The sequence below is a fragment of the Siphateles boraxobius genome, unplaced genomic scaffold (genome assembly GCF_051911475.1).
Source record: "Siphateles boraxobius isolate OS27281-9 unplaced genomic scaffold, OSU_SipBor_1 17, whole genome shotgun sequence".
NCBI lineage: Eukaryota > Metazoa > Chordata > Actinopteri > Cypriniformes > Leuciscidae > Siphateles > Siphateles boraxobius.
Window position 1 is genome coordinate 1,302,482 of NW_027508777.1, and position 288,358 is coordinate 1,590,839.

General features: G+C 40.2%; 3 protein-coding genes and 1 long non-coding RNA gene across 10 annotated transcripts; 2 read left to right on the top strand and 2 right to left on the bottom strand.

Annotated features, from left to right (window-relative positions):
- Positions 1-33,625: 33,625 nt before the first annotated feature.
- Positions 33,626-202,007, bottom strand: timmdc1 (translocase of inner mitochondrial membrane domain containing 1). Of its 4 annotated transcripts, none has more exons than XM_077232265.1 (8): positions 201,908-202,007; positions 150,174-150,395; positions 118,602-118,767; positions 118,296-118,384; positions 110,307-110,374; positions 110,114-110,192; positions 35,589-35,699; positions 33,626-35,488 (listed from the first exon to the last, which is right to left on the bottom strand). In XM_077232265.1, the coding sequence occupies exons 1-8, from the start codon at positions 201,937-201,939 to the stop codon at positions 35,368-35,370; spliced, it is 888 nt and encodes a 295-aa protein (XP_077088380.1). In that variant the 5' UTR covers positions 201,940-202,007; the 3' UTR covers positions 33,626-35,367. The 4 variants fall into 4 exon arrangements, with proteins under 4 accessions (XP_077088380.1, XP_077088381.1, XP_077088379.1 ...); XM_077232266.1 differs by lacking the exon at positions 201,908-202,007 and adding an exon at positions 194,482-194,603; XM_077232264.1 differs by lacking the exon at positions 201,908-202,007 and adding an exon at positions 156,267-156,424.
- Positions 66,192-70,661, top strand: LOC143740217 (uncharacterized). Of its 2 annotated transcripts, XR_013204797.1 has the most exons (6): positions 66,192-68,866; positions 69,314-69,374; positions 69,464-69,785; positions 69,863-69,967; positions 70,210-70,434; positions 70,509-70,661. It is a non-coding gene; the product is annotated as an uncharacterized LOC143740217 (long non-coding RNA). The 2 variants fall into 2 exon arrangements; XR_013204796.1 differs by lacking the exon at positions 66,192-68,866 and having other exon boundaries at positions 69,176-69,785.
- Positions 202,008-202,279: 272 nt separating the features above from the next.
- On the bottom strand, positions 202,280-214,130 carry poglut1 (protein O-glucosyltransferase 1). 3 transcript variants are annotated; one of them, XR_013204790.1, is made up of 12 exons: positions 213,793-214,107; positions 213,313-213,403; positions 213,078-213,221; positions 212,855-212,990; positions 206,136-206,257; positions 205,894-205,953; positions 205,717-205,816; positions 205,025-205,083; positions 204,746-204,913; positions 203,900-203,956; positions 203,689-203,760; positions 202,280-203,557 (listed from the first exon to the last, which is right to left on the bottom strand). XR_013204790.1 is itself a non-coding variant. In XM_077232257.1 (11 exons), exons 1-11 carry the CDS (start codon positions 213,866-213,868, stop codon positions 203,401-203,403), a joined length of 1,170 nt encoding a protein of 389 aa, XP_077088372.1. In that variant the 5' UTR covers positions 213,869-214,130; the 3' UTR covers positions 202,280-203,400. The 3 variants fall into 3 exon arrangements, 1 of the variants encoding a protein (XP_077088372.1); XR_013204791.1 differs by lacking the exon at positions 203,689-203,760 and having other exon boundaries at positions 203,900-204,121; XM_077232257.1 differs by lacking the exon at positions 203,689-203,760 and having other exon boundaries at positions 213,793-214,130.
- A 28,481-nt stretch (positions 214,131-242,611) lies between these two features.
- LOC143740124 (calsequestrin-2-like) lies at positions 242,612-253,756 on the top strand. Its single transcript, XM_077232193.1, has 11 exons — positions 242,612-243,037; positions 243,727-243,811; positions 243,960-244,060; positions 244,338-244,449; positions 249,943-250,016; positions 250,191-250,321; positions 250,416-250,461; positions 250,566-250,620; positions 250,740-250,840; positions 250,932-251,006; positions 252,102-253,756. Exons 1-11 carry the CDS (start codon positions 242,801-242,803, stop codon positions 252,300-252,302), a joined length of 1,218 nt encoding a protein of 405 aa, XP_077088308.1. The 5' UTR covers positions 242,612-242,800; the 3' UTR covers positions 252,303-253,756.
- Positions 253,757-288,358: the final 34,602 nt, after the last annotated feature.

The following is a 288,358-nucleotide window of genomic DNA, read 5'->3' on the forward strand; positions in this document are numbered from 1 at the left end:
GACTAAAAATACATTTGATGTTTCTTTTTTAAACAATGTAGAATGTGTAACTTAAAAATAAACAGATTAGTGCTCTGTTTGAGGACAATCCTGTGAGGGGAGGGGAGGGCAGGGGGATTTCTCTGTTGGGTAAGAATTAATTTAAATTATTGTTTTTCAAGGTAGCATTCTTATCAGGTAAAGCAAGTAATATTCTATGTTTCTATAAATATTATATATATATATATATATATATATATAGCCTATAAATATTATATATATATATATATATATATAGCCTATATATATATATGTGTGTGTATATATATATATATATATATATATATATACATAGCCTATATATATAGCCTATATATATATATATATATTTGTTATATACCGTAAAACTTCAAATAAAAAATAAAAGCCGGTCTCAAATAAAGGCCGGGTCTGTTTTTTACTTTCGGGTTGTTAATCTTCTAAAACCGTCAGATCATCCGCAGGAAGTCAGATATTTTGGTTTGAATGTGGATTTTACAAGCATTTTCTCTCCCTCTCTGTCTCTGCCTCTATATCTCTGTGTGTGTGTGTGCGTGAGATTTGCTTTTATTCTGGTTTTTCAAGGTTTCGGGGGCTTTTGGGGCCCTTAACATGTTCGAAAACTCTTGAAACTTTGCACACAGGTCAGAACCCGCAGCCTTCAGTGACGGGCTGAAGCTCCCTGGAACGGGGTTTGAAAACTTAATTAATATGAAACTCGGTACACATATAGATCTCATTGAGCTGAACAACTTTCGTGCTCTAAGTTTTACGCCAGCCAAACAGGAAGTCGGCTATTATGGGTTGTTTGGAAAACGCATGCTTTGGAATTTGAAACACTTCTCCTAGAGATTGCATCCGATCATCAGCAACCTCGGTGTGCATGAAGTCAAGACATTGAGGATACTAAATTGCGGACAGATTTTTGATATCTCAAATGGTTTGGGCGTGGCAAGGAAATGAATTTATGGCGAGAAAAGAGAAACACAAAGTCTTATAACTTCTGCATACATTAACTGATCTTGATGAAACTTCAGCAGTGTGTTCGTTGTAAGAGGCCGATCAGATGGATGTGACTATTGTGATTCAAAGTTATAGCGCCACCAACTGGCAGCAGGAAGTGTGTCACTTTCAAAATGCTTTTAAATCACCCTCTTATTTTTACCCGATTTGCTTAAAACTTTATGTGTATAATGTAAACACACGGCAGATGTAGACATGTGAAAGGATTATTGATATCTTAATACTGTTGCCGTGGTAACGCATCAAACTTTAAGATTATTTTTTGATGCTTTTGAGACTCTTAGCATACTTGAAATTGCATGAAACTCGACAGACACATCACATTTATTAGCCAGTAGACATGTGCAAAGTTTCAGAAACGGGTGTGGTGCAGAGGCTCAGTAGCGCCACCTTTTGACAAAAGAGGGGGAGTTAGGTCTATACTTTTATCTACAATCTTAAAACTCAGTATGTATATTGTTCCTATCGAGCTGGACAACTTTCTAATTTAAAGTTATCAGCTCAGACCAACAGGAAGTCAGATATTTTGGTTTGAATGTGGATGTTTTGGAGAATTTTCTCTTCCTCTCTCTCTGACCCTATGTCTCTCCGTGTGTTTGGGGGGAGGGGGATTTGTCTGCTGAGTGAGAATTTTTTTTATTTTTGTTTTTCAAGGTTTTGGGGCCCTTAACGTGCTCGAAAACTCTTGAAACTTTGCACACAGGTCAACACCCGCGGCCATTAGGGCCGGGCTGAAGCTGGTACCCGGGCGTGGCAGGGGGGCTCGACAGCGCCCCCTGGGATGCGATTCGAACACTTGTCCATATATCAAACATGCTTGCATGTAATAATATGAAACTCGGTACATATTTAGATCTCATCGGGCCGAACAACTTTCGTGCTCTAAGTTTAACGACAGCTCAAGAGGAAGTCAGCTATTATGGGTTGTTTGGAAAATGCATGCTTTTATTTTTTATATACTTCTCCTAGAGAATTAATCCAAACACCACGAAACTTCGTCAGCATAAAGTCAAGACATTGAGGATGATAAATTGCCAGCGGATTTTTGATATCTCGAACGGTTTGGCCGTGGCGAGGAAATGAATTTATGAAAAAAGGACACATAAAGTGTTATATAACTCAGTTAGTTTTACCTACAGTTACAAAACTTGGCGTGTATATTGTTCTCTTCAAGCCGAACAACTTTCTAATTTACAGGTATTAGTTCCGACCAACAGAAAGTCAGATATTGTGGTTTGAATGTGGATTCTGAGAATTTTCTCTCCCTCTTTCTGACAGAGAGAGTGTTCCCTGCTATTCTCTCTTTGTGTGTGTGTGTGTCTGTGTAGGGTGGGTGAGAAGGAAAGGGGGGCGGGGGGTGGGGGGGGGTTTCTTCCAGTGATAGTTTAAAATAGGGCTATACTGCCCTCTTGTGTCCAAAATTATATTTATATATAGATATATTATGTATGTGACTGAGGATGTTGTGTTTTATAGCGAGTGTACACAAATATAAGTAAACAGTTTGCAGTCTGAATGATGTCCTGAATGAAAAAAATGACGGAGTATGTTTCGACTGTTCACACACACACACACAGTTCGATCGCGCCCGCGCCTCTCTCTCACACGCGCGCACACACACACACAGTTCGATCGCGCCCGCGCTTCTCTCTCTCTCTCTCTCTCTCTCTCTCTCTCTCTCTCTCTCTCTCTCTCTCTCTCTCTCTCTCTCTCTCTTTCACACACACACAGTTTGATGGCGCGCGCCTCTCTCTTAAGCTGGAGTGTGTGTGTGCGCGCGAGAGAGGCGCGCTGGCGCGATAGAACTTTGTGTGTGTGTGTGAAAGAGAGAGGGAGAGAGAGAGAGAGAGTGAGAGAGAGAGAGAGAGGCGCGGGAGCGATCGAACTGTGTGTGTGTGTGTGTGTGAGAGAGAGAGAGGAGAGAGAGAGAGAGAGAGAGAGAGAGAGAGAGAGAGGCGCGGAAATCATTTTATACGGAAATCAATTATTTATAATTCAGATGAGAATAAAGTTAGTGTTAATTAAAATTATAAGGAACATTTAGTTTTCTGTTCTGAATAGCATTAAAACAGAAAAGGCAGAGACAACATAAAGATGAATAATCTTAAGATATTATATCGTATGCTATGTGTTGTGAATACACCCATGTTAAACATTCAAATTTACTTCCATTGCATATCATAGGACAAATAAGCGTAAAATATAATTACATTAATAAACCTGTACAAAGACCTCCAGATAAATACTGGGCTTCTATATTTACACATTTAAGTGCTGAAAAACATATTGAGCTATGACATTAAAAATTATTCTATATTTAAATTATCTCATATATGTGGCTTTTGTGGTTCAAGATCATAGGCCCTGTCCCAAATGGCACACTTCATATGAATACTCGGTCTTGTGTACTTATTTCATGTGTCCGTTAAATCCATGAGACCCATGGATGAGGTGTCTCATTTTTCATTTTAGGTTTCAGAAGGTTGCTCACGCATACTTTGGTGTTGATATGTGCCCTCGATGCGCACTTGATGCACCCAAACTGATGCAAGCTCTACAGCAGTGTTTCTCAACCTTTTTGGAGTATTGGACCCCCATAATATCTGAAACCAGCCTCATGGACCCCCCCTACCCCTGTTCTAACCCGCCATCCACTGTTTTATTTCCAATCACAATGATTTTCACAGTTAAACGCTATGAATGCAATATCAGTGAATGCAAGTTTAGTAATTAATATATTTTTTAATGACTTGCAACTAGAATTGCATCTGCCCATTGAATTTGATTGCATTGAAATGGCACAACACATTACACAATCAATCACAACAACATTGTCAATTTCAGAACAATATTCTACTGCATTCTATAAAACATCACATGTCCATTAATGTCCAATTTTAGATTATTTTAACAACGTCCATTTGAATGTTACTTTCTTTTGTAAAATTTACACTTTTTTTAATACTAAAATTTCATTCTACTGCATTAAAATTACACAACAAATGCTTCATATACAACCAATTCTTTGGAACAACATTCTCTTTCAACACATGGAACAGTTTCAACACTGCCATCTATGTAATTTGGCTTTAACTTATTAACATGTCCATCTGAATGTTATTTTACTTGAATCTTTTGTTTAATGTGAAATTTGCACCTGTTTATCACAAATAAGCTTTTGCATACTGGGGTGAAGTGTAGCAACAGCAGCAATAAGGTTCCTCTCCAAGCTGAGTCTGTTTATCTGTTTTGTCTTTATGTGTGCCATGGCTGAAAATGTGACCTCACACAAATAGGTTGATCCAAAAGGCAGCAGTTCATACAGAGCATGTTTCCCAACAGGGTACTCCTTTTCAACATTGCACAAAACTGTGTCAGTGATGTTTCTGAAAACATTATCTTCAAACCCCTATCTGAGGACAAATCAATAAGTCTTTCCTGGAGAGTAACAGGAACGGTCTGGGTGCAGGTAGCCACAAAAGGGTTCCTTATCCAGTCAAGTGCAGAATTATGAACCTCAATGTCAGGAAAATATGATCTGAACTCAGAGGAAAGTTTGTCCAAGTGTGCCTGTACTGTCTGCAGAATGCTCACTTTTTCAGCTCTAGCATTAACAATACACATGTCCAGCTGAGGGAAACTACTGACATCCCCATTCTGGCATTTCCGACACCAGAGCTCAATTTTCTTCATGAACCCTGAAACTCGATCATACAGGTGAAGGACAGTTGTGTCTTTACCTTGCAATTCCAAGTTCAAGTCATTCAGCCTGCTGAAAACATCTGCCAGGTAAGCTAAATATGCCAGCCAGCTGTTGTTCTTCAGCAGTGGTGCAAGTGAATGCAAGTGCTCAGAGAGAAAGTCACTGACTTGATCACGTAACTCAAACAGTCTCTGGAGTGTTTTTCCCCTTGAGAGCCAGCGTATATTAGTGTGAAGCAACAATTGCTGGTGTTCAGAATTTGCTCCATCACATAGTTTTTCAAACTTTTTAAAGCTTTCCTGTGAATTATGCAGTGAACTGTCTTAATGCCAGGGTTTGCCTGTTTTACGCGTGCGAGGAATCCACGGGTGCGCCCCGTCATTGATGCTGCTCCGTCCGTGCAGATATGTGAGCAGCGCTGCCAGTTCAACGAGTGCTCCGTGAAAAAAGAATCCACAACATTAAAAACATCCTCGCCGGTGGTTCTGGCCAGCATTGTCTTGCAGAAAAGAATATGTTCGGTGATATTATCTTTGTCTTTGAAGCGAACAAACGCTACCAGTTGTGATTTGCCACTAACGTCAGTTGACTCGTCTAATTGTAAAGCAAAACAGTCAGGCCGCTTTAATTTTTCCACCACTTGCGCAAGGATATCTGCAAACATATCATCAATCCGACGGCATACAGTGTCGTTGGATAAAGGCACTGTTTTAATTGCATCTGCTGCCTTCTTGTCTAACATTGTCTCTGCTAGGATGGCAGCTGCTGGCACAATTAATTCCTCAGCAACTGAGTATGGTTTTTTCGATTTGTCTACAAAGCAAAGATACCTCATATGAAGCAAGCAGGGAAGAACTGGTCATCTGTGTTGCCTCTTTTAGTGTGTCTTGACTTTTCCGAAATTCAGAAAGTTTTCTGTAGAAAAAGTCTGCAGATTTACCTACATATGAAGCATGTCTCGTTGTCAGATGTAAATGGGATGGTTTCATTGCGTGGTTACACAGGACCTCAGCACACAGAAAAGACAATGGCTGTGGAGGCTCAGTAGTTGTTGTGGTAAACCCAAACATTTTGTAACTGTCTTGATATTGACGTGCTTTTGTTCTGCCCTTTTTAATTCGCTTTTCTGGTGGGCTGGAATTTACTTGTCTTGTGTCAGACCCGCTGGTAGATGGCCCATCATTTTTTTTAAAGCCACCTGTCCATGATTGCTGCTCTCCCCAGCCCATGCGACAGTTCTCTGACTGAAATCAACGCGCTGTAAACGTACTGGATTGAATAAAATGGCGGCAAATCGCGGCAAAAATAAAAACGCACAAGAGGTCATTTAAAATAATTTGTAATTTCAACCTTATTTCTGGTTTTAGTAAGACTAAAGTAAACAATAAAGCTAAAAAATACATTTTAGGATATTTAAAAAAATATTTTTTTTTAATGTTTTTTCGGACCCCCTGCAATTTTGACACGGACCACTAGGTGTCCGCGTACCCCCGGTTGAGATACACTGCTCTACAGCACACTTCTTTTCGACAATCACAGCAGGGTTACGTTTTTGCACGTCGTGCACTATAACCCTAAAGGCACCAGGGTGGCGGTGCCACCGGCTTGGGCCCGTAATCGCTGCTCGCAGCTATATTTCTTTTTATTCTTATTCTTCTTCTTATTATTTTACTACCTTTTGGGCACTTTTGGGGCCCTTAACGTGCTTGAAAACTCTTGAAACTGTGCACACGGGTCAGAACCCGCGGCCATCAGGGCCGGGTGAAGCTGGTACCCGGGCGTGGCAGGGGGGCTCGACAGCGCCCCCTGGAATGGGGTTTGAACACTTGTCCATATATCAAACACGCTTGCATGTAATAATCTGAAACTCGGTACACATATAGATCTCATCGGGCCAAACAACTTTCGTGCTCTAAGTTTTACGTCAGCCCAACAGGAAGTCGGCTATTTAGGGTTGTTTGGAAACTCACTCTCAGGAATTTGAAACACTTCTCCTAGGGAATTCACCCGATCGTCACCAAACTCGGTGTGCATGAAGTCAAGACATTCAGGATGAAAAATTGCTAGGGGATTTTTGATATCTCGAACGGTTTGGCCGTGGCGAGGAAACGAATTTATGGCGAATAATGGAAAACAGGAAGTGTGTTATAACTTCTTTATAGATTAATTGATCTTGATGAAACTTCAGCAGTGTGTTCGTTGTAAGAGGCCGGTCACATGGATGTGACTATTGTGAGTCAAAGTTATAGCGCCACCAACTGGCAGCAGGAAGTGTGTCACTTTCAAAATGCTTTTAAATCACCCTCTTATTTTTACCTGATTTGCTTCAAACTTTATGTGTATAATGTAAACACACGCCACATGTAGACCTGTGAAAGCATTTTTGATATCTTAAATACTGTTGCCATGGCAACGCATCAACCTTTAATATTCTGTTTGGATGCTTTTGAGACTCTTAACATTTTTCAAATTGCATGAAACTCGACAGACACATGGCATTTATTACCTAGAAGACATGTGCAAAGTTTCAGAAACGGGTGTGGTACAGGGGCTCAGTAGCGCCCCCTTTTGACAAAAGTGTGGGGGTTAGTTTAATCTACAGTAACAAAACTCAGTGTGTATATTGTACTCTTCAAGCCGGACAACTTTCTAATTTAAAGTCATTAGCTCCGACCAACAGGAAGTCAGATATTTTGGTTTGAATGTGGATTTTTCAAGCATTTTCTTTCCTTCTCTGTCTCTCTCTGTCTCTGCCTCTGCGCATCTTGGTGTGTGTGCGTGAAATTTGCTTTTATTCTTGTTTTTCAATGTTTCGGGGGCTTTTGGGGCCCTTAACGTGCTCGAAAACTCTTGAAACTTTCCACACAGGTCATAACCCGCGGCCATCAGGGACGGACTGAAGCTGGTACCCGGGCGTGGCAGGGGGGCTCAACAGCGCCCCCTGGAACGGGGTTTCAAAACCTGGTCCATATATCAAACACGCTTGCATGAAATAATATGAAACTCGGTACACATATAGATCTCATCGAGCCGAACAACTTTCGTGCTCTAAGTTTTACGCCAGCCCAACAGGAAGTCGGCTATTATGGGTTGTTTGGAAAACGCATGCTTTGGAATTTGAAACACTTCTCCTAGAGATTGTATCCGATCGTCAGCAAACTCGGTGTGCATGAAGTCAGGACATTGAGAATGCTAAATTGCGGACGGATTTTTGATATCTCGAACGGTTTGGCCGTGGCAAGGAAACGAATGTATGGCGAGAAAAGAGAAACACAAAGTCTTATAACTTCTGCATACATTAACTGATCTTGATGAAACTTCAGCAGTGTGTTCGTGGTAAGAGGCCGATCACATGGATGCGACTATTGTGAGTCAAAGTTATAGCGCCACCAACTGGCAGCAGGAAGTGTGTCACTTTATAAATTCTTTTGACAAAAGTGGGGGGGTTAGTTTTACCCACAGTAACAAAGTTCCCTCCATATATTGTTCTCATCAAGCCGGACAACTTTCTAATTTACAGTCATTAGCTCCGACCAACAAGAAGTCAGATATTTTGGTTTGAATGGGGTCATTTTCTCTCTCTCTGTGTGTCTATGTCTCTGTGTCTGTGTGTGTTTGTGTGTGTGAGGGGGGGCGGGGGCTAGATAAACCATTTGTATATGTATATATATATATATATACAGTATATATATATATAGCTGCGAGCAGCGATGATGGGTCAAAGCCGGCGGTACCGACACCCCAGTGCCTTTAGGTAACTAAGGGCACCGGGGTCGCGGTGCCACCGGCTTTGGCCCGTAATTGCTAGCCTGGCTCCGCCCTCCTACGTACTTCCGCTCAATTTTCATTTTCCTTTAGTACTAGGTCTGGGATTGTGCTGTAGTCTTTGGTTTTCTCCGATAAATTTTTTACCGGGCCAATCAGTGAACAGAGGGAGTGGCTGAGAACGATGACGTTTATGTTGTGCGTTATTTTGAGCTGAAGTTCAGTAATGGCAGCGGAGAAAGATGCAAGCGAAGTCATTCAGTCCGTGGTGGCAACGCTACCGAATATCAAGAAGTTAAAGCCTGAGCAAGAACAGTCTTTGTTTAGTTTTGTTGGTGACAATGACGTTGTATGAGCATCGTATGGGCATGACATATGTCACGACCAAACGTTAGCGATTGGTTATGGCAGATCCAGAGTGACTCTGGGCAGATCCAATAGTTTTAGACTTCAATAGAGTACCCGCCTACAAGGAAGTTAACGCTTGTCAATGGAGCGGTGCCAGACTCTATGTACAAATGAAATGTATGAGAGTCTGGTGGGACCATCGCTGCTTTCAGCTATATTTATTATTATTTTTCTAACGACTATTCGGGCACTTTTGGGGCCCTTAACGTGCTCAAAAACTCTGAAAATTTTGCACAGGGGTCAGAACCCGCGGCCATCAGCTGGTACTGAACCTGGTACCTGGGCGTAGAAGGGGGGCTCGACAGCGCCCCCCTGGAACGGGGTACGAAACCTCTGTCCATAAATCAAAGACGCTTGCATGTAATAATTTGAAACTCGGTACACATATAGATCACATCGGTTCATATATCCTTCATAATCTTACTTTTTACCCCAGCCCAACAGGAAGTTGTCGATTTAGGGTTGTTTGGAAAATGCATGCAATGGAATTTGAAATACTCCTCCTAGAGAATTCATCAAACGCCACGAAACTCGGTCAGCATGAAGTCAAGACATTGAGGATGCTAAATTGCGGACGTATTTTTGATATTTCAAACGGTTTGGCCGTGGCGAGGGAAACAAATTCATGGCGAATAATGGAAACAGGAAGTGTGTTATAACTTCTTTATACATTAAATGATCTTGATGAAACTTCAGCAGTGTGTTCGTTGTAAGAGGTTGATCACATGGATGTGACTATTGTGAGTTATGGCTTTTATAGCTTATAAGTTATGGCACCACCAACTGGCAAAAGGAAGTGTCTCACTTTCAAAATGCTTTGAAATCAACCTCTTATTTTTACCCGATTTGCTTCAAACTTCACTACTTTAATGTAAACACACGGCAGATGTAGACCTGTGAATGGGTTCTTGATATCTTAGATACTGTTGCCATGGCAACACATCAAAGTTTAATATTCCTTTTGGATGCTTTTGAGAGTCTTAGCATGCTTGAAATTGCATGAAACTCAACAGACAGATCACATTTATTAGCCAGTAGACATGTGCAAAGTTTCAGAAACACATATATCAGTACACATATAGATCTCATCGGGCCGAACATCTTTCCCTCCGTCAAGTTTTACACCAGTCCAACAGGAAGTCGGCTATTAAGGGTTGTTTGGAAACGCATGTATCCAGATTTTGATATACTACTCCTAGGAAATTCTTCCGATCGCCACCAAACTCGGTCCGCATGAAGTTAAGACATTGAGGATGCTAATTTGCCAGCGGATTTTTGATATCTCGAATGGTTTGGCCGTGGCGAGGAAACGAATTTATGGCGAGAAAAGGGAAACAAAATGTCTGGACAAATGTGAGGACAAGAAACAAAAAAACAAATTTTTGCGCATGTGAATAGGATGATTTTTTCCGTTGATATTAAAACGTGAGTTTATGACGATATATATATATATATATATATATATATATATACACACACACACTCACACATAGACACACACACATATTGTGACGGAACGTGCAAGGCAAAAAAGGTGTGAGGACTCAAATGCAGGAGAATGGTATTTATTACAAAAACAAATAAACACAAAGCAAAACCCACGAGGGGTAAAAACACAATGAATAAAAATGAAACAACAACTGAACCTTAACATGAAGTGAATCACGGGGAACGGGGGATCACGGGGAACGGGAGACATTAGACAAACGATCCGACAAAGACTGCAAACAAGAGGAGACTTAAGAAGGGAACAAATCAAGAGGGGACAGGTGGAAGAACTCAAACAATAATCAGGTAACGAGGGGGAGGGATCAGACAACGACCAGAGCACATGGCCCAAAATAACAAAACACCCATGTGCAACACAAGACAGGACAGGCATGTGACATTACCCCCTCCCTACAGAGCGGCTACCAGACGCTCCATAAGACCAGGGCGGGACAGGAAGGAAACACCAGAGCAGGACAGGAAGGAAACACCAGGGCAAGACGGAAGGAAACACCAGGGCGGGACGGGAGGGAAGGGAGGGACAGACCAGGGCGGGACGGGAGGGACGGGAGGGACAGACCGGGGCGGGACGGGAGGGACAGACCGGGGCGGGACGGGAGGGACAGACCGGGGCGGGACGGGAGGGACAGACCGGGGCGGGACGGGAGGGACAGACCGGGGCGGGACGGGAGGGACAGACCGGGGCGGGGCGGGACGGGAGGGACAGACCGGGGCGGGGCGGGACGGGAGGGACAGACCGGGGCGGGGCGGGACGGGAGGGACAGACCGGGGCGGGGCGGGACGGGAGGGACAGACCGGGGCGGGGCGGGACGGGAGGGACAGACCGGGGCGGGGCGGGACGGGAGGGACAGACCGGGGCGGGGCGGGACGGGAGGGACAGACCGGGGCGGGGCGGGGCGGGGCGGACAGACCGGGGCGGGGCGGACAGACCGGGGCGGGGCGGGACGGGAGGGACAGGGCGGGGCGGGGCGGGACGGGAGGGACAGACCGGGGCGGGGCGGGACGGGAGGGACAGACCGGGGCGGGACGGGAGGGACAGACCGGGGCGGGGCGGGACGGGAGGGACAGACCGGGGCGGGGCGGGACGGGAGGGACAGACCGGGGCGGGGCGGGACGGGAGGGACAGACCGGGGCGGGGCGGGAGGGACAGACCGCTTACTCCTGGGAGGCCAGGGCGAAGCAGACAGTCCATCGGGCGGCCAGGGCAAAGCAGACAGTCCATCGGGCGGCCAGGGCGAAGCAGACAGTCCACCGGGCGGCCAGGGCGAAGCAGACAGTCCATCGGGCGGCCAGGGCGAAGCAGAAGACCCATCGGGCGTCCAGGGCGAAGCAGAAGACCCATCGGGCGGCCAGGGCGAAGCAGACGACCCATCGGGCGGCCAGGGCGAAGCAGAAGACCCCTCGGGCGACCAGGACGGTGAACACCCCTCGGGCGGCCAGGGCGGTGAAGACCCCTCGGGCGGCCAGGGCGGTGAAGACCCCTCGGGCGGCCAGGGCGGTGAAGACCCCTCGGGGGCCACGACGGTGGCTCAGGCTCAGGTACAGCAGACACCGGCTCAGGAACAACAGACACCGGCTCAGGAACAACAGACACCGGCTCAGGAACAACAGACACCGGCTCTGGAACAGGCCTTGGCTCTGGAACAGGCACTGGCTCTGCCTCCGGCTCTGGAACAGCAGACACTGGCTCCGGCTCTGGAACGGGCACTGGCTCTGCCTCCGGCTCCGGAACGGGCATTGGCTCTGCCTCCGGCTCCGGAACGGGCACTGGCTCTGCCTCCGGCTCCGGAACGGGCACTGGCTCTGCCTCCGGCTCCGGAACGGGCACTGGCTCTGCCTCCGGCTCCGGAACGGGCACTGGCTCTGCCTCCGGCTCCGGAACGGGCACTGGCTCTGCCTCCGGCTCCGGAACGGGCACTGGCTCTGCCTCCGGCTCCGGAACGGGCACTGGCTCTGCCTCCGGCTCCGGAACGGGCACTGGCTCTGCCTCCGGCTCTGGAACGGGCACTGGCTCTGCCTCCGGCTCTGGAACGGGCACTGGCTCTGCCTCTGCCTCCGGCTCTGGAACGGGCACTGGCTCTGCCTCCGGCTCTGGAACAGCAGACACTGGCTCCGGCTCTGAAACAGGAGACACTGGCTCCGGCTCTGGAACTGCAGACACGGGCATGTCCAGGATCCGAGCCAGACGCTCCAGATAGTCCGTAAGTGCCTTGGCGGCCACACAAATGGGCATTTCCGGATCGGTCTCAGACTGGGCAGACTGGACGTGCTCAGTCTCTGACTGGGCAGACTGGACGTGCTCAGTCTCTGACTGGGCAGACAGAGCGTGTACTGTCTCTCGCTGGGCAGACGTGACGTGAACAGTCTCTCGCTGGGCAGACGTGACGTGAACAGTCTCTCGCTGGGTAGACGTGACGTGAACAGTCTCTCGCTGGGCGGACGTGATGTGAACAGTCTCTCGCTGGGCAGACGTGACGTGAACAGTCTCTCGCTGGGCAGACGTGACGTAAACAGTCTTTCCCAAAATAACAAAACACCCATGTGCAACACAAGACAGGATAGGCATGTGACACATATATATATATATATACATAAATATAGCTGCGAGCAGCGATGAAAGGGCCAAACCCCGCGGCACTGCCACCCCAAGGCACCGGGGTTTCGGTGTCACCGGTTTGGGCCCGTCATATTTGGGCCCGGCAGCTATATTTATTTTTGAAACCGGCGCAGATAAGAGCGCGGAAAAAAAGCTGTGCATACCAGCCTCCTACAGTTCTGCAGCAGGCTCAAGACGCAGTAGTCCAGCGCGGTGGCTACACATTTCCATGTTGTAAATTTTAAATAAGACAACATCTCTATTGCAAATGCAAACCCCTCCATCAATGCAACGTCATTGCCATATTGCCAAAGAGTTGCATGAACACACAAATCAGATCTGAACAGTTGCGATACAGTGTGGACATCATTTTATATCAGATTCCAATCGGATACAAAGATAATCGGATTTGGACTGACAGTGTGAATGTAGCCATAGTTAACTACTTTACGTTAAAGTAACACTATGTAGTTTTTCAACCTTCATAATATATTTCGAAGACCCTTGTGATGGTACATCGACTTACAATAGGTTAAATGACACGTCTGCCATAGCCTGACGTGGTCTGTATCGCTTTTACTGGCACTATGTAACTTCGGGTTTTGGGTAGTAACCGGAGCACAAAAAGAACTACAAAATTCGACTGCTTTACGGCATACATAGTTTTTCTTTGTTTGTGATGTCTTTCATAAAATCATGCATCATACTCTACCTTGTCTGTGGCCATTGTTGATTCCAAAGCTGGTGCTGGATAAACAGCGAGCGTGTGCGTGCGACAGTAGGCTGCGGTAGGCTAAATTATTTACGACAGCGGTAATTGACAATTCCGCTTCCAAGCGGGCGACCGCAGAGGGAATGTTCCTTGGTGTTGCTTTAACATTTTAGCCATAGTCAAGGCTTCATTTACACATGTGGCTAATGCCGTGCCTCTCTCAACCACTCTTCTCTTTGACTTTTGGCAGTCTATAGAACTCAAAATGTTTTTTCCTGGTGCGACCGATTAGTACAGACCAAAACACGACCATTTTTCAGCAGCAATAATGAGCCAAATATGCAAGTCTGTTCAGTTCAGTGGCATTTTTTACGTTCAGTGTCTCCAAAATGTCCGACTTCCGGATTGATGACGTGTAGTGAAAACCCTCTATATGATCACGCTATAATTTATTGAAGTGCTATTCAATTATTCAAGCACGATAAGATGCAAAAAGAACATAAATCAATACCGTGCTGTCTGTGAAACGTCTCTCTGTGAACAAACACCCAGAACGCGCGAACAGAATGACACTTCAGATCAGCACGGCAGCGCCGCATTGAGTTCTCTTTTGTGCTTGAATGGACAAAAATACACTGAATTATGCCAAAATTCCTGCTTTGTCGATTATCCTCATAAGCATAGTAAATGAGTTAATATTTACATATTTCTTACCTGATAAACATACTTAAAAAGAAATCTTAAAGCACTGTTTACAAGGTTATATGGGTAACCCCCCCCCCCCCCCCCCGAAAACAATAACCTCTTTTGTGCATTGTAACAGGGCAGATAAAAATCTAAACCATCCCAGCCTAAAAAAAAACCCTTAGTGTAGAACCTGGATATATTAAAGGCACAGCTAAAAGTAACATTTATTACAATGGGTTTATGTGAAGATTCCTCCTTCAACAACAGGAGAATTTCATAATTACAGAGGGCACAAAACTGAATCTGAAATTAAGACAAAAACTATTGGTTGTAAGGTCTCAGCACAAATCGGGGGGACATGTAATCAATAATCAATAATTCACAATTAATAGCTGATCATACGGGTTCTGAGTTATCACCTACAATTTTAAATTGCACAAAAAGGGAATATAGTCCATCTGCATCTACATATGTATAGACAATTAACTACAACAAATTATAATAAATTATGAACACATATAATATACAGATAGGCTATATCAATTTTTAGAATATACTTTAAACAGAACTAACTGCATTTCGTCGGGTTGTCCGTCCACCGAACCTACTGACGATCCTCTGATCAATTTCGCGAAAAGGATTATTCTGGCCACTATCAGGAAAAGCTATCCTTCTGTTTGTGAAGAATAACTTTCTGATAATATTACTAATTAAAGTATTTATCAATATCAAGCTTGTAGCTTAGGATCACACATTTAAGAGGCTTTGTTTGATGATTACCAGTCAGAGACAATAAAGAGTATAATGAGGGTTTAATAAATGAAGCTATAGCACAAATTAGGGCTGTAGTCAAGACCACCTTTGTCGAGTCCAAGACAAGTCCAAGACCAGGACTAGTCGAGTCCAAGACAAGACAGAGTCCAAAAAGGTTCGAGTCCAAGTCAAGACCAAGTCAAGGACAGGGAAAAAAAAGTCTTGTGCAAGACATTATCAAGACAATCATTTTAGGTTATTATTTGTTGATCTAAAAGCAAAAACAGTGTCACAACCCCCAGGATTTTTAAGTATAGATATTCCTCTTGATATCATATAATCTTCTAATCCAAAGAAAACAGAATGATGACATATGGTGGTACCTCATAATTGCAGTGTTTCACTGTGGATCTGAAAGACGCATACTTTCACATTCAGATAGCCCCCCATCACAGGCCATTCTTGAGATACGCCTTTGAGGGGCAAGCTTATCAATACACAGTTCTGCATTTACGAAGTGCATGGATGCGGTGCGTGAGCGTGGCGTTTCTGTTGCGTGTCAGCTGTGTGGCGTCGGTTCTATTTCTAGCATGCACGCGTTTTGTAGGACTCGAGTACTACAGCCCTAGCACAATTACATTTAACAACGAATATATTCAGAACAATGAATAACGGAAGTAAGGAAAGGAAGAGAGAGAAAGCAGATCACAGAAATAGCAAACTTCACAAACAGTTTGACCCTAGAGAGCCAGCAAGGAATCACAACGCCTTAAAACAGGGCAAGCACTTAATACATTTGAATTATGGAACGATACTTGCATATGGATCTTTGTGTCGCTGAATAAGGCTGCTTGGACACGCGTTCGGTCCTCGTTGCGGTTCTTGAACTGGAAGCGCTCTGATGCGCGTTTCACTCGCGGGAAATTCAAAACTGAAAGTAAGTTGTCTTGAAAGCTCTAAGGAAGAGTTCGTTTCCCGTGTAGAACCGGACTTCTACCAAACACGAAAAGCAAGCTAGAGTGAAAATAAAAGACTGAGCTAAACTCAAAACGGAAAATAAAACGAGAGAATAAGAAGACAAGACAAAACGAGAACCACGAAGACACGACAGGAAGAGCGAAGTGAAGATGTTCCGGCCATCACCTTTGTTTTATGGAAGACAGCTCACACCTCCTTTGGAGCAGAATAACCAATCACCTTAGAGATTTTTGAGCGCGAACCCTTCTCTTTGTCTTGTCAAAACGTAGTTTATGACCTTGTAAGAAAATGTGATTTCTACTCCAGAAAGCCGTGCACAGAGTATCATACATTTTACTGTAATCTCCTGTACGTGACTAACTTGGTGAGACGGAGAAGATCACAACGGTATCAAGAAAGATATGGAAAAAGAATGGGAATACAGAGTTATATTCATATACATAATTTAGGCATTTAGGGTTTTACCTAACAAATCTAGAGAAGTCATAACTATACTAAAATGAAAGCAGAACACATAGTTTTATAAGGGAATATATCATGCTCTTTTCAGAATTACCCATTTCTGGTTTTAAACGCGAGGAATGTCTGTATGTGTGTGCGTTTTCATTCGGAGTGCTTTCTTGCCGGAAAGGAGTGTTGAGGGAGTCCAGGAATTCGTTTGAAGCTCACGGATTCTGGTTTATTGGTGTTTACAACCACTGTTACGCCATAAAGGTGTCAAATGGGCAATTAGGACCCATTAGATGGAGACTTTTTGGCACTCACTAGTGGAGTTATAGGCAAAACTCAAAGGGTTAAAAGGTTTTTGGCATGTTGGAATGAGTGAGCCATCCTGACATTGTTCATACACCACATGGTCAAAAAACATTTTCGTAAACTGAAATAAAGTAAATTAAAAAAAGAAAAACTAAAACTAAACGAAATTAACAACTGTAACTGAAAAACTAAAAAATATTTTATTATTAAATAAAATAATAATTAGCAAAAAATTATTTTCATAATTAATAAGCTTTGCCTTTCAGATGAGGCTTGTGTAAATAACAGTTACTTTGGGGGGTGGACTCATTCAAAGTAATGTAATCATCTGGTTTTAGCCAGGTTTCTGTGTAACAAATTAGATCAAAGTGGACATATTAATAATAAATCTTAACTTGTTATGATTAACTATGAATATTTGGATCAGTTAATTTAAGTAACTTGATGTAGCTAAATTAATATTAAAATCAATTAATCAGTTCGCCCAGCAAACACTTTTAATTACTCATTGATTTTAAGAAAAGGGTATTTTTCATGGCCACAGAAAAACAATTCTTTCTTAGCATGTAACAAGTATGTCACAAGATCAGAAATTGGTAAATTGACTTGGTTACAAACAGAGAATCAGAACGTCCTGGTTGCGTATGCAACCCACCGTTCCCTGAAGGAAGGAACTGGACCAGGTTTACACACGCAACTGCATCACAGACAACATTTTGGTGCAACCTCTCCACGTTTCAGATCATTTCCTCATTACTTTCAATCTACATCTCACTATCCACACTCCACCAACTCCCCTACCAGTTACTTTCAGACGAAACCTACGCTCACTTTCTCCCTCTCGTCTTTCCTCTGCTGTGTCATCTTCTCTTCCCTCACCCTCAAAATTCTCATCCCTGGATGTGATAACCGCAATGGATACTTTATGCTCCTCTTTAACTTCTTCTTTAGACATTATCTGCCCTCTCTCCTCCAGGCCAACACGCGCTACTCCCTCTAACCCCTGGTTATCTGAGGTTCTTCGTGAACACCGGACCAAACTCAGGGCAATGGAGAGGAAATGGCGCAAATCAAAAGGTACATCTGACCTGAGTATGTATCAATCTCTGCTCTCTTCCTTTTCTGTCGATGTTCACGCTGCAAAATCTTCATATTTCCACAACAAGATCAAAACTGCCCCTAACACACGAACACTTTTCAAGACATTCAACTCTCTCCTCACCCAGCTCTACCTCTCATTTCAACCAGATGATCCCACAGGAGCTGCACAAATCTCAAGCTGTCTGTCTGTTCATCAGCTTGGATGAAAGGACATCACCTGCAGCTCAACCTGACAAAGACTGAGCTTCTCGTTCTCCCTGCCAATCCGTCTCTACAGCACTACTTCACTATCAAGCTAGATTCTTCCTCAATCACCCCATCAAGGTCGGTCAGAAATCTTGGAGTAATCTTTGATGACCAGCTAACCTTCACAGACCACATTACAAAGACAGCTCGATCATGCAGGTTTGCAATGCACAACATCAGGAAGATCAGGCCTTTCCTAACTGAGCATACAACACAACTTCTTGTCCAGGCCCTGGTTATTTCTAGGCTTGATTACTGCAATGCTATTCTAGCTGGACCTCCATCATGTGCAACTAAACCCTTACAAATGATCCAGAATGCTGCTGCTCGTCTTGTCTTCAACGAGCCCAAAAGGGCCCATGTCACTCCTCTGTTCATCTCCCTGCATTGGCTACCACTCGCTGCTCGCATCAAGTTCAAGGCGCTGACACTTGCTTACAGATTGACCACTGGCTCAGCTCCCTCCTACTTTCACTTGCTCCTACGGGTCTACATCCCTACCAGAAGCCTACGATCGGTCAATGAGCGACGGCTCAAGGTACCATCACAGCGAGGCACAAAATCACTCCCCAGAACATTCTCATTCACGGTTCCATGCTGGTGGAATGATCTACCCACCCTCGTCCGGAATGCAGAATCCCTGACAGCATTCAAAAGACAACTGAAAACTCATCTCTTCCGTGAGCACTTAACATAGAAGAAAAAAAAAAAAAAACATTTTTCTTGAAATCTTCGCTTGTCTGGTTTATGCTACTCTGAGTATTGTTTGAACTTTGTTTTCTGAGCACTTCTTGTGTTGTTTTTGCCTCTCCACGATGACTCGCTTGGTTTAATCCTCAAATGTAAGTCGCTTTGGATAAAAGTGTCTGCTAAATGACTAAATGTCTGCTCAACACCTAATGTGATGATTATCACTGACTTGAGTGGGATAGCCTAGCCTGAGGTGGGGCAGAAAAAGTGGAGAGTGTGGTGTTAGTGTGCTGTGCAACACTTACCTGTCTCCACTAGCAGCAGGGGGCGAGTGAGAAGGCGGAGAAGGTCCTCGAATGCACCAAGCTGCCTGCTGGCAACCAAGGGGGGCTGAGGGGTGTAAGGCTATACAAGGTCACACCCGCCAGACTGGCCCTCTTGGAACCCAGGGACAGATGAAATTGCTCTTTCTTTGAAATGTGGGTACCGCTTGCTCCACTTCATTTTTTATTTTATTTTTTAGGGAGACAGCGGCAGAACAGACACACCGACACACAACAAAGACTCCACCCGGCCCTCACCCGGGGGGAGGGAGTGATCGTTTTTGCCAACTCCAAAAAGCATCCTCATCCAACCCTGGGTGGCCAGCTCCGGAATGCTTTCGCTGTCGCTTGCCACCTGGCTTGGCAGCGCTTGGAGCGGGCTGGACATCTCTCCTATGGCCGGCTCCCTGCTGAGGGCTGGGTGGAGGCTGCTGCGGAGGCCCAGCGGGACCGGCGGGCGGGGAACACCCTCGGAACTGCCACCGGTGGCGGGGTGGAGGCAGCAGCGGGCCGCCGGGGCAGGATGTGCCGGATTACCTCCGTCTGCGCTTGGGCGGCAGAGAACTGTTGGAAGCAGTTCTCCGCCGCGTCGCTGACCAGCCCAACCTAGGAAATTGGGGAGATCAGGAACCAAAACTTGTCCGCATCCACCATATCAACCAGGCTGAGCCAACAATGGCGCTACCGGACCACTAAGGTCTACATCGTCAGACCGATCGCACACGCCATGACACTTGTGCCCTGTAGGGTGAGGTCGGGAGCGGTGTGGTGCTCACCTATGAGCGCATGATCTGGGCTACCCTTGTGCATGCCATGGGTATGCCATGCCATGGGCCATGGTGCTGCTACATGTCTGTAAGGGCCCTTACAGACCAGTAGCAGCACCATGGCACGCAAAAGGAAGCAGCTTGCCCAGAGGCTTTGTAAACTCTGCCCGCCGGAACGGACAAGAATTCACAGGCCCTAGGGGGTCAAGGATCCCCCCAAAAGGCAGCGGCCGCAAAACACAGGTGCACCTGTGTCATGACAGACAGCCCCAATGGAGGGACACCTCGCAACTCTTCACCGTTCCTCCATCAAGGGTAGTGAGGGGGGAAAAGCTATTCAGGCAGTTTCTGGTAGAGAAAGATGCCGTTCACCACCTGATAAGCTCTCCATGCATTTCGGAAAAGGCAAGCACTGGGGCGGCGAACTGAGAACCAGCGCGGCCTGCCCCGAGATACTAATCCTCCAACCGAGACTGAACAGGACACGTCAGAGTTTCCACTCGAGCCCGGCAGCCTCGGCGGCCCGTTTCAGCATAGCTGACATTTCTGAATCTGGCTCGGGCAATGTTACACTCCCAGAGGGAGATAACACAGCCGAGTCGTCATCTCCAGAGGCCAGCTCACCCTCCGATGCTGCTACCGACATCTTATCCTCTGGGGGAACCCCCATTGAAACAGCTGATCGGTCCATTACAGAGGGACCAGCATGCTCAACAGGAATCCCATCGGCTGCGGTGTGATGGAGGAGTGAAGAGCCCACAGGGAATGGTTACCGGGCGAGACATCCACCACTATCCTCCGATCACCCACCCCACACGGCACCCGGGGGTGGGGCATGGTAATGGGGACTCGCGCTTCGCGGACGAAGGCGAGTCTCGATCTCAACACCGTGACAGTCATATTCCTGCAATGAGAACATGAGCTGTCCACAAAAGCTGCCTCAGCATGTTAAACATATAAGCACACATGTATACATATTTATATACATATAAACATACAGCTCAAACACGTGATGCAACAATTGTGACCGTCAGAGAGGAAAAGGGAACGATTGCATCCAGAAACGCACAGGTGGAATGACATCTCGAAAAAGACGCAAACGAACCCGTGTTGCTCTTTCAGAAAATAGGACCGTCACCAGTGCCGGAGAACACAGGGGAATGACCACGGCAACACTGAACAGACAACTGAAACAGTGAAGCACTCACTTTTCCGCCCTCTAAACAGCCGTCAACACACACAAACATTTAGAATTTGTTGCTGTTAAAACAGCAGTTGAGAGCTCAAAGCTCGCGATCACCGCTGCACTCGCGCTGTAGAACACCAGCACTGGGAGAGTCTTCCTGAAGAACACCAACACACTCGTGCGTTGTAAACAACAGCACTCTCAGTGACATCAAACGATCGGCTCCAAAGCGAAAAGCAACTAGTGCGTGCATCCACTTCCGTATTTATACCCGCGCCGTGGGGGCGGAATGTGTGATGCGAATCACGCACACCAATTCCATTGGCTCGTTCAATAGTACTCAAATATGATAAGCTCTCTGATGCGATCCTCATTCAGTCGACGTCGACTACGTCCGACGTTATCGACTGAAAGGGAACCAAATAAGTGTTTTGCACAGGTCCAGGTAATGAAACTATAGAAAATAACTTCTTATTTCAAAGCACCTCATTAAGAGGCATCTACCCCTTATTATTAAATATCTGTTTAAAATGTGTGATACTTGCATCTCCTTTGCAGTGGAAGCAGTGTGTGACATCTTTGAAGAAGATCTCATTGGCTCCAGTCGATGGTTGGAGTTGCGATTGACTTCTTCTGCACTAAATGAAGAAATTGTGATAAACTCCTCATTTTGTCCTTGACTATGTTGTGGTTGAGAGAGTCCACTCTCTCCTGAAGGAGCACATGGCTGGTTGTGAGTCAAGGCCTGATGCCCCGGAGCCTGGTGCGGCCACGCAGGACAGCAACCCGATGATGCTAGGAAGGGCCAAGAGAGGGAAGAGCTTGTGTAGATGCTCTATAAAGCCTGAGAAAAGTCCCACCTCTCTGGGTTGGTCTGACCAATAAGGAAGGTGGAATTTCAAAGTGGGAAAATTCCTTTGTTGGGAGGTTTTATAACTTTGTCTAAAGTGTGGCTAGACATGGGCCTTGCCGTTTGTGTCCATTTATACTCAGATTAATATAATAAACACACTCTGCATTCTATGAGGAGGTGATGCACACTAAAGTGTGAGTTGTTAAATGAGTATTAATTAGATAGAAGACACGATATAGGTGGGGTTATAACTAGTAGTTCTCTCATAAAGCATGCATGAAATATATAGAAATGCAAGAGACACTATACATACTATACATAACGACACAATATAGTCGTTACACTGTAAAACACTGTAATGTGTTCATCTGTAATCATATCATTAACAATAAGTGCTCTTGAAAAAAGTGATCTAATATTAAGCAACCCGAGCTTCATCTGTATTATATCTTTTTTTTTTGTTGAACATCAATTAAGTTCTTACTCTTAAATCGGTTTGGGAATTTTTTGTATTTACTAATTCGGGGAAAAGTCTCTATATGATGATATATAGGTGAAAGAGTCTATATGTGTTGGGATTTATCTGACTTCTGTGACACAAGAGCAGTACTAGCAGATGGTCAGTTTAGCCAGTGAGTCTGCTTTCTGACCTTGACCCCAGGCATTAGCCAGCACTTTTAAATTTGCTTCGATTTCAGGCGCTCTGGCTCCCGGCAAACATGTGACTGTGGTGGCTGGTGTCTCTATTTTCACGTTCCATGTCATAGAATCGCCAATAACTAGGGCACTTTCAACAGGATTCTCAGTGGGTGCATCACTGAGTGGGGAGAACCGTTTTGAAAACAGAGTTATGAGTTGTACAAGTTAACCAGAGTGCATGGTTTTTATGACATATATGCAGATGCATTACTCCAGTATCAACAAAGGCACAGAGAAGATACAGATAAAACATGAAACCAAATAAATGCACTATTATAATAATATATGATTTGTCTAAGTTCTTCAAGCAGTCTCTAGTATTTTCCATAAACGTGTTATTTATTATTGCAACGGTTAGCAAGTAGACTTTAGAATCACATATAAATATATTTATTTCGCAATGAAGTTATTTCAAACACTCGCTGGTGCCTGAAAGTGAGTTTTGAGCTGAAAATTGTTTAAAATTTTTTAAATGTAAAGGTTGGTTGCCCGATATAATAACATGGGAAATGAGCAACGGTATTGACTGTCTCCTGACTCAGGTAAACTCCATCTTTGTTCATGACCACTTCTCAAACCACTTCTTTATATATTCGATATACCGTATTTTCCGCACTATAAGGCGCACCGGATTATAAGGCGCACCTTCAATGAATGACCTATTTTAGAACATTAACTGTATATAGGGCGCACCGGATTATAAGGCGCATAAGATACTGTAGTCAAACGTTTGACTGTGTTTGCGTTATGCATCCACTAGATGTGCTATTTAATGTGCTATTAGTGCTATTAGTAAGTAGTATTAATAAAGATGCGTTTATTAGTAAGCGTGAGCGCGCTGGGGCGGGCACGTAACTTACATTCCCAGCCTGACTCATATGAGTATTCATGTGCGCCGGCTCGCTGACAGCGATGGCATGCTGTTTCATATATGACGCCCCGGTTACCTTGGCTTGAACGGGGAACGTTTTCTGAGAGTTTTGTAGCTAGTGCGCGGTGCCGGAGGCGAGGCGTTTATTAGTATGTGTGAGCGCACTGGGGCGGGCACGTAACTTACATTCGCAGCCTGACTCATATGAGTATTCATGTGTGGCAGCTCGCTGACAGCAACAGCTGGCTGTTTTGAATGAGACGACCCGGTTACTGAGAACGGGGAACGCTTTATGAACATTCTGTGACGCGCGAGCAGCGCCGGGGACAGTGTGTCTGTTTGTATGTCTGTTAGTAAGGCCTGGGACACACTGGCTGCGTGGCGTAAGTGTGGCATTTCTGTTGCGTGTCAGCTGCGTGGCGGCTGCGTGGCGGCTGCGTCGCGTTTTCTGTGTCTTTGCACATCAGAAGCGTGTCTGACGCGGCGCTGCTGACACGCATCACCCTTGTTCGACATATGGGAGAGAGTTGTGCAAGCCCTATACTTCGTGTTAAGCATAAATATAAAGCCTACTGATAAAGACACTGTCAGCACAGCAGTATTGACAGCAAAATAGACTACAGAATATGTCGTTCTGTATTGACAGGTGCAATATTTGAAAATTGATAATAAGGCCTATTTATTTAATTATTTTTAAATTAGGTCTATATTTATATCTAAATTTAAAAAAATGTAATTTATTAATATGTATTTGTGTACAAAATAACATATAAACATCTTTTCCTATTCTATTTTGCCTGGAAACGCTTCCAACACGCTTGCGTGTCGCGTGAAAAATAGGCGTCGGTTCTATTTCTAGCATGCACGCGTTTTCCGTGCGGCTCATGCTGCGCCTGAGACGCGCGTGTCACGCAGGCAGTGTGCAAGCTCTAACCTGTTAACATGGGAGCCGAAATAAAAACGGACACGCCACGCAGCTGAGACGCTTACGCCACGCAGCCAGTGTGTCCCAGGCGACACAGCCGCCACGCAGCTGACAAGCAACAGAAACGCCACGCTTACGCCACGCTGCCAGTGTGTCCCAGGCCTAACCCCTAAAATCCACGGGATCCGTCTACGGCGCGGAACGTCAGCGCCACGTTTTTGATGCGTCCCTAGCTCGGCGTCAAAGTCCACTGGAAGCGGACGCGTTTCAGCAGCGGAGCGTTGGTGACGTATTAATTTTTCCTCAGAATCGGAGCGTTGTTTATTTGTTGTTCATTTGTCACTTTTGGCTCAGGAGCAGACAGTTAATTGTGCTACCTTATTGATTTTTTCTTCTTCAATTTTCCTCTTTGTGCTTCTACAATAGGTAAGTGGGTTACTTAATTAAGTGAATTCTTTCTATTAGTTTTTTCTGTTGTTATTTCCTACTTGGTATCCAATCAGAGGCATTGTTGTCCAAACTGTAGGGATGCGGAGTCTCCACAGGGTGTTTATTTTGAAATTGATTGTGTTTTTTGACTTTTATTTTGTATTCACGGTGCGGCTTGGACGCGGGTCCGTCAAAAATAGACTAGGCGCCTATCTTTAGCGAAGCGGCGCGGAGAGCCGCTTCTGGGACGCTTCTGAGACGCGCTGCGTCCGCAGCTGGTGGACTTTAGAGCATTGACTATAATGGCTGCGATTAGCTGCGGCATCCGCGACGCTGACGTTCCGCGCCGTAGACGGATCCAGTGGATTTTAGGGGTAAGAGTGAGCGCTCGTGAGCGGGCATAACCTGATTTATACGAGGTTGAACTGGCCGCGTGACAGAGCGGGCATAAGATGGACACGAGCGCGAGTTTGCGGGCGAAATTAATAACGTGGAGCGTTATTAACCAATTGATCCAATTAACCAATTGATCCATATATAAGGCGCTGCGGATTATAAGGCGCACTGTCGTTTTTTGAGAAAATTAAAGGCTTTTAAGTGCGCATTATAGTGCGGAAAATACGGTAACTATTGAATGGTTGACAAAGTGTTTCTTGTTTCCTGTCAGTATGATCGTCTGCTCATAACTCAGAAGATGACTTGTATCGCATTCTTATTATAAAAAAAAACTGTCCAAATTGTACTGTACTAGAGCGGGAAAGGTAATACACCATGTGACTCAGTAATTTATGATGAGAGGAGGAGAAACGTTTGCACTCTGGACCAACCTTTTGAGTTTAAAAGTAGGGCTGCACAATTAATCGAATTTCTAATTGCGATTACGATTACGGATGCCACGATTACGTAATCGTTCAAGGCTATACAAAAGAAAATCCACTCTGCGTGTGTGTTTAGAGCATTTATGTTATGAGAGGCGAATCACGACTACTTCAGAAAACCCAGCACAATATGACATACCAGGCAGTGACGTAAGTGTACGCTGAAATAAAAAGTCTTTCACCTCAGAAAAACGGACTTTACTGTCCTGTCAGCCGTTATACTGTGCTCGTAGCGCGCACTCTTCAATTGCACGCGCAAATGCACGGGCGCGCGCTGTGTATCGCTTCACTGTATAAGGTGCAAAAGAAACGACTCGGTTACTAACGTAACCACGGTTCCCTGAGAGGAGGGAACGAGTATTGCGTAAGTAGCTTACGCTAAGGGAAAACTCCTTTTCTCGAGGAATATTGAAGTCTTTATGTAAAACGCATTGCAGCTGCACAGCTGACAGCAATGAACGAAGGAAGCTCGTCATTGGCTGTGCTGCGGCAACTTGCTCGAACCAATGACGGGGCGACTCTGAATGCGCGACCAATGAGCGCGCTTCGCGCCCACGCGCGTCAGAGCCCGCCAAGATGGGCGTGGCCAAGAGCTATTTATTGGGCGCCCCGTCATGAGAGTTCTTTAGGTTAAAACGACTGAAGCGAACTAACCAAGCACAAGCACGGCAGCTTACGCAATACTCGTTCCCTCCTCTCAGGGAACCGAGGTTACGTTAGTAACCGAGTCGTTCCCTTTCGAGAGGTCTCTCCTATTGCGTAAGTAGCTTACGCTATGGGAACACCATGCAAAACTCCGTGCGTGCTGAACTTCGCCTTATGATAGCCAGAGGCAGGTGCCTGAGCTGAAAAGCAAAGTTATCATCCAACTAGCCGGCAGAGGCGAGCTTTATATGTGGGAAAAATACAGAGCGGCTAGAAGGCGTTCAGTGTGACACAAGCACATACATAATCTAGATACGAACTCGTAGTTCAACTAGTATCATGCTGATAGTACATTGGAATGCAATGTCGGGACCTGTAGGTTGTAGAACCTGATAAATGTGGACGGTGAGGCCCAGCCTGCCGCCGCACAAATATCCTCGATCGGTATCCCGCTCGACCATGCCCAGGAAGAAGCCACACTCCTGGTGGAGTGTGCTTTGACTCCCCAGGGGCGTTGAAGTCCCTTAGCTTCATAAGCCAGCGCTATAGCCTCAACTATCCAGTGAGAGATTCTCTGCTTTGAAACGGCGGAACCTTTCGTACGGCCGCCAAAGCATACAAACAGTTGTTCTGTCTGTCTGAATAGGGCAGAACGCTCCAAATACACTCTAAGAGCCCTAACGGGGCAGAGTAGATTAGCGTCGTGTTCGTCTGCTGGAGACGATAGCGCAGTTAGGGAGATAACCTGTGCTCTGAAGGGAGTGGTGAGCACTTTAGGAATATACCCATGTTTCAGTCTAAGGACGACCCTGCAGTCGTTAGGTCCGAATTCTAGGCAGGCAGCGCTTGTCGAAAGCGCGTGCAGGTCGCCCACTCTCTTGACCGAGGCGAGTGCCAGCAAGAGCGCAGTCTTGAGAGAGAGCTGTTTAAGGTGCACGGTTCGGAGTGGTTCGAACGGGGGCCCTTTAAGAGCGTCTAGGACAGTAGCTAGGTCCCAGATCGGCACTGAGGGGGGGCGTGAAGGGTTCATCCTCCTAGCGCCTCTTAGGAAACGAATAATTAGGTTGTTTCTTCCCAATGGACGTTCCATTACAGGGTTGTGTGACGCTGTGATGGCCGCCACATATACTTTGAGCGTGGAGGGGGTGCGGCCTGCCTCCAGAAGCCCTTGTAGAAAAGCGAGTACGTTCGTAATCTCGCATGTCTCAGGGTTCAGGCCCTTGGCATTACACCAGTCACTGAACACTTTCCATTTCTGGGCATATAAGCGTCTCGTGGAGGGCGCCCGTGCCTCAGCGATGGTTTTTAGCGCTCCGCTCGTGAGGTTCCTGGGAACCCGTTGAGGGGCCATGCATGAAGGGCCCACAGATCGGGGCGGGGATGAAATATCATCCCGCTGGCCTGACTGAGGAGGTCTGGCCTCAGTGGAATCGGCCGTGGTGCAGATTGCATTTGCATCAGATCTGGAAACCATGTTTGGTTCTTCCAGAGTGGGGCCATCAGAAGCACTGCGTTTTTCTCCTCTCTGACCCGACTGATGACCTGTGGCAGCATCGCGATCGGGGGAAAGGCATATAAGGGGCGGCTCGGCCAGCTCTGGGCGAGCGCGTCTGTGCTCTTCGTTAAGAAAAGAGAGCAGTGCGCGTTCTCCTTGGAGGCGAAGAGGTCGATCTCCGCTTTGCCAAAGGTTTTCCATAACCATTGAATCGTCAGCGGGTTGAGAGCCCATTCTCCTGGGAGAATCTTGTCTCTGGATAGCATGTCTGCCTGGCACATGCGCTTCTCTCAGCGAGCGCAAGTTGTGCTGGGACCATAAAATGAGTCTCCTGGCCATTGAATGCATGGAGATCGACCTGAGTCCACCCTGGCGATTTATGTACGACACTACCGTCATGTTGTCCGTTCGGACCAGGACGTGTTCGTTTTTTAGATGTGGAAGCAGGGCTCTGAGAGCCAAAGCGACCGCTTTCATCTCCAGAAAGTTTATGTGTAGGCGCTTCTCCGGGTTTGACCAAAAGCCGGAGACAGGCCTGCCCTCGTAAAGGGCCCCCCAACCTATTTTGGAGGCATCTGTCGTTATCATCTTTCTCCTTGTGTTCACACCCAGACTCACGCCTGATTGGTACCAGTCGGCGGCTTTCCAGTGCGTCAGGGCTTTTATACAGCCGTGGTTCGCTCTGATTAAAAAGTGGCCCGAACGCCACGCGTGAGTAGGGACGCGGCTCTTGAGCCAGCGTTGGAGAGGGCGCATATGCAACAATCCTAGCTGGAGTACGGCCGATAATGAGGCCATGAGACCGAGCATCCTCTGAAACCGCTTGACGGGGGCGCGCGCGCCCGCCTTGAATGATGTTGCAAGGCGCCGGATGGTGAGCGCGCGCTCTGATGAGAGACGCGCTGTCATTTGCATCGAGTCTAGAACTATTCCCAGGAAAGAAATCCTCTGGCTGGGAGATAGTATGCTTTTTGCAAAATTGATTCTTAGACCCAGGCATTCTAAATGGCTGATAATCCAAGATCTGTGTGTTATTAACTGACTCTCTGATTGTGCTAGGACCAGCCAATCATCGAGATAATTCAGTATTCGCACTCCCCTTCGTCTCAAGGGGGAAAGTGCTGCGTCCATACATTTCGTGAATGTACGGGGAGCCAGGGACAGGCCGAACAGAAGTACTGTGTACTGGTAAGACTGTCCCTCGAAAGCGAATCTCAGAAACGGCCTGTGATGAGGCGCTATTGGAATGTGAAAGTAAGCATCTTTCAGATCCACTGAGAGAAACCAATCTCCTGGGCGTACTTGCGCGAGGATATGCTTGGTTGTTAACATTCTGAACGAGCGAATCATTAGTGCTTTGTTCAGGTGTCTGAGATCTAGGATGGGGCGGAGACCACCATCCTTTTTCGGGACGAGAAAATAGCGGCTGTAAAAATCTGCCTCGCTCATAGAGGGGGGAACAGTTTCCACAGCGCCCTTTTCTATTAGTTTGCGCACCTCGGTGCGTAGAACCTGTGAACACTCCTTTCTCACTTTCGTCTCGACCACAGTCATAAAACGTGGTGGTCTGCGAGCGAACTGGAGCGAGTATCCGTGCTTTACTATATTCAATACCCATTTCGGCATATCTGGAATGTTTTCCCATGCCGCTGCGTGTACAGATATGGGCTGAATACAGGCTAGGGGCGGGCCGCTGTGACGTAGGGACCCGGCCAGCGAATCGCCTGAGCTCGTAGCTCTCAGAGGCGCGGGCGCGCGCTGAGCAGCTGAGTGAATGGGCGCGTGTGTGCTTACAGCAGCGCGCGCTATGTCTGTAAAACTCGCAGCCTGAGCTGGGGTTGTGTTTGACACTGTAAGGACAGTGTTTATAAGTGGGGGTGCATAAACAGTGGTAGGCACACGCATCACTTTTATAATGTTTCCCGCTTTTACTGGGGATGAATTCATAACTGTGTGAACAGTGCTTGTGTGTAGTGGTGCGTACATGACCGTAGGCACGTGATCTACATTCATGGGGCGCGCAGCCTGAGCTGGGAACGTATTTGGCACTGTTTTGACAGTATCTGGGAATGCACACTTTGTGGACATGTGAACCCTTAGTGACACAGGCAGAAAAAGACTCTTTTTGTGTTTCTGTGCGTCGCCGTAAAAACGGCGTTTGTTTGCAGGTGAGCGAGCTCTGTGACTGGCCCATTGACTGCTGTATGGACATTTCCAGCCGCCTGTAAGGGGACTGGGTAATGTTTGAGCTTTTGCAGAGAGAGTGGTCCGGCTTTTGCGAGACACGCACTCTCTCTTCTCATTCCTGTGGCTAGGACGGCTTTCGAGGCTCAGGGTTCAGCACAATCTTGGGCCGAGGACCCCGTCGCTCAGGAGGCGGCTTGCGGTTGTGGGAGCGCGAGCGGCGTCGAGCGGCAGCATGAGGCGCGGGCTGAGAGGCGGTGGGAGCTGTTCTAGCCCGCTGCGGCTGTGGCGGTCTCTGTCTGCTCTGCGATGAGCTGGAGCGCTTGGGCAGGAAATGGCGCATAGCTTGTGAAGTGTTCTGGGCCTCAGTGAAGCGTTCGGCGAAACCTTTAACCGCCGGTCCAAACAGCCCGCTGGTGGAGATAGGCGCGTCGAGAAACGGCGCCTTATCCGCGTCCTTCATCTCCGTCAGAGTCAGCCACAGATGGCGCTCGAGAACAGTCAAATTAGCCATGGCGCGGCCAATTGACTGGGCGGTGTCCTTCTTGGCTTGCAGAGCTATATCAGTTGCGCTGCGTAGGTCCTTAAAGGCTTCGGGTTCGGGGCCAGACTCGTCCATAGAGCGGAGAAGCTTAGCTTGGAACACTTGAAGTACCGCCATTGAGTGAAGCGCTGATGCAGCTTGGCCGGCGGCGGCGTAGGCGCGACCGGCGAGAGCAGATGTAGTGCGGCAGGGCTTCGACGGGTGGGAAGCTTTGGCTTTCCATCCGGTGGTGGAGGGCGGGCAGAGATGATTGGCCACGGCCTCCTCGAGGGGCGGCGTTCCCTCGTAGCCTCTTTCCTTTGCGCCGTCCACAGAGGAGAGCGACGAAGAAATAGAAGGCTTCAGACGCGCAGAGTGGGGGGCTTTCTATGACTTGGTGAGTTCGTCATGAACCTCCGGGAAGAAGGGAGAAGGCCTTTGCCGAGGGGCCTGCTGGCGCCCCTGCAGAAACCACTCATCCAGTCGGCTTCGGGTTGGTTCTTCGGGAGAAGACCAATCGAGCCCGAGGTCCTCTACGGCCTTCGAGAGGACGGGGATAATCTCCGTATCCATGGTGGAGCCCCCGCTCGTGCTAGCTAGCGTCGACGGGGCGGGGTCGAGAGTGGAGCCCGGCCAGTCGTCCGATGCAGCGTCGATGGACAAGCTGTCATCCATTCCCCCATCGTCCTCGGACGCGCCGAAAGTCACAAGGCCCACCGCTCTGCTAGAGGGGTGTGGGTCCGGCTGGGTGAACTGAACCGGCGGTGGGGAAGGCAAGAGCGGCGGTGAGGCACGCGGAGACTGGCTCGGCGTGACGTCACTGAGCTCCGGTTCAGGAAGCCTCTGTGAGCGGCGCTTTTTCTTAGTGCGCGGCTCAAACAGAGGGGTGGCGGCGATGGGCTCGCTCACGGCGAAAGCGGCGAGGCGAGCCCGCAGTGCGGAGAGACCCAGGTCATCACATTCCGGGCATCCGCCCTTGGTCAAAGCAGCTTCTGCGTGGTCCCGGCCCAGGCAGCGAGCGCAGATGATGTGACGATCCCCGTCCGGGAGAAGGTCTCTGCACGACGCGCAGGAAGGCATTTGAAACAACGCCTCAGAAAATTGCTCTTTTACAAGTGTCGCGGGGCGAACAGATGTAAAGATACTTGCGTGTGTGGCACGCCGGATGGCTCAGTAGGATGGCGTTCGAAGGCGGCTGAAGGTGCCGACGTCCTCGTAGCAATCCCGCTGGTATGCTTTTCGACGGCGGCGAAGGCTTCAATAATCCGGAGGATCCAGCGAAGAAGGTGTTCGCTGAAGGAGATTAAATCTAAAGAACTCTCATGACGGGGCGCCCAATAAATAGCTCTTGGCCACGCCCATCTTGGCGGGCTCTGACGCGCGCGGGCGCGAAGCGCGCTCATTGGTCGCGCATTCAGAGTCGCCCCATCATTGGTTCGAGCAAGTTGCCGCAGCACAGCCAATGACCGAGCTTCCTTCGTTCATTGCTGTCAGCTGTGCAGCTGCAATGGGTTTTACATAAAGACTTCAATATTCTCGAGAAAAGGAGTTTTCCCTTAGCGTAAGCTACTTACGCAATAGGAGAGACCTCTCGAAAGGGAACTACGAGCATGCAACGTCGTTACAATGTAAATTAGTAAGTCACGAAATAAAAGTAAAATACCAATAAATCACGTGTTAGCTGAGAAGGATTTGCATGCAGGTATGATTTTCATTCTATTCACCGGGAGCTGTTTCATTAACAGTTCTTGTTAGTATTGTGTAATGGTGTGAAAAATTTATAATTCATCAAACTTTGTTAAATAGATTAGTTGCTTTTCAATCAGTTGCAGAGAGAGATCGAGCAAGGAATGATCCACATTTCATTAAGGTGGGGGAAGTTGGAACATTAAATCAACACCAGTATTTAATTTAACATACAGCAACCAGCATTTAGTCTTTGTGGTTACCAAACATAGCACTACTGCCCTGTACTGCATGAGTTTGATTGGAAAGATGTGTTGTGTCCTCCCCCCCATTTCTTCAATCAATGGTATATTCCTCGCGTGTTGCACTCTTCAGTTTGCGGGAAGCACTCTGACGAGATGTATGTGTCTCCGTTAATGGACAATTCAAACAAGGTCTTAGAGCATATTAAATAGAAGTCATTATGAAATCAGAACGAAATATGGTGGTAATACTGTTGGTGACCCTGTTGTTTGTTAAATAGATGGTTCTTCATGTTTAATATAGTACATAAACTGTATTGCTTTAAACGTGCGATTGTGTCATATTTCTATGAATGGTTTAACACTTTAAGTATCAGTTAATGTCCTATGTTGGTTTTCATGGGTATGAGGATGCTTGTTAATGTTGATTTGGGTTTCACTTAATTTCATTTTGATGACATGAGTGGTTAATCTGTGCTGTACCGAGTGAAATGCGCGCCAGTAATCAACGGTGCATTCTGGGTGCATTCTGGTTCATGATTTAAAGCATGTTATGTGTGTTAAGAAGAAGCTGAAACTGTGAATTGTTTCTTTAATATTGTAAGTTGCCTGCATATTAGAAATATGGGACAATGTACTAACTGAATGATGTATTTGCAGATTGTCAATCCAGAACAGATGATTGATTGTAACACTGTCCCATTTTATGATTGCAGGTATGAGTTGCATTCTTTTGTTTCATTATTGTTTTATTAATTTTCTGAATTCATAAATCTTATTAGTTCTACATAAAAAATATGCCTTTGGCGTTAAGCATCTTATTAAATGGAACCACTTAAGATACTGTAAAGAAAATACATCTTGTAATAAGAGTTTGCGGGAAGCACTCTGAAGAGAGATTGTCAATCCAGAACAGATGATTGATTGTAACACTGTCCCATTTTATGATTGCAGTAAACACGCAAAAGCGAAAAGACGTTGCTGGTGTTTCTCTTTATTTGGGGCTGACCCTGTGGTGCGTCTACTGATCCGCTACAATTGTGTATTTACCATGGTAACTGTCGTTTCCATAACCCAAAAATGCCACTTTATTTTCACTTTGTGTTATTTTTTATATTATTAAATGACTGTGGTGGCTCATATCAACATTTTATTAACAAAAACTAGTTTGGGACTGCTATTTAATTGCTTTACCATAGTCCTAATGTTTTTCTAGTCTTTACTATGAGTCATACAATTTATGTGACATGTTAAGTAAAGGGGGACAGTACTTGTGTGTGTTAACAATTTTTGTGTAAACATGTATTATAATATGCCTATATATATATATTCAATGTAAATTGTGATAATCGTAATTAATAATCGCAATTACAATTTCAAGGGAATAATCGGCAATTATGATTTTTGTCATAATCGTGCAGCTCTATTTAAAAGCATCAGACAAGTCAGATCAAGATTTGGGAGATGAAAACAGGTTAAGAACGAACACCAGAATTTTTGGCGAACACAGACAGCCCAAATTTTTCCAAACGCGAGCTCCTATCTCTGCACAGCCACTTTAATTTTGCGATAAGAATAATTCCACAAGGCCGCATCTATATATCACACCTTCTCTGCTCGCATCCTCTGTCCACGCTTTAAAGGGGTGGTAAAATGGCATTTTCACAAGATGTAAAATAAATCTCTGATGTCCCCAGAGTGTGTGTGTGAAGTTTTAGCACAAAATACCCCACGGATATTTTTATATAATATGTTAAAGTTGTCACTTTTTTTTAGCAAAAACACACCGTTTTGTGCCTGGCCCTTTAAATGCAAATGAGCTGCTGCAGAGGGCGGGGTTTCAAGAGCTCTTGTGTGTTAGCAGAGCGATTACCTCATGCAGACACACTAAAATGACAGAAACTGTTCTGCCTTTAATGTTAAAATGGAGTCAGACAAAGATGGAGAGACTCGAGAAGAAGTGACAACATGTAGAATGCAACAGGACGTCTCTGAATGGTTAGTTGATGAATTTATGTTGCTGATGTGGAGTTAACTATCTTCAATTAGGATATTCTGTCATGTTAATCTATAAATCGCTCGTATAGGAACTGTTGTGAGATGCACACAGAGTGACTTTCTATTGCATGTGAAAAGAAGGATGCTAAAGTTTGAGCTGACTCACAAATACACTCTTATACAACAACTTTTCCTCTTCTCGTTCTCAACATGGACTGCATGTTCCCGGTTTATGTACATTTTAGGGTTGCTGATGTCACTAAACCCGGCGGAATGTCATGTAGTCCCTACCAGCCGTTTTTTGTAGTCCTTTTCTTTAAAAGCAAATATCTCCCTTTGCTTTGAACTTTGAGCGTTGTAACTTTACAGATTTTGTTTATGCTCAAACAGCAACATTTCACACTAGCTAAAGTTACTAAAGTGAAATCATACTTTACCACCCCTTTAAACAAACCAAAATAGTTCAAACCAAAAAAGGCCATTTAATTTATATCTTCAATCTCCTGTCACCTTATCTATACTTTAGAAGCTCACAGGCTAAATGTATTTACATTTACATTTGAAAATAAGCATCACATTGATAAAATAATAATGGGAGCAGGTACCATGGACACATACAACATCCTAGACAATGTTCAGCAAATGATTAAACATTCTGAGAAAAAACAAAACAAAAAACATTGAGTCTTTTTTCATTAGCACTCTCAAGTCTTTGATGTTAATGCGTTTTCCCCTTTCTCATTCCTTGGTCTATTTGTTGAAGGTCATTATCAGTGTCCTGGTGTTTCTCACTCCTCATTTCTCCAATTAGATCATCTGTAAGCTTTAGACGAGCATTCCTGCAATGGAAATATTAGCTCAATTATCTTTTCAAAGGTTATGCGTCTCTTCATAAAATATGTGCATTTAAAAAGATTCTCTTTTCTTGGTTGAACTAACCATTCAGTGACTCTCAGCTCATATAACTCTTGTCTTTCTCGTCGCCTCTTGTCACGCATAGTCTCGCCCCCCAGCTTCTGCAGACCCATCATTAAAACTCCAGCCGGCAACCTGTAACATCGCATGTTCTTACAATTCAATTAAGCAATATCAAATGAGAAAGAGTACTGCTATATTGAATATCAGCACAGATATAGAAACAAGGGGCACAGGACATGCTGATATTCAGAACAACAGCATTCTGTTCTCAATGATACTGCTACAATACAACAGTTTTATAAACAGTAAGTTATAATAGCATAATTAATATTTCAGACACAATATGGCCAGCTATTTTCTTATTGTTAAATCAATTTGTTGTTTTTATTGTTTAAGCAAACAGTTTGATTGTCCCTGCTACATAGAAAGCCAATGCTTGATCCTGCTTTGACTTATGAAAGTGTGATCAATTAGTTGATGAATTTATGTAGTTGTTGTGGAGTTTTTTCCAACTTGTCGATTAGCATGTTCCGTCATGATCATCTGTCGTTGTTCAATAACCACTCTTAGTACAAGTCTCTTATCTTTACAGAAAACATACACCGTTTAAAATGTCAGTCACCTTACTGTATTGTGCATAATAAATGTGTGTTTATGAATTATGCAGACGGTGAGCGTATTCGGGATAAAACTAATGACATAACTCTGGTCTCTGTGAATATAGTCAAGAGGCAATGGTAACTTTAGCCACATTAGCTGTACAGCATGCTAACAAGCACATTCAGAAATGCGATTTGGAAACAGAACAAGTATGGCACTTCATATTTTGTAAATGTTTATGAAGTTTGAGCACAAACAGTGGGTATCGACCCATCTTTTCAGAATCAACTTTTGTGCAAATCCAGTGTTGAACTGACCCTTGTTTGCAAAGCAGTCCGGAGTAAAATAATTTGATCAAGCATATAAAACTTTACCTAATTTCTTTGTCACATTTCCTTCATAAATAAAATGAATCCACAGTGTCCTCAGTGGCTCAGATGCTGGGAGTCTATGGAGACTCATGTTTATTAGTACATTCAAAAACAAGGATTTGTAATGTTTGTAATTTTCTTGTAATGTCTCGTAAAACTCTGTAATTTGTAAAGAGTGGCCTTTTATTGTTGCCAGCCTAAGGCACACCTGTGCAATAATCATGCTGTTTAATCAGTATCTTGATATGCCACACCTGAGGTGGATGGATTATCTTGGCAAAGGAGAAGTGCTCCTTAACACAGATTTGTGAACAATATTTGAGAGAAATAGGCGTTTTGTGTATAGAAAAAGTGTTCAGCTCATGAAAAATGGAGGCAAAAACAAAAGTGACGCGTGTATAATTTTGTTTTAGTGTATAGTCTATATATATATATATATATATATATATATAAATAAATATATCTCAGACCGCAATGACTCTTTCAGACTGTGAGAAAGAGCCAAATTCCAACTCCACACTCCGGACCCTAAATCAGAAGTTCTGTCATTTAAGACTCCATTCAGTCTGAGCTAACTAACGAAACCCCCAACTAAGTACTGTATGGCAATGCACGCTTGTAAGAGATGATCCTAGATAAAAGGAAGAATGTTGTCAATTTTAGGCAGTTAACCCAAGACTAACGGTCCAAAGGACGAGACATTGTGACTTGCACGAGGAAAAACACAAAGATAATGCCAGAGGTTGTTCGACCCCCAAGACAGATATAACACGGACCATCTTCTCAAAGACCTCGGTTTGACCTGAGCTCTTAAACCTCAAAGGATTGAAATCCAAAAAAAACATAAACTGCATCAAATCATTCCAAAACAATGCAAAAATGTATCAAAAATCATTCAACTGCATAATTCTATATCATGAATTATCATAAAAATTCTGTCATAATCTATTATCACCCGTCATTTTAATTTTCGTATTTTAATGATAATAAGCCATTTATTAGGTGCTGTTTTTGTTCACGAACTTACAAAACAAGCATATATGCTAGATTATGCATTTATTTATTTATGAAGAGAAAGTTGAACATCATTAATATTTGTCCAATAAATCACAATAAGCTTTGTGCTACGTTACTTTTGATATGAAAAAGTCTCAGGTTTCAAATTCTGTCCATATTATCACAAAATTCAAACAATAAATACATTTTGGCGCACTTTATTGTAGAGATCACTGTAGCTGTATCACTCAGTTCAAGCGAAGTGGTGCGCAAGTAAATGCAATCACCCATTCGCTGCTACAGAACGAAATAAACACGAATGAACATCAAAAAATATGTTGAAAGATACGGTCCATCTTACCAAAATACGAATCATGTCTAAATGTAATCCCTTAATCAGTGTTTCAACCACAGAAAGACATCAATAAAACAGCTTAACACATAACTCAGAAAAGCCATTCGTTAAACATTAACTTGAGCACAAGTGGACAGGGACTGATTACAGTTAGGCCTATAATACATCACACTCAGTATAATCTGCCAAAATAACAGACAGCTTTAAAAATTTTCAAAGTCACTGTTAAAAAAAATTCCATCAATGAGGGAAACTTTTCGGGTAAAGCGACCTCTGATATCATGTCTACAACCTATATATGTGATTATTATGCTTAAATCACACACAATTAATGCAATTGTTATAACTATTGAATGCATTCTTATATTAAACAAAAAAAATTGTCCAAATTGTACTCTACTAGAGTACACCATGTGACTCAGATAACGTGTAATTTATGGTGTAGAGGAGGAGAAACGTTTGCACTCTGGACCAACCTTTTGAGTTTAAAGGCACCAGACAAGTCAGATCAAGATTTGGGAGATGAAAACAGGTTAAGAACGAACAGCTTCATTTAAAGCATCTAACTACTCGTCTAATTTTTCTTGTGTTTACTTTGTTTTCTTTTTCTTTCCGCTGTTATAAGTTGAGTTTTACCACAACATTAGTTAACGATTACATAGTCTATCCTACTATATCAACCAAAGCTTCAACTTCAGCCATGAGAGAGACTCCATTCATCCAAACATAACCCTGTCTAAGAAACGATAGAAGATTCGATCACGTCATGTCTTATAAGTGGATATATTGCTAGAAACTTGGGATCCTGTAATTTCACTCATTTGAAACTCATTCTTTCCTCACTTTCTTTCTTTCTGCAACTCATGTGAATGTGTGTGTGCGTGTTTGTGTTAGATATTAGTTTGATGTGTTAGAATAATCAAAGTCTCATTTGTATTTAAAGAGAAGTGTCTTGTGTTATGTGCTTACGAATTTAATATCTTAAACTGCTGATCTAGTTACCATGCTAATAAATAGTGTTTTAACTATAGTTTGGATATAAATATCTGCAACAGAGTTGATAGCTATGACCCGTTTGATTCAACGCTGGACGACTCATTTGTTTGGCCGTAAATTAAGTGATTCCTTCAAAATTCACTACAAATGAATTAATAATTCCCTTTGAGCTAAATTGACCTGTTCCCTTTCAAGGGAACTCGAGCTGCATTGAGACGGGGTGGGAACGCTCTGCGTGATTGCGTCGTGAAGCACGTGTATAATCAGTCCAATGGAAGAGCGAGACGTCATAGGCGGTGACGTCAAAGACCAGGAAGCTATAAAGCACACCAGAAAACAGACCGCGACAGCTTCTGTTGCCTTCAGCAAGCGATCTGTGTATTCTGTCCTTGTCATATTTATTGTTGTCTGTCAAGTGGCAATATATATATATATTATGGCAAAAGAGAGCAAGCAGCTTTTGTGTTGTTCCCTGCCCACGTTATATCACGGGTGGGGACACACATATCAGCTTTTTGTTACTATTTGGGAGTGGAGCATGCCACAGTCAGTTCTCGAGGGGGCTGACTGTGAGCATTGCGAGAAGCTGTCCGTGAGGACACTCCGCTCCCGCCGGGCGTTCTTCGAGGAGGACGGTTCGGTTCGCGCACCCCGCGCGGGTCCCGCTGTTGCCGATGCACGGCGGCGGCTCGCATTTTGGGGTTCGCAAACGGATCTGACAGCGGGGGTTGGGACGGGCCCCGCCCTATCTCAGCTTTCACCTGCCAGATCCAGTGCTGGCGATTTCCAGTTCCGAGGAATTGGTATCGTTAGTGTTTTGTTTAGAAAAAGAGAACAAAACAAATAAAGATATTAAGAAAAGGCAGATGTTTGAGTTTTCAATAAATGAATAAATAAGTCAGCTCATAACTCTGTTGAATAAAGAGGAGCTTTAAAAGGAGGTTTATCTAGTGCTGTTGCTAGTTAAAAATTTTCTGGCCAGCTGAACATTATGAGAGTGAAAATAAAAAGAGTTTATTAGATGAAATAATCTAAAAACAGAAAAACTCTGTATCTCAGCCTCCTCGTCGGGGACTGCCGTTTTTTCCCTATCTCCACACCACACTGAGGTGTCGAGATCGTGGAATAAGTCGGTTTCTATTTTATGTGTTTAATGCCCAACGTCTAACTATAGTAATGCTATGGGTATTAAGTATCATGGAATGACAGTGCCTCGGGTTAAAGAGACACTTGCTAGCTTTCTCTCTCCCGAGTCGGCGTCATCATTTTTAACCCCGACGTTACCCACCAGCCATCTAAATAAAAAATTTTATTAGGCAACGCTGGTGGGTAAATTATAAAGACATGGATGAATGTGAGGTTGTCAGCACTGACGCTATTCGAGAATTGCGTCGTGCAAAAACAGATAAACTATTCTGGGGAGGGACGGTTTCGAGAAATCGTTTCTCCTCTGCGTCCTCTGGGTGGCGACTCTCTGAGGAGGGTCGCAGCACGGCCAGTTCGGTTGTTTTTCCTGCTGGTGGCCACGGAGTGATATATTTATATATATATATATATACGTTTTTCTGATTTAAAAATAAAGAAAAATAAGATAAAATTATGTCTGTTCTTCTGGACGCTCCGCTTTCAAAAACAAAACAAAACTAAGAATAAACCGTTCAGCGGCGTTCCAGAGGTTTCTTCCTCACCAATCTAATGTTCCCGAGACTGCTGGGCGGAGCAGTCTCAGTCTACTAAGCTCCTCGCAGCACAGAGTGCAAGAACGAGCATCGCCATTTGGGCTCCTCCACAATCGAAGGGGACTTGGGTGGCGGTAGCAGTCTAGCCAGTTAGAGATATGCAAGATCTGAGGACTATTTTATCTCTAAAAAAGCTTGGACAATAGGAAGCCCTGATGCCGAGGCTATCAGGCTTCTAAAGGGTGGTCCCTTGTCCACGGGGTAGGGATGGTTTTGAGAAAACCGTTTCTCCTCGGCGCCCTCTGGGCTGCGACTCTCTGAGGAGGGTCGCAGCGCTGCCAGTTCGGTTTTCCTGCCGGTTCGCCGTTCAGGACACCAAGGTGTCAGTGTCCCCAAACGATCCTCCGAGGGGCGGTCGTAGAGCAGTCAGTTCGGTTTCCCTGCCGGTTCGCCGTTTCAGGGTGCCGAGGTGCCTGCTTTTTCCAATGATCCTCCGAGGAGGGTTGTTGGAACTAAGTTATTTAAAGGGAGGCAAGATCTGAGGACTGTCGTCATCTCTAATAAAGCTTCTGAGAGCTCCTCCGGGGCAGGGACGGTTTTGAGAAATCGTTTCTCCTCGGCGCCCTCTGGGGTGCGACTCTCTGAGGAGGGTCGCAGCGCTGCCAGTTCGGTTGTTCCCTGCCGGTTCGCCGTTCAGGGCACCGAGGTGTCAGCGTCCCCATACGATCCTCCGAGGAGGGTCGTAGAACGGTCAGTTCGGTTGTTCCCTGCCGGTTCGCCGCTTCAGGGCACCGTACTGACTGTTCAACCAAATCCAGAGGCCAGTCTTGAGAGACTGGTTCCCCTAGTAGAATTTCTGGCAGCGTGGAAACTACTGCCACATATTTCTCGGTGGGTCCTGCACACTATAGAAAAGGGTTCAGAATTCGGTTCTTGTCCGCCCAGATTTCTAGGGGTCCTCCCCACTGTGGTGGACCCTGAGCAGGCTTTGGTTATGGAGCAGGAAGTACTGACACTTCTGCAAAAGGAGCTGTAGAAGGGGTTCCTCCTCCCGGCAGACAGTCAGGGTTTTACTGCCATTACTTCATTGTTGACGGAATCAGAGGAAAAAAGAATTTTGTTGATAGGCCTTACGGTTCATAAGTTATTAGCATAATAAAAGGAAATTTTGGACGGGTGGTGGCGCTAGAGGGAATGAGCTAGAGATACCAAAATTGGTTCATTCAATGTTGGTACTGTCCTCTATCAGAATGTCAAACCAAAACAACTTTCCCGCAAACGGTTCTATGGGCTGCCATAGACGCCCAGTCGGACGAATAATAATAATAATAATAGTAATAATAATAATGATAAGAACCGGAACAGATACAATAGGTGCCTCCGCACCTTCGGTGCTTGGCCCCTAAATATAGCTGCAAGCAGCCATTACCGGGGCCATGGGCAAGAAGCAGCAACAAATGCTATCAAGGATGGGAGTGGCAGACCAACTGCAGCAAGGAGCAATTAAAAACATTTTAAGAGAATTTTGCCAAAATGCCTGAAAAATCATATATACAGTAACTTTTAAGATGATTTAATGGTTTATCACTTTCGACAAATAGGTGGCGCAGTTACGAAATCAATTTGATGTGCTCAGAGTGAGGTGACAAAGACACATACAACGTTTGGTGTCAAAATGTGAAGGCATTGCAGAGATAAAGACTTAATAGTCATTTTGGCAGCATGCCTCAACTTTGCTGTTGCAGTATACGAAAACGGTTTCGTCGATCGTCACGAAATCCATAACTTTAAGACGGCATGGTATGGAGATGATATGATTCGATTTAGGTGAAAATCGGACGAATGGTCTAGGAGAAGTTCGAAAAAGAAGGTTTTGAAAGTAAATAAAGATGGCGGACAGGAAGTTCGTCCAAATATGTCAAACTTGGTATCTATGTTCTCGGCATGACCCAAGGAATCTATTAAGACCAAAGTCATTACAATAGGCATATTTTTTCAAAACTTATTAGCATATTTAGAAATATAATTTTAACTTTTGACCAACAGGTGGCGCTGTCTCAAAATCTTTTGAGTACCTTCAGGGGATGGTGCTGGTGGCAAATTCTGAGTTTCATAATGAAACAGTAATGCATTTGTTAAGTATAGCATTTTACATCACAAAACTGTATTGAAGTCAATGGGAATTTCATGTTTTGTTCTATTGTAGCGCCACCAAGAGGCAAAATCTCACAATTTTTTTCATGTGTCCTCGGAATGAGCCCATACATGTGTGTGCCAAATTTGGTGAAAATATCTCAATTCGCTTCGGAGTTATAGACATTTATATGAAAAAACGCATCAAAAAAGACTGACACGTGACTTTTATTTAATTTTACTACCCCTTACTATCAGTATTTTGGCATTTGGGCATTTACAAAAAGAGAGAGCTATGGTTTCAAACTTCTGACGGTGGTTTCGTCTCGATCGGACAAACGGTTTAGAAGATATGGCAAATGTTTTTTAAGCGCTAAATCACAACGCTACACAAACCGTGAGACGAAACCTAGCATGTTTACTATCTGTGGATTCGGCAAGGATTCAGAAACCTAAGAAGATGGCTCCCGTGAAAATAAGTCAACCACACCCAAAGTTATAAGCATTTGAAAAATAAATTTTACCACTAGGTGGCGCTGTTTCGAAACTTCTCAGGCTCCTTCAGGGCATCGTACTGATGACCCATACCGAGTTTTGTAACAATTTTTCATGCAATCAGAAAATACAGCATTTTAGAACATAATTCAAAATGTCCGACAGCCAAAATGGCCGATCTGGGAAAATTCGCTATCGCTCGACTTGACGTGAAGCCATGAATCTAACGAGAAGTTAGTTATAAGTAAAAATAGCCATTTTCTGTATCCCCGGACCAGTAGGTGGCGCTGCGCCGAAACGCAGTATGTAGCTTCAGGTCATGCTTGTGATGACATGTACCAAGTGTGGTCTTAATACGATAAAGCGTTGCAAAGATACAGCCTTATCGAAAACGGTTTGACGAATCAACTTAAATTCCATAACTTTTTGTCCCCACTGCCTGAAGATGATCGGGTGCGATTTTGGTGAAAATCGGACAAACCATCTAGGACGAGTTCGAAAAAGTAGGTTCTTTGAACAATTCAAAATGGAGATCATATTTTTATGACGTAAAATGATGTCATAGGGTGCAATCAAATTGTCATGAGCTCAGGAATCAGAGGAAAAAAGAATTTTGTCGATAGGCCTTACGGTTACTAAGTTATTAGCATAATAAAAAATAAATTTTTGACAGGTGGTGGCGCTAGAGGCAATGAGTTAGAGACACCAAAATTGGTGTATTTAATGTAGGGACTGTCCTCTAACAGAATGTCAAATCAAAACAACTTTCCCGCAAACGGTTCTATGGGCTGCCATAGACGCCCAGTCGGAATAATAATAATAATAAATATAGCGGCAAGCAGCCATTACCGGGGCCAAGCGCAAGAAGCGGCAACAGATGCCATCATGGGTGGGAGTGGCAGACCAACAGCAGCAAGGAGCAATTAAAGACATTTTAAGAGAATTTTGGCAAAATGGCTGAAAAATCATATATAAAGTAACTTATAAGATGATTTAATGGTTTATCACTTTCAACAAATAGGTGGCGCAGTTACGAAATTGATTTGATGTGGTCAGAGTGAGGTGACAATGACACATACAAAGTTTGGTGTCAAAATGTCAAGGCATTGCAGAGATAAAGACCTAAAGGTGGGGTGTGTGATTTGGAAAACGACCGGCAGATTTTGAAAATACACAATTCAAATGGTCCTACCTTCTTTTCTCCAACGCTGGCCTTGACTCCACTCATTCGAAGAACATGGACGCGCAATCATGCACGAGCGAAAACTGAGATGCGGCAGAGATTGTAATGACGATTTACTACTAATCATGGAACCGGCTTTACTGACGATGCGCATGCGTCACGAGCTTTGAGTATGCGCACGAAGGGGGTCACACGCGCTGGGGGGAGGGGGTGTGGTACGACCGTTTGATTGACGAACTTACTGTCCAATGATTCTAGGTGGTCTTGGAAATGATTGGCTGGAGTTTTTCGAGTCCTGCCCGTTCCACAGATGATTAAATTGCTTAATTTTCATTTTAGTGCTTCTAACTCAGTGGCTGTAAGTGGGTTAGGAATAGGGTTTCATGTTATTTTGAAAAAATGGACAAAAAAAGAGAATCACATACCCCACCTTTAATAGTCATTTTGGCAGCATGCTTCAACTTTGCTGCTGCGGTATACAAAAACGGTTTCGTCTATCGTCACGAAATCCATAAGTTTTAGTCGGCATGGTCTGGAGATGATATGATTCGATTTTGGTGAAAATCGGACGAATGGTCTAGGAGAAGTTCGAAAAAGAAGGTTTTGAAAGTAAATAAAGATGGCGGACAGGAAGTTCGTCCAAATACGTCAAACTTGGTATCTATGTTCTCGGCATGACCCAAGGAATCTAGTAAGACCAGTGTCATTACAATAGGCATATTTTTTCAAAACTTATTAGCATTTTTGGAAATATAATTTTAACTTTTGACCAAAAGGAGGCGCTGTCTCAAAATCTTTTGAGTACCTTCAGGAGATGGTGCTGGTGGCAAATTCTGAGTTTCATAATGTTGCAGCAATGCATTTGTTAAGTATAGCATTTTACATCACAAAACTGTATTGAAGTCAATGGGAATTTCATGTTTTGTTCTATTATAGCGCCACCAAGAGGCAAAATCTCAAAAAAAATTTCATGTGTCCTTGGAATGAGCCCATACATGTGTGTGCCAAATTTGGTGAAAATATCTCAATTCGCTTTGGAGTTATAGACATTTATATGAAAAAACGCATCAAAAATGACTGACACGTGACTTTGATTTGATTTTACTACCCCTTACCATCAATATTTTGGCATTTGAGTTTTAAGCAGTGGTTAACAAGCTATGGTTCCAAACTTCTGACGGTGGTTTCGTCTCGATCGGACTAACGATTTCGAAGATATCGGCAAATGTTTTTTAAGCGCTAAATCACAACGCTACACAAACCGTAATGCAAAACCTAGCATGTTTGGTATCTGTGGACTCGGCAAGGATTCAGGAACCTAACGAGATGACTCCCGTGAAAATAAGTCAACCACACCCAGAGTTATAAGCATTTGAAAAATAAAATTTACCACTAGGTGGCGCTGTTTGAAAACTTCTCAGGCTCCTTCAGGGCACCGTACTGATGACCCATACCGAGTTTTGTAACAATTCGTTCATGCGTTCAGAAAATACAGCATTTTAGCACATAATTCAAAATGGCCGACAGCCAAAATGGCCGATCTGGGAAAATTGGATATCGCTCGACTCGTCGTGATGCCCTGAATCTAACGAGACCCCTTTTATGATTTTTGGACAAACCATTCAGAAGTTATAAGCAAAAATAGCCATTTTCTGTATCTCCGGACCAGTAGGGGGCGCTGCACCGAAACGCAGCATGTTTCCTCAGGTCATGCTTGTGATGACATGTACCAAGTTTGGTCTCAATACGATGAAGCTTTGCGGAGATACAGCCTTACGTCCGTTTTTGCAAGCGCTACATACAATTTTTTCGTGCGTTTATCGAAAACGGTTTGACGAATCAACTTGAATTCCATAACTTTTTCTCCCTACTGCCTGAAGATGATCTGGTGTGATTTTGGTGAAAATCGGACAAACCGTCTAGGACGAGTTCGAAAAAGTAGGTTTTTTGAACAATTCAAAATGGCGGTCATATTTTTATGACGGTAAATTAAGTCATATGATGCAATCGAATCGTCATGAGCTCTGGAATCAGAGGAAAAAAGAATTTTGTCGATAGGCATTACGGTTCAAAAGTTATTAGCATAATAAAAGTGACATTTTGGACAGGTGGTGGCGCTAGAGGCAATGAGTTAGAGACACCAAAATTGGTGTATTTAATGTTGGGACTGTCCTCTATCAGAATGTCAAACCAAAACAACTTTCCCGGAAACGGTTCTATGGGCTGCCATAGACGCCCAGTCGGAAGAAGAAGAATAATAAGAACCGGAACAGATACAATAGGTGCCTCCGCACCTTCGGTGCTTGGCCCCTAATAAGAACCGGAACAGATACAATAGGTGCCCCGCACCTTCGGTGCTTGGCCCCTAAATACACGTTATTTCTGTATCTGAATAAAATGAATATTATAAAAATCACGATTTCATGTGCAGAAGCTGGCTACTTGACAAATGAAAAATCACAAACATGACTTGTTAACAAAATGATTTTATCTAAAACAAATTAGGAAAATAAAGTGGGCCAATTCCAAAAAGCTCTAAACGAATTTTAGAATTTTCAAGACGGCAGATATAGCCCCTAAAAAAATTAAATATAGGTCAACAGACTCAACACAAATAAAATATTTAGGTTACAGCTACCTTGTACCTTCTACTTGAGTACCAAGTGCTGAGCTGAGCTAAAAAGTCAAAGCATGTTTCCAGTATACTTAATACGTTTCTACTGTTTTGGTTAACACATTATAAACATTTACTTTGCACCCTTAAAATCTTGCCAAAAATGTAAGATCAACTTGACTATTTATATCAACTTCCTGAAATAATGCATTATTGATACATTTTTTATTTATTTTGACAGTTTTACAATCCATTCATTGTTTCCAATCTTTAAAACAATACAATGATAAGACAAGTAATTGTGTGATAAACATGTTTCAAACATGTTTTATATTGTAACACTTTCTGATGTTGAACAAAATACTTAAGAGACATTCATTTCATTCCTCTGAAATTACAAGAATATGCTCAGTAACATCAGCTCATCGGTTCTCAGTATGTCGAACATGTCCAAAAGAAAATTTGCAGTTAGAAATCTTTTTTGAACTCTCAGTTCAGTGTACTGGTGATTCGATAACGGTTGACTCAAGAAACGCTGTAGCAGTATTTGTACGTTCGGTAGTACACGCATGGTCAGTATCAGCTGCTCATGTTCATCAGTTCTCTCAGCACAGCATGTCTTATTTCAATGAACTGTTTGAGTTACTGGAGTGACATGTTCTGGGATATTGGTTTATTTTGAGTCTGGGGACTGTCAGGCACGTCCAAAAGTGATTAACTGAAAATAACCAGTTCAAAAGAACAGTGTATTACTGTACCAAACTTTTTTATGGATACTAAAATTTTCGATACAGAAAAAATTAGCTGCCCTGTGTCCAAACTCATGGCCTTTGTGCTTCGTCACATAAAGGCAGTTAACATGCAGTCCTGTCAGACAAGCTGTTCCAGTTTGCCATAAAAAGTAAACAGGTGAATTTCAATTACTCTCTGAATTTTACTAATATTTGGGATCCGAAAGATACAATATAATGTACAATATACTCTAAATTATGTATGGAAACGGTTTGAGGGCAGATTTTTTTAGCGATACAACAAAACGTATGCGACAATGCATTTTTTTTAAGGAATGACATCATTTCACACCATTTCATCTGTAAAATGCCAAATGAATGGAAACAGGCAATTTCTCAATCTGTTTTTTAAGCATATTCACAAAAAGTGGATGGAAACCTGGCTCATCCGGCTCACTCAGGACGGGATCTATGTGATTAGGGCAGATTGTCACCTGTAATGGGCGGGGCTTGCACCTACTGTGACATCCCAGTAGAGGAACATCTTGAACAGCGTATTTTCAGACACTGCTTCTGATTTATGGGGATTATGAAAAAAAAATAGTATTGGGATTTTTAACATTATAGGCTGGTTGTTTACACACACTGTGGACATACATCAGTGCTCAAGCACCATGTAAAAGCTAATTTTGCATAATAGGTCCCCTTTAAAATAAACTATACCAAGAAAGGAGTTTAACGAAAGATACTAGGTCTAGTCTTACAAGGGTTTTTATAGTTTTTCTTTATTTTAATTTAGTTATTCCTATTTTGTATTTTCAAGCTATGCTTTCATTACCTTTTTTCTCTTCAGTTTTCTAGTTTCTGTTCATTTAGTTTTAATTTTGATTTTAGTATTTAAGGGATGTTGGTTATTGTGCAGCCCTTTGTGTACAAGTTATTGTGATAACTGGTATTATTTAAACATTTAACATCATTAATTGTCTGCACAGAGTCTAGTGTTATTTAGTGTTTTTTCATGTTTAATTCAGGTGGGTTGTAAAGCTTTTTAGGTTTTATAATACACCAAGATCCAAAAAAAAAAAAAAAGAGCATGTCTGGCCATTCATTTAGTTTTTTCATTTACATTTCCAAGTCCAATAACAGTGAGCATGTTAGTGTCTTCAGCTCTGCAGCATATTTTGAATTTTTTAGAGAATTAGGCATATGTGAATTTAAAAGAGCGTCCTGCCCACATACATTGGAGTAAATGGATAAAAATGGTCTCATTTTACAGAAAACACTCTAAATTTTAACACAGTGGTGGAATATTGCATATATTTTATTGTATTTATTCACAATGTTTTGATAAACACATATAAAATCTCATATTTTTATATATTTTTTAATTAATTTTTTTTTTGAAAATCTGTAATTTTGGACCTGTTTTGTCTATGTCTCTTTTGAAAGTTTCTTTTGATTCCACTAGGTGGCAGTAAACAGGGGAAAAAAGAATTTTCTTGATAACTCCTTCTAAAATAAAGTTATTGATATTTATCTGAAAGGAGTCACAAGTGTACTTTTACAGTCTCCATTTTTGATTGCTAAAAGAATTGTGCATACCTGACTTTAAAATGGTGTCCTACCCACATACATTGGAGTAAATTGATAAAAATGGTCTCATTTTACAGAAAACACTCTAGATTTTGACACAGTGGAGGAATATTGCATATATCTTATTGAATTTATTCACAAGTTTATGATAAATAAGGATAAAAAGTCAGATTTAGATTTATTTTTAAATCAAGTTTTATTTTTAATTAAATTAAGAGTCTGTAATTTAGGATCTGTTTGGTGTATTTCCCTTCAGAAAGTTTCTTTTGATTCCACTAGGTGGCAGTAAACAGGGGCAAAAAGAATTTTTTTGATAACTCATTCTAAAAAAAAGTTATTGAGATTTATCTGAAAGGAGTCACAAGTGTACTTTTACAGTCTCCATTTTTGATTGCTAAAAGAATTGTGCATACCTGACTTTAAAATGGTGTCCTACCCACATACTTTGGAGTAAATGGATGAAAATGGTCTCATTTTATAAAAAAACACTCTAAATTTTAACACAGTGGTGGATGATTGATTTTTAATTTATGTTTTTAGTTGAGAGTCTGTAATTTAGGATCTGTTTGGTCTATTTCCCTTCAGAAAGTTTCTTTTGATTCCACTAGGTGGCAGTAAACAGGGGCAAAAATAATTTTTTTGATAACACATTCTAAAAAAAAGTTATTGAGATTTATCTGAAAGGAGTCATGAACTCAACTCCTACTCGTCTGCGATGACCAATGGCACCCGCTGATATCAAGATGAAGTCCCGCCTCCTCGACTTTGTCATAGGAGATCTCGGTCCCTGAATGGGCTAGAAGCATGATCGACGTGTCTATGGATTGCTGAGAGTCTCAGCTTTTTGACGTATGGCGCAATATTTGATGACGTCATCAAAAATCGCGGCTAACGAAGACAATCAAACCTAAGATTAATACGGGTATTTGGTCTTATCCTGCATCGCATGTTTTGATCTGGACATCGGTGACATATTACAGTGTCATTTAGTCATGCATGCTCGATGACATGTGAAAATGGTCTCATTTTGAAGAAAACAACCTAAGGAACGAGCTGATATAGCGTTTGAGGCTAGTAGCTCCACACGGAGGAAGTGATCCGAACAGGAATATGACTCATGTGTTTGCTTGTTCAAAAAAACTCGATTCCGTTTTCGTGATTCTTTGGATAATAATGTTACTGTAAAGTGTTGGATCGGTAAAATAAACTGCACAGTGATATTCTTGAGAGTGAGAGCTTTCATTTGATGTATGACTTGTCTATTTCTGGTGAGTTTGTGTGATATAAATATGAAATTTAATATCATAAATATGATTTTCTCAAGGGGGGGTCGTTGCGGGGGGGTCGAATTTAGACCATATTATCTTATTCTATGTAACATAAATACAACAGTGATGGGATTGTCATGAAAGCTGAGGTTCTAAGCTTTCAAACAATACTATATATGTCTAGTTTTGTGCTGTACAACTTAGAGATTTTTTTAAATGATTATGATGATGCAATATTGGACCCACCGGTGGGTCCGGGGGGAGGGGCAGAGTTCTGCAGAGCTGAAGTGGTTTTAACTTAAAGGGTTAGTTCACTCAAAAATGAAAATTAAGTCATTAACTGCTCACCCCCATGCTGTACCAACCCCGTAAGACCTTCGTTCATCTTCGGAACACAAATTAAGATATTTTTGATTAAATCTGAGAGGTGGATCACTGCTACATAGGCTGCCTAAGGGAATGAAACTTGACGGCCCAGAAAGTCATTAAAGAAAATGTTTAAATATTCCTTGTGCCTACAGTGGCTCAACTATAAGTTTATCAAGCGACGAGACTACTTTTTTTTCCGAAGAAAACCCCATAAATAACTACTTTATTCGACTATTCCTTTTCTTCCTTGTGGGCCTTAGACGAGAGTTCAAGAGATTTCCACGACGGATGCGCGAGAACTGAACAAGAAGTATTAGAAGAAGAACGTCCTCTTCTCAGTTCTCGCGCATGCGTCGTGGAAATCTTTTGAACTCTCGTCTCAGGCCCACAAGGAAGAAAAGGAATAGTCGAATAAAGTCGTTATTTTAGTTTTTTTCTCCGTAAAAAAAAGTATTCTCGTGGCTTGATAAACTTATAGTTGAGCCACTGTAGTCACATGGAATATTTAAACATTTTCTTCAATGACTTTCTGGGCCGTCAAGTTTCATTCCCTTAGGCAGCCTATGTAGCAGTGATCCACCTCTCAGATTTAATCGAACATATCTTCATTTGTGTTCCGAAGATGAACGAAGGTTTTACGGGGTTGGTACAGCATGGGGGTGAGTAATTAATGACTTAATTTTCATTTTTGGGTGAACTAACCCTTTAACACTATGTAGAGCATGCTGAACTATGTATAGGCCTTTTTCAGTTTGCTGCCCATTTTGTTGCACCTGACTGAGGGGTTAAAGTCTGCCTGCAGGCTCACTGTGCACCAGGTGTATGTGTACTAAGCAGCTGTGTGAAACTCTCCTAACTTAAGAATATCTAGGTTAATAAAGGGAAACAGGGAACAAGAAAGAGTGAAATAGAACTAATGAACTTAAAACAAATAAATACATAAAAATGCAGCCCAGCTTGATAGTCCTTCAGATCACAGACCTCTGTTTAGCATATGGGTACCTCTGTAAATGCAAAATGAAGAGTGAAAAGAGGAGGACTGGAGGAGAAGAGCAAAAGGGGGGAAGGGAGTTATTTTGGCTGGGGATGCAGATGCAAGACAGAGGATTACAGGGGAGGCCACAGCTGACTGATGGCAGAGAGAGCAGTGTTGCTGCAGGGCAGACATATCTCCCCAGAGAGAGCGAAAGCACTGATACTGCCTGACTGAGACAGAGACACCCACACGCACACGCGCACACACACACATTGGGTTTTCATGTTTTATGGAGACATACCATAGACATTTATTTTTATACTGAACAAACTGTATAATCTATCCCCTAACCCTAAACCTACCCACCACATAAAATATTATGCATTTAAAAAAATAAAAAAAATAATCATCACATGACTTTGTATAATTTATATGCCATTTTTCTTATTGAGCCTAAAAAATGTCCCCACAAGGACAAGGATTTCAGATATTGCCATCTTAGGCCACATCTACACGAAGCCAGAGCTTTCCCCATCCGATTTTGCTTTTTTTCCTTTCCTTTCCTTTTTTTTTCATAAACACGCCATTGTCTCAAGAAATATATGCGTACACACAAAACCACTGAAACCGACTTAAAACGATGTGGTATACATGCCAGACCAGTATGTGGCGCTGTAATTCTGCCATAGAGATACACTAAACAAGGAGAAGAAGATTTGGAGCATGCGCATAACCTTGCGCGCTCTATACGAACCCAACACAACAGCAAGGTGAAGACAAAGATTACTCACCATAGTAGCATAGGAGCAGAAGATTTTGCTTTAGTAAAGCTAATAGGCTCAGTAGCTTCTGCAGCATGATCACAAGCATATAGTCCGCCATTGTTGTTGCTGTTATGTGTGACGTAGTGGTGTGTGACTAATTCTGACACGTGGTGTGATGACATCATTGTTTCACAAAATGTACTGATTGGCCATACACACGAAAATGCAAGGGTGTTGGTTTCAGATTTATCCACTCTGGGACCCGGTTTCAAAAAATAGCGGTTTCAGTGTCCCAAAACGCCGGATCTGTCTGGACGAAATGCCAATACGATACAATTTTTGTACGTATACAGCTACATGCGTCTCTGTGTGGACAGGGCCTTAGTGGGGACGTAGGAAATACTTGAACTAGTGTTGGGCGATATGCTATGTAATCATATTGTCCTATCGTCAGCCTGCGAGATTGGTGATACACACTATTATCGTGCGGGGGGAGGATCTTATTTGATCATTAAAGGTGCTCTAAGCGATGTCACGCACTTTTTAGGCCAAAACATTTTTTGTCACATACAGCTGTCCCCTGAACACACTGTAAAAAAACGCGGTCTCTGCAGACACCCCAGGCTCCACAAACGGCAACAAAAACAAACTGGGCTAACCCGCACCACGAAGCATAACAAACTGTTCCAGCCAATAACCGACAAGAAGGATTTGGGGGTGGGGTTTGGGGGGTTAGTGCGCGGATGAGGAGGAGGGAGGGTCTACCTAGCCTCCGTTTTGTTTGACAATACTTTAAACGTCAACAAGAAGTGACGTCACCCGTCATCACTAAGAGCACCTTTAACTTGCTTATTTAGGGGTTCAAGCACGAATTGCTGAAACCCTATTGTAATTGTAAGGGGTTTTATTATTATTTTTCTTCTGCCGTAAAACGCATTGGGCTGCCCAAACCGTAAGTGCTGGAGACTTGAAACTTTGCCAAATGGTAGTACAAAAATTGAGGAGAGGTTGAGAGTGTATGACCCCGATTGGCCTATAGGTGGAGCTACAGCAATCAATTGCGCGAAACTGCTCATAACTCCTAGACCGTATGTCATAGAAAGCTGCCGGAAGAAAATAACGTATATCTCCAAATTCATTTCCGCAATGCAAATTTTTCCGCCAATTTGAATTTTGTCAAAAACCCTGCTTTTGCGAACTAGTCCTAGGTTTTTCGCCCGATCGGAACCAAACCAGTGCAGAAATGTTCTCTGGAGACTGAATATTAATAATTATTGAAAAAAGTTGAAATTTCGATTCATGTTTGCTAGGGGGCGCAAAATTAACGTTGTGGGAGGAGCCTATTTTACTAAAATGGCTATAACGCGATAAGTAAATGAGATGGCTTCACCAAACTCGGTACACATATGTATGAGTTCCATCTGAGGTCACGGTAAAAAATCTCCATGATCGAACACTAGGTGGCGCTATAACGTTAAAAAAACATAAAAAGGGCTATGACTACCTGACCGTTTGTCCATTTGACTTATGGCTCGTTTCCACTGAGCAGTACGGTACGGTACAGTACGGTTCGGGTCGGGTCGGGTCAGTAAACCATGATCCAGCTAGCGTTTCCACCGCCAACAGTACCCTACTTGATAGGCGTGGTGTTTGCCGGAAAGAAGCGATCAACGTGATTTTCGCGCGAAGGAAGAAAGCGACAAAGTAAACACCAATGGATGGCATACAGCAGATCTTGTCCTTGCTTCTCGTCATGTTTGTCACAAGAAGACAAGCGCCGACATTAGGCATTTCTCAATACCAAGTATGTAAAGTTCTCAGCAGAGGGACTCCCGAGGACGCGAGTCCGGTAATTCACCACATGGAACAGCGCGTTCTGCATGTACATTTTAGGCAACAATAAAACGAAATATGTTATAAAACACCACTCTGCCTCTTTTCGGTTTCATTTAAATAAATTTTAAACATTATAGGCACACAAATGTGGTTCAGGCAATGTATAGACCTGATTATATACATGTTTAACGTTAGCCTATTTATAACAAAACGAAATATAAAACACAACCCTGCATCTTTTCGTTTAAATGTAAAAAAATATTAAACATATTCCAGGCAATATGTGCATTTGTACAAATGTTGCAATAAACAACATTACAGTGATAATCTTGTAATAAAAAATGACAAAACTCAACCCTATCTCTTTTTGTTAAATTTCAGTTCTATCAATAATAGCCATTATAAAAGTATAAGTAAAAGGTAACGTTACAAGAAGCTATACAATAAGAAATAAAGCAAACAATTCAGACAAATTCAGCGCTAGTCTAACGTTAACTTTACAACGGAAAAGTTATAGCCTAAATATATGAAACTTCACTTAGCCCTCAGCCAAAACGATTGGCCAGGGAACGAATTATCGATTCACGAGACCAAAGATCACCCGTTAGATATACACAAGACGAATTACCACTAGCTGCTACAGAGTCAGCGGCAAACGTCAGAACGACTAGCCGAGGAAAGGCTGTTCCAGGTGGGGAACATGAGCGCCGAGCGCCCGGTGATCGCCTAGAATGGATCAAATTATCATAAATCATTATAAATAAACCGCAGATTTGAGCTTTAAACAACTACATTCTCGCCTCAAAAACTCTTAAAACTACATTTCGTGAAAGAATAACCGTAGTATTATATTCCAACTGTATATTAAAAAATGGCGCTTCTTTTGTTGCCATTCCCCTCGCGCAAGTGACGATCTCTGTCAACCAATCAGCGTTTTGCTAGCTCCACCCTTTAGTACCGTACCACTGTGCTAGGTACCCCAACGGAAGGGTACCCAAAAAGTGGTACGGTACGGTTCGGCTTTTTGGTACCATTCACAACTTTTGACAGTGGAAACGCAAATAATTGCGTACCGTACCGAACTGTACCGTACCGTACCGCTCAGTGGAAACGAGCCATTAAACATTGGTATGCAGTGTCTTGGTCCAGGGTGCCATGTATGTCTATGAGGACATTGGCGTATCTCAAAAAACATGGCTGCCATCGCCCATCGATTTGAGCACCTATTAGACAAGGTTAACGGAGGCCGATAGGAACGAAACTTGGTGGGCATGTTCGACTCATGGCCCTAGAGGTCTGTAAGAATTCTGAAAGAAATCGGCCACTAGTTAGTGCTAACGAGTTTTAGGGCTCTGTAATCACATGGTGTTGCACACATCCACACAATATGCATATCATTTGATAGATCTCCTCATACTGAACAACTTTGCCTCAAGAACCACTGCTGTCAATCAAATTGTTCATTAAATATTCGCAATTATGTTAAAACCTACTTTTGCGAACTAGTCCTAGGTTTTTCGCCCGATCGGAACCAGACCAGTCTAGGACAATTCTCTGGACTCTGTGGATTAATAGTTATCAAAAAAAGTTGAACTTTTGCATTTTTCGTATGGCTATAACAGGGTAATTTCAAAATGTGGCCATCACCAAATTTCTTTGAAAGTCAAAATTTGAAGCAAACCTCCACCAATCCTGACAGCACAGGGCTTGTTCGAACTGTCGAGATGCAATCTATCAACGATATGAATTTCAGGCATTTTTGTTGATATTTCGCCGAGTTATTAGCAAAAAACCACTGGGCACGATTCAAAATGGCGGCCGCCATTAGCGGTCACGCCCCCTTGTACAAATTCGCTCATAACTCGATAACTAAAACTCCCTGCACGCTCAAATTTGGATGGTAAGGACCTCTATGGGCCCTTGATCGAAATATATAGTCACTGGCCTCGAGAGCGCACCCCCCCAACCAGACCCGGGAATCGCTAATCCCCGAGACCCCCGACTTTTAACGGCTGTAACTCCCGACCTAAACCACCCTGATCCTTGTGGTAGAGCTCGTTGGAAAGGGCCCTTCCTCACATAGCTTCGATTCGAGTTTGATGTGATTTAGCAATACCACTGTTGTTCACTAGAGGGAGCAGCAGGATTAGACATTTTAATCTTTTTATCAGCTTTTAGCATTGGCTAACAAACAAATGCTTAAAGCAATATTTTTACTATGATGGACTGGTAATATGGTTTTATATTATTAGATCACAAAGAAATATGTGAATAGAGCATTACAAGATCTTTTCACAATAACATATCCCAAAGACACTGAAAACGACTCGGTTACTAACGTAACCTCGGTTCCCTGAGAGGAGGGAACGAGTATTGCGTAAGTAGCTTACGCTATGGGAAAACTCCTTTTCTCGAGAATATTGAAGTCTTTATGTAAAACGCATTGCAGCTGCACAGCTGACAGCAATGAACGAAGGCATTTCGGTCATTGGCTGTGCTGCGGCAACTTGCTCGAACCAATGACGGGGCGACTCTGAATGCGCGACCAATGAGCGCGCTTCGCGCCCGCGCGCGTCAGAGCCCGCCAAGATGGGCGTGGCCAAGAGCTATATATTGGGCGCCCCGTCATGAGAGTTCTTTAGGTTAAAACGACTGAAGCGAACTAACCAAGCACAAGCACGGCAGCTTACGCAATACTCGTTCCCTCCTCTCAGGGAACCGAGGTTACGTTAGTAACCGAGTCGTTCCCTTTCGAGAGGTCTCTCCTATTGCGTAAGTAGCTTACGCTATGGGAACACCATGCAAAACGCCGTGCGTGCTGAACTTCGCCTTATGATAGCCAGAGGCAGGTGCCTGAGCTAAAAAAGCAAAGTTATCATCCAACTAGCTGGCAGAGGCAAGCTTTATATGTGGGAAAGAATACAGAGCGGCTAGAAGGCGCTCAGTGTGACACAAGCACATACATAATCTAGATACGAACTCGTAGTTCAACTAGCATCATGCTGATAGTACATTGGAATGCAGTGTCGGGACCTGTAGGTTGTAGAACCTGATAAATGTGGACGGTGAGGCCCAGCCTGCCGCCGCACAAATATCCTCGATCGGTATCCCGCTCGACCATGCCCAGGAAGAAGCCACACTCCTAGTGGAGTGTGCTTTGACTCCCCAGGGGCATTGAAGTCCCTTAGCTTCATAAGCCAGCGCTATAGCTTCAACTATCCAGTGAGAGATTGTCTGCTTTGAAACGGCGGAACCTTTCGTACGGCCGCCAAAGCATACAAACAGTTGTTCTGTCTGTCTGAATAGGGCAGAACGCTCCAAATACACTCTGAGAGCCCTAACGGGGCAGAGTAGATTAGCGTCGTGTTCGTCTGCTGGGGACGATAGCGCAGTTAGGGAGATAACCTGTGCTCTGAAGGGAGTGGTGAGCACTTTAGGAATATACCCATGTTTCGGTCTAAGGACGACCCTGCAGTCGTTAGGTCCGAATTCTAGGCAGGCAGCGCTTGTCGAAAGCGCGTGCAGGTCGCCCACTCTCTTGACCGAGGCGAGTGCCAGCAAGAGCGCAGTCTTGAGCGAGAGCTGTTTAAGGTGCACGGTTCGGAGTGGTTCGAACGGAGGCCCTTTAAGAGCGTCTAGGACAGTAGCTAGGTCCCAGATCGGCACTGAGGGGGGGCGTGAAGGGTTCATCCTCCTAGCGCCCCTTAGGAAACGAATAATTAGGTCGTTTCTTCCCAATGGACGTTCCATTACAGGGTCGTGTGATGCTGTGATGGCCGCCACATATACTTTGAGCGTGGAGGGGGCGCGGCCCGCCTCCAGAAGCCCTTGTAGAAAAGCGAGTACGTTCGTAATCTCGCATGTTTCAGGGTTCAGGCCCTTGGCATTACACCAGACACTGAAAACTTTCCATTTCTGGGCATATAAGCGTCTCGTGGAGGGCGCCCGCGCCTCAGCGATGGTTTTTAGTGCTCCGCTCGTGAGGTTCCTGGGAACCCGTTGAGGGGCCATGCATGAAGGGCCCACAGATCGGGGCGGGGATGAAATATCATCCCGTTGGCCTGACTGAGGAGGTCTGGCCTCAGTGGAATCGGCTGTGGTGCAGATTGCATTTGCATCAGATCTGGAAACCATGTTTGGTTCTTCCAGAGTGGGGCTATCAGCAGCACTGCGTTTTTCTCCTCTCTGACCCGACTGATGACCTGCGGTAGCATCGCGATCGGGGGAAAGGCATATAAGGGACGGCTCGGCCAGCTCTGGGCGAGCGCATCCATGCTTTTCGTGAAGAAAAGAGGGCATTGCGCGTTCTCCTTGGAGGCGAAGAGGTCGATCTCCGCTTTGCCAAAGGTTTTCCATAACCAGTGAATCGTCAGCGGGTTGAGAGCCCATTCTCCTGGGAGAATTTTGTCTCTGGATAGCATGTCCGCCCCCTGGTTCAGGGCACCTGGCACATGCGCTGCTCTCAGCGAGCGCAAGTTGTGCTGGGACCATAAAATGAGTCTCCTGGCCATTGAATGCATGGAGCTCGACCTGAGTCCACCCTGGCGATTTATGTACGATACTACCGTCATGTTGTCCGTTCGGACCAAGACGTGTTCGTTTCTCAGCTGTGGGAGCAGGGCTCTGAGAGCCAAAGCGACCGCTTTCATTTCCAGACAGTTTATGTGTAGGCGCTTCTCCGGGTTTGACCAAAAGCCGGAGACAGGCCTGCCCTCGTAAAGGGCCCCCCAACCTATTTTGGAGGCATCTGTCGTTATCATCTTTCTCCTTGTGTTCACACCCAGACTCACGCCTGACTGGTACCAGTCGGCGGCTTTCCAGTGCGTCAGGGCTTTTATACAGCCGTGGTTCGCTCTGATTAAAAGGTGGCCCGAACGCCACGCGTGAGTAGGGACGCGGCTCTTGAGCCAGCGTTGGAGAGGGCGCATATGCAACAATCCTAGCTGGAGTACGGCCGATGCTGAGGCCATGAGACCGAGCATCCTCTGAAACCGCTTGACGGGGGCGAGCGCGCCCGCCCTGAATGATGTTGCAAGGCGCCGGATGGTGAGCGCGCGCTCTGATGAGAGACGCGCTGTCATTTGCATCGAGTCTAGAACTATTCCCAGGAAAGAAATCCTCTGGCTGGGAGATAGTATGCTTTTTGCAAAATTGATTCTTAGACCCAGGCATTCTAAATGGCTGATAATCCAAGATCTGTGTGTTATTAACTGACTCTCTGATTGTGCTAGAATCAGCCAATCGTCGAGATAATTCAGTATTCGCACTCTCCTTCGCCTTAGGGGGGAAAGTGCTGCATCCATACATTTCGTGAATGTACGGGGAGCCAGGGACAGGCCGAACGGAAGTACTGTGTACTGGTACGACTGTCCCTCGAAAGCGAATCTCAGAAACGGCCTGTGATGAGGCGCTATTGGAATGTGAAAGTAAGCATCTTTCAGATCCACTGAGAGAAACCAATCTCCTGGGCGTACTTGCGCGAGGATATGCTTGGTTGTTAACATTCTGAACGAGCGAATCATTAGTGCTTTGTTCAGGTGTCTGAGATCTAGGATGGGGCGGAGACCGCCATCCTTTTTCGGGACGAGAAAATAGTGGCTGTAAAAACCTGACTCGCTCAGAGAGGGGGGAACAGTTTCCACAGCGCCCTTTTCTATTAGTTTGCGCACCTCGGTGCATAGAACATGTGAGCACTCTTTTCTCACTATCGTCTCGACCACAGTCGTAAAACGTGGTGGTCTGCGAGCGAACTGGAGCGAGTATCCGTGCTTTACTATATTCAATACCCCTTTCGGCATATCTGGAATATTTTCCCATGCCGCTGCGTGTACAGATATGGGCTGAATACAGGCTAGGGGCGGGCCGCTGTGACCCGGCCAGCGAATCGCCTGAGCTCATAGCTCTCAGAGGCGCGGGCGCGCGCTGAGCAGCTGAGTGAATGGGCGCGTGTGTGATTACAGCAGCGCGCGCTGTGTCTGTAAAACTCGCAGCCTGGGCTGGGGTTGTGTTTGACACTGTAAGGACAGTGTTTATAAGTGGGGGTGCATAAACAGTGGTAGGCACACGCGTCACTTTTATAATGTTTCCCGCTTTTACTGGGGATGAATTTATAACTGTGTGAACAGTGCTTGTGTGTAGTGGTGCGTACATGACCGTAGGCACGTGATCTACATTCATGGGGTGCGCAGCTTGACCTGGGAATGAATTTGGCACTGTTTTGACAGTATCTGGGAATGCACACTTTGTGGACATGTGAACCCTTAGTGACACAGACAGAAAAAGACTCTTTTTGTGTTTTCTGTGCGTCGCCGTAAAAACGGCGTTTGTTTGCAGGTGAGCGAGCTCTGTGACTGGCCCATTGACTGCTGTATGAACATATCCAGCCGCCTGTAAGGGGACTGGGTAATGCTTGAGCTTTTGCAGAGAGAGTGGTCCGGCTTTTGCGAGACACGCACTCTCTCTTTTCATTCTTGTGGCTAGGACGGCTTTCGAGGCTCGGGGTTCAGCACAATCTTGGGCCGAGGACCCCGTCGCTCAGAAGGCGGCTTGCGGTTGTGAGAGCGCGAGCGGCGTCGAGCGTCAGCCTGAGGCGCGGGCTGAGAGGCGGTGGGGGCTGTTCTAGCCCGTTGCGGCTGCGGCGGCCTCTGTCTGCTCTGCGATGAGCTGGAGCGCTTGGGCAGGAAATGCCGCATAGCTTGTGAAGCATTCTGGGCCTCAGTGAAGCGTTCGGCGAAACCCTTAACCGCCGGTCCAAACAGCCCGCTGGTGGAGATAGGCGCGTCGAGAAATGGCGCCTTATCCGCGTCCTTCATCTCAGTCAGAGTCAACCACAGATGGCGCTCGAGAACAGTCAAATTAGCCATGGCACGGCCGATAGACTGGGCGGTGGCCTTCGTGGCTCGCAGGGCTATGTCAGTCGCGCTGCGTAGGTCCTTAAAGGCTTCGGGTTCGGGGCCAGACTCGTCCATAGAGCGGAGAAGCTTGGCTTGGAACACTTGAAGTACCGCCATAGAGTGAAGCGCTGATGCAGCTTGGCCGGCGGCGGCGTAGGCGCGACCGGCGAGAGCTGAAGTAGTGCGGCAGGGCTTCGAGGGGTGGGAAGCTTTGGCTTTCCATCCGGTGGTGGAGGGCGGGCAGAGATGATTGGCCACGGCCTCCTCGAGGGGCGGTGTTCCCTCGTAGCCTCTTTCCTTCGCGCCGTCCACAGAGGAGAGCGAGGAAGAAAAAGAAGGCTTTAGGCGCGCAGAGTGGGGGGCTTTCCACGACTTGGTGAGTTCGTCGTGAACTTCCGGGAAGAAGGGAGAAGGCCTTTGCCGAGGGGCCTGCTGGCGCCCCTGCAGAAACCACTCATCCAGTCGGCTCCGGGTTGGTTCTTCGGGAGAAGACCAATCGAGCCCGAGGTCTTCCACGGCCTTAGAGAGAACACGGATAATCTCGCTATCCATGGTGGAGCCCCCGCTCGCGCTAGCTAGCGTCGACGGGGCGGGGTCGAGAGTGGAGCCCGGCCAGTCGTCCGATGCAGCGTCGATTGACAAGCTGTCATCCATTCCCCCGTCGTCCTCGGACGCGCCGAAAGTCACAAGGCCCACCGCTCTGCTAGAGGGGTGTGGGTCCGGCTGGGTGAACTGAACCGGCGGTGGGGAAGGCAAGAGCGGCGGTGAAGCACGCGGAGACTGGCTCGGCGTGACGTCACTGAGCTCAGGTTCAGGAAGCCTCTGTGAGCGGCGCTTTTTCTTAGTGCGCGGCTCGAACAGAGGGATGGCGGCGATGGGCTCGCTCACGGCGAAAGCGGCGAGGCGAGCCCGCAGTGCGGAGAGACCCAGGTCGTCACATTCGGGGCATCCGCCCTTGGTCAAAGCAGCTTCTGCGTGGTCCCGGCCCAGGCAGCGAGCGCAGATGATGTGACGATCCCCGTCCGGGAGAAGGTCTCTGCACGACGCGCAGGAAGGCATTTGAAACAACGCCTTGGAAAATTTGCTCTTTTACAAGTGTCGCAGAGCGAACAGATGTAAATACTTGCGTGAGCAGTACGCCGGATGGCTCAGTAGGATCGCGTTAGAAGGCGGCTGAAGGTGCCGACGTCCTCGTAGCAAATCCCGCTGGTATGCTTTTCGACGGCGAAGCTTCAATAATCCGGAGGATCCAGCGAAGAAGGTGTTCGCTGAAGGAGATTAAATCTAAAGAACTCTCATGACGGGGCGCCCAATATATAGCTCTTGGCCACGCCCATCTTGGCGGGCTCTGACGCGCGCGGGCGCGAAGCGCGCTCATTGGTCGCGCATTCAGAGTCGCCCCGTCATTGGTTCGAGCAAGTTGCCGCAGCACAGCCAATGACCGAGCTGCCTTCGTTCATTGCTGTCAGCTGTGCAGCTGCAATGCGTTTTACATAAAGACGTCAATATTCTCGAGAAAAGGAGTTTTCCCATAGCGTAAGCTACTTACGCAATAGGAGAGACCTCTCGAAAGGGAACATATTTGTCTTTGTGTGTGAGAACATGTGAAATCATGCTAGAACATGTTAAATCATGCTAGAACATGATAAATCAAGGTAAACTGTGGTAAATCATGGTAAACTGTTGTCAATCATAGTAAACAATGGTAAATCATGGTAAACTATGGTAAATAATGCTAGAATCACAGTGCTTTATGGTAAATCATCCTAGAACATGGTAAATCATACTAGAATGTGGTGAATCGTGGAAAACCATGCTGAAACATTGTAAATCATGGTAAATCATACTAGAACATGGTATATCATAGTAAACTACGGTACATCATGTCAGATGCATGGTAAATCATACTATAGTGTGGTAAATCGTGGTAAACTATGGTAAATCATACTAGAACAGGGTAAATCATGCAAAGCATACTAGAACATGGAATATCATGGTAAACTATGGTAAATCATGCTAGATTCATGGTAAATCATACTAGAACATGGTAAATCATGCTAGATGCATGGTACATCATACTAGAACTTAGTAAATCATGGTAAACTATGGTAAATCATGTTAGAATAATGGTAAATCACTCTGGAACATGGCAAATCATGGTAAACTATGGAAAATAACTCTAGAACATGGTAAATAATTGGTAAACCATGCTACGCATATTTGCTTACATTTTGTTACTTATTTATTTAAAACAATTATTGAAAATGGAGATCAGACCATAGGTAGCACTTTAACTGTTAAACCTTTAATAAACATATTTGCTATGGTAAATTGCCTGTATTGGCTGTAAATGGTCTTTTCCATCTATTATGTCAGTGGGTAAATGCTTGCTAAATAAAACTTAATGTCTTTGATGCAATGTTGTGCTTAAAGTCATTAAATGCTTGAACCCCGCTAAATGCTGCTTGCAGCTTTAATTATTATCTCATTTCTTTACTCAATAATTTGCTTATTACTTTGTTTTATATATGATCATCTATTTTCTATTTTTGATAGCAATGGTGGAGTGTTTATTAATAAATCAGGTTATTTCCCGTATAGTGAGGTAAAAACATAGCCTAATCATTTGTGTATCTGACTCAGAGTATTCCATTTATTATGTCTGTTGTGATGTAAACAACGCATTAAAAACTGAAGAGTATTTCAACATGTCAGCGGGTAATTGCTGACACATTATCCTCTCATGCCGTTACAGATGCAGCATTTTTATTCTACTTCGGTACGAGATGAGAATAATATCTTGCGTCAAGAAAGAGTCAGAGTTTGCCATATATTTCGGCCTCCCTATAGCTACCGCGAAAAGTTCACTCAGTCTGGATGAGCTTAAAGGAATGTAAGGATACCTTCCTGTCATATAGCCTATTACATGTGTGCACTTTAAGCCCAAAGAATGCAGTGTTTACATGCAGGGAGAAATCAAGGTAAGGGGCAAAAATCTAGTTGATCGGCTTATGCTTAAGGAACATTATGCTTTATTACTCCGATTAAGTAAAACGGGTTAACGCGTTTAGATTGACCACTTGGGCTGTGACTGTGGTAGTTTTTTACCACCACGGTGGACCAACTATCTGCATTGGTGCAGTGTTTGGGGTGTGTGTGTGTGTATCAATTAAAGGCACAAAAATGCTTTTTCACAGATGATTGCTTTGTGCTGTGTTCAGACCTAAAGACTGTTGTTATAATTATAATATAATTTTGTGATATTGTTATTAATTTGTAAATGTATTTTTAGTGTCCTTAAATGTTTTGATAATATAAAAAATGTTCGATATATCGCTCGATATTTTCATTAAAATGCGCGCGCCCGCAGATCTTAGGGATCTAAGCCCGCAGTTCACATATCGCGTCTTTAGTGTGCTCAAGTTCATTTGAAATATATATGGCGGCAATCACGCTCATTATATTTCAAATGTAGGTGCACGGCAATCGCGCTCATGGAAGAGAAACTAGCGCGACCACCTCAACGTTGCCCAACATTAAATAGCAAAAGTAATAAAGGCGGAACGAAACTGCGTTACTCATTATTTTGTGCTTCACAGACCATTTATCAGTTTGGACCAATGTCTGTGCAGCGCGAGCCGATCTTGATCAAGCGACACTGTTACTACACAACACTAAGAGATCCAGTAACTAAGCATTTGAATTCGCCACTGAAGTAATAACATCGCTGCAAGATCTAGTGAGAAGCATTCAAATTTCTCCGTTATTAACGGATCAAACAGTGCTGACGTGGAAACCAGGAGAAACACTGTGCCATGAATGAACTAGTTATTTAAGTCCACAAATCAGCAACATTCACCATGGATTTAATGTAGTAACATGAAATGTAGATATTAAATATTATATCGTGATACATTTTTCTAGGTATATTGCACAGCCGTTTAGACTCGCCTAAACGCGAGTCGCCTTGCTTCATCTCTGTTTGAAAATGAAAAGAAGTTACCCAAGCGGGTCAATTAAAAGAAAAAAGCGAAAAGACACTGATAATTATTTGGCAATGCTGCCAAAGTTGACAAACTTTTTTATGGCTACTGATACAGACAGGAACAACAACGTCCAAATCGTTACAGCAGCTAACGTTAGCTGTGAAGTGGCGCTAGGTGAGGATAACGTCAACCAAGACAATGAAGAGGACATCACGCTGTTGCCGCCCATCGTCATGACAGTGTTATCGAGGTTGACACAGATGAGGAAGAGTTGTCCAGTTATGGCCATTTTGACAGCGATGATGGGGCTTTGGTGAGTTAACCACCTAGTTCTGCTACACTGTTTTAAAAAAAACTGTGAAATTTACGGTAAAAAAACAGCAGCTGTGGTTGCTAGTATTTTAACGTAAAAAAATATGGTGGCAACCTTTTATGTTTGTAAAATTATGTAAACACACAATGTAAAAATAACCCTGTGAAATTTATGGTAAAAGATGCTACTATTTGTAGTAGCCCTATGATTCTACACCATGTGATACATCATATGTTGTGATAATCTGAAGAATTTTTAAAACATAGTACACAATAAAGGTTTGAACTACTGTGTCTTTCAGACACACACAGACATCAAGATTCAGCATATGAATCTCAACAATGGTGATGATATAAGTGCAGTGCATGATGGGAGCCATCAATCAAAACTCATATCTCTCAGCATGCATGCAACATGTATAAATTATGCTGAATTGCCTTTTATTATTATTATTATTATTATTATTATTTTATTATCTGCTTTTATTTTTGCTGTTGTTTTTGTTGCAACTTTTTAGTAGCTTGTTTTGTGATCTTCAGAGTTTTATTATTTTTTATTGTCACAGTTGTTGAGATTCATATGCTGATTCTTGATGTTTGTGTTGGTCTAAATCCTACAGTAGTACAAAACCTTTTTTGTATACCATGTGTTTTTAAAGTTCTTCAGATTACCTGTTTCTCACTGCTAGCTCGCATGCGGTAGGGTCACAGAGCTATAATACTGAAATGTGAAATTAATTAGTATTAAACATTCCTCATACAATGACACGTGATCACATTTTCTCTCTGATTTTCATGCCATAACGAATGTGTTTTATAATCACACAAAAGCAGCCAGAGAAAATCTATTGTAAATCTTACTGTAATTTTTTTTTACAGTGTAGTAATAGCCCTAGCCCTAATTGTGCTAATCCTGCTGCCACCGACCAAAGCACTGTAGGCTTGCTGACAGATGACCCGGCTCTCTGGCCTAAGAAGCTCACGGCCGAGGAGCTATGTGCGATCGTTCGCAGATTAATAGGACGTGGCTTATCTACAGTGAATCAGGGGACTGTGTTATGTGCTTTTGTTGCACAACTTTTTGGAGAGGGGAACACAGATTTAAGTTCAGATGGTTTTAACAATCGGAAGAACCTTCAGAGCTCACCTGAAACAGCATGAGAGGTCTGCTGAACATGTGTCTCATATGGAGTCCTGGCACAGACTTACCCAAAGACTGCAGACAGGCACTGCCATTGATCAGCTGAACCAAAATGAGAATTTTGATCAGCTGAACCAAAATGAGAAAAATTATATGAGCATGGCAATGGAAACTTCCTAGGACAAGTACAGCTGATGGCAAAATTTGACCCTTTCATGAAAGAATATTTAAGAAAAATCCAAGAAAAAGAGCTGTTAGACACTTATTTGAGTAAGCACATCCAGAATGAACTGATATCGCATGTGGCAAAGAGCACCCTTGATGCCATTGTTGAAAAAGTGAAGAGGGCCAAATATTATGCTGTCATAATGGATTGCACACCTGACATCAGCCACAATGAACAGCTGTCTGTGGTCCTGTGTAACGGTGGTAGCCGCCCTAATACAAATAAATGACTTTAAAGAAAATTTCGGGCGCCAGACAGGATAAAACCGGTCAAAATTTAAATAAACCCAGGATAGCCAAAAATAACCACCTGTTACACAACAAAATTATAGTAATAATCCAAAAAGAAAAATCATTTCACAAAGGATATTTATTCCTAATAATACTAATAACACACCACAATAAGTTCCACACTAGCGGTAGTAGATCTCATCTCTGACTTTTTGAAATCCGTGCAGAACCTCGCGCGTCACACATTTGCAGGCAAGAAACAGTTTTTAGTGAGTATCGAGTGTCCTCTTCGACACTAGGATAGGCGGATAAAGCAGCTTTGGCTTGTCTTTAAAACAGCTCCATAATAGTTTGTCTGGGAATGCAACGACTTTCGCAACGCACCAGACTTCAACCACAGGAAACAACAGATAGACAAATGGCCTTCTCTCCCCAACAATCCATCACGATTTCACTACAATCTTCTCAATGCACAATCGGGTGACGCCCTATCCCAGGTACGACACACTTCCTTATATTCAATTTCCTTCCGTGATTAACGTTGATTGACATACTCCACCCATTTGCGCAAACGTGAAAGTGAAAGTAAACAAACAATTATGTGACTCGTGGCACAGATTATCTTCATTGCCACACGCCTCCCTAGAAGAAAACAACACATGGTTGTTTAGAAGAGAGAGAAACCAACAATTAAAATCCTAGAAAATCTTCGTCATCTGAGGCTTCTTGGAATAGATCCAGGATTTTCGCTTTTTCCTGTAATTCAATTTCCGCAGCCATTGGATAACGCATTTTCAAATTCCAAACGTGAGCTGTGCGTATATCTTCACCTGTGTCTTCAAGGGCTACTTGGTAGTTCAAAGGACCCAGCTGCTGGAGAATACGGTAAGGACCTTTCCATTTTTGTGCTAGTTTTGCACTAAATTTACGCTGTGCATTAGACTGTGGAAAGTTGCGCAACCATACTCGGTCCTTGCTTTTGAATATTTCATCTCTCCTATTTTTGTTATAATTTCTCAGTTGTCTCATTCTGTCTTTCTTGCTGTTCTCTTTGGCTTGAGTTTGCAGGTGATGGAGATGATGAACTACATCATAGGAAGCCGTGTCTGGAGTTAGATTAGGCCCACAGAGTATTTTGTCCATTGGACTTTGGAGTTTCCTACCAAGTTGGAGTTCCGCTGGGCTTAGTCCAGTGGTCTCTTGAATGGCTGAGTTAAGGGTGAATATGAACTCTGGTAAGAATTGGTCCCATTTCTGATGGTTGTCGTCCACATAGGCAGCCATCATGTTCTTAAGAGTTTGATTTACTCTTTCCGTCATGTTGGTTTGTGGGTGATACGCTGTAGTTAACTTAGGAGTAACACTCCAGTTCTCACATAACTCTGAAAACAGATTAAACAAACTGAGCGGCTCTATCCGAGAGAATGAAATCCGGTACGCCCCACCGTGTCAGGATGTCTTTTCTGAAGATGGAGGCGACATTCTGGGCTGTGGCACTGCGAATGGGGAACAACTCAACCCATCTGGAATAGTAATCAACAAAAACCAACAGGTATTCATTTTGGTTTGTGCTACGTGGTAATGGACCCATGATGTCGACTCCCAGCATTTGGTTTGGGCGGCTGGTAGTGATTTGCTGTAGCTTTCCAGCAGGTTTTCGGTTATCACTTTTCAGAGTCTGACATTTCACACAGGTTCTCACATGTTGTTTTACAGCTGACCACATGCCAGGCCAAAATGCTACTTCCTGAAGTCACTTATAGGTCTTGTAGATTCCGCCATGGCCACTCATGGGAGTGGAGTGATAGTCCTGGAGAAGGGTGGATCTGAGACTGCTGGGAATGTAGATTCTGTAATGCAGTTGGTTATTTGACAGGTATGTTTTTTGATACAATTTGTCCTCAATAATTTAATACTGGTCAATCAGACTGGCACAATTATCTGCAACTGCTTGCAATAACTTTGAAACTTCAGGGTCTTTATGCTGTTCTTCCCATAGGACAACATCTGACACAGGCAGTGCTGGATCTTTGCTGCTGGTGTACAAGTTACATCTTGAGGTAACAGAGGACCTGGATAAAGCATCCAGAGCTACATTTAGCTTCCCTTTTCTGTACTCAATAACAAAATCGAATTTCTGGAATCGCAGAACCCAACGGATGAGGCGGCTAGTGGTTTTAGTGGAGCTCATGACCCATTGCAGCGCAGAATGGTCGTTGACAACTGTGAAAAGCTTGTGCTCCAAGTAATGTTGCCACTTTTCCAGGGCCCAGAGGACTGCAAGACATTCTTTCTCCGTTGCAGTATAATTGAGTTAGGCCCCAGTTAAGGTTCGGCTTGCATAGGCGATAACCTCCTCTCTGCCAGCATCCCTCCGTTGTGCTAATATGGCACCCAGACCGGTGTCACTGGCATCGGTGTACACAATGAATGGATGCTGAAGATCGGGATGGCCAAGAATAGGTGGTGAGGTGTGGCAAGTCTTTAGTTGGTCAAAAGCTTGTTGACACTGGATTGTCCATTTATAACTATGTTCCTTCTTTTTCAGTGCGTTGAGGGGTTCAGTAATCTTAGAAAAGTTCGGAACAAACCGGTGATACCACCCTGCTAAACCGAGGAAACGCTGAACTTCCTTCAAGTTCGCGGGCACAGGGTAGGCATGAATGGCTTGAGTCTTACATGGGTCTGCTGAAATGCCTTTGACACTTACAACATGTCCTAGGAAGGTGATCTTTTGAAGACAGAATTGACTTTTCTTTAAGTTAATGGTGAGACCAGCAGTTCCTAGTTGCCTAGTCTATGGAAGAGAGTCTGGAGGTCATGGAAATGCTGGGTTATGGAAGGCGAGTACACAATGATGTCATCGATGTACACAAAGCATATTTTTCTCTTTAGTTCTCCCAGAACAGTCTCCATGAGCCTCTGAAAAGTTGCTGAAGCATTTTTGAGCCCAAACGGCATAACATTAAATTGGAAAAGACCTGCAGGAGTGATGAAGGCTGTCTTGGTTTTGCTGTCAGGGTCCATGGTCACCTGCCAATATCCACTGTTGAGATCAATAGTAGAAAAGATGGCTGCCCCAGAGAGTGATTCCAGAATTTCTGTGATATTTGGTAGAGGGTAAGCATCACTTTCTGTTACAGAATTGACTTTTCTGTAATCCACACAGAATCTCAATTTGCCGTCTTTTTTAGGTACTACGACCACCGGTGATGCCCAACCAGAGTGGGAGGGTTCAACTATTCCTTGCCTCAACATTTCGTCAAGTTGCTCATCCAGTGCAAGTTGCTTAATGGGAGACAAACGGTATGGTCGTTGTTTGATGGGTACTTGGCTGGTGGCATAGATGCGGTGTTGGAGAACCTCTGTACGTCCAGGGGTATTTGCCATGAGTGTTTGAGTGTAAGAATGGTGGGTGTGAAAAAAAAATATCAGTAAATGAGATGTGTCAGTTTGTTTGTCCCCCCAAAGATTTTTATAAAACAACAAAATACAACTTTTCACAAATGTTCAATCAATATTTTCCACACACACAAAAAAACATTAAGTCAAAAACAAAAAGCATTCAAGGCAAGTCACCTTCAATTATCTCAATTACTGTGACACCTAAGAGATAACACTTAGCGTTCACACAGTTTACACAACAACAACAAAATAATATATTTTATTTCCCAAGAAAAACTTTACAAGGTTAATTTCATTGTTTCACCAATATTTAATCAAATATTAAGTTTACAGTCACAGGGTCTCAGAGTGTTTATATCTTCTTCTTTTTTTTCAAGTAAAAACTTGCGCCACTCTGTAACGGTGGTAGCCGCCCTAATACAAATAAATGACTTTAAAGAAAATTCCGGGCGCCAGACAGGATAAAACCTGTCAAAATTTAAATAAACCCAGGATAGCCAAAAAATAACCACCTGTTACACAACAAAATTATAGTAATAATCCAAAAAGAAAAATCATTTCACAAAGGATATTTATTCCTAATAATACTAATAAACACACAATAAGTTCCACACTAGCGGTAGTAGATCTCATCTCTGACTTTTTGAAATCCGTGCAGAACCTCGCGCGTCACACATTTGCAGGCAAGAAACAGTTTTTAGTGAGTATCGAGTGTCCTCTTCGACATTAGGATAGGCGGATAAAGCAGCTTTGGCTTGTCTTTAAAACAGCTCCATAATATTTTGTCTGGGAATGCAACGACTTTCGCGACGCACCAGACTTCAACCACAGGAAACAACAGATCGACAAGCGGCCGTCTCTCCCCAACAATCCATCACGATTTCACTACAATCTTCTCAATGCACAAACGGGTGACGCCCTTTCCCAGGTACGACACACTTCCTTATATTCAATTTCCTTCCGTGATTAACGTTGATTGACATACTCCACCCATTTGCGCAAACGTGAAAGTGAAAGTAAACAAACAATTATGTGACTCGTGGCACAGATTCTTTTCATTGCCACACCTGCGCATGTGAGCTCCACAAAGGAGTGTCCATCCACGAGCATTTTATAGGCTTTCTTTTGGCAGAGGACACAACTGGCAAAGTCCTACTCGAACTTTTCCTTGGACATCTGGAAACACTGCTCCTGGATATCTCTGACTGCCGTGGTCAATCTTATGACAACGGCAGTAATATGCAGGGAAAGAAGAAGGGGGTACAAAAGAGGGTCCTTGACCTAAACCCCAAAGTCCTCCATGTCCCATGTGGAAGTCACACACTAAACCTGGTCATTGGGGATGCTGGCAAATCCTCCACAATATCCCTTAACTTCTATGGTGTCTTACAGAGACCCTACAATCTTTTTAGTGGCTCTGTTCAACGGTGGGCCATTCTCCAGGTGAATGTGAAGGATTTTACCATCAAGGCCTTGTCAACCACCAGATGGGAATGCCGTGTGGAGGTTGTAAAAGCTGTACGGTATCAGCCTCCAGACATTCCGAATGCCCTGGAGGCTTTACATGACTTCGCCATAGAAAGAGTGATTCAGAGTGTGCATCCAGTGCTTCAAGCCTCTGCCGGGAACTGAAGAAATGGCCATTTATGGTAAGTTGTGTGGTTACTAGGGTTCTAAGGGTACAGGAAACATCGTCTTTTACAAATAAACATGCTTCCTATAGTTGCTGAGATTGAACAGTACTTTGCCAACTGTTTGGCCCCTGTTTTAGAAATCCCCCAAAACAAAGTCCACGGACCGCCAGCCTAGACCTAGACTACCAAAGACTAGCACAATAAGTTGGCATCTGTATCCAAAGTTCTCAATGGTCGATATCAATGACTGATATTTTAGAATCTTAGAGCAGTAAGAGTTCTCCATAAACAAGTCAAATGCACATGACACCTCAAATAGTGTAACTTTTTGCCATTCTGAGAGATTTTAACAATATCGGGTGTATTAGCAATTCCTAAAAAAGTGTTTGCAGGTGAGTTAAACCATTCGGACTGTACAGTAATGTGTTTAAAGATCTGCTCCTCAGCCACGCAGGTAATCTGAGCAGTAATGAGGTCCACAAGTCTGTCATGTCTGGCAATATATAGTCCTTTAAGTGATGAGCAACTGTTCATAATGTGGGCTGATAGAGGGGCGAATGGGTGGAGGGAAACCACAGTGATGGTTTGTATTTTGTAGGAAGAACCTGCAGACGTGCTTTCACACAGAAGGTGAGGATCTCCTCACTGATGGTGGCATTGCTGTAGATAATGTGTGATACGGAGTGGTCCGCACAGGGCAGTTTTGCCAACTTTCCCTGGAGTTTCAGACTGGACCAATACTCCATATTTTGGGTTCTGTGAATAAACAAGAGAGTCTGCCTTGATGTTCTAGGCTGGAGCAGGTGAACAGTGTTGTTATGGTGCAGCCTGGCTTTCATGATGACAGATGGGTCCTCTACGACTGCATCAGACTGCTTCCTCACCGCATGCGTGTAGCACCTTCCGTCTTTTAAAATCCAGCAATTAGGATGATCTGGCCATTTGCCTCACGATGATGTCTTCACAGTTCAGCATGTAGTGTGGAACTCCAAGCCCCCCATCCTGTCTTTTCTGAAAGATAAAACATCTTGTGGAATGTGTGATGAGACAAAGCCATTTCCTAACCACGCTTACGGTTTTGTTGTTCATTTCACGCAATACTTTTTGCGGAATATGGACATTTGCAAAAAGAAAACGCTATGTCTCTCATTGCTTGCAGTTTTAGAGTAACAGGAAGTGGTGATGCATCAATGAGATCCAGTCTGGTCATAAACTGATGTGCCATGTCAGTAACTTGCAGACTCCATTCTCCGGTGATGTTAAACTTGTGACCCAGATAGTTGTAGGTCTCGATGGTAAAATCGGGGGGTTGGTTGGCCTTGGATCTATACCAACAGTTGCCACCGCTCCTCCTCTCATAGAAAACTGCACATTTACTGTGCTTAACTTGTAGGCCAGACCATGTCAGGAATCTGTCAGTGCATGACAGCATGTTTTTAATCATGCCTTCATCTCGGGATGCGACGGACACATTATTAGCATAGCCTTGGACTGGGTTCCGTGACAGGACGGTGACCGGACAGGGCATGTGCACAGAGCCATTTTAGCCATTGATTTATTGCAATAGACTTTAGACTTTATTTGTCCCCATAGGGCAAATGGTTTTGCAGCAAGATAAACACAGGACAGTCACAGATGCACAAATACAAGACAAAACAGGCCCTGGATATAAAACAGAGTATTGAGAAAAATAAATGTGCCCAATAAAACCATTGTTAAAATAACATCAGACAATTCATAATAAGGCAACATTTCCATAACCATCCTTATTTCAGCAGCAACATCATCAAAAACAAGCAATACTATACATATCATAATAGTAATAACCCCATCACTATTTAATAGTTATAGTCTGTCTACTCTGGGCTGAATTAATGAACAAGATGGCTGTCGGGACAAATGAATGCTTGTATCTGTTATTCTTGTATCAAATTAATGAGAATGTTAAAACAGACTCAATGTATGATTTATAAAAAAGGGTAATGAGAGTCTTATCTACACGAAATTTGAGAGTTTGCGAAGACAAAACAGTCTTTGTTGGCCTCTTTTGCAAAGCATTTCAGTGTTCGAATTAAAATGTAACTTATTGTCAATCAAACTGCCTAGATACTTATATGTTTCTACAAATTCCACCATCTTCCCATTTATAATAGTGGTCTGAGGAGTTGATGACTTACGCCTAAAATCAATCTGCATATCCTTTGTCTTTTCAACATTTAGTTGAAGGAATGCCCTATCACACCAGAGTGCAAAATCATCCACAATAGGACCATGATCACTTCCCTCATTGGAGAGGAGACTGACAATAGCAGAATCATCTGCAAATTTTAAAATGTGTCTATTTTCATGCTGGCTGCGGCAGTCGTCAGAATAAAGAATATATAGGAGAGGTGAAGGGACACACCCCTGAGTGGACCCAGTGGATGATGACATCTCCCCAGACAAGCAACCATTCACCCTCACTCTCTGAGTCCTGTCGGTTAAAAAATCACGAATCCATCCCACAATATTAAAATCAAGGTCAAAGTTCTTTAAGAGCTTATCAACTAAAATGTGTGGTTGGATTGTATTAAAAGCGGATGAAAAATCAACAAATAAAATCCTTGCGTGTGTTTTGCTACCTTTCAGGATGTTTGAATAATAAGTTTAACAAGGTAGTGGTGGCATCATCTACCCCTCGCTTAACCCTATAAGCGAACTGTAGTGGATCTAGGAGATTCTCTGTTTTTGTGAGTATGACTTTTTTAACCAGTTTTTTCAAAACTCTTCATGACTAAGGAGGTCAGAGCTACTGGCCTAAAGTCATTCAATAATTTTGGATGATTTAGTTTGGCCACTGGAATAACTGTTGACTGTTTCCATATCTTCGGCACTCTCTGTTGCTCTAGGGACATTTGGAAAATATAATGAAAAATTGGGCCTAACTGCTGTGCACAAGAGATGAGCAGGCGACTGCTTATATTGTCAGGCCCAGTGCTTAAACATATTGACCACAGCTTGTTCGTCAAAGAAGGGGACAACACCATTTCCAGTCAAATGTGATTTCTGCTCTGAAATAACATTACTAAAATTAGTGGTATCAACCCTCAAATAAAATTTGTTTAGCTCTGTTGCAAGCAAACTATCACAACTAAAACCTTCTAACGCAACCTTGACATTCTTTTCCCTCCTGGTGCCGATAACAGTTCTCATACCATCCCAGGCTGAACGTAAATTCCTACCACCAAAGTCTTTCTCTATTTTTTCTTTGTAACCCTGCTTTGCCCTCCTTATTTCACTTCTTATTTCCTGTTCCAACTTATTCAAGTCTAAAAAGTTTCCCTTGCCTAAATGCCTGCCTCTTTTTGTTTAGTAACAGCTTAAGTGATTTCCTTACCCATGGCTTGTTATTTGGATATATCCAGGACTTGAATTTCGTTTTTTTTTAAACTGGGGGGGAATTCCCCCCTTACATGGGGGGGGGGGGGATCTAAAGATTATGGGGTTGGGGGGGTAACTTTTGATGCATCGGTCTAATTTAATCATCTTCATTTATTAATAATTAAATGTGTTTCAGTTCAGTTCAATTCTTTGCTTTTTTTTAAAAACATCATACAAAATACGCCATGCTCTCCTTCCTTTCCACAAGCGCTTGCTCTCATTAAAATGACAATTTGGAAGCGGATAATTTCTTCAAAAACAGCTCATTGTGACTCAATGTTAGCATGCTGCACCTACACTCGATAGTGTGAATAAGATAAGCGCAACGCAGACCACTGCATTGACAGCGTGAAACATGATCTGTCTACAGCCAGAACTCAGCGGAAGACAGAGAATGCCGACATAAAGACATAAAGCAAATATATTTGTGCGGGAATTTCTCGCACTATAAAAGCTAACCTTGCGGGAATGGTTTAAATTATGCGCAATCCCCGCATTACCACACCGAAATTCAAGCCCTTATGTCCACATAGATCTTAGGGAGCTGTATCTCTTCCAATGCTTCAATCATGACTCTGTGAGGCAATGTGCCAAAGGCATCTCTAAAGTCAAGAAAGACAACTTAGCAGATTCGTGCTTAAAATTGTCAATGGCAGTTTTTAAGCAAAAACATGCTCTTTCATGCCTTATCGCTCAATGTAGGCTTTTTTGACTGGCATTTTTAGGGCCCAAGCCTTGAAAAGGCGAAGGCCCTATTGTTTTCCTAAAGATTATTAGGGCCCAGGCCCTGAAAGGGCGCAGAAACCTATTGTTTTCCTTAGGATTTTTTTCTTTTCTTTTATTAGGGCCCAAGCCTTGAAAAGGCGAAGGCCCTATTGTTTTCCTTAGGATTATTTATTAGGGCCCAAGCCCTGAAAGGGCGAAGGCCCTATTGTTTTCCTAAGGATTATTAGGGCCCAAGCCCTGAAAGGGCGAAGGCCCTATTGTTTTCCTAAGGATTATTAGTAGGGATGCACCGATATGAACATTTTGGCCGATACCGATAACCGATAATTCTTTACATTTGAAAGCCGATAACCGATATATTGGCCGATAAATCTAAATTAAAATTTTTATATACTTTGATAGCCTGTATACATAAACAAAAGGCTCACCATTAAAAGCCTTGTCTCAAACACTTTTAACATAAATCAAACATATACAATACAGTATAGCCTAGTTTGAACCAGTGTAAGATTCCTTAACGTTTAAAATTAATTTTACACTCCTATGGGCAACTTTCTTTATTAAAAAAATGGTAACACTTTATAATAAGGTTTAATTTTGTTAGCATTAGTTAGCATGAACCAACAATTTTATAAGACATTTTTAAGAAAGTTGTTCCTGTTAACATTAGTCAATGCACTGTGAACTAACATGAACACACATATTTTATTAACTACTATAACAAAGGCTATTGCTCTCTGTTAGTTAATGCATTAACAAATGAGACCTTATTGTAAAGTGTTATCAAAAAATCTATTGCCTAACAAAAAATAAAATACCTAAATAATGCAAACAAGTCATTGGATAACATTGGGCTGCATATAAAGAAACAAAATGGATCAATAAAATGGAATCGCCTCTGCACGGACAATAAGGAAATTATTTTTATCAAACCATATCATTGATGAAAATAATACGAGAACAAAATAATGGTAGTTATTAATTATAACACAATATTTTTGAAAAAAAATAGACATTTTTAATATTACAGTGATAGTAAACATCTTTAATAGCTTAGTTACTTTTTCAAATGACATTGCTGTGTGAGCTGCGCGCGCTGAAGCTGAAGAGAACGAACGTTAAACCGAATCGCTTTGCTAGAAGGTTTATCAACTCAACGGTTGCTGAAGAATGCAAACCCAAAGAATTTACAAATTTATTACAATAGTGAATACAATTATAATTATATGACAGTCCCAGTCATAGCTTTTAATGTTTTGCATTGTTGTTTAATCTGATGCTGAAGAGAACGAGCACCGGGAAACTGAAGAACTTTTCTAGCAGGTTGTTTAAATCCACGAAACGCATCATATGTGAGATTAATCAGATATTTATTTTACATCAACTTTATATTACGACTTATCTGCACAAAATGACGTGAATGCCTAATCGAACTTGTGCTGGTCATAATGTTGTAGTAGGCTAATCCCTGTTCTGGACGCGCTATTCCCACAACAACGCGCTGAAACGGCAACTAAACCCAGAGAATTCACAACGTTTTATTACAATAGTGTTCTCATTATAATGGCATGTATATGACAGTCCCAATTATAGTTATAAAAGTGCATTGCTGTTTGAGCTGCGCGCACGCTAAATAGGCTATAAAGATGATCACCGGTAGCCTACAATGAAGCGCTACAGCATCGTTCATTAACTCAACCAAACGCATCCTATATTAGATTAATCATATATATATATATACACAAAATAAACATATTACAACTTACAATGGCACAGAATGCTGCGAATGCTCAAGAGAACTCGACTGTGCTTGTCATGAAGGCTTAACTCCATAGATGCGCTCTTTCCACCACAACGCGCTCGTCGCGCTGAAACACTGGCGAACAAGAATTCACAACATTCTTTTACAGGCGTGTTTTTATTATAATGTTATGAGGCCTATGTGACAGATTTGTGCTGCACATGTTGCACGGAACTGTATCTTCCTTTTCGAAGTGAATCCAATCATTCAGAACCATCATGGCGAACAGCGGCATCTCTCAACTGAAGTAAATAATCTATTATCTATCGGCTTTGATATATCGGCCCAATTTTCTTATCGGATCGATAACGATAACATCAAAAAAGACCATTTATCGGCCGATATCGATATGTGGTCGATATATCGTGCATCCCTAATTATTAGGGCCCAAGCCTTGAAAAGGCGAAGGCCCTATTGTTTTCCTAAGGATTATTATTATTATTAGGGCCCAAGCCTTGAAAAGGCGAAGGCCCTATTGTTTTCCTAAGGATTATTAGGGCCCAAGCCTTGAAAAGGCGAAGGCCCTATTGTTTTCCTAAGGATTATTAGGGCCCAAGCCTTGAAAAGGCGAAGGCCCTATTGTTTTCCTAAGGATTATTATTAGGGCCCAAGCCTTGAAAAGGCGAAGGCCCTATTGTTTTCCTAAGGATTATTATTATTATTATTATTATTATTATTATTATTATTCTAACGACTATTCGGGCACTTTTGGGGCTCTTAACGTGCACGAATACTCTTGAAACTTTGCACACGGGTCAGAACCCGCGGCCATCAGGGCCGGGCTGAAGGTGGTACCCGGGCGTGGCAGGGGGGCTCGACAGCGCCCCCTGGAACGGGGTCCGAAAACTTGGTCCATAAATCAAACACGCTTGCATGTAATAATATGAAACTCGGTACACATATAGATCTCATCGGTTCATATATACTTCATGCTCTTACTTTTTACCCCAGCCCAACAGGAAGTCGGCTATTTAGGGTTGTTTGTAAAACGCATGCAATGGAATTTAAAGTACTTCTCCTAGAGAATTCAAAGAAATGCCACGAAACTCGGTCAGCATGAAGTCAAGACATTGAGGATGAAAAATTGCCAGGGGATTTTTGATATCTCGAACGGTTTGGCCGTGGCGAGGAAACGAATTTATGGCGAGAAACGTGAAACAGGAAGTGTGCTATAACTTCAGCATACATTAGCTGATCTTAATGAAACTTCAGCATTGTAGAGCATGGATGTGACTATTGTGAGTCAAAGTTATAGCGCCACCAACTGGCAGCAGGAAGTGTGTCACTTTCAAAATGCTTTGAAATCACCCTCTTATTTTAACCCGATTTGCTTCAAACTTCATCTGTATAATGTAAATACACGGCAGATTTAGACCTGTGAAAGGATTATTGATATCTTTGATAATGTTGCCGTGGCAACGCATCAAACTTTAAAATTCTTTTTGGATGCTTTTGAGACTCTTAGCATGCCTGAAATTGCTTGAAATTGCATGAAACTCGACAGACAGATCACATTTATTAGCCAGTAGACATGTGCAAAGTTTCAGAAACGGGCGTGGTGCAGGGACTCAGTAGCGCCACCTTTTGACAAAAGTGGGGGGTTAGTTTTATAGTTTTACCTACAATCATAAAACTCGGTACGCATATTGTTCAGATCAAGCCGGACAACTTTCTAATTAACTGTCATTAGCTCAGACCAAGAGGAAGTCAGATATTTTGGTTTGAATATGGTAATTTTCTCTCTCTTTCTCTCTGAGCCAATATGGCAAGCCGTTTTAAAATTTAATCATTTTAACCTACTAGTCTCTATTTTCATGCTTCTAGTACTTATTTTTTAGATACTAGTATCTATTCCATTAAGTACTAGTACTTATTCATTAGCGACTAGTGCTTATTCTTTAGTACTAGTGCCTATTCTTTAGATACTAGTGCTTATTCTTTAGATATTCTTTTGAATACGTATTAGTAGCTAATGAATAAGTACTGGTATCTATTTAATAGGTACTAGTATCTAATGACTTAGTACTAGTATTTATTGAATAAATACTAGTATCTATTAATAGGTACTAGTATCTAAAAGGTCATTTTCTCTCTCTCTCTCTCTGAGCCAATATGGCAAGCCGTTTTAACATTTTATCATTTTAACCTACTAGTCTCTATTTTCATGCTACTAGTACTTATTTTTTAGATACTAGTATCTATTCCATTAAGTACTAGTACTTATTCATTAGCAACTAGTGCTTATTCTGTTTAGAATATTAAAAGTGCTTATTCAATTTTTATGCTTATTTATATTTTCAGAGCAGAAAATCCGAATTTTCTGCTTATTCAGTATTGCATCTAAAATGGAAGTGACTTGACGTGTGTGTGTGTGTGTGTGTGTGTGTGAGAGAGAGACAGAGATTGTGTCTGTTACAGTGACAAGAGTTTAACCCTTTAAGGCCTTGTTTTTTGGATATATATCTTTTTTTATTAAAAAAAAAGTGCATACAACCCATATCTTTTAAATGTATTGTTTGCTTTAAATTAAATTACGATTGTATGTTTGGTAATTGAATCTAAATAAATTTAAAATTAATGTGCTATATTTCAGATCAATATATTTGTTTTCCTTCATTTTAATCAACACTAACTTTATTCTCATCTGAATTATAAATAACTTATTTCTGTATAAAATAAAAAATCCCGAATAATCCAGACCAACCAGAGCGCACTATTTCTTCAACATCATCAGTGCTGAAGCGGAACTGCCAGAGCCGTTCGGCAGATAGCCAGCAGATATTTTGTGTCACGTCGTGCACAATAACCCTAAAGGCACCAGGGTGGCGGTGCCACCGGCTTTTTATATATGTATATATATATATATATAAATATAGCTGCGAGCAGCGATGAAGGGCCAAAGCCGGCGGTACCGCCACCCCGGTGCCTTTAGGTAACTAAAGGCACCGGGGTTGCGGTGCCACCGGCTTGGGCCCGTAATCGCTGCTCGCAGCTATATTTATTATTATTATTATTAGGGCCCAAGCCTTGAAAAGGCGAAGGCCCTATTGTTTTCCTAAGGATTATTATTATTATTATTATTATTATTATTATTATTCTAACGACTATTCGGGCACTTTTGGGGCTCTTAACGTGCACGAAAACTCTTGAAACTTTGCACACAGGTCAGAACCCGCGGCCATCAGGGCCGGGCTGAAGGTGGTACCCGGGCGTGGCAGGGGGGCTCGACAGCGCCCCCTGAAACGGGGTCCGAAAACTTGGTCCATAAATCAAACACGCTTGCATGTAATAATATGAAACTCGGTACACTTATAGATCTCATCGGTTCATATATCCTTCGTGCATTTACTTTTTACCCCAGCCCAACAGGAAGTCGGCTATTTAGGGTTGTTTGGAAACACATGCAATGGAATTCGAAACACTTCTCCTAGGAAATTCGTCCAATCACTACCAAACTCGGTGTGCATGAAGTCAAGCAATTGAGGATGAAAAATTGCCAGCGGATTTTTGATATCTCGAACGGTTTGGCCGTGGCGAGGAAACGAAATTATGGCGAATAATGGAAACAGGAAGTGTGTTATAACTTCTTCATACATTAACTGATCTTGATGAAACTTCAGTAGTGTGTTCGTTGTAAGAGGCCGATCACATGGATGTGACTCTTGTGAGTCAAAGTTATAGTGCCACCAACTGGCAGAAGGAAGTGTGTCACTTTCAAAATGCTTTGAAATCACCCTCTTATTTTAACCCGATTTGCTTCAAACTTCACTACTATAATGTAAACACACGGCAGATGTAGACCTGTGAATGGATTCTTGATATCTTAGATACTGTTGTCGTGGCAACGCATCAAACTTTAATATTCTTTTTTATGCTTTTGAGACTCTTAGCATACTTGAAATTGCATGAAACTCGACAGACACATCACATTTATTAGCCAGTAGACATGTGCAAAGTTTCAGAAACGGGCGTGGTGAGGGGCTCAGTAGCGCCACCTTTTGTCAAAAGTGGGGGGATTAATTTTATCTACAGTAATAAAAATCGGTATGTGTATTGTTCTCCTCCAGCCAGACAACTTTCTAATTTACACTCAATAGCTCCAACCAACAGGAAGTCAGATATTTTGGTTTGAAAATTGTCATTTTATGTCTCTCTCTCTCTGAGCCTACGTCTCTGTGTGTGTGTGTGTCTGTGAGTGTGGGGAGGGGGAGGGGGGCTAGATTAACCATTTCACTGCTGTTTGGTCTGGCCTGCATTAAAAAAGAAAATAAATGTCTTACGCCTTGTATTTTTTAAATAAGTTGTATTAATAAGTAAAGGCATATAACCAGTTGAATTGTAGTGCATTGAAAATAGTTTTATATAATTAGTTTATTAATTAAATTAACTTGGTCCATAAACTTGGTCAGAAAATTTGGTCCATAAATTAAACACACTTGCATGTAATATTATGAAACTCGGTACACATATAGATCTCATCGGGCCAAACAACTTTAAGCCAGCCCAACAGGAAGTGGGCTATTTTGGTCTTAATGTGGATTTTTGGCAAAATCAGCCTCTGATTTTTTACCCACTCCTCTTAAGTGGTTTATTCAATTCCCACCAAACTTTTTCAACATGATGAAAATACATTAAAGAAGCTAAATTGTGAATGGCTATTGAATATCTCAAATTGTTTTGCTATGGCGAGGGATTAAAGTCATGTCAAAAAAGTAAACACTAAAAGCCTCATATCTTCTAAAAAAATAATTATACACCATTTATTTCTAGATAAAATTACACAAATATCAGAACTAAACCCATTTTATTCTTGTTTTCAATTTAAGAATAATGTACAAGTTTAAAAACAGCCAGAATGTGCTATTCAGTTAAAAAATAAATACATCAAGTAATACAAAGGGCTATACAGCCCTCTTGTGTCCAAAATGATATCAACTCAGTACATAAAACTTTTTTATCAGGTATGGCTATTGTAATTAAATATAAATATATTAGGTATGTGGCTGTGAGGATCTTTTCCCACCGTTTAATCGACGTTAGACACCAGCGAGGCCTTTTAAATCGCTAATATAAAAGTGAAAGTAAAGTATAAGGACGTCCGCACGGACATTTATAGTGGTGGCGCTCGCAGTGCGCTCGAATGAATTTCTATGGAAGTAGAAATGAAAAAACGTTCGCTCTGTTCTGCTCGCTCGTCGCCATGGACGCGCACCGTTATGAATGCCAGTGCAGCCGCATACTTTTTAGTGTCACTTTAAAATTAGCACCATATCGGGGGCCGATTGTTTCCGGTTTTCAGGTAAAACACAACAACAAATGAGTGAATTACAGATTCGCTTAAATAGGCGCTTTTACACAAAATATTCCGTCATCATTTTTTTCAGTCAGCTCTTCACTCTCGTGATTAATGAATTTTGACTCCTGTTGCTGATCTTTGCTGCAACTTTCGTTCAGCTCACAATTTAGTAAGCAAACACGCTTCAAATGTGTTTTTATTTTATTTTTGTGTATACATGTGTGTATATATATATATATATATATATATAGCTTATGTTTCAAATATGAGTTAATTAACAATCGTTGGAAAGAATGATACTTTTAAACATATCACTAAACAGTCATTAGGTGTCGCCAGGCGACCGTCTTAATGAGCGAGTCATTGATTCATTCGTTCTAACGATTCGTTCGAACGGCTGAGTCATTCATAAATGAGACAGATTATGGATTGGTCGTTGAATCTTTGAGTCAACCGATTCGTTCAAAATGCTGAATCATTCAGTAATGAGAACGCGTTGCTGTGAGATCCTCGATGGTTCTGCTGTGATCTTTGTTTAACTATTTTCGCTGCTGAAACAGAAAAAAAGTCAATATTGCATCTAAAATGTAAGTGATTAGACGTGTGTGTGTGTGTGTGTGTGTGTGTGTGTGTGTGTGTGTGTGTGTGATTGTGTCTGTTACAGTGATTGTTTAACCCTTGTTAAAGTTTAGGCCTTGTCTTTTTGGATATACAGTATATCTTTTTATATAAAAAAAATAGCATACAACCCATATATTTTAAATGTATTGTTTGCTTTAAATTACATTGAGATTTGTATGTTTGGTAATTGAACCTGAATGAATTTTAAATGAATGTGCTATATTTCAGATCATATATTTGTTTTCCTTAAAATTTGAACTAACACTAACTTTATTCTCATCTGAATGATAGATTATTTATTTATGTATAAAATAAAAACACATTTGATTTTTCTTTTTTAATCAATGTAGAATGTGTAACTGAAAAAATAAACAGATTAGAGCTCTGTTCGAGGACAAGAAATGAAAACCAATGCAATATGATGAATGTCCTAAAGATTTTTTTGCTTTTAAACTATGTGTGTGTGTGTGTGTGTGTGTGTAAGAGATTTTGGTTGGGTGACAGTTGTAGTTTATAAGTACAGTTTGACAAAAGCACAATGTTGTGTTTTATTGCGATTGTACACAAATATAAGTAAACACTTTGCAGTTTGAATAATGTCCTGTATGAACAAAAGGACGGAGTATGTTTTTATGTCTACATTGTTCAATCACGCCTCACACACACACACACACAAACTATTTTTCTAATCAGATCAGGCAAATATTCTGTCTTGGCACACTTCATATAACTTTCAAACTTGTGTACTTATTTCATGTGTCCATTAAGTCCATGAGACCGTAGGGTGTCTCATTTTTCATTTTAGGTTTCAGAAGGTTGCTCACGCATACTTTGTGGTTGATATGTGCCCTCAATGCACACTTTTCCAGAGCCCACACCAATGCAAGCTCTACAGCACACATCTTCTCAAAGGTCAAAGCGGGGTTACGTTATTGCCCGTCATGCACAGTAACCCCAAAGGCACCGGGGTGGCGGTGCCACCGGCTTGTTATATATATATATATATATATATATATATATATATATATATATATATATAATATAGCTGCGAGCAGCGATGAAGGGCCAAAGCCGGCGGTACCGCCACTCCGGTGCCTTTAGGTAACTAAAGGCACCGGGGTTGCGGTGCCACCGGCTTGGGCCCGTAATCGCTGCTCGCAGCTATATTTATTATTATTATTATTCTAACGACTATACGGGCACTTTTGGGGCTCTTAACGTGCACGAAAACTCTTGAAACTTTGCACACAGGTCAGAACCCGCGGCCATCAGGGCCGGGCTGAAGGTGGTACCCGGGCGTGGCAGGGGGGCTCGACAGCGCCCCCTGGAACGGGGTCCGAAAACTTGGTCCATAAATCAAACACGCTTGCATGTAATAATATGAAACTCGGTACACATATAGATCTCATCGGTTCATATATACTTCATGCTCTTACTTTTTACCCCAGCCCAACAGGAAGTCGGCTATTTAGGGTTGTTTGTAAAACGCATGCAATGGAATTTAAAGTACTTCTCCTAGAGAATTCAAAGAAATGCCACGAAACTCGGTCAGCATGAAGTCAAGACATTGAGGATGAAAAATTGCCAGGGGATTTTTGATATCTCGAACGGTTTGGCCGTGGCGAGGAAACGAATTTATGGCGAGAAACGTGAAACAGGAAGTGTGTTATAACTTCAGCATACATTAGCTGATCTTAATGAAACTTCAGCAGTGTGTTCGTTGTAAGAGGCCGATCACATGGATGTGACTATTGTGAGTCAAAGTTATAGCGCCACCAACTGGCAGCAGGAAGTGTGTCACTTTCAAAATGCTTTGAAATCACCCTCTTATTTTAACCCGATTTGCTTCAAACTTCATCTGTATAATGTAAATACACGGCAGATGTAGACCTGTGAAAGGATTATTGATATCTTAGATACTGGTGCCATGGCAACGCATCAAACTTTAATATTCTTTTTGGATGCTTTTGAGACTCTTAGCATGCCTGAAATTGCTTAAAATTGCATGAAACTCGACAGACAGATCACATTTATTAGCCTGTAGACATGTGCAAAGTTTCAGAATACTAGTGCAGGGACTCAGTAGCGCCACCTTTTGACAAAAGTGGGGGGGTTAGTTTTATAGTTTTATCTACAATCATAAAACTCGGTACGCATATTGTTCAGATCAAGCCGGACAACTTTCTAATTAACTGTCATTAGCTCAGACCAAGAGGAAGTCAGATATTTTGGTTTGAATATGGTCATTTTCTCTCTCTCTCTCTCTCTGAGCCAATATGGCAAGCCGTTTTAACATTTAATCATTTTAACCTACTAGTCTCTATTTTCATGCTTCTAGTACTTATTTTTTAGATACTAGTATCTATTCCATTAAGTACTAGTACTTATTCATTAGCGACTAGTGCTTATTCTTTAGTACTAGTGCCTATTCTTTAGATACTAGTGCTTATTCTTTAGATATTCTTTTGAATACGTATTAGTAGCTAATGAATAAGTACTGGTATCTATTTAATAGGTACTAGTATCTAATGACTTAGTACTAGTATTTATTGAATAAATACTAGTATCTATTAATAGGTACTAGTATCTAAAAGGTCATTTTCTCTCTCTCTCTCTCTGAGCCAATATGGCAAAGCCGTTTTAACATTTTATCATTTTAACCTACTAGTCTCTATTTTCATGCTACTAGTACTTATTTTTTAGATACTAGTATCTATTCCATTAAGTACTAGTACTTATTCATTAGCGACTAGTGCTTATTCTGTTTAGAATATTAAAAGTGCTTATTCAATTTTTATGCTTATTTATATTTTCAGAGCTGAAAATCCGAATTTTCTGCTTATTCAATATTGCATCTAAAATGGAAGTGACTTGACGTGTGTGTGTGTGTGTGTGTGTGTGTGTGTGTGTGAGAGAGAGAGATTGTGTCTGTTACAGTGACGAGTTTAACCCTTTAAGGCCTTGTTTTTTGGATATATATCTTTTTTTATTAAAAAAAAGTGCATACAACCCATATCTTTTAAATGTATTGTTTGCTTTAAATTAAATTACGATTGTATGTTTGGTAATTGAACCTAAATAAATTTAAAATTAATGTGCTATATTTCAGATCAATATATTTGTTTTCCTTCATTTTAATCAACACTAACTTTATTCTCATCTGAATTATAAATAACTTATTTCTGTATAAAATAAAAAATCCCGAATAATCCAGACCAACCAGAGCGCACTATTTCTACAACATCATCAGTGCTGAAGCGGAACTACCAGAGCCGTTCGGCAGATAGCCAGCAGATATTTTGTGTCACGTCGTGCACAATAACCCTAAAGGCACCAGGGTGGCGGTGCCACCGGCTTTTTATATATGTATATATATAGCTGCGAGCAGCGATGAAGGGCCAAAGCCGGCGGTACCGCCACCCCGGTGCCTTTAGGTAACTAAAGGCACCGGGGTTGCGGTGCCACCGGCTTGGGCCCGTAATCGCTGCTCGCAGCTATATTTATTATTATTATTATTATTATTATTAGGGCCCAAGCCTTGAAAAGGCGAAGGCCCTATTGTTTTCCTAAGGATTATTATTAGGGCCCAAGCCTTGAAAAGGCGAAGGCCCTATTGTTTTCCTAAGGATTATTATTATTATTATTAGGGCCCAAGCCTTGAAAAGGCGAAGGCCCTATTGTCTTCCTAAGGATTATTATTATTATTATTATTATTAGGGCCCAAGCCTTGAAAAGGCGAAGGCCCTATTGTTTTCCTAAGGATTTTTTTTTTTTTTCTCCTCTTTTATTTTTCTTACGACTATTCGGGCACTTTTGGGGCTCTTAACGTGCACGAAAACTCTTGAAACTTTGCACGCGGGTCAGAACCCGCGGCCATCAGGGTCGGGGTGAAGATGGTACCCGGGCGTGGCAGGGGGGCTCGACAGCGCCCCCTGGAACGGGGTCCGAAAACTTGGTCCATAAATCAAACACGCTTGTATGTAAGAATATGAAACTCGGTACACATATAGATCTCATCGGTTCATATATACTTCATGCTCTTACTTTTTACCCCAGCCCAACAGGAAGTCGGCTATTTAGGGTTGTTTGTAAAACGCATGCAATGGAATTTAAAGTACTTCTCCTAGAGAATTCAAAGAAATGCCACGAAACTCGGTCAGCATGAAGTCAAGACATTGAGGATGAAAAATTGCGAGGGGATTTTTGATATCTCGAACGGTTTGGCCGTGGCGAGGAAACGAATTTATGGCGAGAAACGTGAAACAGGAAGTGTGTTATAACTTCAGCATACATTAGCTGATCTTAATGAAACTTCAGCAGTGTGTTCGTTGTAAGAGGCCGATCACATGGATGTGACTATTGTGAGTCAAAGTTATAGCGCCACCAACTGGCAGCAGGAAGTGTGTCACTTTCAAAATGCTTTGAAATCACCCTCTTATTTTAACCCGATTTGCTTCAAACTTCATCTGTATAATGTAAATACACGGCAGATGTAGACCTGTGAAAGGATTATTGATATCTTAGATACTGGTGCCATGGCAACGCATCAAACTTTAATATTCTTTTTGGATGCTTTTGAGACTCTTAGCATGCCTGAAATTGCTTAAAATTGCATGAAACTCGACAGACAGATCACATTTATTAGCCTGTAGACATGTGCAAAGTTTCAGAAACGGGCGTGGTGCAGGGACTCAGTAGCGCCACCTTTTGACAAAAGTGGGAGGGTTAGTTTTATAGTTTTATCTACAATCATAAAACTCGGTACGCATATTGTTCAGATCAAGCCGGGCAACTTTCTAATTAACTGTCATTAGCTCAGACCAAGAGGAAGTCAGATATTTTGGTTTGAATATGGTCATTTTCTCTCTCTCTCTCTCTGAGACAATATGGCAAGCCGTTTTAACATTTAATCATTTTAACCTACAAGTCTCTATTTTCATGCTTCTAGTACTTCTTTTTTAGATACTTGTATCTATTCCATTAAGTACTAGTACTTATTCATTAGCGACTAGTGCTTATTCTTTAGTACTAGTGCCTATTCTTTAGATACTAGTGCTTATTCTTTAGATATTCTTTTGAATACGTATTAGTAGCTAATGAATAAGTACTGGTATCTATTTAATAGGTACTAGTATCTAATGACTTAGTACTAGTATTTATTGAATAAATACTAGTATCTATTAATAGGTACTAGTATCTAAAAGGTCATTTTCTCTCTCTCTCTCTCTGAGCAAATATGGCAAGCCGTTTTAAGATTTTATCATTTTAACCTACTAGTCTCTATTTTCATGCTACTAGTACTTATTTTTTAGATACTAGTATCTATTCCATTAAGTACAAGTACTTATTCATTAGCGACTAGTGCTTATTCTGTTTAGAATATTAAAAGTGCTTATTCAATTTTTATGCTTATTTATATTTTCAGAGCATAAAATCCGAATTTTCTGCTTATTCAATATTGCACCTAAAATGGAAGTGACTTGACGTGTGTGTGTGTGTGTGTGTGTGTGTGTGTGTGTGTGTGTGTGTGTGTGTGTGTGTGTGTGTGAGAGAGAGAGATTGTGTCTGTTACAGTGACAAGAGTTTAACCCTTTAAGTCCTTGTTTTTTGGATATATATCTTTTTTTATTAAAAAAAAGTGCATACATCCCATATCTTTTAAATGTATTGTTTGCTTTAAATTAAATTAAGATTGTATGTTTGGTAATTGAACCTAAATAAATTTAAAATTAATGTGCTATATTTCAGTTCAATATATTTGTTTTCCTTCATTTTAATCAACACTAACTTTATTCTCATCTGAATTATAAATAACTTATTTCTGTATAAAATAAAAAATCCCGAATAATCCAGACCAACCAGAGCGCACTATTTCTACAACATAATCAGTGCTGAAACTACCAGAGCCGTTCGGCAGATAGCCAGCAGATATTTTGTGTCACGTCGTGCACAATAACCCTAAAGGCACCAGGGTGGCGGTGCCACCGGCTTTTTATATATATATATATATATATAAATAAATATAGCTGCGAGCAGCGATGAAGGGCCAAAGCCGGCGGTACCGCCACCCCGGTGCCTTTAGGCCGGGGTTGCGGTGCCACCGGCTTGGGCCCGTAATCGCTGCTCGCAGCTATATTTATTATTATTATTATTATTCTAACGACTATACGGGCACTTTTGGGGCTCTTAACGTGCACGAAAACTCTTGAAACTTTGCACACAGGTCAGAACCCGCGGCCATCAGGGCCGGGCTGAAGGTGGTACCCGGGCGTGGCAGGGGGGCTCGACAGCGCCCCCCTGGAACGGGGTCCGAAAACTTGGTCCATAAATCAAACACGCTTGCATGTAATAATATGAAACTCGGTACACATATAGATCTCATCGGTTCATATATACTTCATGCTCTTACTTTTTACCCCAGCCCAACAGGAAGTCGGCTATTTAGGGTTGTTTGTAAAACGCATGCAATGGAATTTAAAGTACTTCTCCTAGAGAATTCAAAGAAATGCCACGAAACTCGGTCAGCATGAAGTCAAGACATTGAGGATGAAAAATTGCCAGGGGATTTTTGATATCTCGAACGGTTTGGCCGTGGCGAGGAAACGAATTTATGGCGAGAAACGTGAAACAGGAAGTGTGTTATAACTTCAGTATACATTAGCTGATCTTAATGAAACTTCAGCAGTGTGTTCGTTGTAAGAGGCCGATCACATGGTTGTGACTATTGTGAGTCAAAGTTATAGCGCCACCAACTGGCAGCAGGAAGTGTGTCACTTTCAAAATGCTTTGAAATCACCCTCTTATTTTAACCCGATTTGCTTCAAACTTCATCTGTATAATGTAAATACACGGCAGATGTAGACCTGTGAAAGGATTATTGATATCTTAGATACTGGTGCCATGGCAACGCATCAAACTTTAATATTCTTTTTGGATGCTTTTGAGACTCTTAGCATGCCTGAAATTGCTTAAAATTGCATGAAACTCGACAGACAGATCACATTTATTAGCCTGTAGACATGTGCAAAGTTTCAGAAACGGGCGTGGTGCAGGGACTCAGTAGCGCCACCTTTTGACAAAAGTGGGGGGGTTAGTTTTATCTACAATCATAAAACTCGGTACGCATATTGTTCAGATCAAGCCGGACAACTTTCTAATTAACTGTCATTAGCTCAGACCAAGAGGAAGTCAGATATTTTGGTTTGAATATGGTCATTTTCTCTCTCTCTCTCTCTCTGAGCCAATATGGCAAGCCGTTTTCACATTTAATCATTTTAACCTACTAGTCTCTATTTTCATGCTTCTAGTACTTATTTTTTAGATACTAGTATCTATTCCATTAAGTACTAGTACTTATTCATTAGCGACTAGTGCTTATTCTTTAGTACTAGTGCCTATTCTTTAGATACTAGTGCTTATTCTTTAGATATTCTTTTGAATACGTATTAGTAGCTAATGAATAAGTACTGGTATCTATTTAATAGGTACTAGTATCTAATGACTTAGTACTAGTATTTATTGAATAAATACTAGTATCTATAAATAGGTACTAGTATCTAAAAGGTCATTTTCTCTCTCTCTCTCTCTGAGCCAATATGGCAAGCCGTTTTAACATTTTATCATTTTAACCTACTAGTCTCTAATTTCATGCTACTAGTACTTATTTTTTAGATACTAGTATCTATTCCATTAAGTACTAGTACTTATTCATTAGCGACTAGTGCTTATTCTGTTTAGAATATTAAAAGTGCTTATTCAATTTGTATGCTTATTTATATTTTCAGAGCAGAAAATCCGAATTTTCTGCTTATTCAATATTGCATCTAAAATGGAAGTGACTTGACGTGTGTGTGTGTGTGTGTGAGAGAGAGAGATTGTGTCTGTTACAGTGACAAGAGTTTAACCCTTTAAGGCCTTGTTTTTTGGATATATATCTTTTTTTATTAAAAATAACACAATAACCCTAAAGGCACCAGGGTGGCGGTGCCACCGGCTATATATATATATATATATATATATATATATATATATATATATATATATATAAATATAGCTGCGAGCAGCGATGAAGGGCCAAAGACGGCGGTACCGCCACCCCGGTGCCTTTAGGTAACTAAAGGCACCGGGGTTGCGGTGCCACCGGCTTGGGCCCGTAATCGCTGCTCGCAGCTATATTTATTATTATTTTACTACCTTTTGGGCACTTTTGGGGGCCTTAACGTGCTCGAAAAACTCTTGAAACTTTGCACACGGGTCAGAACCCGCGGAAATCAGGGCCGGGCTGAAGCTGGTACCCGGGCGTGGCAGGGGGGCTCGACAGCGCCCCCTGGAACGGGATTCGAAAACATGTCCATATATCAAACACGCTTGCATGTAATAATCTGAAAACTCGGTACACATATAGATCTCATCGGGTCAAACAACTTTTGTGCTCTAAGTTTTACGTCAGCCCAACAGGAAGTCGGCTATTTAGGGTTGTTTGGAAACGCACGCTCAGGAATTTGAAACACTTCTCCTAGGGAATTCACCCAATCATCACCAAACTCGGTGTGCATGAAGTCAAGACATTGAGGATGAAAAATTGCCAGGGGATTTTTGATATCTCGAACGGTTTGGCCGTGGCGAGGAAACAAATTTATGGCGAATAATGGAAACAGGAAGTTGTTATAACTTCTTTATACATTAATTAATCTTGATGAAACTTCAGCATTGTGTTCTTTGTAAGAGGCCGGTCACATGGATGTGACTATTGTGAGTCAAAGTTATAGCGCCACCAACTGGCAGCAGGAAGTGTGTCACTTTCAAAATGCTTTTAAATCACCCTCTTATTTATACCCGATTTGCTTCAAACTTTATGTGTATAATGTAAACACACGCCAGGTATAGACCTGTGAAAGGATTATTGATATCTTAAATACTGTTGCCATGGCAACTCATCAAACTTTAATATTCTTTTTGGATGCTTTTGAGACTCTTAACATACTTGAAATTGCATGAAACTCGACAGACACATCACATTTATTACCCAGTAGACATGTGCAAAGTTTCAGAAACGGGCGTGGTGCAGGGACTCAGTAGTGCCACCTTTTGACAAAAGAGGGGGAGTTAGGTCTATACTTTTATCTACAATCTTATAACTCAGTATGTATATTGTTCATATCGAGCTGGACAACTTTCTAATTTAAAGTTATTAGCTCAGACCAACAGGAAGTCAGATATTTTGGTTTGAATGTGGATGTTTTGGAGAATTTTCTCTTCCTCTCTCTCTAACCCTACGTCTCTCCGTGTGTTTAGGGGAGGGGGATTTGTCTGCTGAGTGAGAATGCTTTTATTTTTGTTTTTCAGGATTTTGGGGCCCTTAACGTGCTCGAAAACTCTTGAAACTTTGCACACAGGTCAGAACCCGCGGCCATCAGGGTCGGGCTGAAGCTGGTACCCGGGCGTGGCAGGGGGGGCTCGACAGCACCCCCTGGAATGTGATTCGAATACTTGTCCATATATCAAACATGCTTGCATGTAATAATATGAAACTCGGTACATATTTAGATCTCATCGGGTCGAACAACTTTCGTGCTCTAAGTTTAACGACAGCTCAACAGGAAGTCAGCTATTATGGGTTGTTTGGAAAATGCATGCTTTTATTTTTTATATACTTCTCCTAGAGAATTAATCCAAACACCACGAAGGTCTCTTCCAGTGATAGTTTAAACACAAAATCATAAATAGGGCTATACTGCCCTCTTGTGTCCAAAATTATATTTATACGCACTTTTATTTATTTATTACATGTATTACGCACACACACACACACAGTTCTATCGCGCCCGCGCCTCTCTCTTTCTCTCTCACACACACACACACACACACACACACACACACACACACAGTTCAATTGCGCCCGCACTTCTCTCTCTCTCACACACGCACACACACACACACACACACACACACACACACACACAGTTCAATCGCGCCCGCGTCTCTCTCTCTCTCTCTCTCTCTCTCTCTCTCACACACACACACACACACACTCTCTCTCTCTCTCACACACACACACACACACACAGTTCGATCGCGCCCGCGCCTCTCTCTCTATCTCACGCACACACACAGTTCGATCGCGCCCGCGCCTCTCTCTCTTTCTCACACACATACACACAGTTCGATCGCGCCCGCGTCTCTCTCTCTCTCTCACACACACACACACACACACACACACACACACACACACACACACACACACACACACACACACACACAGTTCGATCGCGCCCGCGCATCTCTCTCTCTCTCACTCACTCACTCACGCACACACACACACACACAGTTCGATCGCGCCCGCACCTCTCTCTCTCTCACGCACACACACACACACACAGTTCGATCGCGCCCGCACCTATCTCTCTCTCACGCGCACACACACACACACACACACACACACACACAGTTCGATCGTGCCCGCGCCTCCCCCCCCCCCACACACACAGTTCGATCGCGCCCACGCCTCTCTCTCTCCCACACACGCACACACACACACAGTTCGATCGCGCCCGCGCCTCTCTCTCACACACACGCACACACACACACACACACACAGTTCGATCACGCCCGCGCCTCTCTCTTTCTCTCTCACACGCGCACACACACACACACACACACACACACTGGAACGTGAGTGAAGTACATAGCCTATAATAAAGAATAGTTTAGCATCCAAATACATCGCAAATGTTGAAACAGTTTGATTCTAATGAGAGAGTTACGTGAGCCCAACACCACTTACTTTCACTTTCGCTTCACATTATTTCGGTTACTTCTTGTTTATAGTTTTTTAAAATTCTTGTTCTGTTCTGTATATCATTAAATTTAAAGGATTGCTTGTGTAATATTTTGAGTGTATCATCAAATCAGAATAATTCTCTTGGTTTAGTGATTCCCTAATTATTTTTTAATTTATTTTTTCATTGTTCTAATTAGGTAAGGCAGGTAATATTCTCTGTGTCTTTATATATATATATATATATATATCTGAATTATAAATAACTTATTTCTGTATAAAATAAAAATTCTAGAATAATCCAGACCAAACAGAGCGCACTATTCCTACAACATCATCGGTGCTGAAGCGGAACTACCAGAGCCGATCGGCAGATAGCGAGCAGATGCAGCATATGTGTTGTATCGAGGCAGGGTCAGGCCAGGAGAATCCATTTGCAGCTTTTTTATTAAGAATGGTCAAGACAGGCAGGGTGAACAATGGCAAACAGGGCAGAACAGAAAAGGCAGAGACAAACCAGGTTGACAGGCAAAGGACAAAGACCTCCAGATAAATACTGGGCTTCTGGAATTTACACATTTAAGTGCTGCAAAACATATTGACCTAAAAATTACTGTAAATTTAAATGATCTCATATATGTGGCTATTGTGGTTCACGATCTTAGGCCCTGTCCCCAAATGGCACACTTCATATGAATTTTCGGTCTTGTGTACTTATTTCATGTGTCCGTTAAATCCATGAGACCGTAGGGTGTCTCATTTTTCATTTTGGGTTTCAGAAGGTTGCTTACGCATACTTTGTGGTTGATATGTGCCCTCGATGCGCTCTTTTGCAGAGCCCACACTGATGCAACCTCTACAGCACACTTCTTTTCAACAGTCAAAGCGGGGGTTACGTATTTGCACGTCGTGCACAATAACCCTAAAGGCACAGTTTGTGGCGGCTTGTTTTTATATATATATATATATATATATACATAAATATAGCTGCGAGCAGCGATGAAGGGCCAAAGCTGGCGGCACCGCCACCCCGGTGCCTTTAGGTAAAGGCACCGGGGTGGCGGTGCCACCGGCTTGGGCCCGCAATAAGAATATGAAACTCGATACACATATAGATCTCATCGGTTCATATGTACTTCATACTCTTACTTTTTACCCCAGCCCAACAGGAAGTCGGCTATTTAGGGTTGTTTGTAAAATGCATGCAATGGAATTTAAAGTACTTCTCCTAGAGAATTCAAAGAAATGGCACAAAACTCGGTGTGCATGAAGTCAATACATTGAGGATGAAAAATTGCCAGGGGATTTTTGATATCTCGAACGGTTTCGCCGTGGTGAGGAAACGAAATTATGGTGAGAAACGTGAAACAGGAAGTGTGTTATAACTTCATCATACATTAACTGATCTTGATGAAACTTCAGCAGTGTGTTCGCTGTAAGAGGCCAATCACATGCATGTGACTATTGTGAGTCAAAGTTATAGCGCCACCAACTGGCAGCAGGAAGTGTGTCACTTTCAAAATGCTTTTGACAAAAGTGGGGGGGTTAGTTTTATCTACAGTAACAAAACTCGGTATGTATATTGTACTCTTCGAGCCGGACAACTTTCTAATTTACAGTCATTAGCTACGACCAATAGGAAGTCAGATATTTTGGTTTGAATGTGGATTTCAGATTCTGAGTTTTTAGCTACTCCTCCTAAGTAGTTTATTTTATTCACGCCAAACTTTTTCAACATGATGAAAATACATTAAAGATGCTAATTTGTGAACGGATATTGAATATCTCAAATGGTTTTGCTAAGGTGAGGGATTAAATTAATGTCAAAAAAAGAATCAGGAAATGTCTCATATCTTTCTAAAATGTAATTATACACCATTTATTTTTATATAAAATTATACAAAGATTAGAACTAAACCCATTTTATTCATTTTTTTCAATTAAAGAATTATGTTTAAGTTTAAAAACAGCCAGAATGGTTGTTTAGTCAAAAAAAAAAAAAATCCAAATCATACAGTGCTATACTGCCCTCTTGTGTTCAAAATCAGGTAGGCCTATTTTATTTATTCATAATATTAGGGATGTTACTATGGGAATATTTTCCCACCGGTTAATCAACGTGTGACACCGCTGGGAGCTTTAAAATCGCTAACTTGGAAGTGGAAGTAAAATACGCACGTCCGCACAAGACATTAATAATGGTGCAGAGTTAAGCGAGCTTTTTCAATTAATTCCTATGGAAGTAGGAATGAACTAAACAACGTTCACTCTGTTCTGCTCGTTCCTCACCGTGGGCGCGCACAGTTATGAATGCCCGTGCAGCCGTGAGCATTTTAGTTTAATTTTAAAATTAGTGCCATTTCGGGTGGATGTATTAATTTAATTTATTTAACAAAAATACAATGTTGTGTTTTATTGCGAGTGTACACAAATATAAGTAAACACTTTGCAGTTTGAATGATGTCCTATATGAAGAAAATGACGGAGTATGTTTTTATGTGTAACGCGCTGAGCCACCCACACCCACACACATTCCAGTGTTGCAATCTCGACATCGCAAGCCTGTTCATTTATACATATGTGCTAATATATATATATATATATATATATATATAAAAATATATATATATATATATATATATATTAGATCAATATACGTTTTCCTTAAAATTTTTGAAAACCTATGCAATATGATGGATGTCCAAAAGATGGCACTCACAGACTGTTTTTAAATGGGGTTGGATAAATATATTTTTGCTTTTAAACTGTGTGTGTGTGTGTGTGTGTGTGTGTGTGTGTGTGTGTGTGTGTGTGTGTGTGTGTGTGTGTGTGTGATTGTGCCTTGGTGTCTGTTAGTGACAAGAGTTTAACCTTTGTTCAAGCTTAGGTTTAAGGCCTTGTCTTTTTGGATATATATATATATATATATATATATATATATATATATATATATATATATATATATAATATAATTATTTTTTAGAATATATATACATATTATTTTTTCTCCAAAATATTCATATAACCCATATATGTATTTAAATGTATTGTTTGCTTTAAATTAAATTAAGATTGTATATTTGGTAATTGAACCTAAATTTATTTAAAATTAATGTGCTATATTTCAGATCAATACAATTAAAGTTTACCTTCATTTTAATCAACACTAACTTTATTCTCATCTGAATTATAAATAACTTATTTCTGTATAAAATAAAAAATCCCGAATAATCCAGACCAAACAGAGCGCACTATTCCTACAACATCATCAGTGCTGAAGTGGAACTACAAGAGTCTTCGGCAGATAACGAGCAAATGCAGCATATGTGTTGTAACGAGGCAGGGTCAGGCCAGGGGGATCCATTTGCAGCTTTTTATTAAGAATGGTCAAGACAGAAAGGGTGAGCAATGGCAAACAGGGCAGAACAGAAAAGGCAGAGACAAACCAGGTTGACAGGCAAAGGGCCGAGGCAGGCAGCAAGAATCAGAGTCCAATAAACAATCCAGATTGGGCCAGGCAGAATGTAGTCAGCAACGGTAAACAATCGGTCAAATACAGAAATCAAACATGGGAAACGATGGCCGGGCAAAATCAATATAAGTGGCTATTGTGGTTCACGGTCATAGGCCCTGTCCCACATGGCACACTTCATATGAATTTTCAGTCTTGTGTACTTATTTCATGTGTCCGTAAAATCCATGAGATCGTCTGTAGTGTGTCTCATTTGTCATTTTAGGTTTCAGAAGGTTGATATGTGCCCTCGATGCACACTTTTGCAGAGCCCACACTGATGCAAGCTCTACAGCACACTTCTTTTCGACAGGGCTACGTTTTTGTACGTCGTGCACAATAACCCTAAAGGCACCGGGGTTATGGTGCCACCGGCTTGGGCACGTAATCGCTGCTAGCAGCTATATTTATATATTATATATTTATATAATATTATTTAGGGCCCAAGCCTTGAAAAGGCGAATTAAGGCTAATTAAGGAAAACATATATATTGATCTAATATATATATATATTAGCACATATGTATAAACTCTTACTTTTTACCCCAGCCCAACAGGAAGTCGGCAATTTAGGGTTGTTTGTAAAACGCATGCAATGGAATTTAAAGTACTTCTCCTAGAGAAGTCAAAGAATGGCACAAAACTCGGTCAGCATGAAGTCAATACATTGAGGATGAAAAATTGCCAGGGGATTTTTGATATCTCAAACGGTTTGGCCGTGGCGAGGAAACGAAATTATGGCGAGAAACGTGAAACAGGAAGTGTGTTATAACTTCAGCATACATTAACTGATCTTGATGAAACTTCAGCAGTGTGTTCGCTGTAAGAGGCCGATCACATGGATGTGACTATTGTGAGTCAAAGTCATAGCCCCACCAACTGGCAGCAGGAAGTGTGTCACTTTCAAAATGCTTTGAAATCACCCTTTTATTTTTACCCGATTTGCTTCAAACTTCATCTGTATAATGTAAACATACGCCAGATGTAGACCTGTGAAAGGATTATTTAATATCTAAGATAATGTTGCCTTGGCACACGCATCAAACTTTAATATTCTTGTTTAATGCGTTTGAGACTCTTATCATGTTTGAAATTGCATGAAACTCGATAGACACATCACATTTATTAGCCAGTAGACATGTTCAAAGTTTCAGAAACAGGTGTGGTGAGGGGCTCAGTAGCGCCACCTTTAGTAAAAAATGGGGTATTAGTTTTACCTACAGTAACAAAAATCGGTATGTATATTGTTCTCCTTGAGCCGGACAACTTTCTAATTGAAAGTCATTAGCTCCGAACAACACAAAGTCAGATTATTGGATTGAATGTGATTTTCAGGAGAATTTTCTCCCTCCCCCTCCCTCTGTCTCTGTGTGTGGGGTTTGGGGAATTTGACTATTATTTTAATGGTGTTCAAGGTTTCAGGGGCTTTTGGGGCCCTTAACGTGCTTGACAACTCTTGAAACTTTGCACACAGGTCAGAGCCCACGGCCATCAGGGCCGAGCTGAAGCTGGTACCCGGGCGTGGCAGGGGGGCTCAACAGCGCCCCCTTTAATGGGGTCCCCAAAACTTGGTCCATAGATCAAACACGCTTGCATGAATTAATATGAAACTCAGTAAACATATAGATCTCATCGGGCCGAACAACTTTCCCTCGGTCAAGTTTTACGCCAGCCCAACAGGAAGTCGGCTATTATGGGTTGTTTGGAGAACGCTTGCTCTGGAATTTGAAGTACTTCTCCTAGAGATTGCATCCGTTTACTGCCAAACTCGGTCACCTTGAGGTCAACACATTGAGGATGCTAAATTGCGGACGGATTTTTGATATCTCGAACGGTTTGGCCGTGGCGACGAAACGAATTTATGGCGAATAATGGAAACAGGAAGTGTGTTATAACTTCAGCATACATTAACTGATCTTGATGAAACTTCAGCAGTGTGTTCGCTGTAAGAGGCCGATCACATGGATGTGAATATTGTGAGCCAAAGTTATAGCGCCACCAACTGGCAGCAGGAAGTGTGTCACTTTCTAAATGCTTTTGACAAAAGTGGGGGGGTTAGTTTTATCTACAGTAACAAAACTCAGTATGTATATTGTACTCTTAGAGCCGGACAACTTTTTTAATTTACAGTAATTAGCTACGACCAAGAGGAAGTCAGATATTTTGGTTTGAATGTGGATTTCAGATTCTGAGTTTTTAGCTACTCCTCCTAAGTAGTTTATTTATTCACGCCAAACTTTTTCAACATGATGAAAATACATTAAAGATGCTAAATTGTGAACGGATATTGAATATCTCAAACGGTTTTGCTATGGCGAGGGATTAAATTAATGTAAAAAAAAAGAATCAGGAAATGTCTCATATCTTTCAAAAATGTAATTATACACCATTTATTCTTATATAAAATTATATAAATATTAGAACTTAACCCATTTTATTCATTTTTTTTCAATTAAAGAATTATGTTTAAGTTTAAAAACAGCCAGAATGGTTGTTTAGTCAAAAAAAAAAAAAAGAATTCCAAATCATACATAGTGCTATACTGCCCTCTTGTGTTCAAAATCAGGTAGGCCTATTTTATTTATTTATAATATTAGGGATGTTACTATGGGAATATTTTCCCACCGGTTAATCAACGTGTGACACCGCTGGGAGCTTTAAAATCGCTAACTTGGAAGTGGAAGTAAACAAGACATTAATATATTAGATCAATATATATGTTTTCCTTACATTTATTGAAAACTTATGCAATATGAAGGTTGTCCACACACAGACTGTTTTTAAATGGGGTTGGATAAATATCTTCTTGCTTTTAAACTGTGTGTGTGTGTGTGTGATTGTGCCTTGGTGTCTGTTAGTGACAAGAGTTTAACACTTGTTCAAGCATAAGTTTAAGGCCTTGTCTTTTTGGATATATATATATATATATATATAATTTTTAATAATATATATATATATATATATATATTATTTTTAATAATATATATACATATTATATACATATTATTTTTTCTCCAAAATATTCATATAACCCATATATGTATTTAAATGTATTGTTTGCTTTAAATTAAATTAAGATTGTATATTTGGTAATTGAACCTAAATGAATTTAAAATGAATGTGCTATATTTCAGATCAATACAATCAAAGTTTTCCTTCATTTTAATCAACACTAACTTTTTTTCTCATCTGAATTATAAATAACTTATTTCTGTATAAAATAAAAAATCTCAAATAATCCAGACCAAACAGAGCGCACTATTCCTACAACATCATCAGTGCTGAAGCAGAACTACCAGAGCCTTCGGCAGATAGAGAGCAGATGCAGCATATGTGTTGTAACGAGGCAGGGTCAGGCCAGGGGGATCCATTTGCAGCTTTTTATCAAGAATGGTCAAAACAGAAAGGGTGAGCAATGGCAAACAGGGCAGAACAGAAAAGGCAGAGACAAACCAGGTTGACAGGCAAAGGGCCGAGGCAGGCAGCAAGAATCACAGTCCAATAAACAATCCAGATTGGGCCAGGCACAATGTAGTCAGCAACGGTAAACAATCGGTCAAATACAGAAATCAAACATGGGAAATGATGGCCGGGCAAAATCAATATAAGTGGCTATTGTGGTTCACTATCATAGGCCCTATCCCACATGGCACACTTCATATGAATTTTCAGTCTTGTGTACTTATTTCATGTGTCCGTAAAATCCATGAGACCGTCTGTAGGGTGTCTCATTTGTCATTTTAGGTTTCAGAAGGTTGCTCACGCATACTTTCTGGTTGATATGTGCCCTCTATGCGCACTTTTGCAGAGCCCACACTGATGCAAGCTCTACAGCACACTTCTTTTCGACAGTCAAAGCAGGGCTACGTTTTTGTACGTCGTGCACAATAACCCTAAAGGCACCAGGGTGGCGGTGTCACCGGCTTTATATATATATTACAAAGCCGGCGACACCGCCACCCCGGTGTCTTTAGGTAACTAAAGGCACCGGGTTGCGGTGCCACCAGCTTGGGCCTGTAATCGCTGCTCGCAGCTATATTTATTATTATTTTACTATCTTTTGGGCACTTTTGGGGCCCTTAACATGCTCGAAAACTCTTGAAACTTTGCACACGGGTCGGAACCTGCGGCCATCAGGGCGGGGCTGAAGCTGGTACCCGGGCGTGGCAGGGGGGCTCGACTGCGCCCCCTGAAATGGGGTTTGAACACTTGTCCATATATCAAACACGCTTGCATGTAATAATCTGAAACTCGGTACACATAGATCTCATCGGGCCAAACAACTTTCGTGCTCTAAGTTTTACGTCAGCCCAACAGGAAGTCGGCTATTTAGGGTTGTTTGGAAACGCACACTCAGGAATTTGAAACACTTCTCCTAGGGAATTCACCAGATCACACAAACTCGGTGTGCATGAAGTCAAGACATTGAGGATGAAAATTTGGCAGGGGATTTTTGATATCTCGAACGGTTTGGCCGTGGCGAGGAAATGAATTTATGGCGAATAATGGAAGGAGTAAGTGTGTTATAACTTCTTTATACATTAATTGATCTTGATGAAACTTCAGCAGTGTGTTCGTTGTAAGAGGCCGATCACATGGATGTGACTATTGTGAGTCAAAGTTATAGCGCCACCAACTGGCAGCAGGAAGTGTGTCACTTTCAAAATGCTTTTAAATCACCCTCTTATTTTTACCCGATTTGCTTCAAACTTTATGTGTATAATGTAAACACACGCCAGATGTAGACCTATGAAAGGATTATTGATATCTTAAATACTGTTGCCATGGCAACGCATCAAACTTTAATATTCTTTTTGGATGCTTTTGAGACTCTTAACATTCTTCAAATTGCATGAAACTCGACAGACACATCTAATTTATTACCTAGTAGACATGTCCAAAGTTTCAGAAACGGGCGTGGTACAGGGGCTCAGTAGCGCCCCCTTTTGACAAAAGTGGGGGGGTTAGTTTTATCTACAGTAACAAAACTCGGTATGTATATTGTAATCCTACAGTTACTAAACTATATTGTTCTCGTGAATGTGGATTCTGAGCATTTTCTCTCCCTCTCTCTGACAGAGAGAGTGTCCCCTGTCAATCTGTGTGTGTGTGTGTGTGTCTGTGTGATAAGGGGGAGGGGGGGTATCTTCGGGTGACAGTTTAAACACAAAATCATAAATAGGGCTATACTGCCCTCTTGTGTCCAAAATTATATTTATATATAAATATATTGCATATGTGACTGAGGATGTTGTGTTTTATTGGGAGTGTACACATATACAAGTAAACAGTTTGCAATCTGAATGATGTCCTGTATGAAAAAAAATGACGGAGTATGTTTCCACTGTTCACACACACACACACACACAGTTCGATCGCACCCGCGCCTCTCTCTCTCACACACGCACACACACACACACACAGTTCGATCGCGCCCGCGCCTCTCTCTCACACACACACACACACACACACACACAGTTCGATTGCGCGCGCCTCTCTCTCAAGGTGGAGTGTGTGTGTGCATGTGAGAGAGGCGCGCTGGCGCGATCGAACTGTGTGTGTGTGTGTGTGTGAGGGAGAGAGAGAGAGAGAGAGAGAGAGAGAGAGAGAGAGAGAGGGGGGGGGGGCGGAAATCATTTTATACGGAAATCAATTATTTATAATTCAGATAAGAATAAAGTAAGTGTTAATTAAAATTAAGGAACATTTAGTTTTTATGTTCTGAATATCATTCAAATAGAAAAGGCAGAGACAACATAATGATTAATAATCTTAAGATATTATATTGTATGCTATGTGTTGTGAATACACCCATGTTAAACATTAAAATTTACTTCCATTGCATATCATAGGACACATAAGCGTAAAATATAATTACATTAATAAACCTGTACAAAGACCTCCAGATAAATACTGGGCTTCTATATTTACACATTATTCTATATTTAAATTATCTCATATATGTGGCTATTGTGGTTAGAGATCATAGGCCCTGTCCCAAATGGCACGCTTCATTAGAATACTCGGTCTTGTGTACTTATTTCATGTGTCCGTTAAATCCATGAGACCCATGGATGAGGTGTCTCATTTTTCATTTTAGGTTTCAGAAGGTTGCTCACGCATACTTTGAGGTTGATATGTGGACTCGATGCGCAAACTAATGCAAGCTCTACAGCACACTTCTTTTCGACAATCAAAGCAGGGTTACGTTTTTGCACGTCGTGCACAATAACCCTAAAGGCACCAGGGTGGCGGTGCCACCGGCTTCTTTTATATATATATATATATATATATATATATATATAAATATAGCTGCGAGCAGCGATGAAGGGGCAAAGCCGGAGGCACCGCCATCCCGGTGCTTTTAGGTAACTAAAGGAACTGGGGTTGCGGTGCCACCGGCTTGGTCCCGCAATCGCTGCTCGTAGCTATATTTTCAGATAATATTTGTACACTTGCTCAGTGTTACCAGGATCTGACGATGGCGTGGGAAACATGCAGTCATTTAGGATAATGTAAATCGCCTCTGATCTACGATGCTGCCATAGATAGGTTAGTTTGTTTTTTCCTACCTTTTGAGGATTTCTCTTGATGTTGTCGTGTGGAAGACGCAATCGCTGGTTGTATCACCTCCCGTAGGTACCGCAGTTGTTTTTCAATCCAATCAGCCGGATTTGCAACAGGGTTTGATCTAAATTGCGCATTATCATCCAGTGGCAAACTCCTTAAAATCCTCACTACATATGCTACTTGAGTAACGGTAGTCCAAGTTGTCCTCCATCTGTGCGGTTTGTGGAAAATATTACGGTTTTGAAGAAGGCCCCGTTGAGAACTGTAAACAACTTTGACGACTTGAATTTAAGAAAATTCAAGAAATCTCCGGTGAGTACAAAGTTTTGTTTTTCTTCTAATCACTTAGTATCCAGGCCTTTCCTAATTGTCTATGTATCCATTCATTTTCTGTCAATAATTGTTCATAATCCGTGAACTCTGTAGATAGAATATTGCAGGCCGACGGTAGATGTTCTGGGGTAGAGTCCAGGACTTGCCGGCGGTGTTTGTAAATTTTATCGCTTTGTATCGCCTGCTTAAAGGCTACTTTGATGGATGTTATCAGACACATTACAAGGAGTGCTGTGTGTAAAATCATGTCATAAAATTCTCTACATTTACGACGGCAGTTACGACGGGTGCTCTGTTGCGTGTTGCTCGCGTGAGTCACACACACTAGAGCTGAAGATCTTAGCCGGGACCCGACGGGTTCGGTCTGAATTTCGATCATTTTACGCGGGCTCAGGCTTGCGCTCCGGATTGCGCGGTAAATGAATGGTCAGGTGATGCGTTTCGATTAGCGCGAAAATGGATGCTGAGGAGGTGAAACGGAGGTTGGCATCTGGCGATTATGTTTTGGTTGCACAGACAAAGAAAGCAAAGTCTGAGGTGAGGAAAAAATTTGACTTTGTGCATAATGAGAGACAGTGGGATATGTGAAATGCAAAAGATGCGACATTCTGTTAAAGTACGACAGCAAAACAACAGGGAATTAGTCGCTGAAAAGGCATGTTGATCGAAGCTGTTCAACACCTGCCAGTGCCCAGGAACAAACTACAATCATCTCGTTTGTTGCAGCATCAAAACCCATCCCTGCAAAGGTGAAACAAACGGTGACGGAGAAGTGTGTCAGCTTTTGCTGTAAAGACATTAGGCCTTTTAATATCGTAAATGGCAAGGGGTTTGAAGAGCTGGCGCAAGAACTAATTAATGTCTGGGCTGCGTATGGGAGGGTTCCCGTAAATTCTGTTATTCCCAGCCATGTGACTGTTGCGAAGAGGTGCACTGACATGGCAGAAGAAAAGAGGGAAGCTTTAGTACAGAAACTTAAGACTTTTTTTAAATGATGGCACAGTCGCAATGACAACGGACATGTGGACAGAGGATTATCGGAAGATTAGTTATTTGACAATCACATGCCATTTCATAAATGAGGATATGGAACTGGTGAATAAAACCCTGACAACTACAATGTTCCCTTTGGAAGAGGCAAAGGCGGGAGAAAATATCAGATGGGAGATACTGAAAGTACTGTTGACAAAGTTTGGCCTTGACGCTTCCTCTCTCAGCAAAATTGTATGGGTGATCGATGAGGAGGCAAACATTAAATTAGCTCTGCGGCCATACCAGAGATTGGACTGCATTGACCATCTCATCAATACGGTACTGCGCCATGGACTCGACATTGCCGAGTTATCCAAAGCCGACGGTGCTCCGGACATAGGAGATACCATTTCTGCTACTAAATCATTAGTAAGGTACGTTAAAAAGTCGGGGTTGGCTGCAAACTGTCAACAACTTTGCTGCAAATGGGAGACACTCGGTTCAGTACAGTGTACCTCACACTGACTTCTATACAGGCCATTTATCATGAGCTCCATGAAAAGCTGGAGGCGCGAGGAGAGAGCGCGCGCATTGAGAAAATAGCACCAGACACACTGGACTTGTTGATAAACTTTCTGAAGCCGTTCTATGAAGCAAAGCGGGAACTTGAGGGAGACAAGTATCCAACACTTAATAGTGTGTGTCTCTGGAGTGAGAAACTGAAACACCACTGTCAGCCCAATGTCCTGGACTCCCCTCAGCAAGCTGTCCTTCGTAAACGGCACGAAGACTGGCTTGCGCGTAAAGTGATCATACAGGACCTCCACAAGATCGCAACATTCCTCTGGCCAAAATTTAATCAGCTGAGAATGTTATCACATTCAGACAGGAATGCCGTACATGCTCATGTCCGCACTCTTCTGCAAGCCATGGCTGCAGGTGCACCAGATGTGGAGATTCGAGAACCAGAGCTCTCCGGAGTCGAACCCAGTGACAGTCCTCCGGCAAAAAGGGCGAATTTTGCGGAGTGGGAAAATGTAAGGCAAGCTGACTGGGAAGATGACGAGGTCACTCGCTACATTGAAATGGCTGCTGTCATGGGAAATGAAATGGATGTTCTTGGCTGGTGGAAGGCCAACAATCCATCCTACCCAAAACTTGCAAAATTAGCCAGATCAGTACTATGCATCCCGGCCAGTAGCAGCAGCAGTGAAAGGGTGTTCTTTTTCAAATTATAACTAAATATTAATTTAGTCTTAAATGCATAATGTATACATACAGCAGAGTATAGGCTACAGGCTAATGTTGGCATTATTCTTTTATTAAATTTCAGCTGCTGTTCACCGTCACATTTTTTGTGGCCGCGGATCGTGGAGAGAAGTGACAAAGTAAATCCTGCATCTTTATCTTAATTTTGTTATTGCCGAACACGCATCTTAATTTAGAATTGATCTTAACTTAACTTGTAAAGAAAGTCTCCTATAAAGACGCTTTATTGGCGCGTTGGCCTTTTTATATTCGTATTGGTGATTGTGGAGAGAGGCGGCCTCAAGCAAGTCCTGTTTTCGTTTGTCTTAGGCATAATCTCAATTTTATGAAACTTTTCGTTTTATTTCGTTATTGCCAAGTACAAATCTTAGTTTAGAATTTATCTTGATTTAATTTGTTGAGAAAGACTCATTTTTATAGGCACGTAGGCCTATTTATAGGCTATGTGTATGGCTAGGCATATGCTGAGCCTGAGATGTTACAGAGGACTTATTTTATTTCTTTGTTCCTTCCAAATTCCCTATACCTTAGTCATAAATAAATGATGTTAAAAATGTATAAATGAAATGACTCATTCTTGATTTGACAAAAGGCAAAACTGCTGTGTGCGTGTGCACATTTGAATAATGTCGGGCTGTAAACGGGTTTGGGCTTTTAAAAAGCTGTCAATAAAATTGTACTTGGGCTCGGGCCGAATTCCGTCGGGCTCGGGCCTTGTCGGGCCTAACTTTTAAGGCCCGATTAAAGCTCTAACACACACACACACACACACACACACACACACACACACACACACACACACACACACACACACACACACACACACACACACACTATTTGCAAAGTATATGGCTGTTTGTGATGTTTTGCTAATATTGAATCGATCGTAAAAAAATAATAAACAGTGCTGGTTTTCCTGGCATTTTGGCAAAGGCAGGTGTTATCTGAAACCTTATTCTCTGTTGGGTGCCACCTTGACTATTAGTTTGTGTAGTACTACACTTTGTGTGTTCTCTCCATTTTGGAGTAAAGAAGTGTATGCAGGGTTTAAAGGGGAAGGTTTATATTCTCCTCTCCAACCTTTACTTACCCGTAGATTAGCTTTACCTGCCTATCCACCATTCAGTTGGTACATTTTTTTTTTCCGTTCTCTTTTAAAAATCGGATGGGGGTCCCCATACATACCTTCGCCATGGGCCCCCAATTTGCTAAATCCGCCACTGTTGCTGAGTGTTTAATCGAACGCTGCACAAACACTCGGTCACAACTGTATGATGCGTCTCTTTCATAACAAGCACTCTTGCAAATTTAATTTTGATGTGGGATGTATAGTTTTATAGTCAGTTTTAAAAACATTTTCATTGAGGAGTCCATAATCCTCATCGTGCGTGTCGGTGATGTCACAAGTGTGGTTATGTGGTGATGTCGTTATGAAATTAGGGAAGGCAAATTAATTGTAAGTCCTAATATTATTAATAATAGTAACACTAGCCTTATAATAATAATAGTAATTTAATAGCCTAGATTAATGGGAAAAAGAGCCAATTATCATCTTGATAATATCTCCATCTCTCTGACTATACACATACTATTGTCTATCGGCACAATAGGGGTGTGAACCTACACTGGTCTCGCGGTTCGATTACACTTATAATGTCATCGATTCAGTTCAATTTGATATCACGATGCATTGCATCCTCAATTTTCAATTTTACTTCAAAAGTGATGTGTGCGCGCACATCAGAAAAGCGTCAGTACATTATAATCAGTTATGGTCTATTACTGAACCGATACCGAATCGTCCTCGTCTGCATCGCGATGCATCGTAGAAACGATTAATTTCGACACCCCTACAGCACAACCCTAACTGGAACCACACACACACACAGAATATCTCTCTCTTGCTGCGTTCCAGACCACTTTTAGACACGCACTTGCAAACTTCCCTAAGCACTTCCCCCAGGGGAATCCCTGGCGCCATTTTGAAATGCATTCCACTTCGTGAAGTGGACGAGGGAAGTTTATATGGACAGACCCCCGCTCCCTCGATTTTGAACGAGTCTACTTCAGATCCATATACCACAATGCAACACGATTGTGACGTCACCGCAGATCTCGTCTAATCACCACCACCACAAACAACTCTACGTTATATTAATTATAATTTTTTTTCATTTAAAAAAACCCACACACATCTATATACATTTGGAAGCTGCATTAAACAAATGCTTAAAGGGGAAAAACATTAAATAATAAATCAACTCCATAGCTGATTCCAAGTGGTCAAGGGCTTAGGACGTTCCAATTCAGCCCATTGCAGTTTCCGCCAGTAGTGGGCACTCAAGCAAAGTAAGCAATGACGTACATCCGAGTGAACGAGACGGAGGGAAGTTAGCAAGTGAAGGGCATGACAATTTTGGACTGGAACGCAGCATCTCTCTCTTTCTCTCCGTGTTCTACTCACCCCATCACAGCTCCTATGGCTGTACCAGCCAGCAGCCCGCTAAGTCCCAGATTCAGCCGGAACAATCCTCCTGTTGCAGCTAAACACATAAACACTGTCATTCATTCTTGTCATCTTAGTATAAAGCAAGAATTCTATGAAAATCAACAACAACAAAAACTACCAGAGACAACAAACAAGTTTATGAACTTACCACCTGCAACAGTGAAATGGCTCAGAGCGTCTTTGTCTCTATACACTGTCAAGCCAGTATTTACAGTGCTGTGTTAAAATAAAAAAATAAATACATTTGAATAGAATAAACAAAGTGTTTTTCATAATTGGTGAAACTGACAGCAGGGCATTGAAGGGGGTGGATTGGAATCCACTGCTGCTTCAATGTATATGTAATGATTGATTATAATTAAGGTATTAATCAATATTTTTCCTTCTAAATATCAAATGAGTTGAATGACTTCTCTGGAGATTTTACTTTGTTATAAAAGTTACCAGTGTGATTACTGAAATGTTCTTTTCATGTATTCTGTACAGTCAGTATTTGCTATTATGTTTGAGAAAGGTCTTCAACGTGTTAAAACATATAGGGATCTATAGTTTAAGAGACCATTTCTCAGTTAAAGCCTATATTTTCCATTTAGACTAAAGATTAGCTCTCCTTGAGAGAAAGAATGCATCTTGATGTTTTGAGAATACTCTCCTGTTTATAGTTAGAGCCTGGTCAAATCCAACCTTGGAAAAGCTGTGTGTCGGTGTTTGTGTTAGTCTTCTTGGTTGCAGGTTAAGGAACCACTGGCATTATTGGAGATTGACTGAGTTGTTGTTCTGGGCATGCTGGCACCCAGCAACCCATATCTGCGACCTGGAAGGTCATGACGTGCCTAACTTCAGCTGCACAATCAAAGGAGATATGCTTCAGTCTATCTGTATATGTGTGGAAAATTACTGTGTTTTTCTATTTCTTAGCCAATGAGAATCATTCATCCTGTAAGCAATGACGTAGCTTATACCTTGGAAATGGTATAACTGCTGTGATCTTTGTAACTGTAAGCGGGGCGGCCTACAAACTCCTGTGTGAGTATTGAAGCTGACTTCTGCTAATGAAACTGCAAACTATCTTCAGTAAAACTTTTCTTTTAATTTATTATAATTCTGACTCCGGGTCTTCATTCTTCATATCTGGTTCTGGGTCTTTGACTGTATAACCCCTTACAGTTACTGGATGGTTTGTAAAAAATCAAATGCAAGGCTTTTTAAGACCTGCATGGGTGAGATAGAGCAATGTCTATGGCAACATCCTAAACATGCAGCGCTCACATTTAATAAAATCATAGCACAATAATCACATTAAGTGGTTTGCGTCCGTAAACTCCGTACTGCTTTCTGTTTTTTAATCGTTATTTACTATCATTACGTGTTGTTTATATTGCTAATTATATCTTACTCATCACCACACATTAATCTGACATCCTTAGCTTCTATCTAAATCGTTACCACTAGCACAACACGCTAGTAATTTCACTAACCTGCACAACACGCTAGTAACTCGCTCGCCTGTTAACCATCAGTGCCTGTCATCTTTATTTATTTTTTCTCACGCGCGCTCGCGTCATCCGTGTCTGCCGTCTTTATTTATTTATTTACTCTCTCGCGCCTTTTACGAAGCCATCAAATAACTGTGGTAAGGCCGCGTGTCCACCAAAGCGTTTTTAGCCAGCTGTAAGTATAGGATCAGTCAACAAACACAGTGAGTAATATCTTCTCCTGTTATTGTCACTTGCACTTCATGTCACATGTATAGTATAGCCTGCTCTGTCAGCAATATATATAGATAAATGCGGGGAGACAGTCAGGCTGACAGAGAAGATTTCAGAACTAGAGACATGCATCCAAACTTTAATTGAGGATAATAAGAGTGCAAGGGCTTTAGATACTGCTTTGGATGCGACTAGCTTAGTGAACTCTGTATATTGTTCGGTTCCGGCTGAAGAGCCTGTGCAGCAGGGCAACTGGGTGACCATGAGACGCTGTAGTCGCGGGACAAAACACTGCTCTTATGTTCCGATTCCAACATTAAACAGGTTCTCCCCACTCAGTGAAACACCCACTGAGAATCCTGTTGAATGTGTCCTAGTTATTGGTGCCCTAGTATATACCATCCTCCATAGTCACATGTTTGTCGGGAGCCAAAGCGCCTGACATTAAAGCAAAATTAAAAGTGCTAGCTAATGCAAATCGCAAATTCTCTAAGATTATTATTCACGTCGACACTAATGATGTTCGACTTGCTTAAATTAACTAAAATTAACGTTAAAGAGGTGTGTGAACTCGCAAGTACGATGTCAGGCACTGTAATTTGCTCTGGCCCTCTTCCTGTTCGCAGGAGTGATGAGATACTTAGTAGACTGTCCTCACTCAATGGCTGGCTGTCTAAGTGGTGTCCGCAAAATAATATAGGGCTCATAGACAATTGGAAAAGTTTTTGGGGCAGACCTGACCTGTTGAAAACAGATGGTATTCATCCCTCCTGGGATGGTGCTGCTCTTCTCTCTAGTAATATGGCAAATAGTCTTAGAGCTCAAACATGACAATCTGGGGCTGAGTTCAGGAAGCAGACAGAATGGGTAAACCGACCGTCTGCTAGCTGTCTTACGTCACTGAGGTCCAGTGTTGTATAAAGTACTAGAAAGCAATACTTGAGTAAAAGTACAAGTATAGTCCTAGAATAAGACTTTCGTAGAAGTGAAAGTTACCTTTTAGAATATTACTTAAGTAAAAGTCTTAAAGTATCTGATATATACTGTACTTAAGTATCAAAAGTAATTTTCTGATATTTAATGTACTTAAGTATTTGAAGTAAAAGTAAAACTTTTTTTTTTTTTTTTAAAGCAAGCGGTTAGAACTTTGATTGTGAACTTTATTGTGGCCGTTCGAAAGGGAACTACTCGGTCACTATCGTAACCTCAGTTCCCTGAGAGAGGGAACGAGTATTGCGTAGCCGGCAGCACTATAGTAACCTGGCGAGTTGTCGCTTCAGTCGTTAAACCTGCTATAATGGCGAATTCAGGGGACTATTATAGGCTAAGGCCACGCCCCCTTGGCGGGCTCTGACGTGTAATGACATAGGGCTAGCTTATTGGTCGCACGTCAGAGGCGCCCGCGCCATTGGATGTGCAGTTCCCGCAGCACAGCCGATGAGCGAGCCAGACGCTCAATGTGCTAGCTGTGCAGCTGCAAATGCGTTTTACACATAGGCTTCAGTAAATCGAGGAAAAGGAGTTTCCCCCCGGTTCTCCAGTAGGTGCTTCCATGGCGGTTTCAATTGTGCTTCCTCCTCCTTTGGCAACAAACAAGAATTACGCTGAAATAGAGCGTGCGGAGTGTGCGTAATGCAATCTAGGAGCAGTGATCCACCAAACTTCCCTTATTGCAGCCGCACACATTTCTTCTGATTTTATTTTATAGTAACGGGTAACAAAGATGCTTAGTGGAAATATATCGGAGTAAAAGTATACATTTTATCTAGGAAATGTAGTGGAGTAAAAGTGAAAGTTGACAAATTTAAATAGCGAAGTAAAGTACAGATACGTGAAATTTATACTTAAGTACAGTAAAGACGTATTTGTACTCCGTTACATTACAACACTGCTGAGGTCAGATAAATCCCATCACATAAGGCTTGTTCGACTTGAACCGGCGCTGCGCAGACCGATCGGTTGATGACATCAAAGTACCGCGAGAGCGATTCAAAAGCATAAGGAGCCGTCTGCTCTCTAATCGCTCTCGCGGTACTTTGATGTCATCAACCGATCGGTCTGCGCAGCGCCGGTTCAAGTCGAACAAGCCTATAGAGACTCTTTCACCTAGATATCATCATATAGAGACTGTGTCTGTTTCCCAAATTAGGACATACAAAAAACTCCTAAAACCCATTTAGGGGTACAAATGTAATTGATGTTCAACAAATAAAAAACAGATATAATACAGATGAACAAATGATAAAGGTTGGGTCTCTGAATATTCGATCCCTTACTTCAAAAGCACTTATTATTGTTAATGATATGATTACAGATTATAACCTAGATGTGCTGTGTTTGACAGAAACCTGGCTAAAACCAGACAATTACATTACTTTAAATGAGTCCATCCCGCAAGATTACTGTTATAAACACGAGCCTCATCTAAAAGGCTAAGGGGGAGGTGATGCTGTAATAATTTATAGTAACCTCTTCAGAACTACTGAGAAGTCTTGTTTTAAATATAATTCTTTTGAAGTGTTGGCGCTTAATGTAACACTATCTAATGTAAATGATAAATCACATTTCAGATTTGTGCTGGCTACTGTATACAGGCCACCATACGACTTTATCAAATAATTTGCTGATTTTCTATCAGAGTTAGTACTCGCTGCAGATAAAGTCCTAATTGTTGGTGATTTTAATATGCATGTAGATAACGAAAAAGATGGATTAGGATTGGCATTTAAAGACATTCTGAACTCAATTGGAGTTAGACAACAACACGTGTCAGGACCTGCTCATTGTCGTAATCATACTCTAGATCTAATATTATCACATGGAATCAATGTTGATGCCGTTGAAATTCTACAGCAGAGTGATGACATCTCAGATCATTATCTAGTCTCGTGTAAACTTCATTTAGCTAAGGCTGCAAAGTCTTGTTACAAATATGTTTGGCCTATCACTTCTGCAACTAAAGTTCACTTTATTAATATTACTGACCAGTTTTATCTCCCAGCATCCCAGATAGCTTGGAAGAACTCGATATTGCGACAGAAACTTTTGACTCTCTCTTTTCCAGCACTTTAGACACAGTTGCTCCTTTGCGCTTAAAGAAGTTTAAAGAAAATAGTCCAATGCCGTGGTACAACGAGCACACTCAGGCCCTTAGGAGAGCAGCCAGAAAAATGGAGCGCAACTGGAAGAAAACAAAATAGACGTTTTTTGCATTTCATGGAAAGAAAGCACGATTGCGTACAGAGAGGCCTAAAAAGCTGCTAGATCTGCTTATTTTTCAACCCTATTAGAAAAAAATAAACAAAACCCTAGGTATTTATTCTAAACAGTGGCTAAATTAACTAAAAATAAAGCTTCAATCCCAGATGTTTCCAAGCAGCACAGCAGTAATGACTTTATGCACTTCTTTACTTACAAGATTGATAATATCAGGGAGAAATTTATAACTATGCAACCACAGTATCGCATCAGGCAGTGTATTGTAGTCTCCTTGAGGAAAAATTTGATTAATTCATTGCTATAGGAGAGGAACAATTTCCCAAACTCGTTAAAGCAGCAGTAGGGAGTTTTGAGAAAATGTTAACTTAGCCTGAAAATTTGAACAAGCACAACTTATAGGTCCAACCCCCTTACTCTCTGCTGCGCTACAGCCCTCCCTCCACAGCTCCTCCCCCACAGCTGAGCTTGCCGTGAACGCGCAGGCTAAGCAGGACCACCGATGACGGAAGATTATAAACAGTTATGGAACATTCACTAATAGGGACGAAACATCAACAATATGCTTTACATTGACTATGGCCTTCCCATACTTTGACTACAAACTTGGTCCTCAAATCATTATGTATTTTGCAATACATGTAACTTTATAAGGTTGCACTCTTTCTATAAGATATAAATAGCTAGTAAGATAACGTTAAAGGATAAGTTAACTTTTAAAAAAACTTTTGCTGATAATTTACTCACCCCCATGTCATCCAAGATGTCCATGTCTTTCTTTCTCGAAAAGAAATTAAGGTTTTTGATGAAAATATTCCAGGCTTTTTCTCCATATAATGGACTTCAATAGGACACAAACGTTTCAAGGACCAAATGACAGTTTCAGTGCAGCTTCAAAGGGCTTTAAACGATACCAGACGATGAATAAGGGTCTTATCTAGCGAAACGATCGGTCATTTCAAAAATAAATTAAAAACTTTAAGTTTTATAAGCACAAATGCTCGCCTTGCTCTGTTCTGTGATGCATGTTTGTGATCCTGTTCGAACTCGTTCATCAAAATGAACAAATCTTTTTTCGAGTCATTTCGTTCGTTGAATGAATGAAATGACTCGAAAAAAGATTTGTTCATTTTGATGAACGAGTTCGAACAGGAGAGTCACGAACGACGGTACACGCTCGCGCTGTGCAAGAGAGGGGTGATCAGCGCTGATTGGTTGTTTCTGACCGGGAGCAGTGTATTTCTGCTAATGGCAATAGGACCACAGGGAGGAGCCAGAGGAGCTTGATTTTTTCACAGATTATCGGTCTCATATTCTACTGTCAGGACATAATGACAGTTAACAAATATTTGTTTACAAAAGTTACCTACTGGAGCTTTAAATCATCTAAATCGACAACATTTAAGCTAGACCCTGTACCGACTAATTTATTGAAAGAAATGCTTCCAGAAGTCATAGATCCTCTTCTTAATATCATTAATTCATCTTTGTCATTAGGATACGTACCAAAAACTTTTAAGCTGGCTATGATTAAACTGCTTGATAAAAAAACGCAACTTGATCCTGCAGAATTAGTCAATTACAGGCCAATCTCGAATCTGCCTTTTCTGTCAAAGATACTAGAAAAGGCAGTATCCTCACAACTATGTTCCTTTCTAGAAAGAAATGGTATCTGCGAGGATTTTCAGTCAGGATTTAGACCGTACCATAGTACTGAGACAGCTCTCATCAGAGTCACAAATGATTTGCTCTTATCATCCAATCGTGGTTGTATCTCTCTATTTGTGCTACTCGATCTTAGTGCTGCATTTTATACTATTGACCACAACATTCTTTTAAAGAGACTCGAAAATTATGTTGGCATTAGTGGAATTGCATTAGCATGCTTTAAATCATACTTATCTGACGGTTAACAATTTGTAGCAGTAAATGAAGAGATGTCTTATCGATCACAAGTTTAGTATTGAGTACCACAAGGCTCAGTACTAGGACTGTTGCTGTTCACTCTGTAGATGCAACCCTTAGGAGATATCATTAGGAAGCATGGCATTAGTTTTCACTGTTATGCTGACGATACTCAGCTCTATATTCCTTCACGCCTATTTAGCACTTAAACTTTGTAACAATCTTCCTAACATTGTCCAGGAAGCAGAAACACTCTATCAGTTTAAATCTAGTTTAAAAACACATCTCTTCAACCTGGCATACACATAGAACACTATACATTCCTATTATTCAAATCAGTTAAATGATTATTAGGCTGCATAAATTAGGTCAGCCAGAACCGGGAACACTTCCTATAACACCTGATGTCCTCGCAGCATCATAAAAAGAATGGCATCTACGCTAATTTTAGTCTTTGTTTATTCCGAGTTTAACTGTAATCAGCCGGACCCAGGCCGTATCCAGATCAGATGGTGGATTTGCCCACAACGAATTCCTGAAGTGTCAGCAGAGATTGTGTCAACTAGACTCTCCCTTATGAAGGCCTTATTCGACACGACAGCCATCGGCACTGATCCTCAACAAACTCGTCTCCATACCCGCGTGATGACTCTGGTCTTCAAACAGATGAACTGCATAATATAATTTTCCGATCCAGTCTGACCTCTGACCTGTAATGCTGCCTGAATCATAATCATACACTGTTCATTCGTTGGCCAGAGGAGAACTGGCCCCCCTAGCCTGGTTTCTCCCAATGTTTTTTTTTGTCCCTCTCCCAATGTCCCCTGATGGAGTTTTGGTTCCTTGGCACTGTTGCCTTTTTCGCTTTGTCGCCATCGGCTTTTGGATTGCTTAGTTAGGGACATTTAATTTTATATTTAACAATTATATTACAAAATTATTTTCCTGTTATCTCTGAAAAGCTGCTTTGAAACAATCTGTATTGTAAAAAGCTATATAAATAAAGGTGACTTGACTTGACATTAAGCAATATTGCGATTCTTGTTTTTCTGTTGCCAAAATGAAGACCTCTTGAAATGATAATGAAGACTTTTCTTAAACTGTTTAAACTCGCATATTAATGTCTTATTTATAGTTAAATATTATATGAAGGAGAGGAAAAAAACATTTGACATAAAAACTTTTCCTTTTTTTGTGCTCATAAATAATAAACAAACAAAAAACATTACCATTAACACTAAGAAAAGTTAATTCAAAAGTGTAATTAAACTGATTCACAAATTAAAACTCAATATATCTATACTTACTTAAACAGGGTCACAAATGCTGCTACCCTCCAGCTCCACCTCGAGCCAAAGCTCACAAACCCACGAATAGCTGCATTATGTGCAGAGCGCTGGTGAGAAAAAAAAGGAGAAAAAAAAGTATATAGAACATCAATATGTGCATATTTTAACCACATAAAATAATGTGCTATTCAGCTATATAAAATGTAAAACAAATCAATTCATGCCTTGAAACAACAATGGAAAATTAGAGCAGATATCTGTATGAACAAAACATGACTCCGCTACAAAAAGATGAATACATTTCCAGCCTATCTTGTGTCTTACCACTGCATCCACTCTGTTTTGGTACATTGCAGCCTGGCTGAGCTGAATAAATCTCTCACGAGCATGTCTGGCTCCTGGTAGGCCTCCATAGACCATGCCTACTATGGCTGCAGCAATTCCACACTTTACTATATTCCTTAACTCCACTGAGTACATCTCACCTTCACTGTGTGGAGAGCAGAACATAATTAAAGAGAAGCAAATGCACCACATATAGTCCATAAGAGTGTCTCTGATATTGTGCACAATATGGTAACCAGATGTCTCTGGTTTTCTGGAGACAATCCCAGTTTTGGCATCCTGAAACATGAGGTGCATTGTTTTGGACACAATTTTGAAACATTCCTGAAGATTTTGTGATCACAACGCAGTAATTCACAAACACACTCACCTTAACTATACCACCACTATAGTTGTGTACACTTGATATGAATAAATCAAAACCACAATATTAAATGCCATGGATTTACTGAGTAATCCACTATTTTGTGGAGGGAAAAAACATAAAATTTTCACCTAAGATCTGCAGCAAATTAAAGGATGGAAAATTACTTTAGCACGGTGACCAGGGGCCCGTTCTTCATACATTGCTTAAAACATCCGAGATCAAATGAGACATCCAAGATAATATCATCGTGCTAATCATGATCCGGCTAATTGGGTTCTTCTAACACACCTGTTGTTTATGATTAGTATCGCTGGAATGAGTTATCTGAGATAATTACTCATTCATGCGTTGGTTTAAAAGGGGATATGTATCAATAGTAGAAACATTGATCAGCAACGCTGCTATTGGCTGCTCACCGTGGCCAAAGAGCGCGCTCAGTTTTTCTCATAGATATACAATATACCTATGAGTTTTTCTCCGCAGCAGAGCAAGAGTTATTGATTGAAGGATATGCAGAATTTGAAATCATAATTAAAACGCCAGGGAACACCTCAAAGTGTGCAAAAGCCAGCAGAGCGGGCTGGCAAAAAGTAGCAGACAAATTAAGTTTGTAGTGGCCATGTTAGATGTTTTTTATCACTTATTATAGTATATATTTTAATATTTTCTAAATAATAACTTTGTTCATTGTAATGTCAGAGTCACCACCCACTACTAGAACATGGGAACAAGTAAAAGTGAAGTACAAGAATATTCTACATAATGGTAATTTGTACTACTTCTACTAATCTCTTTTAAAAAAGGCACTGTTAATAAATGTTTGCCTGTTTATAAAAGCAACCAAGAAAAAGGCTGAGAAAAAAAAGAAAAGAAAAACAAACAGGTGGTGGCCCTGCACCCCCACATTATACCCAGGCAGAAGAGCTGGTTCTTGGGTTGAATGTGAACCGACCCACTGTGGAGGGCATCCCTAGGTTCAGCTCTTCCTCAGACCCACAGCCAGAGGCCAGAAGCAGCAACACCTTCACTGCTGGGAAATCAACTTTAAATGATCCTAGTACACTGTACAATAATTTGTTGCTGCATTAAATTAAGTAGGCCTATAATCCAAATGGCTGTCCAGTCATATCAACTGTTAAACCTTGAGTAGTAATGAATTGCTTTGACTTGTGAAAGTCTACATGTGTGAAACTACATGTAGCTAATGTAAAAAAATATGTTGCCATGAGTTATTGATCACATTTCCCCCCAGTGTACTTCATTGTAATGTGTTTTCCTCTTTTGTGCAGTCTTAAACAATACACCAACACTTTTACCTGTTCCCAAGCAAGTGGTGGCTGAAGCATGTGCAGGAAGACTTTTTCTAACGTTACATCAAAAGGGAAGAAAGTACAACACTTTGTAATGCCCATTTTTTTCCCCAATGCACAGACAGTGAAGAACACCTCTCAGTATGATTCAATATGAGTTGCAGTAGTCCACATCTACAGAAGAGTCTGCACAAAGCAGTGATGCAGAGGTGGGCAGTGTTGTACTTTTCCTTTTAATTTTTGATGCATAAGCCATGTGTTGACAGGTTTACCCCCACCCCTAGAAAATAGAGTATTTTGAAAATACTTGACAACTTAAAGAAAAAAAAAACTGGCACTAGAGATAGAGTTGCTTCATAGGAAGTGATATATTATTTCACACAGAGTACTATTGCTGACTTTGCATAATATCTCATTGCAGGCAAAAGATGACTATCACTTCTCTTTACAAAGAACATTTAAAATAAACCTCAAAGAACTCAGCATATTTGTCTTGTCTTTTATTAAACATTAATTAAATGTTTTATATTTTTTCTGATGGTGCAATGTTGTGTAAAATGGCACATGCAAGGTCACAGACACTTTAGTTGGCTAAAGTTCACTTCATTGTGTGCCCTTGTCCTGGCTAGAGAGGCATTGCTGGTCAGGGAATGGGGTCATAAAACACCTGTCTTCAAGCAGGATCCTGTTGTAATCACCTGTATAATGGAAAAATTCAGTTCTGTTAGGATAAGCATAAGTGCATATCACACACCATCTAAGAGATTTTAGTCTGTAAACTGCCTTTTTAAAATTTGATATAATATTACTAATCTGGAATATCAAGGATCGCAATAGTAACTTGCCTGCACTGTGATTAAAGCCCGACTCCGACGAGTCGAACATTTATGCGTTTCCAACAAATTAATGATGTAAACGACATCCTCACGGGTCATGAGAAAAATTATATCTATCAAAAAGTACACTTTAGCGCTGTGCTAAAAGACTTCCCGTGTCACCTCCGCTCATAAAGCCGCGATCTAATCCTGTTAACCTGAAATAAGCCTGCTCGCGAGCAGGTTCAAGCTTACGGACCTGTTGCTATGACAGCAAGTCCAGGATGAGCGTCGAAGAACCAAACAATCCAAGATCATGCCAAATCGCCAACAATCAAATCCTGCTAACTGAGTTAGCGACGTACAAAGAACGGGCCCCAGGAGGAGACATGTTCGGTTCACTTATCTTTGTTGTGGAAACGTGATAAGTCATGGCCACACATTTTTTTAAGATTACATCATCCTTATGTTGTGGCTACGCAATGTAAAGTAGTGGCCTTGAGATTCTATGTTGAGAGAATGACATATTTTTATCGTGGCCACGGCTTCATATGTTGAGGGAACTAAATCTATTTCTCATTGCCATGAGTTATATTAATAAACAACCTGCGTGACCATAGCAACCTGAAATTGTCAGAAATGGATAGGCCGATAATAATATTTATTTTTAATTAAGAATGAAAAAATAAGGGCGGAATTAAGAAATTATTATATTAATATATTATAGCCTATTATATTGTGCACAATGTTGCCTATAGACACCATTTAAATGAAGTTTATCAATAAATGATATAAGAATATGTAAGAACATGAAATAATATAAATATATGTATCCATCCCATCTCACAGCCTTTTAAAGGTGCAGTGTGTGATTTTTAGCGCCATCTAGTGGTGAGGTTGCGAATGCAAAAAGAAGTTACGGTGGCCGACAGGAAAAGACATCGTCCTCTGAGACAGCAGAGAGTAGCCAGTTAAGCAATGAGGCTTCTTTACAAAGATAAATTAAAGGGGTCATATAATGCCATTTCCATACAAGTTAATTTGATTCTTTAGGGTCTAAATGAAAAGTTTGTAATATACTTTAATTAAAAATTTTCGTTAGTATTGTAAGAAAACACAAATTTTACCTGGTCAAAAACAGCTCTGTTTTCAGCACGCCATTTCAGTGCATATACCTTTAAATGATAATAAGCTTCGCTCACTCCGCCCCCCTGTTCTGCGGACGTTCATAACAGCGTTATGACCACACCGCACGTGGAGTGTTTCCTTGACAACAGTTGAGGGTATAGGAAAAAAATGGCAGCGGGAGTCTCTGAGGAGGACACATCTGTGCAACCGTATCAGTTTGAACCGGAGTCGGAACAAGATGACGGTCCGAAGAAGTTCGACAATTAAGGCTCGAACATGACGTTTCTGAATGGTTGGTTATTATATTGTCACTTTGATCTATCTTTGTGTACTGGCAGGGTAGAGTAACTTAGTAAGATGTACGGACGCTATGTGTTTACTGATGTAAGTTACACGTACTCAGTTTGTAATAACACAATAACCATAACGCGTTGGATTATGAATTATATTGAGATCGTCGTACATAGAAAACATTCTGTATGTACCCTGAGTGTAAACCTTAGCCGCATTCATCGTGAAGCGATTTGCAAAGATTAATATAAAGGTTAATACAATTTTACACTTACTTTTTCTGGAGGTTCAGCAGGGAGACATTAATACTTGGTAACAATTCTTTTTTCAGGAGCAGCTTCTTATCAAAATCAGCTTTATAAGTTACTTCCTTCATTAAATAAAGCAGTCTGGTGAGAAAAGATTTGCGAATCGTGCAAACATGAAAGCATTGACGTTGCTCGTGGGGAATATTCCCTTCGAAAACAAAACTCAGCCACTGTGTCTTCAGCAGTTCGGATTTAGGAACATCAAAATTACTGGTGTGTTCGTTATTACACCCAAGAACAGAACACCACAATCGCTTAGACGCCATTCTGCTCCAGCGTATCAACAATGACGGACTATGATGACTGACAGCTCGCTCAGGGCAGGGATCTGTTGAAAGGCTGCTGTCAATCAACAATCGTGGGAGGGGCGTCCGATTTAGTGACGTCACAAAATCGAACGGCTCAATTTGAGGCAGGGGAAAACATATAAGGAGATTAAAACAAAAACATCAACTTGAAAAAGTGCATGTACCATTATATGACCCCTTTAAGAAATGGTGTTTACTATATTATTCAGTAAAACGTTATGTTATTAGGGGCCAAGCACCGAAGGTGCGGGCACCTATTGTAATTGTTCCGGTTCTTTTTAGGGGCCAAGCACCAAAGTTTCTATTGTTTCTGTCCAAGCACTATTGTTTCTGTTCTGGTTCTTCTTCTTATTATTCTTCCGACTGGGCGTCTATGGCAGCCCATAGTACCGTTTGCGGGAAAGTTGTTTTGGTTTGACATTCTGATAGAGGACAGTCCCAACATTAAATGCACCAATTTTGGTGTCTCTAACTCATTGCCTCTAGCGCCACCACCTCTCCAAAATTTCATTTTTATTATGCTAATAACTTTTGAACCGTAAGGCCTATCAACAAAATTATTTTTTCCTCTGATTCCATAGCTCATGACGATTCGATTGCACATAAAAATATGGCCGCCATTTTTAATTGTTCAAAAAAAGTACTTTTTCGAACTCGTCCTAGACGGTTTGTCTGATTTTCACCAAAATCGCACCAGATCATCTTCAGGCAGTGGGGACAAAAAGTTATGGAATTCAAGTTGATTCCCCAAACCGTTCTCGATAAACGCATGAAAATTTTTACGTAGCGCTTGTGAAAACAGACGTAAGGCTGTATCTCCGCAACGCTTTATCGTATTAAGACCAAACTTGGTACATGTCATCACAAGCATGAGGCTACATGCTGCGTTTCGGCACTACAGATTTTTGCTTATAACTTCTGAACGGTTTGTCCAAACATCATAAAATTTGTCTCGTTAGATTCAGGGCGTCATGTCGAGTCGACTGATATCCAATTTTCCCAGATCGGCCATGTTGGCTGTCAGCCATTTTGAATTATGTGCTAAAATGCTGTATTTTCTGAACGCATGAACGAATTGTTACGAAACTCGGTATGGGTAATCAGTACGATGCCTTGAAGGAGCCTGAGAAGTTTTGAAACAGCGCCACCTATCCCAAATGTATCCAAGAATGTTTAAATCCAGAGATATAAGCAATTTTAACCAGGACACAGACCGTGTCCATGCGTCGCCTATCAATGACATCATGCCCTCGATTTTCGGTTTTATTCTGTAGAAACCATGTAAACACCAAAGACGCTTTAATATATTATGTGTTTTATTCGACAAGTGAGCAACTGTTAAATTTATGGATAGAAAACTGATTATTATCTAAATATAGTTAGTCATATTGTTTAATCATGTTTTACCATACCTAATATCGATCTAGCTTACTGCAGAGTGTAACATAGTAGCCGCATAGTAGCGAATGCACAAAGTAGCATTATAACATAACTGTCAACACACTCAAATCAATCTAAACTGTTACCCAACAAATATGACCGGAAGAAGCGGAAGAGGTCGTCTGCGGCATAATAAAAGCTCTACTGCTCTCGAGCAAAAATCCCGGCGTCATCGAGCTACACCTTTGTTTTGAATGAGTGACCTCTAGCGGCGAAAAATTACGTACTGTGTCTTTAAACCTAAATAAAATGAAATATGAAATGAAATTCCCGTGCGCTAAAAATAAGCTTTATTGGCATGACTGTCGGGCATTTACAGTATTTACAAAACATAGGATATAAGATAATGCATAACGGTAATTTTGGGTAAAGAGATAATGAGGTCCAACTTATATATAATAAACAAAATTAAGATGAGCCAGTGAATGAATATAAAATACTTTAGGATGTGATGAATACATACACACACACATATATATATATATATATATATATATATATACACACACATATATATATATATATATATATATATATATATATATATATATATATATATATATATATTGTCACAGCCCGGCTCAGAGGTTGTGACAAAGAAGCGGGACGCAAAAACTTTATTCAAAAGATAACCAATTTATTTACCAAACAAAACCAGAATTAAACACAAAATGCCAGCAACAAAACAAAACACGGAAAGGGAACAGTCACGCCAGAGGGTGAACCCCTCGCTCGTTCCTCCTAAAGGCAGAGAGCAGGAAGCTTTTATCAGGAAGAGAAACTCCCACTACAGGTGTCCTCCAACAGCTCTCAGAATTGCAGCCCCGCCCCACTGAAACACAGACATAGCACAAACAAGTATAGAGGCCGTCACACTCCCCCCCATATAAAGGGGGTCCCCAGAAGGAAACCGTCTAGGACAAACCATCTAGGACAAGATCGAAAAAGTAGGTTTTTTGAACAATTCAAAATGGCGGCCATATTTTGCTGATAGGCCTTATGGTTCAAAAGTTATTAGCATAATAAAAGTGAAATTTTGGACAGGTGGTGGCGCTAGAGGGAATGAGTTACAGACACCAAAATTGGTGTATTTAATGTTGGGACTGTCCTCTATCAGAATGTCAAACCAAAAAAACTTTACCGCAAACGGTTCTATGGGCTGCAATAGACGCCCAGTCGGAAGAAGAAGAAGAAACGGAAGAATAGATATAGCTGCAAGCAGCCATTACCGGGGCCAAGCGCAAGAAGCGGCAACAGATGCCATCATGGGTGGGAGTGGCAGACCAACTGCAGCAAGGAGCAATTAAAGACATTTTAAGAGAATTTTGGGAAAATGGCTGAAAAATCATATATAAAGTAACTTATAAGATGATTTAATGGTTTATCACTTTCAACAAATAGGTGGCGCAGTTACGAAATCGATGTGATGTGGTCAGAGTGAGGTGACAATGACACATACAAAGTTTGGTTTCAAAATGTCAAGGCATTGCAGAGATAAAGTCTGAATAGTCATTTTGGCAGCATGCCTCAACTTTGATGCTGCGGTATACGAAAACGGTTTCGTCTATCAACACAAAATCCATAACTTTTGGTGAAAATCGGACAAACGGTCTAGGAGGAGTTCGAAAAAGTAGGTATTTAATGAAAATCAAGATGGCGGACAGGAAGTTTGGCTGACTTTGGCAAAATTGGTATCTTTGTTTTCAGCATAACGCAAGGAATCAATAAAGACCAAAGTCATTATAATAGGCAAATTCATTCAAAAGTTATTAGCATTTTTGTATATTTAATTATAACTTTTGACCAAAAGGTGGCGCTTTCTCATAATCTTTTGAGTACCTTCAGGAGATGGTGCTGGTTGCAAATTCTGAGTTTCATAATGTTACAGCAATGCATTTGTTAAGTATAGCATTTTACATCACAAAACTGTATTGAAGTCAATGGAAATTTCATGTTTTGTTCTATTATAGTGCCACCAAGAGGCAAAATCTCACAATTTTTTTCCTGTGTCTTCGGAATGAGCCCATACATGTGTGTGCCAAATTTGGTGAAAATATCTCAATTCGCTTCGGAGTTATAGACATTTATATGAAAAAACACCTCAAAAATGACTGGCACATGACTTTGATTGAATTTTACTACCCCTTACTATCAATATTTTGGCATTTAGGCACTGACTGGTGGTTAACAGGCTATGCTTCCAAACTTCTGCCGGTGGTTTCGTTTCGAACGGTTTCAAAGATATCAGCAAATGTTTTTTGAGCGCTAAATCACAACACTACACAAACCGTAAGGCAAAACCTAGCATATTTGGTATCTGTGGACTCGGCAAGGATTCAGGAACCTAACGAGATGACTCCTGTGAAAATAAGTCAACCACACCCAGAGTTATAAGCATTTGAAAAATAAATTTTACCACTAGGTGGCGCTGTTTCGAAACTTCTCATGATCCTTCAGGGCATCGTACTGATGACCCATACAGAGTTTCGTAACAATTCGTTCATCTGTTCAGAATATACAGCATTTTAGCACATAATTCAAAATGGCCGACAGCCAAAATGGCCGACAGCCAAAATGGCCGATCTGGGAAAATTGGATATTGCTCGACTCGAAATGATGCCCTGAATCTAACGAGACCACTTTTATTTTTGGACAAACCGTTCAGAAGTTATAAGCAAAAATAGCCATTTTCTGTATCTCCGGACCAGTAGGTGGCGCTGCGCCAAAACGCAGCATGTAGCCTCAGGTCATGCTTGTGATGACATGTACCAAGTTTAGTCTTAATATGATAAAGTGTTGCGGAGATACAGCGTTACGTCTGTTTTCGCAAGCGCTACGTAGATATCTTTCAGTGCGTTTATCAAAAACGGTTTGAAGAATCAACTTGAATTCCATAACTTTTTGTCCCCACTGCCTGAAGATGATCTGGTGCGATTTTGGTGAAAATCGGACAAACCGTCTAGGACGAGTTCGAAAAAGTAGGTTTTTTGAACAATTCAAAATGGCTGCCATATTTTTATAACAGATAATGAAGTCATAGGGTGCAATCGAATCGTCATGCGATCCCAAATCAGAGGAAACAATACTTTTGTTGATAGGCCATACGTTTCAAAATTTATGAGCATAATAAAAGTGAAATTTCGGACAGGTGGTGGCGCTAGAGGGAATATATTTCCTTTATTTTTCCAGGAAGGTCCCATTGAGATTAAAAGAAATATCTTCCGCCAGGGAGTCCTGGCCAAGATGGCCACACTACAAATCACACACAAACACACAACACATATAAAACATTCCAGAAAGTCAGAGCTCAACATCAGTGGCGCCTCCAGAAATTTTTCATAGGGGTGGCCAGATGGGGCCACTTAAAATCTTGGGGTGGCACACCAAAACTATAAACCATAATTTCAGAATTTTATTCTACTGTTGTAGTAAACCGGCCAGTAGAAAACTATCAGAAAGACTTATGGAAACTCCAACTGATATACTTTGGTTTATTGTGTTATATTTAATGTTACTAATGATATTAGTAGGGCCCTACTAATATATATTATATTATATATAATGATATATTATATAGATATGATGTATATAAGGGCCCTCGCCCGCGGCAAATTTCCAGATACTTACATAATTGTGATGAATTTAATCCTTTTTAAGTTATTATTTTGCAATGTAAGATTACAGTTAACACCTTTAAATATTACATAAATGTATTATGAATTTTTAATAAACTTAATGAGTGTATAAATAAGCAGCAAAAAGTAATTCTTGAAAAATCTAAATATGTTAATAAAAACAAATTACTGTTAGTTCTCTTATAAAATTCAATCAGGCAATCATACATTTCACAATTTTATATTTATATATTAATGTCAAGAATTCAGAAGTGCATATAGGCTATAGCCTACACTACAAAGAAATAATATACAATTAAATTATGCTTATTTTAAATGTATTGAGCAGGCTAGGTATAACAAAATATATTGGCTTTTAATAATATTTCAGTGCGCAAACCCATGATAACATGAGAAACAGAGTGCACACAGCTTGTATGCGCATCACGGGATTCGCGGGTGCAGAATGATGTGCTCAAAGCAACATGGAGTCACAGTGTGCAGCGCTGCGCTGCATAAGTGCGCATTTAAAAGTTCACGCCATAAAGTGAAGAAATGTCGAGCGCACAAATCCTAGTGCGATTTGTTCCTTTGTTTCACAGTTTTAAATTCCAGTTATTGTGTGTTTGTTGCCGATTCATAGTCCTTGTGATGTGTGTGATCTAGCAAGCACACGGTAATGAGTCGTTTAAAAACAGCAACAAACTCCAACAAAATAAAGTAATTTTATTATGCAGATCTACAGCCTTTTATCTACAGATCATGCATTATAATGTGAATATATCATATTGGAGAGAGTTTTACCGTGCATCCAAGAGGCGCGCGCGCTGTTTGAATAATTATGGAGAATGATTGACAGCCGTAGAGGAGGGAAAACGAGTTTCCGTATACTTTAATGATGTAAATAGACTTCTGTCCCTCACATTAAGCTATGGAATGACTTCAGATGACTTTGTCACCCAAACTGACGTGAAAAAAGCGGGAGGTGCCAAAAAGCGCGCTGTTTGCATCCCTGCTTGTCAAAACGTGGCAAAGACACATCAAAAAGCTGCTGTAACAGTATACTGTAACCATTTGGCACTTAAAAAGCACGTCACGACACATAATTTCCCGTCTTCTTTTACTAAAGAATATTTTTGACTTATTTATGAAATGCATAACTGATGCTACTAAAATTTATACTGGCCATTGGGGTGGCCCGTGGGGTGGCCAGGAGTCGGCCAGGGGTGGCCACGGCCACCCCTGGCCACCCCCTGGTGGCGCCACTGCTCAACATTCATCATAAATCAAGTAACAAAACAACATGATTCAATCATTGTAGACTGCAGTAAATTTTTAAATACATTCAGAGGAGGAATTGTTTCTAGAGGGACAGTAGCTTGAAATTCATTCCACAGCCATGGAGCATAGTAAGAGAAAGATGGTTTTCCATGTTCTGAATGTACCCTAGGTACTACTAATTTAATCCCATTAGATGATCTAGTGCTATAGTTCTTTCTACTTAAACATAGAAGACTAGTAATGTAATTTGGAAGCATACCCATCAATATCTTTACAATAAATACGAACATATGGGATTTCCTTCTTTGATATAAAGAGGACCAACCCAAATAGTTGTACAGCAAACAATGATGAGTATGTGAACAAGAATTTGTTATAAAACGCAGTGCAGCATGATAAACACCATCCAGCCTTTTCAATAGATATGTAGAAGCATGCATGTACACAACATCACCATAGTCTAAAATAGGTAAAATAGTACTCTGTATTATTCTCTTTCTAGCTGTAAATGAAAAACATTTTTTTTCCCGAAAAAGAAAACCCAGTCTTGGTTTACCAAGTAATTAATGTGAACATCAAAGGCTAACTTCTCATCGAACCATATTCCTAGATATTTATAAGTTGGTACTCTTTCTATATGTAAACCCTCAATATGTAAACCATGGATGAGGTGTAATTATCTACAGCAACACATTGAGTTCTATCCAATAAATAATTTTTAAACCAACTCACAGCCGAATTATCGAGGCCTACACTTTTAAGCCTCTGTAACAGTAAGACATGATCCACTAAGTCAAACGCTTTTGTCAAATCAACAAATAAGGCCGCACAAAGTTGTCTCTTATCAAGAGCAGTGATTAAATCATTAGCAACTAATGTGGTAGCTGTTATCGTACTATGGCCCGCTCTAAATCCTGACTAAAATTAGTTCAAAATATTATGACTATGTAGATATTCTTTCATTTGATCATTTATCAGGGTTCCTGGACACTTTTTAAAGTCCAATTTAAGGCTTTTTAAGACCTTTTTAAGACCTGAAGAAATCAAAATTAATACCGTACATTAGGGGTGTGCAATATTGACAAAAATATATCTCGATATTTTAAACGTTTTGTTGACAATAATTAGATGATATTTTACTGATTGTGTTTTTGTGCTGGTGCAATGGCTGGTTTAGGCCTGTTGACAGCAGACTCACAAAGATATTCCTATTTTTCATATTCTATGCAGTGGTCAGTTCACAGTAGTGACAGAAACGATTAATTAATGTGCAAAATTTGCTACCTTAAATTGATTTCCTGGGGCATTTTCACCTATATATGGACATTTTTTCTAAACTTATTTAGAGTTATGCATCACCTTTTATGTCAAATACTAACATTCAAATTATTCAAATTAAATTATACAGTAATTATACTTATTTATACAATAATACTTAATTACACAATAATTAGGCTATACAGTACCGCCGTTACCAGTCAAATTAAATCATTCAATCAAAATCCATCTTTGCAGTGCACAGGTGACACAGAAGCGGCATCAGAAGTGGCATTAATATTTACACTCCATTTACAATTGCATAAATAAAGCTATGAGATTATTCAATATTTAAATATGAAATTATTTCTAATTTTAACGTTTTAATTAGAGGGTACTTTAAATATGAAAGTAAAACCGCCAGTAGGTGGCAGCAAGTCACAGTCTTAATACCGTAAGCGAGTTGAGGGAGTCATTCATTCATTCAACCGATTTGTTCAAACGGCTGATTCATTCGGGAAAAAAACAAGTGATTGCTCATTGAATCGTTAAAATGACTCGTTCAAAACGTGGATTTCAGTCAAGAAATCATCGCTTTCTGTTGCATTGAGACTCTGCTACGGTTTCATTTTGAAATTCTAGTCGGCGAAATAAAGGGAAAACAAACAATATTGACAATATGGTGTCTAAAAAGTAACTCATAATGTTAATTTATTTTTAATTTAACTATTGTATAACATAAATATATCACACTTGTGCACGGGAAAACAGCACTCTTACTGATGTGATATTCTAAAATAAGAACATAATATGATATAAATATAAGACAAAAACTAATTTGGGGACATAGGCCTACCTATAACTGCACTGACACATCACGCAGTGAAAGCACGGAAGACAAATGCGATGTCAGCTCACAGTGCCTCGTACATCGTTAAAACAATGATTACAATATCATGGTAGACAATACACATCGCACACCCCTACGCACATAAAGAATGAACTTACGACTGAACTGACATTTGCCAACTTTCTTCTTCTCTCCTCTCTCGCGTGTAGGAGACAGACGTTATTCTGCCGCGAATGTGATGCGAATTGTCACGTGAAAAAGCAAATCCACAAAGATAGAATAATAAAAAATAATACTAGGCTAATTAGATAGTTTTAATTTGGAAAACATTTAGATATGTCTAAGTCGAAGTGTCATCTAAAATTTAAGACCTTTCAAAAGTAAAAATAAGACTTTATAAGACTTTTTATGGCCTTATATTTTAAAAATCTAATTTAAGACTTTTTAAGACTTGTTAAAGGGGTCATATAAAGGTACATGCACTTTTTCAAGTTGATTGTACTGAAATGTGTGTTGGCAGTGCCTGTACACAACCATCATATAATGATAAAAATCTATCCAGTGTTTTTGTTTTAATGTCCGTATATATGTTTTCCCCTGCCTCAAATTGAGCCGTTCGATTTTGTGACGTCACTAAATCGACGCCCCTCCCACGATTGTTGATTGACAGCAGCGTTTTAACAGATCCCTGCCCTGAGCGAGCTGTCAGTCATCATAGTCCGCCATTGTTGATACGCTGGAGCAGAATTGCGTCTAAGCGATTGTGGTGTTCTGTTCTTGGGTGTAATAACGAACACAGCAGTAATTTTGATGTTCCTAAATCCGAACCGCTGAAGACACAGTGGCTGAGTTTTGTTTTCAAAGGGAATATTCCCCCCGAGCAACGTCAATGCTTGTTTCATGTTTGCGTGATTCGCAAATCTTTTCTCACCAGACTGCTTTATTAACGAAGGAAGTAACTTATAAAGCTGATTTTGATAAGAAGCTGCTCCTGAAAAAAGAATCGTTACCAACTATTCATGTCTCCCTGCTGAACCTCCAGAAAAAGTAAGTGTACAATTTTATTAACCTTTATATTAATCTTTGCAAATCGCTTCACGATGAATGCGGCTAAGTTTTACACCCAGGGTACATACGGCATGTTTTCTATGTACGACGTTCTCAATATAATTCATAATCCCACGTTCATAATGAACAACGCGTTATGGTTTTTGTGTTATTACAAACTGAGTACGTATAACTTACATCAGTAAACACATAGCGTTCGTACATCCCACTAAGTTACTCTACCCTGCCAGTACACAAAGATAGATCAAAGTGACAATATAATAACCAACCATTCAGAAACGGCATGTTCGAGCCTTAATTGTCGAACTTCTCCGGGCCGTCATCTTGTTCAGACTCCGGTTCAAACTGATACGGTTGCACAGATGTGTCCTCCTCAGAGACTCCCGCTGTTGTCAAGGAAACACTCCACGTGCGGTGTGGTCATAACGCTGTCATGAACGCCCGCAGAACAGAGGGACGGAGTCTGGAGTGAGCGAAGCTCATTATCATTTAAAGGCATATGCACTGAAATGGCGTGCTGAAAACAGAGCTGTTTTTGACCAGGTAAAATTAGTGTTTTCTTACAATACTAACGAAAAAATGTAATTAAGGTATATTACAAACTTTTCATTTAGACCCTAAAGAATCAAATTAACTTGTATGAAAATGGCATTATATGAACCCTTTAACCTGTCACCTCTGACCTTCAACAGCTGTCACAGCTCCTGGTGCAGATGGGATGTGTTGTTGCAGGAACTGATATGCTATAGGCTACTCCTGACTGGTCGAAATCTCTTGCTACTTAGGACAAATGTAATGTACAGAAGTAGCTGCACTGCTTAAATACAAAATTAATGTTTTTGAACGAAAAGATAAGTAAAGTCACTCTGATGACAATTTTTATGTGAAATGTGCATATTTACCCCCAATTGTCATGGTATGGGGAAAATTATTTTTTTTTTAAACTTGAAACCAATTTTATTGGATTCCTTGACCCCAAAAATGTACACTTTGACACCAAATTTGTCATTATAGCGATAACAGAAGCAAAGATATGGGCTCTAGAGTATTTTTGGCGCATTGGCGGCCATTATTGAAAAAAACATCTTTATTTCTGATACAAAGTGTGATCTCACTTGTGTCTTAGGATAAATTGATTTGTATGACCCTAAGGTATTTCCATACCAAAGGAGACCTTTGCGTCATGACTTGAAGTCAAAGGCCTATTTTTTGGGCTTAACCTGCCTACTACTGTGTCATGGCTATCACAGAGACATGGTTGGACAACATCATCACATCCAGCGAGGTGGGATCCCCCAGTTTCTCTGTGTTTAGGACTGACCGGGACCCTACAATCACAAGGAAGACCTGTGGTGGCGGGGTCTGTCTACTCATCCGGGACGAATGGTGTCGTACAGTGGTGGTAAGAGAGAGTTTGTGTACCCCTGATATTGAACTGTTGTGTGTCTCCCTTCGGCCTTTTTATCTGCCCAGAGAGTTCCTTTAGATATTTTTTTACTGTCGTATACATACACCCAAAGGCAAATTTCGACAGGGCACTAGACATTATTTTTAATCTTTCCCATAAGCTCAATCTACTGTCTCCGGATGCCCCTAAGTTTATTTTAGGAGATATTAATAATTGCCCTGTGAAAAAGTGCTTACGCACATTTTATCAGTACGTGGATTGTCCCTCCAGGAAAAATAATTTTTTAGACCTATGTTATGGATCTGTCAAAGACGCTTACTCTTCATCATTGCTCCCACCACTAGGGGCATCTGACCACAATGTGGTTTATCTCCGTCCTACATGTCAGAGGCTCTTGCAAAGGGAGAAGCCCCAAGAACGCTCAGTTAAAGTATGGAATAATGACAGTATTATGGCTCTGCAGGGTTGTTTCGATTGTACAAAAAACTGGGACATTTTTAAATGCCCTGATATAAATGAACAGGTAGAAACAATATCTGAATACATCAATTTCTGTGTAGATACAGTTATACCCATAAAAATGATTAAAGTCTTTCCAAACGATAAGCCCTGGATTTCCAACAAATTAAAGCATCTTATAATTGAAAAGAAAAAAGTATGATGGAATCCAGGATGATACAGCCAAAAGGGATATACAGAGACAAATTAAAAGACAAATAAAGCTGGATAAATTACAGGTACAGACAGAAGATCGAGGCAACCCTGGTGTCAGGCAACTCCCGTGAGGCATGGCAGGGGATCAAGACACTGACCAATGTCGCCCACAATGGCAAAGGGAATTCTACCTTGCTGCCCCACTCCCACCCCCTGCATCTGTATTAAACATCAGACAATTGGATGTCTTCTACCTTTTTAGTTCCTGTAATCCACGGAAAAGTCCTGGCCCTGATAAAATCTGTGGTAATATCCTCAAGCACTGTGCAGAACAGTTAGCCCCTGTGTTTACTGTTTACTGACATTTTTAACTCTTCTCTTAATCTCTGTAAAGTCCCCGATTTGTGGAAAACATCGACCATTGTACCCAAAACTGCCTAGACCTACAGAGTCCAATGACGTACGACCCATTGCGTTGACATCATTGGTCATGAAGTGCCTGGAGCGCCTGGTAAAGAGGTACATTGTATCACAAACCCACCATCTTATGGACCCCCTGCAATTCGCTTATCAAGCCTCCAGGGGGTTGGACGATGCAATTTTGACATTAATGCATTTTTTGCATATCCATCTTGAGAAACCAAAGACTCATCATCTGCTTTTAACACCATGCAACCCAAGATTCTTGCAGACATTTTAGCCAGTGAATTCTATCTTAACTCAGGTATTATTAATTGGATCATGGACTTTCTTACTAGATAGATAAAATCCATAGGCTCTCCACAAAGATGTGTTCTATCTCCTTTGCTATTTATTTTATACACAAATTCATGCACTAGCACTTTTCAAAACAGCCATTTTATTAAATATGCAGATGACACAGCTCTAGTGAGTCTGTTACAGGACGGGGAGGTGGATCAAGGGCCAGTTTTAGACTCCTTTTTAGATGGTGCAATAATTTACATTTAATTTTAAATACCAATAAGACCAAAGAAATGTCCATAGATTTTAGAAAGTCACAGCAACCCACCGACACTTTTATCAATGGGGAGATTATTCAGGCTGTCACAAACTATAAATACCTTGGCATTGTACTGGACAACAAGCTTAAATGGGACTCGTGGACTGATCTTTTGCACACTAAGACACAGCAAAGAATGTATTCTTAAAGAAACTGCTTGTTTTTAATGTCAATAACAAAATGCTTCAAATTTTTTATACTGCTTTTATTGAAAGTGTTTTTACTTTCTGTATTAACTGTTGGTTCGGAAATGCCATTGAATCCCAGAAAAAGATACTCAGGAAAACAGTTACTTCTGCCAGCAAGTTACTTGAGATAACACTACCGAGCATTGAAAACATTTACAAAGACAGAATGGTGAGAAAGGCGATGAGAAAGGTATGTGATTACACACACCCGTTGGCATCTCATTTTAAACTACTGCCATCTAGGTTTAAATTTTGAGCATAAAAAAGTTACTGACTGCAGCTTTAAATGAGTAGTTCACTTTAAAATGAAAATTAGTGTAAATGAGTTTCCGCCCAAACAAACATACGGACTCGACTTAAAGGAGAACTAACTACAATTTTTAAGTTAATCTTGATCGTTATACCTTTGTGAGTACTGTTTATAGAAAAAAAAAACGAACCGGATTGGTGATTGCAAAACGGAGCTGTTACAGCTAATGCCCAGAGCTCTAACTCAGCTAAAACGGCAGTTAACGGGCATATACATAAAGAGTGTCTTTGTGCCTCTTAACAGACGCAAAATTCAAATATAGCTGCGAGCAGCGATTGCGGGCCCAATGCGGTGCCGCCAGTTTTGGCCCTTCATCGCTGCTCGCAGCTATATATATATATATATATATATATATATATATATATATATAAACAAGCCGTCACCCCGGTGCCTTTAGGGTTATTGTGCACGACGCGCAAATACGTAACCCCCGCTTTGACTGTTGAAAAGAAGTGTGCTGTAGAGCTTGCATCAGTGTGGGCTCTGCAAAAGTGCACATCGAGGGCACATATCAACCACGCAGTATGCGTGAGAAACCTTCTGAAACCTAAAATCAAAAATGAGACAGCCTACGGTCTCATGGATTTAACGGACACATGAAATAAGTACACAAGACCGAAAATTCATATGAAGTGTGCCATTTGGGGACAGGGCCTATGATTGTGAACCACAATAGCCACATATATGAGATCATTTAAATTTACAGTAATTTTTAGGTCAATATGTTTTGCAGCACTTAAAAGTGTAAATCCAGAAGCCCAGTATTTATCTGGAGGTCTTTGTCCTTTGCCTGTCAACCTGGTTTGTCTCTGCCATTTCTGTTCTGCCCTGTTTGCCATTGTTCACCCTGCCTGTCTTGACCATTCTTAATAAAAAAGCTGTAAATGAATTCCCCTGGCCTGGCCCTGCCTCGATACAACACATATGCTGCATCTGCTCGCTATCTGCCGATCGGCTCTGGTAGTTCCGCTTCAGCACTGATGATGTTGTAGGAATAGTGCGCTCTGGTTGATCTGGATTATTCTAGAATTTTTATTTTATACAGAAATAAGTTATTTATAATTCAGATGATATATATATATATATATATATATATATATATATATATATATATATATATAAATATATATATATATATATATATATATATATATATAAATATATACAGACACAGAGAATATTACCTGCCTTACCTGATTAGAACAATGAAAAAATAAATTAAAAAATAACTAGGGAATCACTAAACCAAGAGAATTATTCTGATTTGATGATACACTCAAAATATTACACAAGCAATCCTTTAAATTTAATGATATACAGAACAGAACAAGAATTTTAAAAAACTATAAACAAGAAGTAACCGAAATAATGTGAAGCGAAAGTGAAAGTAAGTGGTGTTGGGCTCACGTAAATCTCTCATTAGAATCAAACTGTTTCAACATTTGCGATGTATTTGGATGCTAAACTATTCTTTATTATAGGCTTTGTACTTTACTCACGTTCCAATATATGTGTGTGTGTTTATGTGTGTGTGTGTGTGTGTGTGGTGTGAGAGAGAAAGAGAGAGGCGCGGGCGCGATCGAACTATGTGTGTGTGTGTGCGTGTGTCTGTGTGTGAGAGAGAGAGGCGCCGGTGCAATCGAACTGTGTGTGTGTGTGTGTGTGTGGGAGAGAGAGAGGCGCGGGCGCGATCGAACTGTGTGTGTGTGTGTGTGTGCTTGTGAGAGAGAGAGGTGCGGGCGCGATCGAACTGTGTGTGTGTGTGTGTGTGCGTGAGTGAGTGAGAGAGAGAGAGAGATGCGCGGGCGCGATCGAACTGTGTGTGTGTGTGTGTGTGTGTTAGGCTTGGGCGGTATCCAAATTTTGATACCGTCAAACCTCCTCCCTATTTTACCGGGGTATACGGTATTACCGTGACTAATTAAAAATTATGACATAAGGCTCAGACAGCGTCACCAAACTGTTGGCTTGTGTCTACACCGTTCAGAAACTGAATATCAGATCGGGCAAAAAAACACAACAAAAAAAATCAAGGCAAACCCGTGCACGTTGTGTCTGATCCCTGTTGACGGCATTAAATGTAATATGAGCCGTAGCCCTATTTAGACTCGACTATTTTTAATACGTGGGCCGTTATAATATGGTGGCGCCAAATAATTGTTTAACCCAGATGCTGAGGGGGTGGTAGATATAAATACTTATAAATGAGCAAAAATGGGACAATTAATAATATTTAATTATTTTAATTATGACAATTGTATTCATTTTATTAATTCATTTAAATTAAATTAACAAGCAACAAGTGCATTTGTAAATCCGGTGACACGCGTCCATTGATTTTTATTAATACAACTTTTCTGTCAGTGCTGCAAAGATTAAGCTGACGATCGCCATCACCTAGTGAACGCGCATATATAGAGAGAAATGCAAATCATGGATTACATAATCAGAAGGTATAGGCTAGCCTTTTTCTTTTCCTTTTGAATTGTTTCGTTTAAAGAAATTGACGATTGATATCTCCGCAGTGAACGCGCCTATAGAGAGAAATGCACATCCTGGATTAATCAGAGAGTATGCTGCCTATATTTCTTTTCCTTTTGAATTGTTTAGTTTAAAGAAATTGATGAATCGCCATCTCCATAGTGAACGATAGAGAGAAATGCACATCATGGATTACATAATCAGAGTGTAGGCTAGCCTATTTCTTTTCGTTTGGAATAGTTTCGTTTAATTTGATGATCGCCATTTCCGTATGAACGCACATAGAGAGAAATGCACATCATGGATTAAATAATCAGCGAGTGGCCTATTTCTTTTCGTTTTGAATTGTTTCGTTTAATGAAATGTCAAGCTTTATTTAGATATCTGTCATGTCTGTGAGACATACACTGAGTTTCGGTTAATTTATGATGAGATTTCAATGCAAGTGACCGCGGCGCGCCAGCGCATGATCAAGTCATGATTATGTTGTCTGATATATTTGATTCTTATTTATTATTGGTTGATAAAAAAAAAAAAAATTAAAATTAGGATACAATTTATACAAAACGAAATTCACTTTAAAGAAAGGCCTTTTACAAAATGAAACTTAATTAATTGGTCAATGTCTGACTCCCGATGCATTCCATCTTACTAGTGCTCTTCAGTTTTCATTATCAACGTAAAAAAAATAACATTATAATATTTTAACAAATATAAACTAATGCGCTTATTTAATGAACTCGGGGCAAAATGCACCCTCGCAGCGGTGAGTGGGTCTTTGTTTCGGAGATGCGACATTAGGTTAGAGGTGTTTCCATCTCTCGCGGTCACCTTTTTTATTACAACATTTACAAATTGCCTCGTCAGTATTTACCGCCTCTCCCTTCTCTCTCTCTCTCTTTCTCCTCCACACTGTCACTTGATGACAACTACATAAGCATTTTTTGGCATTGAATAAATTATATTTATTTATTATATATAAGTGCCGGTAATGACGGTATTGAAACTGATACCGTTGCTATTTTAAGACCCCGCGGTATACGATATTACCGAAATACCGCCCAACCCTAGTGTGTGTGTGTGTGTGTGTGAGAGAGAGAGAGAGAGAGAGAGAGAGAGAGAGAGAGAGAGAGAGAGACGCGGGCGTGATCGAACTGTGTGTGTGTGTGTGAGAGAGAGAGAGAGAGAGGCGCGGGCGCGATCGAACTGTGTGTGTGCGTGAGACAGAGAGAGAGGCGCTGGCGCAATCGAACTGTGTGTGTGTGTGTGTGTGTGTGAGAGAGAGAGAGAGAGACAGAGAGAGAGAGAGAGAGAGAGAGAGAGAGAGAGAGAGACGCGGGCGCGATCGAACTGTGTGTGTGTGTGTGTGTGTGTGTGTGTGTGTGTGTGTGCGTGTGTGAGAGAGAGAGAGGCGCGGGCGCAATTGAACTGTGTGTGTGTGTGTGTGTGTGTGTGTGTGTGTGTGTGTGTGTGTGTGTGTGTGTGAGAGAGAAAGAGAGAGGCGCGGGCGCGATCGAACTGTGTGTGTGTGTGTGCGTAATACATGTAATAAATAAATAAAAGTGCGTATAAATATAATTTTGGACACAAGAGGGCAGTATAGCCCTATTTATGATTTTGTGTTTAAACTATTACTGGACGAGACCACCCCACGCCCCCCCCCCCCACCTTTCCTTCTCAACCTCCCTACACAGACACACACACACACACACACACAGAGAATGGCAGGGAACACTCTCTCTGTCAGAGAGAGGGAGAGAAAATTCTCAGAATCCACATTCAAACCACAATATCTGACTTTCTGTTGGTCGGAACTAATAACTGTAAATTAGAAAGTTGTTCGGCTTGAAGAGAACAATATACACGCCAAGTTTTGTAACTGTAGGTAAAACTAACTGAGTTATAACACACTTTATGTGTCCTTTCTTTAGTCATAAATTCATTTCCTCGCCACGGCCAAACAGTTCGAGATATCAAAAATCCGCTGGCAATTTATCATCCTCAATGTCTTGACTTCATGCTGACCGAGTTTCGTGGTGTTTGGATTAATTCTCTAGGAGAAGTATATAAAAAATAAAAGAATGCATTTTCCAAACAACCCATAATAGCTGACTTCCTGTTGAGCTGTCGTTAAACTTAGAGCACGAAAGTTGTTCGGCCCGATGAGATCTAAATATGTACCGAGTTTCATATTATTACATGCAAGGATGTTTGATATATGGACAAGTGTTCGAATCACATTCCAGGGGGCGCTGTCGAGCCCCCCTGCCACGCCCCGGTACCAGCTTCAGCCCGGCCCTGATGGCCGCGGGTTCTGACCTGTGTGCAAAGTTTCAAGAGTTTTCGAGCACGTTAAGGGCCCCAAAACCTTGAAAAAAACAAAAATAAAAGCATTCTCACTCAGGAGACAAATCCCCCTCCCCCCAAACACACAGAGAGACGTAGGGTCAGAGAGAGAGGAAGAGAAAATTCTCCAAAACATCCACATTCAAACCAAAATATCTGACTTCCTGTTGGTCTGAGCTTATAACTGTAAATTAGGAAGTTGTCCAGCTCGATATGAACAATATACATACTGAGTTTTAAGATTGTAGATAAAAGTATAGACCTAATTCCCCCTCTTTTGTCAAAAGGTGGCGCTACTGAGCCCCTGCACCACGCCCGTTTCTGAAACTTTGCACATGTCTACTGGCTAATAAATGTGATGTGTCTGTCGAGTTTCATGCAATTTCAAGTATGCTTAGAGTCTCAAAAGCATCAAAAAATAATCTTAAAGTTTGATGCGTTACCACGGCAACAGTATCTAAGATATCAATAATCCTTTGACAGGTCTACATCTGCCATGTGTTTACATTATACACAAAGTTTTAAGCAAATTGGGTAAAAATAAGAGGGTGATTTAAAAGCATTTTGAAAGTGACACTTCCTGCTGCCAGTTGGTGGCGCTATAACTTTGACTCACAATAGTCACATCCATGTGATCGGCCTCTTACAGCGAACACACTGCTGAAGTTTCATCAAGATCAGTCAATGTATGCAGAAGTTATAACACACTTCCTGTTTCCATTATTCACCATTATTCGTTTCCTCGCCACGGCCAAACCGTTCGAGATATCAAAAATCCCCTGGCAATTTTTCATCCTCAATGTCTTGACTTCATGCACACCGAGTTTGGTGACAATCGGGTGAATTCCCTAGGAGAAGTGTTTCAAATTCCTGAGCATGAGTTTCCAAACAACCCATTATAGCCAACTTCCTGTTGGGCTGGCGTAAAAAGTAAAAGTACGAAGGATATATGAACCAATGAGATCTATATGTGTACCGAGTTTCATATTATTACATGCAAGCGTGTTTGATTTATGGACCAAGATTTTTAACCACTTCCAGGGGGCGCTGTCGAGCCTTTATTAACCCCCCAAAGTTATTTTATATTGGATGGATACACTTTTTTGAGCTTCAATCTGAAGGTTGCAATCCACTGCCATAACAAAGTTCGAAAGCATCAGGGTATTTATTAATATGACTTTGATTGTATTTGTCTAAAAGAAGAAAGTCATATACACCTAGGATAGCTTGAGGGTGAGTAAATCATGAGCTAATTTTCATTTTAAAGTGAACTACTCCTTTAAGTGAGAGGAATTCACTGTCATAATTATACTACTGTCGTTAGTGGATAACGGTAAACAAACATGCACTTAACCCTTTCACACGTAAGTTTAAAATATTCTAACTGACCCCCCAGTGTGAGTTTTTCAAGGCGACCGTTATTTAGAACTTGTCACTTTAATGTTTCCATGGTGATGCGTCATTGCTTGTCACGTGACACAGCACAACCACAACACAGCGCTGAATGAATGATGATCTGCTTTTATGTAATGTAATGTATGTAATGTAATGTAATGTAATGTAATGTTTACACAAATGTATTAGCTATAGCATGAAACACTGATATTCCGATTATATCAAATATGCGCAAGTGGATGTGTTTTATTGTTTAAACACCTTTATAACGATCGCGTTAGTTGAGCTGAATGCGCAATGGGTCTTGTTAGATTGTTTCCCAGTTCAGAGAATCGGATCTGTTGTATTTAAGTGTCTGAAACCTAAAATAAACATTCTGTGGTTGAAAACACTCAATATTTGTGATATATGACAGCACTTAGTGCGTCCGTCTCTGGCTCAGCGCCAGTCAATGCGCGAAAGCACGTTTGAATTTAGCAGTTGATCACGTGATGCACTGACCGTTCTAATCACACCGGTGTGATCGTACGCTCCAGGGACCAGCCAAGACTGATCACACCGGTGTGATCGTACCTGCCAAAGGGTTAACAACTGACAAATGATGATGACAAGCTAAATGATTCAAAAGCCAAAAAGAACCACATTGACTGATGAGGTATTACACCATAACAAAAAGAACAACACATGAATGACAGAAATGTTTAGTTTTGCTGAAATACTGCTATTGTTTTCACACATTGTGTGCCAGAGTATGCGTGTATGATTGTAATAAAATGTGACCAGTCACGGAAACTAGGGACACAAGTCGGTTCTGGGGCATTTTGAGTTATTCATAGATTCTGAGAGTGTAATATCCAAGCTTTCCAACGATGTGTAACATGTGGAAATCTGATAATATTTGGAGAAGTTGTGGCCATTTTAAAGTAGGCACTTAAAAAAGCTCAAGCTGTAAAGCACATGGACTGCCAAGACTGATCACACCGGTGTGATCGTACCTGCCAAAGGGTTAACAACTGACAAATGATGATGACAAGCTAAATGATTCAAAAGCCAAAAAGAACCACATTGACTGATAAGGTATTACACCATAACAAAAAGAACAACACATGAATGACAGAAATGTTTAGTTTTGCTGAAATACTGCTATTGTTTTCACACATTGTGTGCCAGAGTATGCGTGTATGATTGTAATAAAATGTGACCAGTCACGGAAACTAGGGACACAAGTCGGTTCTGGGGCATTTTGAGTTATTCATAGATTCTGAGAGTGTAATATCCAAGCTTTCCAACGATGTGTAACATGTGGAAATCTGATAATATTTGGAGAAGTTGTGGCCATTTTAAAGTAGGCACTTAAAAAAGCTCAAAGAGGAGAAAACGAGCTAAAGATTGTGCAGTTCTCACCTGTCTCTGCTGCTGGGGGTGACAATAGGGCTCATTTACATCTCATTTAGATAAGCCATACCCCCTGTAAAGCTCCTCCATGTGCTTTACAGCTTTTTTTACACTTCGAATGAGTGCACTTCTGCCGCACTAGGCGAAAAACAATTGTGCTGCCCCTCTATTTGCAACGTACCAGCAACAACACACAAGGACCAATAATGCCATATAGCCTGCATATAACGCGAAACCAGCAACAACACATAAAGACCAATATGCCATATACATATAACGCAAAACCAGCAACAACACACAAAGACCAATATGCCATATAGCCTGCATATAACGCAAAACCAGCAACAACACACAAAGGCCAATATGCCATATACATACAGTATAACGCAAAACCAGCAACAACACACAAAGACCAATATGCCATATACATATAACGCAAAACCAACAACAACAAACAAAGACCAATAAGCCATAGGCCTACATATAGCGCAAATAGTACGCAACGCTCGTGTGCCCAAAATGTCAACAATATTAAAGTTTATGTAGGAGGCAAATGCCTGCTGGCATTTTTCTTTAAGCAGTCATTTCTGCAATTTTCCAAATAATCACATTTCACCTCCTCAAATTACTGTTGCAAATCTCTTTACACCACTTTCTTATGTGCGTATACACACACAAATGAAATGTCCGCAAGCACATTATATCATCAGCAGGTTCAGCATCTTAAATAACGACTAAAGAGCAAATGAAGCTTAACTTACATTTCAGAAACACGCACGGCAGGCCTTCATCGCAGCAGCAAAGGTCTTAACTGCATCCTCTATTTCGATTCTCCGTCACATATGAAACAGCCAGCCACCGCTGTCAGCGAGCCGAGCCGCCGTATTGAAGCACTGAGGGCGAGCGCGCTGCGCCCATACCTCCGGTTCAGTTTCCCGAGCCCACGAAGTGCGGCGAAAACATTTTCGGTGTAACTGCCAGACGGTTCATCTCGTCTGCGACAATCTTTGCGGCATCCATCTTCATTGAATTTTGATATCAGAGAGAGCTGGCCAGAGCACAGCATAATAAGTAGCCATGTGGTTGACTTGGAGGGCGGGGGCAAAAGCGCCGGGTTATTCAGTATGGAAATACACACAGACAATGACACGCCACGCCCCTACTGCATGCTAGAATCTCCGAAAACAAGCCGATTTCAACCTCAAAATGTAAGCTTTTAAATATACCAATACTGCTATCTCAAACATGGAGAGGCTTCTTCGTGATTTCAATTAACAGATTCTCCAAAAAATTGAAAATCACCAATTTTGAAAAAAAACTCTTCTTTCTCATTTTGCTCGAAAGTTGTGCTGCCGACTTGTGTCCCTGGTTTCTGTGACGGGTCACATATATGTCAGAGGTCGCACGCCTCTGGAGCAACTAGGGGTTAAGTGTCTTACTCAGGGACACATTGGTGTCTCACAGTGGATTCGAACCCGGGTCTCTCACACCAAAGGCATGTGTCTTATCCACTGCGCCATCACCACCCCACTGAATACTGAATTTAATTCAGTATTCACGAGCGCGCTGATGTTTGCATTCATGGAACTTCTTGACTGCAAACGTCCAGTAATAATGTAGGGAATCACTCGTTATACATAAATCAGGTAACAGTTCATGTTTTACTTTACTTACTTATATGGTGATCCAAGATGGCGCCGCGGATGGCTGCCTCGGTGTGGAGCTCTCCAGCTATTGTGTTGTTTTTGTTCGTTTGTTCTGCGTTTAGTCATTCTTTTCCTATCAGTTTCACCAAAGACGAACTACTGGACATTAGGAAACACACACCAGAAACCTTTTCTACAGTTTTTGATTATTCGGACGTTTTGCTGGACATTCTCGTCGGAGGGGCAGCGGTGTTGTTCAAACGCGCGTTCAGACGCAAACACGGGAAGCGAGCCGGCGCGCTGGTTAAACTCCGCGAGCGCGGCCTGCGCACTGCACTCCCCAGTATTCATCTTGCGAATCTCCGATCCCTTCCTAACAAAACGGATGAACTTCTTCTCCTCACCCACACTAACAAGGATTTCTTAAACTCTGCTGCTTTGTGCTTCACTGAAACCTGGCTGAGTGAAGCCATACCGGACAACGCAATACATCTGCCGGGCTTCCAGCTGTTCCGAGCGGATCGCATCGCGGAGCTAACGGGGAAAACGAGAGGTGGTGGATTGTGTTTCTACATTAACGAAAGTTGGTGTTCAGATGTAACAACACTGAAGAAGATGTGCTCTCCTAATTTAGAGGCACATTTCATAAACTGTAAACCCTTCTACTCGCCTCGGGAATTTTCCTCTTTCATTCTCGTGAATGTTTACATCCCTCCAGACGCGTGCGTGAGCGCGGCGCTACAACAGCTGGCTGAACAAATATCTGAAACGGAACAAAGGTACCCAGACTCTCTTTTCATCATTCTTGGGGATTTTAACAAAGCAAATCTTTCCCGTGAACTACCAAAATACAGACAGCACGTTACATGTCCCACCAGAGACAGTAATATACTGGACCACTGTTACACCACAATAAGAAATGCGTATCACTCCGTCCCACAGGCAGCTTTGGGGCTCTCTGATCACTGTTTGGTTCATCTCATACCGACCTACAGGCAGAAACTGAAATCAGCTAAACCTGGAATAAGGACTGTAAAAAGATGGACTAATGAAGCAGAGCAGAATCTACAGGCCTGCTTTGATTGCACTGATTGGACTGTTTTTGAAGCTGCTACCAATGATCTGGATGAGCTCACAGATACTGTAACATCATATATAAGTTTCTGTGAGGATACATGCATTCCTACCAGGACATTCTTATCATTCACTAATGATAAACCATGGTTTACTGGGAAACTCAAACACCTTCGTCATGCCAAAGAGGATGCTTACAGAAGTGGGGATAAAATCTTGTATAACCAGGCCAGAAACAGATTGACAAAGGAGATCAGAGTTGCTAAAAGGAACTACTCTGATAAACTGAAAAACCAGTTTTCATCCAACGACCCATCATCAGTCTGGAATGGCCTGAGGAACATCACCAACTACAAGTCACCATCCCCTCGATCTGTGGACAATCAACACCTGGCTGACGATTTAAATTCATTTTACTGCCGGTTTGAAAAGCCCTCATTCACACCACACAGCCGGTCTGATCTGCACTTCACACATTCACCATCACCTCCTGCACTCCAATTATCACTCGTCCCTCCTGCCATCCAACCTGAGCTTAAGGTCTGTGTGGAGGACGTGAGCCGAGTCTTCAAAAAACAGAAGACTAGGAAAGCCTCAGGCCCAGACGGCATCTCATCTGCTTGTTTAAAAGCCTGCGCTGACCAACTGGCCCCGGTCTTCACGCAGATCTTCAACAGATCATTGGAGCAGTGTGAAGTTCCCTGCTGCTTCAAACGCTCCACTATCATTCCTGTCCCCAAAAAACCCAAAATCACTGGACTTAATGACTACAGACCTGTCGCTCTCACGTCTGTGGTCATGAAGTCGTTTGAAAGACTGGTGCTGGCCCACCTGAAGGACATCACTGGACCCCTGCTGGATCCCTTTCAGTTTGCTTACAGAGCAAACAGGTCTGTGGATGATGCAGTCAACATGGGATTGCATTATATCCTGCAACATCTCGACAGACCAGGGACTTATGCAAGGATCCTCTTTCTGGACTTCAGTTCGGCCTTCAATACCATCATGCCTGGTCTTCTCACAGCCAAACTGACCCAGCTCTCCATACCATCCTCGATCTGTCAGTGGATCACCAGCTTCCGGACGGACCGGCAGCAGCGAGTGAGACTGGGGAAACACACATCCAAGACACTCACAATCAGCACCGGAGCCCCCCAAGGGTGCGTTCTCTCCCCACTGCTCTTCTCCCTGTACACTAATGACTGCACTTCTAAAGACCCCACTGTCAAGCTCCTGAAATTTGCAGACGACACCACTGTCATCGGTCTCATCCAAAACGGTGACGAGTCTGCTTACAGACTGGAGGTTGAACAGCTGGCTGCCTGGTGCAGTTATAACAACCTTGAGCTGAACACGCTCAAAACAGTGGAGATGATCGTGGACTTCAGGAGGAACAGCCCAGCACTCCCCCCACTCACCATCATGAACAGCACTGTGGAAGCAGTGGAGTCATTCAGGTTCCTGGGAACTATCATCTCTCAGGACCTGAAGTGGGACAATCACATTGACTCCACTGTGAAAAAGGCCCAGCAGAGACTGTACTTCCTTCGCCAGCTGAGGAAGTTCAACCTGCCACAGGATCTGCTGATTCAGTTCTACTCAGCCGTCATTGAGTCTGTCTTGTGCGCTTCCATCACTGTCTGGTTTGGTTCAGCTACCAAATCAGACATCAGGAGACTACAACGGACAGTCCGGACTGCGGAGAGGATCATTGGTGCCCCCCCTGCCAAACCTCCAGGACCTGTACTCTTCCAGAGTGAGGAAGAGAGCAGGTAAAATCATCACAGACTCCACTCACCCTGGACACCACCTGTTTGAACTGTTACCGTCAAGACGGAGACTCAGATCACTGGCCACAAGAACATCTCGGCACAGGAACAGTTTCTTCCCACAGGCCATTTCCCTCCTGAACAGTTAACACTCCTCCCAAGGCATATGCCTGTAAGTGCAATACTCCCACTGTTTAGTGCAGTATCCTACAACTCAGGTGATACTTATATGTAGATTTATTTATTTATAATATTCAAAACACTGTAAATAGGTTCATAATCTGTAAATCTTAAAATGTCTATTCTGACTAAACCCAACTGTGATAGTTTTATTCTCATATATTTATATTTTTATTTTTTATTCTTATAATTTGTAGTATTATGTTTCATGCTGTATTTGTATGTGTATATGTCCACTGGAAGCCTCAATACCAAAACAAATTCCTTGTGTGTGCAAGCACACTTGGCAATAAAGCTCTTTCTGATTCTGATTCTGATTATACGATTTAGTTTTCATCCAAATAACACGTGCTTAGTGAACGATCAACAATCAAGAACATTCAACAGAACTGCGCTCTCTCTCGTCAGTTAACGTTAATAATAAGCTAAAGTTACAAGTACCCGGATAACCTACTACTTCCGGCGAGGTTTTGAAGTGTGCATATGATGGAGGCCGCGGGAGAGGGTTTATGAATGGCATTAAAGGCTGGAATACACTACACGACTTTTGCTCAGATTTTTGCCCCGATTTGAGATCTGGGTGAGTCGGCAGTAGTTGCCAAATGTCTGCGCCAGTCTGCAGATTTTGTGCGTTCGAAGTTGACAGAATTCACAGAATATCACGTAGTGTCCCAGACAGCAACATAGTGTTGGCCCAGATCCAGCCCACATCCGGGCTGTGTCGATTCCATGTGTACCAGATGTGGGCCAGATCTGGGCTGATACTATGTTGCTGTCTGGGGTATGATGGGCACAGAATCTGATTTTTTACCTTCAGACTTTGATTCCATCCAGTCGGAGGACATCAAAACATGTTTTGATATTTGGAGCCGCTTTTAGAACACATAGTGGTTGATGCATTCGCTACTGTACATAATACAGACATAATACGCTGACCAGACAATGGAAATCAAGGGTGCGAAGTCACAAAGATCGAGAAAAAATAGAGACGACTTACGAGAATGGGTAAAGTCAATAAAAGAAGGAAAAACTTACCATCCAGATCACGAGATTGGCGCTTGATTGTATTGAGATACTAGGAGATGGAGCTGCGAGCTTGCACATGCCAAGCACACACATAAATGTGTTAGGGAAAAGCATAATCTGCCATTTGTTTTTGTAATTGTTTGCAGCAGTTTCAGTATTCACAGTGGGGTTAACACAGCTCACTTCACTCCCAGGTCGAAAAATACGGAAATCCTTACAAATACGGAAAAATCACAGAAGAATGCGTCACGTGTTTCTGTTTAGTGTATTGTAGTGTAGTCGTGTATGATGCCTACCTTTAAAAATCTGTTCAGATTTTAAGTCATGTAGTGCATTCCAGCCTTAAAGCGATGTAACTGATGCTGGTAGGTCACATGATAATGACATGGCAAATGCAGTACGCCCAGATTACAGTCATTCTTCCCACATTCACACTACATACTTTGTAAGCGGTAATGAATTACTTATTCAAAATAAGTACCTACTCAAATGAGAGAATGCGATTTCAGTCACAGCCGAGATGTCACTGCCAAAGGGAAGGGAAGTTTATCATGCAGACATTTAAATGATAAATACTACAACCCTGTGTTGATGAATTACGAACACATTACTAATACTCACCCCCTGCTAAAAAGATCTTTGATGCGGTCCCATCCCGTGTCAGGGAACTCTGGCTTGCCTATGTGTTGTGGTAAGGTCTGTGCAGAGGTACTATCAGACGCATACACACGAGGAAGAGTGAGCCCAAGAAGAGCCTTGAAACGACCCAGATGTGAGTCCCCAGGTGATTTTGCGTCTGTCCCCCCATATAAATCCTGCCGCCTTGCAGTACACATCAACAAGCTGTCAATGAATGAGAAAAACAAGGCCAGAGGTATGAGATCGTGTTTATGCACTTTCATCCACACTGTCATGACTATGGTTATGACAGAGAATCATGCAGACAGGCTGCATTTTTAACACCTGAAGCAACACAGCTGTCAAAAAGAGTTTCTGCATCACAGAGGAATAAAGGGTCTGTTACAGGGAAAAACTGCCGGATGACTTTTTAATTGAGAGCTGGAGGTTTGGGAAGAGTGCACTGAGATCTTTACCCTTTCAAAGGAGGAAAGACATAGTTGGGTGATTCTCCAACTGGAACACTTTTGGCACTGTGAGCTAATGGGAATTTCACTCTCTTAAAACTTAAAACAATCTTCCTAGCTTCATTCATTTGTCTTCTAACACAATATAACAGTGGGCAGTTTTAGAATTCCTTTGAATATTATTATTTTTAACAGTTTTTCTGAAGAGTGCTTTCACATGGGTCACCCTTACATGGGTCACATGGGGGGGATCTAAAGATTATGGGGGGGAGAATAACTTTTGATGCATCGGTATAATTTAATCATCTTCATTTATTAACACAGATTTGTATGCATGAATTGTGCATTTCCAGTTCTCAAAACAGTTAATAACAAAACAAACAAAAAAACTTTATACAAAATACACCATGCTCTTCTTCAGATTCACATTAAGAACTCTGTTTAAACTAGGCCTAGGCTATATATTAATGTCTCTCTATTTCAGTGTCATTCATGTTTTTAAGTTCAGTTCAATTATTAGCTTTTTTTAAAAAAGGTCATACAAAATATGCCATGCTCTCCTTCAAATAGATATTAAGAACTCAGTTTAATCTATATGTATTTATGTCTCTCAGTTTCAGAGTCTTTCATGCGTTTCAGTTCAATTTCAGGCACTTTTTTCTTTGGATTGTGATCTGCATCATCCGAACTTGTCTTTCGCTTCAGCCAGCGGTCCATATTTAAACTACGCTAAACGAACAATTCATTGTCTGTGGCCGTGTTTGTGTGCACGGGAAATATGCTGCGCATAACAATAGAAAACAAGGAGAAACGCGCAGTCACATGCTCAAACAATCAACAACGTCGCTCTAGATGTGTAAAAACAAGTGGAAAGCGCGGGCACGCCGCTGTCTCCTCCTTTCCACAAGGGCTTGCTCTCCCGTGGCATCTGTCGTTGCTATGCAACCATGAACTTCGATCTCCATGCTGACAAGGAAGTATTAGCAAAAGATTCATTGATTTATAGCCCTTGCATTAGATTTACTATTAGATATATTTATGGAGATGAAAAATAATAAGGCGACCTGTGCAGCTATGATCAGCTGTTCAGCCGAGCATTCAATGTTGTTACGCTGTAAGCTGATCAATTGGTTCGTTGCTGCCGCGCTCTATCACTCGCATACCATAAAGAGCAAAATGGTTTTTAATGTTTCAATTTCGTGATTAAAATGACATAATTTGGAAGCGGATAATTTCTTCACAAACAGCTCATTATGACTCAATGTTAGAATGCTGCACCTACACTCAAATCGCGGAATTGGCCAATTAACGCAGAATCTAGTGTTTTAATTTTACATATTTTGAATGAAATTCTGTTTTTGTGTGGGGGAAGAACGTATGTCTGGGGAAAATGTAGACCGGGGGAAGAAAATCGATCTGGGCGACACAACCCCTCCCGTCATTTCAGCTCCAATGAAATTGGAGATCATCAAAACAATGAAAGCATGGCAAAGCGGCTGTCCACGGCTGACGGCTCTGCTTTCATCGGCGAAAAAAGTTAAGAAACTCGACGCTAAGCCCTCAGTACCGCGCCGAGCAGTTAGCACGTGACTTTTATGAAGTGTTTCCCACACATAATTCGTGGCGAAGAATCAACACCGGCCGCCACATATTGCGTTTCGTTCATTTTATTTTACCGCTTTCGGTTGCATTTCCTTTCCCTGCTCTCCCTCCGTCTCTCTGTCACTTACGCGTCTCTCTCTCTGTCTCACACACACACACAAACACACACACACACACACACACAAACACACACACACACACACACACACACACACACACACACACACACACACACACACACACACACACACACACACACACACACACACACACACACACACACACACACACACACACACACACACACACACACACATCCCCTCCGTGCACACCACGTCTGTCTATAAGGCGCCGGACTGGACAAAAGCGAAGGGACACAGCACGAGAGAGACCGTCCGAGTGTGTCCGAGAGAGAGACAGAGTGCGACTTTTATTTAAACTTATATAAACTAATATAATTTATTTTACCGGAGAGTTTAAAGCTCCTAACCATATTTTGTTGTTACTTGAAGTACTTAGAGTGCAGTGTTATGTTGCATCATGTAGTATTTGTGCTGAAAAGTAAGAGTGAATGTCTGTTACCTCAATAAATTTAAGGTAATTCCTATTTTATTTGTGTACATTTTAATCATTAACATTAAAAGCACACTCTTTTTAAGACTAAAATAACAGTAAAGGGTGAACAAAACTAATTTCCCCAAAATTAAAACGGAAAAAACGGAATTTGGGAAAAAATAAAACGGACCACTGCATTGACAGCGTGAAACATGATCTGTCTACAGCCAGGGCTCAGCGGAAGACAGAGAATGCCAGTCCAGCACTGATTGAGGAATTAAATTAGAAAATAAAAGAAAGTTTGACATCCTTTTTCTCACATCTGTGAATTTAGTTGTTTTAATCATTGGCTCTGAGATAAAGCAAATATATTTGTGCGGGAATTTCTCGCACTATAAAAGCTAACCTTGCGGGAATGGTTTAAATATGCGCAATCCCTGCACCGAAATTCAAGCCCTGCTGCTATTATAGTTTTTCAAGATAGCGGAACGACATGGAAGCCTCCGTGGGCCTACCCGTCACATGTATATAAAGATAATAAATTCTTCGTTTACTAGGATAAGTCATATTTGTACACCATTGAGGACATATTTATTAATACAAATATTGATTTTAGATAAAAGATACTTAAAAAACTACACATTGTCCCTTTAAATTGCCAGTCCAAAATATTTTAATCATGTATTTTATTATTTCACATATACGACTTGAACAGTATACCTAATAGTTTTAAAAATAATGATTACAAATGATATGCAAATTTATATGAACCTGTTCAAAACATTTATTTCATTCAAAAAAGTTGTTCACTATGTGTGTGTGTGTGTGTGTGTGAGTGTGTGTGTGTGTGTGTGTGTGTGTGTGATAGAGAGAGAGAGAGAGAGAGAGAGAGAGAGAGAGAGAGAGAGAGAGAGAGAGAGATAGAGAGACTGAATGAAGTGTCATAGGCAGTTTCTCAATACCAAGTATTTAAACTTCGGACTTGCGTCCTTGGTAGTTCGGACTTGCAAGTCCAGTTAATCTGCAAATAGAACGTCTCGGTTACTTACGTAACCTCGGTTCCCTGAGAAGAGGGAACGAGTATTGCGTAAGGCTAGCTTACGCTATGGGAAAACTCCTTTTCTTGAGAATATTGAAGCAAAATCTTTAAAACGCAGTGCAGCTGCACAGCAGACACAGATGAGCGGCTAGCACGGTCATTGGCTGTGCTGCAGCAACTGCACGAACTTATGGCGAGGCGGCTCAGACGTGGAACCAATCAGGCTGCTTCGTGCCTTGGTGCTAGGGCTGTGCGATTAATCGAAATCATAATAAAATCGCGATTTCTAAATCACGTCATAGCACGATTTTTTTCCGCGCTCCCGGCTACAACCTCCCAGTATGCTATCCGAACCAATCAGAATGCAGCGCGCCTAAATTGAGCGCGAGAACAGAACAGACCGGGCGGGTACCAGAGATTCAGTGAACTGCGAACAGGTTCGCGTGCAAGAAGGGAGCGCGAGTGCATGGAAATATTAGCGCAAAGGGGCTTGCCTCACCAGTTACTTTCTTTGGGAAGGTAAGGGAATACCATTACCTGATTGGTTTACAAGTAGTTCCCTCCACTGCGGCTGTCAGTCATTCTCCATTCAGCATTCAAACAGCGCGTCGCGTTCGGTTACGACAGTCAACGATGAAACTCTCTCCAAGATGATTCAATGTTAATATTATTATACTTGATCTGTAGATAAAGCTCTATGGTTTCGCATTAAATGACTATCTTGATGGACTGTACCTTAATCATGTTCGTTTCTACCTTGTGTCTGTTAGATCACAACACTGGAGAGCACTGTCTATAATTGTTCTTCACGGGCACAGTAACTGAAATTTAAAACTGTTAAAAGAAAAGGCTCAATAAACTATTGCATAGATAGATACTGTATAATAATACACTATGCATCGATATGTCTTTCCTTTGTGCTTTGAACTTTTCAATGCTGACTCGAAGAGCTGCACGCTGTGACTCTGTGTTGCTTCAAGCGCATCATTCTGCACTCTGGATGCGCATAAGCACTGTGTGCTGCACTGTATTGGAGTCTTTCATAATCATATCATAATATTTTGCACAATGAAAGATCATTAATAGCCTTTTTTGTTCTGTCCTAACTATCATATGTTGTTGCCTCATTAAACACCTGTGCTATACTTAATATACATGTCTTAATTTTATAGTAGACTATATATAAAATAATTGATCTTTTTGATTTTGGTTATCTTGTTTTTCATGAATGTATTTTACAACAATACAAAGAGCAATGTGTAATGTTTTACCAGATGTAGTGCTACACGATAAAGCTCTAATTGGTTTCCTTTGGAAATATGTTTCAAATTCACACAGAATGCATTAAAACTGTAAAACAGCATGTCTGTTTGTGTCAAAATCGTGCTTAAAATCTAAATAAAATCTAAATCAAGAAATCGTGATAGTTTTTTTTGGTCCATATCGCACAGCCCTACTTGACGCGTCAGAGCCCACCAGAATGGCTGTGGCCTAAGTCCTTACTAGTGGCCCATTCAGCCAAAGGAATCCAGGTTAATTCGACTGAAGCGATCCCCTGATCAAAACACAATGGCACGGCGGGTTGCGCAATACTTGTTCCCTCTTCTCAGGGAACCGAGGTTACGCAAGTAACCGTTCCCTTTCGAGAGTTCTCTCGTATTGCGTAAGGCTAGCTTACGCTATGGGAACCCCCTTCAAAACGCTGTGCGTGCTTAACTTCGCTCCATACAGTAGCCCAAAGCCAGATGCCTGAGGCTAATAGATGAGTAAAGTTTATGAATCCCAATAGAAACCGTTCATTTGACGAGTCTCGTATAAGAAAAAACAAGGAAATGGGCCTAATAGGGCCAAATCCTTATAATGTACACTCACCTAAAGGATTATTAGGAACAACTGTTCAATTTCTCATTAATGCAATTATCTAATCAACCAATCACATGGCAGTTGCTTCAATGCATTTAGGGGTGTGGTCCTGGTCAAGACAATCTCCTGAACTCCAAACTGAATGTCAGAATGGGAAAGAAAGGTGATTTAAGCAATTTTGAGCGTGGCATGGTTGTTGGTGCCAGACAGGCCGGTCTGAGTATTTCACAATCTGCTCAATTACTGGGATTTTCACGCACAACCATTTCTAGGGTTTACAAAGAATGGTGTGAAAAGGAAAAAACATCCAGAATGCGGCAGTTATGTGGGCGAAAATGCCTTGTTGATGCTAGAGGTCAGAGGAGAATGGGCCGACTGATTCAAGCTGATAGAAGAGCAACTTTGACTGAAATAACCACTCGTTACAACCGAGGTATGCAGCAAAGCATTTTTGAAGCCACAACACGCACAACCTTGAGGCGGATGGCCTAAAACAGCAGAAGACCCCACCAGGTACCACTCATCTCCACTACAAATAGGAAAAAGAGGCTACAATTTGCAAGAGCTTACCAAAATTGGACAGTTGAAGACTGGAATAATTTTGCCTGGTCTGATGAGTCTCGATTTCTGTTGAGACATTCAGATGGTAGAGTCAGAATTTGGCGTAAACAGAATGAGAACATGGATCCATCATGCCTTGTTACCACTGTGCAGGCTGTTGGTGGTGGTGTAATGGTGTGGGGGATGTTTTCTTGGCACACTTTAGGCCCCTTAGTGCCAATTGAACATCGTTTAAATGCCACGGCCTACCTGAGCATTATTTCTGACCATGCCCATCCCTTTATGGCCACCATGTACCCATCCTCTGATGGCTACTTCCAGCAGGATAATGCACCATGTCACAAAGCTCGAATCATTTCAAATTGGTTTCTTGAACATGACAATGAGTTCACTGTACTAAAATGGCCCCCACAGTCACCAGATCTCAACCCAATAGAGCATCTTTGGGATGTGGTGGAACGGGAGCTTCGTGCCCTGGATGTGTATCCCACAAATCTCCATCAACTGCAAGATGCTATCCTATCAATATGGGCCAACATTTCTAAAGAATGCTTTCAGCACCTTGTTGAATCAATGCCACGTAGAATTAAGGCAGTTCTGAAGGCGAAAGGGGGTCAAACACAGTATTGGTATGGTGTTCCTAATAATCCTTTAGGTGAGTGTATGCATATAAATATAAGGACTGTAGTCCGAGTTTAACCAGGACCAGGTATGTATCGGGTCCTATGGCCTTTGTGCTTGCACTTACACTGAAAGAACCCTAGCTTGCAAAGCGGGAACTTCCGGATTATAAAATCTGATAAATGTGGACAGCGAGGTCCAGCCGGCCGCTGCACAAATATCTTCAATGGTTATTCCACTTGACCAAGCCCATCACAAGGCCATGCCTCTTGTGGAATGAGCTCTGACACCTATGGGGCAATGCAGGCCCTCAGACTCATAAGCCAACGCGATAGCGTCTATTATCCAGCATGATAAACTCTGCTTTGTCACACTGAGCCCCTTGGTGCGGCCGCCAATACATACAAAGGGCTGTTCTGAATGCCTGAATGAGGCTGAACGCTCCACATAAACTCTGATAGCCCTGACGGGACAGAGTAAACAGAGATAAAGCAAATATATTTGTGCGGGAATTTCTCGCACTATAAAAGCTAACCTTGCGGGAATGGTTTAAATATGCGCAATCCCTGCACCGAAATTCAAGCCCTGCTGCTATTATAGTTTTTCAAGATAGCGGAACGACATGGAAGCCTCCGTGGGCCTACCCGTCACATGTATATAAAGATAATAAATTCTTCGTTTACTAGGATAAGTCATATTTGTACACCATTGAGGACATATTTATTAATACAAATATTGATTTTAGATAAAAGATACTTAAAAAACTACACATTGTCCCTTTAAATTGCCAGTCCAAAATATTTTAATCATGTATTTTATTATTTCACATATACGACTTGAACAGTATACCTAATAGTTTTAAAAATAATGATTACAAATGATATGCAAATTTATATGAACCTGTTCAAAACATTTATTTCATTCAAAAAAGTTGTTCACTATGTGTGTGTGTGTGTGTGTGTGTGAGTGTGTGTGTGTGTGTGTGTGTGTGTGATAGAGAGAGAGAGAGAGAGAGAGAGAGAGAGAGATAGAGAGACTGAATGAAGTGTCATAGGCAGTTTCTCAATACCAAGTATTTAAACTTCGGACTTGCGTCCTTGGTAGTTCGGACTTGCAAGTCCAGTTAATCTGCAAATAGAACGTCTCGGTTACTTACGTAACCTCGGTTCCCTGAGAAGAGGGAACGAGTATTGCGTAAGGCTAGCTTACGCTATGGGAAAACTCCTTTTCTTGAGAATATTGAAGCAAAATCTTTAAAACGCAGTGCAGCTGCACAGCAGACACAGATGAGCGGCTAGCACGGTCATTGGCTGTGCTGCAGCAACTGCACGAACTTATGGCGAGGCGGCTCAGACGTGGAACCAATCAGGCTGCTTCGTGCCTTGGTGCTAGGGCTGTGCGATTAATCGAAATCATAATAAAATCGCGATTTCTAAATCACGTCATAGCACGATTTTTTTCCGCGCTCCCGGCTACAACCTCCCAGTATGCTATCCGAACCAATCAGAATGCAGCGCGCCTAAATTGAGCGCGAGAACAGAACAGACCGGGCGGGTACCAGAGATTCAGTGAACTGCGAACAGGTTCGCGTGCAAGAAGGGAGCGCGAGTGCATGGAAATATTAGCGCAAAGGGGCTTGCCTCACCAGTTACTTTCTTTGGGAAGGTAAGGGAATACCATTACCTGATTGGTTTACAAGTAGTTCCCTCCACTGCGGCTGTCAGTCATTCTCCATTCAGCATTCAAACAGCGCGTCGCGTTCGGTTACGACAGTCAACGATGAAACTCTCTCCAAGATGATTCAATGTTAATATTATTATACTTGATCTGTAGATAAAGCTCTATGGTTTCGCATTAAATGACTATCTTGATGGACTGTACCTTAATCATGTTCGTTTCTACCTTGTGTCTGTTAGATCACAACACTGGAGAGCACTGTCTATAATTGTTCTTCACGGGCACAGTAACTGAAATTTAAAACTGTTAAAAGAAAAGGCTCAATAAACTATTGCATAGATAGATACTGTATAATAATACACTATGCATCGATATGTCTTTCCTTTGTGCTTTGAACTTTTCAATGCTGACTCGAAGAGCTGCACGCTGTGACTCTGTGTTGCTTCAAGCGCATCATTCTGCACTCTGGATGCGCATAAGCACTGTGTGCTGCACTGTATTGGAGTCTTTCATAATCATATCATAATATTTTGCACAATGAAAGATCATTAATAGCCTTTTTTGTTCTGTCCTAACTATCATATGTTGTTGCCTCATTAAACACCTGTGCTATACTTAATATACATGTCTTAATTTTATAGTAGACTATATATAAAATAATTGATCTTTTTGATTTTGGTTATCTTGTTTTTCATGAATGTATTTTACAACAATACAAAGAGCAATGTGTAATGTTTTACCAGATGTAGTGCTACACGATAAAGCTCTAATTGGTTTCCTTTGGAAATATGTTTCAAATTCACACAGAATGCATTAAAACTGTAAAACAGCATGTCTGTTTGTGTCAAAATCGTGCTTAAAATCTAAATAAAATCTAAATCAAGAAATCGTGATAGTTTTTTTTGGTCCATATCGCACAGCCCTACTTGACGCGTCAGAGCCCACCAGAATGGCTTTGGCCTAAGTCCTTACTAGTGGCCCATTCAGCCAAAGGAATCCAGGTTAATTCGACTGAAGCGATCCCCTGATCAAAACACAATGGCACGGCGGGTTGCGCAATACTTGTTCCCTCTTCTCAGGGAACCGAGGTTACGCAAGTAACCGTTCCCTTTCGAGAGTTCTCTCGTATTGCGTAAGGCTAGCTTACGCTATGGGAACCCCCTTCAAAACGCTGTGCGTGCTTAACTTCGCTCCATACAGTAGCCCAAAGCCAGATGCCTGAGGCTAATAGATGAGTAAAGTTTATGAATCCCAATAGAAACCGTTCATTTGACGAGTCTCGTATAAGAAAAAACAAGGAAATGGGCCTAATAGGGCCAAATCCTTATAATGTACACTCACCTAAAGGATTATTAGGAACAACTGTTCAATTTCTCATTAATGCAATTATCTAATCAACCAATCACATGGCAGTTGCTTCAATGCATTTAGGGGTGTGGTCCTGGTCAAGACAATCTCCTGAACTCCAAACTGAATGTCAGAATGGGAAAGAAAGGTGATTTAAGCAATTTTGAGCGTGGCATGGTTGTTGGTGCCAGACAGGCCGGTCTGAGTATTTCACAATCTGCTCAATTACTGGGATTTTCACGCACAACCATTTCTAGGGTTTACAAAGAATGGTGTGAAAAGGAAAAAACATCCAGAATGCGGCAGTTATGTGGGCGAAAATGCCTTGTTGATGCTAGAGGTCAGAGGAGAATGGGCCGACTGATTCAAGCTGATAGAAGAGCAACTTTGACTGAAATAACCACTCGTTACAACCGAGGTATGCAGCAAAGCATTTTTGAAGCCACAACACGCACAACCTTGAGGCGGATGGCCTAAAACAGCAGAAGACCCCACCAGGTACCACTCATCTCCACTACAAATAGGAAAAAGAGGCTACAATTTGCAAGAGCTTACCAAAATTGGACAGTTGAAGACTGGAATAATTTTGCCTGGTCTGATGAGTCTCGATTTCTGTTGAGACATTCAGATGGTAGAGTCAGAATTTGGCGTAAACAGAATGAGAACATGGATCCATCATGCCTTGTTACCACTGTGCAGGCTGTTGGTGGTGGTGTAATGGTGTGGGGGATGTTTTCTTGGCACACTTTAGGCCCCTTAGTGCCAATTGAACATCGTTTAAATGCCACGGCCTACCTGAGCATTATTTCTGACCATGCCCATCCCTTTATGGCCACCATGTACCCATCCTCTGATGGCTACTTCCAGCAGGATAATGCACCATGTCACAAAGCTCGAATCATTTCAAATTGGTTTCTTGAACATGACAATGAGTTCACTGTACTAAAATGGCCCCCACAGTCACCAGATCTCAACCCAATAGAGCATCTTTGGGATGTGGTGGAACGGGAGCTTCGTGCCCTGGATGTGTATCCCACAAATCTCCATCAACTGCAAGATGCTATCCTATCAATATGGGCCAACATTTCTAAAGAATGCTTTCAGCACCTTGTTGAATCAATGCCACGTAGAATTAAGGCAGTTCTGAAGGCGAAAGGGGGTCAAACACAGTATTGGTATGGTGTTCCTAATAATCCTTTAGGTGAGTGTATGCATATAAATATAAGGACTGTAGTCCGAGTTTAACCAGGACCAGGTATGTATCGGGTCCTATGGCCTTTGTGCTTGCACTTACACTGAAAGAACCCTAGCTTGCAAAGCGGGAACTTCCGGATTATAAAATCTGATAAATGTGGACAGCGAGGTCCAGCCGGCCGCTGCACAAATATCTTCAATGGTTATTCCACTTGACCAAGCCCATCACAAGGCCATGCCTCTTGTGGAATGAGCTCTGACACCTATGGGGCAATGCAGGCCCTCAGACTCATAAGCCAACGCGATAGCGTCTATTATCCAGCATGATAAACTCTGCTTTGTCACACTGAGCCCCTTGGTGCGGCCGCCAATACATACAAAGGGCTGTTCTGAATGCCTGAATGAGGCTGAACGCTCCACATAAACTCTGATAGCCCTGACGGGACAGAGTAAACAGAGATAAAGCAAATATATTTGTGCGGGAATTTCTCGCACTATAAAAGCTAACCTTGCGGGAATGGTTTAAATATGCGCAATCCCTGCACCGAAATTCAAGCCCTGCTGCTATTATAGTTTTTCAAGATAGCGGAACGACATGGAAGCCTCCGTGGGCCTACCCGTCACATGTATATAAAGATAATAAATTCTTCGTTTACTAGGATAAGTCATATTTGTACACCATTGAGGACATATTTATTAATACAAATATTGATTTTAGATAAAAGATACTTAAAAAACTACACATTGTCCCTTTAAATTGCCAGTCCAAAATATTTTAATCATGTATTTTATTATTTCACATATACGACTTGAACAGTATACCTAATAGTTTTAAAAATAATGATTACAAATGATATGCAAATTTATATGAACCTGTTCAAAACATTTATTTCATTCAAAAAAGTTGTTCACTATGTGTGTGTGTGTGTGTGTGTGTGAGTGTGTGTGTGTGTGTGTGTGTGTGTGATAGAGAGAGAGAGAGAGAGAGAGAGAGAGAGAGATAGAGAGACTGAATGAAGTGTCATAGGCAGTTTCTCAATACCAAGTATTTAAACTTCGGACTTGCGTCCTTGGTAGTTCGGACTTGCAAGTCCAGTTAATCTGCAAATAGAACGTCTCGGTTACTTACGTAACCTCGGTTCCCTGAGAAGAGGGAACGAGTATTGCGTAAGGCTAGCTTACGCTATGGGAAAACTCCTTTTCTTGAGAATATTGAAGCAAAATCTTTAAAACGCAGTGCAGCTGCACAGCAGACACAGATGAGCGGCTAGCACGGTCATTGGCTGTGCTGCAGCAACTGCACGAACTTATGGCGAGGCGGCTCAGACGTGGAACCAATCAGGCTGCTTCGTGCCTTGGTGCTAGGGCTGTGCGATTAATCGAAATCATAATAAAATCGCGATTTCTAAATCACGTCATAGCACGATTTTTTTCCGCGCTCCCGGCTACAACCTCCCAGTATGCTATCCGAACCAATCAGAATGCAGCGCGCCTAAATTGAGCGCGAGAACAGAACAGACCGGGCGGGTACCAGAGATTCAGTGAACTGCGAACAGGTTCGCGTGCAAGAAGGGAGCGCGAGTGCATGGAAATATTAGCGCAAAGGGGCTTGCCTCACCAGTTACTTTCTTTGGGAAGGTAAGGGAATACCATTACCTGATTGGTTTACAAGTAGTTCCCTCCACTGCGGCTGTCAGTCATTCTCCATTCAGCATTCAAACAGCGCGTCGCGTTCGGTTACGACAGTCAACGATGAAACTCTCTCCAAGATGATTCAATGTTAATATTATTATACTTGATCTGTAGATAAAGCTCTATGGTTTCGCATTAAATGACTATCTTGATGGACTGTACCTTAATCATGTTCGTTTCTACCTTGTGTCTGTTAGATCACAACACTGGAGAGCACTGTCTATAATTGTTCTTCACGGGCACAGTAACTGAAATTTAAAACTGTTAAAAGAAAAGGCTCAATAAACTATTGCATAGATAGATACTGTATAATAATACACTATGCATCGATATGTCTTTCCTTTGTGCTTTGAACTTTTCAATGCTGACTCGAAGAGCTGCACGCTGTGACTCTGTGTTGCTTCAAGCGCATCATTCTGCACTCTGGATGCGCATAAGCACTGTGTGCTGCACTGTATTGGAGTCTTTCATAATCATATCATAATATTTTGCACAATGAAAGATCATTAATAGCCTTTTTTGTTCTGTCCTAACTATCATATGTTGTTGCCTCATTAAACACCTGTGCTATACTTAATATACATGTCTTAATTTTATAGTAGACTATATATAAAATAATTGATCTTTTTGATTTTGGTTATCTTGTTTTTCATGAATGTATTTTACAACAATACAAAGAGCAATGTGTAATGTTTTACCAGATGTAGTGCTACACGATAAAGCTCTAATTGGTTTCCTTTGGAAATATGTTTCAAATTCACACAGAATGCATTAAAACTGTAAAACAGCATGTCTGTTTGTGTCAAAATCGTGCTTAAAATCTAAATAAAATCTAAATCAAGAAATCGTGATAGTTTTTTTTGGTCCATATCGCACAGCCCTACTTGACGCGTCAGAGCCCACCAGAATGGCTTTGGCCTAAGTCCTTACTAGTGGCCCATTCAGCCAAAGGAATCCAGGTTAATTCGACTGAAGCGATCCCCTGATCAAAACACAATGGCACGGCGGGTTGCGCAATACTTGTTCCCTCTTCTCAGGGAACCGAGGTTACGCAAGTAACCGTTCCCTTTCGAGAGTTCTCTCGTATTGCGTAAGGCTAGCTTACGCTATGGGAACCCCCTTCAAAACGCTGTGCGTGCTTAACTTCGCTCCATACAGTAGCCCAAAGCCAGATGCCTGAGGCTAATAGATGAGTAAAGTTTATGAATCCCAATAGAAACCGTTCATTTGACGAGTCTCGTATAAGAAAAAACAAGGAAATGGGCCTAATAGGGCCAAATCCTTATAATGTACACTCACCTAAAGGATTATTAGGAACAACTGTTCAATTTCTCATTAATGCAATTATCTAATCAACCAATCACATGGCAGTTGCTTCAATGCATTTAGGGGTGTGGTCCTGGTCAAGACAATCTCCTGAACTCCAAACTGAATGTCAGAATGGGAAAGAAAGGTGATTTAAGCAATTTTGAGCGTGGCATGGTTGTTGGTGCCAGACAGGCCGGTCTGAGTATTTCACAATCTGCTCAATTACTGGGATTTTCACGCACAACCATTTCTAGGGTTTACAAAGAATGGTGTGAAAAGGAAAAAACATCCAGAATGCGGCAGTTATGTGGGCGAAAATGCCTTGTTGATGCTAGAGGTCAGAGGAGAATGGGCCGACTGATTCAAGCTGATAGAAGAGCAACTTTGACTGAAATAACCACTCGTTACAACCGAGGTATGCAGCAAAGCATTTTTGAAGCCACAACACGCACAACCTTGAGGCGGATGGCCTAAAACAGCAGAAGACCCCACCAGGTACCACTCATCTCCACTACAAATAGGAAAAAGAGGCTACAATTTGCAAGAGCTTACCAAAATTGGACAGTTGAAGACTGGAATAATTTTGCCTGGTCTGATGAGTCTCGATTTCTGTTGAGACATTCAGATGGTAGAGTCAGAATTTGGCGTAAACAGAATGAGAACATGGATCCATCATGCCTTGTTACCACTGTGCAGGCTGTTGGTGGTGGTGTAATGGTGTGGGGGATGTTTTCTTGGCACACTTTAGGCCCCTTAGTGCCAATTGAACATCGTTTAAATGCCACGGCCTACCTGAGCATTATTTCTGACCATGCCCATCCCTTTATGGCCACCATGTACCCATCCTCTGATGGCTACTTCCAGCAGGATAATGCACCATGTCACAAAGCTCGAATCATTTCAAATTGGTTTCTTGAACATGACAATGAGTTCACTGTACTAAAATGGCCCCCACAGTCACCAGATCTCAACCCAATAGAGCATCTTTGGGATGTGGTGGAACGGGAGCTTCGTGCCCTGGATGTGTATCCCACAAATCTCCATCAACTGCAAGATGCTATCCTATCAATATGGGCCAACATTTCTAAAGAATGCTTTCAGCACCTTGTTGAATCAATGCCACGTAGAATTAAGGCAGTTCTGAAGGCGAAAGGGGGTCAAACACAGTATTGGTATGGTGTTCCTAATAATCCTTTAGGTGAGTGTATGCATATAAATATAAGGACTGTAGTCCGAGTTTAACCAGGACCAGGTATGTATCGGGTCCTATGGCCTTTGTGCTTGCACTTACACTGAAAGAACCCTAGCTTGCAAAGCGGGAACTTCCGGATTATAAAATCTGATAAATGTGGACAGCGAGGTCCAGCCGGCCGCTGCACAAATATCTTCAATGGTTATTCCACTTGACCAAGCCCATCACAAGGCCATGCCTCTTGTGGAATGAGCTCTGACACCTATGGGGCAATGCAGGCCCTCAGACTCATAAGCCAACGCGATAGCGTCTATTATCCAGCATGATAAACTCTGCTTTGTCACACTGAGCCCCTTGGTGCGGCCGCCAATACATACAAAGGGCTGTTCTGAATGCCTGAATGAGGCTGAACGCTCCACATAAACTCTGATAGCCCTGACGGGACAGAGTAAACTCGTGTCTCTTACGTCTTCTGGTGAGGAAAGAGCTGCTAGTGAAAGGACCTGCGCTCTGAACGGAGTCGAGGGCAATTTAGAAACATAACCATGCCTTGGCTTAAGGATGACTCTGGAGTCGTTAGGCCCAAACTCAAGGCAGGAAGCGTTTATTGACAGCGCTTGTAAATGACTGAGGTGAGCACCAGTAAGAGAGCGGTCTGCCTTAACGAGAGATGCTTCAGGTCCACAGACCATAGTGGCTCGAATGGGGCACCTTTCAGTGCTTCCAGGACCGTGGAGAGGTCCCAGATAGGAATGGAAGAAGGTCGCGGAGGGGTCAGCCTCCTTGCCCCTTTAACCCTCTGAGCGCGCCATAGTCTCGCTTTTTTTCTTATCAGTGCAAAAGAAACTCAAAATACTCTGTTGATTTTGATCTTACACATTAAGTTTTTTAGATCATTAGAACCTGATAAGTGTCTATTTTTTTGTGGATACTCACAATAAAAACAAAGTGTTGTGCTTTTCGCCAAATAAAGAAAAACAAACATGATGCGCGTTCTGCCTTCTCTCTGTCAGTTAAGTCCATTCTGAAACGCGTCCGAAAATTAACTGTAATTCCGCAAATACTTGTCATACAGGCACGAGTGTTTTTTCCATAATGAAGCTTCAACTCTCTTCTTTTAAATGAATTAATTTAATTAAAAAAACAAATATTCTCAGTTTATGTAATCTGTATGAAAAGAGAGATATGTCAGTCTTCTTTCCAGCTCATTATACCTAATTACGCGTTAATGTGCCACGCCCATGGAGAGCGCGCGGTATTCAAGCACAAATGATCTAAGGAAAGCCATTCAAACATGCCAACGCCCACCAGCTGGATTATAAAACACATCGTGTTTAGTAAGTATCTTACTACAGCTGTGTACACAGCGTATCCATACACTGTGAGGAATAATACTATCTAATAACCCTGGAAAATGTACCAGAAGTGCTGGTAGTTTCATTTCGAGGAGCAACGGATCCAGCTGATGTAGTAAGTCATTTATTCTTAAGTGCTTTGTTCTAATAGTGATATTGAATAGTGTCTGACTGTAAACCGCAAACAGACTGTTTAAATATGAATTGCGTGTCTGTGTGTAGGCTAAATGATGAATGAACGGCACAGGCGCACGCTCTTTGTTTACTACAGTTATACAGCGCGTGTCTGTGCCGTTCATTCACTCTCGCTCCTACATTAGTAAACGCTATGTTTACATGAACACATCCAAACTATATTGCTATAGCCTACTAAGATGAGCAGGGACATGCACAGGAATTATGAGGGGCAGTTGCTCTGACCTGAAAAAAGGGCTTCCTGTACATTCAGTTGTGCTTCTTGCTCGTATTCAGTTCTGATGGTAGGCTACGGGCAACTACGCATGATTTGTAGTATGATTGCGTAAAGGGAACAGGAATTCCGGTAGGCAACAGAATCGACTGCTAAACCCAGGGCCGATCCTGAACTCCCCCTGGGGCCCTAAGCAAAAGGGGCCCTCTACCTGACCTGTGACGCCGTGAGCTATGTAAACCATTTGCCATTGCCACACAATCACACCTGACACTTCAGTGCTCCCAATACAATCCTCCCTCCTTGAAACAAAACAGTCAAAGAATAAGTACAACAATATAGAACAGAATGAGGTTCAAACAAACAATATTTTTTGAATAGAGTATTTTCTATAGAATGTTAACATAACAAGTGAATATTAACGTAAACATAAATAAGAAGAAAATAATAAATTATAACCCTGAGCTTTGGCTTTTGGGATTAACTTTGGTTCTCTCTACAGCCTGGGTATTTTCGGCATCAGTATGATTTTTTTTATTTATTATTATGCATGTTGAAGCAATTCTTGATTTATGGTTATTATTTACTGAGGGATGTGCATCCATATTGACCAGTATGTCCAGCTAATCAACATTTTAAATTCAATATAGCCTATAAATCAATAGTCAAAAATGTCAAATTGTCAATACATTGCTTTCTATCTTGCATAATTAGTGCAGTTGTTTAGAGTTTTTAACTACACTGAGACTAGATAATCAGTTTCTTGTTTTATAAATGTGACTTTGATTGGGAGTGCCATCATTCACGTGCATGTATTGTACAGTATGTCTGGTCTCCACATATTTCTGCGTGAAAAATGCGAGTTTCATTTCGTGCACGCGCATATGAACGCACGATAACACACGCGACGCGGTTATGTTTTCCGAGCTGCAGTAAACAAACACCGTTGCACTTTGTCGTTTATCAAAAACAAACGTAATAATTTTTTTTATTTTACTCTCACTTTTGTCAGGCACAAAGTGATGCAAGAGATGCACTGCCTGCCCAGCTAGGTTAGCAAGACCGAAAAACATCAAACTTTGCTGACATCAAACTTAGAGAGGAGAGAACACAAGTTTACCTGATTGTTGTTCCCGCAATTCACTCTCATGGGTTTTTTCTTCTTCCTCTTTTCGTGACCAGAAGGATAGTTTTGCTTCATTTTGTCATGGATGTTGTACACATTAATTGACACGCTATGACACGAGATGGAGGCGGGGCCTTAAGTAATTTGTGGGGTCTTACGCACCGGTCGCGTGCAGCGCTGCAGCCACGTAAACAGTTTGCCCTTCCCTTACTGACTTTCACTTTCGGTGCACGAATGGAAGTGAATGAGGCTTTGCGATTTAAAAAAAAAAAAAAAAAATTATCTAGGCCTATGTGAAATTCTGCAGCCATTGTACGATTTTTTTTTTTTTCTCGGAAGGGCAACTTGAGTCGAGAAGGGCATATGGGCAGTTGCCCGGGCAACCTGAGCAACCCCCCTGTGCACGTCCCTGAAGATGAGTAAAAATAGACTGAAATATGTTAAAATAAAATGTCTGTGTAAGAAACAAACTGCAAATTCACATGTATATGCTAATATATCATACACAATATGTTACAGACTAAATATGAATGTTTAGACAAGATTTTGTGATTAGTTTTGGATAGATTAAAAAGTTTTGACTGTAAAAAAAGACTACTGTCACATTAAATAGGTACGCTTTTGTTCACTATATATAATAATAATATATATAATATACTATATGATGTTTTGTCAAAAATAAAGTAGGTATATTGAATTATCAACTAAGATGTTATTATAGTGTTTGTTCCAATATTCAAACTAATGAGTCCTTACCTTTTTTAATACATATGATAAAATTTATACTTTTTACAAAGAAATACACTTGAAATATTGTTAAAAATGTAATTGTTGTTGTAATTGTAACCTATTTGTAATTGGTTACAATTTCTAATTGTAAAATGTGTATATATAGATAATTTATTTTGTCCTTGCATTTTTTGGGACCCTGTGACACACCTGTGTGAAAAGGCTAATTAATATGTAGCTCATTATGTATGTGGCACATTATCTGGCCTTTGTCTTCTCAGGTGTGAACACGCCTCCACGCATATTGCCTTTCCAAACAAAAGGTGTCTTATAAAATTTACATTTAAATGTAAATGCAACCCTTAGCGAGTGCAGCTTCCGCGTGGTCCCGGCCCAGACACGAAGTGCAGAGGATGTGAAGGTCTCCACCAAAGAAAGGGCCTCTGCACGAGGCGCATTTCACAACGCCTCGGAAATTGCTCTTTTAGAAAAAGTGTGACGCAGCGGCGAACACACTAATGCATTAAAAGGAAATAGGCTAGCGCGTCGGATGGCAGAGCAGAACAGCGGGCTGAAGACGGCGTCCAGTTGAAAAACCAGGAAGCCAGCGTCCTCAGAACTGCAAGGCAGGTGACTTGTTCCGCTGAAGGCTTTTTCGACGGCGGCGAAGGCTTCTTAACCAGAGATCAGCGAAGTTGGAAGTTTGCTGAAGGAGACAAAATCTGGATTCCTTTGGCTGAATGGGCCTATAAGGTCTTAGGCCACGCCCATTCTGGCGGGCTCTGACGAGCCAAGGCACGAAGCAGCCTGACCGTGTCTGAGCCGCCTCAGACGGTTCGTGCAGTTGCCGCAGCACAGCCAATGACAGCTCAGCTGTGTCTGCTGTGCAGCTGCACTGCGTTTTATAAAATTTTGCTTCAATATTCTCGAGAAAAGGAGTTTTCCCAAAGACCTCTTGAAAGGGAACAGCCGCGTTCTTGACTCAGCACGCTCTGGCTACTCCGGTTATCTCTTTATGTATATTTTAGGCAACAATGAAACGAAATATGATATAAAATACAACTCTGCCTCTTTTCATCAACATTAAAACAAAATATGTAATAAAACACCACTCTGCCTCTTTCATTTAAAAAAATCGTAAACATATTAATAGCCACACAAATGGTTCAGGCAACGCCCATTGATTATCTTCACTGCATATATTTCAACAACACGAAATATAAAACACAACCCTGCTGCTTTTTGTTTTCATTTTAAAAATATTAAACATTATTGATCATTAAAACTGACATTTAACAAAGAGAGACAGGGTTGTGTCTAGGGCTGCAACTAACGATTATTTTGATAATCAATTAATTTTTTCGATTAATCAGATAAAGGTTTTTAGAAAATTTAATTTGATTGTTTGTTTATTATAACTAAATAAAACCCTAAATCAGGGTATTTATGTGTAAAAGTGTACTTTAAAAAGTGCAAAAGCCACACATTGAGTTTTACTAATATAATCTTTATTTTTTACATTTTAAACTTAATATATTGATAAATTAAATATAGAAAGACTGAAAACAAGCATGTGAACGTAGTAGAGCCGCAGTAGTTTCGTTTGAAAAACAATTAAAACTTAATAGTAGACAAATGCTATTAAAATAGAATGGAATGGAGGTACGCAGCAAGCTAACAGGCTTGATTAAAAGGACAGGAAAAATGATGCATTAGTGCACAAGCATTCGCTGAAAACCACTGACTACAGTGACTAAAATACAATCTTTTACTGCTGCTGTTATTAAAGGGATTTAGCGTTAAGCTTTGTATTGTAACCGATGACCGTTTGACCGATGGTTGACCGTATCAACGTTAACCGATCAAAGTTGTCGGTAGTCAGTCAAAAAAAAAAGTGATCTCTAAATTAGGCTATTATAGACAGTGGACTAAACACTACTACAGTTAGCCATCTCATTCCAATATATTTTTGTGTGAGGTGAACAAATCCCTCACCCTCAATTTTTCATAACTCGCCTGTTTGTACTTTAATAAACCAATAAAAACATTTGGCGCGAGGTCACAGCGTTTGGGTTCGTGCGCTCACAAGGTTTGCGAAAAGTAAAGGCTACAGGCTAAAACACTCGAGGTAAGAGCCAGGGCAGACGACAGGATGAAGCGTGCAAAGAAAAGTAGTGTGTGGGACCATTTCACCAAAAAGAATGACACAGATGTAAGTTGCAACTTGTGTGATACAGTGATCATCTATGATGTATCACCTGAAAACGCGACTTTTTCTGTCCATTATTAGAAGGCACACAGTGAGTTAGACCTGCCTTGGCCGGTGAATCTTTTACGCATTCTGTAGGTGCCTGTTTTATCCATTGGTTTTATCGTGTAGCAGTCTATTAGGCAACATTCCGCATAAGATGGGCTTAGATTTGGAAATACATTACATCAACATTTCAGTGGTTACAGATAAGGTGATGATGATCATCATCTTTCTTTGTTATTGTTAGCACTAACGTTACCTCAAACTAAAGCGGCGTCTCTTCGGAGCTGTCATTTTCTTAAATGAGGCGCGGCAATGTTTCAAATGAACTTCTAACGATAGACTAACACCTTTATTTTCAACACGATCACCTTGTACCAAACCATTTCGAAATTTGTCCTCCGATTACATACACTCGGCACACTAAAGCTCCTCGGCACCGCGTACTTTGCGGGATTAATGTTTCGTGCTGTAGGGGATTTAAAAAAAGTGACGTGAGTGGAAGGGCGGCCCCGGGGCAGTGTGTGGCAGAGAGAGAGATGCGACAGAGTTGCGAAATTGCAGGCGCGGCTCGTAATGGCTGTTATTTCAAATAGCGTAGCATATTTCAAACTAATCGGTTAAGCGGTTTCAACCGGCTAATGAGGCTCGGTGGTCGGTCAAGAAAATTTTTAGTTTTCGCCATCCCTACTTTGTATCAGTAGAAAACCAGTAGTATTTTCGAATTACCATGCTTCCCCCCTCATATCCCCCTGATATGAGAGATTTATGTATTTTTAGTCTGGCAAAAATCCTCCGATGACGCAAAAATCGTAATTTTGCGTCATCTGAGGATTTTTGGGCCAGAGGCTTAAAACTACAGCCAGTACTAGTAGCTAGTTCCGCATGTTTTCACCACGCCCATATGGGGCGGGATTTCACAGAAAGTAAAGCCTGGTTCACACGGCAGGATAATTAGGCCGATTTTAGCCCCGATTTACCCCTTCCGACAATCTTAAGGATGCTCCGATTATCGTAAAATAATCTGATCAGATATTCCTGCCGTGTGTGGTGTGTTAAGAGTGCTCTCGTCTGCTCGGAAGGATGTCGGGACCGCTCCAAACTCAAATCGGGGATATCCAACATGTTGGATTTTTTTGGCCCGATTTCTCCTCGTGTGTGGTGTCCCCCGGGGACAAACGAGCACGCAGCCTGTGGACTGTGGCGTGTAGCAGTGTTAATTTTGTCAGCAAATTTTGATTTAGTTTTAGTCTTAGTCTTTTGACTAAAATGCCATTTAGTTTTAGTCATATTTTAGTCATCTGAATTGTTTTAGTTTTAGTCTAGTTTTAGTCGACGAAATACAATAACATTTTAGTCGACTAAATCTACAGTAGATTTAGTCGACTAAAATATAATGGGTTTAGTTCAATTGTAATGCATTCATTTAGAATTTCTCTAAAATTTCCAAACCCATATACTCCCGGAGAAAACATCTATTAACCTATTAATATGAATGATTTTTAAGTTTGAACATGCAATACAGATACATATTTAACTGCTGTTACTTAAAAAATATCTTAAAATGAAATAAAACTGCTTTTCCTAAAGTACAACACAGTCTTCTTTACAATGAATGATATATTCATTCCTTATAACTACTTACACATCATTCTTTATTCTTTCAAGCAGACATATTTATTTGTATGAATTAAATATAATTAATCCTTATTAAAGCTATTAACAAACAGTGAATGCTTTTCTCTTTTTCTTTTGTTGCTTGATCAAAATTAAGGACACGGACCGCATTAGCTTTATTGCCACTGTCACTTTAAGACGTCGGATCATGTCCAATGACATGCGGATACAATTGCACTGATGCACATCCGACACACTCACAGTTTAAGACATAACCAGCATAGTTTACATGAATACTCTCCAAAAAGGACATTTAGACATACTGTTGTGTATTTCTCCATTCAGACACGAAAGAGAGCTCAATTCAGTAGCCTACTCGCGCGCTGTAGGTGTATAGTGCATGACTGCACGCTTCGGGTTAGGTGTGTGCGCAAAGAAAACCGCACCGAATAGAGCTCTTTTTTGCATCGTCACTCTTATTCAGAGATCTATATGTCTGCTCTACTCATTCTCCCAGACGTTCACATTTTTTAACGTTTTATGACCGCGGGGTAGATCACGTTACAGTAGCCTACAAATGTGCGCATCTACCACACACGCAGGACATCAGTTCTGACGGATCGCTTCCCAAATCGTCACTATCTAACATTTTCGTCTAGTTTTTATTCGTTGACGAAAATGTCAATAGATTTTCGTCATAGTCTTTGTCATTCAAAACTAGGTTTTATTTAGTTATCGTCTCGTTTTCGTCTGTGAAAAAATGTCGTTGACGAATAATTTTCGTCGTTATTTTCGTCAACGAAATTAACACTGGCGTGTAGCCAATCAGAAAGCGAGGTGACGAGGCGCCGGTAAACAAAATCAAAACAGCCGGCGGCATTGCGCACCAGAAAGTCCGGTGGACGTCGGAGATGGAGGACCAACTCGTCGACCTGTGGCAACACCGTGAATGTTTGTACAACGTTTCGTGTAAAGAATATCATAACCGAAATGACAAGGAGAGGAATTGGGCAGAAATTGCTGCAGCACTTGAGATACCAGGTAATGTTTATCTACACTACCCATCGCTAGCATGACGATAACATCCATTCAAATAAATGTCTCGTGTCATGATTGTTTACTCTGAAGTCACGTTTGATCTCGAGGTATTTTGCGAGATTTTCCGTCTGACCTGGGAATGCTCGGGAGTCAAATCAGTTTGTGTGTGATGTGTTGATTTTGCCGTGTGGCTGCGCACCACACACTTTACGACCACAACTGTTAGACCGTGATTTTGTATCACCGTGTGTGGGGTCTCTCAGGTTTGGAAAAATCGGCCGACAATTTTAAAATCGTGCCGTGTGAATCAGGCTTAAAGATAGTGTCAGACATCTTTCTGTAGAAGCTAAGCTAACAGGCTCTTGCTCTGTGTAGAAAGTTTGTATAATAGTCTAATCACGATTTACGAGTTTTGAAGTTGAAATGGCAACCTGATGCTCGCGGCTACCTGTACGAGCCGCAATACAGCGATGAACAGTTGTGGGAGATGGAGGAACAAGAGGCGGCTGGAGTAGCTGCTGCAGCAGGGGAGCAAGACCTGACTCGAGCCCGGCCAGACTCCAGCTGGGTGCTGTCAGTACTCTCGCTGTGCGCCTATGGAAACTAGGGATGTGAATTTCTGCCAAAAATGCCATTCGAAAATCGAGGGGCAAAAGTCGATTATCGTTCGAAAATCAAAAAAAAACGCACACTCACAATGGGTCTCATTCATGAAACATTCGTAGATATACGAGTAAATATGCCAGTGATTTGCGCGTAAAGAGACCTTCCCAAAAACTCTTCTCCTGATTCACAAATACTTCGTAAACGTCAGATGTGATAGTGAAATGTGTGTGTGTGTTAATGAATTCCAATCAGTCGTAAATGGGATGCGCGTGCACCTTCATTCTCAATTACCATAAATCCCGCCCATTAAATCCGACTGACAACTACTGTATATATTGGCATCATATTATGACATGAATGCAAATGAAAAAGAAAAATTTCTCAGATGCAGAAATTGAAGTTTTATTATCAGAAGTTCATTCAAAATGCCACATTTTATTTTCAAGTCTACATAGTGGCGTATCGGGTCCTAAAAAAAGGAAGCTTGGCAGCATATTACAGATGCAGTCAATGGAGTTTCATCTGTTAATCGAACACTCCCAGAAGTGAGAAGAAAATGGTTCGACATTAAGCTTGAGAGCAAAAAACGAATTAGTTCACTTCGGAAAAATCGTATTAAAACTGGAGAAGGACCACCATCGCAGATGCTATTACTGGCTCTCATATTAAGAAAAACCGTATGTAATTACTATATATAATATTTTTTCAAAATGCTGTGTAAATATGTACCCGATTAAGGTGAATTAAAATGCAACCTTATTAATGAGCAAAACGTTCGGGTGTTAAGCGCACTATTTACGCGAGGCTGGGAGCAGGTGTAGATTTCTTGCATATCAACTACCATTTGGAAAATACGAACATTTTAATGAATCCGAAAATTTATGCCAGAACCACTTTACACACGATTTACACAAAAATTAGTTCTGCTCGTGTTTCATGAATGAGACCCAATGACAGAAAGGGAGGCCAATTTCATCTTTAGCGATTTGTCATCAAACAAACTGTTTATTAATTGAACAAGTAACAATTTTGCATCGCCAAACCAGATGCTCGTTAGATAAAAAAAAATAATGTCATATGTCATAATAATTTTATGCGAACCTGCCTTGTTACTGCAATAGCCTACTTTTTAAACAAATTAGTTTCAATCAAAACTATTCGTGTGATGCCACTGCGCAATACACACACATTACCGCGGGATGGCGGGTGTTCATTTCATAAACTGTGGACAATGGTAGCTTATTTAATGTAGCCAATAAATTAATGTGTTCAAAAAACGGATAATGTCATCATACTTGTAGAAGTGCTATCGTCGCATAATAATCTGTTTGGTTGTAAAATGTATTACCTGAATGAAATGAACTCGAATGTATCGTCCTGTGGAATCATTCATTCACAGACAGCATACGAAGATGTTCAACTAGATCTTCATCGCTGGCAAAAATATGATGCATTGCAGATTTGCTTTCACTAGACTAAACTGTAATGGCTCGTTTCCACTGAGCAGTACGGTACGGTACAGTACGGTTCGGGTCGGGTCGGGTCAGTAAACCATGATCCAGCTAGCGTTTCCACCGCCAACAGTACCCTACTTGATAGGCGTGGTGTTTGCCGTAAAGAAGCGATCAACGTGATTTTCGCGCGAAGAAGAAAGCGACAGAGTAAACACCAATGGATGGCATACAGCAGATCTTGTCCTTGCTTCTCGTCATGTTTGTCACAAGAAGACAAGCGCCGACATACGGCATTTCTCAATACCAAGTATGTAAAGTTCTCAGCAGAAGGACTCCTGAGGACGCGAGTCCGGTAATTCTCCAAATGGAACAGCGCGTTCTGCATGTACATTTTAGGCAACAATAAAACGAAATATGTTATAAAACACCACTCTGCCTCTTTTCGTTTTCATTTAAATAAATTTTAAACATTATAGGCACACAAATGTGGTTCAGGCAATGTATAGACCTGATTATATACATGTTTAACGTTAGCCTATTTTTAACAAAACGAAATATAAAACACAACCCTGCATCTTTTCGTTTAAATGTAAAAAAATATTAAACATATTCCAGGCAATATGTGCATTTGTACAAATGTTGCAATAAACAACATTACAGTGATAATCTTGTAATAAGAAATGACAAAACTCAACCCTATCTCTTTTTGTTAAATTTCAGTTCTATCAATAATAGCCATTATAAAAGTATAAGTAAAAGGTAACGTTACAAGAAGCTATACAATAAGAAATAAAGCAAACAATTCAGTCAAATATACAAATTCAGCGCTAGTCTAACGTTAACTTTACAACGGAAAAGTTATAGCCTAAATATATGAAACTTCACTTAGCCCTCAGCCAAAACGATTGGCCAGGGAACGAATTATCGATTCACGAGACCAAAGATCATCCGTTAGATATACACAAGACGAATTACCACTAGCTGCTACAGAGTCAGCGGCAAACGTCAGAACGACTAGCCGAGGAAAGGCTGTTTCAGGTGGGGAACATGAGCGCCGAGCGCCCGGTGATCGCCTAGAATGGATCAAATTATCATAAATCATTATAAATAAACCGCAGATTTGAGCTTTAAACAACTACATTCTCGCCTCAAAAACTCTTAAAACTACATTTCGTGAAAGAATAACCGTAGTATTATATTCCAACTGTATATTAAAAAATGGCGCTTCTTATGTTGCCATTCCCCTCGCGCAAGTGACGATCTCTGTCAACCAATCAGCGTTTTGCAGTGAGTCTAGCTCCACCCTTTAGTACCGTACCACTGTGCTAGGTACCCCAACGGAAGGGTACCCAAAAAGTGGTACGGTACGGTTCGGCTTTTTGGTACCATTCACAACTTTTGACAGTGGAAACGCAAATAATTGCGTACCGTACCGAACTGTACCGTACCGTACCGCTCAGTGGAAACGAGCCATAACTGTTAGCCCAAGGCCACTTCATCCAACACTCTTGATGTTCTTAAATCTTCCTGTTACGACTCCGAGTGTGAATTGAAAGCGCTTCAGAGGATTCAGTGCGTGCAGGAAACTGTACAGACCATTCAAACTGATTCGTGAACCGATTTAGACAGATCTGCCAACTTGTTTGATGAAGTCTTTGAACAGAATCGACTCAAAAGAGTGATTCATTTGTGAATTTGAGCATTTCTCATGCCCATAAAAAAGATGCAGCGCGCTTGGAATAAACTATGCATTTAACAGCATGTATTGCATAAATAAAGTAACGAGAGGAACGTCGCCCCAACATAAGGAAGTAAATGTAGCCTACCTTGTAGACGGTTACTACCATAGACAGTAAAGGTTACTACCCACCTCTGTTGGGCGCAGAGTTAACGGTCACGGTGCTCTTCTTCTGTTGTTTGTTTACACTATGTATAAAACACTGGTATCCTATTGCACAGTAGGGGGTTTCATTCATATTAGTGACACCTTGTGTCCCCGACAGGAAAATACCCTGCTGTGTGATCTGTGACAGTTGGCACGCCGTCAATTATGACACATTGGAATTGCGCGAAAATATAACGATATTCGAAAAAGTAATTTTATGATCGAATTTCGAACGCAGTTCGACTATTCAACTATTCGAAGATCGCGACTCATCCCTAATGGAAACAGATAGAAAGTCCTATTGCTGTTGCGAATTTCAGCGATGTCATTTTCTTCTGGACGAGATAAATTGGAAACGCCAGCCTAAGCCCGCAGGGACAAACGGACGGCTTAGTGTAAAGTGAGTATTTGGTTTGTTTTTCATTTTTTTACCAAGACGTAATGAACAGAGTTTGGACACTCGGCATTATCACAATGTTCTTCACGCATAGTCAGCTGAGCTATTGTGGTTATATTTACATCTATGCTAGCATACTGTTTGTGCAAATAGTTCGCATTGCTAACATTGTGCTTAACGTTACTGTTTTGTAGACAATAACGCAGACGCCTAACAGCCTACCGTTCACTTTATGGAATGGGTCCTGCAAGGCGAGAGACATAGTAAAGGCTATTGTCTCGTTTTGCCCACCTGTTTACCAGGATATTAGACGGAGATATCCAGCTCCTGACGGGCAATACTGTGAATAAGGAAACAGCTGAAGCTCTGGAAGAGCTTTGAGTGTAAAAGTGTTAATATTAATAATTTTTTTAATTAAAAGTTATAACTCATATTGGTTGTGGTTCTTTTATAAACATTTACTGTTACTAGAATATGTATTAGCTTAGAGATTGTGTGGAGAAATTTTTCGGATACTGCCAGTCTGCTGCCTGTAACTGGTAGGCGTGGTTAGGGAGTGGCTTGGCCTCGTAAGGGCAGCAAAGCAAGTGCATTCTGGGAGTTGTTGTCTTTCAGCCACGTGAGTAAAAAGTACATTCTCTGCCTTTTCACAGTCTAGAATGCTTCAATTTCTAAAATAATTTCACATTTCTACTATATAAATGACCACTATTATATACACATTCATCTTCCCAGAGCTGAAGTATCCCTTTAAATGCCTTTATATTTAGTGCCCCAGGGGCGGACAAACTTCCAAAAAATCCCATAGACTTAACACTGTGACAAACTTTGACGACTCATAGCTCCGAGCGAGGATTTCGCAGAAATTTGATTTACCACATTTTTTTCTTTTTTTTCAAACTAATCTATATATCGTTCTAACCAATCATTCATTAAGTTGTTTCATTAAACTTTTTCTCTCTCTATCTACAAACATCTATCCATCTATCTATCTATCTATCTATCTATCTATCTATCTATCTTCAAACTGTTTCTATTTATCTATCTCTTTCTACCAAATGTATCTTTCTTTCTAACTAATCTGTCTTTCTTTTTAACTGATCTTTATTTATTTCTTCCTTACTAATCTATCTTTCTTCCTGACTAAGCTTTCTTTCTTTTTAACTAATCTTTCTTACTAATCAATCTTTTTTCTTTTTCAAACTGATCTTTCTTTCTTTCTTTCTAACTATTCTTTCTTTTTTCCTAACATTTCTTTATTTCTTTCTTTCTTTCTTCCAACTATTCTTTTTTACTTTTCTTCCTTTCTAACTATTCTTTTTTTTACTTTCTTTTTTACTTTTCTTTCTTTTTTACTTTAAGTTTCTTTCTTTTTCAATCTAATCTTTCTTTTTTCTAACTAATCTGTTTTTCTAACTAATCCATCTTTCTTTCTTTCTTTTTTACTTTTCTTCCTTTCTAACCATTCTTTCTTTTTTACTTTTCTTTCTTTCTTTTTTACTTTTCTTTCTTTTTTTCAAACTAATCTTTCTTTATTTCTTTCTAACTTCTAATTTCTAATCTATCTTTATTTCTAACCAATCTTTCTTTCTTTCTAACTAATCTCTTTCTTTCTAACTAATCTTTCTTTCATTCTTTTTTCTTTCTTTCTTTTTTACTTTTCCTTTCTAACTATTCTTTCTTTTTTACTTTCTTTCTTTTTTACTTTTCTTTCTTTTTAACTTTTTTCTTTCTTTCTTTTTACTTTCTTTCTTTTTAACTTTTCTTTTCTTTCTTTTTTGAACTATCTTTCTTTCTAAATAATCCATCTTTCTTTCTTTCTTTTTTACTTTTCTTTCTTTTTTCAAACTAATCTTTCTTTATTTCTAACTAATCCATCTTTTCTTTCTTTCTAACTATTCTTTTTTTTCTTTTTAACTTTTCTTTTTTTAAACTAATCTTTCTTTATTTCTAACTAATCTTTCTTTCTCTCTTTTTAACTAATCTATCTTTCTTTCTAACTAATCCATCTTTCTTTCTTTCTTACTATTCTTTCTTTTTTACTTTTCTTTCTTTTTTCATTTTCTTTTCTTTATTTTTTCTAACTAATCTATCTTTCTTTCTAACTAATCTATCTTTCTTTCTAACTAATCCATTTTCTTTCTAACTAATCCATCTTTCTTTCTTTCTAACTATTCTTTATTTTTTCCTAACATTTCTAACCATTCTTTCTATTTTACTTTTCTTTCTTTTTTCAAACTAATCTTTATTTATTTCTAACTAATCTTTCTTTTTTCTAACTATTCTATCTTTCTTTCTAACTAATCTCTTTCTTTCTAACTAATCTTTCTTTCATTCTTTTTTCTTTCTTTCTTTTTTACTTTTCCTTTCTAACTAGGGTAAACGTACCTATTAAGCTCACCAAAATCTACATTGAGACATTTTTAGTGCACTAGATATTGGTTTTAGTACAAGAAGTTATTTTAAAATAAAATATTAATCTCTCACACTATAATATTTCATTTTATTTTAAATGTCAAAAGTATTTCAATTAAGATGTACATCATTAAATATAAAAAGTCTGGCTGTGCTTAATGGGTACATTTTGTACCCTTTAAGCACACCCCTGTTCCCAATAAGCTCACAACATGTTTTATGTTTATTTTAAGTAACCTTTTTAAAGAATAATTGAAAAATGTTTTATTTGAAGATACAGAGTCAATCACAAAAGCAACAGAACTCTAAAATCAAGCACAGATTCTAAAAGATCAGATCTGGTACTCCACTTGTGTATAAAGCGCATCTTACCCAACTGGTGATGTCAGAAGTAGCGAAGTGTGTCATGGTGTAGCGTAAATATCAGCAGTGTGTCACAATACTCGCACAAGTTGCGCTTTAGACTTAAGTTGAATCCGTATGCTAGTTTGACCATAAGCTAGTTACTTTACTTTATAAAGTTTGAAATATGAATATTTTTGTTACACAAATTCATGGCTTTGCTTCAGAAGGCCTTTATTAACCCCCCAGAGCAGTGTGGAGACCTTTTATGATGGATAGATGGACTTTTATGATGATGGTTGCCCTTTTATCATGATAGATGCACTTTTACGATGGATGGATGCACTTTTTTGAGCTTCAAACTGATGATTGCAATTCACTGCCATTATAAAGCTCGGAAGTGTCAGAGTGTTTATTAATATAACTCCCGATTGTATTCTTCTGAAAGAAGAAAGTCATATACACCTATGGCTTGAGGGTGAGTAAATCATGGGGTAATTTTTATTTTAAAGTGAACTACTCCTTTAAACACCTCTGACTGGCCAATGCGTTCACACACGCTCAATATAGCTATGTCTGTGATTGGCTACAATGATCAACGCTTCAAAACATGTCTTCACCGCACGCTTTTCTTATCATTGTTTGAAAGCAGGCGTCTATCAGAGGATCCCTAATATATCCACTGATAAACTGATCCGCTGATAGACGCCTGGTTTCAAACGCATGCTTTCCCGTGTGTATGAAGTCTTTATATCAGAATAGACTATAAAGCGCGATATGCGGTTTTACCGCCATTTATTTATTTATATTTATTTGTTGCTATATAAATACGTGTTATGATGTGGTCAGCATACACAAAAACAATGTAACTGAATATAAACAGCGTCTCTGCGCATTGAAAGACTGTCACTCAGCGTGCAGTTGTTATGCCAACGGACTGTCTTTGAGTGAGTAATTAAACCGTTCATTCAACAAAAACGTTCAAAAAAGCTGATTCCTTAAGTGATAGATGTAATGAAACAAGGTGTTAATTATTTTTTAACTTTGAGCTCCACTTTTCAAGGCTCAGCTGGCCAGCAATGCTTCACTTTTGGTCAAAGCTGAAGCAATGCTTCACTTAAGAGACAATGGCATTGATTCAATGCGTGACTCGCTGCTTTCCCCCCACGGCTTCCTCGTGCTGTGTAAAGCTGACCAGCGCTGATGCCATTCATGGTAAATACCCTTACACGTTAAAAGGATGATAGCCTACGACAAATATTTCGCTTTCCTTGGAAACGGCAACCTTTTCACGAATATACATGACTTGACTTCAAAGACAGATCGAACGCGCTCAGTCGATCACATTCACTGTCTGTTTAAGCTTAAGTCCAAATCCACGAATCCTCTGTACAAATCACCATGATAAACAGTCTTGTTATCATTATTAACTTATTTAACATTCAATACACATGGTACGAACTACGAAGGGTGGCCTTATGAAAAAAGAAAACGCGGTTCACGGTTGCTGCGTTTACTTGCATTCCTCTGCGGTTGGCCTGTCAGTAGCGCGGTACTGCAATATTGCGGTTATCGCGACAGCCCTACATAGGCGTTCAATGTGGATGAGCTTAAAGGGAGCACACTGAGGCTTAATTGGAGCAGCAACAATTTTGAATTAATAAATATTACGTGAAATTTAAAGGACAATATTTTGCTAAATAAATAATCTAGGTCATGTATCACTTTAATACATATCTTAATATGAACAACTATTATTTACAATATCTGTGAAATTATACTTTTTCTAATTGATGTCACACTGAAGCTCTGTGATTTTCATTGTAGTGCACCCTTTAAGCTCACCTTACAATAATATGAAATATTATTAAAATTAAAGCAGTGTAAAATCACAGACCATCAATAAACTGTAAATTTATAACATTTTGGATTTAAAAGTACAAGCCATTAATGCCTGTGAAGTAATATATTAGTGTAGCACACAATCTTATACAGCTAGTAAGGTAACTATGTTCTGTAGCATCTGCGTTATGTTACTAAAACTAGCTTTTGGATCTATTGTAATTATTTCCCACATCCATGTCACAGGTTATAATATGCAAAGGTCTAAACATTAATCTTTTATTTTTGCAGCAAGTAGTAATACTAACCCAAAATAAAGGCTTAAACATTTTAAAAAATGCACATTTAAGGGCCTTCTCTTTTGGTGAAAGTTTTCAGACAGCTTTCAAAATGACCACCAGACAGTGTGAACACACATAGACCCATATCTCAGTGTGCAATGGTCTGATTTGCTTGAAATTACAGGAGGTATGTAGTAACAAACATATCAATTGGTTAAGACATCAAGTAGGATAAACAATTATTTTTTCTTATTCTAATCTGAGCTGAAATATGGAAGTGTGCTTAATGGGTACTTAAGCTTAATAGGTACGTTTACCCTATTCTTTCTTTTTTACTTTCTTTCTTTTTTCTTTCTTTCTTTTTTACTTTTCTTTTTTTAAAACTTTTTTCTTTCTTTTTTAAAACTAATCTTTCTTTCTTCTTTCTTTCTTTCTTTCTTTCAACTATTCTTTCTAACTATTCTTTCTTTTTAACTTTTTTCTTTCTTTCTTTTTTACTTTCTTTTTAACTTTTCATTTCTTTTTTTTTAACTATCGTTCTTTCTAACTAATCCATCTTTCTTTCTTTCTTTTTTACTTTTCTTTCTTTTTTCAAACTAATCTTTCTTTATTTCTAACTAATCCATCTTTTCTTTCTTTCTAACTATTCTTTTTTTTCTTTTTAACTTTTCTTTTTTAAACTAATCTTTCTTTATTTCTAACTAATCTTTCTTTCTCTCTTTTTAACTAATCTATCTTTCTTTCTAACTAATCCATCTTTCTTTCTTTCTTTCTATTTTTTCTTGTTTACTTTTCTTTCTTTTTTACTTTTCTTTTCTTTCTTTTTTCTAACTAATCTATCTTTCTTTCTAACTAATCTATCTTTCTTTCTAACTAATCCATTTTCTTTCTAACTAATCCATCTTTCTTTCTTTCTAACTATTCTTTATTTTTTCCTAACATTTCTAACCATTCTTTCTATTTTACTTTTCTTTCTTTTTTCAAACTAATCTTTATTTATTTCTAACTAATCTTTCTTTTTTTCTAACTATTCTATCATTCTTTCTAACTAATCTATCTTTCTTACTATTCTTACTTTAATCTAAGATTTCTTTCTTTCTCACTATTCTTTCTTTTTTACTTTTCTTCCTTTCTAATTACTCTTTCTTTTTTACTTTCTTTTCGTTCTTTTTTCCAACTAATCTTTCTTTATTTCTAACTATTTATTTATTTCTTTTTTCAAACAAATGTTTCTTTCTTTCTAACTAATCTTTCTTTCAAGCTGATCTTTTTTTTCTTTCTTTTTCAAACTGATCTTTCTTTCTAACTACTTTTTATTTCTTTATTTTTTTAAACTAATTTGTATTTCTTTGTAACTAATCTTTCTTTCTTTCAAACTGATATTTTTTCTTTCTTTTTTTCAAACTGATCTTTCTTTCTTTAACTAATCCATCTTTCTTTCTTTCTTTCTAACTATTCTATCTTTCTTTCTAACTATTCTTTCTTTTTTCCTAACATTTCTTTCTTTCTATCTTTCTTCATGTCTTTCTTCTTTCTAAGAGTGGCACTTTCTATCCATCTCTAATCTTTCTTTCTAACTAATCTTGATGATCTATCCATCCAACCATCCATGGTCATGTTAAAACATGCTAAATCATGCTAGCAATGTGACAAACCATACTTGAAACATGTTAAACCGTGCTAGAATAGTTTAAAACTTTTTCAAACTTTCTGGCTAGGCTTTTCCAAGCCAACTTAAAGTTTGTCTATGAACTTTACCATCTAGTTTTATTTTATTATACATGTACAGTGAAGAGAATAAATAGAAAAGTATATATAAAAATATTCTATATATTTTGGAATATAAAATTACACAACCCTGTCTCTTTTTGTTAAATGTCAGTTTTAATAATCAATAATATCCAGTATAAAAGTATAAGTAGCCTAATAGGTATAAGAAGCTATACAATGAGAAATAAAGCAAACAACAGTCAAACATAAGTCTCTAATTAACTCTAATAGGCTACAAAGTTGAAGTTAAATAGCCTAAATATATAGTTATGAAACTTTGTTCTATGGCAAATCGTTTTGGCTGAGGGAAAACTATAGATTAATGAGACCAAATATCGACACAAGACAAATTATATCTCATGTTTAACCACTAGACTAGAGACATCAGAGCCAGCGGCAAACATCAGAAGCACTAGCCGAGGAAAAGCTGTTCCAGTCGGGGTTAATAAGCGCTGAACTCCCTGTGATCGCCTGGATCTCACAACTCCGAAAATGTCAGATACATTTTTCAAATAGGTGCTATCTTTATAAATAAACCACAGATTTGAGCTTTAAACAACTACATTCTTGCCTGAAACACTCTTAAAATTACATTTCGTGACACAATAACAGTAGTATTTTGATATTACGCGGGGTTTCTCCTCTGCTATTGACGCTTTCTGGTTGGTACAAGATGCATTCTGCGATACCTGTCTGTCTCAAGTCCGCACAAGTCACCTCTCGATGCATCCTCGCTAAAAGCGGCGGATCAAGAACACATCCGGGGATTTGAACTGGACTTGGCTAGATGTGAACTTTTAATTGGAACAGTACTTGTGCAGCGACTGATGACGTTTCACAAGTCCACAAGAACACAAGTACAGACAAGAACGCATATTGAGAAACGGCCATAGTGTCTGTGTGCATGAAACATCAAAATGCATGGAATGCACCAGCTTATCAATCACATTGTGTGCATTAGACATTCAAATGTTACCATCATAAACAGTTAAAAACACACGAGTGTAACATCATAACCATAATCACATAGGCTAGGCCTACTTAAAAACAGGCTAGACATAACTAACATGTGTGAGCTACATAAACAACAACAGTTATAACATTTTTATAAAACAGGTATAACATAGGCTTATGTCCATATGCCATAACCACAATGACCTTGTGGGAGTGTGGACCGCTCTTTAGCAAAAATACAAAACAGATAACTAGATCATATACAATCAGAACAGATAACCATATCATACAATCTGTATATGGATTGTTAATGTTGAAGTTAATTGTTGAATTGTTAATTGTTGAAGTTAATGTGTGTCAAATGGACTCAACTCATTGCATTTTCTAACCTATCAAATGACTGGAGCAGATATCAACTATCAGGCAAATTTCCAGCCAGGCAGTAGCATTGATTTGAACATGGCGTTTAGTCACTGGCGTAGGCTCAGGGTTGAGACCAAGAGCATTGTCTAGTTCGTACCAGATTACGTCATCACGCATCGGCCAGAAGAACCGATTACTGCCTATACAAATCATTGTTTTAACAAGGACACAGCTGTCTGTTACATCCACCTCCTGGATGATGCCTGGAAATGCATCTCCATCATATATGACGATACACCAGTTTCCAGTCAGGCCATCATTGACTTCTTCAATGCGCTGCAGCACATTGGTGGATGTGTTGTGCTGTGCGGGTGGGCCTTGTGAGGGGGCAACTGTTCCTTCCTTCTGGAAGCTCACAACTTGTGGATCAAAGCAGCTACAGCCATTTAGATATAAAAGTTCTCAGTCCAAAAGCACAAATATGTCATGAGAACATGCAAATAGGGCTGCAGCTATCGATTCTTTTTGTAATCGATTAATCTAGCACTTAATCGATCGATTAATCGAGTAATCGGATATTTTTTGTGTGTGTTTTATTAACAGAATAGTTATATTAAACTTGTGTCTATTTCAGTTAAAGCTGTTATAAGTTATATAGTATGCAAGTTATAAAGCCATCTCATATGTGAATTTTTCTTTAAAATGTTATAATATGACCACGCTAAGCATCTAAGCATATTTGTGTATTCTGGTAGTTTAACGCTGAAGAAGAGCTGTAACGTGACTTGTTGTTGAACACGCAGTAAAAGCTGACGCACTTTTTGTTCCGTGCGTTTTAACTGAAAAATGAGTACTCTGAATCTTTATTAAAAACCAACAGGCTGGGGACTTTAATTTTTTGTTGTTGTCTGTATTTGGCAGACGTGAAATACAAACAAGGTCTCGCAAAGACTGCAATACAATATTTGTTCCTCCATCACGTCCCGGTGTGTACAGTGAATGCATGCTGAAATTATTGTTGCGTGGCTACGTAAAAGTTTAAGCATATGTGATGCATATGCCGCAATTGGTCTGACTGGCGTGTGTGAAGGGGTTCTTTTTTTAGGCTATACTCTTGCAATTGAACGTGATAGTTACGTTTACTACTTAAACATGTCATCAAAGCTAAAAATCATATCTAGTCAAACCGCATCACGACATCGCTACAAATACAGTATGGGATTAAAATCAGCGAACATCAATAGGCTTAGACTACGTTACCTTGTTTCAGCGAGTTAAGTGTATTAAGTGTGTAATGATCCCACACTTTAGACAATTTCTGCCGTTTATTTACATATTTATTCTCCGCCATTGCGCCAACCAGGGGCGTAATTTGTGGGGGGGATGGGGGGGATATAACCCCCCCAATATTTAAATCTATGCATTACAACCCCCCCATTATTTATACCATGATCACAATATCAGGAGGCATACCCAAACTTCAACCCCCCCAATGTTCAAACCAAATCTACGCCCTTGGCGCCAACTATTTCTCCTAGATGGCCAAATATATCCAAGATGGCGCCGCGGATGGCTGCCTCGGTGTGGAGCTCTCCAGCTATTATGTTGTTTTTGTTCGTTTGTTCTGCGTTTAGTCATTCTTTTCCTATCAGTTTCACCAAAGACGAACTACTGGACATTAGGAAACACACACCAGAAACCTTTTCTACAGTTTTTGATTATTCGGACGTTTTGCTGGACATTCTCGTCGGAGGGGCAGCGTTGTTGTTCAAACGCGCGTTCAGACGCAAACGCGGGAAGCGAGCCGGCGCGCTGGTTAAACTCCGCGAGCGCGGCCTGCGCACTGCACTCCCCAGCATTCATCTCGCGAATCTCCGATCCCTTCCTAACAAAACGGATGAACTTCTTCTCCTCACCCACACTAACAAGGATTTTTTAAACTCTGCTGCTTTGTGCTTCACTGAAACCTGGCTGAGTGAAGCCATACCGGACAACGCAATACATCTGCCGGGCTTCCAGCTGTTCCGAGCGGATCGCATCGCGGAGCTAACGGGGAAAACGAGAGGTGGTGGATTGTGTTTCTACATTAACGAAAGTTGGTGTTCAGATGTAACAACACTGAAGAAGATGTGCTCTCCTAATTTAGAGGCACATTTCATAAACTGTAAACCCTTCTACTCGCCTCGGGAATTTTCCTCTTTCATTCCCGTGAATGTTTACATCCCTCCAGACGCGTGCGCGAGCGCGGCGCTACAACAGCTGGCTGAACAAATATCTGAAACGGAACAAAGGTACCCAGACTCTCTTTTAATCATTCTTGGGGATTTTAACAAAGCAAATCTTTCCCGTGAACTACCAAAATACAGACAGCACGTTACATGTCCCACCAGAGACAGTAATATACTGGACCACTGTTACACCACAATAAGAAATGCATATCACTCCGTCCCACGGGCAGCTTTGGGGCTCTCTGATCACTGTTTGGTTCATCTCATACCGACCTACAGGCAGAAACTGAAATCAGCTAAACCTGGAATAAGGACTGTGAAAAGATGGACTAATGAAGCAGAGCAGAATCTACAGGCCTGCTTTGATTGCACTGATTGGACTGTTTTTGAAGCTGCTACCAATGATCTGGATGAGCTCACAGATACTGTAACATCATATATAAGTTTCTGTGAGGATACATGCATTCCTACCAGGACATTCTTATCATTCACTAATGATAAACCATGGTTTACTGGGAAACTCAAACACCTTCGTCATGCCAAAGAGGATACTTACAGAAGTGGGGATAAAATCTTGTATAACCAGGCCAGAAACAGATTGACAAAGGAGATCAGAGTTGCTAAAAGGAACTACTCTGATAAACTGAAAAACCAGTTTTCATCCAACGACCCATCATCAGTCTGGAATGGCCTGAGGAACATTACCAACTACAAGTCACCATCCCCTCGATCTGTGGACAATCAACACCTGGCTGACGATTTAAATTCATTTTACTGCCGGTTTGAAAAGCCCTCATTCACACCATCACCCGGTCTGATCTGCACTTCACACATTCAGCATCACCTCCTGTTCTCCAATTATCACTCCCCCCTCCTGCCATCCAACCTGAGCTTAAGGTCTGTGTGGAGGACGTGAGCCGAGTCTTCAAAAAACAGAAGACTAGGAAAGCCTCAGGCCCAGACGACATCTCATCTGCTTGTTTAAAAGCCTGCGCTGACCAACTGGCCCCGGTCTTCACGCAGATCTTCAACAGATCATTGGAGCAGTGTGAAGTTCCCTGCTGCTTCAAACGCTCCACTATCATTCCTGTCCCCAAAAAACCCAAAATCACTGGACTTAATGACTACAGACCTGTCGCTCTCACGTCTGTGGTCATGAAGTCGTTTGAAAGACTGGTGCTGGCCCACCTGAAGGACATCACTGGACCCCTGCTGGATCCCTTTCAGTTTGCTTACAGAGCAAACAGGTCTGTGGATGATGCAGTCAACATGGGACTGCATTATATCCTGCAACATCTCGACAGACCAGGGACTTATGCAAGGATCCTCTTTGTGGACTTCAGTTCGGCCTTCAATACCATCATGCCTGGTCTTCTCACAGCCAAACTGACCCAGCTCTCCATACCATCCTCGATCTGTCAGTGGATCACCAGCTTCCTGACGGACCGGCAGCAGCGAGTGAGACTGGGGAAACACACATCCAAGACACTCACAATCAGCACTGGTGCTCCCCAAGGGTGCGTTCTCTCCCCACTGCTCTTCTCCCTGTACACTAATGACTGCACTTCTAAAGACCCCACTGTCAAGCTCCTGAAATTTGCAGACGACACCACTGTCATCGGTCTCATCCGAAACGGTGACGAGTCTGCTTACAGACTGGAGGTTGAACAGCTGGCTGCCTGGTGCAGTTATAACAACCTTGAGCTGAACACGCTCAAAACAGTGGAGATGATCGTGGACTTCAGGAGGAACAGCTCAGCACTCCTCCCACTCACCATCATGAACAGCACTGTGGAAGCAGTGGAGTCATTCAGGTTCCTGGGCACTATCATCTCTCAGGACCTGAAGTGGGACAATCACATTGACTCCACTGTGAAAAAGGCCCAGCAGAGACTGTACTTCCTTCGCCAGCTGAGGAAGTTCAACCTGCCACAGGATCTGCTGATTCAGTTCTACTCAGCCGTCATTGAGTCTGTCTTGTGCGCTTCCATCACTGTCTGGTTTGGTTCAGCTACCAAATCAGACATCAGGAGACTACAACGGACAGTCCGGACTGCGGAGAGGATTATTGGTGCCCCCCTGCCAAACCTCCAGGACCTGTACTCTTCCAGAGTGAGGAAGAGAGCAGGTAAAATCATCACAGACTCCACTCACCCTGGACACCACCTGTTTGAACTGTTACCGTCAAGACGGAGACTCAGATCACTGGCCACAAGAACATCTCGGCACAGGAACAGTTTCTTCCCACAGGCCATTTCCCTCCTGAACAGTTAACACTCCTCCCAAGGCATATGCCTGTAAGTGCAATACTCCCACTGTTTAGTGCAATATCCCACAACTCAGGTGATACTTATATGTAGATTTATTTATTTATAATATTCAAAACACTGTAAATAGGTTCATAATCTGTAAATCTGAAAATGTCTATTCTGACTAAACCCAACTGTGATAGTTTTATTCTCATATATTTATATTTTTATTTTTTATTCTTATAATTTGTAGTATTATGTTTCATGTTGTATTTGTATATGTCCACTGGAAGCCTCAGTACCAAAACAAATTCCTTGTGTGTGCAAGCACACTTGGCAATAAAGCTCTTTCTGATTCTGATTCTGATTCTTGAACAGGTCCGTGTGAAACAATTGAATCCCTGCGACGCGCCTATAGTGCGCGTCATAGGAATTTAACGAGGCTTCGAGGCAGAGTTTTTGCCTCGAGGAATTTTTGTAATCGAGTAACTCGAGGAATCGTTTCAGCCCTACATGCAAATAGCACAACAAACGGCATATATCATGTCCAAAGCTATGCCTGTAATTTCTCAGAGGTGGAAATTACATTTTAGCAGTTTGTCTGCAATATTGTTACCCTCATGTCAGGCTTAGCTACTTTGGGACTTAGTATGTTGCTTACTCGTAATAAACATACATTATTTTCATATTTGTTGTACATAATTCAACCGAACTACAGCCAAGGTGGAAATGATGCTGAATAAAAATACTCTGTATAAAAGCTTGAGTTACCTTGATTTATTTTCTTGTGCTGAAGAGCACATGTGCCTGAAGTTTCATCTACAACTAATATGTCCTTTTTACTATTATTTCGATGGTTACCAAGTATATAAAATATTTAAGGTGGATCTATTAAGGTGAATTTTGTTGAGGGAGGTGGAACTGACAGAAAACCTAGGGACAGACTTATTTTATTGCAAAAATTGTTTAAAATTGTGATATATGGAATTTCTATGGTATGATATTATTTTATTTGTCCTTAAGACAAACATGTTAGAAATATGTTTAAATCGATCCTTTAATATAAGTTTTAACATTCAAAGAGAGCCACTCTGGGTTGGGGACAAGCATAAAACTCCAAAATCTGCTAATAAACAGCCTTGCAAAAGCATTTTTAAAAGAAAAAAGGGGCAAGATTTGGTGGTTACTAGGATGTTGGAGCATGAACTTCATAATGACAATGCATTTGTTTGTTTATTTATTTACAAAAAAAAGGCCAAGGACACAAAAGTGCCTGTAGTTGCAGAATCACCCAGTAATGCCAGCCGTAACATACATTCGAAGACACGCCACAATTCACTCAAATCAAATCATTAGTAAACCATAGTAAAAAGACAATATGAACGCTACTTTGGAGGTAGGCAAAAAGTCGAACACAAAATTCTAAACAAGAGCAGAGAAGCATGTATTTAATAGCCAATTCATAATGCACCGTCAGACGCAGACCAACGTCAGTGGTCACCAGATTACAACACGTCACTTCTCAGACTTTCTAATTCCGATTAAGTTAGTTAAATTGGTGAAAACTATGGAATTACATTTGTTTCTAAAAAACTGAACATAACTTTATAAAACTGAACCTAACTTTTTCAGAAACTATCAAAAATATGCCATTACAAAAGAAGAAAAACAATGAAAATCGCACAAATTTAACAGGCTCTTCAAATATGCTTCATTCATTCTTTGTTAATGTTTTTCAAAGATTCGTTTTCGCAAATCGTGGATTCTGAATGCATTGCCACAGATTTCGCTTACGCTTCGCAGTTTTTCGTTTGCTGTTTTGGGACATACCTCTCGTGGGGGTGGGCTTAACAGTGATCTATTCTGATTGGATAGTGAGCTTTTGATGGACAGGTGCTCTCTGACCTGGAAGTAAAGATGTCACTCAGTGGCGCGCATATTGGAAAGCTCTCGCGGTGATTGAATAAAGTAGGAGAAGTCTCTTTCAAAATTATACATAGGTATTATCCTGCTAAGCAATATCTCCTTAGGTTTAAACTTGACATATGTGTTAACTGTTCTTTATGTGGAGTATGTCCAGAAACTTTGGTACACCTGTTCTGGAAATGTCCCTATACCTTCACTTTCTGGAAAGAATTGTCCCAATACATTACTGTTAAACTTATTGCTGATTTTTCTTTGTTATGGAGGGATGTGCTGTTTGGTCTCCACGTTAACAAGGGTAAAAAACAGGAAGAAATATACCTAATAAATCCATTGATCATTTTAGGGAAATATCATATTCACAAAGCCAAATTTAATAATTTTAAACCTTCCTGTATTGCTTTTGATAGGGAGGCGGAACAGTACATCAAATCCATCTATGATTCAAAAAATAAGAAGGCTGCTAAAACCATTCAGTTATGCTCTATCTTTAATATATTTATTTGAAACTCCCCCTGGCTCTGTTCTTGTTTAATATTTTGTTTTCTGTATTAATGACTCTATTTGTATGTTCTTACTATTTGTATCGTCAAGATTTAATAAAGATTTAATAAAGAAAAAAGGAAAAAGAAAAAAGCTCTCGGGGTGATTGGGATCAATCGGGTTAGCAAATTATTTAATCAGGATGCTTACTTATTTACTTATCAATAATTTCTCTCATTATAATATTCCTGTTACTCCAAAACAGTTTGCCACTGTATTTGGTGCTATCCGTAATGGTATCATTATGCTATTTAGGTTTTTTGACAAGTTCTGAAATGCCTCTCCCAGACCCGACTGACACGTATGTAGGCAGGATATGTTTTAAATTTACTTTAAAAAATAATAGAGATATTCGTTTTCTCTTTCTCAATGATAGTGTTTCCACTCCTCTTGTTGCTACAAAATGGAACACATTAGTGGAAAATATTTAAATGGAAGAAGGTTTGGACGCTCCCTAACAAGTACCTATAGGTAAATAAGGTAAAAGAGATTTATTTTAAGCTTATTCATCGATATTATCCTGTTAAAACGTTCATGGTTCACTTTATTTAAATGAAGTATACAAATTGTAGTTTTTGTGATTCACAACCAGAGACTATCTTAAAGTCTTTTTTTGCATTATGATCATACAAGAAAACTTTGGCAAGACATTTGTAAGTTCATTGTAAACTATATAAAGACTATGAGCTTTATTTCATTTTATGAGCAGGATGCTTTGTTTGGGTTTTTCATTTTTGAAGCAATATGATAATTTTTTTTTCTTTGCTACTTAATTATTTTGCTTGCAAATTTTTTTCTCACTTTCAAAATGATGTTAAGATCTATATAAAATCCTTATCTACCTCTTGTAACAAAAAGGCTACTAAAAGTTTGAACTAAAACAGTTTTGTATAATTATTATTTTTTTTACTTTTGTTAAGTATTTATTTGTTTTTTCTTTCTTTCTCTGAATTCAAGTGTGATGTAATATATAGGCCTATCAGTCCCTGAACCTCTGGCTCTCTTTTCTGGCTTATGGATCTTCATTTTTGTATTCTGTAAATTATTAATAAATTTTTTTTTTAAAAAGCTCTCGCAGTGATTTGTATGCCAACGTCGTGCTTTGTATTGCTAAATATGTAAATAATATTTGACCTTCGATCGTCTCAGTCTGTAAAGATGATGAGCTCTCAGGAGAGACACGGAGCAGCATCATCTTCCTCCTCCGCGTGTCCTTCAAGGCAGCTTGAAGTAAGTTCTTGTTACTGAAGTAATAACATCGATAAAAGTTTTATTCATGTACAGTGTGCAACAGTTCGGGCTTTATTTTACACTGTGCATTGCAAACTTGTGAATGACAATAATAACCCACAAATTCACTGTACATGAATAAAACTTTTATCGATGTTATTGGTTACTTCAGTAACACGAACTTACTTCAAGCTGCCTTGAAGGACAAGCGGAGGAGGAAGATGATGCCGCTCCGTGTCTCTCCTGAGAGCTCATCTTTACAGACTGAGACGATCGAAGGTCAAATATTATTTACATAGTAATACCAAAGCCGTCTAAGGAAAGCCTGGCCACTCCCTATTAAGTCCAATTGTACCGAATTTTGGTTGTAGTTCCACCAGAGTTCCACTGGGGATCGACCGTCCGATTGCAAAATTAATGGGAGTCTATGGGGCTAGACGGCTAAATTTGTCTCTTTCACACGATTGCCGTTGAGAAATCTCAGATTTGAATGTAGATTTTGCAAGTTCAACATGGGTTATAGGTCCAAAGTTGAATGAACGAGTACTTATGTCCTTTCGATTTCTTACAGGTTGAGTTGTGGTTGCCCATAACACGCTAGCATTCTACTAATGGACTTTGATTGGTCAGTGAAGGACTGATTACGTCCAGAGATACCGATTTGATGGCATAGTGGCATCCAAAGTATTTTCGGCGTCGTCTTTTAAAACAACAGAACAAAAACTCTTCTAACACGTGTATTTACCTGTGTCAGCGGCGTTGTCGATGCCTCAAGAGAAAAGAAAGTGCAGATCGCGAAAGCACCACAGTGACTGGAGGATTGCCGTAAAGCAGTTCTCTTGTCTTACGATGTGTATGACGTCATTGCCATTTTAATAAAATCTAAAACCTAACAAATCTAACACCCAGTAATCTGTAATTTATTTGCATCTCCTTTCGAAAACAACATTCAAATTACTAGACAAAAAATTATATCCTGAGAAAAGTGGATGTTTAGGGGTATAGCTCCATAGACCTCCATTCATTCTGCACTCGTCCTGTGAGCGCCCTCATATGGAGCCAGAGTGGAACTGCAACCTTTTACATGAAAATAAATATAATGAACAAGACACCCAAAGTAGGCCTACTTGTTATTTAATTCCATTCCAAATAAGTGTTTATCAATCATTTTTTCTTGAATACAGACATACAGGTGGGCTATGTGTTTTATATATATATATATATATATATATATATATATATATATATATATATATATATATATATATATATATATATATATATATATACATACAGGTCCTTCTCAAAAAATTTGCATATTGTGATAAAGTCCATTATTTTGCATAATGTAATGATAAAAATTAAACTTTCATATATTTTAAATTCATTGCACACCAACTGAAATATTTCAGGTCTTTTATTGTTTTAATACGGATGATTTTGGCATACAGCTCATGAAAACCCAAAATTCCTATTTCAAAAAATTAGCATATAACGAAAAGGGTCTCTAAACGAGCTATTAACCTAATCATCTGAATCAACTAATTAACTCTTAACACCTGCAAAAGATTCCTGAGGCTTTTAAAAACTCCCAGCCTGTTTCATTACTCAAAACCGCAATCATGGGTAAGACTGCCGACCTGACTGCTGTCCAGAAGGCCATCATTGACACCCTCAAGCAAGAGGGTAAGACACAGAAAGAAATTTCTGAACAAATAGGCTGTTCCCAGAGTGCTGTAAGGCACCTCAGTGGGAAGTCTGTGGGAAGGAAAAAGTGTGGCAAAAAACGCTGCACAATGAGAAGAGGTGACCGGACCCTGAGGAAGATTGTGGAGAAGGACCGATTCCAGACCTTGGGGGACCTGCGGAAGCAGTGGACTGAGTCTGGAGTAGAAACATCCAGAGCCACCGTGCACAGGCGTGTGCAGGAAATGGGCTACAGGTGCAGCTAGCTATCAGGTGATTTTGGAGCACTTCATGCTTCCATCTGCTGAAAAGCTTAATGGAGATGAAGATTTCATTTTTCAGCACGACCTGGCACCTGCTCACAGTGCCAAAACCACTGGTAAATGGTTTACTGACCATGGTATTACTGTTATCAATTGGCCTGCCAACTCTCCTGACCTGAACCCCATAAAGAATCTGTGGGATATTGTGAAGAGAAAGTTGAGAGACGCAAGACCCAACACTCTGGATGAGCTTAAGGCCGTTATCGAAGCATCCTGGGCCTCCATAACACCTCAGCAGTGCCACAGGCTGATTGCCTCCATGCCACGCCGCATTGAAGCAGTCATTTCTGCAAAAGGATTCCCGACCAAGTATTGAGTGCATAACTGAACATAATTATTTGAAGGTTGACTTTTTTTGTATTAAAACACTTATTTTATTGGTCGGATGAAATATGCTAATTTTTTGAGATAGGAATTTTGGGTTTTCATGAGCTGTATGCCAAAATCATCAGTATTAAAACAATAAAAGACCTGAAATATTTCAGTTGGTGTGCAATGAATCTAAAGTATATGAAAGTTTAATTTTTATCATTACATTATGGAAAATAATGAACTTTATCACAATATGCTAATTTTTTTAGAAGGACCTGTATATATATATATAAAATGACATTGCATAAACAATAGAGATCGCACTGTCCGAGATTTGGGGAATATTCACATCGAACATATACACATAAAACATGATATCCGAGTTTTAAAATCAAACATTTTAAAAGAGAACAATACATAACGGTTGTTTAAACCAATCAACATTAAGCTGTGTTGTCAGCAAGTTGTTTCCCATCATGCTTTTCCCATCATGCATATCACCGATATGTCAAATTATCGACCCATCTCCAATTTACCTTTCCTGGCAAAAGTGCTTGAGCGTGTGGTTGTTGGCCAACTCCATACTCATCTCTGTACGAATAGCCTATTAGAAACTTTTCAATCCAGGTTTAGATCAGGACACAGTACAGAGACTGCTCTAGTCAGGGTCCTGAATGACCTCCTCGTTATAGCTGACTCTGGGGCTTGTGGCATTCTGGTTTTGTTAGACCTTAATGCTGCATTCGATACCATATCCCACAGCATATTATTGGACAGATGGCATACGTGGATAGGTCTGTCTGGAACTGTGTTAAATTTGTTTAAATCCTACCTCTCAGATCATTCCCAATTTGTCTGCCTGGGTTCTAACAGATCTCAGACTGTGCCCCTGAGTCAGGGTGTCCCTCAGGGGTCAGTTTTGGGTCCTGTTTTATTTAGTGTTTATATGTTGCCTCTTGGGCAGATCATTCAGAAGTATGGCCTGAGCTATCACTGTTACGCGGATGACACGCAGATTTATATCACCTCTCAGCCCGATCTTAATTCTGCCTCTTCTAAACTTTCTGACTGTCTGTTGGAAATTAAAGTGTGGCTGAAACTCAACTTTCTAAAACTAAACTGCTCCAAAACTGAAATCTTATTAATTGGCACTCCAGTTAATGTCAGTAAATGTAAGGAGTTTAAAACTTTCAGTACACAATACGCAATTGTCCCCTTCTGGTCAGGTACGTAACTTAGGTGTGATTTTTGATGCCCAGCTAACTTTTAATTCACATTTTAAAAACATAACGAAGGTTGCTTTTTTCCACCTGAGGAACATTGCACGTATTAGACCATTTCTCTCTAGGCCTGATGCTGAGAAGCTTATCCATGCCTTCATCACATCAAGGCTTGATTATTGTAACTCTCTTTTTGCGGGTCTACCAGCAAATTCTATTAGGAGGTTGCAATATATTCAGAACTCTGCCGCACGTGTTTTGACTCATACATCCTCACGCCATCATATTACGCCCGTGCTCCAGCAACTAAATTGGCTTCCAGTTCAATCACGTATTGATTTTAAAATTCTTATTTTAACCTATAAAGCAGTACATGGGTTGGCTCCAGATTACATCTGTGACTTGGTTACTCCATCCACTCCCGTTCGCTCTCTCCGCTCTGCTGGCTCTATTTCTCTGTGTCAGCCTCGTTGTAAATTAAAAACCATGGGGGGGAGGGCCTTTTTCTATAATGCACCCAAGTTATGGAACACACTACCCACATCTATTAGGGATGCTGTCTCTGTGGATTTTTTTAAGAAACTTCTTAAAACACATCTTTTTGGTAAAGCTTTTAATTTATAATTGTATTATTTTTATGTATTTTGATCCCTTTATATATATTTTTTTTTATTTTCGTGTTTGATTATTTTGTTCTGTTCATGTTGTAGCGCTTTGAGACTGAGAAAGGCGCATTACAAATAAAATGTATTGTTATTATTATTATTATGCTTTTGATCAGCGCAGTCGGTGGAGAGCAACTGCGCACGACTGCAGAATCCAGTAGTATGTCCCTGCACAACCGGAGGTTGCAGTTTCAGGACCCCAGTTTTAGGACCGCAGTTTCAGGACCCTAGTTTTTTGTGACAGCGCCACCTACCGAACTGGATGATATAGTGGCGGCAGTGGTTTCAGGACCGCAGTTCTAGGATCCAGGTGGTTTAGTTTGTACATAGTATCAAGATCCACCTATTATCTTAAGTCTTGTTAGAAAAAAAAAGAAGATTTTTTTTTTTATATATTTATATTAACAAAGAAGATTATGGAATAGAAAAGCTCCTACAGCAGGTGGATTAGAGCAAGTAGCATCAAGCTACATTTAAAATATTAATATTACACTTTTACTTAAAACTCACTTAAGACCACCATCGAGTATTTGTATCATATTCCGGTCGCAGTTTAAAATGGTTTTAAGTAAAAAAAAAAAAAAAAAAAGATGTTGAAATATGTTATATAGCATTTTATATGCAGCTAATGACTACACCTTGCTTAGCAATACTAATATTGTCACGTTCAACCACGTGAGATGATTGACAGCTCTATAACGAATAAGAGAGCGCAGAGAACTGACGCAAATCAGGAAGAGGAGAGATAGATCCATAGACATATCTCACTGTGTTCGCTGTTTGAGCTTCAGATCGCATAATTTAGTGGAACATGAAAATCATTATTTCTCCAAATATGTGCACCATTGGACTAAGAGCCCTGGCGGATGCTGTATGTATGTGAACACAAATAAACCGGAGAAGACGTGAATGACTGCTTTATGAGTGATGATTTCTATTCAAAATAATGAACGTTACAGATTAATTTTTGCACTCCTGTCATAAATTAAGAAATTAATGTCACTGCAAACCAGTTTTATCATAAAAAGTGGTCAACTATGGAAGCTGGAGTTTGAAATATTTCTAATGATGCTCAGTTTGTCCAGATCAAATAAGAGTGTGATGTTTTAACGAATAATGAATGTTGAACAATAATCTGGGGCCGTCTGTGATCTTTGCCACGAAAGGGGTTAAATGATGAGTGTTTTCGGTGATCCAGTTCGATAGGTGGCACTGTAACAGAAAACTAGGTTCCTGAAACTGGGGTCCTGAAACTTCCTATAGTATCCAGGTGCAGACCCGCAGCACCACCAGTTTCAGAACCCCAGCACCAGAACCGGAAGTAAGGGGCGGAGCTTACGTTCTAACACCAGCGCCAGGACCGGAAGGGAGGGGCGGAGCTTACGTTCTAAACCGAGTAACGCCACCTAACGTTTTGGAGCGTAATTTGCTTAGACACGAAACAGCATACTTTTATTACACACGAAACGTCAAACTTTATACATATGTTATAATCATACATTAAGGAACAGTACAATAAGCATTTTAAAACATTGATTTTGTGTAATATAATTGTATAGAGTTATCCGTTTCATTGTATTATGAGAGTTACTTCCTGATCATGATGGTGAAAAATAATGCTTGAAACTTATGGGCATTTTAATGTATAACAGTTTAATTGTTTTAGCTAAGCAGTTTATACATAAGTGTAGATTTATGAAGGTAAGACCTTTGTTTTTGGTTTTTATGAAGGAGTTAACTCTGTATAAGAAAGCTTTGAAAGATATAAAAACAAGACAAGCCTTGGAGGTTTTCAAAATTATATACAATTTGATAACTGATTAGACCTCTGTGATATTTTATTTTCTATTTATTTATTTATTGTGTTTACAACAAATTTTAATTGTTGTGATATTGAAGGTATGTGTTGTTAATATGAATTTGCAATGCCTGGTTTTGATTGTTTAATAAAAAAAAACGTATGGGCATTTTATATAAAATATACTTTATTTCACAAGAACATGTGCAGCATGCATTTTTCTTTATGTAAAATAATAATGTCAAAAATCTAAAAAAGAGAGAGAAAATTCGGCATTGTTTTAAAAGAAACAATAAAAATGTATACAACAAATGACCAATTCACCCCTAGGCCCATTTTATCACAACAATCCTGTATAAATTTAACTTACAATGTATCAAATGAGGAACTCACTCTCAGGCCCATTTTGTCCTTACATTCTTGCAAAAATAACTACAATGCAATAATAATAATTCAGCCCCTCCCTCACTTCCGGTTCTGGCGCTGGGTGTTCTGAAACTGGTGATGCTGCGGGTCTGCAGCTGGACATATCACGAAACTGCAGCCTCCGGTTGTGCAGGAATACCCTTCTCGCAGAATCCGACAAGTGCGCCTTGCGGTCGCGAGAGTATTTTGACACACGTTAGCATGACATCAGAGCAAGGCGGACCGCACTCGGACACATTTCTAAACGGCATGCATTACGAACTGATCACCGGTGATAGGTTCTGCGCAGATTTTGCTCATCTCAAACAAGCCTATTCTCTGGTAATACAAAGCACGACGTATTACAAATCACCGCGAAAGCTTTCTAATATGCGCGCTACTGAGTGACGTCTGTACTTCCAGGTCAGAGAGCACCTGTCCATCAAAAGCTCACTATCCAATCGGAATAGATCACTGTTAAGCCCACCCCCACGAGAGGTTTGTCCCAAAACAGCAAACGAAAAACTGGGAAGCGTAAGCGAAATCTGTGGCAATGCATTCAGAATCCACGATTTGCGAAAACGATTCTTTGAAAAACATTAACAAAGAATGAATGAAGCATATTTGAAGAGCCTGTTAAATTTGTGCGATTTTCATTGTTTGTCTTCTTTTGTAATGGCATATTTTTGATAGTTTCTGAAAAAGTTACGTTCGGTGTTGTCAAGTTACGTTCAGTTTTATTATGTTCATTTTTTTTTAGAAACAAATGTAATTCCACAGAAAAAACGAGCTCCGAAAGACGCAAACAGACTACGACAGACACACAGATCCGACAAAACCAGATGAAGTGTCTGTTGTCGTCTGTCGGCCTGGTGTGAATTGGCCTTACCAGACACTTCGTCGGTGTTGTTCAACGCTTGTTTTCGCTGATTACCGGTATTATTGTTGAATCGCGTTTGTCGGGTCGTGGAATGTCTGAGAAATGATATAATTTACTGTAATCTGCTGACTGTCGGCGCAGTTTGAATGCTTTAAACAAGTACCGTTAGCCTACCAAGTTGTATTGTACTTTCTAAGTAGAATTCTACTCGTGCATTCTCTTCCACAAAAAGAGTTGACCGTTAAGTTTTAAGTATGACATTGATGATAAATTAGCATAAATTAATCCAGTTCTAGACTAAAAGCCACAAAATCACATCTCACCTTCTTTCAATCAGCGCTCCTTCAGCGGCCATTACAATGTCAACATAACATGTTCACCGTCTTCCTTACACAATGGTACGGTTGCTCCATCTGGTGGTGGAGGACCCAATTCAAATAATGCAGACTAAAACAATTCATCGTGTGAAATAAAACGTTTGCCCAGTTTTGCTCGAAAAAGATCTTTCAAATGTTTTTTTTATTCAGGGGTTACCTACATATTTAAATGCCAAATATTAAATATAAAATGGTGTTCTAAATGCACCACTTGTGTCATCGAATTAGAAGAAACTTAACTCCATTTTTGGGTCTTCATTTAGGCTATATTATCAGAATCAAAGAAACAAAACATTAAAAATAAAAAGGAATAATATATGATTTTAAAAAACTTTTATTGGTGATGATTACCTTTATTGGCACAACTGACTAGTTTGACTATTGGTCTGCTCCACACTAGATCTGGTTGATATACAAAAATGACTTTGAAAACAATTTCAAATCTACAGACAATTATCTACAGCAATACTCGAGCATATTCAACGCCTCAGTATAAATTTGGCTCTATTTTGTAAAACTGTTTTACATTCAAATGTTCCTTTAGTGGCACTTAATTGTTCAATACAAATACACCTAATACTGTTGTACTTGGATTTTGATGGTATTTTTGCATTGATAGTGACATAGAATTCATGTTACATTCCTATAAAAAAATTATTAGAAAACTTGGTATCAGTTCATCCTAAAATACTAATAATCTGGACCTGGAGATTCCTTTTCACAACAAAAAAGACATTTTGCACTGGTTCAAATTAATCTATTGACATTGTTTCATGTAACAAGTGTATTGAAAGTGTATTTGAACTGGCTCCAGTTTTTACTCTTTAAATAACTGGTCCTTTATGCTACCTCTAGAAATTATGGTAGATGATTGTTACCACTAACTAGTAACCACATAAATCTGCAATTGAAAAATATCTACAAACTAACAAAACATCTGACAGGGGAAAAAAAGTGTGCACTGAAACAATAACTAACTTGTTGATCATGTTGAGTCACTTTGATTATGAGGGAAGAGAAGTGTACAGTACTTTAACAATCCCAACAACTTACACCAAGACCATAATGAAACAGTTAATTTTTAAGAAACGTTTTTGACAGGTTGTTGTATGTTATACCATTTCACAAACAATTATTTTTATAATGTATTGCAGCTGTAACAGACTTATATATACCTCAAACTTACTATGTATGACATTAAGAAGTTGTGTTGAGACTGCTGAATGCTATGAAGAAGACAAAGCATATTCCAAACATATTTCAGATGTGCAATATTGCTGACATCCAGAGGATAAGGGTCTTTTCCCCCCCTTTTAAATAGGTAGATTGCTATATGGTAGTTTAAAGCACGTTTAATTGATTTTAAAACCTTCTTTGAGCCTTAACCTTTCGAGCAATATCGATAGTCAGAGATATTTGTCAGGATTCATTTCTTCAAGTCAGAGTTCAGATCGGCTGGCTCTGTGAAAGATCTGATTGTAGTTTGATTTTCTCTTAGGTTTGTATTTGAGCAGCTTGCTGAAGTCAGTGAGCAATCTCTGCCAGTAACAAGACACATCCTCCATACGGAGATGTTCCAGAATTAAGTGCTGGCCCCTAAAGAAATAGAGCCATAAATATAAATTATAAGTATTTTCACAGACAATGTTTTAAAAGGATAGGTCAGACAAAAATGAAAATTCTGTCATCATTTACTCATCCTCACATCCTTCCGAACCTGTACACACCTTTTTCTTCTGCAGAAAACAAAAGATATTTTGATGCATGTTGGTAACCAAACGAATATCTTCTTTTATTTTCTACAGAAGAAAAATAATATACAGGGTTGAACAACATGAGGGTGAGTAAATGATTTTGGTGAACTATCCCTTTAAAGCTGTATATGCCTGACAAACCAATGACAGAATAAAATCATTAAAAGGCTTAAACAATTGTTACCTCATAGCAATTTCTTCAGCCACTGCATCATTTTCTTTCACAAACTGAAGTAGCTCTCTAACAAACAATCAAAAAATAAATAAATTCAATTGTCCAGTACTTACATAACATGAGTAAAGAAATGAGGCGGTTCTCTGTTGGTGTTCTCATTGACATTTCTATGAATAATATTTCACTCAATTCCCTTGTTTGTCTGATGATAATTACATTTCTTCAACAGGTCTGGAACAAAATGAGAGTGAATAAACAATGACAACATTTTCAGCTTAAGATGCTATACACAGATTACATACTGTATATCCCCCTAATCATAGACTTTCAACATTTTCCAAAATTGGCACTTTAACTCATTTCATTTGATACAAAAATATGGCCATAACATACTTTGTGAAATGCAAAATATTTTGAGCATTAATTTAGATTTGAACCCTTTGGGCTAGGTCTGCTCACATGTCTGATATTTCACTTCAAGACAGATTTTTTAAATTTTTATAAAGTAAAACCTTGTGGTTGTTTTATCGTAGGACTTTGCAGAACTAACTATGTAAAGCCCAGTAATGAATGGAACTTTGTATTTGTGTGTAATACTGTTATTTTCAGTTCCAAATTAATGGATTTAGTCGTTTTTGTTCATTTGTAATATATTATTAGTGAAAAGTCATCGCATTTTGGGTGTTTTAAGTTTATTCTGCAAAAACAACAAACTTCTCTTTAATCAGTTAATAGAATTAAAGCCATGCGAATATAAAACACACAGAACATAATTATCACAGTAGGCACAAAGGGAAATTGTATGTTAAGGAAAAGGTTGGATATCAGCTAGCCTGAGTAAAATGTTTAAGTTACCTGAGGTCAGACAAGTCCTGTTTGACAGGGATGTAGTGAACCCAAGGTTTGAGCTGAGAGTAGAAGAACTCAAGCCACTCTTCCCCGACGTGAAAAACCAGTGAGCCACACAGGAACAGATGCTTCAAACGGAAACTAGCAGCAACACCTCTGAAGTTAAAGAGGTATCTGAGAGAGATCGAGACAATCTTTAACAGAATATCTTAAATGCTGGTTCACTGACGGACATCTGATTCAGTGCAACAGCTCTTGCAAAAGCAGAAATGAGGCTGATCATACTTGTATTCACAGTGTTCAACTAGGGGAATTTCCTTCGCCGGGGGTCTACCCAGAGTGTCCTAAAAAAAAAAAAAAAAAACCAGAAGTTCAAAAATAACAAAGGGCAAAAATATATATTTTAATTTAGCTGAAAATATTAAAGCTTTTCGAGCTTAGTCTAGATTAGTGTTTGCCAAGCTTGTCCTTGTAGGCACCTGTACACTGCTTAATACAAATTTTTACTCAATTTTATTGGTTGGCATGACATGAAAAATCTATTATCTAAATGCATTTTATTGATCTTATTGTGAACAATTTATCCATGAATAAGTTTTAATTTTTACACGTTTTGGGCATAATTATTAATAATTAATTAGGCATTGATTATAACAATGTTTAATCAAAATGTCATAACATCTGTCTGGTGACGTATACAGGACTTTTCTAATAATTTTGTTCTCTTAAACCAGTCCCAGCAAAATTCACGTTCATTTGCCTCCACTTTGGAGTACAAATGCCCACATCTCAAAATCCAACCAACAACCGATAAATAGAAGTCTCCACCCTGCATTTTTTTTCTTTTCCGATAATCCTTTACACTGGGATGTATGTCACAAGAAATCTTGCTACTTCAATTTCATCACAAATTTAACTTAATTCTACATAATCTAGATTATTTCTACATGCCTTGTATATTAAAAGAGTAAACAAACCTTCTCTGACTTCCAGGCCTGGTTCTTGGTGTACTCTGCATCCACAAGGTCAGGGGCTTCCCTTGAGAGAAGGATCAGAGGGTCCCTCTCTGAACTGGTCCTTCAAACATTGGAAAAACTGATCAGCTTTGCTGAAAACAACTCTGCATTGAACTGTATGCTGGAGACACAACAGACCTAGAGCCTCTAAAGAATCCTTTTGGGCTTTTCTTCTTCCAGGGCCATCGTGCAGCTGATCTGAAGAGTGTAAACTAAAAATTAGAATACATCTAATGGCCTTAAAATTACTACAATGGAGTTAATCCTCTATATACTCTCAAGCATTCTTAAATCTGGATTTGTATAATATACTGTGATGATGGGATGAGATCAGACTTTAAAAAGAAATGAGACTTTAAATATTCTAAGTTGTTACCAACTTTTTCAGGTCATCCCTCATGAGGTCCCATCGGCCTAGTCCAGTGGGGTAGATGGGCCATACAGCAGGACCTCCCTCCCAGAATGTCCATGCAGGGTACATGATGTCCTGGTAGTCTGGCGTCTAAACAGTGAACAAAAGTATAACTGTACTAATACAGGTCATTAAGGTTGTGCGTCATACAGGTACTGGAAAAACATTTGTATATATTATATTTCAAGTGGTTCAATATCATGATTTTTGTCATTTTGTTACTTTTGTTTAGAACTTCACAGCTATGCGACAGTGTTACCCAAAATGATGCAAAACCAATTGTGACAAATGTGTGATCTGTCAGATTGTTTCCTGAGAGCTCTTCAAGGCTTCTCGGCTCGAACTCAGTGGGAGTGTACATAACAGACTGGGAGAGCTCCTGTGAAAGGTGGCATGAAAATAAAACCCAGCTCCAGTCCCTAAGCAGGGGATTCTGAGTGGTTGAGAAGCAGAAGTCTGTGCAGGTTAAACACTCTCAGAATGAACCATGATCAGTCAATCATCCAGATCATTCAGCATGTGAACTATTAATTTTAGAGGGGAGAGAGCCATGTTCAAACTTTCAATGAATGTACAATGAGTTTGTCCATTTGAAGTGTCTGTGAAATGGAACACTGTGCCCATAAAGCAACCTCAGAAACACTCATGATGATCTGAATATTGAAGCAGGCATTCTCCAGATGCTCAGAGATAAATATCCTCCGGCCAAACCGCGAGAGGATCTGTTTTTTAGCAAACAGTCTGAGGGAGCGTTCTGATAATGCACTCGTAACGCCGTGGCATTTTAAGAGCTTGCACGACAGATATTAAAAATGGGGAATCAGGCAGAAGAAATGTACCCTGTAGCCATTCTTATTGTTTCCAGAACTCTCTCTGGAGTCCCCAGCAGATCACGTCACGCCTCCCTATATTCTGACAAAGGCTGCAGCACTTTGTGCTTTTTATATACTTGCCGCAGGGGCTTTCTTATCGTACAAGAGAAAAGAGTTCTGATAAAGAAGCACTTTCTGTATTCTGTCTTTTAGCTTTGTCAGACCACACAGCGGAACAGTCATAGCACAAAGGCAACAAATGATCTCAACACCTGCAATAGGCAGGGAAACCTTGATGGGAATAAGAGAGCGGTTAGACTTTACTGTCGACCCGTCTACAAAGCTAGGCACTTTCCTCGTGTTGGGGACAGATGGCGTTTCGGCCACGAGTTCTCTTCATAGCTAGCTCAGGCTCTATGCAAGGGTGTTGAGGCAGGGCTAGACAAGTCGCACAGAGCACTGTGCAGAGGAAGAGCACTGAAAACATCATTATATGACCGGTGGCAGCGCCAGTGTAGATAGTGGCTAGAATAAGCAACACTACACACTCATTTGAAAAACAGCGGCACAGCCGGTGCTTATGCTTGAATGAGTGAGGAGCTGGAGCAATTTGTGCTTTTTACATGGCAGATCACCGCAAATGTGGTTGGTTGGCACAGTCAGTTGGTTATGTCTAAAGTGAAAGCAAACATTTGAGAGAAAATCTGGTGCGTGCGTTATATGTATGTATATTAGATGCCTCTCGTGCCGGTCTTAAAGCGACAGTAGCCTAATAGTAAACATGCTGCCGCTTGTCCGGGATAGTTCACCAAACAAATGAAAATTCTGTCATTATTTACTCACTCTAATGTTGTTCCAAACCTGTATTAATTTCTGTCTTGTGCTGAACACAAAAGAAGATATTTTGAAGAATGTGGGTAACTAAACAGTTGCTAGTCTCCATTGACTTTCACAGGAGAAAAAACTATACACTGGGGACCAGCAACTGTTACCCACAGTAATGTGGTTACCCACAATCTTCAAAATAACTTTTATTTTCAAAAAAGAAAGAAACTTATTTGGGTTTAAAACAACTTGAGAGAGTAAAGGGATAGTTCCCCCAAAAATTAAAATTGTCATAATTTAATGTTAATAAACCAACAAAACACAAAGAGAAAATCACTCACTAACTGAGAACTTTAATAGTAGCTTTAATAAGAATCAATGTATAATTTATACAGTTAAGTCTATGTAGCGTTTTAATTTAATATTTGCTCATTTAATTACACCTACTGTATCTGAAAAAAATAAAACACTGTTTATTTCATTTGTGTATTGTGTATCTTTGTTCTTATTTTCTTAATAAAAAAGAAAGTAATGACAAATATCTTTATCTTCGCCACTTTGGCCTAAATGTCTGCCTTTTTTTTTAAATATATTTTGTTACCAAAGGCTTTGTTTTTAAAATAGGGTCATTAGTTTGGCTGTAATGCTCAGTCACTTGCAAAATAGTAAAACCAACTTGAAAAAGAATTGTGATAAAAAAAAAAACGTGAATCGTGATTTTCCTGAAAAAATCATGATATCATATTTTTGCCATATTGCCCACCCCTAGTGTCAGCTACTGGCGCAATGTTGAGAGAACCAAACTCAAAAGGGAACATGTTATGTGTGAATGGCCCCCTAACCGATCAAAAGATAAACAGCACATTCGTATTTCAGTGTTGCTATTTATGCAGAGAGTTTGCCATATACATTCAGTTTAACATAGCGCGTTTTTTTTTTTTTTGCTAATAAAAGAAAAATCCTTCCTCAAATTTCTGAACACATCCCCCTTCAGATTGTACAAAACAGATTAACACTATCTGTGCCTAAATTCTAATTCTCAGCACACCCCTTCCCGGTCCTGCTCTACATGCCCCAAGCTAATTAATAAAGGGGTCAGTAGAAGACACATTTGGCATTACTTTGCCTACAAAAGAGATGAAAAAGGTGAACGAACAGACCTTACCACACAAGTCATAAACGTTGCTAAAAATAATGTGTTCCATCCACACAAGCTAGAACCAATGATGCTTAGGTCTCATAATATTTGCACTTGCGTTTTTAACTGAATTTGCTTGAATGAATCCCGGCTAAAGATATCTCTTAAAGTCTCTCAAAACTAAGTGGAAAAATTATCTGATGAGACCAAGATTTAACTTTTTGGCCAAAATTGTAAAAGGTAGGTTTGGCACAATATCAACACAGCACATCAGCAAAAGAACACCATACCCACAGTTAAGCATGGTGGTGGCAGCATCATGCTTTGGGGCTGCTTTTCTTCAGCTGGTACTGAGGGTTCAGTGGAGGAGGAGAGACTTACGAATAGCTCCAAGTAGCAGTTGATTTTGGCACACCACCTTTTGCCATCTGCTAGAAAGCTAAGAGAACTTTCACCATCTAAATCAACAAAAGAATGGCTTCAGCAAAGAAAGATTCATGTTTTTGGAATGACCCAGCCAAAACCCAGACCTGAATCTTGTGGGGGACCTGAAGAGGGCTGTGCACAGGAGATGCCCTTGCAATTTAATAGATCTGGAGCAAAGAAGAGAGGGACAATATTCCTAAATCAATGAATGTACCAACTGAAACCAGACTGTTGTAATAAAAAAAAGGACGCTTCAACTAAGTATTAGTTGTCAATGTCAATGTCAATTTTATTTATATAGCACTACTAAACAGAACACCGGTTGACCAGTGTGCTTTACATCAATACAAAAGACAAGTATAAATACAATACATTTCATCCTTAGCCATATGCTGAATCAAACAAATAGGTTTTTAGCCTAGACTTAAAAACAGACAAGGATGGAGCAAATCTAATACTAAAAGGTAACGCATTCCACAGTCTTGGAGCCGCAGCTGAAAACGCGCGATCACCCCTACTCTTCACCTTTGATTTCGGTATAGTTAAAAATCTCTGATTTGACGACCGGAGAGACATAACTGGACGATGCTCTACCAGTAGGTCCGAAAGATAAGTAGGGGCCAGACCATTTAAGGATTTAAAAACCAACAAAAGAATTTTAAAATCCACACGATATCGTACAGGCAACCAGTGCAAATGACGTAGCCCTGGAGTAATATGGTCCCGTTTTCTAGTACCTGTTAGAAGTCTTGCCTAAGTGAATATGATGAGCCAAACACTATAATTTCGGTTTTATTTTCATTAAAATTAAGGAACTTTAGAGATAACCAAGCTTTCACATCAGATATACAGGCCCTGATTTTTTCCAGTCCATCGCAATTTGGTTTTAGGGACAAATAAACTTGAGTGTCGTCCGCATAGCAGTGGAACGACAACCCATGTTTCCTGAAAATAGACCCAGTGGAAGCATGTATAGCGAAAAAAGAATTGGAGCTAAAATGGAACCCTGCGGGACACCACAAGACAGAAAAGCAGTCTTTGACATATATTCCCCAATATTAAACTTCCTAAACTTCCTATTTGACAAATAAGACCTAAACCATTCTAATGCAGGACCTTTGATACCCACCCAATGCTCCAGACGAGCAAGAAGAATAGAATTATCAACCGTATCAAAGGCAGCACTCAGATCTAATAGTAAGAGTACAGTCGAAACCCCAGAGTCGGCAGCAATTAAAACATCGTTTAGGACTTTCAGAAGTGCAGTCTCTGTCGAGTGGTATATTTTAAAACTAGATTGAAAAAGCTCAAATACCTTATTTTCATCCAGAAAACTCTGCAATTGTTTCAAAACTATCTTCTCTAAAATCTTAGAAATAAAAGGCAAATCGAAACTGGTCTAAAATTGTCCATAACATTTAAGTCTAAGTTGGGTTTCTTTAACAGCGGTCGAACTATAGCATGTTTCAATGCTTCTGGTACCATGGACGTTTCCAGACATTGATTTATAATGTTTAACAGATAAGGCGCCACAGCATCAATAACTTTTTTCAACAGAAAAGGAGGGACACAATCCATAGAAGAGCCCGACGGCTTTAACTGACCCACTATTTCCTGCAGATGGGAAAGAGAAATAGGTTCAAATTGCTTCAGCTCCGCCGGACAAGCCACCAAGGTAGACGGGTCAAAAGAAGGACAGCATATCCCCAATCTAATGTCATTGATCTTATTCACAAAAAAATTAAGAAAGTCATCGCATGTCCATGATCTATCAGGATACTCATAAACAGGTGGATTAATAACAGAATTAAAAACAGTAAAAAGAGTTCTTGGTCTGTGATAATTTTTAGTAATGAGTTTTGTGAAATAATCAGATCTTGCTGCTCTAACAGCCTTTTGGTATTTTAACAGCGAATAACTTAGCATTTCAAAGGAAACATGAAGCTTATCCTTCTTCCATCTACGTTCTGCTTTTCTGCAGGACTGCCTCAAGGAAGGTATGTTATCGTCAACCCAAGGGTCAACTCTTGGCTTAGGTTTTAAGGTCTTTACTGGAGCTACTGTATTTAAGACATTCTCACATTTAGAATTAAACTCATACAAAAGCTCCTCAGCACTTAGTTCAGGGGGCATGCATAATGCAGTTTAGGGCTGCAACAATTGATAAAATCGATTATAATCGATTATGAAAATCGTTGTCAACGAATGTCATTATCGATTAGTTGGTCTGCTTACGTCACGGGGAGCGTTTACTGGTACGCACACACACGCAAGGTCTCTCTCCCTCAGGCGCTCTGCCGAGCGCGCGCGCTACACGGTTTGGAGCAGTCTCTTCTGTCTCGCATGCGCGGGAGTTTGAACTAATTCGCGGGCATCAGGGAGCCGCAATCATAGGGCCGCAATCAATATGCGGGAGACTCCCGGGACTTCCGGGATGTCTGTATTTTGTCTCGAGCATCAGGTTGTGCAATCAGTTCGCTCGCAACGTAAGTGATGGATTAAAATAGCGCTACCGCAGAAATAGGTTAAATTAAAACAGTGTTTACAAAGTGAAGCATTAAATACAAAGGCAGTTAATAACAGCAGCAGTAAAATATTGTTTTTTAGTCACTGTACTCAGTGGTTTTCAGCGAATGCTTGTGCACTAATGCATAATTTCTCCTGTCCTTTACTCAAGCCTGTTAGCTTGCTGGGTAACGTTACCTCCATTCCGTTCTCTTTTTATAGCATTTGTCTACTAAGTTTTAATTGTTTTTCAAACGCGATCTACTGCGGCTCTACATTCACACAATTGTTTTCAGTCTTTCTATATTTATTTAATCAATTTATCCTTATATTATTCTTTTATATATTATATATAATATATATTATATTCTTTATCCTTATATTCCTTATATATAATTAATTTTAAATAAGAATTAAATGAATTTTATATATTTTAGATGTTTTTAGTTTGTTTTTAGTTCAGATATTCACATCTGAACAACATGTCTGTGTAAATTTGTTTTAACAAAAATTGTGTTAAAACATAATATGTTGGATATCATTTTTTTTAACAATAATCATGTTTGTCAACTTGCCATCAGCAATTATCATTAAAAACAATGCAAATATTGATATTAGTAAAACTCAATGTGTGGCTTTTGCACTTTTTAAAGTACACTTTTACACATAAATACTCTGATTTACGGTTTTATTTAGTTATAATAAAAAAAAATCTAATTTAAATTCTATCCGATTAATCGAAAAAATAATCGTCCGATTAATCGATTATCAAAATAATCGTTAGTTGCAGCCCTAATGCAGTTATTAATCATCTGTTTTAACAGGGTGTGCTGGTGGATCAGTGATAATAATCTAAAGGCGGAGTCACAAGTAATGCAAGTAATGGAAATTGCCTTAATATAGTCAAGCTACTGATATACCAGAAAATCAATTTAAGTAGATTGTTCTTAGGCACTTTGTTGGGGTACAGGGTACACACACCTTACTGAAGGAAAGTACAGGCAAGACTGGCTGAACCCATCCAGGAACCTGGGGATAGTCACGCACATTAACCACCACCTCCAAATCTGGCAACCTGTCAATAACTTTTAGGATGAAGTGCTCAACACCACTGCATCTGCAAAAAAAGGATAATTGGCTGATATTCAGCACCTACGTGCACATGACAGGATCATGATTATACAAAAAATTATACTTCACCAACCTTGCTGGAAACATGCAGCTTTGTTCTCTGTACAGCTTACCACCTATTATCTGGTAGTGCGTACCAACACCCCTTTGGACTGTGTCTGCCATGAGCCCCTCAGATATGCCATTTTTAAATGGCCTGAGGTCATCTTTCATGACACTGCAATCAAAAGAGTGATGGAGGAAAGTCTACATTATACAGTCTTTCAACCTGTATATTCTATTGTAAGATACTCTTTATATTTGCTGACCTCAGATGACAGCTGCAGTTCTCCTGACTGCATGGCTGGTAAATATGTGTAGCTTCTGTGATCCATCTGATGAATGAATGCCAACGTTTTTCTGAAAGAAAGAAAGAAAGAAAGAAAGAAACCAACAAACAAACAAAGAAAGAAAGAAAGAAAGAAAGAAAAAGAAAGAAATCTCAGACGTGTCTCGAAATTAAAAACTTGGTTCACACAGAGTGTGTACAAACGTTATGATGATCACTGTTCATTAAATATAATCTAAAGACACAGACCGTAGACAACTATAACGAGAAATGCTGCATTTTCAAAAAGAGAATAACAAAAAAACATTAACAGATTTGCAGGGTTTAACCTTACAGAGACGCTAATGCTAAGATACAGAAACACACGTAACGTAAAGTATGACGATTCACAAATTAAAAAAACGACCGCCCAAATGATAGATAATTCTCAGCATCAAAACAAAATTCTGCAAGTTCTCACCGTTATCAGAAAGACAAATTTCAACTCCATTCAACAAAAGAATTAAAGACGTTATGAGCAGCCACGACAGTTCCATTTTTCTGCATCGATTAACTGGACTTGGTCGATTTGAGGAGAAATCGATCAACGTACTATTGGTCTGACACTATATTAAAAGTCTCCGGCCGTTTCTCAATATGCGTTCGTGTCTGTTTCTTTTACTGTCTATGGTCTGTACTTGTGTTCTTGTGGACTTGTGAAACGTCATCAGTCGCTGCCCAACTGTTCCAATTCAAAGTTCATATCTGCCGAGTCCAGTTCAAATCCCCGGATGTGTTCTTGATCAGCCCCCTTTTTTCTTTTTTCTTTTTTTATTGACACAAGAACATCAGATAACAACAGATGACAGCATAAGTAAAAGGAGACAGTAAAAACATTTGAATATAAAGTACAATAGAGAAAAAAAACACAGAGGAAGTAAATAAAACTACATATCACTCAACATATTATCATACATTTTCACAAATTTGCCACTTTTTTTGATATTAATTATTTTTAGTGTCTTAATAAAATAATTAACGTCACAAAGAAAAATATTTAATTTGGGTACTCTTAAAGAATATTTGCATTTATGAATGAAATATTTTGCCAATAAAGTAAAAATATTTCCGATATATTCTATTTTATGATTACAATGCGAATAATAACAAATTACATCACCCAATGTTAAATCAATTTCCAGTTTTTTTAGGATGAAGTGCTCAACACCACTGCATCCTAAATCAATTTTTTAGTTTTGTAGCTAGGAGTTTTGACAGTTCAAACCAAAATTCTTTGACAAGGGAACACCTAAAGAAAAGATGATCAATTGACTCAGTACAACTTTTACAGAAATTACAATTCAAATGAACATTGCCAAATTTAGATGTGATCTCGTTGGTGGGGTATATATTGTGCAAAATTCTTAAGTGTAGTTCTTTCGCGTGGTTGGGGATACAATATTTATAAGGTAAGATCCATGCTTTTATCCAATTAATCTCTTCTATCAAGGAATTCCAAAAAAAATTCCCTCGCAGGGTAATTAGACTTCTTGACTGAAACACATTTCTTATAGTTTTATTGCTACATTTTGGATCGTAAATACTTTTGCCTTCAATCAGACATTTATTTTCACTCTTTACAATCTCTTCAAATGATAAATGACATTTCATTAAATGAACAAGAGCATTTGGTATAGCTTTTACAATGGTAAGAAATTCCTTATGAATAACCGGGAAATTATATTTAGACATGAAATCATAATAAGAATAAACATTCCCTTTTGAATGTAACATATCACAAAGAAAATCAATACCTTTTTAATGCCAATTCTTAAGAAACATCGACTTGTTCTTTGCAAGAATAGTTTCATTGTTCCATAGATTTACTTTATGTGGGGAGAAGTTGTGGACAAAGCAAAGTTTCCATGCTAGAAGAGCCTGTTCGTGGAATTTAGAAAGTTTTATAGGGATCTTAGAAGGGGAGAAATTACAAGTTAACAAAAACTTAAGCCCTCCCACTTTATTATACTGTATATATTATGTGGCATAAAATACCAAATAGACTCTGGTGAATTGACACAATTCTTTACCCAGTTTACTTTGAACGTATTATTAATAATACGTGGAATAATAACCACCTGGAATAATATTAACATAAAAAAAAATCCAACATGCCAAAACCTCCAATCTCTTTTTTACCACATAAAACCTGTTTCTTCAGATGCTGATGTTTGTTTTTTCCAAAAAAACTTAAACAATAAACTATTGATTTGTTTACAGGTATTATCATGGACAAATAACGAAAAGGATGGATATATAAGTCGAGCTAGACCTTCAGCTTTAATTAAAAGAACTCTACCAAGGAAAGACAAATCTCTTTGAAGCCAATTGTTAAATATTTGTTTAGCATTTTTGATTCTAGGGAGAAAATTCATATCTTGTCTAAAAGATATTCTTTTGGTGATATGGATTCCAAGATATTTCACATTATCTTTAATGGGTATATTTTCCACAGAGGTTTCCATAGTGTCGAATAAACAAAGAATTTCACATTTAGGAATATTTAAATTTAGACCAGAAGCCATTGAAAAGGCAGTAATTGTTTCAAGAGCCTTGCCAGCCTGATATGTGTTCTCTAAAAACAGGGTTGTGTCATCCGCAAGTTGTGAAATTTTTATCTCACGGTCAAAAATGCACATCCCTTTAATATCAGGATGGTTACGAATACTCAGAGAGAGTAATTCCACAACTAACACAAACAAAAAAGGGGAGATTCCACAACCTTGCCTCACTCCCCTATTAATAGGAAATCTATTAGAGGTATCAAATTGTAAAAGAACCGAGCTATTAATATCCTTATATAACATATTAACCACTTTGGTAAATTTCTCTCCAAAGCCAAATAACACCTGTGTCGAAAATAAAAAATTGTGTTCAATGGTGTCGAACGCTTTATAAAAGTCTAGAAAAAATATGATTGCATCCGAGTTAATATGATGTGCATAATAGTAGGGAGGTTAAGTGACTTTTGACTTCAAGTCATGATGCAAAGGTCCCCTTTGGTATGGAAGTACCTTAAGGCCATAGAAATAAATGTATCCTAAGACACAAGTGAGATCACATTTTGTATCTTATATCCACCTTTTTCCTGGTTAGCGAATTTACCCATGATTCATTGCGGGTTTGAACCGGAAGCCGGTTGTCCTTTTCCGGTTCGAAGCTTTATGAAGATTTAGCGCCGCTTGCTCAGAACGTCGCAGTGATGTGCTGGTTAGAAAATATGTGAAATAAGTAGGGCTGCCCCTGCCCGTGCACGACTGAAGTTGGGTTGGAAGTTATGTATACTATATGGGAAAGAATGCTAAACCATAATGAGCGTTTTCGTAATATATTGCCTATTCTGCATCTCAACGCACGCATAAGCTTGCCACAAAAAAAACTCGGCAAAAGTAATGATTATGCATTAAACATTTGAATTGTTTATTAATAACTAGTGTTTTCTGTAAGTGTCGACTGCAAAGATAAATTTCATGATACTGACTCGCCATCTTCTCAGTAGTGAACGCGCCTATAGAGAGAAATGCACTTCATACGAATTAACCTATACATAAGCAGAGAGCAGCCCATATCTGCTCGTTTTTAATTATTTTGTTTAAAAGTACACATGTCAAGCTTTCTATAGATATACTTATGTATGTGAGGCAAGTAACTTATACGCTGAGTTTCGTTGATTAATAAGACGCGCTCCAGTTCACGCGCCCGCGCCTCCGTGTCCTGTATATCTACTATTTGTGCTTATTATTTAATATTCCAGGCAATTTGTTGATAAAACATTGATAAAAATGAAGATACAATTTATACTAAACGAAATTCACTTTAAAGAAAGGCTTTCTACAAAACAAACTTGATAAGTGGTCAAAATCATGTCCATCAAGCCATTCCAAATGTTTTCCGATATATTGGGCATCTTATGATCATTGACTCATCTTATGCGGTTCCCTTTTCATATAATCAACATAGATGAAAAAATCTTTTTTTAAAAACATTATATTGTGAAACTTAAATATAAAACGTATGTTTAGTTATTTTTTGTTTAACTTATATTTAAGCGTCACACTGCTCCGCTTTGCTCATGTGCTCTGGTGTGTAGCCTATAGCCTTTCCATGCATGTGTGCGTGATGTGATGGAGGGGTGCGATTCTCGAATATTAATTGCATTATACCCAGCGATCTTCGAATATTATTTTTGCTTGAAATGCCCATCCCTACTGGTAACGTATTACACATTTTTCGTTGGATGCTTCAGTTTTACCGCAGCTAACCAAAAACGTCTACTCTCTGGTGTTGAATGTAGCTGATACGAACCGGACATAGGCATTCTCTCCTTTTTATCTTATGCTCAAAGCACCCAGTTTCTAAAAATTTTTTTATCTTCTCTGAATTGTTAAAACAACCAACAACAGCACATGTAGAGCCTGAACTCATTCTCTCACTGCTAATACAGTACGAACCGGAAGTAGGCAACCGGAGTCGTCGTCATGGTGGCGCCCATTGTTTAGAGCAGAATAAGGTGGATATGCACATTTTTTAAAAATGGCCACCGACCATACTTGAGAGACCCATATCTTTGCTTATGTTATAGCTATAATGACAAATTTGGTATCAACAGGTACATTTTTGTGGTCAAGGAGTCCAATAAAATAGGTTCCAAGACTAAAAAACAATAATGTTGTCCTTAACATGACAATTGGAGGTGAAGTATGCAATTTTTTATTAAAAAACGCATGCCAAAAACACAGTCCATTCACAACTTAATAATTTCTTCGTAGGTGTGCTTCGCATGCGCCCTTTACAGCACTGGCTGATGACGCGAGTCCTGCGTCGTGCATGGGCATCCGGTCGTTTACGTCTCAAGGTAACTCAGAACTGTGTCACAGCTCTGGAGCCCTGGAAGGCGGTCGACTGGTATCAGACAGGTGTAAACCTGGGAGTAATCTCTAAACTGATAGTGGTTTTGACAGACGCCTCCAATTCTGGCTGGGGCGCCCTTTATGAGGGCAGACCGACTTTTGGCCTGTGGTCAAGCCAAGAAAAGAGCTTGCACATAAACTGTCTAGAGATGAAGGCGGTCGAGAACGCCTTGCGGTTCTTCCTTCCCCTTCTAAAGGGCCACCATGTCCTTGTCTGCACGGACAATATGGGGTGGGTTTCCTACATAAATCGCCAGGGCAGTCTGAGATCACAGAACCTTCATGCACTGGCAGAACGCATCCTTGTATGAGTTCAGCGCAACCTACTCTCGCTGAGAGCGGCGCATGTGCCAGGCCATCTTAATGTGCATCCCACAGGCTGTCCAGGGACAACGTTCCCCCAGGGGAATGGTCCCTCCACCCTCAGAGAGTTCAGCTGTTGTGGGACCCTTTGGCACAGCAGAAGTCGACCTCTTTGCGTCTCAAGATAATGATCAGTGTCCAATATGCTTCACAAAGAACAAGGACGCGCTGGCCCATCACTGGCCCAGCCGCCCTCTCTATGCTTTCCCTCCGATCATGCTGTTACCACAGGTAATCAAGCTGTAGTGGATGAAATGTTCAGATAAAGGGAAGGAAGAGGACAGGGTTGGCTTCAGGTGACTGTGGGTGTTTTATTCAAAACAAAATTCTCAAACAAAAACAAAAGATGCGCACCACGCGCTGGACAAAACAGACGCTATTCAAGTTTCAAAGTCACTCGCTCTCAGCGTTCTCCTTTCTCACTCTCTCCGTCTCAGTCCAGTTCACCCACGAGTCGTTACCGGTCTCTCTCTCCAAGTCTCTTGTTTCCTCATGGCTTTTATCCATCTCCCCACACCAATTACTGAAACAAGACACAGGTGTTTGTCATTCACACTTAACCCACTTACGCCGCACCTGTCTCCCGATCCTCTCTCCCGTCACAGACTTCGCTGACCCACGCCCCCCTTGCCACACAAGCGTATAAGGGAGAATGGTTCCGGTGTACTTCTAGTAGTTCCGTTCTGGCCGAACCAAGTTTGGTTTCCGGAGCTGATGCAGCTTCAGAGCTTGTCTCCGTGGCCTGTCCCGTTGAGGAGAGATCTCCTCTCATAGGCCGGTGGTACGATTTGGCACCCACGACCCGAGCTTTGGGCTCTGCATGTGTGGGCCATCAACGGGTACACGTCAGTCTCCCTGACGGGGTGTTAAACACGATTACGCAAGCTAGAGCGCCCTCTACTAGACGGCTTTGTGCTTCCAAGTGGTCACTGTTCTCAGGTTGGTGCTCAGCTCGCAACCTGGATCCACAAGATTGTGGGGTGTCGGAGGTTCTCTCCTTCCTACAGGAGCTCTTGGATAAGGGTAGATCCCCATCCATGCTCAAGCTATATGTGGCGGCTATTGCTGCGTTTGTCAAACATTCGCATGGCCAGTCACTGGGTAGGAACGACCTTGTAGGTCGCTTCCTCAGGGGAGCTAGAAGGATGAACCCTCCTCGCCCCCCCTCGGACCTTTCCTTGGTCCTGGAGGCCATGAAGGGTGCCCCTTTCGAACCTCTAGAGTCTGTGGACCTTAAGTATCTCTCATTGAAAACAGCTTTTCTGGTGGCTATCGCCTCAGTCAAGCTGGTGGGTGACTTACACGCACTTTCTGTTAGCGCGTCGTGACTTGAGTTTGGGCCTAATGACTCCAAGGTCATCCTCAAACCAAGACATGATTATGTCCCCAAAGTACTTGCCACTCCTTTCAGAGCACAAGTCTCTGTGGATCTGACAGCGAGTCTGACATTCTCTCGTCACAGGCGATTTTTGAGATTCGCCTTCGAGGGCCAGGCATATAAATACACAGTCCTACCGTTCGGCCTGTCCCTGGCATCTTGTATATTATGATGTGCAGGGACGCTGCTCTCGCGCCCCTGAAACTTCAGGGCATACAAGCTTTGAACTATTTGGACGATTGGCTGATTCTAGCTCGATCTCATCCAGAGCTCATAGAACACAGGACCATATTACTCGAACACCTCGAGAATCTTGGTCTCACAGTCAATTGGGAGAAGAGCTCGCTGTCCCCCAGACAGGAAATATCCTTTCTGGGCACAGAGCTGAAATCACTGTCAATGACAGCGCGACTGTAGCAAGAGCGCATACTGAACATTGCGGCACTATAGTCCCGCTGAAGAGATTTCAGAAAATGCTGGGCCTCATGGCCTCATCATCATCAGTACTCCACCTGGGTCTGCTTCGCATGCGCCCACTGCAGTGGTGGCTGAAAGCACGAGTGCCGTCTCGAGCTTGGGCCTCCGATCTGTTTCGCCTCAGGGTCAATCAGAAATGCGTCGCAGCTCTGAAACCTTGGAAGGCGACCGACTGGTACTGGTACCACCGCCTCTTCAATCTGACATTCTTAGAATTTACCCTTAGAATTGGCCCTTAGAATTTACGTGGAACGTTCGGCTGCTTTCAGACGGTCAGGACAGCTATTTGTTTCGTTTGGTGGCCGATCTAAAGGTCTAGCTGCCCATTTTTATATCCCCATATCATATGAACTCAGGGCGCTCGCCCTTGGGTCAGTGTTGTGGTAGATTTAGCACGCACAGCGTTTTAAATTGGATTCCCGTAGCGTAAGCTAGCTTACGCAACATGAGAGTACTCTCGTAAGAGAACATCACGGTTACTAACGTAACCTCGGTTCTCTCTAGAAGAGGGAATGAGTGTTGCATAACCCTGCCGTGCTTGTGCTACCATCTGGTTTCGCTTCAGTCGATGAAAACCAAGGAGCATCTTATCGAGCTCTGGCTTATATAGGCATAAGCCACGCCCATTCGCCCACACGCCCACTCATTGGTGCTTACGTCACGTGCAGTGCCTCGATAGGTTGCAGCAGTTGCCGTATAGCATCCAATAGGCGCGCGAGCTGCCTCGCCTAGGTCTGCTAGCTGCAGCAAGTGTGTTTTAAATTAATAAAAATTATAATGATAATTTTTGGCTTCAGTATTCTCGAGAAAAGAGGTTTTCCATCTAAGGTTTTTTTCCCATAGTCAACTAGCTAGCTATTTAATAGTTATCTAACATTAAAAACATTTTTCTATTTAATGAGAAAGTCATACGAACCTCAAAGTGTTAACCTGTCACCTCTGACCTTCAACAGCTGTCACAGCTCCTGGTGCAGATGGGATGTGTTGTTGCAGGAACTGATATGCTATAGACTACTCCTGACTGGTCGAAATCTCATGCTACTTAGGACAAATGTAATGTACAGAAGTAGCTGCACTGCTTAAATACAAAATTAAAGTTTTTGAACGAAAAGATAAGTAAAGTCACTCTGATGACAATTTTTATGTGAAATGTGCATATTTACCCCCAATTGTCATGGTATGGGGAAAATTATTATTTTTTTAAACTTGAAACCAATTTTATTGGATTCCTTGACCCCAAAAATGTACACTTTGACACCAAATTTGTCATTATAGCGATAACAGAAGCAAAGATATGGGCTCTAGAGTATTTTCGGCACATTGGCGGCCGTTTTTGAAAAAACATGTTTATTTCTGATACAAAGTGTGATCTCACTTGTGTCTTAGGATAAATTGATTTGTATGACCTTAAGGTACTTCCATACCTTTGCATCATGACTTGAAGTCAAAGCCCTATTTTTTGGGCTTAACCTCCCTACTATAATCTATGAGATCTAAGATTAGCCTGATATTACAACTTATATGTCGTTTAGGCATAAAACCTGTTTTCGTTTCAATAATTATCTCAGATAAACCTGTTTTTAATCTTTTGGCAAAAACTAATGATATAATTTTGTAGTCTAAATTTAGTAATGTGATTGGCCTCCAATTATCAAGTGAGAGAAGATCTTTGTCTGGTTTTGGTAACAGGGTGATGAGCCCTTGTTTCATGGAAGTACTTAATTCTTCATTAATAATGCATTTGTTGTACATTCTAAGTAGTGGTTTCTTTATAGTTTCCCAAAAGTGTGTGTAAAACTCAATAGTTAGGCCGTCTAAGCCAGGGGATTTACCCTTCTTCATAGAGTGCATTGCCTTGGTAAGTTCAGTTAGTAAGGTCATTTTCTATGGAATGCCAAAGCTGACTTAATTAAAAATAAATAAATACATAAATAAATATGCGAATAAATGTAAAAAAGCAAAAATACATAAATAAATACATAAATAAATATACAAAGAAATGTAAAAAAGTACAAATAAATTAGTATTTATACTTTTATTTCCTTATTTATGTATAATTGTATTTTTCACACATTTATTTATTTGTTTATTTATACATTTATTCATTTATTTATTTCCACTTTTATTTATTTCCACTCATCTCACCCCATGCAGTGGAGGACAGAAGCATCATCATGCCCATTCAAACAGCACCTGTCGTGCCCATGGTCGTGGTGATATTTCCCCCTATAAATTGATTTTATAAGTCATTAAGTCAAAATCTTAATACAGAGGAGAATGCTTTTACACTGCAATTACAATTGCTTAAAAGTCGTTATGAGATTAATGATATGACTCACTCGTTTAAGACAGCGACTTACCGCCACCTACTGGCTGTTTTAGTTTCATATTTAGACTTACAATTTAATTGATTCCATCATTTCATATTTCTATATTCATTTGTTTTTAACATTAATCTCATAGCGACTTTTACTTTCTACCTATTTAATAAGGTTTGGGTAGATATAATATCAATTTATAGGGGGAAATATCACCACGTCCATGGGCACGACAGGTGCTGTTTGAATGGGCATGATGATGTTTCTGTCCTCTACTGCATGGGGTGAGATGCGTGGCTGACTATTGCTGCGTTTACATGAGCCCTTTTGTTTGATTTAAGAATAATTCCAAATTGATGACTTGTGATTAATCAGTATCTTAGAGCAGCATCTATGAAATATGGGTTGTGTTTTAAGCATTTGAATTGTCACCTGTTATGCAAACGAAATTATGAAACGCGAATGTAAACCGTGCATTGAGTCGCGTTTCAAACTCATTGATCAATATGCTTGCGTAGGAGTCAGTGAAATGTGCGCTGGTTTCTCTCCGCGTTCTGCGCTGGTGTGCGAGTCTCATCGACAATAAACGCAAGCTCTTATCGTTGTTAATAGTGGATACTTTCATGCGCTTCCATGTCCAAGTGTCTGCTATCAGACCCGTTGAAGTGCAGTTTCTGTTCATGTGTGCTATGTGTGTTAACCTTATATAGCCTATCCTATGTACAGTTAGGGTGATATACATGACTTAAAATGTGATATTGTCCGCACATCTCTTGCGTTTCGTTCGTCACACACCACAAGGTGTCACTGTGGCCTCAAAGCTTCAGCACTGCCACTCTGAGCTCGATTGCTGATGTCTGAGGTAAAACACGACCCCCTCATTAGCATACGGACAAAGAAATGTAGAAATAAATAAATGTAGAAATAAATAAATGTGGAAATAAATAAATGTAGAAATAAATAAATGTGACAATTAATAAATGCAGGCATAAAAGCATTTATACATAAATGAATGTGGAAATAAATAAAATGGAAATAAATAAATGAATAAATGTATAAATAAAAAAATAAATAAATGTGTGAAAAAATACAATTATACATAAATAAGGAAATAAAAGTATAAATACTCATTTATTTGTACTTTTTTACATTTCTTTTTATATTTATTTATGTATTTATTAGTGGTGGGCCGTTATCGGCGTTAAGGTGCTGCGTTAACGTGAGACTCTTATCGGGCGATAAAAAAAATATCGCCGTTAATCTATTCTCAAATTTGGGTTGGGATCATAAAATAGCTTTTTCAAATATCGTTATATTTTCGCGCAAATCGCGCAGCAGGGTATTTTCCTTCATGTTACTTGGGCGATCGTTCCTCTCGTTACTTATGTTGTTGAGTTTATTCCAAGCGCGCTGTATCTTTTTTATGGGCATGAGCGATGCTCAATTTACAAATGAATCACTCTTTTGGGTCGATTCTTTTCAAAGACTTCATCAAACAAGTTGGCAGATCTGTCTAAATCGGTTCGCGAATCAGTTCTGTTCAGTTCCTCACGCACTGAATCGTCTGAACTCTGAAGCACGTTCAATCACACTCGACACGGAGTCGTAACAGGAAGATTTAAGAACATGAAAGAGCTACAGTTTATTCTAGTGAAAGCAAATCTGCAAATGCATCATATTTTTGCCAGCGATGAAGATCTTTATTAGTTGAACATCTTCGTAAGCTGTCTGTGAATGAATGATTCCACAGGACGATAACGTTAATGCTGTAAAGGGAAAGAAAAGAATAATGTGGAAAAAATGACAACACATTGCGTGCCTCAAGCATGCATGGAAACCAAGCCGGTGTTTGTGATGTAAATTACATTCGATTTCATTTCATTCAGGTAATACATTTTACAACCAAACAGATTATTACGCCACGATAGCACTACAAAAAGTATGACATTATCCGTTGGACATATACATTAATTTATAGGCTACAAAAAAATAAGCTACCATTGTGTACAGTTTATGAAATGAACACCCGCCATCCCGCGGTAATGTGTGTGTATTGCACAGGGGCATAGTCACACGAATAGTTTACCGGTACATTGATTGAAACTAATTTGTTTAAAAAGGAGGAGGCTATTGCCGGTAAAGGTATGGAGGTAGTTTTGTTTCTTTATTATTCAATCAAAAAATATATCTTCAATTAAAAAAAACCTTCACTTCAATAAAAGAAAAACTTTTCAATCAAAGAAAAAAAGTATTTGAATCCAAAAATATATTTGAGACTCAAAAAAATACATTTGAACACTGCTTTTCTTTGATTGAAAATGTTTTCTTTGATAGAAGTCCGTTTTGTTTTGTTTAAAGCAACCTTTTTAATTGAAGTAACATTGTTTTTTGATTGGACCATATAATAGGTAGGACATTTGTGTCTTTATCATTCAATCAAAAAAGAAGTTGCTTCAAGCAAACAAACAAACAACAGAATCAATAAAAAAGTCACTTCAATGAAAAGATAAACATTTTCAAATATAGAAAATCGTTTTTGAATGCAAATAAAATATTTGAGACTCCAAAAATTGCATTTGAACACTTTTTTTTAATTGAAAATGTTCTCTTTGATTGAAGTAATCTTTTTTGTGCTTGGGCCATACATGGGTAGGACATTTGTGTCTTAATCATTCAATTCCAAAAAAGTTGTTTCAATCAAAAAAAATATTTTCAATCAAAGAAAAAGCTGTTCAAATGCAAAAAAAAAAATTACCCCGTGAATAAAAAAAGTATTGAAGAGAATGTGTTTTTTCGTTGTTTTTCTTTTTTTTATTTGAAGTGAAAAAAATTAGAAGTTCAAATTGTTTTGATTGAATCATTTTTTTTAAGTGAAAAAAGTTTTGAAGTTCAGATTTTTTCGTTTGAATCACTTTTTTTTTTTGAAGAGCAAAACGTTTTGAAGTTCAATTTTTTTTGATTGAATCATTTTGACACAAACGTTCCGCAGTGGGCGGATGCTTCTCTATTGGTCAGACATGTTTGCTTGACAAGTGTCTACACCAACGACATCTTTCTGACAAAGAAGTCATGTTCGTGGAGGGAGCAGCCGTGAAGTTCATTTTCCTGAAGCTACAGATCTATCTCTGTGAGCCTTGCAGCGGCCAAGTACAAGGGGTAGTGAACTGATGATCAAATGTGTGTTCCAATTATTCGTAATTTTGGTTTATAGTCAATCTTGCACCTAACATCCTAAAACCAAGTGATGTACGCAGTTGTGGTCATGATTATTTTCAGGAATTGAATAATCTGTTCCATATTTTGTATTTAGCTGTCTATTGCTGAAAATGACAATACATACACAATCATACATCAAGTTAAACAATCTGTTATTTATTTCTTTATCTATGTGTGTGCATTAATTCTATCTATCAATCTATCTATCCATCCATAAATACGTATCCATAAACTGATATCAGTTTGTCTAATGAGCGCACACTGCACACTCTAGCTCAAAAAGAGTAGATCGACTTGTTTGAGCTTCCACGGTTGCCGTAGTTCCCCTGTAGTGAGAGCGCAGCTGTTGCGAGTTAAGGCTGATTTATACTTCTGCGTCAGACCTACGCCGGAGCCTCTACGCCGTAGCCTACGCTTTTGTTTTAATTTATACCTCTGCGTCGTTGTCCGCGTTGACGCACGCAGATGGAGCATGTGAAACCCGAGGAAGCGGTTTGAGCAGACCAATCACAGCCCTTGCGTCCGCGTAGAATAGACGCGTTGTTACATTTTTGGAGAGGTGCATGTCAGGGTACGCCGGAGGGTACGCGCGCTACGCACAGCCTACGGCGTAGCTACGGCGTAAGTTCGACGCAGAAGTATAAATTGGGCTTTAGCAAGATGCACGCGGAATATTTGCCACTTGAGCGACAACGTTATCAACTAGCCCTTCGCGCACTTTGCTATCCTGTCTGAATATATTTAGATATCTAACCTAACACCATCACAAAAATTCCTCAACGTGAAGTTCCACTCCCTCCACTTGCTGGCAAAAAGCTTGCTGGCGAGTGGCGAACATGACTTCTTTGTCATGTTTCTTTGTCAGAAATCTACATTTATTAGATAAATAAATCTAATAAATGTAGATTTATTTATTTATAATATTCAAAACACTGTAAATAGGTTCATAATCTGTAAATCTGAAAATGTCTATTCTGACTAAACCCAACTGTGATTATATATTCATATTTTTATTTTTTTTATTCTTATCATTTGTAGTATTATGTTTCATGTTGTATTTGTATTTGTATATGTCCACTGGAAGCCTCAGTACCAAAACAAATTCCTTGTGTGTGCAAGCACACTTGGCAATAAAGCTCTTTCTGATTCTGATTCTGATTTCTGAGAAAGATGTCGTTGGTGTAGACACTTGTCAATCAAACATGTCTGACCAATGGAGAAGCACCCGCCCACTGCGGAACGTTTGTGTCAAAATGATTCAATCAAAAAAATTTGAACTTCAAAACTTTTTGCACTTCAAAAAAAAAGTGATTCAAACGAAAAAATCTGAACTTCAAAACTTTTTTCACTTAAAAAAAAAAAGATTCAATCAAAACAATTTGAACTTCTAAATTTTTTTCACTTCAAAAAAAAAAAAAAAAACAACAACGAAAAAACACATTCTCTTCAATACTTTTTTTTATTCACAGGGTATTTTTTTTTAATTGAATGATTAAGACACAAATGTCCTACCCATGTGGCCCAAGCACAAAAAAGATTACTTCAATCAAAGAAAACATTTTCAATAAAAAAAAAAAGTGTTCAAATGCAATTTTTGGAGTCTCAAATATTTTATTTGCATTCAAAAACGATTTTCTATATTTGAAAATGTTTATCTTTTCATTGAAGTGACTTTTTTATTGATTCTGTTGTTTGTTTGTTTGAAGCAACTTCTTTTTGGATTGAATGATAAAGACACAAATGTCCTACCTATTATATGGTCCAATCAAAAAACAATGTGACTTCAATTAAAAAGGTTGCTTTAAACAAAACAAAACGGACTTCTATCAAAGAAAACATTTTCAATCAAAGAAAAGCAGTGTTCAAATGTAATTTTTTGAGTCTCAAATATATTTTTGGATTCAAATACTTTTTTTCTTTGATTGAAAAGTTTTTCTTTTATTGAAGTGAAGGTTTTTTTAATTGAATAATACAGAAACAAAACTACCTCCATATAAAGGCAGGTTCACATAAAATCATTATGACATATGACATTCTTTTTTGATCTAACGAGCATCTGGTTTGGCGATGCAAAAACGGACTGTAGCTACGTCGTGCTTATTGTTTTTTTCTTCTTCCAATTAGCCTACTATGTAAAAGAAAAACGACATAAACATGCTACTTGTTCAATTAATAAACAGTTTGTTTGATGACATATCGCTAAAGATGAAATTGGCCTCCCTTTCTGTCATTGTAATTGTGCGTTTTATTTATTTATTTTATTTTATATATTTTTTTGAACGATATTCGACTTTTGCTCCTCTATTGTCGAATGGCATTTTTGGCAGAAATTCACATCCCTACGCGAGGCGAACTATTCTCAAAGACTTACTTTTAGTCATTATTTGGGTAGCACACATATTCTGAATGCCTTCGGCAGAATTAAAATGAGCCATTTTAATCTAGATTAATCTAGATTAATTCCAAGATTCCAGTGAGATTAATCTAGATTAAAAAAATTAATCTATGCCCACCTCTAGTATTTATTTATGTATTTTTGCTTTTTTACATTTATTCGTATATTTATTTATGTATTTATTTATTTTTAATTAAGTCAGCTTTGGCATTCCATAATTTTCACAAACCGTTTTAAACTCACTTGAGATTACTGGAATGTAAGGTTTGACTCTTTGTAAAAAGGCGTTTGCATAATTTACATTATAATTTGAACTATATAATTTATTAAAAAAGGAATGTACATATTTATTAATTTCAGAAGGGTTTTTATTAATGTTATCATCAATTTTTAAAGCTGTTACAGAATTTCGTTTTATATTTCTTTTTTCCAAAGCAAAGAAATAACTGGTGTTTTTCTCTCCCATTTCCAGCCATTTAGCCCACGATCTTATAAATGCACCTTTAGCTAAATCTAAGTAAAAATCATCTATTTCATTTTTGCAAATTAGATAGATATACTTCTTCCTCTGTGTTAAGAATTTCTTTAGACAATAACTTTTCAAGTTCATTTGGAAGATCTTGACATCTTTGGGAATTAGCACTTTAACTTCTTTACCTCGACGCATTGCCAGTTGCCTAACTCTAAATTAAAAAAATTCCCATCTTTGGATATGACTCACAGATTCGTCTTCCAATATATAAGAAATGTTTTTAACATATTCTACAAATTTTGCATCTGAAAGTAGTTTATTGTTAAATTTCCAATAACCACGAATTCTTTTACAGCTGTTTGTATTTCCAATTAAAGAAATTGAGATTAATTTGTGATCTGATAGAGGTGCATAAATAATCAAAGTATCCAAGGTAAATTGTATTGCATTAGTAGATAAGAGCCAAAAATCAATTCGTGATTTACGAGTAAGAGCATTATTTGTCCAAGTGTATTCCTTATCCTGTCGTTGGGGGTTTCGTTAAAGTCTCCTCCTATCAATAAATAAGCATCTCTATATTTACTTTTTAGTTTTAAAAGTATCAAACTAAGTTTCTTAAACATACATAAATTTAAAGAGTTGTTGTTATATCCGTAAACATTGCAAATGATACATTTCTCATTGTCAATGTTTAAAATTACAATAATCCATCTCCCTTCACCAGAATAAATTGTTTCCACTGTATCTCCTTTCAATTTGTTTAGGAAAATAGCGACCCTGCAGAATGGTTTGTTCCATGACAAAACAAAGCAGAATCAACCCACTGAGACTTCCAAAACTTTAAAGCAGTATCACAAGAATGAGTTTCTTGAAACAAAATAATGTTTCAGCTTGAGCTTCCCTCTGTTTAATAAAAAAGAAAAAGTGCCTTTCTTTTATCAATATCCCTTAGTCCTCTGACATTAAGAGAAATAACATCTAATCTCCCAAAATTAAAAACTGTCATCAAAGAGAAAGAACAATGAAAATAATAAGAAAAGACCTCCCAAATTAGGTTAGTTTTCTCGTTACAATGAAACAATAGAACCACCGGGATCTTACATTCAACAAGATGTTAACAAGTATTACAACCACATTGTAAACTGTTAGGGACTATGAATCGTCCAGTGAAGTTTCAAACTATTATCAATGTGCGAATATTTTCGCTCAGTGTTGTTAACTAAACGTCAATATTAACTCTTTTACCTTAAATGTAAGCAAAGGCACCTATGAATGATGCTCTTTTGCCTCCTTCTCTGGCTTTCTGAACCAAAGGCCAAGCTTTGGCCCTAACCGCTCGTTCGTCGGGTGACAAGTCTTCTTTTAGACTTAGATGGGCATCCTCCAGTAATTTCGAGCCTCTTGCATCCCTCCATACAATATCACAATAGTGACGCATGCTGAATTTAATGATTATGCTTCTCGCAGTGTTGCCATCTTTCCCTTTTCCAATTCTGTGCACGGAATCCACTACCTCCGGTAACTTTCCAGCAATTTTCGGAGAGATATTGCCAAGAACTTTGATCGCCAGCTCCCGAGTGTCTTCCTGTTGATTTTCCTCCCTTTAACCCCTGCAGTCTCAGCCCCCATCTTCGTCGATAGCTGTTTGCCTCCAGCAGTTGAATTTTAAGTTGTCTATTTTCCTCTCTCAGATCTAAGGTCTTCTTTTCCAGTGCAACAATTCTCTCGTTGTGGTTGGCGGTATCTTTAAGTTATTTTTCAACAGTTTCATTCAGAAAGGTCATGGCATGATCAGTGCTTCTCACCGTTGTCTCCATAGAAGTGACCTTTTCAAAAATTACTTCACATCTTGCGGAAAGAGACTGAATAGCGGCCATAACCTTGTTGAAGTCAGACTCAGAAGATGTAATCTTTCCTTTTTTTGGTGCTGGGCTTTTACTTGGAGTGCAAGGTAGAGAAGTTGTTAAGGATTTCTCTGGTTCAACAGAATCATCTGGAACATTGGATAAATCTGTCAACATTGCATCGTCGCCGTCGGGATACGAAGCGAAGAGTTGGGATGGAGCAATATTTCCATTTTTCTCCATGCTCGTTTCAGAGTGTTGTTACGCTTTGCGTTTGCCCATATTATATAAACATAAACATGAACCTCGCCTGAAAGGCAAAGGGGGAGGTGTTGCTGTAATTTATAGTAATATTTTCAAAACCACTAAAAACTCTAGTTTTAAATATACTTCTTTTGAAGTGTTGGTGCTTAATATAAAAATATATAATGTAAACGATAAATAAAGTTTGAGAATTCTGCTGGCAAATGTATACGGGCCACCAGGGCACCATAAAGATTTTATCAAAGCATTTGCTGACTTTCTATCAGAATTAGTATTGACTGCAGATAAAGTCCTAATTGTTGTTGATTTTAATATACATGTAGATAATGGAAAAGATGCAATGGGTTTGGCATTTAAAGACATTCTTAACTCTATTGGAGTTAGACAACACGTGTCAGGACCTACTCATTGTCGTAATCATACTTTAGATGTAATGTTATCACATGGAATCAATGTTGATGCTGTTGAAATTCTGCAGCAGAGCGACGACATCTCAGATCATTATCCAGTCTCATGTAAATGACATTTAGCCAAGGCTGCAAAGCCAACTCCGTGTTACAAGTATGTTAGACCTAACACTTCTGCCACTAAAGATTGCTTTATCAATAATCTTCCTAATCAGTTTCATCGTCTCAGCATCCCAGATAGCTTAGAAGAACTTGATATTGCAACAGAAACTTTTAACTCTCTCCTTTCCAGCACTTTAGACACAGTTTCTCCGTTGCGCTTAAAGAAGATTAAAGAAAATAGTCCAACGCCGTGGTACAACGAGCACACCCGGGCCCTTAAGAGAGCAGCCAGAAAAATGGAGCGCAACTGGAAGAAAACAAAACTAGAGGTATTTCGGATTTCATGGAAGGAGAGCTTGATTGCTTACAGAGAGGCTGTAAAAGCTGCTAGATCTGCGTATTTTTCAACCTTATTAAAAGAAAATAAACATAATTCATGCTTCAAGCCAAGAAGTTTCCAAGAAACACAGCAGTAATGACTTTATGAACTTCTTCACTTATAAGATTGATAATATTAGGGACAAAATTATAACTATGCATCCGTCTACTACAGCATCGCATCAGGGAGTGCATTATAGTCTCCCTGAGGTAAAATTTGATTCATTTGTTGCCATAGGAGAGGAAGAATTTTGCAAACTCGTTAATTCATCTAAATCGACAACATGTATGTTAGACCCTATACCGACTAAACTATTGAAAGAGATGCTTCCAGAAGTCATAGATCCTCTTCTTAACATCATTAATTCGTCTTTGTCTCTAGGATACGTACCAAAAACCTTTAAGCTGGCTATGATTAAACCGCTTTAAAAAAACGCAACTTGATCCTACAGAATTAGTCAATTACAGGCCGATCTCAAATCTACCTTTTCTGTCAAAGATACTAGAAAAGGCAGTATCCTCACAACTGTGTTCCTTTCTTGAAAGAAATGGTATCTGCGAGGATTTCCAGTCAGGATTTAGACTGCACCATAGCACTGAGACAGCTCTCATTAGAGTCACAAATGATTTGCTCTTATCATCCGATCGTGGTTGTATCTCTCTATTAGTGTTACTTGATCTTAGTGCTGCATTTGACACCATTGACCACAACATTCTCTTAAATAGACTAGAAAACTATGTTGGCATTAGTGGAATTGCATTAGCATGGTTTAAATCATATTTATCTGACCGCTATCAGTTTGTAGCAGTAAATGAAGAGATGTCTTATCGATCACAAGTTCAGTATGGCGTACCACAAGGCTCAGTACTAGGACCGTTGCTGTTCACTCTGTACATGCTACCTTTAGGAGATATCATTAGGAAACATGGAATTATCTTTCACTGTTATGCTGATGATACTCAGCTCTATATTTCTTCCAAACCTAACGAAACTCACCAATTCACAAAATTATCGGAATGCATAGTTGATATCAAAAATTGGATGACTAGTAATTTCCTACTACTACATTCTGAAAAAAACAGAGATTCTAATTATTGGACAAAAAACGTCCACATGTAATAACCTAGAATACCATCTAACACTTGATGGATGCTCTGTTAAGTCTTCGTCGTCAGTTAGGAACCTGGGTGTGCTCTTTGATACCAATCTTTCATTTGAAAGTCACGTGTCTAGTGTCTGTAAAACCGCATTTTTTCATCTTAAAAATATATCTAAATTACGTCATATGCTCTCACTGACAAATGCGGAACAACTAGTTCATGCGTTCATGACATCAAGGCTGGATTATTGTAATGCTCTACTGGGTGGTTGCCCTGCACGCTTAATAAACAAACATTCAACTCTCTCCTCTGTCCACCTCCACCACCACCCACCTCCTCGCTAACTGCTGATGATTTTGCTAACTTCTTCACTAACAAAACAACAACCATTAGCAGTCAGTTCTCTCCTCCACACACACAGGAACCTAGTCCAACCTCTCCCACAGCCAATAACCTTCTCTCCTCCTTCTCTCCTCTAACCGAGGAAGAAGTATCTAAACTTCTCCTCTCCAGTCATCCTACCACCTGCCCTCTAGACCCCATCCCCTCACACCTTCTTCAAGCCATCTCTCCCACACTTCTACCAGCACTCACACACATCATCAACTCATCCCTCCATACTGGCATTTTTCCTACAGCATTTAAGCAGGCTCGGGTAACCCCACTGCTTAAAAAAACAACTTTAAACACATCACTTCTAGAGAATTACAGACCTGTCTCTCTCCTACCTTTCATTGCAAAAACACTTGAAAGAGTTGCTTTCAACCAAGTATCATCTTTCCTGTCTCTGAATAACCAGCTGGATGTTAACCAATCTGGCTTCAAGAAAGGGCATTCGACCGAGACCGCATTACTTTCAGTCACAGAAGCCCTGCTGATCGCCAAAGCTGCTTCCAAATCATCAGTTCTCATTCTCCTAGACCTGTCTGCTGCCTTCGACACTGTGAATCATCAGATCCTTCTGTCCACCCTCTCATCACTGGGCATCACTGGATCTTCCCTCCACTGGTTTGAGTCCTATCTCACAGGTAGGTCATTCAGGGTCGCATAGAGAGGCGAGGTATCCAAAGTACATCGACTGACCACAGGGGTTCCCCAGGGGTCAGTCCTTGGACCCCTCCTCTTCTCCATTTACACCACATCACTGGGACCCATCATACAGGCACATGGTTTCTCTTACCATTGCTATGCTGATGACACCCAATCTGGCAAAGACTGAGCTTCTTGTTCTCCCTGCCAATCCGTTTCTACAGCACGACTTCACTATCCAGTTAGACTCATCCTCAATCACCCCATCAAGGTCAGTCAGAAATCTTGGAGTAATCTTTGATGACCAGCTAACCTTCACAGACCACATTTCAAAGACAGCTCGATCATGCAGGTTTGCAATGCACAACATCAGGAAGATCAGGCCTTTCCTAACTGAGCATGCAACACAGCTTCTTGTACAGGCCCTGGTTATTTCTAGGCTTGATTACTGCAATGCTCTTCTAGCTGGTCTTCCATCATGTGCAACTAAACCCTTACAATTGATCCAGAATGCTGCTGCTCGTCTTGTATTCAACGAGCCCAAAAGGGCCCACGTCACTCCGCTGTTCATCTCCCTGCATTGGCTACCACTCGCTGCTCGAATCAAGTTCAAGGCGCTGACACTTGCTTACAGATTGTCCACCGGCTCAGCTCCCTCCTACTTTCACTCGCTCCTACGGGTCTACATCCCTACCAGAAGCCTACGATCGGCCAAGGAGCGACGGCTCGTGGTGCCTTCACAGCGAGGCACAAAATCACTGTCCAGAACATTCTCATTCACGGTTCCATGCTGATGGAATGACCTACCCACCCTCGTCCGTAATGCAGAATCCCTGACAGCATTCAAAAGACAACTGAAAACTCATCTCTTCCGTGAGCACTTAAGGCGAGACACGGCAGGCAAAAACATCGTTTTTTTTTCACTGGTCAATTTTGAGATTTTAGGATATTTGTCTTCAATAACATGTCTTCTTTCAGACTTGTGGTGAAAAAAAGTCCGAAATACACAGTTAGGTCTTTATTTTACTACACTTTGTCTGTTTGCGTCTGTAGATTTCTCATAAATTCATCAAAAGTTGTCGTTATAAATCATCCTTCTGCTCCGCGATCGCGATCTGCACCCTTTCATCACACGCACCGTTAGAAAGCTCGCTCTCTGTTGTACAATACTGCCGGATCCAAATATGGTAATTTCCTTTTTATCAGCAACCAATCGCGAAAGTAAAAGGGGGGATTTTACTCTAAATGCGCGATCTCATTGGCTGATGCTAAATCTTTAAAGCCCATTTTCTCAAAATGACTTTTCTCTCATACTCCAAGTCCGAAATCTCCACGTCAGTAGCACCTATATACACCAAACTTCCCAGTCTTGTACCTAGTAATATTATGAAGACATTTACAGAGGGATTTGTAAATATATTATTCCTAGCCTGATTTACATAACATTTTATTCCAAAAAACATGTCGAAAATCATTTTTTATAAGGCTATTGGCAGTATATTCTGATTTACAGGATAACAAAAGTAGATATCCATAAATCCCTCTGTAATTTTTTTCCCATCTAATATGTGAACACAATGAAAAAATAATTTTGAACCTGGCTTTATCCAATACTCAGATTTCGTTTTTTAAAATATATGCAGATTAGCGCATATTTAATTAGATAATGTCTAATTTGCATATTTAAACATTAAATTACAGAAAACTTGTAATACATTTTTTTCTCATCTTAATGTAGGTAATCAACTGGCAAAGTTTCATGGTGATATCTGCTAGTTAAAAAAAATACCCTATTCACCTGTAGTGTCTCGCCTTAACATAAAAAAAAAAAAAAAAAACCTTTCTCTTGAAATCTTCGCTTGTCTGGTTTATGCTACTCCGAGCAATGTTTGAACTTTGTATTCTGAGCACTTCTTGCATTGTTTTTCCCTCTCCACGATGACTCGCTTGGTTTAATCCTCAAATGTAAGTCGCTTTGGATAAAAGCGTCTGCTAAATGACTAAATGTAAATGTAAATGTAAACTACAGCTAGTTCAAAACGCAGCCGCTAGAGTTCTTACCAGAACCAGGAAGTATGACCATATTAGCCCGGTTCTGTCAACACTGCATTGGCTCCCTATTAAACATCGTATAAATTTTAAAATATTGCTGATTACTTACAAAGCACTAAATGGTTTAGCTCCCCAGTACTTGAGCGAGCTCTTAACGCATTATAGTCCTTCACGTCTATTGCGATCTCAAAGTTCTGGCCAGCTGATAATACCTAGAATATCTAAATCGACTGCTGGCGGTAGATCCTTTTCCTATTTAGCACCAAAACTTTGGAACAATCTTCCTAACATTGTCCGGGAAGCAGACACAGTCTGTCAGTTCAAAGCTAGACTAAAAACACATCTCTTTAACCTAGCATTCACATAACACTCTATAGACTTCTATAATTCAATATTAGGCTGCTTAGATTAGGTCAGCCGGAACTGGGAACACTTCCCTTAAATCCTGATGTACTCGTTACATTATAAGAAGAATGGCATCTACACTAATTTTAGTGTCTTTGTTTATCCCGAGGTTTTCTCGCAGCCTGCCGGATCCAGGCCGTTTCCAGATCTGACGAAGGACTTTCACCTGGACCTGATGACAATGCAGTGCTGAAGTGCCAACTAGCCTCTCCCTATGGAGGATCCCTATACCACTCTACAGATAAAGGATTGTGGAATTTTTCGGTTCGCGTACCTACCCAAATTGATAAGATAAAATAAAATTCTGCATCAAAATTTATAGACAAGACAAGTAGTTTGTTTAGGCTTGGTTTGTAAGGAATTACAAACCTGCGCACATATATTCAAACGCACATAACTATAGAATCAATTCTTAATGCGCATGTGAACGCCATCAGCGTCTATCACAGGTTCACGTTTAAAGTCTGTTTAGAGAGAACGGTGTCGTCTTAGCGGCCCCTAATTTAATTAACAAATGATCATTTAGACGGAAGTGAATCAATCAAAACTAACTTTAGCTGGAAAAAACATTTTTCAAGAACCACTATAAAACCAAACCAATCTCTGTTACCTTAGACTATATGTTTATCTCTGTAAAGCTGCTTTGAAACAATCTACATTGTTAAAAGCTTAGCACTAAATGAGGATGACTTGACTTGACTAGAGAGCCAGCGCATAGTCCCGCAACGAACACCTGTGCAAGCACTATCACAGCAAACAGACTGGCATCAAACGAGGGCGAGGAAGATTTAATCGCCTCACGCCCCGTAGAAAGCCCGTTATTAAGGCGTACTTGCCAACTGAGCACCCCTAAATAGCAGTATGAAAAGCAGCTATAGTGGCTACATAAACCTTCAATGTACAGGGCAAACCTCCAGCATACAACCGGTCCTGCAGAAACAGGCCTCTAGGTTCTCATCCCTGGCTGCACACCAGGCTGAGAACACATTCCACTTGAGAGCATATAAATGCCTTGTTGATGGAGCCCTCGCCTCTGCTATTGTGTTCAGCGCTCGCTGCAGAACATCTAGCCAGTACCCGATGTGCTGATCTGCCACACATGCAAATCCCATAGCTCCCACCTGGGATGTCAAATGGTGCGCCTCGCCCGTGAAAGGAGGTCTCTCCTCAGAGGGATGGGCCACGGAGGGGCCACAAGCAGGTACACTGGCTACTGGCTTTCGTGCAGCACTAACGAAATTATCTTCACCAGAGGGAAAGCATATTTTCGTTTCCTGGGCCAGTGGCTTGACAACGCATACACGGCCAACGCATACCTGGAATGCACGCCTGAACACATACCTCCCTGGCAATTGATGTAATCACCATCATATTGTCCATTCAAATTAGAACATGATGGTCTCTCATGTACAGCAGGAATTCTTGCAGAGTCAGATGAACAGCCTTCAGCTCCAGGCAGTTTATATATCATTGTCTCTGGTCGCTCTTCCAAGTGCCAAATGCTGGTCTGTTTTCGCAAAGGGCTCCCCAGCCATTTAGCGACACATTCATGGTGACCTTCTGCCTGCTCATGCTGACTCCCTTGTTGTACATTGTCCTGTCAAACCAGAGAGATAGAGCTTTGAGACATGCAAAAGTTGCTGGGCAAAAGTTAGTATTTAGTTAAATAAAACACACGTAAGGGATGAAGATTTACCTTGGATACGAGCAAGAGTGAGTGTACAGTTTATTTTCGCGCATAGTGTGTGCAGTCAGGGCAACAAATTATTGGAAATCCACTGTCTCCTCAAAAGAGTCCATTTGCAAGCAGCGGAAAGACAGCTTATGTGAACACACACACACACACACACACACACACACACACACACACACACACACACACACACACACACACACACACACACACACACACACACACACACACACACACACACACACACACACACAGTAACCTGAGTTGTTTACTCAGCTATGCATAATAGCACCAAATTAATAAATTTGCACGTTTGCACGGACATAAGATGCACGCAAACGCACCAGAGTTCGATAGAATCAAGTTGAGTGTGAAACCAGACCAACGCTGCGGGGGGCGCCCGGGAACAATCGCGCTCAGCCTCGGACCGCAGCAAACGAGTCCAGTGTAAAAGCACCCTGAGCGTGAACACGACAGTTCACGAAAGCTCTCGCATTAACAGGTAGGCTATGCAAGACAGTGGTTGAATCTGCAAAATTATTCTTTTTTTTTTGTATTTATGTCAGTAATGTTTTGGTCTTGGTCTTCTACTAGTGCTTACAACTTGTACAACATATCCACGTTCTTAGAATTAGCTGCTTGTCTAATCAAATTATTGTACTCTCGATCAGATCTAATACAAATAACTAAATTTTCTGTTGTTGGCACACTTTGCAGACAAAGTGGTATGAATAACACCCATGGTTAGAGTATTCTCCTGATAAAGTCTAAAATGTATTTGAGCTTGTGCTGTCTTCTCTTTTAATTGTAAATTTTGTAATAACTGGATAATTTGTGTTAACAAGAAACCACCCCCTTAGTGGCCCTTTTTTTGGTTTAGGCCACTGCCCCTCAAAATGTCTGTGCACGGCCCTGTTGTCAAGTCAAGTCAAGTCACCTTTATTTATATAGCGCTTTTTACAATACAGATTGTTTCAAAGTAGCTTTACAAAGATAACACGAAAATAATGCAACTTAATAACATTACAGTCCAGCTTAAGTAAGCTCAGTGATGTTTAATTTTTGTTGTAAAAAAGTTGTTAATTTAGTTAATTTATATATGTAGCCACTCTGGAGAAAACTTTGTTGTCATCGTCCAGCTCAGTTCAGTTCTCATATAATGGACTCAATGCAGGCAGATCAATAATATTTTTGAATATTAAATTAAATGTCCCCCCCATTGAATATGGTCTGAACCTGTTCTGGTGTTACTGAAAAGCGCCTCGGGTTACGACTGTAACCCTTGTTTCCTGAGAAGGCCTGTCTTTCTCCTTGATGCCCAATAGGTTTAACCATAAATGCCTCTCTGAGACCACCATGTAACGGCCGATAGTGCGGGTCGTTTCCTTGGTGATTCGGAGAGACAAGTCTGCAGCCTTTCTCAACTCTGCAATATCAGAGTTGGTCCCTCGCCCTCATAGATATTCTTTAGAAGGTCAGCCTGGTAAGCTTGTAGTACTGCCATAGTGTGCAGGCTAGCACCAGCTTGACCCGCAGCCATATAAGCCCTGCCCACCAAAGAAGATGTATTGTGGCAGGGTTTGCTGGGCAGCACCAGGGTCTTTAGGGATTACACAGCGTTGGGGGGAAGGTAACTGGTCAGAGGCTCCCAGTAACTCCCATTAACCCATAGCTGCTCTCTCTCGCCCCCACAATATTGCTGTAATCTAATATTGGTGGGTTGGACAAGCGAGAGGAATGTGGTTTGTTGTTTGGAAAGAAGGGCAAACATTGGTGATGAGGCTGCTCTCTGTGCTGCAGGAAGCGCTTGTCCAACTTGCATTTCTCCTGCGCTTCCTGCCTTTCATGTGACCAACTGATGTTTAGACGGGCCACGGCACGAAAGACAACCTCTACCAGCTCTTCATATTCAGGGACATGGAGTGGTGAGTCTTCTTCAAAATCCCCGCCTTCGATGCTGATCACATCTACTTCCTCGGAAGCAGACAGCTTGAGCATCGGGTTCTCTGCTCATGAGTAAGAAGCCGCTGGACGGGCTTCCACACGAGTCGGGAGAACATCGGAACTGGCAGAGGATTCCTGAGAAAGTGCCTCAGCAGTCTCAGGATCCCCATGCCAGATCCATCTGCGAACACCATGATGTGTGCCGCCGGCCATCCTCTTCAGAGATGGTCAAGCGGGAGCGCAGCACTTGGATCGGTAGCTTTTCACAATCCTCACAAGCAGCTCCCTTGAGAGCTGCCTGAGCGTGCTGTGCTCAAAAAACAATGTACACACAATTGGCCCGTAATGTAACGAGGGCAGGGATGCACACACCCCTTGTATTCTCGCCATTCTCTTATATTTATATAGATATTTTTTTGCAACAGACAAACAACACCAAATATAGCAGACATGACAGAGAGCGCTTGCTGAAGAACAGAAAGCTAACTCTGTTGTGTCCCGGCATCCCTTTGCAGCTTCCGTGTGCGCTTTCACACGTTATGTCATGATGTAACACCAATAACGGTTGGCTTAGTTTCATTCATGCTTCAGAGGTGCTACATTCCCCAAAGTGTCGTTATGACGCAGTGTGAGTTCCCTCAAAAGGGAACTGCTGCTTTTTTTTTAGCTTGAACAAAACTGAAAATCATTAACAAGACCTTGGTCTCAAAATATATTCAATTATTTTAGGAATTCTCATTTGTTACTTAAAGGTGCAATGTGTAAAAATTTTGAGTATCTATTAACAGAAATGCAATATGACATCCATAACTATGTTTTCAGTGGATTTATAAAGAACTTACTTAATAAACCGTAATGTTTTTATTACCTTAGAATGAGACATTTATATCTACATAACCGCGGGCACCCCCTTCTATGAAGGTCGACATATTGTGACGTCATATTTCTACCGTAGCCGACAGCGAACAAACAGCGCTACAGAGCGCGTATCGTCACTACCTTGAAAGAGAAGTAGCAGAAAGCTAGAAGCTAGCCATAAACACCGTGAGTAGTGACTTTTCCCTTGTCAGTGGTGTAAAATATGTAGTTGGATTGTTTCATGTAACTTAGTTCTTCTCCCTTGCTGTGTTATGGCTTTGCTATGTGGGGATAAATGTGCTGGTTACGTTCGTGAGACAGCTGATTAGTACTCTTGTCATTGACCGTAAAACAACGTTATAGGAATCACCAACCCGTCGATCGCGGTCGACAAGTCGATCTTGGAAGCATTTTAAGTCGATCGCGAAGAGTTTTCAAAATCAGAGAAAAAAAGCCTATTATGTGTAGTAAATGGTGACGAGGGGATGCGGAGGCGCGCGGCAAAAATGGCATGATTGTAACAGCGCGCGCGCCTCCGTATCCCCTTGTCCCCATTTGGGCACCTTTGGAATCATGCGGACGCGTCGAGTTTAAACAAGGCTTTACGCTTTAACCAGCTCAGCCACAGTAATAGCTCATATTAGCCAGCTAAACTTTTACTACTGTTAGAAAAAATATATAGTTGCATATATTTTCATGTGGTTCTTCTCCCTCGCTGTATTATGGGTTTGCTATGTGGGGGGAAATGTGCTGGTTACGTTTGTGAGACAATCAGCTTATTACTATTATTATATTATATATTAAACCCTTGATCCTAACCTGACTATGGCTTTGTAAACTTTATCCATGATGTGGTTTATAATGGACTGTGGTACAGAAACAGTGACAATGTTACACACTCTTGACTTACTCTGGCTATTCTCTGCTGTCTCAAACGACGATATGTTTGTCAAGTTTTAGCCACCGTAGCTTCTTCGAAAGGGAGGGGTGAGCAGTGGGCTGAGCCCTTAGTGCAACTCGCAACCGAACCGCTAGATGTCGCTAAAAATCACACAGTGCACCTTTAAATATACAACATTTAAAAAAAACATTAAATATTAGATCTAAGTTGCGCAGAATCAATTTTGCGCTTTTTTCCGCGATCAGATGAAGTATCAGCCAAAAATCCACGTGCATCTTGAAAAGCGAATGTTTTGGAAAGTCTGCAGCAAGTTTTTGTGCCATCTAGTGGTTTAATGGAAAATAACATCTAAGGAGTCTTTTAGGAGGTCCAGTGGAGCCTTTAGCCCCATTGTACCATACTTTTTTACATGAGCTTGATGATTAGTTAGGCTAATTCTGAACACAGCCACATACCTGTGGTGTGTAAGGTAGTTAGGTCATTTAAAGTTTTTTTTATATGTGTGCTTTGTATGCGGTTGTATGCCATGCAAACCCCAGGTGACCTATATTTAGATTTTATTAATCTGCACGTTGAGAGACTTGTGCTGTGATTCCCTATGGTTCTCATGTCTGTCCTATTTTTCTTCAGACCATCATTTATTTTTAGCTTTTAAATGACTGGGTCACTAAAAGAGGCCTAAATTCACCAGGGACATACTCATTGTAAAGTCTATCAAATATCTTATCCTGTCATGTCTTTGCCTACTTTTTGAGAAGAGGTGAAGTGGTAGAATGAGAAAGAGAGCATAACATGTTTTTTTGTGCTGAAGAACTGCACATTGAGTCTCATTTTGGTGGTCAGACTCACTGTCCTACAAGATCTCACCTGGACTCTTTCCATTAGACTCATCTTATTATTCTCCTGTTTAATCATTGCTACTATGCTGTCCTTCTGGATTGTCTTGGCTTCCTGCATGGATTTTCTCTTGTACACCTCTGCAGAAGAGGGTCTGGAGTTTCCCAGTTTTGATGGCAGGGACAGAGTTCTTAATGTCAATGAAAGGAACTATAAGAAGGCATTAAAGAAGTATGACATGATGTGTTTGCTGTATCACGAACCCCTGTCTTCAGATAAGGAGCTCCAGCAGCAGTTTCACATGAGGGAGATGGTTCTGGAGGTAAGGAATTATAAAGAGAAGGGGGATGACTAAAGAATTTAGTGGATGAATAGGGACTGATATATTGCATGCTATATCTTTTACCATCAAATGCGCTGAACAGGTTTTCAGTTTCTAACACAAACACACACACTGAAAAAAATATATGTTCAACGTCTATGATGGTATGTTCTAAATGTATACCATGCAATATATCGGTCCCTATTCATCCACTAAATTTCATCCCCGTTCTCTTAATAATTTAAACATAAAATCAACAATTGTTTTAGATGTTTACTCCAAATAAAATGTATCAAAGAGCTACAATTTATTGCACCAGGGGGTCATACTGTACATCTGTTTTCTGTGTCTATACAGTAGGCTACCTGATGTGCAATTTAATGTGAAGACAGACCTGATTTGGTGGCTGACAAAGGTTTCACAAACAGCAATGCTCAGTCTGCTTATGATAACAGAGCTGTCAAGTATACTTATGACTATACAAATATCAGCCATCATAATCTACAAAACTGATCCAGGTTAAAGATTCCTCCTTAGATATACTGTGGAAATGTTGCCCCAGACTGAATTGCTATTACAGACTAAATGTGTTTGTAAAGATTGGCAAGGTGGTATGCATTTACTTCTTAATTTAAAAAATATTCCTCAAACAATGAATGTACTGATGTGTCTCTTCCATGCATCACTAGCTTGCTGCTCAGGTTCTCGAAGACAAGGATATTGGTTTTGGAATGGTAGACTCACATAAAGATGCTAAAGTTGCCAAAAAGCTTGGTAAGAAGTTTTGTTTTGAATTACTGTGCTAATAATAACATTGCTTTGTAGATCAAATTGTCTTACTCACCCATTTAATAAAAATGCCTGATACGTCTTGGTATCTTTGAGGTTGGGTCCTGACTGAAATATGATCTTTGTTTATTAGGTCTGAAGGAAGAAGGAAGCATTTATGTTTTTAAGGATGAAAGAGTAATCGAGTTTGATGGAGAGCTCTCTGCAGATACACTGGTTGAATTCGTGCTGGATGTGAGTGAAATTTGCTGGGCTGGATAAGAGTCAGGTCTCTGACTGTAGTTTATTTTATGATATCTTTGCAGAGTCTATCTTAATTCTTCAGTAACATCACGTATTTATAATAATAAGATTCATGTTCTGGATCAGCATTATTGTAATTTTTGGATACTTATTGCAGGAATATTATACACAAACTTTTGGCTTGTGAATACTGTGGCTCAATGGAATATACTAACATTTGACACATTACTTTTATTCCCTTCTCTGTGTCTGTCACATCATTCTTTAGCTACTGGAGGACCCAGTGGAGTTGATCAGTAACCCCATGGAACAACGCGCTTTTGAGCGAATGGATGAAGACATACGCCTCATCGGCTACTTCAAGGGTGAAGAATCTGAGCGTGAGTGGCATTTTTGCTTCTCATTTAAGTATGTATGTAAAATTATAATTTTGTGGCCATGCTCTTATAAGTATGACTCACTCATTTCATTCATTGTGGATTTATGTGTTTCAGGTAGCATGTCATGAGTAAAAGTGATAAAAAATAAATAAACAAAAACTATTTACTTCTTGTGGCCTGCGTATTCACAACGAGTCCAAATAGCAATTCAGATTAAGACTAGACGATTTCCTAGGCAGAATATTGACTTGGAACTATATTAGGGTGAAACACAGGCGAAGCACTGCTATTTCGGTGCAGTCATATCACGCAACACCTGATATCCCCCAACTTCCATCAACATACCGGCGTGAATATTAGCTATATGCAGCGACTTAATTAAGCGCGTACTTGCATAATGTTTTTTCCTTTTTTTAGAAACGCACAGGGAGAAAACATTTTTTGTAACCACTCACACACCTGTTTATGTTTCCTTTGATTTGTCGTCTCATTCGTTTCTTTTCTAGATTTTCATATGTCTGCTAATGCTAGATAATTTTAGTCACTCCCTGAATAAAATATGTTTTCTTTTCTCATAAAATGTATGACTTTTAGGAGTGCAATTTGATTACCATATGCTAAATAAAGTTGAATTAGCTAACCTTCTATGTAATTCTTACTCTTCAAAGTATACACTTGCAGGTGTTGATTATAATTAATTTACTGTTAGGCCCATACATAATAATAAGGATAAACAATATTTTAAAAGTATATAATTATTTTACAATTGACTAATTAAAAATTAACCACAAAACATAACATGCTAAATGGGGGATATCTATATCTAGCATATGAAAAAATGTAATTGTCAGAAACTCAGTTGCTGAATGTCGAGCAACAACGTTGCTACAGCCCTGTCGCGTCTTACAATTCTATATTGTTACAATGTTGCGAGCACGTAGACAGCGACGTTGCCATAGCAGAAATGCAACGTGCCACAGACGTTTCCTGGTTATAACCTGCTTGTAACAGCTGGTCTGATGTTGTATGCACCAGCACTTCTTGCTTCATTATGTTGTGCACCAATATACCCTTGTTCCTTTATTATTATCACTCCCTGTGATATATTAGTTCCGCGTCGGCTCGACCGTATTCAGGACGGTGCTGAAGCCGCCGGCAAAGTTTTGGCACTCTGCCAGCTAGATTGTTTCTTGATTGTTTCAACCAGGTCCAGTAACCGAACTGGGTCAGGTGGGGCTTTAGTTCTTTGTTGTATTCACCTACTACGGCATGTGTAGCATTTTTCTGTCAACTCTGCATTTATCATTCGCGATCGATATCGCATGTTTGTCGATGGAGCGGGGTTCAGAGCATAAATGTTCTGATCGCATTAATGCAGGACAAAGCTCTGAGGACATCAGAAGTTACAGGGACTGAAGGCAGCTGTACAAAGTACACAGACTACATCATAATTTCAATTTTAATGGAGAGTAAAACAAAGGCAGAACACCATATAATCTGATAGGTAGCATTATTTGATAGAACGCTGGCACAGTAACTTCATATTGACGCACGACTTAACAAAGGCAGAGTACCGTAACTCAATATGAGTGTTCCAAAACAAAGCGAAAGAGCGGCAACGTCTGTGGTACGTTGCATTTCTGCTATGGCAACGTCGCTGTCTAAGTGTTCGCAACATTGTAACAACGTAGAATTGTAAGCCGCGACAGGGCTGTAGCAACGTTGTTGCGCGACATTCAGCAACTGAGAGACAATGTTCTGACAATTAAATTTTTTAATATGCTAGATATAGATATCCCCCATTTAGCACGTTATGTTTTGTGGTTAATTTTTTATTAGTCATATGTAAGATAATTATATACTTTTAAAACATTGTAAAAAACAGTAAATTAATTATAATCAACACCTGCAAGTGTACACTTTGAAGAGTAAAAATGACATAGAAGGTTAGCTAATTCAACTTTATTAAGCATATGGTAATCAAATTGCACTTCCAAAAGTCATACATTTGTGAGAGAAGAAAACATAATATATATAGGGAGTGACTAACGTTAACTAGCATGAGCAGACATATGGAAATCTAGCAAAGAAACGAATGAGATGACAAATCAAAGGAAAAATAAACAGGTGTGTGAGCGGTTACAAAAAATGTTTTCTCCCTGTGCGTTTCCAAAAAAAGGAAAAAACATTATGCAACGCGCTTAAGTCGCTGCCTGTTCAAGGAGTGCTGAAATCAATTACTCATCATTGAAGTAATTTTGGCTTCATTGAGTCTTATTACTTTAGGCATAAAGTTAAATATTTGTCATACCTGACCAGAAGATGTTCAAATAAATGTCACAATAGACAAGGAAGTTGTAGGTTGTGTTTGTATAATTTCCGTATCTTATTTAGCTGAGGTAAATTAAATGCAATTCTTACGTATCCTTGCTTGATGATGAATGAGAGGGCCCAGCGATTGGTTGAAATTTAAATGCTGATTTTCGCGCGTCAGTGCAGTGACAAGTACATATGTTGTCCAGTGGTTGGTCAGACACCCTCAGCACAATCTTAAGTAACGGCCCTGAACGGTGGTTCAATGTCAACATTTTGACAACGCTGTAACAACCTTCACCACACAACGTAGTTATAGAAACCTTTGGTCATGTTGTTAAAACATTGTTAGAAATTTGGGTACATTGTGACAATGTTCTGTGTTTGCTGGGTACCGCCCCGTTGCTGTAAAGTCTGGAAATAACACTACTTGTTTATTCTGCATCTGGGTCCTCCCTCTCAGAATTCCTGACACATGGTATCTGCCTAGAGGGAATAGGCAAAAGAGGAAATGTAATGTCAATAGGTTTAAATGTTGAAAATGTAAAGTAATTTTTTTACAAGTGTTCTGTCATGACAAGTCTCAGAGTGTTTGACATGGTAATGGATGTAACAATGTTGATATGTTTGGTCTTGGCAGAATAGATCTGCTATGCTGCTGCTGCAGAGCAAGTATGGGACTTGCTACTGCAAATATATACATGACACTGTTGCGTCATACTGCTGCTGTACAAAATAGCATGCATGCATAACCAGTTGTCAAGGTGTGGTTGTACTGTCATTCATTCTTTCGGTACATTTATTCATTGCTGTTTTTTCCCCCAATTTTTTTAATAAGATGAAGTCTATATAACTTTTTAACTGGCAACTGAAAATACAGTAGATTACAGTTACATCATGTAGTTCTAAACAAATTCTACAGAATTAAACTGTGGCATTCACTGAAAATCACTGAACTATGTTCATTTGTGCACCAGAAGTTGATGGACCTTTCTCCTACTGTTCTTCCACACTCTGAGGGACGGGGGAGAGATAAGAATATCCGTTTATACTTAGATATAAACTTAGATTCTATAGGCTACTCCACATAAATAATGTGAAGAAATGTGAATGTGTAGATTGTTTGATGTGTAAACACATAATATTAATATTTCCTCTGTAGGCCTCTCTGTGGCGTAAGAAACTGTTTCTTCATCCCCATCGTCCTGTGAAGATGAGCATTTGGTTGAGCACACTTTATAATACTATTTGTCATAATTTCTGGTGTATTGAGTAGGCTACGTACAACTGTCTGGGGTTCTTTTGGGACAGGAGGCTCCAAAAGACAGATATTACCATCAGAATCTGTTGGGAGCAACAAAAAACCCAACCCAAAGTAAAATATATGGAAATATCAAAAACAGCCTATATAAAAAATAACACATATGTAGACCTCTTACATTTTATGAAGACACTTTAATCTTTGGGAGTGACTGGCTCTGATGAAGTCCCTCCAGGAATTCTCTCAGCCATTGGCCTTCCAGCATTCAGGCTCAGGGCCATCTCCATCTCCTCTTCATCTCCATCTCCTCTGCATCTCCATCTCCATCTCCATCTCCTCTGCATCTCCATCTCCATCTCCATCTTCATCTTCTCTGCATCTCCATCTTCATCTCCTCTGCATCTCCATCTTCATCTCCTCTGCATCTCCATCTTCATCTCCATCTTTGCGAGCCTCTTCCTTCTTTCTGTTGGCTGAGTAGAAGCCAAATGAGAATGAACATGTAATTGTGTTAATTAGACCTATGTCAAAAATGCTGCTGCACTGCTAGACACTGGATGCTATTTAGTTATTTAATATGTCAAATGTTTGTAAAGTCAGGTAGCCTACATCCATGATATGCTCAAGCCTTACCTGATTTGAATTATGTTTTTATATTTCATTTTCACTGCTGCCATGTTCTTTTAATGCCTGCAGGATTGCACCTACATGAACATTAAAATTAGGTTGAATAACATACTGTTCTTCCAGTTTCACCTCTGATATTATAACAGTTGGGTAAGTTAATCTAAAATAGTTATTAATTACTAACTACAAATGACATCTTCAACAGTGTAATTAGATTAATGTAATAATTACTATCTCTAGAAAGTATTGGTCTACTTATTACTAATTACTTTATAAATCCCATATCAACATCAACCACTTGAACAATACAAAAAGAGACAATAAACTACACTTTTAATGCTTTCAAATTAACAATATACAATTGCATGAATTATTCTTGAATTGACCAAAGTGTAGAGAGAGATGGTTACATTTAAAAATATACCTTTTAAAAATGTTATGTTAAATCCAATATTGTTTTATACAGAATTGTTCTAGTCTATGCAGTAATTTAATGCAAGGACATCGTATTTTACTTTATATCATAGAAGAATTAAGAGTAATCCCTTTAATTAAATTACAGTATTTAGATTACTTGGTAATTACACCCAACACTGTATAACAGTAAATAAAATGTAAACTTACGCATTGATTCGAGCAACTATTTTCTCCCAAACTAACTCTCTCGATCGCCGCTGCTGCCCTGTTGCTTAAAAAAATGTTTGCATACTGCTGGTGAGAAATATGCAGACCTCTTTTTGTCTGGTGCTGTTACCATGGTGACTCATAATATCTGCGCTTTTTATAGTTGTGGTGCACCCACTTTACTCAGAGTCAGTCAACTTAGAGTTGATTGAACTTACTCATTTCAGCTGTTCTGAAACCGAAAACTCAGAGTTTCCCATCTCAGGGTAAGTCAACTCAGAGTTCAAGTTTTAACTCAGAGTTGGTTGAACCTCCTTATTGAAACAGGCCCCAGGTGTGGGGAACTAATTAACAATCGTGAAAACAAACCAGTGGTGAGAAAATGAGAACAAAGGAACTAGAATAAAACCAAAATAGAACACACACGTGACACGTTTATCTCGATTATATTACTGCTTTACAGTTTTTATTCAAAAATACCATTTCAGCTGGGAGATTGCTAAAGCCTTTGCTGTGACCTCTGGATATGATGTGAGAGCACTAGCTGATTGATGCTTCAGCACTAATATGTTTAATTCCCAGTGTTTAACATTTTATTACAGTTTTTAAGGGTTAATGGATAATTATTTATATTTGTGTTTTTTTTTCTTCACTTTTTTATTTCTCAGACTACAAGGCCTTTCAGGTGACTGCAGAGAAGTTTCAACCATATTTGAAGTTTTTTGCCACTTTTGACAAAGGGGTACGTGCAGTCCATTCCTTTACAATAAAAAACGAATGAAGGCCATTAGATATTTTTGTGGTATATCTTATTCTGGTATAAAAGTGAGAAGATATTTTTGTGTAAATGGCTTTGACCATCTTTGAGGAAACAGGATTATGTTTTGTCTTTATTTATAACCGTTTCATGCTGCAGATTGCTAAACAACTGACTCTAAAAATGAATGAAATCGACTTCTATGAGCCCTTCATGGATGAGCCTGTAACCATTCCTGGCAAACCTAACTCTGTAGAGGAGATAGTGGACTTTGTTAATCAACATAGAAGGTGATATCTGTGGTAACCTCAGAACTTTGACATCGCTAAAATATCATTTAAAATATCCACTTTCATTCTAAAAACAATGTTTGATCCTCCCCAGGCCCACTCTGAGAAAGCTTCGTGCTGAGGACATGTTTGAGACTTGGGTGAGCAAGATTGGATCTGTAGGACTCATCTATTGAATGTTAACTGTTGATTTATATGGCTGCTGGTTCACTGCTTAAGTGATTATTCTCTGCTCAATTAACAGGAAGATGACATGGATGGAATCCACATTGTTGCCTTTGCTGAGGAGGAAGATCCAGGTTGTCCCTTCCAAAATGAAAATTGTTTACTGCTATAACCAAGACTAGATTTTGTAGCTCAGAATGATTGTATTAATAGCTCAGTCACTTATTCTGTGCTTTTTTCTCCCATTTCATAGACGGCTATGAATTCCTGGATATTTTAAAGGACGTTGCAAGGGATAATACTAAAAACCCAGATCTAAGCATAATATGGATTGATCCTGATGAATTTCCTCTGGTGAGATATTATCCCATCCATATCTACAAAGTATTTCTCTGCTTAAATTGAAACACTTGTGACAATGTTCTAATAGCTGCTTCATCTGCAGTTAACTACCTACTGGGAAAAGACCTTTAAGGTGGACCTTTCCAGACCCCAGATTGGTGTGGTGAACGTGACTGATGTAAGTAACTTTGGTCTTCGGTTTTTATGTTATTCAAGTATTCTACTTTTTCTGTCCTAGCCTTCATCACTCTGTGAAAACACCTCTTGTTTCCTTTTTAAAAACTTCTCTACACTGAAACATGTAGGCTGAATATTACACATTTTTAGCTTTAAACTATCATAGCCTTTTGAGGTAAAGTTTAACATAACCATAATGATCTACAACACGATAAAGCATTTAATCACACAATATTCTTTAGTCAAACTTTAAATTTACAGGCCTACTGTAAAGCCTACACTTACTAAAATATTCTTTAATTTAATTTAGTTTTATTTGATAAAGACACTACAGAATAACACTGCTGCAAAAATTTGAGCAGCAGATGTTCTCTGTAAATATGCTTAATTAATATCTATTTTGCAGCATGTATGTCTGGTTACGCTTTCAATAAGAACCAAAGAAATCTAACAACCAACAACCAAAATGTATAACACACAGTAATACAACGTATGGTAACAGTTTATTTTGATGGTTCCTTTTAAACATTCTGTTTTTCTATAAGTTACTTTGGAACTACAATACAACTAACTCTCATTAGAGTATTAGTGGACTATCTCCTTAATATCTGCTAAATCTGTATTGTGATGGTCCCCCAACAGACATTCTACTAACTATATGTAACTTTGCAAATATACATATCTACTTATTCTAACCCTGACAGTCTACTAATACTCTACAAACACTAATGAGAGTTAGTAGACATGTAGGTGCAACGATACTTTACGTCTGTTATAGTCAACAGAATGTGGTAAAGGGACCATCAAAATAAACTGAAACCCAATGGATTAATAATGACAGACAGACAGACAGACAGACAGGTAGATAGATAGATAGATAGATAGATAGATAGATAGATAGATAGATAGATAGATAGATAGATAAAAATAGATTTAAAAAACAGCTAATAGATCATACTAAATTGTTTTTTGAAAATGTGAAATTTAAATAAAATGTAATTTAGAGGATAGACTATACAGTTTGTATAGTATAAAAATCATTATGTCTATAGAAAGTCCCCAAAAATATGGGAACGCGTGTGTGTTTGTTTTATAGGCTGATAGTGTGTGGTTGAACATGCTTAACAATGAAGCTTTACCATCAGCTGAGGAGCTGGAGGACTGGATTGAGGATGTTCTCTCTGGAAAGGTCAATACTGAGGATGATGATGATGATGATGATGATGATGATGATGAATACGATGATGAGAGCGAAAATGATAGTAGTGATGAAGACCATTATAGTAATGATGAGTAAGTGGTCACTGTAAAAATCTTTAGTGTAAAAAAAAAAAAAGTACGGTAAAGAAACGGCAGCTATGGTTGCCAGAAAGTTACTGTAAAAAAATATGGTATAGCAACATTTTAAGTTTTACAGACTAAACATAAATTTATAGATTTTTTTATTATTTCATTAAAGGCAATGATGTTTGTATATCAAATTACTAAAATCTTTATTACCACTGACAACCACACAGGTGATAAAGAGAAAGCCACATGAATCAAAGGTCATCACAAGTAACTGTTCTACCAGAAAGACTCGGGAGATAGATTAAATAATAAACGTATATTTATTGACAGCTCGGCAAGCGTAAATTTATAAAGTTCTTTGGCATAGGCCCCGTCCTTAGCGAGCAAAGCGAGGGTAGCCAAATCTGCATGTCCTGCCTGAAGATGAAGGCAGGGGAGCAGCCGACCCCCCTGGAGGTAAGGAAGAGACCCTCCTGGTGGTGGTGGGGAGGATGAAGGGGAAGGGACCATCTTGGAGGTGGTTGGGGAGGATGGAGGTAGCTGGTAGCGACAGTATCTGCGAATTCAGACAAATGTAAGTACCAATTTTATATACTGTTAGTGTAAGCACCTGATTGGTTAGAAGAGAGGTAAGGCGTGACGCGCTGATTGAGTCTTCCTGACAGAACTTACGCTAAAGCTTTCATTTCCTCAAGCGGATAATAAATGTATTACCTGAAAGTAAATAGTAATATATAAAATGTGCACACAGTATCTTACACACAAATACAAAATGGTACTATGGTGGTAACACACGACACTAAATGTATGCCATGACAACATTAATTAAACAACATAAGATGTACTGTCACATGAAACCCTAATATACATAACAGATAAGAAAAAAGTGAGAAAAAAGTCAATAAAAAAACAAAAACAAAGGGAATTCTGGCATTGTCCATTTTTTTGCTGTACATTATTTGATGACTTGTTCTTTATCACTTCCAAAAACTGTACATTTAACAATATTTTACTGTAAAAATGCATGAAATGTCTCATTAGATCTATTCCAGTTTTTCACTGCAGAAGGTAAGGGAACTTACTGATTAACAGTTTTTTAAAAAAAATTAAAATTATTTTTTACAGTGTAGAAAAACTACAATCATAAAGTGTTGTAACTCCCCCCCAAAAAAATGTCTACATTGTGTTGATGCTATCCATTTTAATTACTGATGGTTTATTTACTGCAAAGTTTATTTAATTAAGTTATAGGATTGTCTGCATTGCCAGCAAGAGATATTTGATGATGAAAAAACATATAATTATTTATCTTTTTGTTGCTGCTTATTCATAAAATAACTGGAACTGTAATATGGTTAAGAAATTGTGCATTCTGTAGGGTTACTTGTGATTTGAGGAAAATGTCCTGTACTGGGAGTACCATTAAATGTCAATTTGTATAATAAAGAACCCAATATGTTATTCTACTGTGTACCTACTTAACCGGGCTTTGGAGACAAAGTTATACCTAAAAGGGGGCTAAAGCTGAGAAGACTTCCTTTTGGGACATCCAGCAATATCCTAATTTGTAGTTAAAAAAATAAAAGATAAATATTTGTATAAATTAGGATATTGCTGGGTGTCCCCAAAGGATGTTTTCTGTTAAGATAAGATTATAGTATTTATACTAAGCTGTGTACAAAACAACAGAAGTCTATGGAACTTCTCCATTTACAGTAGATATTTATGTAAATGTGTTTGAGGGAGCATTGGCCTCCACTCATGTTAGTGCTATGAGTGTCTCATTAACATGAGAGCAAGGCTCACCCCATCGCTATCATCTCACCTTATCATGAACTTACAATAATTCACAGCAACTTAATCATTCAACATTTTCTCAGCAGTATGCATATAAAGCAGTGGATGGACATCTACAGACGGAGCCGCTAAGTCATGGGAACTATTTCTGTGCCACCATGGATTCTACTAGAATAACTAAGCTTATTTTGGCGCAAATGCTTACACTCATCCTCAGTTACCTTCACCTCCAAATGGCTCCTCTTTCCAAACAGAATTAGTCCAAATGCCACCCATATGACTCACTCTGTGAAGCAAACCAACCACATGACTGAAGTGACCTTCAAGGGCAGCTAATCTAAGGCTGAAGAGCTAAATTTACAGTTGTGGATTGTATTTGCACATACAGAACAGTGTCTTACAGGTGTAAGAAAAAATGATGTGGACGTCAAAGATCTCAAAAATGAAGTTTATTAGCCTACAGCATAGCAGTGGCTCGGAGCAGACTATAATTTCTTATACAGGATTAAAGGTACACTCTAAATTTAGAGTGTGAAATTAGTGATTACACTTTTAGTATTTATAGTCATAAGGGATGAATAATTATTATCTGGCCTACATGGTGAGGTGATTGCAGTGATCTTATGAACTAATTAAGACCAAACTATCAAAGTATAGTTGTCATCAGGGAAAAAACACTTTACAAGACTCTGTCTAGCTAAGATGGCTACTTTTAAAATCTCAAATAGTTGAGGTTACTACTTGGCAGCAATAAAAGTCAAAGATACATTTTTCAATCAAATCCTCTGATATGGTTGTTAAGTGCTTTGGGTGTACAGTAGTACATAGTAAAGTGCTATATAAATTTCTCTTTTTATTTTAGTAAATTGTAGCAAATGTCTATTTTGTTCAAATGTTTAATGTGAGCTTTGAGGCATATTTTTTAAAACACAAAATCAGGCATACCTACTGTCACTACTGTCACGGATACACCAGCATCAGCGCCAGACCTCTACACTCCGCCCAGTCGTTCAGCATCATCGGAGTATTAATCATCTGCACCTGTCATCACCACCTGCCGGCAATCTGCACTCACTTCACCCACACCTTAAAAACTCCACCAGTTCCCTCACACAGTTGTCTGGTCTCGTCGACTCACCATCGGCTTCCTGACTCTCTCAACTGAGACTTCTCTACTTACCTGCTGCAAGTACCTACCTGCTTCCAGTATTCCTGCTCAGCTATCCTGGTCGTCCAGTCTCCAGTCTGCCTGCCGTCTTCAGCCTTATCTTCCTCATCATTCTGCATCAGATAAGAGATTCTACAATTAACAATTCAGTCATTGTCTCCATCTCAATATCTACTCAGCATCTACTTCCCTGCCGTGACTGTTCCTGAGTGCTTTAAATAAAGACCATTACACTTTACCTTGTTGTGTCCTTCTGATTCATGACACCTGACATGAGTTGTAACTTGTGAGTAGGAATCACTTAACACATACATTCACACACTGTGTAAAGCAGAGGCACAGTATGAGTGTTTGAGACCGGTTTATATAAAGCAAGTCCACATCTACACTGTCTTAAAAAAAACGTCTTAATATAAAAGTTTCAGTAAAAAAAATATATAATTGGATAACTTTGGAAAATGATAGGAAATGAGGATCAAATGATACATAATGTACCCATAATAAAACTTAAACTTATAACTTAAAATTCCAGTCTACATGCCAAACCAGGCCAAAGAAAATGTTGGCACATCCATTTGTCCGCTCAAGAGGGTGCTGTGCTTGTTAATTCTTTCAGTAGTGATAGAAAAACTTAGAGGTATAGTTTACCCCCTCCCCCAAAAATGAAAGAAAATATTCTCATCTTTACTCACCCTTGTGTTGTTTCACCCTTGTGTTTTGTGTGAAACAAAAATATTTAAATAAAATATTTAGAGAAATCTCTTTTTTTTAAATACAAAAGTCAAGGCCAGTCAAAACTGTTTGGTTACCAACATTCTTCAAAAAATATATATTTTTTGTTACATAGAAAAATAAATAAAGTCAGTCAAAGTCTGGAATGACATTAGTTTGAGTAAATTACATTTTTTTTTAATGAAAAAATATTGACATGATACTTGAACATTTTAACTTGTGGTAATGCTTTAATATTCCAAAAGTCCCCACTTGTTTCACAACAATTTTACTAAAAAAACAAAAAAACAATTTTGCTCTCCTTAAACAGGGCTCACAGCAAAAACATTCTTAATCAAGGTAAAATGATCATTGTCATATTCATTGGATAGATTACAACTATTTATCAGTGGTATCTCAATATTGACAAACAATTCACTCCAGTTCTCAGAGTGGACATTCTTTAATTTTATAGACCTAGATGACATTCTCATGGGCCACATTCATGACAGTTTTTATAGCTACACTGCAGTGAGACATAGAAAAGGAATGAGAACAAGACACAAGAGATCATTCCGACTCATTTGAACAGCTAAAATTGAATTCTTGTCCATTTACATACCCCTATAGACTGCTGTAAAGAGCAACTCTTAAAATATATGAAATGCAGGATACAGGCTAAGCACTTCTTCATTTCCAGAGATCTGCGATTAAAGAATATGCGTTTAGTGATATCTTTTCAATTATCATGTGGGAAAAAAGAAAAGATATGTGCCAAAAAGTAAAATAGGTAGGCTACATTTAAAAGTTAAATTTGTTGTGTTAACAAATCATGACAGTATCCTTCAGCATAACAGTAGTCTCTGTAGTAGTAAAACTGTAGTTTCATCTATTTTCATCATTCTTACCACTTTGTCGTGTAAATGTACTCTCAGAAATAAGGTCCAGAACTTTTGATACTAAGTGTGTAGTTTAGTAGTGTGCTACATGTGTGTTAAAATGTGGCTGGTTTGAACATTTTCTTTAGGCTTGAGAAGAAATTATGATCTTTGCTTGAGTGGTCTTTTTAAGATTTGTTGCCTCTCATGCCTAATAATCCAAACAGTTACTCATGAGAAATTATTAAAAGCATTAGGTTTGATCAAGATATTTGAAGGTCAATGTGGATCATTGCATTGATTGAACAATGTCTCCACACACACAAACGCGCACCTCCCATTTGTATACATATATTTACATCAGACATTAGAAAACAACAACAACAACAACAACGTGTTCTATGAGTAGACAAAAGTTTGCTAAAAATAAAAATAGAAAATTTTGCATTTACAGTAGTATATCTGTAAATATATAATATCTGTAAGCATATCTGCTGACTCTGTTGATTTTCTCCTTGATTCTTTTAACTCAAAAGTTAAGAGTGTAATTGATGATATTGCTCCTGTGAAAGTCAGGAAGAAGAGTGGCAGACAAAAAGCACCTTGGAGAAACTCAACAGCAGTGCAAAATATGAAAAGACAATGCAGAAAAGCAGAGCGCATGTGGCGGAAGACAAAACTTGTAGTCCATTATAACATCTACAAAGACAGCATCCATGCTTTCAATAAGGAACTAAGCAAAGCTAGACAGACTTTCTTCTTGAATATTATAAACAGCAATATAAACAACACGCGCACTCTTTTTGCTACTGTAGAGAGACTGACAAACCCCCCAAGCCAGATTCCCAGTGAAATGCTCTCAGTGAGAAAGTGCAGTGAGTTTGCTTCCTTCTTCTCTGAGAAAATCAATAATATCAGAAAGGTGATCAGCTCATCCTTGAGTTGCGCTGGGGTCAGGCAGATCAGACAACAGCAGGAGAAAGTAGCCACTATGTCTGATTTCGAAGAAATTGATGGCAAAATTTTGGAAGAAACCGTACAGCACCTAAAAACATCAACCTGCGCCCTTGACGCACTTCCCACATCTTTTTTCAAAAATGTGTTACACAGCTTAGAAGCAGATCTCCTAGAAGTGGTAAATGCCTCACTTCTCTCTGGGAGTTTTCCGACCTCCCTGAAAACTGCTGTTGTCAAGCCCCTCCTGAAAAAGAGCAATCTGGATAAGACCATATTAAACAACTATAGACCGATCTCAAATCTTCCTTTCATAGGCAAGATCATTGAAAAAGTTGTCTTCAATCAGCTGAACAAATTCTTAAGCTCGAATGGATACTTTGACCATTTTCAATCTGGTTTCCGACCGCACCACAGTACAGAGACCGCGCTCATAAAGATAATAAATGATATTCGCTTAAATACTGATACAGGCAAATTATCAGTGCTGGTAATACTCGACCTCAGTGCTGCATTTGACACTGTCGATCACAAAATACTTCTTGACAGGCTGGAAAACTGGGTCGGGCTTTCTGGGATAGTCCTAAAATGGTTCAGGTCATACTTAGGAGGCAGAGGTTATTATGTGAGTATAGGAGACCATAAGTCTGAGTGGACATCCATGACATGCGGAGTCCCTCAAGGGTCAATTCTTGCGCCACTCCTATTCAACCTGTACATGCTCCCAATGAGCCAAATAATGAGAAAGAAACAAATCGCTTACCATAGCTATGCAGACGACACACAGCTCTACTTATCCCTATCGCCTAACGATTACAGCCCCATTGACTCCCTTTGCCAATGCATTGATGAAGTAAACAATTGGATGTGCCAAAACTTTCTTCAGTTAAACAAAGACAAATCTGAAGTCATTGCGTTTGGAAACAAAGATGAAGTTCTCAAGGTGAACGCATACCTTCAGTCTAGGGGTCAAACAACTAAAAATCAAGTCAGGAATCTGGGTGTGTCTCTGGAGTCAGACCTTAGTTTCAGTAGTCATGTCAAAGCAATGACTAAATCAGCATACTATCACCTGAAAAATATTGCAAGAATTAGATGCTTTGTTTCCAGTCAAGACTTAGAAAAACTTGTGCATGCTTTCATCACCAGTAGGGTGGATTATTGTAATGGACTTCTCACTGGCCTTCCCAAAAAGACCATAAGACAGTTGCAGATCATACAGAACGCTGCTGCTAGGATTCTGAGCAGAACCAGAAAATATGAACACATCACACCAGTCCTCAGGTCTTTACACTGGCTGCCAGTTACATTTAGGATTGATTTTAAAGTATTATTACTGGTATATAAATCATTCAATGGCCTAGGACCTCAATACATTGCAGATATGCTCACTGAATACAAACCCAACAGATCACTCAGATCATTAGGATCACATCGGCTAGAAATACCAAGGGTTCACTCTAAGCATGGCGAGTCCGCTTTTAGCTACTATGCCAGCCGCAGCTGGAACCAGCTTCCAGAAGAGATCAGATGTGCTCCTACAGTAGTCACATTCAAATCCAGACTCAAAACACATCTGTTTAACTGTGCATTTACTGAATGAGCACTGTGCAACTGTTCGTCCGACTGTTTGTACTGTATTTTATTTTATGTTTTAATTATTCTGATTTCATTTGATTATTTCTGTATTTTATCTTTTATTCTAAACTGTTTTAATTATTCTGATTTCTTTTGATTATTTTAATTTCTTCTATGTAAAGCACTTTGAATTACCATTGTGTATGAAATGTGCTATATAAATAAACTTGCCTTGCCATATTGCTAAGATAATGTTCTTTAGAACCTTATGAAAATGTTATCCAATACAACTTCATTGATATGATACAGTAATTAGAAAATGTTTCCAGAAGCTACACTTGTACAGGTTTATGCTCAAACTGCGGATCTTGCAGAAAGTCTTTAGAGTTGAATTCCCAGTTTTTATTTTTATTTTGCTTTTTCAAATACAATAACAAACATCCGACAAGACACAAGTGAGGCAACAATAACAACAACAACAACAACAACAACAACAACAACAACAACAACAACAACAACAACAACAACAACAACAACAAAACAACAACAAAAAACAACACAACAACAAAAGAGAAAAAAAAAGAAAAGAAAAAAGAAAAAGGGAGATACAAATTTAAGACAGTTAGAAAATTAACTTTATCAAATCCAAGTCATGTGGTACTATATCTATATAATTCAAAAAGGGTTTCCAGATTTTCTAAAATAATTCACCCCTGCTTCTCAATGAATATGTGATCTTCTTTAAGGGTACACAGCTGCAAATCTCTGACAACCACAATCCAATTGGCACATCAGTGTCTGCTTTCCATTTCAAAGCAATACATTTTTTAGCTATTATTAACAACATTTCAGTAAACTTAATAGCTTGTCTGTTTCGGAGGTTAGAGTTGGTAAAATTGCCTAATAAACACACCTCTGGATCCATTGGAAAATCAATTCCATGCATCTGTGATATACTATCACATCCTTGCACCCAAAACAACTCAACTTTGGGACACAACCAGATGGAATGCAAAAATGTCCCTTCTTCTGTACCACATCTGAAGCAGAGGGGTGAAATACTGTTGTTCAATTTATGTAATCTAGATGGAGTGTAGTAGAGCTGGTGTAAAAAATTAAACTGAATTAATCTATACCTAGAATTCAAGGTTGAGGTGACCCCATCTTTACATATTTGACCCCACAGGTCCCATATTCTTACCCCCAAATCCTGCTCCCATCTCCTTCTGTATTTATCTGGGTCATCTAAAGGCTGATTTGAGATCAGAGCTTCATGCGTTCTAGAGATTGTTTTATATAGTGGTTTATCAGAATAATAGAGTTGCTCAATAAATATCAAATCCGGTATCTTAGGATAAGTTTTTGCTTTGACTCTTAAACAATCTCGTAATTGCAGATAACTAAAGAATTCTTTATTACTCAAATTATATCTATTTTTAACTGTTCAAATCACATTAAAACATCACCATCAAAGCAATGCTCCAACAGTGTAATTCCTTTATCTGCCCATATCTTAAAATTCTTGCTTTGATGACACATTGGTAGCAATCTGTTCCCCCATAAAAGTGTTTTAGGGGAAAGAAAATTACCCTGTCTCAGCAGAGACCGCAGTTTATACCAAGGGTCCTGTTGTGGCAAAAATTCTGTTAAACATCATCACTGCGTAAGAGACACTCAGAGTCAAATTAATAAAAAGAAAAGTATTTATTCTTGCAAGAATAGGTTCAGTCTAGTACACAGAAGTTACGCTGTGCAAGAGAGTGACACACAACAACCCTTTGGTGTGACCTGTGGAATCAACAACCTGAAACATTATCTCCGGATAATTTCTTGCTCACTTAATAGCACTCGGGGTCCTTTTACCCTGAAAAACACTCAACCCACTTTGCTCATGTCCACAACACAATATTTATAGATTTGGAACAGAATTAGTTCTGTTTTCTGCAATCCTTCCTGACATTCTGCAAAAGGAAAATCTTAAGTTATGCGCTGCGCAGGTGTGGCCTTGTTTTTTTCTGCCACAATAACAATCTAGGCCAGGATAGTTAGTCAAATTCATCCATAACCATTATTTTATTAGGCACATTCTGCCCTGCATCAAAGTCTGCATGCTCTGTAAAGAAAAACAAATGTCGAGGTTATTTTCAGATAGTAAAGTACACGTAGTTTCTTTTGTCTGCTGTGCTGCCACGGCCTTCGCTGCTGCATCTGCCCTGGCGTCTCCTGTTGAAACAGTCCTGCAATTTTGTTATCAGCGTGTGCGGCACACTTACAGACAGCAATTTTGTTAGGGAGAAGAATGGCTTCTTGCCAGGCTTTTACCCTATTAAGCCCCTTGTCCTCCCAACATATACCGTCCCTTAATAAACCAAATTTTGTCAATTGTTATCCAAATTGTTAACATCCCCCCTTTTGATGCATGAATCATCTCGTGCATCAATCTAAAATAATGGTGTTTGGATAAAGTTTGCCATCAACACTAACCCAAACGTTGTCCCAAAGCCAAAATTCCTCCAGACATCTCTCTCTGCCTCTGAAACAAAAATATTACTTAAAGCCACAAACACATCTTCTTATCAGAGTATTTGGAGGGCAACGGCCCTCAGTCTTACAGTCTATCCTGCTTTTCAGGCCTGTTGTTTGGTCTCTTATGCCAGTCATCTACAAACATTTTCAAAGTCATCAATTGTTTCTGTCAGGTCAGGTCGTGCTGTACAGACTTGGTCAATGTCAGTCAAACAACATTTTCCCCCTTTTGTTCACAATATTCATAAATGTGAAGGACTCTCTGGATAATTTGATATTGACTTAGCCAATATGTCACTTTGTTATTGCCTGCAAATCTATAACATTTTAGTTTATCTCAACCCATGATGGACATCTCTCTACAACTTCACAAATCCAATTTACATAAATGCTTTTAATCCATAGATTGATTCCTAATTACCATTATCAGACAGAGCTGGATAACTAATCCATTTAAAGCTCGTCCCATTTTCTGCATCATCTTGTCATCAGATTGACTCAAAACTATTAGCTTCCTTAAAACTTGTCATTTGCCTTAACCCATCTGTAATGATAAAACCCTCATTCCAGAGGTTAATGACACAATATAGACACTATTCAGACACAGTATTCGTACCCCAAACTAACACATACAAGACATAGAGTGCAGTCACCATCACACACACTCATATTAGACAAATATTTTAACTGTTCATTTTTAATGTTCGCTTTTCATTATATCATCTCTAAAAAGATTTAAATTTTAATTAAGATTTTAAACTTCACATTTTACTGTAGCTTTTACCTAATTTTACATGGTCTCTTAACCAGTTACAAAGCATGTCTGTTCATTATTCATTTCATCTTAGAAAAGTCAGCTGGGTTGTTTTGGTTCATTATCACTATTTTGTTCTTTAGCTTGCTCTATCAGGCCGATAACAGAAAGACAGACACAGTTACCATCACTTCCTCCACTCAAGCAGTCTCTCTCACTATAAACAAAAAATATATTTTTCAACAGCCTCCTAAGACTGTAATTTAGATAAATTGTAATATTAAATTTATTACATTAACCTTTTACCATTCACCTTTGTTATCCAGACTCTTCTCAAATCTACAAAAGCCTGTCTTCATCTTTAGCCACCACCATGTCCAACGACCTTCAGGAGTTAAAACTATGTTATAAACATATTAGCTCAACATCAACACTATGATTTTCCTTGCCCATGTGGCAACCAACATCATGTCCCTCATATAATTAAGTTTTGTTACTGTCTCCACAGCAAATAATGGCAATCACCTCATGGAATCAGCTGGCTTTTGAAAGTCCACTCCCGCTAATCATTTATCTTTAATTTTCTTCTCTTCAGGGTGTCGTCCCCTGGCATAGTTGCAGACACTTGTCACAATGAAAAACAAGCCATACAATCAATGCGGTTTCTGGTGAGTGGTATAGAGGAACTCACATTTCTGGGTCAGACTGCCGTAAAGTAAATTTTAACCTCACAGCGCATCTCACCTCTCAATGCTCTGCTGACCCCGGTGGCCTCCAGTAATCAGCGCTCAACTCTCATACCTTTCTCACAAATAACACCTGTTTCGTGACCCCCTGCGTTGGGCTGTCCCCTGGCCAGGAAGATCATCCCGTCATTGAGTAGCCACTCGTACACACGTACACACTGGTGACCGCTCATTCCAAATACAATCAGTTTTCTTCAACAGAACTCAGCTGTTTTCTGGAGCTTAGGAAAGACACGTTCAAGAGTCACCAGAGCCATTCCGATTGCCTAATAGTGTTCACAGGGAGACAGGTTAATAACAACACTATTTAATATACTATACTCAGTGAATTTAGATCACAACCGTACATTCAGTGTACTTCATCTGTAGCCGGAGCCATCGGTCCTGAATGGTGGAGACTAAATGAGACAAAGTTGTTACTGGTCCTAAAATACGCTAATCAAAATGTCACCTCTATCGTTTAAGGTCTGTATTATTATTTTAAAGACTTCTTTAAAGTCATTCAGTTTTACATTTAAAACATTTTTAACATTTAAATACAAATTGCCCTCTGAATGGTAATGATTTCTTTTAACATCTCTGTGTCTCTGATTTTCAACTTAAACACTGTGCTTTACTATCAATAACTTATTATCACTTATGACACAGGCTCAGATAACAGCTTTTAGCTGACATTGAATGAGAGAGAGACTCTGAGGCATTCAAGACTGGTACACTGCTCTCTCATATACTTCTAACATCAAACTTTTATCTACCATCTTTTAACTCTATCCCAGCTTAAGGGCATCTTTGCCAGAAATTACATGTGTTTTCAAATAAACATAGTTTTACAGTTGTCTTTTGCCCAAGTCAGGGAATCTAGACATTACAAATTTCCATTCAGATTGAGTCTCTGTCGCACTGGCTGTTTCAGCCACAGCACACATCAGATTCAGATAAGCGAACTGTTTCAGCCAAATCACAAGCTTATCTTTTAAAAGCAAAGCATCAGCTTCTAGCTCTTTCATGGTCAACTTTTCAAGCTGTTTGTTTAATCAGATGCCTTTCAACACATTTTACATTTAGCAACTGTTAATTCGGTAGCCTACTACTTCTGCTTATTTGTTCTTACATAAAAATAATTATTCTAGTTCTCAATAACGTTTCACATTTCTCAATCTCCAATTAGGATTTAGTTTTTGACGAGGCAAGCACTCTCTGCTTGTGATGCTTTTGCAGTTATTGTAAATCATCTGTGAGATTAGTCTCTCTATATACTCTAAAATCCTTTTTTAAATGTTTAATTACAACACAATCATCCTGTTAGTTACTTTGATATATTTTGCTACTCACATTTGTTGGAGTCCTTATCTGTAATTTTACCTCAACCTTTATTCATCAATTCACTTATAAAAATTACTATTATAGATCTTTTCTTCAAAAGGATTCACTTTAATACTCTTGACCTTGTTTTTATCTCTTACTCTTTCTCAGACGAAAACTTTAATATCGTTATATAAACACTGATCTACTTTCAAACCCACATTATTACCAGAAATGTGTCACTATATTACACTTTGTTTTTTTACACCTTCTCGGTGGGCATTTACAGTTACGTGTTAAATTGTCCTGCTGACCACAATCAAGACACTCTCTGTCATCTAGTGGGTTCATTTGTCAGCCTCAACTACAGCATCAGACACCTGTCCTTTACTATAGTTTGATCACTGTGAGCTTGCAAACGGCTCCAACTTACTGCACACCCTTGAAGCAGTGTGTGTCCCATTCAGGAATGTAAACAGAGCCACTGATTAAGCAGTTCTCTGTATTCTTTTACAGTCCACCAGTGGCGGATTTAATCACAATAGCCAAATCATAATCTTCATCATTATCATTGGCCGCACATTAATTTTCATAAGCTGCATCGAAATGTTGTTTTCACAAAGTTTTCGTTTAACTTTAGTCATACTTGTCCAGGGAAATTATCCTGACCCATAATTTCATTTATAAAACAGACAATATCTTTTGCTTCAATAACTTAATATCAACAAATATCCAACATTATACATTATTGATTTTCAGAATTTTTGGTCAAAGTTGTCTTTATATTTTACATTTTTCATACCATTTAAACAGTTAATTTGACTTCCATAAATTCTGTCAGACATTTTATTTTCATCACATATAGTTTTCTACTATATTTCTTCCATCTTTCCCTACATGCCAGTTCCTTCTGCATCCTCTGTTCTACATGCTAATTCTTTCTTTTCTCTACATGCCAGTTCCTTCATTATCTAACCAGTAAATGATTGTTTGCTAACAATCCCCACACACATATCTCACACACCAACCTTTTTGTTTTTCACTTCCCTCTTCCATCAAGTCTCTCACTTACAGTTCCCTCTATTTCACACAGACAGCCTTATTGCTGCTTGCTACTTCAATCCTTATCATGTAAATTTAAGTTCTCAGACATCTAATGTCATGCATCCATTTACTGGATGAAGAAGTAAAAACTTTATTTCTCCTGGCAGTTCGACTTTTTTATCTGCCTATTCACACATGTTGAATGCAGCCATAACAACCTTTTTGTTTCTCACTGCCCTGTTCAACTGATTCTCGCACTACTTTCAGTCTAGTTGTGCTCAGTGTTCCCTCCCTGGGAAATAATGGTATTTTCTCAGTTTTTTCAATATCTAAAACATAAATTTTCCCCCATAATTTTCTCATTTGATTGAAAAACCGGTGTATCAAATTTTGCATGCTTACCTTGAGACTTCCCCATATTGGCTGCTTCTCTGTTCTCTGTGGATTTCTCTTCAACGCGCGTTTTCCTGATCTGTTAGGCGTCCCCAACAGACCCGATTTTTTCTTTTAACCCAAATCGGTCGGGTTGCACTATTAGTGCCCTCCTAATTAAGGTTTACCAAAAACTGTTCTGGTTCCCCCTAATTAGCCTCAGTACCTAAAAACAATTTGCTCCGTCGTGGAACAACTCATTTTCAGGTTACCTATCTGTTTGAAATCTCTTGATCTGTTACAGACCTCAATTAATCTCAGATAATTTCCTCTCGTATCTGTTTGAAACCTCTTGATCTATATATAGATCTCAATTAATCTCAGATTACGCACCACAGAAACAGCCCTCAGCCAATATGGTTCGCTCACATTTCATACCCGAAACAAAATACTTTTCCCCAAAAGAAAATATTTTAGACGTCTCTTACCAGAGATATGTTGGTTGCCACGGGTTCGCTTTCTTTTGATTCCAGTGGAGCCCCTCCCGGACCCGATAGCGGTCGGCCCCTCTCTCTCAAGCTTACGAGGTAGAGCTGGAACTGCTCAGTCCAGGTGGCCAAACACCGTCCGCTCTCAGGTCCAGAAGGCACTTCCAAGGAATCCCACTCTGACACCAAAATTGTTGTGGCAAAAATTCTGTTAAACATCATCACTGCGTAAGAGACACTCAGAGTCAAATTAATAAAAAGAAAAGTATTTATTCTTGCAAGAATAGGTTCAGTCTAGTACACAGAAGTTACGCTGTGCAAGAGAGTGACACACAACAGGAAGATATGAGACAGCCTTTATACTGTTTTCAAGGTTCCTCCTCACCCGCTGTACCTTTCACCCACTCAGATAAGGTCCTTACTGCTGTTCAGTTTCTACTTAAAGACACAAACTGGTACTGAAATAAACTGGCCAAATCTGACCGTCTCTAAGGTCTGAGGTCCTGTCCCATATGTTCCTGAAAAGTAACGCACAAGCACGTACACACATATACTTTTATACTTTGAATAGGTTCTCTCTCTTATGATACCTGTTTGGGATCAATGACTATTAAAATTTCCACAACAGTCCTTTCTTCGTACGTTGCTTAAAACATCCGAGATCAAATGAGACATCCAAGATGATATCATCGGGCTAATCATGATCTAGCTAATTGGGTTCTTCTAACACACCTGCCATTTATGATTAGTATAGCTGGATTGAGTTATCTGAGATAACTGCGCATTCAGGCGCTGGTTTAAAAGGGGATATGTATTGATAGTAGAAACATTGATCAGCAACGCTGCTATTGGCTGCTCACCATGGCCAAAGAGCACGCTCAGTTTTTCTCCACAGCAGAGCAAGAGTTATTGCTTGAAGGTTATGCTGAATTTGAAATCTTAATTAAAACGCTAGGGAACACTTCAAGGTGTGCAAAAGCCAGGAGAGAGGGCTGACAAAAAGTAGCACACAGAAGTCTCATGTACAGAAGGCCAAAAGTAACTACGTTGGACGCAACTGCCATGAGCCCCAACCAAAGACCTTTCACCGAGCGGCCACACATGACCGCCCCCCATCCTGTGAGGGAAGCATCCGTCGATAGCGTGACGCGTCGACAAGAAGCCCCAGCACTGGGCCCTGGGCGAGGAACCAAGGTTTCTTCCACATGACCGAGGCACGAAGGCATAGCCGCGTGACCTTGATCATGCCAAAACGGATTTCCCCTCGGAGAAAACCCCTTGGTCCCGAGCCAACACTGCAGGGGGCTCATGTACAGAAGGCCTAAAGTAAATACGTTGGACGCAACTACCATGAGCTCCAACAGTCTCAGAGACTGTTTTGCAGTGAATGACTGACCTAATTTACATTCTTTACGGCTGAGAAACGTAGAAATGCGTGCAGGAGACAGATGTGCTTGCATGTTGTCAAATCCCATATTACACCTAGAAAAGTGGTCCTCTGAGCTGGGAGGAGTACACTTTTTGGTGTTGAGCCGCAACCCCAACCTCCTTATGTGGGACAGAACGACATCTCGATGTTGAACTGCCAAAAGCTCGGACTGAGCTAAAATCAACCAATCATCGATATAATTTAATACGCGAATGCCCTGGAATCTCAGAAAAGCCAGAGCTGCATCCACGCATATTGTAAAGGTGCGGGGTGATAACCTAGGCCGAAAGGAAGAACCCGATGCTGGTATGCTTCGCCCCTGAAAGCAAACCTCAAGAACCTCCTGTGATGAGGATGGATAGATAAGTAAGCGTCCTTTTTAAGTCTATTGTGACTGAGCCTGTGACACAATCATATTTAGCATAAGCAAACTTTGAGCTTAAGATTCTGAAACCTGCTGTTTAAATGACGCAGGTCTAGAGTAGGACGCAACCCCTCATCCTCTTTCGGAACAATGAAGTAATGGCTATAAAACCCTGACTGTCTGCCGGGAGGAGGAACCCCTTCTACAGCTCCTTTTGCAGAAGTGTCAGTACTTCCTGCTCCATAACCAAAGCCTGATCGGGGTCCACCACAGTGGGCAGGACCCCTAGAAATCTGGGCGGACAAGAACCGAATTCTGAACCCTTTCCTATAGTGTGCAGGACCCACTGAGAAATATGTGGCAGTAGTTTCCACGCTGCCAGAAATTCTACTAGGGAACCAGTCAAGACTGGCCTCTGGATTTGGTTGAACAGTCACTATGGTGCCCTGAAGCGGCGAACCGGCAGGGAACAACCGAACTGACCGTTCTACAACCCTCCTCGGAGGATCGTATGGGGATGCTGACACCTCGGTGTCCTGAACGGCGAACTGGCAGGGAACAACAGAACTGGTAGCGCTGCGACCCTCCTCAGAGAGTCGCACCCCAGAGGGCGCCGAGGAGAAACCATTTCTCAAAACCGTCCCTCCCCTGGAGGAGCCCTCAGAAGCCTGATAGCCTTGTTTTTTTGTGACAGGACTTCCTGTCTAAGCTTTATTAGAGATGACGATAATCCTCAGATCTTGCCTACCTCTAAATAGCTTAGTTCCTACGACCCTCCTCGGTGGATCATTGGAAAAAGCAGGCACCTCGGCACCCTGAAACGGCGAACCGGCAGGGAAACCGAACTGACTGCTCTACGACCCCCCTTGGAGGATCGTTTGGGGAGACTGACACCTTGGTGCCCTGAACGGCGAACCGGCAGGAAAGCCGAACTGGCAGCGCTGCGACCCTCCTCAGAGAGTCGCACCCCAGAGGGCGCCGAGGAGAAACGATTTCTCAAAACCATCCCTACCCCGGAGGAGACCACCCTTAGAAGCCTGATAGCCTCGGCGTCAGGGCTTCCTCTTTGTCCACGCTATTTTAGAGATAAAAAAGTACTCAGATCTTGCATATCTCTACCTAGCTAGACTGCTACCGCCACCTAGGTCCCCCTCGATTGTCGAGGAGCCCAAATGGTGATGCTCGTTTTGCACTCTGTGCTGTGAGGAGCTTAGTAGACCGAGATTGCTCCCGCCCAGCAGTCTCGGGAACATTAGTTTGGTGAGGAAGAAACCTCTGGAACGCCGCTGGATGGTTTATTTCTTAGTTTTTTTGAAAGCGGAGCATCCAGAAGAACAGACATAATTTATCTTATTTTTAAATCAGAAAAACGAATATATATATATATATATATATATATATATATATATATATATATATATATATAAATATATCACTCCGTGGCCACCAGCAGGAAAACAACCGAACTGGCCGTGCTGCGACCCTCCTCAGAGAGTCGCCTCCCCAGAGGAAGCAGAGGAGAAACGATTTCTCGAAACCGTCCCTCCCTAGTATAGTTTATCTGTTTTTGCACGACGCAATTCTCGAATAGCATCAGTGCTGACATCCTCACATTCATCCATGTCCTTATACTTTACCGTCGGGGTTAAAAACGATGACGCCGACTCGGGAGAGAGAAAGCTCGCAAGCGTCTCTGTAACCCGAGGCACTGTCATACCATGCTACTTAATACCCAAAGCATTACTATAGTTAGACGTTTGGGCATTAAACACATAAAATAGAAACCGGCTTATTCCACGATCTCGACACATCAGTGTGGAGATAGGGGAAAACAGCAGTCCCCGACAAGGAGGCTGAGAAACAGAGTTTTTCTGTTTTTAGATATATTTCATCTAATAAACTCTTTTTATTTTCACTCTCATAATGTTCAGCTGGCCAGTAAATATTTTACTAGCAACAGCACTAGATAAACCTCCTTGTAAAGCTCCTCTTTATTCAACAGAGTTATGAGCTGACTTATTTATTTATTTATTTATTGATAACTCAAACATTTGCCTTTTTCTTAATATCTTTATTTGTTTTGTTCTCTTTTTTTCTAAACAAAACACTAACAATACCAATTCCTCGGAACTGGAAATTGCCAGCACTGGATCTGACAGGTGAAAGCTGAGATAGGGCGGAGCCCGTCCCAACCCCCGCTGTCCGATCCGACCAAAAATGCGAGCCGCCGCCGTGCTTTGGCAACCGCGGGACCCGCGCGGGGAGCGCAAACCGAACCATCCTCCTCGAAGAACGCCCGGCGGGAGCGGAGCGTCCTCGCGGACAGCTTCTCGCAATGCTCACAGTCATCCCACTCGAGAACTGACTGTGGCATGCTCCACTCCCAAATAGTAACAAAAAGCTGATGTGTGTCTACCCACCCGTGATATAACATGGGCAGGGAACAACACAAAGCGGCTTGCTCTCTTTTGCCATAATATATATATATATTGCAACTTGACAGACAACAATAAATATAAGGACAGAATACACAGATCGCTTGCTGAAGGCACAGAAGCTGTCGCGGTCTGTTTTCTGGTGTGCTTTATAGCTTCCTGGTCTATGACGTCACCCCCCTATGACGTCTCACTCTTCCATTGGACTGATTATACACGTGCTTTACGACGCAATCACGTAGAGTGTTCCCACCGCGTCTCAACGCAGCTCGAGTTCCCTTGAAAGGGAACTTATGTTACTGTAAAAATATTTTGCCATGAGTAATTGATCATATTTTTTCCCAGTGTAGTTCTAACTTTACAGCAAAAGGGAAGAAAGTGCAACACTTTGTAATACCCATTTGTTTACATTGCACTGGACAGTGAAGAAACCTTCTCAGATGAATGTCCTTTGGAGGAAGTAAACTACCTGCAAGTGCTCAAATAACTTTACTTAATTTATACTTTTGTGCCTATTATTTCTGACTGCAATATGAGTTGCAGGACTCCACATGTACAGAAAGGCCTACAGAAGAGTCTGCACAGAGGAGGCATACCGAGGTGGGCAGTGTATAGCCAACTTTTCCTTTTTATTTGTTGCATGAGGCATGTGTGACACAAACATCTCACAAATGACACAGGTTGATATTCGTTCCCTATATAATAGGAGTCTTCAACAGAAAATAGAGTATTTTGAAAAAACAAAAATCAGTGGGAGAAATAGAACTTGACTACTTAAAGAAAAAATGGCACAGAGTAGGAGCAAATACACTATTTCACACAGAGTACTATTGCTGACCTTGCATAATATCTCTTATTGGAGGCAAAAGATGACTTGATAATTGGCTTTTCTTTACAAAGAACAATTTAAATAAAACTCAAGGAACTAAGCAAATTTGTCCTGTCTTTTATTAAAAATTTAATGAAACTTTTTTTTTTCTGATGTTGGCAATGTTGTGTAATATGGCACATGCAATGTCACAGGCCCTGTCAGGTGCAACCCTCAGGCTTTTCAGACACTGAACTCTTCCCTTTAGTTGACCAAAGTTAATTTCATTGTGTGCCCTTGTCCTGCCTAGAGCTGCATTGTAACTGGTCTGGGGTTTGGGTCAGGGAATGGGGTCATTAAACACCTGTCTCCAAGCAGGATCCTGTTGTAATCACCTGTATAATGGAAAAATGCAGTTCTGTTAGGATCAGCATAAGTTTATGTAATACAGTGAGCTTGATATTTATAATTTTCCTTACCACGTTCAAATAATGTGCATAAATGTGAATCTCTGAAAAATCTGGAGTCATGCACAGATCCTGGAAATTTTGCTTTCACAATTGTGATATGGAACATAGTCACAAACCATCTAAGAGATTTTAATCAGTCAACTGAGTTTTTTTAAATTTGATATAATTTTACTAATCTGGAATAATAAGAATCGTAATAGTAACTTGTCTGCACATTTACATTGTGAGCCCCCTTTCTGTTCACAAAATCCCCTTCATTTAGGCCTTGAAGGGAACATGTGTGCAGTCTATGGTCTATGGCACCAATCACGTTAGTGAAGCCTGAGGGACAAACAGTAAGTCATAATCGGCATTGTCATGATTGCATGATCTTCATAAAAAAATATAATATAGTGTCACGGGGTGACAAGCGGGCCGGCGGAACCTTTTCTTTTTTGGGACGTGTTTCCCTGGGGAGCAATCTCAGTGTAACAACAGGCCGGTTCCGGAAACCTACGTGAAGATCATGGCGACAGGAGAGGCTTGATGAGGAAACTCGTGTCAGGTGGTGATGAGTGAGATTGTGGGCTGTGATTGAGACACGCACTGAAAAGAGGGATTATAAAAGCCACGCTGCTGGTGAGAGAAGCGCGCCGTCGTGGACACAAAAGAAAACCAGGTAGCAGAAGAGAGAGAGCGTGGAGACTTCTATCAGCTAAGGTGCGTGAAGAGCTGTATATGTACACTTGGGGGAAAACCGAGGAGCACGGAAGACATGATGTGAGTTTGGCTGAGCTGTGACCAGCTTTCTGTTTGTTGACGTCTGACTAAAATGATGGATCGCTGGCAGTTAAGTACCGTCTTTGTATATCTTTGACCGTTTTTCTGAATGAAGATACTGAGTTATAAGCCTGAGGACTGGAAGTAACTGAATATCCATCTAATTCTTTGTATACTTTTGGAGACCGGTACATCAATTGTTTCCCATGCAGTCCTGGCCTGTTAGATCCATCGGGAGGGAAGACACCAGCTGGATTGTGGGTGTAAGCCTTGAGTGCACCGTGAGTCTGTTGATTTAGCAGTTTAATTGCAGAAGTGAACACAAGTGATTTTCTGCAGTGTCTTGGTGAATATATGAGTGTGGGATTTGTGGTTCCGCTTTTCACTCGTAAACCACAGCTGATATTTCTTTCCATTGCTGGTGCCGCTGAGCGATATGGTCTAAACAAATTAATGTGCAATATAGAGACGTTTCTTCCAGTTTTCCTCTGTTTGTGGACCAAAGTAGCAGAGCCGCTAGCTGGATCTGAAGAGGCTGCCACCGTCTAGATCGCACTGGTGGCACCATCATAATCCTGTTCGGTGGTATACTGCTAATCGACTTTGAATGTGTTCCCCAGCAGAAAGCTAACACTGGAGTACAACGCCCACCAAAGAGGAACCGATATTCGCTGCCTGCCTCCTACCTGAATCACGCTGTTCCACCGTTGAAGCTTTTCTGCACGGGTACTTATCTGACTGGAATCCAACGTCTACCGAAGAGATATTGTTATGTGCTACTTGTCTCTTACTTGAATCACGTTGTTCCACCGTTGAAGCTTTGCTGCACGAGCACTTACCTGACTGGAATCCAACATCCACCGAAGAGGTACTGTTATGTGTTACCTGCCTCCTACCTGAACCACGCTGCTCCACCATCGAAGCTTTGCTGCACGGGTAATTACGTGTCTGGAATCCAACGCCCACTGAAGAAAAATTCGTTATTCGCTACCTGCCTCCTAAGTGAACCACGCTGCTCCACCATCGAAGTTTTGCTGTACGGATACTTGCCTGTCTGGAGTACAACGCCCATCGAAGAGGAACTGTTATTCGCTACCTGCCTCCTACCTGAACCACGTTGCTCCACCATCGAAGCTTTGCTGCACGGGTATTTACCTGTCTGGGATCCAATGCCCACTGAAGAGGAACCGTTATCCGCTACCTTCCTCCTTTCTGAACCACGTTGCTCCACTATCGATGGTTTGCTGTACGGGTACTTATCTGTCTGGAGTACAACGCCCACCGAAGAGGAACCGTTGTTCGCTACCTGTCTCCTACCTGAACCACGCTGCTCCACTATCGAAGCTTTGCTGCACGGGTACTTATCTGTCTGGAGTACAACGCCCACCGAAGAGGAACCGTTATTCACTACCTGAACTACGCTGCTCCATTATCGAAGTTTTGCTGACTCCGAGTCAAACATTAATGTGGGTTTCCAACAAAATAATAATGTAAACGACACCCTCACGATCATTTCACGAGAAGAAATATATATCTCAGAAAGGAGCCTATGTTGTTTACAAGGAAAGATTTCGACCAGAAGAGTTCTTGATGCTTGAATTTTCTTTATTCTCTATTACTTTACAACTCTAAGTTGTGTGGGGAAAGGGGAATGGGGATAATTGCATTATGGAGTCTCCTTGTGCCTTCCAAGTGTTCCACATCATAGTTCCTTTATCCTAGGAACTCCAGTTAACCACGCCCACTACAACAGGTTATGTCCATATATGGAAACGTACGTCACACAAACCCCTAGGTTGAGGGAGCGTCTCCATTTGTAAATAAAAATAGGCTGCAATGACAATTGATTAGGGACATGCAATATAGCCATAACAAACTCCGGTCCGATGAATTTGTCATTAGTCAATGTTTATCCACTTCTAAAGGGTGGAGTAATTGTACAGGTCTCCTATACACAAAAAAATCCAGACGGCAATCGGACAGCACACAATCTAATTTTACAGTCTCTTCCCATAAAGGTCTCTTCAATGCGTCCCATTTTCCACATATGCTTGAGTTGTTTATGATCGTGAATCAATACAACATCTCCAATTTTAAATGTAGATGGTTTGCATGTATTACTCACATGGTGTGCAGAACGAAGTTCCATCAAATACTCCCTTTTCCATCGATTCCAAAATTGAGTAGTCAACAACTGTCGATACTGTAGTCTTTTGTTGAGCTGAATGGTAGTCAAGTTTCACTAAACTGGAATCATGTAACGGATAGGAAGGAAGAGTAGTCATTCTTTGTCCGATCAGGAAATGAGCAGGTGTGAGAGGCGAAGGTTCAATAATATCTGTGTGCAGGTAAGAATGAGGTTGTGAATTTATCACAGCCTCCACTTCACAGATCAGGGTTTGGAGTTCCTCAAAATTGAGATATGACCTCCCAAGTATTTTACGTAGACACGTCTTAACAGATCTCACCAAACACTCCCACATGCCACCCCACCAAGCTGCACGCTCCACGATATACTTCCATCGAATCCTCTTGTTTGCAAACAATTCTTGTATTTCTTTTCCGTTTATCAATGTCCACAGGAATTTTAAATCCTTTTCAGCCTTCTTGAAGGTCTTAGCGTGGTCAGAATAAATAACACTACAGATACCACATCTGGCAATGAACCTTTTAAAGGCAAGCAGGAACGCATCAGTGGTCAAATCAGAAACAAGTTCCAAGTGCACAGCTCGAGTTACTGCGCATGTGAATAAAGCAATATATGCCTTCTTGTTTTCTGGTTTCACATATATTGGACCAGCAAAGTCAACTCCAGTAATCTCAAATGCTTGAGCCTCGTTAATGCGTTCTTTTGGTAATGGTGCACAAACCTGTTGGCCCGCCTTTACACGTGCACGTCTGCAGATTAAACAACGCTTGACACAACTCTTTGTCATCTGTCTGGATTTCAGTATCCAGTACACTTCTCTCAATTGATTAAGAGTAGCTTGTAGACCTGAATGCATCACTTCTTCATGTGCTTTTCTGATCAAAAGTTCTGAAAACACATCATTACCTGGTAAGATGTACGGATGTTTCTGGGTAAAAGACCAGTTCGTTTTCTGCAATCTCCTTCCCACACGCAGAATTCCACATTCATTCAGGAATGGTTTTAATGAAATAATTTTTGAATTCCTGTTCACATCATCATTTTTCAACAAACTATCCATTTCCTTTGAGAAACTGTCAGTTTGAATATTGTTTGATCCAGTACTGTTCTGCTTGCTGAATCTCATCTTTACACAATGGTCCATAGCGTTTTTCCTGTGTCCGTGCATTATGCACAAAATGCTGTATCCATGATGTGTTTCTTAAAACTCGGTTGAGTCCGCTGTACTTGTTCAAATCAAACAGCGGTGCAACTTTATAGTCTGTATCAATCATTGTTTTCTGAACAACATACTCCATCACATCAATTTCATTCATCGTTTGAGATTCGGTGTCGTGCGTCTGCGAGCCGCTTTCAACCATTCCGGCCCGTGCCACCAAATGGTCTCTTCCTTGAGCGCTCATTCCACGCGTTCCGCGGTCAGCTGGATTCTCCTTTCCAGAACAATGTTTCCAGGTTTCTGGTGATGTCAGACTTTGAATTTCAATTACTTGATTCTCCACAAACGGTTTCCATTGTTTGGAACTACTCCCAGTGGTGGAAAGAGTACTGAAAAAACCTACTCAAGTAAAAGTACCATTACATTCCAAAAAATGTAGTGTGAGTAGAGTAAAAAGTACTTGTCCAAAAAACTACTTGAGTATGAGTAAAAAAGTAGCTTATTTAAAAATACTCATGAGTAGTGAGTACTGACTTGCGGATTCTACCCCTTATAATAAACACTCTGCACTACAATTTATAAATAAAATAAAAAAATTGCACATACTGTAATTCACATTATATGTTGTTCTTTGTCAGAAAGATTGAAGAATATCTATCATCCATCTTTTTAAAATACATCAAATCAGTACACTCATCACCATTTAAATCATATTATTTGGGGGAAAAAAGCATTTAAAATTAGGCGAAAGGCCTGAGCATGCTATTGTTGCACACAAAATATCAATATTCATAACTGGGCAAAGAATTCAAAAACCTTTAGAAACTCAAATGATAGTTCAGCATCACACACCATGAGATGGGTTAAATAGAGAGATTAAAAAATACCCAATTTCTCTCCAAAACGGTACCAATGTTAGTGTTTTGATAAATGAGAATCACTAATATTATCAGATTACCTCACCTAATGCACTGAAAAAGGCTAAGATAGTGAGCTAACACTAATTCCACACTTTAATTCCATGCTATTAAATGTTACAATTTAAACGTAAATGTACCTTGTTCTAGAAGGGTGGCATCATCCCTTACATTTTACACGGCTACATTTACTCACATTGTAATGCCGATAATATAATTTGTAAGGAGAATTGTGCATTAAATAGGGAAGTTATATCCAGGAAACTTTTACAAAAGAAACAAACACACACACACACACACACAAATGCATGTCTCTTTGTAGTCTCGGCGAAGCTGTTTTATCAGCTGCATCCACACACAAAAAACAAAAGTTCAACATGAAAATGTTTTTGCGCAAGTGCACTTGCCAAATGAAGACGGATTGTATAATGGATCAATCAAAAAACGTTGTTTATTAACGAGCTGTAGTCACGCACTGACAGAAATGCAGTTCAAGTTAACGCCATGGTTCATAGAGTGCACTGATTCTGAATCTGGCGGCATGGCGAGCGCGAGACGCGGCAGTGCACAGATCGTGACGCGCGTCTCTCTATAATGTGATTGTGAATTAAATGGGAGCGGGAATTCACCGCATTATGAACTCGTCACGCAATACCCCCAACCTCAGACCAAATGTTAGGCCCTGTAGACAGACCAGCCTATATAAATATCATATTAAGCAGAAATGTGAAATGTACCTTAGCATATTAGAGGAAGACCCTGATATCTGGATTGAATTGATGCGTGAAGAATGCACTTCCACAGCAGACACGAGTAACAGCAGGAATAGGCGGTTAAAGTTTTCTATGCTTAATTTGATTTGATGACAGTCAAAAAAATACAGTAGGCCTAACTCAGTAAGTGGGGAAAATAAACCAAATTAGGCTTACCCATTCAAAAAATAAATAAATAATACATTTGAGGGCGACCAAAGATTATCAGGTAAAGTTCTCAAAGTATCAGTTTAACAAAATCTTTCACCCGTCCAGATCTAACAACTAATCGCTGAGTAAGATCGATCTGGGACAAGTATGAGACTGTATCCATCCCAAAGCTTGGACTCCGCCACGTCAACTACGTCTCAGTCACGTTCCAACCGAAACTTGAGGGCTTCGTCCAGCGTTTGACAGAACCGTGTTCCACCATCCTCCGTAAGAATACGAATACAAGCGGGATATACAAGAAGGCAATTGACATTCTTCTCCTTTAATGCCTTAAGCACTGGAATCATCCCTCTTCTGCGGTTCATCACTTCTGATGAGAAACCCGGAAAAAAGCTGACTCTCTTCTCATCAACGGAAATTGGGGCTTTATCTCAGGCGATACGTAGGATACTTTCACGATCCTGGAACCTCATAAGTTGAATCAGGATGGGCCGCGCAGACTTTCCCAGGATTCACACTGCCGGAATGCGGTGTGCAGGCTCGATAACAATTGGAGCGCCAAAGTTCTCTTCTCCCAAAACGCTCGGCAGCCATGTCTTAAAGAATTCGACCGTTTCCCGACCTTCAACTCCTTCACTCAATCCAAGCAAGCGGATGTTATTTCATCTGTTGTAGTTTTCTATATATTCCAGCTTATTTCTGAGAACCTCGTTGTCTTTTTTGAGGAGACTGAGGGACCGCTCATTTCCCGAAACTGGATCTTCCACATCACTGATTCTTTGCTCGGCCGTAGTGATCCGGCCTTGCATAGATGAGACAGACAGGGTCAGGGTATCAATTTATCCCTGAATGGAGTTGCGAAGGTCCGACATTTGAGAGATCAGCTCCTGCTTAACACTACCAATGATCTCCCGAAACTCTTTCAGGGCGGCGAGCACCCCTGCTGAACTTTCCCCCTCAGAGACGATCCCCTCTGCAGCCATTTGCGAGTCTTTGTCTCAGTAGTTTTGGTGGTTTAATGCTCATCTATCGCTCCATAATTCCACGTTGCACACAAGTACCAGGCAGACGTTTTACCACTATTTTGGCAATGTTTCAGTGTTCATTTCAACAGATATTACGCGATTTCTAGAGAGCTCTCCTGGATACGTCTAACTACCTTGAGTGCATCACGTGACTCCCCAGTGTTTTTTTGTGTTTTTTTTTCTTTTCGTAAAGAGTAGTGATGCAGAGAAAATTTACCTATTTGAGTCCATCCATCCATTGTCCATTTAAAAGTATTATTCACAACCACTTTCCCCATCCTTTACGGTTTCTGTATTTTACAAAACTTAGTAATCTTCAATATTTCTATTCACCCTCCATAACAAATGCATCTGGATTTTGACCACAAGCATGTTATTGCAGTTTTTTTCTCCAATTGCTAACACACAATTTTGCAAACTAGGCTGGTTTTATCAAAATACTTAACACAATTCACAAAACCACACACCCAAACTGCAAAATACCTCATATATCCTGCAAAATGAAGCACTGCAACCAAAACTACATACAGCATTATCAAAATCAAACTTTTGCACAAAATGGTACACACCTGTTGGGATAATGAAAAGCACTCACATCTTTAGTATGCTTTGCCATAATACTAAAATAGTTCAAATTGTAGAAAATTCTTCAGATTGTTCACATGCACAGAAATATTTGCGTATATACACACACACACACACACACACACACACGCTGTTGAAACATTTTTTTTTTTCACCAAACAAGTCAGTACAACATATCCACAGCAGATATATTTACATTGGACTGAACAAAAATATGCTCCAAAAAAATAAATAAAAAAGGCAAGAAAAATTAGGCAGCATCTTGCCGCACAGCTGGGTCTGGCCACAACGCCTCCTCCACATCACAGGCAATATCTTCCCTTGTCAGACATCGAGGGAAGAAGCGCCTCCAGTGCTTTATCCTGTTATCCACCCCTGAATCGCACCCACATCAATCTCATCACATGCCTCTTCGATAGCCTGCACAAGAGGCATGCGCACAAAGGGCTGCCGGTCGTATTCCTTCCACCGCCATGCCGAAAATAACTCTTCTATGGGGTTCAGAAATGGTAAGTATGGTGGGAGGTATTGCACAAGAAATGGTGGGTGGTCAGCAATTCAGTTTTGGACTGGGGCTGCACGATGAAAACTCACATTGTCCCATACTACAACGTACCAGTTTCTTTGATAGTCTGCATAATTCATATGCTCTGGTGGTATGAAAATGTTGTGGAGTCTGTCCAGAAATGTAAGAATATGGGATGTGTTGTATGGTCCAAGGTTGGCATGATGGTGGAGGACACTATGCATATTGGAGATGGCAGCGCACATTGTGATGTCCCCACTATGTTGGCCAGGAACATCTATAATGGCTCTGTGGCCAATGACGTTTCTCCCCCTTCTTCTGGTCTTTGCTAGGTTGAACCCAGCCTCATTTATAAAGATGAACTCATGTGGGATTGCATGAGCATCCATTTCCAGTACTCCATGAAAACAAAGAACAAAAATCAGTCAATATGGTGTTATCCAGTACACTGGGAAGCAATGTTGCGTGTAGTGTAGTGTACTGCAGTCAATATTGTACTTACATCCACATATGCTCGTCTGACCTCTTTGAGAGTTTCTCTCAAACGGCACCTTAAAAAGTTGTTTCATTCTGATTTGGTTTCGCTTGAGAATGCGAGCCCATGTGGACAGACTGACTCGTTGAATATGGTGTTGTCTTGGATGTTGTGGCTTTGAATTTCTCGTAATCTGATTTCATTATTTTCCAAAACCAAGTTTAAAATGGCAGCTTCCTGTACCCCGGTGAACATTTGGCCCCTTCCTCCACCATGGTTGCATCTCTCAGTCCTTTAAAAAAACAAAAATATAGGGCTTGGACAATGCAGCCTAAAGATATTTCTCCCACAGTAGAGTAAATTGTACAGGAAACTTGTACAGTTAGTGTATGACATCAGTCATTCATGAAGTAAACATATGTCACCCAACTGATACACTATGACATGGGGTGTACTACATGAAATTTGTGTTACATAGCTGTACTCCAGTCTAAATGTCCGAATGACACAGGCGACAGTAAAACGGCTCAAGTTGGGCTGCACTCTCTGTCCAGCCTCTCGCATTGTCAGCCCATGGTTGATGACATGATCAACTACGGTTGCTCTGATTTCATTTGAAAGTTGTCTTTGGCCATGAACTCCTCTACCAGCTCTACACCTACCTCCTACCCTCCCTCTTCCTCTCTCTGCAACGTCTTCCGTTGTTGTAAAAAAAAAGAAAAGAAAAAAAGTGCTCACCTGTGGTCTTTTCATTGTGCTTACATCCTGATTGAAGTGTTAACAATTAACCATTGAGGTGTTTGGCCAGGTGGCACATGTATTGGCCAATTTGCTCATGTAGTGTCATTTTTGAATGGCAATGTTTTTAAATGGAAAACATGTGACTATGTCAGATTGTTGTGTCTTATGCAGAGAACCGTGTTCAGTGCATTTAAAAAGTGCCATTTTGAATTGCAAAATGTGTGTAAAGCAGAAAATGTGTTTAGACTTTTGGAGACTTTGGAGAGGTTTTGCTCTCTGTGTGTCAGTTTAAATAATTGTGCTGTGCATGCCATTTTAATGTGTTAGCAATTGGAAAAAACTGTAACATGCAATCACAAACCAAACAAACTCACAAAGTTTTATGACAAAAATTTGATATACATTTAATAATGATAACAATAATTATATATACCTATGTATAGTTGCATCATGGGAGGGCATGTGCTCCCAGGCCACCTTGCGTGGAAGCTAGGGGCAAGATGTCCACCTGTTAAGGCCTGCAAAGCCCAGGCTGCCTGAAAGAACAGATGCAGCTAATGAGGCTGACAGCATGGTCTAATAAAAGAAACGGTGGACGGAGAGGTGTTGGTGTGGCTGGAAAAGACACACACCTTTGGTAACGGGGAGAAACAAATTCGATTTTTTTGTGTGTGTGTGCTGAAGAGATTTAAGTTTTAAACCTGAGACTTTGTTTGAAACCACACCCGCATGTTGAAGAGACTGCTGAAGCTGTATTTATTGGAAAACTATGCAAGTTAAAAACCTCATGCATGTATTTATGTATATATATATATATATATATATATATAAAGAAAATATGTTGTGGAAAATGGAGATTTCTCTAAACTGAAGTCTTAGACAGTCACAGTTGAAGCACAGACTTGTGTGACTTTGAATCAATTAATTATTCAGCAAGCTGAATGTAATGTATCTTTTTAATAGTGACCACTTGACTAAAGTCAATGCATTTCAGCAGAAAAACAGTCCATTCTTTTAGACCATTGGTAACTTGGGCTTCACTGATTAGGGTCCACTGCCTAGCAAGTCTTGTCCATACTGGGGTCAGATAACTCTCCAGAAATGCCTGAGAGGCAAAAGCACACAGCACTTTAGCATTATGGTCATTTAGCATTACACCGAAAGCTTAGGCAGCTGACTTGAAAGGCTATGACTTCGCAGGCAGTGTTTGCACTGGTAACTCCCGAAACTGATTTTGGACAGGCTTCTGGCAGCATAACATTCTAATGATCTACAACAAAACAGATCAAACTTTGGTTATAACTAAGCCAATATTTCATCACTGCAATACTTATTTCTCATCAGAAACGACATAACGTGGAAAACGTTGGTCAAAAACAAACATTTACTCCAATACATCCTGCTCAATCAACTCCAACTTTTAGATGTATTTTTTTTTTATAGCTCAACTCATGGAATGAAAAGCACATGAGATTGTGGGATATTATAGGCAGCAAAGAGTATCAAGATTATGTCAATCAGATTAATGTCTAAATAGACAGGATGTGTAATGATCATTCGATTCAGGGATGCCTTGCAGGGTTGCAAAGTCCCCCTGCCTCTTTTTCTCACTGCCGTAGGTAGATTTTTTTTTTACCCATTTAATATTTTTACCAATGATAAAACTGTACTAGATGAGTTTTGTGAGGAAGGGGCACTGGTAGGAGCCTTTAAGCTCCTGTGAGCTCCTTTATGAAAACAGACTGTGTTTATCTGGAACGCAGTAGCTAGAGTTCTTACTAGAACCAGGAAGTACTGTATGACCATATCAGCCTCTTAAGCCACCCCATGAAAAAAATTCATAATCAAATTACTAAGCAACCACTGAATGTAATAACACAATATAGGTATCATTTTAAAGCTTAGAATCTCAGCATAGAATCTCAGAAACACCTATCTATTTTATTCAACTCCTAACAGGTGCCTAGTTATTCCTTTAGAACGGAGTGTACCACCGGGGGGCGCCACCTAGCCATGAAAAAATTAATTGTCATAATTTTTCAAAACTACTGCATTGATCAACACAAAATAGGCATAATTTGAAAGCTTAGAGTCTAAACTTTACAATGAATGTAGCCATTATGATTATATCCAAAGTAGTGCTGAGTTATTTGCTGATGAAATGAAAAATAAATAAATTATAATTTATGAGGAAGGGGAAATTATTATGAACTGCAATGTGTCAAAAACATCATACAGCTCAGATAGTCATGTGTCATATGTCATTTTAAAGGTCTCATGGAGTAGAACACAACAAGCCCAATTGTTTTGGGCTTTGAATAAACTTGAGTGAGTTTTTTTAAGTTAAGCCCTGCAAGACCCATATGTAAATAATATACTGATGTGGCATTCACGTGGCGTTTTTCACTCGTAACTTCATGAAACATGGAAAATTGCACAGCCTTATCTAAAGATATCCCTCATTGAGTTATAACACATATAACCTAACAGGCACACATATAAGCCAAGTAAACAAATGTAGCTTTAAAAGTGTTTTTACGCTGGTAACTTCATGAAACTTACTCCGATCGTTGAAAATGGCACATCTTTATTTACAGCAGACTCTCACGATTAAAAAGAGACCAAAGTCACCATAATCAATCGCTTAGATCTAAATATATCCATCATAGAGTTCCTCATAAGCCCTGCAAGACCCATATGTAAATAATATACTGATGTGACGTTTTTCACTGTAACTTCATGAAACATACCCCGATTGTTGAAAACGAGACATTCTTATTTACGGCAGACTCTCACGGTTAAAAAGAGACCAAAGTCACCATAATCCGTCGCTTGGATCTAAAGATATCCATCATAGAGTTCCTCATAAGCTCTGCAAGACCCATATGTAAATAATATACTGATGTGATGTTTTTCACTGTAACTTACTCCGATCGTTGAAAATGGCACATCCTTATTTACAGCAGACTCTCATGATTAAAAAGACCAAAGTCACCATAGTCCGTCGCTTAGATCTAAAGATATCACTCATAGAGTTATAACACATAACCCTACAGGCACACATTAGCTAAGTTAACAAATGTATCTTCAAAGTGACGTGTAGGCTTATAACATCATGAAACCTACTACGATCGTTGGAAATAGCACATCCTTATTTATAGCAGACTCTCACGGTTAAAAAGAGACCAAAGTCACCATAATCCATCGCGTAGATCTTAAGATATCACTATAACGTTATAACGAGTTATAACGTTGATCACTAGATATTCATCACGGAGTGTCTCACGTCTTTCCGAGATGCAATCGTGTTATCCACTGTTACCGGAACCGTCCAAGATTGTTATCAAACGTCATTGCTAATATTTTGGAAGCTCAACCAATTACTGTATATGTTACAGTCAGGCCTAGCAAGTGACACCTATCATTAAATTTGAGCAAAATGATGAACCAATCGAGTGGTGCGCGCAGACGCGCTGCTCTTTGACACTAAAATAAGTTTGAGAAGCTATGAATGGTTGTTGGAGTTGGAACGAAAACAATGATTGGGCACGCCAATCACAGCAAGCATGGAGACGCGAGTAGCCAATCTCATAGAGACGCGAGGCGCAACGCGTTTATAAAAACAACCTGAGGGAACGCAATCCAGTGCGGGAGCGCACTGCCACTTAGTGGACAAGCATGGCTATGCATCAGCAACATTTTATTCAGTCAGAAAATGTTTTTTTTATTTTGCTACCTTATTTCCTTCTTGGGTTATTGCATGTCAAATAAGAAAGATGTCAAAAATGTCAATGACTGAACAAAAAGTCTCCCTTTGTCCAAGTGCTGTAACTTTTGATTACTTTATGCTATCATCATAAACCGATCCAGTTGCAGACCACACATAGGGGAACATCACCAAAAAAGAATTATTTTGCCACCATATTTCCTTCCTGAGTTATTGCATTTCAAATAAGAAAGATATATAAATTATAAAAAAATAATAATAATATTTTTGTTTTTTATCAGCAGTATCTCAGCATTAGATTCTCCAAAAGTAATAAATATATATATTTTCTAAAAATATAAAAAGTTTTCTAACAGCTGATACCTACCTTTTGACTCTCCTGTCTATAGTTTTGGGTTATGAGTCTTTAAATGTGTGCATGTCACTCAGAAAACAAGAGTTTTAAAAATGCCTTCCAGGTGTCAATGACTGAACAAAAGGCTCCCTTTGTTCCAAGTGCTGTAACTTTGGATTACTTTATGCTATCACCATAAAATTTGATCCAGATGCAGATCACACATAGGGGAACATCACCAAAAAATAATTACTTTGCTACCTTATTTACTTCCTGAGTTATTGCATGTCAAATAAGAAAGATATGTACAATTATAAAAATAAAAAAAATATTTTTGTCTTATCAGCAGTTTCTCAGCATTAGATTTTCCAAATGTAATAAAAATGTATATATTCTAAAAATATAAAAAGTTTTCTAACAGATAATACCTACCTTTTGACTCTCCTCTCAATAGTTTTGGAGTTATGAGTCTTTAAATGTCTGCATGTCACTCAGAAAACAAGAGTTTTAAAAATGTCAATGACTGAACAAAAAGGCTCCCTTTGTTCCAAGTGCTGTAACCTTTGATTACTTTATGCTATCATCATAAAATAATGATCCAGGTGCAGAACACACATAGGGGAACATCACCAAAAATGAATTATTATGAATTAATTATGAGCCTTCCTTCTTTGGCTTTGATCCAAAAATCTTCATTTTTTAGATTTTAATATGCAAACGACACATTTCTGAGCACTTTATTAGCGACAGCAACAGAAATTTGCTGTTGGTGTATTAGCCTAAAACAACATGCTCGCCAGATTGTTTATCTAAATAGCCCTATGTTGTTAGAAATTACTGTTTACCAGGTTTTAGGTTTTTGGTCATTTCCTTGATTTGATTTTTTTTATTCTTTTTTTAAATTAAAACTAACATCATAAAGTATGATATTGTTTTTACTTTGAGCAATTCTGGAGCTATAATTGACTCTTCTTAGGAGCATATAAAACAAAACAGCTCCTTGGAAAAAATTAAATGTAATATTGTAGTAGTTATAAACAAAGGTTTATTTTAGTTCAGATTAGTTTGAGGGCAGCAATTGTATTCATAATGTCAAAATAAAACCGACGTAATGTTACTTGAAGGCATTATAGCGTACTATTCCTGCCAAACTTCCATGGTTGCAGTTAGTGTTACTACAGTAAATCCATGGTGAATGTTGCTGATCTGTGGACACTGGATAGTTAATTCATGGCACAATGTTTCTTCCTGGTTTCCACGTCAGTGCTGTTTGATCCGTTAATAACGGAGAAATGTGAATGTTTCTCACTAGAACTGGCAGGAGTCGCAGCGATGTTATTACTTCTGTGACAAATTCAAATGCTTCCTTTATTGGATCTCTTATTAGCGCTGTGTAGTAACAGTGTCGCTTGATCAAGATCGGCTCACGCTGCTTTGGTCCAAACTGATAAATGGTCCGTCAACCACACAATAACAAGCAGTTTCGTTCTGCTTGCATTACGTTTGCCATTTGATGTTGGGCAATGTTGTGGTGGCTCCAGCGGATCATGAGCGCGCTTACCACGCGCAACGCGCCTACATTTGAAATAACGAAATTTTGGTCGGCAGGAAAAATGGCCTACAACCACCCACCAGCCCATCCATAAAACACTTCCCGTTTGAGGTATGCGCAGAGAAAACCTTTTTTCAAAAATTTTCAAGGCTTGCACCTTGGAATCTATTTCAGGGTTTGCGTTCTTGAGCCACCAGACATTGTTTTGTGCGGATGAGCGGGCCGGGGGCGTTGAGTGTTTTCTGTTAGAACGGTGTTGTGTTAGCGGCCCCCAAATTAATAACTAATGATCTTTGCAACGGAAGGGAATCAATCAAAACGAACTTTAGCTGGACAATAACTTTATTCTAGAGCTGCTGTAAAGCCAAAACACTCTCTGTTAAACAATTTCTGTTACTAATTCCTATTATCAATGTAAAGCTGCTTTGAAACAATCTATATTAGAAAACTAGGAACAGGATTTACCCTTCCCACTATGCTGTATAGGGGTATACATTTTTAAATACTACGCTATTTATGTTTTCATCAAGATAAAAATTGTTGACTTGTTAACGTCCTTTTATGTTTATACTTAAAAGAGTTTCTGATATGTTAGTGTTTTACCATTGTGGCAAAGTGTAGACTCTGTGCTTGAGATGAAGACTTGATAACAATAATTAAAGTGGTTTTAATAATTATATAAAATAAAATTACTTTGGACGTGCATTGGATGTGACAAAACCATCTTCTAGCAAATGCATAACAATAAGTTGTTGAACACAATCACTAAATAAACTAATCAATTAAACAATTGGATTATTTGTTTTAATTTTTATTTGATATTAATTTAGGATAATTGAACTTAATAGTTTTGGACTAAATTAAGAATGTTAACCTTATTCAACAAAAATGCATTGAATTAATCTTATGTAATAAACTTAAGTTTACTGAAATAAACAATGTTAATTAAATGCGACATTACACAGTTACGCAGAACCTGTTGACATAAAAAGTTGAGTAAATCCACCATATATTTTTGATTTTCCAACAAAATTTTGATTAAACATTACAAGGTCAAAACATATGCCGGGTGAATTGTTCGCAATAGATGCATAACATGCATTTAGAAAGGACAGATATGATGGAGTGAAACAAAAGTCCATTTCGGACTCCTCACGGTGTTTATTTGTCAACTTGAGGTGGTTTTGGTCATAAATGGCTCTTTTCTTATACACACGATGCATACTTTTGGAGTAAATTGTGCACACGTGATTGTTGCATAAAGATTATGCTTAAATGTATCCATAACCTTTTCAAGGACAGATAACGTTAACCCTCAAATGTGTTTGCATTACAATAATGTGTTACAGGTACTCTGACAAAATGGA

What these genes read in the sequence shown, in the direction of transcription:
- timmdc1 (XM_077232264.1), bottom strand. Translation starts at nt 156,379, where the DNA reads ATGTTCTCATTCTGTTTACGCCAAATTCTGACTCTACCATCTGAATGT. An exon ending in GCATTTGTGACCCTGTTTAA is followed by an intron (nt 110,375 to 118,295) that starts GTAAGTATAGAT and finishes ATTTTAACACAG; the next exon opens with CACTGTAAATACTGGCTTGA. An exon ending in CCATTTCACTGTTGCAGGTG is followed by an intron (nt 110,193 to 110,306) that starts GTAAGTTCATAA and finishes TTATGTGTTTAG; the next exon opens with CTGCAACAGGAGGATTGTTC.
- poglut1 (XM_077232257.1), bottom strand. Translation starts at nt 213,868, where the DNA reads ATGGAACTGTCGTGGCTGCTCATAACGTCTTTAATTCTTTTGTTGAAT. An exon ending in GTTGAACACTGTGAATACAA is followed by an intron (nt 204,914 to 205,024) that starts GTATGATCAGCC and finishes GATCTCTCTCAG; the next exon opens with ATACCTCTTTAACTTCAGAG. An exon ending in CAGGACTTGTCTGACCTCAG is followed by an intron (nt 203,957 to 204,745) that starts GTAACTTAAACA and finishes ATTGTTTGTTAG; the next exon opens with AGAGCTACTTCAGTTTGTGA.
- LOC143740124 (XM_077232193.1), top strand. Translation starts at nt 242,801, where the DNA reads ATGCTGTCCTTCTGGATTGTCTTGGCTTCCTGCATGGATTTTCTCTTG. An exon ending in TGAGGGAGATGGTTCTGGAG is followed by an intron (nt 243,038 to 243,726) that starts GTAAGGAATTAT and finishes ATGCATCACTAG; the next exon opens with CTTGCTGCTCAGGTTCTCGA. An exon ending in GTGTGGTGAACGTGACTGAT is followed by an intron (nt 251,007 to 252,101) that starts GTAAGTAACTTT and finishes TTTGTTTTATAG; the next exon opens with GCTGATAGTGTGTGGTTGAA.